At 38.0% G+C, this 288,358-nt stretch overlaps 11 protein-coding genes and 4 long non-coding RNA genes across 29 annotated transcripts in view; 6 read left to right on the forward strand and 9 right to left on the reverse strand.

Annotated features, from left to right (window-relative positions):
* Positions 1-2,142: 2,142 nt before the first annotated feature.
* Positions 2,143-15,662, reverse strand: znf207b (zinc finger protein 207, b). 2 transcript variants are annotated; one of them, XM_028448968.1, is made up of 11 exons: positions 15,622-15,662; positions 14,312-14,438; positions 14,044-14,182; positions 13,797-13,970; positions 11,149-11,224; positions 10,547-10,608; positions 9,917-10,056; positions 9,601-9,699; positions 7,622-7,855; positions 7,130-7,286; positions 2,143-4,854 (listed from the first exon to the last, which is right to left on the reverse strand). In XM_028448968.1, the coding sequence occupies exons 1-11, from the start codon at positions 15,660-15,662 to the stop codon at positions 4,703-4,705; spliced, it is 1,401 nt and encodes a 466-aa protein (XP_028304769.1). In that variant the 3' UTR covers positions 2,143-4,702. The 2 variants fall into 2 exon arrangements, with proteins under 2 accessions (XP_028304769.1, XP_028304779.1); XM_028448978.1 differs by lacking the exon at positions 9,601-9,699 and having other exon boundaries at positions 4,703-4,854.
* A 1,702-nt stretch (positions 15,663-17,364) lies between these two features.
* On the reverse strand, positions 17,365-70,322 carry rhbdl3 (rhomboid, veinlet-like 3 (Drosophila)). Of its 3 annotated transcripts, XM_028458228.1 has the most exons (9): positions 69,608-70,322; positions 66,939-66,962; positions 39,372-39,530; positions 32,334-32,558; positions 31,029-31,177; positions 29,869-29,981; positions 20,453-20,553; positions 19,691-19,751; positions 17,365-18,976 (listed from the first exon to the last, which is right to left on the reverse strand). In XM_028458228.1, the coding sequence occupies exons 1-9, from the start codon at positions 69,746-69,748 to the stop codon at positions 18,705-18,707; spliced, it is 1,245 nt and encodes a 414-aa protein (XP_028314029.1). In that variant the 5' UTR covers positions 69,749-70,322; the 3' UTR covers positions 17,365-18,704. The 3 variants fall into 3 exon arrangements, with proteins under 3 accessions (XP_028314029.1, XP_028314039.1, XP_028314046.1); XM_028458238.1 differs by lacking the exon at positions 66,939-66,962; XM_028458245.1 differs by lacking the exons at positions 66,939-66,962; positions 69,608-70,322 and adding an exon at positions 40,818-41,028.
* Positions 70,323-75,874: 5,552 nt separating this feature from the next.
* rhot1b (ras homolog family member T1) lies at positions 75,875-94,567 on the reverse strand. 3 transcript variants are annotated; one of them, XM_028451657.1, is made up of 20 exons: positions 94,292-94,567; positions 92,131-92,189; positions 90,088-90,169; positions 89,951-89,994; positions 89,814-89,867; positions 89,644-89,696; positions 88,855-88,963; positions 87,611-87,712; positions 87,433-87,531; positions 87,210-87,318; positions 87,008-87,128; positions 85,770-85,854; positions 85,256-85,401; positions 85,067-85,167; positions 84,746-84,876; positions 84,106-84,189; positions 82,645-82,767; positions 82,368-82,570; positions 81,593-81,657; positions 75,875-77,006 (listed from the first exon to the last, which is right to left on the reverse strand). In XM_028451657.1, exons 1-20 carry the CDS (start codon positions 94,326-94,328, stop codon positions 76,984-76,986), a joined length of 1,830 nt encoding a protein of 609 aa, XP_028307458.1. In that variant the 5' UTR covers positions 94,329-94,567; the 3' UTR covers positions 75,875-76,983. The 3 variants fall into 3 exon arrangements, with proteins under 3 accessions (XP_028307458.1, XP_028307440.1, XP_028307450.1); XM_028451639.1 differs by having other exon boundaries at positions 76,790-77,006; positions 81,593-81,715; XM_028451649.1 differs by lacking the exon at positions 81,593-81,657 and having other exon boundaries at positions 76,790-77,006.
* Positions 94,568-95,302: 735 nt separating this feature from the next.
* Positions 95,303-101,300, reverse strand: LOC114465880 (arf-GAP with dual PH domain-containing protein 2-like). Of its 2 annotated transcripts, none has more exons than XM_028451189.1 (11): positions 101,036-101,300; positions 100,819-100,949; positions 99,735-99,826; positions 99,425-99,510; positions 99,189-99,301; positions 98,938-99,084; positions 98,759-98,842; positions 96,371-96,433; positions 96,193-96,270; positions 95,820-96,048; positions 95,303-95,720 (listed from the first exon to the last, which is right to left on the reverse strand). In XM_028451189.1, exons 1-11 carry the CDS (start codon positions 101,121-101,123, stop codon positions 95,692-95,694), a joined length of 1,140 nt encoding a protein of 379 aa, XP_028306990.1. In that variant the 5' UTR covers positions 101,124-101,300; the 3' UTR covers positions 95,303-95,691. The 2 variants fall into 2 exon arrangements, with proteins under 2 accessions (XP_028306990.1, XP_028306996.1); XM_028451195.1 differs by having other exon boundaries at positions 101,024-101,145.
* Positions 101,301-102,686: 1,386 nt separating this feature from the next.
* On the forward strand, positions 102,687-108,994 carry tefm (transcription elongation factor, mitochondrial). The gene is made up of 5 exons (XM_028445868.1): positions 102,687-102,843; positions 103,231-103,718; positions 105,858-106,007; positions 106,087-106,262; positions 107,642-108,994. The coding sequence occupies exons 1-5, from the start codon at positions 102,801-102,803 to the stop codon at positions 107,910-107,912; spliced, it is 1,128 nt and encodes a 375-aa protein (XP_028301669.1). The 5' UTR covers positions 102,687-102,800; the 3' UTR covers positions 107,913-108,994.
* Positions 108,152-120,076, reverse strand: atad5b (ATPase family AAA domain containing 5b). The gene is made up of 13 exons (XM_028445823.1): positions 119,729-120,076; positions 117,128-117,430; positions 116,962-117,058; positions 116,312-116,394; positions 116,046-116,194; positions 114,000-114,171; positions 112,911-113,161; positions 112,741-112,834; positions 111,890-111,954; positions 111,427-111,798; positions 110,224-110,966; positions 108,746-108,889; positions 108,152-108,381 (listed from the first exon to the last, which is right to left on the reverse strand). The coding sequence occupies exons 1-13, from the start codon at positions 120,030-120,032 to the stop codon at positions 108,300-108,302; spliced, it is 2,859 nt and encodes a 952-aa protein (XP_028301624.1). The 5' UTR covers positions 120,033-120,076; the 3' UTR covers positions 108,152-108,299.
* Positions 120,077-121,471: 1,395 nt separating this feature from the next.
* On the reverse strand, positions 121,472-139,694 carry suz12b (SUZ12 polycomb repressive complex 2 subunit b). 3 transcript variants are annotated; one of them, XM_028445856.1, is made up of 17 exons: positions 139,407-139,694; positions 139,042-139,186; positions 133,766-133,812; positions 133,607-133,671; positions 133,437-133,505; positions 133,253-133,302; positions 133,070-133,155; positions 132,752-132,983; positions 132,542-132,647; positions 132,361-132,463; positions 129,793-129,970; positions 129,579-129,667; positions 129,269-129,412; positions 127,160-127,317; positions 125,573-125,771; positions 125,131-125,210; positions 121,472-124,543 (listed from the first exon to the last, which is right to left on the reverse strand). In XM_028445856.1, exons 1-17 carry the CDS (start codon positions 139,419-139,421, stop codon positions 124,231-124,233), a joined length of 2,079 nt encoding a protein of 692 aa, XP_028301657.1. In that variant the 5' UTR covers positions 139,422-139,694; the 3' UTR covers positions 121,472-124,230. The 3 variants fall into 3 exon arrangements, with proteins under 3 accessions (XP_028301657.1, XP_028301648.1, XP_028301638.1); XM_028445847.1 differs by having other exon boundaries at positions 129,579-129,664; positions 132,361-132,466; XM_028445837.1 differs by having other exon boundaries at positions 132,361-132,466.
* A 1,273-nt stretch (positions 139,695-140,967) lies between these two features.
* On the forward strand, positions 140,968-151,895 carry utp6 (UTP6 small subunit processome component). The gene is made up of 19 exons (XM_028458075.1): positions 140,968-141,186; positions 142,125-142,209; positions 142,319-142,360; positions 142,674-142,766; positions 143,021-143,068; positions 143,168-143,231; positions 143,321-143,439; positions 143,603-143,680; positions 143,765-143,846; positions 144,690-144,771; positions 144,895-145,073; positions 145,637-145,716; positions 145,843-145,920; positions 147,145-147,324; positions 148,129-148,209; positions 148,647-148,756; positions 148,873-148,939; positions 150,476-150,548; positions 151,473-151,895. Exons 1-19 carry the CDS (start codon positions 141,095-141,097, stop codon positions 151,637-151,639), a joined length of 1,800 nt encoding a protein of 599 aa, XP_028313876.1. The 5' UTR covers positions 140,968-141,094; the 3' UTR covers positions 151,640-151,895.
* Positions 151,896-152,551: 656 nt separating this feature from the next.
* Positions 152,552-158,874, reverse strand: LOC114470072 (uncharacterized). The gene is made up of 2 exons (XR_003674822.1): positions 157,930-158,874; positions 152,552-153,077 (listed from the first exon to the last, which is right to left on the reverse strand). It is a non-coding gene; the product is annotated as an uncharacterized LOC114470072 (long non-coding RNA).
* Positions 158,875-159,016: 142 nt separating this feature from the next.
* LOC114470076 (uncharacterized) lies at positions 159,017-193,295 on the forward strand. 5 transcript variants are annotated; one of them, XR_003674826.1, is made up of 3 exons: positions 159,017-159,744; positions 166,219-166,338; positions 189,289-193,295. It is a non-coding gene; the product is annotated as an uncharacterized LOC114470076 (long non-coding RNA). The 5 variants fall into 5 exon arrangements; XR_003674825.1 differs by lacking the exon at positions 166,219-166,338 and adding an exon at positions 172,246-172,412 and having other exon boundaries at positions 159,018-159,744; XR_003674823.1 differs by lacking the exon at positions 166,219-166,338 and having other exon boundaries at positions 159,019-159,279; positions 159,503-159,744; positions 185,934-193,295.
* A 6,503-nt stretch (positions 193,296-199,798) lies between these two features.
* LOC114471809 (uncharacterized) lies at positions 199,799-201,415 on the forward strand. The gene is made up of 3 exons (XR_003675029.1): positions 199,799-199,931; positions 200,842-201,014; positions 201,205-201,415. It is a non-coding gene; the product is annotated as an uncharacterized LOC114471809 (long non-coding RNA).
* Positions 201,416-221,608: 20,193 nt separating this feature from the next.
* On the forward strand, positions 221,609-239,876 carry LOC114466281 (uncharacterized). Its single transcript, XR_003674434.1, has 3 exons — positions 221,609-221,835; positions 223,897-223,899; positions 239,866-239,876. It is a non-coding gene; the product is annotated as an uncharacterized LOC114466281 (long non-coding RNA).
* Positions 226,242-235,403, reverse strand: LOC114466260 (uncharacterized). Of its 2 annotated transcripts, XM_028451839.1 has the most exons (4): positions 235,313-235,393; positions 232,963-233,332; positions 232,551-232,675; positions 226,242-226,767 (listed from the first exon to the last, which is right to left on the reverse strand). In XM_028451839.1, exons 1-4 carry the CDS (start codon positions 235,374-235,376, stop codon positions 226,595-226,597), a joined length of 732 nt encoding a protein of 243 aa, XP_028307640.1. In that variant the 5' UTR covers positions 235,377-235,393; the 3' UTR covers positions 226,242-226,594. The 2 variants fall into 2 exon arrangements, 1 of the variants encoding a protein (XP_028307640.1); XR_003674424.1 differs by lacking the exon at positions 232,963-233,332 and having other exon boundaries at positions 235,313-235,403.
* Positions 236,607-262,811, reverse strand: rab11fip4b (RAB11 family interacting protein 4 (class II) b). The gene is made up of 13 exons (XM_028451838.1): positions 262,415-262,811; positions 252,555-252,799; positions 252,237-252,422; positions 251,204-251,338; positions 247,861-247,896; positions 246,739-246,838; positions 246,348-246,451; positions 246,080-246,220; positions 244,873-244,954; positions 244,627-244,764; positions 244,355-244,513; positions 240,517-240,660; positions 236,607-238,823 (listed from the first exon to the last, which is right to left on the reverse strand). Exons 1-13 carry the CDS (start codon positions 262,490-262,492, stop codon positions 238,707-238,709), a joined length of 1,665 nt encoding a protein of 554 aa, XP_028307639.1. The 5' UTR covers positions 262,493-262,811; the 3' UTR covers positions 236,607-238,706.
* Positions 262,812-280,410: 17,599 nt separating this feature from the next.
* The window catches only part of LOC114468365 (uncharacterized), an 8,346-nt gene continuing 398 nt past the window's right edge, over positions 280,411-288,358 (forward strand). Inside the window, exons 1-10 of one of the 2 annotated variants that reach the window (XM_028455225.1) lie at positions 280,411-280,646; positions 280,986-281,134; positions 281,232-281,394; positions 282,847-283,209; positions 284,553-284,834; positions 284,923-284,952; positions 286,284-286,385; positions 286,507-286,537; positions 287,105-287,154; positions 287,313-287,347. In XM_028455225.1, coding sequence (XP_028311026.1) covers positions 280,574-280,646; positions 280,986-281,134; positions 281,232-281,394; positions 282,847-283,209; positions 284,553-284,834; positions 284,923-284,952; positions 286,284-286,385; positions 286,507-286,537; positions 287,105-287,154; positions 287,313-287,347 — 1,278 coding nt within the window. In that variant the 5' untranslated portion in view covers positions 280,411-280,573. The remainder of the gene's footprint in view (positions 280,647-280,985; positions 281,135-281,231; positions 281,395-282,846; positions 283,210-284,552; positions 284,835-284,922; positions 284,953-286,283; positions 286,386-286,506; positions 286,538-287,104; positions 287,155-287,312; positions 287,348-288,358) is intronic. The other variant, XM_028455232.1, reaches the window with a different exon arrangement.

Raw genomic sequence — 288,358 nt, forward strand, 5'->3', positions numbered from 1 at the left:
CAAAATGTGGGAACCTTTGTAGTCAACTTGTACCAGGATCAGATTTGTATTTTTAGTTTATGAGGCTGTTATGTTTAAAGTTTTTGGCTAATTTGGTCAAAATTAGCCCAAATAAAAGGGTTGTTCAGCTACTTACCCCCAAATGAAAAGCCCTATTCCCAATGTCTATTTTTGGGCCACACATGGACCAAATGTGCTAGATCTGGACCAAGTTGGACAGTACAAGACAACTAAATTTCAATGACTATGTCATGGCTAAATTTGTACTAATTTTGACGGTAATAACGTCAACCGAATTTTAACGACTAAATAAGGGCTAAAATTGGAGTACGTTGAATGGTCCAATAATACCCTAATTTCAACAACTATATTGGTACTAAATTTTGACAATCCAAAAACCCGCCAAATTACAAAGACTTTTTTTGGGTTAAATCGAGGCTAAGACGGACCGACCAGATTTGGCCCAAAAAAGAACATCTAAATGTTGTTGGGTGAATGGGTGTTTTGTGGGAACAGTCAGCAAGAGTGACATAAAACTGTTACAAAGGTTTTTTCCAACCAGTGCAGAAATAATGTGCATGTTGTTTGGGCCTAATGAAGTATACGTTCTTACTTCTTGAAGTAGCTATATTGAATAGTTAAATTTTAACATATGAGTTCATTACTTTCTGTTCTGACTTAAGCCAAATAAGTCTGCCTAAATCCCACACCTACCGTGTATGCTATACTACTAGTTTTTTGTTTTTGTTTTTCTCAAGTACCCTCTTTCTCTTCTTTTTTAATCCAGTTACCCTCCTTTGTCCAACTACAATAATTTGCTTAGAATTTTATGGAAAAAAAATACTATAGAGCAATTAATCAGTGATAAACATTTTAAAGATTCAAGATATTTATTGTCATATGCACAGTAAAACCAGACAGTTGCACCACACAATGAAAATCTTATTTTGCGAGAATCACACACGATAAAACACGTGTAAATTGTGGTTCTGTTTGTGAATATTTTTTTAACAAATCTCTCCCCATAGAGAATTGGTCACTGATAGTAGGGAGGGTCAGGACGAGACCCTAAGGGATACATACTGTATGTACAACTTGTGTTAAATCTATTATTGTGCTTTGGTATTATTTTGTTGTGTGTATATATACATATATATAAGTTGGTGTGTTTAATATATCTGTGTATGCATGTGAATATAGAGTACATGCTTGAATATAGATATATAGTATCTTTTGTCTTGAAGTTTGAGACAAAGACTAAATAAATTGTCATTTTCATCTTTGTTAAAACTTCTTTTTTTAATTTAGCAATTTTCCTCAAATAAGTCCCCAAAATCAAATAAAAATATTTGCTTGGATATTGTCAGAATGGGACATACTTTACATACTACTGCCTTTTTTCCCCACCCAAAATCTGCGAACCACAAGATGAAACTGGTTTGTATTTGTCTGCTGTCCTATAGCTTCCTAGGTTCATCAGGACAAACATGTACTTAATAATTATTACATACTTTATAAATATTACAAGCCTTCACCTAGATGTAGAGCATTTGGAATCCCCACGATACAATTCCCTCTAGCTTGTTACTTTGTTATCATGCTCTCATTCTATTGGCCGAGCAACAATCTATGAATCTTTATATACATTCACTTCAAGTAATGGAAAAATAAATTAGGAACGTCATAAAATTGTCACCCAACTTATTTTCATCATTGTTATATTCTGATTCAAGTTCACTTTAGTTTAATTTAGGAATTACTTGACATCTGCAATTAAACTACAGGTATTTTGATAATCTTTGTCAAATAAATGACTAAAGCGTGACAACTGCAAAAGTACACAATACACCACAAGCCACTAGAGTGTGCACTAATCAAAAGACACTATTCATAAGCATTACATTTACCTACTATTAGGTGGAACTTTGTGTTTATTTTTATAAATTTTTGCCTGTTGGAGCCGTCGTTTTGGAGATTCTCTGAATACTTCAAGTTAAAAAGAAAAACATAGCAAGGGACTAAAAAAAAAATATAAATAAATTAAAAAAAAGCAAAAATAAAGAGATCGTTTCAGCCTTTAAAGCATTAACATTTATTTCAAATCATTACATTTCCAATAGCATAAATAAAGTCACATCACTGACAAAAAAGAACACAGAAAGCAGGCATTTACAGTGTCGAGTAAAAACAGGAAATGTATGTTTGCTTGGAAAAGATAAACAATGAAAGAGTAAGTTCACCCACTTTTCTATTCCAGACACGAGAAATCCAATTATGGTTTTGTTTGGGGAGATTATATTTCACAAAGATGTTCATTATAAGAAAGTATATGCAAAGGCTAATGAAGCGTCATGTTCTACATTAATCAAGTGCAGCCCAGACCTCTGGAATCATGGCAATTGTGTGGACATGCAACTTTACTGTTAGATATTTAAAGACTGATACAACCAGGTAATGCTGGGCAGGACAAGAACTTTATATATTGGCTTGATACGAGAACCAGATAGTAAAATATTGAATGTAAAAACCAATAGTACACCTCAAGTATATTACATTTATCCCCTCAAAGTCGCTTGGGGTGAGCTGACCCTTTAACATAAAAACGACTCCAATACTCACGATTTGAGCTCAGCACTGACTACTTACCACACATCAGAGGGACCAAGACCAATTCAAATCCCCCCCATACACACACATCAATGCCTCAATCATTACCATAGTCAAAAAGAGTGATTGAATACTCTCATGTACTTTAACACTGTTATCCACGAACAAACTCAACATTAAACTTCCACACCATGACAAGCTCCCACAGCCGGCTGTGTGGACCGGACCCATACTGTAAGGAACATTGGGTACTTACTGAGTTTAACTGACCTGTCATGCCAGCTGACTGGGATTAAAATCTGTAAAGCTGATACTGATGGGCTATAGACGACAAAAAACAAATACATTGCAGTAAGTGATATGGGCAGAAGGAAAAATATGCCACTTTGTCCCACCTTTATTTTGTCTGCTGCATAATGAACTGCTTCTGAAAGGTTTACTTCACCTTAGAGATTACTTTTCTAGAGAGCAATCCCTCTTAAACATTTTGAAGATGAAGAATGATCATAATATGAAATATTTAAGAGGAAATAAACTGTGAAAAGCACCCAACAATACAAAGAAGCACCGCAGTAAAGACCAAACTGAATGATTGGTTAATCATCCTTTGAAAGCCTTCATTTTACCACTTTACAGCAGTAAAAAAATAAAATAAATCCCCTGCAAATTTGAGTAACTGGATTAGATCCAATCCAATAATTTACAGGGTACCAACAAGAAATAGCATCATGTTTTTAGATCAGTGTTTGATCCAAATGTAGGCCTTTGGTTTCACTCACCAACGAACGGTGTCTGACCTGATACAAGAAAATTGGATCCAATAGAAACGTAAGAAACAGTCTGCACATGGTGATCAAATATTGGCCTGAAACATAAACCTTCTGTATTTCTAATATTTGAGTCGATTTACGAACTCAATATAAAAAGGCTTTCTAAAAAACTGGACTTTATCCCAGGGCTGTTGTATTGTTGAGTTTCATTTAGCTTTCCTTTTTAATACTTTTCTGTATTAACAATTATAACAATGAAACATTAACAGCTGCAGTCCATGCAAGTCTGAGTGTTGATGTGTCTATATAGAAAAGAAAGTTGAATCAGAGATGAAGTTTAGTAGTTCTTTCACTGCGGAGCAGCAGCACTGTTGCCTACAAAAGTCATTTATTTTGCAGTCACGTCTACAATTTCACATGCAGCAATTGGAAACCAAAAGTTGGCCAGCATCTCAGTTTTAGCTTACAAGTTCACAAAATGAAAGCATTAATAATCTTTACTTAAAGCGATTAGGAGCATTTTTCACATTGATATATGTACTTAATTCATCAAGACACCAAAGGTTAACTCCACATGAAAAACAGATGATGGCAAACTTGGGTGTTTAAATACCAGATGATTGAATAGTCATTTAACAAAAGTCCCAAAATGGGTCATATTACAACATCAGTACAAACCTTTGTGACTCACCTCCACCCACGTCAGGAAAAACCAGCATTGGATTTCAAGATGAATTTTATTACAACAGATTGATAAAACATTACAAAGGATGAATACAAGTACTGCTGAGCAGGGAAGATTAAAGACAAACCTGAAAGAAGAGTAAAGCTAGACTGATGAGTCATGTTTCTTAACATTACTGATTGGAACCATCTCTGAGACCCTCACCAACCAACGTTGGGGACGAACGTCCAACAGCAGCTAATTGTGCTGTGAGGGTCTCAAACTACCAAAAAAAAAAAAAACACAAAGCAAAACCTAATTAAATTTTTACAAATAAAACTTGCCTTTTGTAAGGGGTGGACACGTTCATGTAACTCCAGCAGCTTCAAAAGAAACACGGATCATTTAAACACACTTCACTTCAATGAACCTGAGTGAAACCTATGAGAAAAAATATATATCTTCACAATCAAATTACAACAAAATAGCCGTTTGCAACATGTGTGGTGTTTGTTTCCAATAAAGATGTTAACAATAAATGTCCATGTGTTCTAACAATGTCTTCACCACCCCTAGTCACTGCTGTTTGATGCAGCTAATCCTAAAAAGGGTGAGAGAAAGGTGTTAACCTCAAACCTAATGTGGGAGGTGCTTTGCTGCTTCAGTAGCGTCCAGCTGGAGACATGACGGGCGGCCTCATACCCATGGGAGGGCCACCCTGGAATGGGGGCACCATAGGTGGACCCTGCCCATATGGAGGCATCCCTCCAGGCATGTAGCCAGGCATGCCTTGGGGAGGGGCACCGTACTGACCTGCAGGGCAAATTAGAGGAGACAATGTCACAAGTCAGGATTCATTCACTCATTTTCTACGTAAACATGACTCAGCATTGATGGAGCGCTATTTACAGTGTTTGGGGAGTTGAGACCTGTGACACATTTTGATTAGCATGAGAAAGATTGCAGCTTTAAGTTAGCAGTTTGTTCTTTTATAGTATAGACCGGGCATGTCTTAACTAGGGCTGCCACTTTAACGCATTAATTGCGATTAATTAATTACAGGAAAAATAAAGGCACTAAAACAAAAATAGCGCCATTATTGCTTTTTTTTTTAGCACTCCAAACAGCGCAAAACCTTTCTCATTCAAGAGTTCCCGGTATACCCATAATACTGATGCACAGACTACAATAACATGACAGGAGACTGCCGAGCTGCTCAGCTTAGTTTCCATTAACACCTGATGGAAAGCACACGCCTAGTTGTTTGTTAATTGTGCATGAAAGAGTTTGTCTCGTCACCGGAGCTTTGCAGCCTTCACTACCACATGAATGTAGTGGCTAGCACGGACAGCTAGCGCAGACACCCGGACAGTGCTAACTGCTACATGCTTCACGCTGTGACTGACAAATGAACAAACTCAGTAGATAAATATTATCTGAAAGAGAAAAAAAGCAACAAGTTCGGTGTCAGAAAAGTGTTCTTACTGTTTATGATGTGCTAACTTATAGCACTACATATGAAGTTTTATTTCAGGATGACTCGTTATTTGGTAATTGACGAAACTACACATCAATAAGACAGGCAGCCCTCAGGACTAGTCTCAAATACAATAAATTACTTTATAAAGCCACTTTGTTATATATCAATGTTTTGATCTGCCACAATAATATCATTTAAATGAAAACACCTCACATTGAGGGCATTTCTCAGCAATTTTTGGTGCAATTAAAAAAGAGATTAGATTAATTAATTACCGGTACAGAGCATGATTATTTAATCCTGTAATTTTTTTAATCTGACGGTATTAGTCTTAACTGATCCAGGAGAACCTCCTATAATAGAGGAAAAAAAACCTGCCCAAACCTTGAGGTTTGATGAATTACTCTTTAAAGCTGATCACCTGGATCTATTTGCAAATGTGTCAAGTTGTTAATGAGTTTCTACTTATACTGCAATACAAAGTCAAAGAGGATAAAAGATTTCAGCCAAATAGTGCAGAACAGCTCAATGTTGAGCAAGTTCTTTTGCTGATGATGTCATTCCCATTTCCTACATAATATTTATGCCTTGTATTATTTAACTCTGTTGTATTTTTTCTTCCCATATTCATTTCTTGTTTAATGCTGTTATATTTCCTGTTTCCCTGTTGTTTTGGAGCAGCTGCAACATCTAAATTAAATTAAATTAATTAAAGAGCTCACAGTAAACATGGTGATGCTGCTTTTAGTTGTTATGCTGCAAAGAAGTGGAACAAACTGCCAGCAGAGCTGAAGTCAGCATCCAATGTGAACATTTTTAAATCAAAGTTAAAGGCACTTTTTTTCTCTGCTGCGTATGATTGAGAGAGATTTTTGGTCATGTTGTTGATCTCATGTGTTTGTTGATGATTTTAATTGATTTTACTGATGATTTTAATTGATTTTACTGATGATTTTAATTGATTTTACTGATGATTTTAAATGTTCTTATTGATTTTAAACAATTTAATGTTTTATCATGTAAAGCACATTGAGTTGCCTTGAGTATGAAATGCGCTATACAAATAAATTTGCCTTGCTTTGCCTAAATTTCCCCCATTGGTGGGGTCAATAAAATTTTATCTTATCTTAGGTTCTCTCACGAGTCCCAAGCCCAGATAAAAGAGGGTTGGTTGTTTAAGCAAGCAATTCCACCCCACATAACAGTCTTAATTAAATTTGATATTCTAATATTTAACAATACAGCACAAAATGTATTTAAGTAATGTGGGTCTAAGGCAGCAAAGTCATGAAGTAATTAGATAAACAGTAAGGTCTTTTATACCTGCTTTCTGTGAAATATCTTGCGATAACACGTGTTCTAAATTGGCGCTATACAAATAAAGATCAATTGATAAGTGAAGTTATTTTGAGACGTAACGGCCTCTTTCAATGACAATTAACAGAAGAAAGTTAATTTGTAGTTCTAACCCTCTCTCAGCAAACTGCAGATGTATGCTAGCCTATATTACAGTGCTAAATATACATACTTCCTACGGGTACTGAACTAGTAACTAATATGAAATGGGTTTCAGCACACTGTGGGGTTAAAGGATGGGAATGTCCTAACCATGCATGGGATGCCTCATGCCAGGCTGCTGTGGAGGTATGCCTTGCTGTGGGGGCATGATGCCACCCACAGTTGCCACTGGAGGAGCAGCCACATGGGCCTGGCCCGGCCTGGGTATGAGGCGTTGATAACGCGGCAGCTGGGATTTCATCTCCTCCTGTTGAAACAACCAGCAAACAAGAGGAGACTTTCAGACTAATACAACACCCCCATGCCCCTTCACAACAAAAAACAAACATTCCAACATTGCAATGCTCATTTCAGAATGAGGATGTTCAACTTCAGAATCATCCTTTCACACAAAAGAGAAGCTAAAACTTGCATAGAGAATGTTACAATTACAGAATTAAAAGATTTAATGCACATCCAATTTCAACTAGTGTTTAAATATATTGACTGTTATTGTTTTAACAATTGGTTTTATACATTTATACATTTTAGTCATTACTTACTGTGAAAAAAAGGGCAAAATAAAAAGCTCAAACTACTTACCAGTGAAATATCCTCATCAGGATGGATCAACTTACTAGTTGCACTCGTGGTTGTGAGCGTGGCAGGCTTACTGGTCACTGTGGCTGGGGGTTTAGCCACAGTGCTGCTAGCGGGATTAGAAGAATTGGAAGAGGAAACAGAGGGCTGGGTGTAGGCTGGGAAAGTTGCTTTGGGAGGCTCAGATGCAGAGGCTGCATTGTTTGAGGCTGTGACTCCTGGAGCATTTTGCTGGGCCTGTGTGCAAACAACAGTAAGTAAATAAAAAGAAAACAGTAAATGTACACTTGCTTATTTTGATACATGCAAAATATTATTCTACAAAAGACACACGCAAGTGAGGAGAAAACAGACCCTGACAAACAGTGCTTGGTATTAAAACGTTTCTTAAACTTTTTCTGACTTTTTAAATGACCAATTAGAGCCACCATGGCTCTACGGTTGGAGGGTCGGCTTCTCATCGAGAGGTTGAGGGTTAATTCTAGGGATGCACCGAAATGAAAATTCTTGGCCGAAACAAAAAACCGAAAATGATAAAACCAAGGCCAAAAACCAAAACACCGAAAGAAATGATTATGCCAATTATTTGTACTATTGCATTTATGGCTGTGTACTAACCTTGCATAAATTAATATTAATGTTTCAAAAAAATAAATCAATTAAGGCACTGTCAGTCCAAAAATAGACATTATAAAATACTAAATAAAATATGTAACTTCACCCAATTCATGTCATGAGTACATTAAATATTATTGTACAGGCCTATAACTGGCTATGCTTCGGAAAGTTAGTCAAATTAAATTTGTTCTCATGAAAACACAAAGTGCATTTAATTTCTTGATGAAGAGCAGCTTCTCTGCTTCATCAGTAAAATCTTTTCCTGACAATCTCTCTCACTGACAGCTCTCAGATCTCCTTCTCCTACGCTCTTCTCAGTCTCCAAACAGGTTCTCCACATCCATTGCAGCATGCATCATTTATTGTGCTATCTGATTTATTCTCACATTCAAGTAAAGATCTTTCTAACGCAGATCAAGTACAGAGGATCTGAATAGATCTCGGTGAAATGTGTGCCGACAAATGCTAAAGCCGAATTTATGCCTCTATGCTGCACGAAGCTACGGCATCAACCTGACACAAAAACATAAATCACACATAAGACTGAACCTGTTACTGTTTTCAATCTGTGTTCCGTCTAAACCTCGGCTTAGAACACACTTTAATGCTCAGATATATTGAAAAAAGGCAGCTCCGAGGACACGTTGGCCCGTATCTGGAAAAACGCACTGGCCGCAGTGTTTTCTCTTGTCGTCATAACAATCCTGCTTTGGCCGGGTTGTTTTGGTGATAAAAGTGTTTTTCGGTGCATCACTAGTTACAGTAATTCCAAAGTATATGCCCGTCTATGTGTTTAAGTGTCCTTGGGAACAAAACTAAACCCAAAGTTGCTCCCACTGGTAGATTATCTATGTGCATGGCAGCTCTGTCACCAGTTTAAACGAGTAAATGAGAATTGTAGAGGCACGCTATATAAATCCATTTACTAATTAAACTTTAATAATTTATCAGTATAGGAAGGATCAGCATATAAGTTAAGCAAAAGATTGTTAGTTTAAGCCACTGTCACCTGAAAAGTTCAAAACCATAACTTACCATTGACTGCTGCATCGTACAAAGCCATTTCAATTCATGCTTCTGATGTTTAAAGATTGCAACAATGCAAAAGACTCTTAATATTTCCTTTGTGTAGTTCTGCAATAATTAAGTGAAGCGCATGCACATGAAAAGACCTCAGATGTGTGTGCCAGTTCACTTCTGGGTGAGCAACTGTATACTCTATTATATATTCAATGTGTGCAAGATTCACAAAGTGAATGTTGTCAAAAAAAACGATCTATGGCTTCAGATTTACAGGCAAGAGCTTCTAAATATGCATCATGCAGCTGCCACAATCCACGTCAAAGTTGTATCTATCAGCGTACTTGTGGCATGTTAGCAAAGGAAGGCTGGGAGGAGGCAGACTGAGAGTCTGCAGATGGAGAGGAAACGGCTGCTGTGCTGCTGTGAACACCTGAGCCCATCTGCAGCATGACGGGAGAGAGATCACAGCGTTGTCATGTCACATGTCCACATGAACTATCGAAATCCGTTAGGCAAGTTTTTTAAAAAATGACCAAAAAATTGGGTTTTAAGTGGAAAATATTGTGTAAAAAAATCTAAAGGGGATATCAATAAGTAAACAATAGACCTAAATGCTTTGTTTACATACAGCGTCACAGTTGCCTGCATGTTAACTACCTGTGCTGCACTGGGGAAGAGTGGTTTGGTTACAGCTGGTTGGGCAGATGGCACTGCCGGTCGACTGGGCATTGGTCCTGCTGAGGGTACAGGAGCCATGTGGGGCATCCCGGGCCTCGGAGCCAAGTGGGGCGGCATTCCTGATGGATGACCACGACATTAATTCAACAGATGCCTAATAATCTTTCAGCCATGAAAAACAAGAGATTTCATTAGCACAGTGGTTCCCAAACTGGAGGGTGTGTGATGGCCTTGCTGAACATTGAGCATGAAAAATGTCTTTATCTTTGCACTCAAATAACTTTATTATCACTGTTCTAAAATACCTGACTGTACATCTAATGTTTAAGTTTTGAAGAAGACAATTTACAATGTTTTCCTCTTATTAATAAATGTTAGGTTTTTATTAACACATTTTGTATACATTGGAGGCATTCTTTCCTCGGGGAGATGAAGGGGGGGCACAAAAACTTTGGGAACCACTGGATTAAAACAACAGTTTATTTTCCCACACTTTCCAAAACACCTTATATGAAAGTTAAAGTATTTAACCCTAACAGGTAAAATATGAATTTAGAAAGCCATATTTTAAGCTTTCTAACTGAAATTAAAATTTAACAGTTTGCTTACCAGGAGGAATACCAGGCATCCCTGGCATCATGGGGGGCATCATTCCACCCATTGGCATCATGCTACACAAAAAGTAAAAAAATGTGTAAGTAACTGATCTGCTCAACACTGCTAATAAACTGAATATGCAGTCTTCGTGGATTCAGGTTTTTCGTGCAGTTTGGAACAAGCATATTCTTTAATTAATTAATAAATTAATGTAAAAACATATAAATAAATTGATATAGCCTGGCTGCAGATTTATCAAAAATGAAAACAGTTTCTATGTGAGCTTTAGGACCTTTGAGGACAACGAAGGATTAAAAATGTTGCTGGTATACAGAGTAGAATGAAACAATGTACATTCAGAATTGTAAAAACAAAAAAGGGTCTAAGTTTTCATTTTATGAGTTACAGAAAATTATTTACCATTGCTCTCAGTAATTCCTTAATGTATGTGAAAGCTGAGTGGGCACTTCCTGGATAACTGAGTATCTCAAAAATGACCTTTGTAAACAAATATAATAGGGCTTCATTCATAATAACAAATAAAGTTAATATAAACTTAATTTGTATTAACTTTCAATATTAATTACGAGAGAAGGAGAAAACTGTGCTCTCACCCAGGAGGCATTCCATGCATTGCAGGTGGCATGCCGTGCATCATGGGAGGAACCCCGGGCATCATGGGAGGCATTCCTGTTTCAGTGAGTCACACCAAAGATTTTGTTTGTACACTTTACACTGCATTAAGCCACACAAGCAGTCGAATGATTTAAGCACAAGAAAAAAATACTCAATTGAGCCAAACACCATGATTAAGTTCTTAATAGCAGCATTAGGAAGAAAAGAACAATACAATTTTATAATCAATAAAGGTCTTCTTGAATATATACATATACATAATTAGACCGAGTTGATTACAGTATCTGTAGGGCCCTATAAAATCTGTTTTATTTTTTTGCCAAATTCCGTTTTTCCGCTTTAATTTTTTTAATTCCGTTTAAGAAATATATATCATTTTTTAAAGAAAATATCAGCTTTTAACTCCTGTGAGGAAACAAAGTAAATAATAATAAATTAAAAAAAACTCATAATTAAACAAAAAAAGTACACACAATTAAAAGGCAGATATAAGTTGTAGTGTCATGTATTATTCTGACTTCTTTTTAATTATTTATATGTCATATAAAGATGTATGAGAACAGAATTAATGTCACCTGATTTTCTCCCAGGGATCAATGATATACTGAATCTTATGTGATTTATTAATTAAGTTCTGATCAATTTAGTTTGAGTTAACCTAATTTAAATTATCCTATCTTCTGTGTAATATGGAATTTGACATTGACTAAATGTTGCACTTTACTGTTACTTTTGTCCCCCATAGTCAGGACGAAAGTAACACCATGCAATACACTGAAGTTAAAAAACAAAAGAAAAGAAAACAACAAAACAATGTTCTGGCTAACAAGCCATGCACACTCAAAACAGAAAAAAATATTGACGTTTTTCATTGCTTAATTAAAAAAATAAAAATCAATTAAGTATAAACTTTGATTGTTTTCATTATTGTGTTTCATTAGTTCATTTTTTATTAATTAATTATTTCAACATGCATTTTACTGTAGCTCTGATGAGATGTTAGAATGTAACATTCTAATAACGTTGCTCCAACGGACTTTTATTTTGTAAACCGAAAGTTCCCACTGAAACAGTTGCACTTGAGGTATCTTGCTGACTGTCGATGTGAACCAACTAGACATGGACAAAAAGCTGGAATAAAAAGAACTAAAAACCAACACGGACTGAGTTATTCTTAGTTAGCCAGGCATAACAGTTCGAACACTGAGCAGGTGAAGAGGATTAAAGCTGATCACGTTCTCACGGAGCGCTGCTGCGCTACACGAAACACGGACGGAGCTTTACAGGCAAAGTTAAACGGGCACTAGAGGTTCTGTAGTCAGTGATGATTTGCCTTGTTTGAGGGTGTTACTGGTGGTTTAAGATGAGTTTAATGCAGCCAGGACAGGAGTAGACAGGGTGGCGCACCTAATAAGCGGTCCCCGGAAACATTTCCCCATAAAAAAAAAAAAACGTTCTGTGCACCACGGTGACGGCGTTATATGCCGATTTTGTCCATTTCCACGTTTAAACATTTTTATTGGTCGATTCTGTGATTCTGTCCGCGATTCCGTTAATATGGATTTTATAGGGCCCTATATCTGGACAAATTGCTTGATATTTGTTTGTGAGCACTGGCTTTAGAAAAAAAAAAACGCAGAAAAGAAGCTTTTTCATGGGATCCTAAAATGAGATAGATTCACAAGACTGACTGGTCGTATACCACTACAAATCTCACTCCAATGGTCAAATACTAAGCATGTTAAAAATGTTGACACTATTCTAGTTACCAGGTTGATCATTGAGAACCAGTTCTCATTTACAGTGACGACCTGGCTGCCTAAATACTACTGTTTTTCAGTGAAATAATAAACTAATAGTAGTGTGAGTTTTAAATAAATATAAATGTTATAGATAGGGTAATATAATAACACACCCCACAAAAAAAAAAATTTAAATTATGAATGCCCCGGGAAATGCTCTAACTGCGGCACACTTGAACCTGCCACCAGTAACATGCACAAGCCCACAGCATGGAGCTGATGACAGTGAGTGAGACGAGGACTGCTTGAAAGACGGCTAGCACTGCCTGGAAATACTCTTGACTTGAGAGAGGCAAAGACTTGCAAAACTATGCAAAACAAAACTTTTATACTATAATTCAACCTCGTTGAACTGCACCTGGACATCAGCCTGCCTGCTTCACCTGACGATACGAAATAGCAGCACAGCTCGACAAGCTAAAGTTAGCATGTCGTTATGGTTTAGGAATGAAGAAGTCATCTCAGGGCAGAGAAGATTTATTCAAAGAGAAGATTGTATTCCTTCCTATTGGCTGTTCTGTTCAGTGGTCACATGTTTAGTTTGGCATAGGTTTTTACATTGGATGTCCTTCCTGTACAAATAGGTGGTTTTTAATATTTTTAAAGACAATGTTTTAACCTTGTAGAATATTATGCACTTAAATTTAACTTTATTTAAAAAAAACCTTGTGTAATAGTACAGTCGATAAGGAAATAGTGTCGTCGACAAGGAAAAGTCTGTTAACAAACATCCCTATCAAATAAAGTAAAGCTTTAATTATGATTTAGCTGGCTTTTAGATTTGCATTTTCCATGTCATCAAAAACTGGATTTCCAGTCTTTACCTTGGTAACCTCCATGAGGCATTCCTGGTGCTCCAGCAACAGGATGCATCCCAGGCTGAGCCATTGGAGCTGCTTGAGGCGGGACAGCAGCAACCTGCTGGGTAGATGGTCCTGCTTCATCATCGTCATCCTCATCCGAGTCATCTTGATTGCCTCCCTTCTTTTTTTGACTCTCTGTTGGGATATATTTAGCAGGTTGTTGTTACTTTTTGACCCTCAAGCTTCAACAACAAATATACAAACTGACCTTGTGATTTTTGTTCTAATGTTCGTCTTCTTTCTTGCATATCTTTTTCTGGAATTCCCTCCATACCATAGATTTCCAACTCAATGTCAGTTCGTCCAGGAATGGCATTGGGTACACTGTCAATTGTTTCTTTATGCACCTAAATAAATGCAAAAATAACCAAAGCAAAGTTAAATGAAAGGTAATGGGCAACTGGTGCTATTTTGTCAAAACATTAAACAAATTTTAAAAAATAAAATTAACAGTAAAAGCAAAAAAGTGTTGATACCTGCATACAATGGATTGCCAAGCCAGGTCCAGTGTACAACTTCTTATGGCAGATGTGACATTTAAAATGCTTTGCTTTCTGATGCTGAATGAGTATCTTCTCGTCATCAAAGTCTCGATTACAGTACCTTGAAGAAGAGTTAAGGACACACACAAAAAGATAACCAAGTACCATAGCTTTACCACTGCAGAAAGAGACTTACCACATTTGTTTATTTTTGAAGCATGGTTTGAATTAAAAAATAAAATAAATAAAAATAGACACTACACTTTTTATGTCAAGCTAGTGCTACATATTAATATTTCCAAGTTCAATTAAATTTGTTTAAAATATAAAATAAAAAAACAACAGTCACTCATAAATTAATTATCTATGCCACCTTTCATATGAACTACATCATGGTACAAAGTCAAACAAATTGCACTGAGAGCTACAAACAACAATCCATTCAACCTCTTCTATATAAAGCACCATATCCAGTTTATTACAGATCCAACACAAAAAGCTCATTAGAGGCATTTCATTTTATCTTATGGTCAATGTTGGAACTCAAATTGAAATAACTATGCCTATATTTACTTAGATCAGTCCAACACCAAACATCCAATGTGCGTAAAATAACAAAAACACATCTCCGTGCTTCTCTCAGCTCAAACCCGTATCTACACTTAGTTTTAAGATGGGAAATCAAAAATAAAATTGTGCGTTATAAAAGTCAAAGTTACACTTTAGAACAAAACCCTCACCCAGGGAACATGAAAGATAGTGTTTACGCTAAAATCGCCATCGTCATTGCGTAACCTACATTTCAACTATTGACTGCGTTAAAGTGAAAGCATTGATAGCAATTACATAAAACATCATTTTTCTGAATGCTAAATAAACACAAGGCATGAATGGGATATTGAACAGGTTTCACTATAGGTTAGATGTTGATGATAAACTAAGCGGAGTTTGGTATAACTGGATAAACACAGTTTAAGAAGCAACTCCAAAATGTAAGGCGCAACATTGAGGGCTAACTACTAGCATAAAAGCGGCGATAGCATGAATTGAAGCTTCGCGTCCTTCTATTATTAAACAACTAAAGCTAACCAGTAAAACATAATCACAGTCAAATCCAAAAACACGTTCAATTACAACACACGCCGCCACAAATAAGATCAAAGTGTATTTACATTAGACATAAATTTAACTTAATGACAAACGCCGTGGATTAAATTAGCTTAGCCACCGTTAAGCTAGCCGAGGCCTGCTTGTGTCGAGCGATCAAAGCAGCCTTTGTCCGACTGTCCAAACAAAAAGGATACCAGCACCACGGCTTCATTTGCTTCTTCTTTTTCCGTCCCATTTTCAAGAAAACTCAGGAAAATATCTCAAAACACGAAATAAGTCCTATTATCTGATGGACATCAGCATGCTGTCAGTTCCGAAACAAGGCCGAAAATGGCGCCTCCGAGAAGGAAGTGGTTTCTCCGGACGCGTTTTTTCAACTAACTTTATTGACTTTCGCAAACAAACATTTTAATGACCAACCTTCATGAAAAATAGCTTATTGACAATGAACAATGATTTCCTACGTGTATATAGTTTTTTGAATGAATAACATTTTAATTTGTATTTAAGACGTTTCAACAATACCCTTTTGTATTATATCATGTTCCCAGAGCAATTATTCCAGTTATTGTTCACACTGATCAAGCTAAAGGTTAAGTTTTATGTACATTTAATCTGAACACAAATCATGTTTTTCTGTCTATTTTCTTTAAAAAATAAAAAATAAATCAATAAATACAAAAGTATTTAAGAGTAATAAAGTGAGTCTCTTCTGTTTGGGTTTTTTTCTTTATGTAATTATCAATTTCAAGTTGAGCTGACTCAAGTCGAGTCAAAATGAGTGTTTATATATATATATATATATATATATATATATAAATGTAATGTAATTATCAATTTCAAGTTGAGTTGACTCAAGTCGAGTCAAAATGAGTGTGTATATATATATATGTGTGTGTGTGTGTGTGTATGTTCTATCACCCCATGGCTGCAGTATTTATTATTAACCACTTGATGGAGACAATGTTTTCTACATATACTATTGGGCACCGCGAGTTTAATGAAAAATGAAGTCATGTGTGATGGGTATAAAATGTTTAAAGTTGAGTGTGAACTCTTTGACGTATAACTGAGCTGTGTACGTATACATATTGTTCATGTTGATAAGGATTAATAATGCCTAGTAATAAACAATACAAATGCTTTTTTGTTAATAAGACCTTACTAATGCTTATTAACAATACTGACGTCTTATTAATTCTTTTTACCAGTAAAAAGGCCTTATTGATACTTAATACTAGTAATTCTAGTAATAAGCACCAGGCTATCTTAAAGTGGAGATTCCGAACCCAAAATAATTCAAAAAGCTTCTGCTGTCTTAGTGCATATTGTTGACAAAAAAAAAAAAAAAAAAAACACAAAGGAGACTTTCAGGAACAGCTTCAGGGGTTCTTCTCTGAATGAATTGCAGCTCATTTTTGCATATTCATATATTACATTGATTCCCTTGACATCTGATTTTATCTTTAGGTCTCTTTGTTCCATGTTTTTATGATGTGAAGCCCTGAGCTCTGTTTTAAGACTGGGCTTTCTTTCTTTCTTTCTACTTGAGTGGCACATTCACTGTTTTCACATAGCATTGTGCTTGCACAGTGAAGGAGATGTCTATTCTTCCTCCTTCTGCATGGAATGCATCCTCTATGTGTGGGTGATTGGACATGCCCAACGTCATGGCCTAAGACGGTTGATTTAGTCAGAAAATCTGGATTTAAACACTTTTAAAACACTTACAGTATATACAGTACGATTACAGCAGTAGGTTGCTCCCAAAGTGAAGAATATTATCTATAAACTTCTCTCCAACTACAACATCAAAATGATTATAGACACAAGAAGAAAACACAATTAGTTTTTATAAAATCATTTTTATTGCAACTTAGTATGTACATATCAAATCTACAAAATATGTTAAAATATTATCTTTGATATAACCCCCTCCCACTTTTTTTTTTTTTTTTTTACGTCATAGCCCTTATTATATACAATACAATCCTAGGCCATGTTCATTCCATTGTTAAATAGCACATACAGAAATATAGCTAACATTTCACAAAGCAACCTCCTCTCCAAGCAACACATTTATCATCACCTGGTCAAAAATATCATCAGCAAATGCATGTTAAAATATTATTCTGGAATAAAATACTTTATAATTACACTTGTGCAAAGCAGTTACTGTTGTAAATGAGGTTAAAATACAGTACAGCTTGAGACGTACAGCTTTGGGCAGAGTTGCTTTTAATCATCGGAAATTAGGTTGTGACAGAAACTAATGAGAGAGGATTGATTTACTTTGTGTAATTGGCCCATTGACTTGCGAGCAAAGTAACCTCAGCCTACATGTGTTTGAGGTAAGGTACGTGTGCTTATCTACGTTTGGTAAAAAGTACAAGATCTGATTTAACCAAAATAGCTCACCCAACATTACTGATTAATGTTTTTCAAGATGAAACATCACTAATAACCAATAATAAATATGTTTAATTTACCTTCCAAAAGTCACAAGAATTACATGACAGACTTTGACCCTGCTTATGGAAACATCTCATATTTCTAACAAGCCTTAAGTCGTCTCTGTACATCAGAGATGTTGTGCTGCTAGCAGCAATGTTTTGGCATCAATTAAAAAAGCTTTAAAGTCTGAATGGCACTTGTGCTGCTTTTTTCTATCTGTATGCACAACAGCAGTACACACACACACACACACACACACACACACACACACAAGGTTTAATCAGCAATGAGCACCAAATAATTCTAGTCTGAAAAATCATCCAGGCAATACCTGATAGTAAGCCACAGCTCCTTTCACAACTCCAATATAATGAGGACCTTTAAATGTTGCTTGCTACTGCTTGCCGTTAGAGATGGAGTCTTATTATTCTGAAAAATCAGTCATAATATGCACCTTTTAAACATTCATGAAGTAACATTTCATTCTAAGAGCAACCGCAAACACTTTTATTAGACAGATATCTTCAGAAGTAAACACAAGTTTAATAGTTGCTGCTGCAGTTTGATTTGAGATTTTGGATTTGAAGTTGCACACGTGAGAAAAATGCATCAGCAAAAGCAAAAAAAAAAAAGGTGTTTGTAGAGGGGGTTAGCAAAGCGGCCTTGAACCAAAGAAAAACATCAGGTATGTCAAACAATGTAAAGAGACTGGTACGTGTCAACTCCAGGTTATTTTTGATCAGACCAAATACAAACCAAAAATGTGAGGGCGAAGGTGAGCCATCCTTTGGGGGTTTGCCTGTCTACAAGATAATCCAGTGTCTCATGGCGGAGGCGGGAGTCGTACATCCAACAGACTATATGCAAAAATGTTCCAGAAGACCGCACAAAGAACAAATACAGTGTAAACACAGAAAAAGATCCAGAACAGAGACTGCTCCTGGAGTCGCTGCTCAAAGTTCTGCAAGACCACCACACCCAGTGTCAGGCCGACCAGCACTCCCCCCAGGTGGGCTACAAAACTGGGATTAGGGCAGGGCGGAAAAGCTGGAGGGCAAAACCGTAGCCACACGGCTCGGCCGAACTCAACACTCACTGCCAGGAGAGAAAGTGAAACAAGGTCAATGTAAATATGAAAGCATCAGTGAAACATACAATTGTTTTTATTGTGTTATGGTGTGGATCAAAGAGGTATATGTGAAAGCACCCTTAATGTAATCTGTGTAGTAACTGTTAAACAACACAAATCAAACCAGAGCACTAAGAGAGAGCGAACCACCACCAAGCACCAAATCTCCTCTTTGCTAGATATTATCATTTATCTGAAAATTTGATCTTGATCATGAACACTTTAAAGGCCTGTAATAAATGTCTATCCCCAATTAATAACGATACAGTAGATCCAAACTTATCAGCACCCCCATTTTTTCGTAGATCCGAATCAATCTGGATGAAACTCGGTGACGTAACTGAGGAAGAAACCTGACATTACTGAGTAAAATTTCATAAAGATCAAATGAGGTCAATTAAGAACTGAGATGCCTATTTTTTTTCTATTTTTCAGACTGATTCAGAATCAGATTCCCTCCAAGATTTAATGGAATCTATCGTGGGGTAATATGGTCTAATCCGTGATGTAATCCTACTAACAGACAAACAAATAAACAGCAGTGAAAATATAACCTCCTTGGTGGAGATAATGACTGTTTTTCAAGAGTGTTGCTAACATTAAAGCCTTTGGAGCAGAAACAGAACACTGTGAGATGAGTATAAACCCTGGAGTATGAGAGCATATTTGTTGAGACTTACTGCAAACTAGTGCCATGGCCATCCGGAATAATTTAAACTGACACTTCATTCCTGACCAGTTCTGTGGGAAGGATGAGCAAGAATTTGTTAGAGATAAAAAAAAAAAAAAAAAAGATTCATCTTGTAGAGGTGTAATCTGAGCCCCACAGACACATTACATATAACAGGTTCAACTTCAGAAACACTAGCTGGTGTTTGATGACATAAACTAGGAGCACAAGCTCTTGTGAGGGTTGGGTTATATCAATTGTGTCAGTAAGACACGTTTTACACTTTTCTAAATATGCATTTGCACACAGTCATGTCTCCTTGGTCTTTGGAGAAAAATATAAAACCTGGAAGTGAGGAATATATGAATATACTGTATGTCATCTGTGAAAAGAGAAGCACTGTTGCAGCCTCAAATCACCTGCTTTGATGTTTGATCTGTAGTGACTCCAGTGCTGAGTGATGTGATAGGCATCCACACCTGGGTTTCCAACACTACGGCTACTGACACTCAAAACAGGTCCCTAACCAGGTTTCTTTCCAAAGAATCCAAAGAAATATTCAAATCCAGAATTTTTTTACATATAGGATACAAAGTAAAAAGTTTGCACATTGTCCAAAATGTTAAATATTTTACTCTTAATTTGAAATAAATGTATATGATTGTAACCAGCAGTTTATAAATGTAGGGACATTTTGCCGGGGGCCTAAGCTAAGATAGTTTGGCAACGACTAATCAACACAAACACGCACACACACGCAGCAAAGCCTTACCATTACGACATTTGCCAAATGGGCTGAGACTAATGCGTACACTCCACCCGATGAACCGACCACCGGAGCCGTCATATCGGTGACTGACACTGCCAAAGAGCCTGTGGTGAAGATGGAAGCCACATGTTAGTTTATCTCAAATGTACACAAAAGCACTACACTTATAGTTTCAACAGTAGTACATGACATTAAATCAAGTGAACAAACAAATAAATACCACACAAAATACAAAGTTGAAAAATACTGCACAACAAATAATTACAATACAGTAAAATACAGTACATAATGTCCAGAAGACAATAGAGTCAAAGTGCATTATTTAAAGACATTACAGCTTCAGGTGAAAAAGCTTCTAGAATGGCGAACAGTAGAACATTTGATAGAGAGATATCTTTTTCCTGAATGAAGAATTTTGTAAAAGGCCCTGGCGGGATGGCCTGAGGAATCATTGACTATCACTCATCAGCAGGTCTTTTATTCCATCTGCAGTCAGACTGTCCAATAGCATCACCGCTAAATAATCATCAATCTCATTAATGCTGCTCACTTTGTGCATTTCTTTCTGAACTGTCTTTCCACAAGCGAAAGTGTACAAAGTGTTTATGCTTTGTATTATTTAATTCTATGGCATTTTTCTTCCTCTATTTAATAATTGTTTGATGCTGTTATATTTCCTGTTTCCTATTTCCTACATAGTGTTTATGCCTCGTATCGTTTATTTTCTATTGTATTTTTTTCTTCCTTTATGTAATAATTGTTTGACGCTGTTATATTTCCTGTTTCCCTGTTTTTTTGGAGCTGCTGCAAGATCTAAATTTCCCCCATTGGGTGACCAATAAAGTTGTATCTTATCTTATTAAAAGACAAAAGAAAGAACTAAATGTATACATATATTCAAAAATAAAATAGCTTGTTGGTATGTTAGTATTTTTCAGTTTTTCTGCTTAAAAACCATATGAGCTAAAGAGGAGCTGGCTAAATACTGTATGTCTCTCCAGGGTTTTATAAAGAGAAGAGATATCGTCTAAAAACACACAGTTATCAGATTTCTTTTTGTGTGTTATGAAATAAAAATCTATGGCATTGCCTTACAGCTAAAATATTTTATTTTTAGAACCAGGCTTTGTTTTTTGGGTTGATAACAGGAAATGATAATTGATTAATGTGGAGTTAGTGCTTTCTAATCAATGTTAGCTTTGTGCAGAATGACGGCCTTAGGGATACATGAAGCACGCATTTGGAAATGTGTAAATTAAAAAAAAAAAAAAACATATAAATGGATTTCATTGCCCATATCTATTCATCTCAAATTAATTACATCCTACAATATGCAGTCTCTGCCTCAACTATAAGTGTTCTATTTTTGCATCTCTTGCAATCCATTTTAATGGCCCAACTTCAGCTTGGTGACTGTGCGTGTATTACAAAGCTTGGGAGGTTCTTTAGTAGCACACAATTGCAGTCTCACAAATTGGGCTTCTGCAAACAACCAATTGCTCTTTCTTGCACCTCAGTACCAATTCACTGCATGCACAAAAGAGCCCAGCCTTGAGCGCTCTGACATTCATTCTGCACATTTGTTCACATTGGAATTTCTGTGCAGCAGGAAGAAGAGATGTTGGCCTTTTGAATTGCACAAACTCCCTGCTGTTCTTTTTCCTTTGTTTCCACACACTCACTGCGTCCTCTCTCTGCCAGAATATCATCGCCTTCCAGCAGTACACTGTATACATTATTGATGTGAACTGTATGAGACACAAGCTCCTAAAAACTCTCCTTTATTTGTTTCTACTACTCCTTTGTTTCACAGAAGGAAAGTTATTCCCGACGGAGAGGATCATTTTAATTATTTAGCAGCTATATTTGATCAACAGCATCTAAATAACTCCACTGATATTTTCTTCGGGATAGATATAGATTATGTTTCTCAACCTTAGTGATTTTATGATGTTTTTATCTATTTTTTTATGCGAGAGGCCCTTGTTATTAAACGTTTGCTGCTCAATTTGCTTATTTGGCTGCTTTTCTCCTTGAGCTCGGCCCGCGTTACCCTTGTTGTCGTCTGTTCAGACACCTGTCCAACAGCTTTGTAGAGACAGACTTCTGTGTTCCTGTGTCTTTCTGGGACTACTCTGTGTGTTTACATCCAAGTCCATTGTTTCCATTGAAGTGTCGCAGTGCGTTCGTCCCAAAAGGGTCGTAGACCTTTCGACTTAGTCCTTACTTGAACTCTGAACTTTGCCTTATGTGCCAGCTGAGCCCGTTTCTCCTGTTTGTTATGTTTATTGACTTAGACACGCTTTGCACAGCCCTGCCGTCACTGCCTGTTATAACTGATGATTTCTTATTACAATTACATCTAACCAAACCATTGCAAAGGCTTATATCATGTACACAGGTCGTGTTAAAAAATAGAGCATCTTAAATAAAAGAAAAAAAAACCTTCGAAATAATCTAAAAAAAAAAATGCCGTCATTAACATCTAATTGTAGCTATATGATGCATTTACTGAAAGAGGAATTTGGACTAATTCAGCTCAATACAATATTCACTACCATGTATGAAATAGAATTACAAAAAAGGACAATCACATCCATCATAATCAGAGGGTACCTCCCCGTCTCTGCTGGTGGTCAATATCTAATTAAAATAACAGACGTGTGCCTTTTTCCATACATACATGAGAGAGTGTGTGATGTGCTATGTGTTTCCTCCTTATTTCACTGTGAGGTTAATGCTGCAGACCACAACAGCTGGCATCCCCTGGGTGTATGTCAGTAAACCTCTCACACACAAAAACAGACACACACGCACACAATACCTAGCACCTGCTGACTTAAAGCACAGGTCAGCACCCTAGACCAGGGGTGTCAAACCCAAATACGGACATGTTTGATCTCAAGTGGGTCACAAATAGGTAGGGAAAATGAGCAATTTTAACATTATTCTGCCCTAAAAATATACTGTATGCTATGGAGTCCCTAAAGGGACATGATGAAAAAATAGAGTAAAATAAAGGATGGGAAATAAACATGAATATAAAAACGTTTGCGAAATCTTGCAAAACAGATTCGAGCGTCACAGGCTGTGAGGTAATCTGGACAAAACTACACAAATCTTAATACACTCCCCTGTCTGAAAAAAGTGAAAGAAAGAAGAGGATAAAGGATTTTTCAGTAATAAATACAACACCATTCAAACAAGGTGGGTTTTTGTGCTTGTTTCTGTGTTGTGTTACAGTAGAATGGCATACTTAGGCATTGGAATCTTTCATTCCTACATTTGTTTTCAAAGGCAAAAAAATGGGAAAATGTCCGTATTCATCAGAGAAGTTATACGTGGTCCAACTTGCAGCTTAACATGCTAGAATCTGTGCTACGTACAGAGCTACACAGTGTCTATGTGAGCTAATTATGCTAATAATGGTGAACAGCTACAGGACAATAACCAGTGTTTAATACACACACATTGTGAGGATGTTTTGTGTCCAGACATGTAATTATTCATTTACAGTTTAAATAGTCTTTGCTTACATATTATTTACAGTTAAAAAGCAGACATCTTAAATTCCTGGATTCATTGCTCTAGTACAATCATACAGCTTGTCTTTAGGCTTCACTCTCTAAGTTACAAATCTTGTACACATGTTTAGGTGGAATTAATGAAATGTGTGCCTTTATTCTTTTTCATTTCAGATGTGATTGATTTACTGAAGCAGACGATGAATGCTGTAACTTCCAGTGGGAGAAGTGTTCTCACAGCTGTGTGATGATACACATGGACCAAAGTTTCCTCTTAGCCTGTTGTTTCTTTCAATAAAACACGTTCTTATCTGCCTTGCTTCAGTTAATTAGGGGGAAATTGATTATTTGCTCACGTTTGACACTTCACAGATATATATAAGTGTGAATGAAGTGTTTGAAGGAGAGAAAATAAGACACGAGGAGCATCTTTTTCAATGCGACATCTTCATGCAGGTAAAACATTGTTTTGGGTTGTACACGTGAGTGACATATATAACATTCTGTCAACTGGACCTTCCATGCTGTGGTTGTTTGGGGGGCGGTTCAGGTTTGGACAAACTGGTAAGGAAGGCTGGATCTGTGACGAACACAGAGCTGGACTCTGGTGTCAATGGGAGAAAGACAGACCCTGGAGAAGACTCCATCCATCCTGGAGAATACACAGCCAACACTGCACGACCATGATCACACAGAACAGCTGTTTAGTCTCTGAACTGCTCCACAAACACTCAGGAAGTATTTTTATCCCCTGGATATCCGTGAAGGTGCCCGTAGTATTGTAGTTAGTTGATAATGAATTCAATCAGGATTCTAAGCTCCGAGTATGCTTTACGACGACTGTGTCACCTTGAATTAAAGTATCCTCTTTACCTATCTGTCAATAATGTTAACGTTGTGCCGACGAGCAAGCTAATTCTTAATGTATTTTTATTTTAACTCAATTTCAAAGTAAAAATCAATGAACGGATGAATATCCTGCACTGTGGATGACGCCACTGTGATGAACTCTGACACAGAATCAGAAGTTTTGCGAACCCACGCAATAGTTTTGCAAGATTTCGCAAAAGTTCCTTTCATTTATTGTTTTTATTTTCATCATGTCCCATTAGGGGCTCCGTAGTATGTAAAGTAATGGAAGTTCCAGACAATTTCCTTGAGTTTGTGACCAATTTTTATTCAATCTGGGAACAATTTGTGGAAAAATAATGATAAAATTGCAGGATTTTGGAAGATATAAAGATTTCCCTTTCAACAATTTGCTATTAAAAATGACATGTGATAGAAGCATGGGAAAACAGTGCACCCCGGCAAATACTGTGGATATTCATTAAAATGATGTATTTGGAAGGGCTGAGATGTCCACTACTAAATTCCTTTGTATATTTACACAATGATTCATGTTTTCTTTATCCTGTGGGCCGAATTTGATGCTCTAATGGGCCGGATTTGCCCTAGACAAAAAAGTCAGACAAATACAAGGATGAAACATAGACAGCCACGGTAGAGGTGCAGTGAGATTGGGCATGTTAATTAAGCACTGGTTTGCATCTTAGTACACAATTATTTTTATTAAATAAAATCATAGTGTATGCCTCAAAGATCAATGAATCGATTATCATTTACTTTTACTGTGATTTCTTGTGTTTCATCACCAGACAAGAAAGATAGTTATTTGATTGACAGTGACACAATTTTTGTTCTAGTTTGTCTCCGGTATTTCCAGTGATATCAGAATGTAAAAATACATCCCACAATTCAACACGCGGAAATGTCAATAAAAGGAGTGGATACAAACAAACTTTCAAGTGACGACTTTTTTCAAGCAAACGATCTTAGATTTATTGATCCAATAATTTAATAATGAATAATATCAGACTACACTTTGATTTTATCCAATAAATTATCATACATAGCAGCTTCATGTGAAGCAATGTTGACAAATTCATCAATAATTTTTACCATCTTATAGTCAAACCTTATTTCCACCAATCAATGCACTACAGTGTCCTTGAATGGAACTGCAGATGACTAAGTACTTGAAGCATTATTGTACGCGGTACAAGGTACTACAGCCACATGGAAAAGTAGAAAACCAGTGCGGAATGGAGAAGAGCTCTGAAGGATGCTGATGATCAGATTTACATGCACAGCTTGCATTGCAGGATAATATTTGCAGAACACAAAAAGTTAAATGAGCAAAAACAAACGATAAAAAAGTCTCTTTTTTTAATGACTGAACTGGTGTAAAAGCAGCACAAAGTTCCATCTTTTTCTCATTTGAAGGATCAAAATCTGAAAACTGAACCAGTGCTTGAGGTTGATGAGGAAGCAGGAAGAGAGCAGGGACTTTTCGTTCCACGCTGTGCCTACTTTCACTTTCTCATTTGCAGTTCCTCGCTTGGCTTCTCAAAGCTCTCCTCTCCACTTCCATTTCTATGCTTTTCATACTGCTGTCCTTCCTACCCGCCCTCTCAGCACTATTGACACACAAGATTTCATCTCTCTCTCTTGTTTTTCATTGTTTCTCAAAAACTCCATTTCCTTTTTCATTATCACAGAGTGTCCTTGTTTGTGTGTAGGTTTCTCTAAATTGACCGTCATCGGAGATAGCTTTTCTTTTTGCTCCCTATTGGATATGAATACAGAGGGGTGGTGGATGGGCTTTTCCTCCCCTACACTACATTGTGTCTAGTGGGAATACTGGAACAGATGACCATCTGCCCTAAAGAGACATTTGTCCTATTATTGACCAATAGCTACGGTAAATCGAGTTGATGTATAAAACAGGAGGGTATGTTAGCATTGTCCAGTAGACTTCCATCACACTCAGCTAGAACTGTCCCCTTCACCTGCCCAGACTGCACCCCCTCTGCCAGTAAGTCCACCCCGCCCTGACGCCACCAGACACGCCCAGGTTCATACCATAAGCACTCAGCCCCCTCGTAAACTTTTCTCCCCTACGACTCTGATTATTGGCAACTCCATAAAAGGCATGTACGTTTTTTTCATTGCCACCACTCTCTGCTTCCCTGGTGCTACTGTTCTCGTCATTTTAGAAAAGCTCCAGAAGATTCTGCCCTCGCTTCCCACCACCGTCACTCGCCTTGTCATTCGTGTGGGTACAAATGACACTTCCGGCCAACAGTCTGAACTGACCAAAGAGCACTTCAACCAACTTTTCAAACTCTTAATAGAATCTGAATCAATTTTTTATCTCCGTACCCGCTGCGCCTCTGTCCAACGCTGCTCGTTTCAGCAGAACCGTCTACCTCCACCACTGGTTGCAGTCCACCTGCAGGGCTCATGATATAGCCTTCATTGACAATTTTAATTTGCTGTGGAAGCACTACTCTCTTTTTAAATCTGACGGACTTTATCCAAACAAAGCCAGCTCACAGTTGGTAACTACAAATATCCAAAACACCCCCCCACCGTCCACAGGTCTGCTCCTCCATCTCTCCAACTGTCTCTGTGATAAACACCTCCCCCCATTGGCCTCATCTCCGGCCCTCACATTCACTTTCAGTAGAAACTCTCGTCACAAGAAGAAAAAAATCCAAAAAACACAAAATCTGTGCTAAATGTGTCAAATTCTCCATGACTTCATAATCGACACCAACCTGGATTTCCAATGTCTAATCAAAACCTGGCAAAACCCTTGGACTATTTCACAATCCATCATCTGTCAAGTCTCAACCTCAACATATATGACCATCTGGCTATTTACATGATCATTCTAATCCCTATTCCCACTCCAAAACTAAAATGAAAGATCTCCTTTTGGAACATAAAATCAGTTTACCCCGCAGCTTTATCAGCCTCCATAATCAGCAAAATCTCTTCCTCCCCTCCCCCCAATTTAATAATCCTTCTGAACTCACCACCCACTATAACAACACACTCTCCTACTGTTTAGAGCAGTAGATCTGACTATCTAAAACAATACATGGAAGCTCTCAACGCATCCCGGTCCATCTACTACTCACACCTAATCTACTCAGGCTCATCCAACCCCAAAGCTCTCTTCTCTGCAATAAATTAACTTTTCAAACCCATTGGCAACACCTCTTCCTAATTTATAGTTGATAAATGTAATGCTTTTCTTTAATTTTTTTCTAACCAAAATTGACACCATTTACAGCACCGTCAACACACTCACTGTCCCCTCTTCATCCATACCTGCATCCCCCAGCCTCATCATCCAACCTCTGTCTCAGTTCTCCCGTGTTCGCAATTGAGCTTCCCATCATAACCTCGAACATGAAGTCCTCAACCAGTCTCCCAACCATCGCGCCACTCATAACCTCAATCATCAACTCCTCCCACTGCTCTGGTACAGTACCCACAACTCTCAAACTGGTAGCCGTCACTCCATCCTCAAGAAACCTGGACTCAATACAGACAGCATGTGCAACTTCCACCCCATCTCCAACCTATGTATTCTATCAAAAACACTGGAATGTGTTGTCTCCTCCCAGATCAAATCCCACCTCTCCTCCAATAACCTCTTTGAAATATTCCAATCCGGCTTCCTTAAAGTCACCAACATCCTCCTCCTTTCCTCAGACTCTGGCCTCCTCAACACCCTCATCTTCCTCAATCTCACTGCAGCCTTTGATACAATCAACCACAATATTCTTATATCCCGCTTAGAACACTCACTCAATATCACTGGCACTGCTCTATCCTGGTTAAAATCCTACCTCACTGACAGACAACAATTCATCAACATCAATAACTGTTCCTCCTTCATACTGTAGCTCCTTTGTCCCAAGGCGTCTCCCAGGGTTCAGTTCTTGGTCCCCTCCTAATCATATAGTTGCTCCCCCTTGGTAACATTATCCGCCAGCATGGTCTCCATTTCTACTGATATGCAGATGACATTCAGCTTTACATCTCTACCAATTCAATAGCCAATGAAACCCATTCTACCCTGACAAACCTGCCTCGATGAAATAAATAAATGGATGCACACCAACTTCCTCTCCCTCAACTATGCCAAATCAGACATCATAATTATCGGTCCCAAGTCCCTCACAAATTCCTTTCATAACTTCTCCTTCACAATAGACCACTCCACTCTCTCTCTCCCCTCATATCAGAAACCTTGGTGTTATATTTGACAGCCAGCTCTCCTTTGACCACCATGTCACTCAGCTCACTAGAAGCGCCTTCTTTCACCTCAAAAACATAGAACGCCTCTGTCCACTACTCTCATTTTCAGCTGCTGAAACCCTTATCCATGAATTAATCAGATTCAGACTCGACTATTGCAATAGCATCCTGTTCAGCACTTAATCCGAAGTCCTTCATAAACTTCAATACATCCAAAACTTTGCTGCACGCCTTCTCAGTTCTCTCTTACACCCGAAAATGCGAACACATCATTCCTGTCCTTCAAAATCTTCACTAGCTCCCTGTCCCTAACTGTATCCAATTCAAAATCCTTCTCCCCACATATAAAGCCTTTACCCACCAGGCCCCCTCCTACCTCACAGCTATCCTACACCCTCATACTCCTGTACGCAGCCTTCGTTCTTCTAAAGCCAATCTCCTATCTACCCCTCTCAGAACCAAGCTCCAAATCTGAGGGGCCAGATCCGTCTCCATAGCTGCCCCCTCCCTCTGGAACACACTCCCTGCACACATTCAACACTGTTGTGACCCTCCAACCTTCAAATCACTCATCAAAACTCACCTATTTAAACTAACTTTTAACTTGTGATTGTTACTTATTTTCTGTATTTACCTTCGTTGTTGATTTCTTTTGTACTTGTGCGTAATTGTTTTGACTCGAAAGTGTATTTGAGTTTTTTGAAAGCGCTTATAAATAAAATGAAATATTACTATTGTGTCATTGTTAGACGTTGACAAAGACAAAGACAGTGTTACCTGCTAACACCCCACACATGTAGACCAGTCCGATCCTCATCGCACCGTGGACCATTTCTAGAGGGACTCCTACAAGAAGCTGCATGGCCATGTTCAGACTCAGGTGTTCAATTCTGTAAAATGAGAGACAAACATAAAAACCAGCAAAGCCAGTTGGTCAAAACAACATTGAGTGACCGAATTTCTGATAGACATTCAGATTGATCGAGTAGAGATCGTAGCTGGAAAATAGAGATGGCCTAAGGGAATGTCCTACTCCATTTATCTACATGAACATTGTTTTTTAGCTGATTATATAACATATCTTTCCGTGTGAATGGCACAAAGATGTCATAACCAAAAACAAAAACTGTAAACTGTTTTATATTTAACCAAAAAGTAAATCACATAGAATGATATTTGCAAAAAGCTGCTGTGAGAAGAGAGAAAATACTGTGTAGAAATGTGCTTATAAATTGTGAAAACACCTAATGAACATCCTACCTAAGATATACAGATGTTGAATAAGGTTTATTTTAAAAAAAAAAAATAAACAAAAAATATTTGGGGATAAGTACAGTCTTTGACAAAAGTGAGCAAACCTAAATAAATAATAAATTAAACTAAACTATAAATGTATACTTTATACAAGTTGTATGTTTACCCACAGTTTTATTTCTGTATTATGTTCCCTACATTGTTGCGCAGTAACACATTACTTTTTTGTGTGTTAACTAGTAGCGGTAACTAGTTACCAATTTTCAACAACTAGCATAACACTGGCTAGCTGCATTTTAGTGAGGCAAGACCTTATATTGTAAAATGAAGTAAAAATACCTCTCAGTTCTAAAATAAAAAGCAAAAGTTACTACATAACAAAGTCTTACGTCTGTTTCGGAAATTATTCAGTGATGAATGAGACAATTCAACACAATGATCAGCTGTGGAATCCACTCAAAACAGACGAGGACAGCCTCACTATGACGCTGTAACAGTAACAACACATTAGTGCTAATGGGGCAGTGAGGAACAGGCTAAACTTCTCATTAGAGATTCCATTGTGTCCTGATGAATATACGGTCACTCGCACTAAACTAAAGCTGAACAGGGCCGTGCAACTAAAAGCTATATATAAATTTAATCTAAAGAAATTGTAGCAAATCAAAGTAAGTACAATGTACCCAGTATGCATGAAAACGTAGCTGAGAAACCTCCAGGCCTGTGCTCGAAGCTGCGGGTGGTACGGGAAGGGGCTCTTGAGGAAGTATGGACTGGAAACCTGCAAAACCAAACGCTCCAAGCGAAAGCCGTAATAGATGAACACAGCTACCTGGCAGAGGAACAGAAAACAGTCACATAGTTTGGAAGGAGAAACCAGCAGAAATACACAAATCAGAACCAGAAAAAAAATTTATTAATCTCCAAGGGGTAATTAGAATGACAAAGAGCAGCATAATGAAAAATAACACTAATCTATCTATCTATAAAGCAAGGAATATCTGTCTGTGTGTGTCTGTTCCTCAAATAACTCAAATCAGACTGAGATTGAACTGAGACTTTCAACATGGCTGCTGCTTGGTTCAAGGGTGTGCAACGTTGGATTAGTTTGGACTGCAATAGTACTGTTAATGAATTATTTGATTATTTTGTCCACCAGGAGCGGATTTAATTCAAAACTAATCTTGCATTAGGAATTAAGTGTTTACAAGGTCAGTATTATAATCATGATTTAACTTTTATTGTGAATTAAAGAGGAATTAAAGCTCCCATGTAAAACATCCATGAAAAAGCTACTTAACCTCCCACTTTCCTATAGCAAGACATACTTAGAATGGGCACTGCACTAGTAATAATAATTATAAACACACAAAGTAACAAGACTACACAAAGAAAATGTGCAAATGAAAGATAAGGTGCAAAAATATTAAATACAATAAAAATAAAAATAAATAATAATGAATATAAATAAATAAAAGTATATATACATATGTAAACAGATTTGTGGTATTTTTTTTTAGGTCCATGGCAGGCCAGCTGCCAGATAAGTTATATTATTTTAACCCTTTAGTGTTCAGGAGGACAACAAGTCACCTTCTTTCTCTGGCGGTCTCCATGTTACCATGTTTTTCCTTGCATTAATATATAATGCATATCTCGGGGTGTTTTAATAATTGAAAACAGCTTTTGTGGCTGGTTAGTGTGTCACTTACAAACACCTGTTAAAGGTTTTGTGTGTTTCCTGCCGAGTTAATGCACAGACTATTATCAGATCAGTGCTTAATGAGTCTCATGTTTATTAGCAGGTAATTAACCCCCACACTGTACTGTGGTACTGTAATCTATGTTACTTGTGAGTAAAATTATAAAAGTGGATGAGTGTGTGAGAGAATCTAACAAATGCACAGTTCACGGTGTTCTAAACAGTAACTAAAGCTGATGTGAAATGGTTACAGAGAATATATCATATATCATAGACTCTTACATACCTCGGCAATGGTGATAGCCAGGATGAACCAGGGAGGAGGACAGTAGGTGTAGCTGTCAAAGTACCACTTTCTGTCCACCTCTCGGGGAAGAGTCTCATAGGCCACATGGCGAACCAACCGCTGCGATACTCCCAATCCCACCTCGTCTCTGAGACTGCAGCCTTTCAGCTGCCTGCTCCCCTGCAGGATGGCTCTACGGAAACTGTTGGAGCGCTTGTTGCTCATCTACGCAAAGAAAGATAGAAGATAGGACACAAGGATGGAGTATTTGGTTTGATTGTTGGTGGATTTTGACAAACTTGACATGTTTTCTCTGGCTGCACCTCTTTTTTTTTAACATAATTTAATCCTATTTAATTGTTACTTAATATTATTGCATTTTGTTGAACTGTTAGCACTATCTACCAGTGGAAATTTTGACAGCAAATGTTGATTTAGTTTTATTCATAGTCTTTAGACCAAATTGGTCATCAGGACTATTTCAGTTATAATCTAGCCTTAGTCATCTAAATGACATCAAGATTTTAGTCGACTAAATCTGTTACAGATAGAGTTGCCTAGGGGAAGCTTGGGAGCAGGACCTACAGAAAAATATTAGCGAATCGCTCTGGGCTGAGGTTCTGAAAAATATACAATAATCTTCAATGTGTGCAAGACACTCTCTGATCCAAATTAAAACAGTACATAGGACACACCTTACTCAATCCAAATTGGCAATGATGTATTCCCAAATTGATCCAACATGTAATAATTGTAAAACGGCAGAAGCAACTTTCGGCCATATGTTTTGAGTACTGGGTTGGTGTTTCTTTTACTGGCTTGTCCCGCCTTCTACGCAACAAAAATAGTTTTGATTGGATACCTTTTAAGGTAGAAACTTTTGTCCCATGTGAACATTATACTTTTTATAAGTTGACAAAAATGCCAATATACAGTATTTTGACATAGTTTTCGTTCACACATATTTTCTAAATTACCAGTAGTCATACTCTTGTTATTGTCATTATGTCCTGTCTTTATTTTTGTCAACTCAACAAAAAAAATTAAAAATTCTTACTTTTTTCCGCGTCAAGTTATTTTCTATATATTCCTTTGTAGAAATCATCATTCAATACATATACTGTTACCTCTTAGTGTTTGTTTTTTCTTTTATTCCAATAAAGAAAATACATAAAAATGCACTCAGGTTCACACGCATGCATAGCAGATCTCCTTATTGAAACTCATTATAGACTCATTTCACTATGGAAACAGAATGACGTTGCATCTCCTAGCAACCACTGTGCCCTTCCTCTGCAAGTTTTTTTTTTTTCTTCACTTCAACTTGGTTGTAGTTGATAACTCACAAATAAAAAACCATTGTTTGATGAACTGCCATTAATTTAGCAAAGTTAATACAGATTGAAACCATTACAGTATTAACAAAGCTAACATAAAGCTAACTGTTTAAAAAGCATTTAAACACAGAGGAACACGATACACTATAGTATATACTAGTTTGACTGATTTCAACTATAGGTTCAGCCCACACACACATAGAGCTTTAATTACAGGTACACAGGGACACACACATTTACAGCCATAGTCTTCAGCCCAATTACATGGAACAGAAAACTAAAAGTGCAACCTTTGACCACTGTGGCACCACCTGTTTCCCCTTCTCACTTCTCATTGCACTTCAGTGAAGATAAAAACAAAATAGAGAATAAGGTTCCAATTTAACTTTAGATCTTTTTTTTTTTTTTATTTAACATTCAATATATCTTCAAATTTAGTTTGCAATCAACGTACAGAACATGTCATCATATATTAAATGATTCAGGATTTGCAATACATTTCCATCTCTCTCCTAAGTATCCGTTACTGTGCATTTGATAGGAATTCCTCAGTAAATTCATTTTGAAATCTTTTGATTAAAGCAATAAATTCTGGAATATTATAGTAAGGGAATTTATTCATTTCAACTTTATTTATATAGCGCAAATTACAACAATAGTCATCTCGAAGCGTTATCAAAATATAAAATTCTTAAGAAAAAACTTCCCTTTTTCACAGGAATAAATCAAAATTATCAAAGACTTTGAATGAATAAAGATGCAAAGTCAGTTCAGTTCCCTGAACTTAAAATAAAACACATCACAAACAGATATTATAAATCATTCGACATTAGAGGAAGAAAACTGGCTTCACCATATCTGGTGAGATCATTTCCAAGAACAATTGTACTTTGAGTAACAACGCCTTAACAGCACAACAAACAGGTCAGATATGTGAGAATAACATGTGGGTCCCCCTGCTGCTGGTGTTAAAATCTGTTTTTTTTTTTTTTTTTTTTTTTTACAATACACAACTTACCAGCCAATTAAAGTACTAAAAGCAACGATTGCATATTAAAATAAAAGACGTGTTAAACGCATACACAATGTAAAAAAAACAAAGAGATAAAGAGACAAGAAGCCTGACTCTTTCTCTGGCATCTGATCATCCTGCTTCTAAAGGGCTGGAGATAACACAGCATTTAAACTACAGAAACAGATTGCAGTTTATGGCTGCTTTTTATTCACTGCTGTCTTTTGTTATCCTCTTTGGACTTTTAGAACACTTTCTGAATGTTTAACAAGCTGCTTCATGATAATACACTTTCTTTGTGTCTCCCTCTTTTCCACTATCGTTCATCTCTTTCCCTTTCTGTTTTTTTACGAGTCACTCTATAACTCAGCCGTGCTGCTGCGTTCGTCAACCCCGATGTGTCGCTTAGAAGTCGTTACTCTTGCAGGCAGAATGAGTGATATTGTTTTCAGCTCAGACAGATGTGGCAAAACAGCTGCAGGCTTTGGAATTGGATTGTATAAAAGAAAAAAGCTCAGAAAGGCTTTTCGCTTTATATTTGCTTTGTAGGTTGAATCCATTGTGATCGGGTTTTTTTCAAAGAGCAAATGTATTTGTAGCCATCCATTCATTTTGATTTCACTGCACAATAAAAATTTGTGAGAAAATAATAATTGTGAATGTTAGTAGACATTTATAAAAATAAGACACAAAAAATCCAGAATATTATTACAGTGAACAGCTGGCAGAACATTCTAATAAAGCCCTTTATAAACTTTTAAAAAAGAGTCATTTGAAGCAGCTTTTCCAATGCACAGGGGCAAAAGCTACCATGATCACTTATATAGCACATACCAAAGCTCACATCCACACACAAGCTTCCCCTAGGCAACCAGGCTCCATAAACACGGTCAATTCTTCTTGTGTAGTGACTGCAATTCCTCTCTCCTCTTTGTGAGATACAAAGAAAAGAATGACGGCCATGACTGCTTTAACTGCTGCCAAGAGGAAAGCAGAGAGGGAAGGAGGAGGTGAATAGGATTAATGAGTGTCTGACCAGCAAGAGAACATTTCTGAGTGTGAATGGTGAAAAGCACATTGGAAGGAAAGGCACACAGGTGATAGAGTGACAGGCAAAGGGAGGAACAGGTCTAATAAGGAGGATAGTTAAAAACAGTAGAACCATGGTTCAACTGTGCTTTAACTTTGCATTTTTGCACCTGGTGTATATTTTGGACATTGGATTTTCTATTCAGAAAAGGATATTACATTAAAAAAAAAGTGTATTTTTTATATTCATTTAAAAAATGTAAAAAATTAGATTGAAATTCAAGCTATTTTTATTTTATTTTCAGAGTCAAAAAGGAATAAACAAAACTTTAAAAACCAATTCTTTCTCAGGGAAAATGACCTGATTGTAGAAAAACCTATTTCACCTCCATTTGATGTATTTTTCCAAATGACAAGCCTTGTTTTGCCATGTCCAAAATCACGTCAGTGTAAGGTTTTAAAGACATTTTAGGATCAAATGTCACAAGATGTATTGTAAAGGGTACAAGTAGGGTTGGGTACCTTTCACATTTCACACCTGGTACCTGGGAATCGTCATCGGTACTCAACGATACCAACTTCCTGTACTTCTGTATGTGTTTAATATAAAACCTCAAACTTTTTGTCAATAATATAAACTTTAACAAATGAAATTAAAACAACATCTAACTATTTGTATTGCAATATTGCAGTTGTTCTACAAATTTCTTCAACATGAAAATCCTTAAATACAATTAGGCAGTTTTTTTTTTTTTTTTTGTTTTTTTTTTTAATAATGCACAAATTAAAAACAAGCTTTATGTCCTCTATTCATTTCCTTTCCCATCTAGAAAAATTGTGTGATGGAGGTCCATGGTGGGCAAATACATTTAAAACAAATGAGCAAAATTTCAACTTTGACAGACAAGAGCCAAGCCCACTCCACAATGACTGCATCGAAAACTCACTCTGAAGGAGCAAAAGAGGCTAGAACGACTTGGACTTTGTGCATGCAATGTTGTGTTAATGTCCGGCTTGGAAAATATGCCCCAAAGCATGATGTTACCACCCCCATGCTATACAGTAGGTATGGTGTTCTTTCTCCTCCAAACACGACAAATTGAGTTTTTACCAAAAAGTTCTATTTTGGTTTCATCTGACCATATGACATTTGCCCAATCCTCTTCTGGATCATCCAAATGCTCTCTAGCAAACTTCAGACGGGCCTGGACATGTACTGGCTTAAGCAGGGGGACACGTCTGGCACTGCAGGTTTTGAGTTCCTGGCGGCGTAGTGTGTTACTGATGGTAGCCTTTGTTACTTTGGTCCCAGCTCTCAGCAGGTCATTCACTAGGTCCCATTTGGTTCTGGGATTTTTGCTCACCGTTCTTGTGATCATTTTGACCCCACGGGGTGGGATCCTGTGTGGAGCCCCTGATCGAGGGAGATTATCAGTGGTCTTGTATGTCTTCCATTTTCTGATAATTGCTCCCACAGTTGATTTCTTCACACCAAGCTGCTTACCTATTGCAGATTCAGTCTTCCAGCCTGGTGCAGGTCTACAATTTTGTTTCTGGTGTCCTTTGACAGCTCTTTGGTCTTGGCCATAGTGGAGTTTGGAGTGTGACTGTTTGAGATTGTGGACAGGTGTCTTTTATACTGATAATGAGTTCAAACAGGTGTTATTAATACAGGTAACAAGTGGAGGACAGAGGAGCCTCTTAAAGAAGAAGGTACAGGTCTGTGAGAGCCAGAAATGTTGCTTGTTTGTAGGTGAACAAATACTTATTTTACAAAGGGATTTACCAATTAATTCATTAAAAATCCTACAATGTGATTTTCTGGATTTTTTTTTTCACATTTTGTCTCTCATAGTTGAGGTATACCTATGATGAAAATTACAGGCCTCTCTCATCTTTTTAGGTGGGAGTACTTGCACAATTGGTGGCTGACTAAATACTTTTCTGCCACATTGTATATGTCATATATGCTACATGTGTCCTTAGGTGCACATATAGCATTTATAAGTTTTCCATGACATCATAGGAATAACAATAGACAAAAGAAAAATCTAAATATTGACTTGTATGGGCAAACAGAGACATACTGCATTAAAGTTAATAAACATAGTAAAAACATCTTGTTGATCTTTTTAAAATTTTAACCCTCCCGAAATGACCCTTTGGATATATCACTTCACATTCATTCAAATAGGTTAAAATGTGACATTAAGCATAATTATAAATATCCTCTGCTTATTTTCTATGAATATCGACCAACAAGTATTCATGAAAATACAAGAAAAAATACAAAGAAAAGTCCCAATTCCACAGACTTAAGCAACTGTATCTGTCAGCACAACATTATCCCAGCATTCAGCATTTTTGTGAAGATGAACAAACCACTGGTGGGTGGACAAACTAAAAAGGAAAAGCTCATTTAAATTTGCACACACCCACACATTGCAGACCTGGTCAGACACCATGACCCACAGTCACTCACACGAGAGAAATTTGCCAACTGGAATGAAAACTGAAAAAGTACATTTCCAAATGTGTGCAGGCTTCCTACAAACTTCATTCCTCACCCGCAGCAGCATACAGTAAATCCCACTGCGGAACAAAGATGGACACCGAGTAATGGACTTAGTCATAATTACACAAAACACACCCAATACATACAGTACTGTACAGAGTTATTCTAAAAACTACTCACAAATGCTACAGTGAATCCAGTTCCACATTTGCATAGAGGTACCTGGGAGGCCAAAGAACAAGAATGTGGTGGAGTTTGCTGAAAACAATTTGATTTTCAATAAATTTTTGGCTTCTGATGACTTTACCGTAATAGGAGATGTAAACGGGCATTCCGGTTTTAAACCGTTGATAACATTAGGAGTCTCATGTCTCCTATCACCGCTCAGAGTAGGCTGGCCTATGAAAATGACTCCTTTGGTTACATCACAACAGGAGCTGAATCTGAGCAGCTTGTATGAGCATCGTTTTACCAGTGGGTGGGCTGCAGAGACCGTGCAGAAATCGCTTGTTTTCCTCATTCTGGGAGTTGGCAGGGTCAGAGAGGACCAATTTATAGATGTAGAGACCACAAAAAATGTGTTTTTCATAATATGGGATCTTTAACAAGTCTTTTGTTGTTATGCTTATCTCAGCTGCCCACGTCATGTTGTATCCAAACCCTTCAATGTTTAGGGATACTTGTAAGGTATGCTGCCACTTGTCCAGCAAAACCACAATTTCTGTTGATTCTTCTGCCAAGGAGGTAATATTTTCATCAGAGTTCATTTATTTGTTTGTTTGTCTGTTGGCAGGATTATTACAAAAGTACTTAACGGATTTTGACAAAAAATTTAACAAAAGATAGGCCTTACACCATGGAAGATTGTTAGTTTCTCCGACAAAATCATATGTTTTTTGTGTTGGTTTACAGCCGGAGACTGTTACTGAAGTCCTCCTATCTGAAAACTTTATGCCCATTAAAAGCTTTATCTTTAAAACTATTACATACCAGATATTTTGTAGAGTTTCTCACACCAATCAACAGTAAATTCTAAACTGGTCAATTGATGCCTGGCAATAATATCACTCATGTCTACATATGCCGCAACAAGCTACCAATTTTAGTTGAACACTTGCGTTATGAGTAAACCTAAGATATCTCACCAGGTTGACAAAGTCCTGATAGCAGATCTTTCCATCGGCGTTGCCATCAGCCAGGGCCAGAAGAACCTCCAGTTTGTGAGGGTCAAGCTCAGAGCCGTGCGTTGCCAGCAGGTCCCTGAATCTCTCTGTGCTGATGAAGCCCGAGTTGTCGGGGTCATACTGCAAATAAAACATTTACAAAACAATAAATGACTTTCATACAAACGTGACTAATCTACAATAAATAATGGGGCGACCATCAACTTCTAATCTAAAGGGTAATGGATTATTTTTAAGGCTATATCTCTAATTATGTCAAAACATGCTTCAGCAAAACACTAAGCTCTACATTTCTCTGAATGGAAGATGAGAACCTTGTTTGGGAACTTGTGTGTGTGTGTGTGTGTGTGTGTGTGTGTGTGTGTGTGTGTGTGTGTGTGTGTGTGTGTGTGTGTGTGTGTGTGTGTGTGTGTGTGTGTGTGTGTGTGTGTGTGCTTTTGAACTGCTCAAGTTATGATAAGTTATACAGTATATATCAAGTGATCCTGTTCCATCACCTTATATCAACACAGGCCCTATCTTCGCCTCTTTTTTCCACTTCATCAAGTCTTCTATATGAATTCACTTTACACAGAAAGCCCAGGCCGAGCAGCTAAAACAGTCTAACTTTTAGACTCCAACCCACACCTTTCTACCTGAAAGGCAGTGTTGCAGGCATTGGTTACATACAGTATAAAAAGATAAATAATTGCCTGTAAAAATAAATGAAGTTTTTATTAGAAGCTTTTATTTAAGCGCCACAAGCACAAACCAGGACATTTTTAGTTCACCAACAACTTTAGTTATTGCTGTACACACGGAGCATTTTAAGATCTTTCTTGATGACTGACTGTTGTTCTGTAGTCTCTAGCATTTCCATTGTCAGGAATTTAATTGTTGTTTGCCAGCTTAATGTTTTTGTTGATGAGTAACATAATCTAAAAATGCCCTGCAAGTTTAAGACATGACTGTATCTAAATAATGTAATGTAATAAACCAACTATTTTGTGAGTGCGACATTGGACACATGAAATAATATCAAACTGCCTGTCAGTGCACTTGGTAACTCGTAGTTTGATCATTCACAAAAGCAAACAGTGTTAGAGACATCTCATGCGAGCGATTGGTTTCGGACTAATTTTCTGAAAGTTTGTCTTACCGAAGAAACCAAAGAAAAAAACTGTCGCAGAAACTGTAGAGCATCGCAATGATTTATACCAGCATGCATCTTCACAGAGAAACAGTAAAAAGTATTTACAGAGACTACACTTGTTTTACAGCATGCATGCACCAAACATCACACTTCTCACTTCTCACTGCACACACACACACACACACACACACACACACACACACACACACGCACACACACGCACACACACACACACACTGGCATTAAATGTCAAGTCTATGAAAAAAAGAACCGACCTTTTCTTGAATCAGACGATCGAGCATTGTTGTCGACATTTTGTCATGATGAAGCCACATCAAGCAAAGCCAGTCTCAGTGTGTGAGCAACACTCATTTAGAGTGTGTGTGTGTGTGTGTGTCATCTTGTTTGTCCCAGATTGTGCAGAGTTTTTTCCCACTAGGATTACAGTCCAATCCAAGAGCTCGACCACACACACTTCCCCCATCGCTCTCTCTCTCTCTCTGCAAACCCCCCCAATCTGTCTGCTGTCACACTCCCAGATCCCACCCCACCCGAAAACACCCCCTCACCCAGTATTCACGCTGCACTCCATCCATTCACTTTCTCAATCTAAAGTTAACACTCAGTCAACTTTTACAGATAATTAAAAAAGCACTATACTTTCACCCGTTAACGCTTCTCCTGTCAGTCACAGACGCACACAGCCATAGCATGTTTCACGCACAGACACACTGTTCTCTCTTCACTTTCTCGCTCCATGACTGAGTGCACTCTGAAGTCAACAGGGAGGCTGTTGGGGTGGAGCTGTAGACACACAATTAACAGAGAGCTTCTGATGCCAATTTCATGCAAGGTTTGCCCAGAACCTCCACCCCAATTAGCAGCCATCTAGCGTTGGCACAGGAGAGCCAACTCCATTTCCCAGAATCCATTGGCTTTACTGAGCAGATCACAAATTCTACAAATTCTTTGTGACCAATATTTACAACAAACAGTAATACATATGTTATTACAGTTCATAGGCTTTCTTAACTATCACCACTGGTTGTGTAATGACAGCTAACGACAATGTCAGAATGTTTATTATTTTGTGAAGAAGGAATATTTAGCTAAACCACATTTATCATATATCATATTTTGAATTACTGGCACATATTTACTATAGCTGTTGTATTGTTCCTACATTTTAGGATTGTTTGGTTGTGTTTTGACAACAGCAAAGGGACTTTGGTGCTGTAAATCTCTCAGATTAAAAAAAGCTTGCACAATAACAATAGTACACACACAGAGACAGATGCACACACACAAATCCTGGCACGGACATAGTGCGCCACAGTATTCTCAACCTATGAGGGCTTTATATCAAAGTCCTCTGAGCAGTGGGTGTAGGGGGGAGAGAATGCAATAGGAGGGGTGTAGGGTGTGTGTGTGGGTGGGTGGGGGGTTGGGGGGGTGAGGAAGGTTGCAGACTGTACACAATACAAGGCTTTTTGTCTTCAGCCTCATTTTCATAAAGCTGAATACCAAGGAGAGGGAGGGTCGACAGAGAATTCAAGCTTGCAGAGAAAACAAGGAGAAGCAAGACAGTTTTAGCCAAGTTAAATCAAATAACAGAGATGTCATCTTATGCACTTATGGGTTAAAGAATATTGATTTCCAGCTACTGACTTGCTTTACTTAGTTAAAGTCAGTAATAGCAAGAGATAAATTGATTAACTTCACCTTTGTCTGACCTGACTTACCTCATTCAGTTTTGACCTTTGACATGAATTTACACGGGTCACAGCCAAAGAGTTGCAGAGATTCCATCCATCCATTTTAAACCTGCTTATTCCTGCACTGAGGGACTGATGGTGCTGGGCATAAGGCGGAATACACCCTGTACAGGACGCCATATTTCATTCTCCCCCTTAAACATTGCGTGGCAGACGCTCCGCGAACTGAAGTCCATTAGTTGGACATGGACATTAGCCACCGGTGGCACCATTTTGTCAGGTCACAGATTATGTCACAACACTTGTGTACGACTTGAGCATATTGGCGGCCACCATCTCTCATGGACTTGGTTTTCATTCTCCTGGCTGCTCTACAAGGACTTTTAAAGAAAATAATCAAAGTATCTCTAGCATTATATCATATGTGGTCTTTTGATAGCGCTTGCGAGCAGAATTCACTACAGGCACCCTTTAATACTTTAAATCTGAAATGATAAATACTCTTTCAATTTCCTTTGCTGTTGCACTATTACTCCACTCAGCCTTATGACGTAGGCTGAAATGCTATTAAACAAACTAAGCATTTATTCAGCTGCATGACATCAGCGATCAGTCTCAAGGGAAAAGCAATGACACACACAAACCCTCTGCTATCTTCAATGCCGTGAAAATAAATACTCTCTTACCAGTGCCTGTCAACATGCATGGTTGCTTCCGAGGCCATTGGATTGTTACTGCCATGCATTAATAACATGCTACAGATTGAGTGAAAGCTTTAACAAAATAAACAACCGTATGTGTTTCTTATTGAAACATTTCTGTTTTGCTGACCTCAACTATTAGATGTCACTATACTCGCTCCGATAACACGACCTGGGCTACAGCTGGCTACAGCTGAACAGCCTGAAAAATTGGGCCCAAGACTGAAGGAAAATGGTGAAAAAACCGCAAGGAGGCACTTCAGAACCCAATTCGGGTTTGTAAGAGGTCAAGGAGATGATACGCGAGGGTCTACAAAACCTATCTGCCGAGATAAAGTCGTTGGAAAAGACGCTGGAAAACTCACTGGAAAACCTACAAAGCGAAGCAAAGGTACTGAAAGAAAAGAATGAAAGAAATGCTGAAGAGATAAAATTGTTGAACGCCAGGGTTGAACAGCTGGAACAAAAGGAAAGAGAGAAAGATGTCATCATCACAGGCCTAAAGATAAAACCCAGGAGTAACGCGAGTGACGAAGAAACAAAATCGATTGAACAACAGGTCATTGACTACCTGGAGTCGAAGGACATTGTCCTGAACCCTGACAACATCAACTCCTGCCATCTCCTGCCAAAGAAAAATGATAACAGAGCTGTAAAAATAACCTTCACGAATATGAAATTCAAAGGAGAACTACTGAAGCAAGGAAGAAAGCTGAAGGAAACGAAGGTTTTTATTAATGAAAGCCTGACAAAAAAAAATGCAAGCATCGCATGGAAGGCATGCCAAATAAAAAAAGGAGGAAAGATTTTAAAGACGTGGACAAGGAACTGCAGGATTTACATCACACCACTGGGAGAAGAGAACGGAAAACCAATCCTCATCAAAACGATGGAAGACTTGGGAAAATACGAAGGATCCACCTAAACAACAACATTACTGATGGTAATCATGGATATGGACCCAGATCTATATAAACTCAGACTGTGATTATTTTACGGAGACTGAATTAAATGTGGAAACCAAGAGTAAAAAAGGTCTGTCATTTATTCATTTCAATTGCTAGGTGGTGGGGTGATTAAGGATTACATTAAATTTAAATTCAAAGTGTTTATTGTCATATGTGCAGTTAGAAACACGTTTTCCTGTACAATGAAATTACTACCTTGCTTATGAACTAAGATATAATAATGTGTTTATACAAGTTAAATCTAACAGTGGAAAATACAACACTGCCAATAGAACTAACAACAGCTGGAATAACCTTGATGTAGAGACAAAACAAGCTGCAAACTTGTGTGTCCAAAAGAGACATTCCCGAGTGGTGACATTATGGATGAAAAGGGAAAAACCTTCCAAACACCTTCGAAAGAGGAACTATTCTTGAACTGGAGGAATGCTAACAACGTCTGGCAGGGAACAAGGCCAACACGAACAACGATAGAGAGGAGGAGGAATAAAAAAAAAAAAAAAAAAAGACAACACTGACTACAGATGAGAATACACAAAAAAGCACTGTTCAGAACAACTCAAGAATGTTTGACCAGAGACACATGTAAACCATGTAAATTTGCGATGGTAAAACAGGGGACGGGACCCAGATAAGCAAACTGCTTCTCTCGTCTCCTTTTTCGGCATGTACAAAAAAAAAAAAAAAATAAATAAAAAGTGAATGTAACCATGTCGGAAATAAACTGAATAAATAAATAAATAAATAAAAAAATAAATAAATAATTTAAGAGCAAACATTAAATATGTTAGCCTAATCTGTGATAGTTATTAAAGTGCCTCATACAACAAGGCCTTAATAACTGTGCATTTAAATATTATGCTTTGAGGAAAACACACAATTTTATATACAAGATAGTGTAAACAAAAGTTGGTTGTGAAAAGATATATTATTATTATTATTATTATTATTATTATTATCCGTGCTGTGTTTGCTCAGAGATACTCAGGACTACACATTTATCATTAAACTCACTGATTCCAGATTAGTTGGTGTTTAGTTAGAGTAAAACCAACCACTTGTTAACATTTAGCTGCTCTCTAATAGATGAACTGGTCATTGAAGGCTGGAGTATTGAATAAAGTCAGTGCTGACCGAATGATACGTTCACACCAAACACCTTTCAGGCGTCAAAATCGTGCCTCACGCCCCTAGTTGGACGCTTGTGCTCACTGAATCAGTACGCTTGGCTTCATTTGCCCCGTTTCTGGATTCACCAGAGCTGTGCTCAGCCGTGTATCTCGTGCCCAGTTTGACAACCAGCTGACCGCCATCGGCGCTCGCACCTCCTACCAGGACCCCAACTCCAGGCGCTCTATGCCAGCAGAAGAGTGACTGTCCATCTGCCTCCGCCTCAGGTTAGTGTTTTTTTTTCCATCTCATTATTCTGAATACGTCATGTTTGGGGAACGCTCCTGATTGGTCGACGCGCCGCGATATGCCCCAAAAGTTCAACAATTTCAACTCCAGCGTCGGCCGCATTGGAGGTGCCTGACGCACGTCAAAAGCGTCCGCCGCGCAAAAAGCTTCAAAACGTGCCACACAGGAGACGCGAGACGCACAGCGGAACCTCCGACGCTCTCTAGAAGCGCGTCCACCATGTATAGTGAATGTACACCTGCTGCTTTTGACGCTTACGACGCGTTTGGTGTGAACGCGCCATAATGGTTGAGGAGGCAGGCTTGTAACCGGAGGGTCGCTGGTTTGAATCCACTGTGGGCCATCACTGTGGGACCTTAAGCAAGTCCTGTAATCTAACTGCCTCCAGGTCGTCGTTGCAAATGAGAACTTGTTCTTAATGAATTATCTGGTTAAATAAAGGTTACACATGACAAGACTGAAGATAGGACTGCAGGGCAAAAATTGTCATATTAGAGTTTATTTCAGTGGGAAAAATATTTGAAAAAGAGGAACTTTTCTAACATTGTGAGAAAAGCTTTTTACATATATCTTTTATTCAAAACTCACTTCATATGCATATGTGAACCCCTAAAGTCACTTTCACTGAAACTCAAGCATCAAATCTTGGCAGCTGAAGAACAGATCTATTAGCTTTGCTTTTAATCAAAGGCATCTTTAATTTAGGTAAATCTTACATTTTAGAAATATTACTAAAAACAATTAACAAGATTAACAAACTGTAATTAATTAATAAATTGCCAGTGTTTTTCGTCTTGGTATGTTGCAACATGGCTAACCTCTTCCCTCTATGCTACAACTTAAACTCACTCACAACTTTATCCTCAACAATATAAGAGACAAAAAAAAATGTAATCAATAAAATGACAACACAGTAGTATATGCAGTTTGTGTTTTTTAAAAACTCTTGTTGTAGGAGTGACAGTTCCCAGCAGGAGCATGTACAACGTGTGACAGTGTACCAAACAATAACCGGTTGTCTGTTTCACTGTTTTTGACATAGAAGAGATTCAGTTTTTCCAACAAAGGCGGTTCTTTTGAGAGTGGAAAAGGGAGACGAACACAGAGCCAAGGTCAAGAGGAAAACTGTTGAATGGTGCTTTGTTCACATGGATGCAGTCATAGCTGCACATTCATCTCCACATCAATCATTGGGAGATGACTCTGATATTGAAGTTTAGATGACTTGTCACTTGTCAACTTGTCACTTGACAGCTGAGAGACTTCTTGAAAAATGGGAAGAGTGTGGCCAGATATGTACAGTGAGCCACCACAATTTCACACCATTAATTATTGACACATCACTTTCTCTGTCACGGGGGATTCTGCTGGAAAAGGCCAGCTGTCTGGCTGACCATAATGTCTCATTAGTTTCAGCCAGAATTGTATGTCACAGTTCCTAATGGCTCAGTCAGTGTCCCCGGGGTTTGAGGGAGTTGAATAAGAACAATTGTGTGATGCCATGACAGAGGATAAGGACACTGATGTGACCATGACAGTTGTGGAGATTTTATAGTGTGCAGTGTTCAGTTTGCCTAGAATTGTGTGGAAAGGATGCTTTGCCCACTTATAATGGCAACATGAGGGTGGCCTAGTCTGATAAATCACAGTTTTTGTTTATGTCACGTGAATGAACAATATGTATGAGCTAAGAAACACCCAAGCCAATGCCTTGTCTTCTATACATACTAGAGCTTATCTGTCAATCTCCCTTGACAGGTAACCAGTCCTTCCAAGCTTCTATCGTACATGTTTTAGATGCTACTATGGTGCACTACACTTAAATCTTATGAGACTTCCTATTGATGTGTCCAATGAGCAGGGACACATCAAAAATTTGCCGGATAGGGGTTTCCTTGGACCGGACAAAAGCACCCCTGGTTTAAATAAACAGCTATTTTGAAAAGTCACTTTTGCCTTTGATCTCATCAAATCACATATCTGTGGCACCTGCAAAACAAACAAAGCAAAGCTCGACCTAGGATGTCACAGCTTAAAGGATTTACCTTCAGCATTTTGGCAGTAGATCACAAGACACCTTAAGCACAGGCCTGCTTCCATTTGATTAGACTAAGGTTAAAAAGTTTACATGTTCTTGGTGTAGGTTTTTTTTTTTTTAAAGTTTGAACTTAATTTATTTTACCTTGTTCAGGAGTATAAAACGTATAAAAAGACTAACACAGATGCTGTCTTTTTTTTTTTTTGCTCTGAAGGATGAAGAATGGAATCTAACTCAAACTGTCTCCTACTGTGATCAAGTAATGAATGTTTAGAGAAGTAAGAATTGAACCCAAACCCATCTGAGCTTGCATCCTTAAAACTGTGCCTTACGTTTTCTTAGTCATTTAAACTTTTTTACATGTAACATTTGTATGTTAGGTCTATTGCAGTATAACCTATATGTGGTAAACCCATTGTTTTAATATATATATATATATATATATAATATATTGCAGGGCAGTGTGCATATAAGCTATGATAGGCACACTATTGTATGTATGTTTATTTTTATGAAGCCAGTTAAAAAAGAGCATATAATTACATATGCGGCCCACAGTTACAAGATTACAATTTCCTTTAGCAGACGCACTTTTATTCAAAGTGACGTACAACACGAGCAGTTAGGGTTAAGCGACTGAGGTCGGATTTGAACCAGGTCACCTTGCAAATACAAGCCCTCTTTTTTAACGGTTATGGCACCACTTCATAATTTTAGGCTTAAAATTATACATATTCCTTTACTTATTCAGAATACACTACTAAAATAATTAAAAAGTGTTTTACATTTTTTTTTTTCAAAACAATGATGGTAAGTCAGCAAAACAGCTTTTCCAAGATGATACCAAAACAAATCAGCCACCTGAGAATGAATGTCTATTCCTGACTTTGAGCAATATTGGTCTAAATTAGTCTTATTGGTTCCCTCAGAGAGACCTCACAAGCCGCCCTGATTTCTCCTTCCTTTATATCTCCTATCAAATCCTTCTGTTCCTTTTTCTTCCATCTCTTACTCCATCTTCTGTCCGCTGTGATGGGAAGTGCAGGTGGTCTTCCACAGGGAATTGCTTTTTCTCTCATTCACTCTAATGTACTGTATCCATCTCTTTCATTTTATTCTCCATCCACTTTACAAAACACACAACTGTGAAAACACACGACAAGGCTTAGTATACCAAAAGGAACCAACATAAACATGGAATGATTGTTTTCCAAACTTTATCTCTTGCAGGCAAGAAGGCATCACAAACTTAAAACATTTTATCTGGAATTTGTTTATTAATCCTTTAAATTATTAGTCAGTCAAATCTGACATGACTGGCATAGAGGGAATGAGAAGTCATACTCCCTATCATCACAAAGGCCAACACCCGAATTGTCCACAATAAGTGGAACAATTACCGATGCCACAGTCATCTTGATAAAACATTTAAAAAACCCCTGCAATGCAGTGTAACAGCAGTTTTCAGGTAGCCAACAATCTAGCAATCATTGGAGAGTCAGGTGCAGGTCCAACAAAAGCAGCAGAGAAATGTTGCTGATGCAGAGGCATTTACTTTATAATGGAAGCTCTTGGCATCATCAAACACTGCAGTCATAGTGCCATTCAATATCAGTTACCAAATAAATATAAGTACTCATCCTTTTGGAAGAAGTACAAAAATACAGGCCAAAAAGAAGTTCCACAAACTAAATAAAAAATTTTTTGCTTCTCACTACAATTAATAATTTATTTGGAGTGGTTTTCCATCACAGAGGAGTGTATCTCCTAATTGCTGCTTTGCTGCAGGAATTAATGACTGTCTGCCTCGACCAATCAAAGAAGTGCTGGGTCACCTGTCTATCTTGACAGAGAGGAAGACCTCATTCATCTTACACACATGAACACTTTACAGCCACACACAAACTTAGTCGCATAAGGTCATCACCAATTAGCATCGGCCGCACTGTTTCCTTGCCAACTGGCCCGTAACCAGGCAACGTTGGCCAGAGTGAAAATGTCTTCAGTGGCACACAAACACATGTAGATTGAGCTTGATATGCGGATATGTGTCAGACATGGAGGTATTATGTTAAATCCCCAGACGTCTGATCCCACTTGTGTCCACTGAAAAACAGAGATAATACATAGAGACACATGAGCACACTTGTAACCCCAAAGCCATAATTACACCACACCTGAAAGCAAATTAAGCCAAGGTTTATTTGGGCTGCTACGAAAATCAGCTTAGGAATACAGCATTAGAGGTCCGAGTCCACATCTCACAACAAAGCAGGCAATCTAATATTAGACACACTGTGGGCTCTGCCTGTCATCTCTGTTTTGTTGGGTTTTGATGGCATCCACTGAGCCAACATGATGCACAACCTGCGTATAGTGAGTGCATGTAATATTAGCATCTGCTGAAAGTGTGAAATGTGCAACCTTTCCTTTCTGTGACACCAGACTGCCCACACTGCTGTAAATTATACGCTCTTCATCCTGTTGGACTAAAGACTTCAGCAGAAACAAAAAATAATAGCTCGATGAGACATTAAGGGTTTAAAGGGAGGACACATTTTTGTAAAACTAAAGCAGCGTAGTGACGCTGTACCATTAGACCTAATAAACCAGCTTTGCCTAATTTAGCACAGTGCAGGAGATTCAAATATCGACTCAGTGTCAACACACAATTCATTGCACTGCACTGAGACTCTACCAGCTTTCCCCTTGAACTCTACATTCTTCTCTGTTTCACTGACACTAATAGAGCTTTTAGTAGTCTTAATGGGACTTTTCTGTGGAATATTTAATATTGGTTTTGGGTGTTAATTATAGCAGTGTCTCCCCAAATGTAGAATGCCCACATTTATGGGTCATTACACCCATTTCCATTTCATTTCCTTTCATCATCTTTCCCCATTTAGAATACTTTACTGACTATAAAACTTCCTAAAATCGTACCAAACATGCTAAATGGAGTTAATAGAGTCGACTACTGTTAAAGGTGCAGTCTGCAACTTTTATAAAAGTGACTTTTTGTCATATTTGCTAAAGCTGTCACTATGTAAGGACAGCTTTACATCAAACTAGTAGTTTGTGTGAAAAAAACAGGCTCATTGAGTCCCTCCTGCTGCTCCTGCAGCCTTTGGCAGATTACCAGAATGCACCTCAACCGAGCAAAAAAAATAATCAGAGCGAGGATTGTGTTTGATGGGCTGTTTGACAGCTGTTGCTCACAATCCCCGCCCCCTTCCCGGAGCTGGAACGCTGTCTTTTTTACAGTGTATGGTCTGGAGAAGTAGAAGATGGAATTAGCAACTTTTCTGCTTGAAAGGTAATTACTGCTGCTTGATTTACATTATGTTTGATTTGTAATTGTTACACTAGAACTTTGTAGTGCATGTGTTGTTCATGTACAGCAGCCTCCGTGTGGCTGCTGTAAGTGACACTGTGTTGCTGCTGCTGCTGCTGCTAGGTTGGTGTACTGTGTGCACATAGAGAGAGAAGCGCTGCAGTAATATGCTTTTAACAGTGCATTTTATATTATTGTGATGTTGCTGTCGGACTAACTTTAGCTTGTTAGCTCCTCTGAGGGAGGGACTTTGGAAAGTTTGGAGGCAGGGCAAGAGAGCAGTGGAGAGGGAGGGAAAGAGAGGGATATGAGAGTTGCGGACTGCATCTTTAATAATTTGTTTAATTTATATGCTTCAGATCTCCTTTTAGAATCAGGGAGCATTGCGCTAAAATCACAAAAGATTATGTTGTGAAAGCTTTACAATGTTCGTTTGTGATACTTTTGATACCTCAGCCACCCAATTAACAGGAAAAGTACCATAGAAATATGTTATGGTCCCAAAACATTATTTGTGAAACCTTTAATTACTGCCAACCGGCAAATCACCCTCAAGTTTTGCATTAAACCCTTTGCAGCCATTTGTAAAAACTTCAGCCGTGACGTGTCACCAGGTAAACTGACCACCTTTTCATCTAATACACCATGAGCTAAACCTGCCTTTGTATCAGTGCCTTTTCAGATTTGAACACAGACATAATAATCTAAACCTCTTGTTCATCACAACGCATTAAAAACACACTTCAGATGAAGCGCCGCATGCATCTTCAGTCACAGGATGACATGATCACTAGACAAACCGTAACACTTAGTGAACAGGATAATGGGTGGAAATTGACATATTGATCAGTTTGTCAAACTTTCTAGTCATCTGGTTTTCTGGTGAAAAATATGTCTGATGTCTTAAAAAATGTATGTTAGGCATTTCCATGTCATGTTGTTTTGTTTTATTTTGTTCATTTTCCGCAATCACTGAAAATCAGAGGCCCTGAATATCTCTGGCCACTTGGTCACATTTTGACTAAGCTTGCTCTGAAAGTCTAACTGCATTTGATAGATCAAAGAAGTATGTCTGTATTTTTTTCAGACTTGTGGTAAGAAAAAGGTCTGATTGAGTGAGTGTGAGTAAGATCACAGTTTGAATAAGCAAGAGTTAACTCACTAGGAGTGACCAATCAGCCTGCAGTATTAACATCTGTGATGTTGCAGAAAGTAGACAAAATGTCTACACTATCGTTTAGGATTGTTGTTTTATCCATAAGGTAAATAACCCTGTCTCACTAAAGCTACTTTCATTGTATATTCTGCATTAGAGTGAGATGCAAATGATGAGTCTTGACTGAATATGACGAAAACAAAATCCCACAAAAAGTGACTTAGTTGTTTGATCAATGCAACAGTCTTACAAACAAATCAAAATAGTCAGCTTAGGAAATGGTACTGTTTCCTAGCAATAACTGGGAGGATTTGACCAGATGCAATGTCGTGTTCTGTTGGTGTAACACGTCAGGAAGAATAAACAAACTAAAACCACACAAGCTGGATCATTTGAGAAAGAAAGAGAAATCTGCAATTGGTGTTGACATGGTTTGATCATGACAGACAAGGATTAAACCAAGCAGGACAGACTAGTTGACAGTATAAAGGAAGGGTGATGGACAGACTAAATGGAATGGCAGAGTGAGTTGTTCAGATCTCGCGTCTCCATCAGCAGAGGGAATTTCAGCAGACGGCTGAATGGCCCTCAGCAGGCCCTCCAACATGTGTTCAAATAAACACTTTACCCCCTGTCGCTGCTTGAGAAAGCATTCACTCAGCAGAAGAATGATGAGCGAAAACACAGCCAAACACGTAAACAAAAACAAGCAGCGGGACACGAGCAGGACTAAAATCTAAGACAGAAAAAACCAAACGGTCGGGGAAGTAACGCAACAATAAAGGCTAATCAACAAATACATATAGAAGTCCTAACTCTGAAACACACACTCACAGATGCACACACACCATGCAGTGATGGAGTAGCATCGTCATTCAGTCGTAGGGCACAGGCAGGTCAGCCTAGAGACAAAGATGGAGATCTGTGACCTTTTCCCCGACCCTCCCCTTTACACGAGGGTATATCTCCTCATTAATGCAGAGGCGAACCCTCGATCAAACATCTTCTCACTGCTCTGCACTTTGAGCGGCTCTTCACAGAATAGGAAAAGGAAACAAAAAAACTTGTGGAGAAACATTTGTTTAATGAGCCATTCCCCGGCCGTCTTTCTCCAGTATTCAGCTCCATCCTCTGGCTCAGGCCTGCCCTCAGGTCAGCTCCCCCAACGGCACTATCAAATCCCTGCTCCTCTGATGGCAGCGGCTCCATTCACCACAGAGATTTATGATCTCTAATAGCTGGCAAATGGACCCGTGGCTGTGCTTCCCAGAGGGGAGGCCACAGACACATTTTTTCCAAGTCTAAATAAGAAAAGGAATTAAAGGGGAGTGCTGCATGAGGCAGGGGGTGGGTCGGGGGACTTACTGAGAATCCTGAAACATTTTCAAGGTTGCCATCTGGGCCATGTGGGACCTTTCAAAGTGTCTGTCAGTTTTCAATAAGAACCACACCCCTGCTAGAGAGCTTGCATTGTAGAAGCAAAGGAGTCTTTACATACATACAAGGAACAGATGCTGTTCATCATCACTGACATTTCACTTCCTGAACTGTTTCAGCGGCAGAATTTGGCAAACAGGCACTTTTAATAATCTGCTCCAATCAGGCGGTCAGCTAGTCTGCTGTCTACTGATCCAGCTTGTAGTAGAAAGTCCTACCAGAGCATGTCTCTACTTTATAATCCTATTCCCATAATCCCAAAGGGTCAGTGAGTGAAAATCAATCCTCACTCCATCCATGGACAACTCCTCTTCCATTTGGGGGTAGAAAAGCTTTTGAAGGCAAATCTAAAATGATGTCAAACTAAGAAACCACATACCATTTCATTCATGTAGCTAGTGTATACTCACATGTACAATTTTATCCAAAGTGTAGTAGTAATGCATATCTCAAAGATCGTACACTAATATTTCTAAAGGTAACTAAAATATAACTTTGTTGCCTTAATATCATAATTTTTTTTATTATTGGGGTCTTCAAATTAACAGTATTATCATGTTTGCTCAACAAATGAGGTATTATAATGCACCTACCAGCCTGATAACAAGTCTTTCTTTGCAATGAGGTGCATTAGAGCAGTGAAACAGCTGGATCCTGATAGATTTTTATTTTGAAAACCCCTAATTGAGAGAATATCTATTTTTACCACCTAATCGTGATGTGAACATATTCAGGTGTAAAACTTGTCTTTCCTCAAAGCTAACATGATATAACTTTGCCCCTAATATTTGGAACAATTTAAGTCGTGATTAGATAGGAGTATGTATGGGGTAAGTTTACTGTCAAATATTCTGTGCGTGCACACATTAAATTTGTGCACCCAAGTCACAGCTTCATTTGTACATTTTATTCTTGTGGATACAAATCTGATTCCTGTGAATAAAAATATGACTCCTGTGGATACGAATCTCCTTCAGGTATGTACATGCACATTTTAGTTTAAAGCCTAGGTTCCCAAAGTGGGGTACGGGTACCCCCAAGGGTACACGTATTGTCATGGGGGTACGTGAAAGAAAGTTAAAAACAATGACAACATTGGAAACGAGATTATAAATAGAACAGTTAATGTTATTGCTAATGCTAGGTGAATGCTAATGCTAGGTTAAAGTTAATGCTAGGTCAATGTTAATGTTAGGCTAATGTTAATGTTAGGCTAATCCTATTGCTATGTTAATGTATATGCTAGGTTAATGCTATTGCAAGGTTATCGCTATTGCTAGGCTAATAATAATGCTATGTTAAAGCTAACACTGGGTCAATTTTAATGCTAGGCTAATGTTAATGCTAAGTTAATGCTATTGCCAATGATAAGCTAATGCAGTGCGACGCGGGCCAGCACCTGCATCCTCACTTGCATTTTCTTCAGGAAATGCAAATATTCCAGTTATTATTATTTGAATATTATTCTTCAACAGGTTAGGTAAAATTCACTGTAGGGCTGTGTATTACATTACATTATTATGTTTTTAAAGTATGCAGGAGTAGGGGGTACATTGCTTCATGTTAAATGTCTGAAAGGGTACGGGACTGTGAAAAGTTTGGGAACCACTGGTTTAAAGGATACCTGTAGTGCATTTTTACTGTAGATCTAGCCAACGATCATATACAATACTAGAAGTTTAGTCAGGTTATTCTCTTTAAAAGTCCTTGTAGAGCAGCCAAGAAGAGAAAAAACCTGCTCGTCATGAGACACAATAACAGCTTGATACATATCCAGAGTAGCTCCTCAACACATATCCTTGCATTATCTGTGGTACAAAATAAAACAGTATTGAAAAATTGTGGAGAAAAGCACTATGACCCAATGTAAACACTGCACCGGAATCAACCACTTCATGTCACATCTGGCCAAAAATGGCTGCTCTTTATGGATTGTATTTTAAGGGATAAAATTGAGCAAAAAAAAAGTACTTGAAATGTGTTCTTTGAAATTAAATGCACTTATTTTGTTTATATAAGTTTTGCATTAACATAATTATTTGTGTTTTCCCCGAGCATCCATGGGTTTCCTTCTGTAATGAAACTGTAAGTTATCCTAGCATTGAGATGCAATGAGATCATTCTTATCTTAAGATCCTGACAGGAACACTAATGAGGCATCGGATCTTTAACTGAGCCTAAAGTAAACCTGATGACAGAGATATAAATAGTGCGAGACAGTTTCCATTAAACGCAGCAGCTCTGTCAGGATGACGGTGTTGTCGAGGAATGGGATCATTGGAAAGCTCTTCTTGGCCACGATTTCACACTTACATTAAAAATAACCAGCTTGTTTTGATCTGACTCCAAGTGAACAGCTGGAAGAAAAACGTGAGGCTACCGGGACACCACACTTACAGCTCCATGTAGAGATATAAGCACACATCTCAATGTAGGTGGGTCAGTGTATGTTTTGGTCATTTAAATTTCTGTTCAGAAAAGGAAATCGAAAAACAAAAAACTATTGGTTATTTGATTTTTGTTTTCAAATTGAAATTCAAGACATCTTTCTTTATCAGGGTCAAGAAGGGATAAACAAATATTTAAAAATTGGTTGATCGTCAATTTTTGTTTCTGAAACCAAAAAACAGAAATACCAGAGGACAAAAACAAAAAAAAGGTTCATTTTTCATTATGGTGAGACCGGAAGTTGTTCTTTTCAAAATAAGAGCACATATATGAGGACGCTGCTGTTTTTCTGGCGCCAAAATATATGAATAATGGCAAAGCAAGGCTTGTCATCTGCAAAAATTGCTGAAAAAATATCCCACCAAAGTGGGAGTGGGAGTTTTTCAGACATATGAGGAGATTTTGCACAGAAAATAGTTTAATCCGACTTACTGTTATATGTAATATGTGCAATATATTTGTAGCAATTTCTACACATGACAAGCATTGTTTTGCCATTTCCAAAAAAATTTCGGAGTACGGTTCTAAAGACATTTTAAACAGAAGGCAAAATATAGAGATAATTCATATATTTTGGCACCAGAAAAACAGCAGCATCCTCATATGTGCTCTTATTTTGAAAAGAACAGCTTCCGGTCTCACCATAATAAAAAAACGGGCGTTTTTTTTTTGTTTTTGTCCTCTGGTATTATACTTTCTTGACGCTCAAATAACCACTCGTATTTAGTTTTTCGATTTCCTTTTCTGAACGGAAAACTCAATGACCAAAACATACATTGATCGGGACCGTACTCCAAAATCTTTTTTTGAAAAGGCAAAACAAGGCTTGTCATCTGCAGAAATCACTACAACTAACTTTAAATGCCTATTTACAAAACTAGCTCTGTACACCATAGCCATGGAAAATTAGCATTCAAACTAGAGGAGGGAGAGTAACAATAAGGGTAATAAAAAATGATTTTAGTTTTCCCACACAACACACAAATGTAAAATTAGGAGGCCAAATTATGTTCTCGTTCATAGGGGGTGTTGAGCTGAAAACTAATGATTTGAATTGATTTTACTGATGATTTTAAATGTTCTTATTGATTTTAAACAATTGAATGTTTTATCATGTAAAGCACATTGAGTTGCCTTGTGTATGAACTGCGCTATACAAATACATTTGCCTTACCTTGCCTTTATTTCGCTAAACTAAAAGTCAAACAACAATTTGGTGAATTTGGAAAAGACTTATCAAAGCAGACGAATGAATTGAGTCCAGTGTGATATAGGTTTGTCCTTGTCACAGTTAGCAGCTTCAGCACTTTGGCTAGGCTGGCAGGCTTTGGCAGCGATGCCCTGTAAGACGACCCAGAGTGGACAGGCTGGAACGTTCTCTGCTGCTCACCTTGGACGTCCTGCTCATCCTCAACCTCACTATATCACGCTATGTAAACATTATAGAGAATGTTTCTCATTGTGATTCCCCAAAGATGAGTGAATTATTAAATCATATTTGATATGACGTGTGCAAAGCCAACCTGGTGTAAATCACAAACGTATGCTAACATTTGAGCATAGGGAGAATTTATGTGCTAATGTGCTCCTCAGATTAGCAGGAGAAACGTATTCTTCTCATACTATACTAATGTTTAAAAAGTAATAAAAATCAGCATTGAAGTATAATTATTAGTTATAGATTTGATGGTTCAAGATCACAAGCTAATTTGGTAAACGTGTGTCGTTTTTGTTAAATTCACAGCAAAATGTTTAAAGTACAGTAACATAGCATACAGTGTGTATGCAAGCATATATGCCATTTTATCTCAGCTGATTATTGTGAATTGTTTTTTGCTACAAATGTAGTCTATAAAAACAGATATGGTAGCAGGTTTTTGTAACAAATATGTCCCAAAATTAAGAGACATCATTATTATTTATTTTTTCTAAAGAAGGTAAAGCAGCTGCACACATGATCGATGCATGAAGGAGGCAAAAAGCAGGAGTTTCTTACAACTAAATGTAAGATTTAATCGGAAAACCAGCATGCAGGAAGACTAAAACACAAAATAAGTTTAATAGAATGTAAATAAAAGATAGAAATAAACAAAAACAAAAAAAATCACTTGGAGGTGCTGACAGACTGGCTAGGGAGATGCAAAGCAACAGAGACAATGCAGCAGCACTCACTCAGTGTTCAGACACTCTTTAAGTAGTGGTGAAGATAATTAGGTGATAAGGAACACCTCAGTGGAAACATGAGGTAAGAGAAGGACTACCAGACAAACAGACAAGAGACCATTAGTGGTCATTTTAACAGCAAATTTTTTTTTAGTTTTAATCATAGTCTTTTGACTGAAATAAAATATAGTTTTAGTCAAATTTTAGTAATTGGGTCTATTTTAGTTTTAGTTTAGTTTGTCAACTAAATGACATTTTAGTCGATTAAATCTGTTACACATATAGTGGACTAAAATATAAAGCATAAGAATGTATGCGCATTTTTTTTTTTTACAGATTCAATAACCATTTGTCAAACTGTAATGGGATGATCATAGTGTTCGTAAATACAGATTGACAGATTTGATGTGATCAATGCGTAAAATTATAGTTTTATTCATATTAGTTGACAAAAATGTAAATATATTTTGATATAAGTTTTCTTAACATGTATTATTTTTAATTAGTCTCACTTTTTATATGTGCACCACGACTTGGGCATTTTGTTGGTGCTACGCGACACGACTTTTACACTCAATGTGTTTTGATTGAAAGTTGTTTATTTTTGGTGTGAGTTGTGGTTAGGGTAAGGATTATATGTTTATATGATTAAGGTGATACGTTACCTTGTACATGTATGGTACTGTTTATGCTATACTTTTGTTTTCTACTGTGTTGTTTACAAAAACTACAAACTCGCAACCAAAGCAGACCCTGTGAGCTTTTAATTCCTCAAAATGTTCCCTACAAAAAGTAGTCGATGTAAAACCCTGTCACGCGAGCATAAAAATCTCCACTCGAGGTTGTAAGCTTTCATTTGCGGCGTTCGTCAACCTGCCATCTGTCTTACTGAGAGCTTTGTACGTCTGTCGCGAGGAGAGAGAGAAATGAAAGCGTGTGTGGAAATTCCTTAATAGAAAGTGCTTGACTGAAGAGGAGAAACTCTGTTAGCACGAGCACTCAAACTGAGCAAACACATGGCTATTGTATGTGTGTGTCAGCACTGCACCTGCAACGCTTCACTGTGACCTGAGAATGTGTGTTTTACTTTCACACACATGGACATTTCATCATCGTAACGTACCTGAAACCTTGGTGCTGTCATATGATCCACACACACACAAAAAAAAAATCTGTGTTATGAGGCTGTCACGCATGTATCAACGTGCGTGAAAAACAAAGCTCTGCAAGTGCACTGTGTCGCTGATTCCCAGTGGATCACTGTGACAACACAAGCTGGGTTTCCATTACAGATTTTCGCAAAATAAAAGCAATATTTCTAAATGTCAACAAAGTATAGTCATATAGCTTTGAACGTGTTTCCATTGAAGGTTGTTTTGGGCAGGAGCCTCGTAAATCCCGTGAAATCTCATCCCGCGAGACTTTGCTGCAGGAAGAAAGACGCTCACAACCTCCTTATAATACTCCGTTGTTTCACATCTAATGTGGCACTAATAATTTTAAAGTGTAATGCTAAGAAATGTCCCTGTCTCCTCTTCTGTTTACACATATCGTGCCATGTTTTCTTGAAGAGAAGTGGTCATGTGACCAGGTATGTCACATTTACAGAAAAAATAAGCGTTTCCATAGCACTTTTGCGACACATTTCAATATTAAAACTCTTTAGCAATATTTTAGTGTTTTTTTTCAAAATATAGGTGTTTCCATCACCAGTTTTTATTGCGCTATTTAGATTTTGCGCATTTCCAACCCACTGAGCAATAGACGGATATTAGATATCTAGGTATTTTTTAGACCTAATCTTTTTAGACCTAATTTGAGCCGTCTAGATTCTGTCTATTTTTAGACGAAATTTAGACATTGCACTTTAATCCATTATTCGATAACTATTTATTAGTCTAGTCTAGTCTACATTTAGACATTTAAAAAAAACTTTCATTTCTATACCCCTGGTAGACCAATTTTAGACTAGATGTCTAAGGAACATTTAGACGTATAATAGACGTATGATAGACCTAAAAATGCTCGGTGGGAAGGGTAATGGAAACACAGCAACTGCAGCCATGGGTTTTGTACGATGATGTCAATATTGGATAGACGTGCACATCTTCTACCTCCCATTCACAGATCGACAAGCACGGCAGCTATTTATACTTCTGCATAAAAGCAGAGTGCTTTCACACTCCGCCAACTGGAACTGCCCCTTTCATTAGGGAAATCTATTTGGAGCTAAGCAGAGTAGAGTCATAGGGGTGTGGAAAGATGAGATCTGATGTTATCTATCAAAGAGAGTGTTTCCGATACCTCATCACTAAATGCTCGTTCCCGCCTGACGGAGCAAGACAAAGCGTAGAATTCCTGCCACTAATCCCATTTTTTCATCCAAAATCAAGACAACACATTTTAATATGTAGCACAAACCATGTGCCAGTGAGGCATCGCCAACACTCAGTTGGTGTCAATCACTGGTGGAGTGCTAAGGGAGCAGGCCAGCAAACTGTGACCCGACCATCTGTGAATGCGTCAGTGGCAATTACACTGACAACCATATCGGTGGACTGTAGAGAACATGGCCCTTTGGATTCATTCAAAGTCCTTTATTTGCTATTTTTCACACAGTAGATTAAACCTTTAAATATAATTAAAGGTGTAATTACACACAACGGATATTTCATAGTGACATATTTGGGATCACTGATGTTTTACCACACACCTGCATTTGAATTTGGTTTTCAATCATTTCAACTTCTTCACGGTTTTTAAACTGCTGTCTGTTTTCAGTTAGTAGAACATCAAGTTGGTCTAAAGTCACGTTCCTATGATATTCACTCAGCTGTGGCTCAGGTGGCAGAGTAGGTTACTACTAATCTAGGGGTTAGAGGTTTATGGAATCAGTAAATCAGTTTAATTAGACTTTTGGTGGGGCTAGATTTTAAAACCAACAACTTCATCTATGGTGAACAATTTCAACAACAATTATGTCAAATTTTAAACCAACTCAAACTTATAACAAGCACATTTAATCAAATGTACTATATATTCTTTAGAAAAATGACATTAATGTTAAATCTGCTGGAGACAATAATTCTATCAGATAACAACTTAGACAAATTTCTTCTGGTCCATATCTGGCCCAGTGGGCCCACATCTGGCATGTTCATCAGGCCCACATACTGTATGAAATGATGCACTTGGGCATTCCGCTCCTGTTTGCCAGTACCTGGCCACAACCAAGCCATCACAATGCCAGATGTCAGCCATTACTTAACACATATATATATATATATATATATATATATATATACTGTATATGGGCCACTTTTGGCTCACATCCAGATTAGTCAAAGCTAATTTGGCATAATTCAGCCAAAACTGGCCCAAATATGTTTCAAGATAACTAGCCCACATTTGCAGCATCAGATGTGGGCCACTTTAGGCTAACATCTATTTTGTACGGCCCAGAAGAATGCCAAAAGTGCCGGATCATTGCGTGATTGTGGCCCACATCCGTACGCTATCTATGCACAACAATAAATTGAAGATCATTTGCTCAAAAACATTTGTACAAAGTTAAAAGTTTGCTTTCATCTCCACTGTGAACATCGTTCATTACCATTGTCTGAAAAGTTCTGCGCATTGCATTATGGGATGTAGAGTCCCGTAGATGGAAGTGTTTTTACTTCATTCTTAACGTGATTTCTTTGGTTTCTTCACGAGACAATGATAACAGTGATTTGCTTGACACCATTTTTGCTGTAGTGATTTCCCAGTATTTCCTGCGATATCAACATTCCACTTTGGCATGATTAGGTTCTTTCCAAAATGTACATCCGCCAATGTTTTGCGACAACTTTCAGACAATGAAAGCAAAAATAAGAAATGACTTCAAAACAAAACACTGCCATGTGTCTCTCTACAGACGATAGGGATTTTTCAATATTTTGATTCAGAACCAGTATATTGATCTAGATCCCCACCAAAAGCACTTTTAACGTAATCCTGCTAACAGACAAACAAACAAATCCACACTGGTGAACATATCACCTCCTTGACAGAAGTAATACATACAGACTTTGGAGTCTATCCCAGCTGTGACTTGTACTGACAGACTGTTCACACCTCCAGACAATTTCAACCCTGACAAAACCTATACAAACTACAAAGATAGAGCTAATCCCGGATCTCCCATGGTGAAGCAGCGTCACTAAGCTTACACTGAGCTGACAAAGTGTGACTGAGACATCCTATCTCTACATGCACCACTAAACACAGCCGAGGCTTCCCAGCTGCCTCATTCATTAGGACAGTTACCTGAGTGGTCTTTAAAGGGAATGAAGCTGAAGGGTGGAATTAAAACGTATCGCACAAAGGGAACATTAGATTGGCACACAGACAAGAAAGACACACAATTTATAAATAGACAAAAAAGAACAAAAAAAAGAGCAAAACAGTCTTTTCTCATCACTGTGTAACCCACTGGACACAGTTTGTGTTCCTGAGCTATAGTTTCATTGATTGATTATGCGTTGAAACAGCCATCAGGATGTTTTATTAGTGCCAAGTGAAAAACTGCAAACCCAAACTGTTGCATGGAAAGTTTGCAGCATGTGAAACAGTTTTATCACTAATCTGCTGGAGGCGCGTGCCAGAAGGACTTTAACATAGCACCCAAGCTGTGAACACAAAGGCAACTGTGGACACACACACACACCTCGTGTTATAACGTCCAGCATCATAAATTACTGGGATATCCTATTTTTTACATCATTAACATATTTTGTTGTAGACATATATCACTACAAAATACATATATATATATACAATCTGTCAAATGTTATTTCCCAGGAGTTTGAACTGCCAACATGCTTAGTGATACGGTATGATAGAATAATCATGAACATTGACTTTGAAACACCCACAAATCAAAATTCTCTTGCAAACAAACAGCAGGAAGCTGATATAAGGAAAGAATAATTTACGTGTCCATTATATTTAAACAGCAATACAATGATCACAGTGTGCAGACCAGTTAATAATGTAGGGGTGGGTCACTTCTACATTATTAACAGGCCATTATGGCTCAACCAATGAGGAACACAAATCAAGGTGTACACACAAACAGCTACAATATCCTGAGGATGAGATAGAGGTGCAAAGCAAACAGAGCTGTGCAGCTTTATGAGTACGTGTCACCCATGCACTAAAACTCAGAAACGAGATGAGATCAGATGGGAGCTGGTAGAACTAGTATGATGAAACTGTACTGTATCACACGTGGCTTTTAGAGAAGTAAATGAAGACTGTAACTCCTCGCTCTCCCTTCTCAGCAATTAAAAAGATTTAAAGACAACGATCTTGTTGTCTCTATGCAGCATGAACACCATTAAATGAGAGAGCAAAATTTGTTTTGCATCTTTAAAGCCATCGACTTCATTTGTAGGTATTTAAATTGCAAAGAATGAATTTTTGCAAGACAAGGCAAATGTATTTGTATAGCGCATTTCATACACAAGGCAACTCAATGTGCTTTACATGATCAAAAAGTGCAACAGAAAACATTCGACGGCTTAAAGGTGCAGTCTGCAGCTCTTGTAAAAGTGACTTTTGTCATATTTGCTAAAGCTGTCATTATGTAAGGACAGCTTTACATCAAACTATTAGTTTGTGTGAAAAAAAACAGACTCATTGAGTCCCTCCTGCTGCTCATGCAGCCTTTGGCAAATTGCCAGAATGCACCGCGACCGAACAAAATGAACCAGTCAGAGTCAGGGTTGTGTTTGATGGACTGTTTGACAGCTGTTGCTCACAGGCCCCGCCCCTTTCCCGGAGCTAGAGCGCAGTCTTTTTTTTTACAGTGTATGGTCTGGAGGAGTAGATGATGGAATTGGTGACCTTTCTGCTTGAAAGGTAATTACTGCTGCTTGATTTACATATGTTTGATTTGTAATTGTTACACTAGAACTCTGTGGTGCATGTATTGTTCATGTGCGTGCAGAAGCCTCCGTGTGGGCTGCTGTAAGTGACACTGAGTTGTTGCTGTTGCTGAGCTGTGGCACATAGAGAGAGAGAAGCTCTGCAGTAATATGCATTTAACAGAGCATGTTATATTACTGTGATGTTGCTGTCAGACTAACGTTAGCTTGTTAGCTCCTCTGAGGGAGGGACTTTAGAATGTATGGAGGCAGGGCAAGAGCAGCAGGGAGGGAGGGGGAGAGAGGGAACTGAGTGTCGCGGACTGCACCTTTAAAATCTATAAGAACATTAAAGTTGGCAAAAAAAAATTTTTTGGTAAAATTTGGAAGTAACATTCATCAGTTTCTGTGAAGTTTGGGGATGTAATGACAAAGCATATTTAATGCTGCAAAGTCAAAGTCATAATATAACCTAAAGGGCAAAAACCCTCTGGGAGGGACAACATCTATTTTCAAGCAAAATGTATTTTCAAGTCATTTAAAGGCAATAGTCCCTGGTGTATCACAATGACACAATCAGTATGATACCTAAAGAGTTGGGTGAGACCTAGTAATGGCTGTTAATCTGTTAAACAGTAAAACAAATAAAAACATGTCTTATTTCAAGTTAACTTTTGTAAAGTTATGACTCACTGAGGTACAATTACCTCCGAGCTTGGCCATAGCTGAGTAGAATGGGAACTAATACAATCTTACACTGAACTTACTGTATACTTGCTTTGCATTAATTGGCACAAGTGCTATGAATTCTTATTATTATCTTGGTAAAACTTGCATACCATTGATCTTTCTGCTTAGTAAAATAGAGAATGCTACTAGAAAAAAAGGGGGAGGAGGAGTCCTGACCTCCCTCCCTCAACACTTTGAATGAAAGCTTTGAACTCAATGTTTTTATATCTTTGTTCCTTTTTTAAGCACAAATCTCCAGCATGGCCTAAACCCTTCCTTTCCCAGTCTTTCCTGGACCATCATTTCTCTTGTTGTCTCACAGAAGCTGAGGGTCTCTGAGGTCAGTGCGTTGACAAATGTAGCAGCGTTTTGTGACGAGGAGAGAAAGAAGGAGAGTAAAAAAAGTTGAAAGGATATTTGCTGCTATTCATACGGACTCCCCCATTTTTATCTTTTTATTTGACAGACGCCCACTCGAGGAAACAGAGCCGAGCAATGAACAACAGCCTGGGAGGCCTGCTTGAAACTTCAAGTCCATTGATTATGCACCGTCACTTACACACACACACGCGCACACACTCAGACTCCAAAATCCCCTGAGATCTTTGGGTTCCACTGAAAAAACAAAGCCTGACATGAGCCGCTGACTGAACCCTAAACGTCCCAGCTCGCCCCATGCACACATTCATTTTCTCACTTACACACACACACACACACACACAAGAGCTGGGGGGCACAAGACCCAGCAGGTGCTGCTGTGTGTGTGTGTGTGTGTGTGTGTGTGTGTGTGTGTGTGTGTGTGTGTGTGCGTGTGTGTGCGTGTGTGTGTGCGTGTGTGTGTGTGTGTGTGTGTGCATTTTCCGTCTGTCAGCTCAACCTGCTGCTTACATGGTCAGCTGCTCTCTTGTTTGTTTCCTCCTGGGGATTCTGGTTTGTGTGTGCGTGCTCATGCGTGTGTATGTGTGTGTCCTACAATTATTTATTGTGCAAACTCACTACAGCGTTGCTCTCCCAATGCTTAGTGTAACAGTTACATTTTAAACATGCATTTGTCGGATCGAAGCTGTAACACTTCTCACATTGTGTTCCAAATATAACAGTTTTATATAAAGTTCATTTAGTATGATGGTAGATTTATGTGTCATTTTATTCACGGAAATGAAACAAACTTCCACAATAAAACTCAGACTGATCGTGTGTGCGTTCTAGACAGTGATCTGCACTTAGCATGGACCTTTAAGTATGTTTTAGGCTGCTTAGATCAGGAGAGCTGCCAAAAATCTGGGAAATGTAAAAGTCTACTGACGGGACAAATCACTTGTTAAGCACTTGGGTCTTGGTGTTACTTTGTATTTTGGGGCAAAACCTCACAATGCAAAGACTGAATGAGTAAAACAGGTCTTAAGATTCTTGATTTCTTCATGAGCTGTGAAAAAGTGTTTCAAAGGAAGATTTGCATGTTCTCACAAGGAGAATTCCTCTTTTGGGATTTTTTAGGGAACTGTAGTTTAATCAGAATCAGAATCAGAATCAGAATCAACTTTATTGACCAAGTAATGTATTGAATACACACGAGGAATTTGTCTTGGTGAACTGTGCTCTCTCTGATAGTGTAACATTAAATAATAACAAGCAACTATTTAAAAATAAATAAAAAAAGAAGTATAAACATAAATATAAAGAGTAGTTTGACTAATATATGCAAACTAATAAAATAATAATAATAATAATAATAATAATAATAATAATAATAATAATGATAATAATAATAATAATAATAATAATAATAATGAAATGAAATAAAAAATACAATAATAATAATAAGATAACAGTGCAGTAGTGCATTGATGAGTAGTGCAGGTGAACATTTAAATGAAAATATTATGTCCATGAACATTCTCAGTGACAGGTTGATCCAGGGTTGTTATGTTTAGTTCCATGGTCATTTCACAGTAACAGAAACAGGTCTGACACTCTAATGCATGTTAAAATGATTGAAACACCTTTTCTAAACTGACTGAGGGTTTTTTCTGTGGTTTTGTGTTGTTATTTAAAACTTTAAATAAAGACTTAGAGGAGAAAATAAATAAATAAATAAATAAACAAACTGAGGTTGGCTATGTGTAACACAAGTAATACCTCGCCTTGTTGTAAAAACATGCGTGGCCAGATGTTTTCGTGCACAAATCAACAATATTATATTAAAGATAGTATCACCCCATTCTCACTTCATGTCTGGTGGCCTTTAAATCACTGAACTGTCCAGTTACAGGTAATGTAAAACTATACTATTGCATAAAGTAAGACAATGAATACATTTGGTGAATCATATGTAAATGTTAAAAGATTTGAGCGGTTTCATCTTTCTGCGCTTACCTTGTCAAAGAGTGACTTCCATTGCTAAAAGGGGGAAAGAAGAAAAAGAAGAAGAATGCAGAATGAAGCAGTGAGTGAAGGAGGAAAATAATCATCTTGTAAGAAACAGGTGCCAATGAGGAACAAAGCATTTGCCCAGGAAAATGATCAGAATTGGCCAAAGCGGCCTCCGCTGTGTGTACACAACATGCTACTACCAAAGCCCTGTAATCACACACACTTATAAACTGATCACTGCGGTCAATGAGCTGCAGCTAAGACATAATAGGGCACTAACAGTGTGCAGCACTATTGAAAGGTGGATGGAGAGCAGTGAGAAAGATAAAAGTGCACAGTGTGATGGCTTTGTTATATCTTGGTTTTATAGTTTTTTTTATATCCAGTGTCATTGTTGGGCTTTTGTTATGAGCCATGGAGCAACATTCAGAGAGAAAGCTCTGAAATAAATGTCTTAATATCATGGCCATGGCAGCAAAGTCTGACCATATATACTGTACATAGAACCTGATCATCCATGACTTTTAGTAGTCTTACCTATTACTGAGTGATAACTTTTAGGCATGCGTGAACAAAGAAATGTACGGTAAATGTTTTCAATCAAACTTTAAAATATAGGCCGCAACTAGGGCTGGGCGATATATCGTGTATATATATTTCTATAGCTTATTTAGTATCAAAATACTTGTTTTAGGAGTCGTATCTTTCACTACTTCTTAGAACATGTAAAGCTCAGTTACATGATCACTGAGTGCGTCCTAACCCAGACCTTCCCCTAAACAAGCCACACTACAGAACTCACTCACACATGCTGTCCCATAGAGGAGAAAAAGACTAAAGTAGCAAATTTTCTACAACCATTTGTTTATAAATGTGCAAGTGTTGCATTTTGTATCAGCAAATTATTTAACCCATAACTGTCTTTCTGGTCAGACTTCGTTTGAATTTGAATTATCAAGATTTATATTGTATATCGCCATTTTGAGAAAAAATATCGAGATATGAGTTTTAGTCCATATCGGCCAGCTCTGGTCTCAACCTTAAATTTGTCATGAGATGTGAACCACTCATCTGATACATTTATCTTTGCATCGCTTGATAAACTTGGTAGATTTAAATATTGATCCATTAAGCTCCATCTATCTGTGCAGGAAGAATTGTGTGAGTTTTCTGAAAGATAATTAAGATTTGAGTGACAGAAATATTCATTTGGGAGTTTCCGTGCATAAGATAATAAATATTGGGGTTTAGGGCTTCACGTGTACATTTTAAATACTTATTTAGTCGTCGTTCTGCAAACTGCTGACATTTGATTAGTGATTCCAAAAAGTCTAAGGATAAATGAGTTGGAACTCACATTTTGAAAATATAAAGTGGAAAAAAGCTTGGTTATGCCCCTTTCAATGTTGTACAGTATATATAATAAAATCAGAGAAGTACATTTCAAAATGTTACATAACATTTATCCCTGTAACATATTCATTTCCAAATACACTGATAAGAGTGATAAATTCCCTTTTTGTTTTTCATGAAGCTGAAACAATTTTACATTTGTTTTGCCACTACCCATATACATTACTTTTCTGGAATACGGTTAAGGATTTTGTTTACAACAAAACCAAAAACATGATCATAATAACGCAAAAAGATGTTATTTTTCATCTTTGAAAAAAATAAATAAATAACTTTCAAAAATATCAAAATTCCATATTCAGAAATCCAAATTGTCAAAATCATATTAAAAATGTTGATATTTTCTTAATTGAGTTCAATTCTAATATGAATACTTTCAAGTTTTTGAAAAAATAACTGTTTCCTAACTGTACCAAGTGACATACTGTGTGATGCCTGTATTTGTTTTATTCTTACTAGTAATGTTTTCCCTGACTTTGTTTCCTTTATGTTGTTTTAATGATTTGCAAAGTTGTAATTTGTCAATAAAATTGATTTAACATTGAAAAAAAAAAAAGAAAACAGGATGATATGAGAATGTAATTATCTTTTACCTCTTTCTTTATCAAAAACTATGATGCTCCACATGTTAAAATTGTATGCCATAGGGCTGGGGGGGAAAAAAATTATCGAATTTGTAGATAAAAATATTTTTTATAAAAAATAAAAATATATTCGGATTTTTTCGTGTTCCGTCCGTGTGGGTTACCGTAGTGCGATGTGAGCCAACCCCCTCTTTGTTTACATTTGTTTACCCTTTGAGTAGGCTATATGTGTGCCACAGGCATGTTCCATTTTTTAATATTCGCACGATGCTGAGATGCAAACAAAATTATTATTTTTTTTTAATTGTAATGTTATATGTTGTAAAATATGTAGTTTTCTGATTTCTTAATCAGAACATTTAAGCTACTGTGAAGTAGCTGTTACACTTTTGCTTAAACCCGGGTTAAAGCTTGAAATTGTTCAATGATAGAGCCTCATTTACTGTTTATTTTGGGATTGTTCTATAAATTTTAACTATTGAGGACAATCACAGCAATAAAGTTGCACTTTTGACAATATATCTGATGTCTGCAGTCATGTTTAAGTACATTGGGGGAAAAAAATCGAAAATCGAATTTTTCTTTAGAAAAATCGGAGATTTTTTATTTAAATGTATATATTAATAGGTAAAATCGCCCAGCCCTAGTATGCCAATATGTGATATGTTTACTCACATCCTCAGGAGACACAGGAAGGACGTCAGTGCTCTCCAGGACTTCTATCTCCTCACCCTCCGCGTTGGCCGCCACCGCAGGGGAAATATTCACCGGAGCCTCCCGGGTTCCGCCCGTCATCCTCGGGCTGTTTCTGTCCATGCACCGGCGGAGAGCCGAGGGTTGGATCTCTACGCGTGATCCAACATGGTGCACTATAGTTTACGAGCCCATCTCTATTCTAGGACGACACATTAAAGGTGTGTGCGTGTAGTTCAACTTCAATCAGAACTGTTTTCCAGAAAAAAGAAAAAGTTCATGTGCTGAGGTAAAGTTGTGGCTTGGAAAAGTCTTCTACGCCATCCTTCATCGCATTGTGTTTGCAAAGCTGGAGAGGAGCTCAAACTGTCACTAAAAGGCGGTGATCCAAGTTTGTGGCGATGGATTCAGAGAGATGCGCCAGAGAGAGAGAGTAATGACATCATCCAACAGCAGGACAGACACAGACAGTCACAGACACACAGTGACGGACAGAAGCTGCTCTGTAAAGACGAGAAATTCAATCCGAACAGCGTGGATGGATTCAGAAAACAAAAAATGGGTGGGGGTGCGGGTGGGGGTTGAGGCGTGCGCGAGGTCCAGGTGGTGCGTCACGACACCTGACACGTGTGTTTTCAGTCTGGATGGTAGAGCCACAATCCTGCGATCCTTAACAGTGAGAGATGGATGGTCCACGTCCAAGAACCACTGCGACTCTGGTCTGTCAGTGCAGTGATCCCCTCCCATAGAAAGAAGAGGGGGGGGGATCAGTGAGCCCCAGAAGGTAGAGAACTTATTCCAGGGTTTTCTGCTAATATGAGTCATGTGACCCAGTGGTTCTCTACATTTTCAGTCAGCGACACTAAAATAAAGGTGCACCCTGCACTGTACCTGAAGGTGGCTGACTGACCACAGACATGAACATTCCAGAAAAGTCATCTGGGGACAGGGCCATCTATAAGAAATACACAGGGAGAGCTTTTTGTAGCCCATCCATAAAGTCACCAAAAATGAAGGTCCATTATTCTTATGAATCTGTGATAACCACATTTATTTATTTATCTGAATAATATCCACTGTTATCCGGGAAGTTTATTATTATTTGTGCCATAGTATATAGTCTTCCTAATGATGTAAAACCATGTTTTAATCAGAAATAAAGTGACCAAATATGGTGGAAAAGGTGAAAATGTGTTAAAAGTTGCACATTAGAGTGGCCAAAAACAGACAGAAAAAGTGGTTAAAAAAAAAAAATGGTTCAAAGTCCAAGACAAATTGTGAATGTGGTTAAATTGGCAAATTTAAGCATGAAATATGGTGAAAAGAGGGTAAAAGTGACAATAATGGGTCAACATATGTGACATTAGGTGGAAAGAGTTTATAAGTGCCAAAAAACGTGCAGAAAAGACATTGAAATTTCATGGAGAAGTGGCAGATATGGGAGTAATGTAGCAAAAATGCATTAAAAGGAGCAAAAATATGGTATGAAAAAGTGATGAAAATAGGTTAGAATATGGCAAGTTTGGTGTATTGGTGTACTGATGTTACCAATGTTTAAACTCAATCTAAAAAAAAGGTAATGCATCATGAAACTCTGGCCAGACAAGAACCATAGACACAATCTGTGGTTTGAACGTGTGATCTTAGATCAACATTCCTGCTTCATGGTTTCTGTGTGAACTGGTCCATCAGTCGTCTATTCTAAATGATGAAGTCCCGGCTCAGACAAGCACCCACCAATTACCAGAAGAGACATCAAACACAGCTAATAGTTAGGTTAGATGGAAACCGAATGATTTCATCACAGTGAGGCGTCTGCACCTCTGATTCACAGTCCAAAGAAGGAACTGGGAAGTGTTATTGGCTTTAGGGCTGAGTGTGTGCAAACTGATGGTCTGTCCAGAAAACGTCTTATATTTTGTTCAACAAACACATCACAGCTGTAACTTCAAACGTATCCATCCATTTTCTGACTCGCTTGCTCCTTCCCTCAGGGTGGCAGAGGACTGCTGGTGCCTATCTCCAGCTTTCAATGGGCGCTAGGCAGTGGTACACCCTGGACTGGGCGCCAGTCCTTCGCAGGGCAACACACAGACAAACAAACACTCACACACATTCACTCCTACGGGTAATTTAGAGACTCCAATCATTCTAAGTCATGTTTTTGGATTGTGGGAGGAAGCTGGAGTACCCACGCAGCACGGAGAGAACATGCAAACTCCGCACACAAAGGACCCAAATGTCCACCCCAGGGCTTGAACCCATGGACCTTCTTGTTGTGTGGCTAACCACTAAGCCACCATGGACCATAAAATGATTGTAAGAAACATGTAGTCCTGTTTATGTGACTGTGGTGTGTGATTTTTGTCTCTCCAAATTTTCTGCAAAGCACAAATAATGGAAGCAAACTAATAATACATGTAATATCTTAGGTTGGGGGGTGGGGCTTGGGTCCTATACAGCTACATTGTCAGCGTATAGCAAGAAACGACTGTGTCTGTGCAAATCAACTTTTGTAATTAAATAAACCATTTCTGAAGAATGAATCATTTATTATTACTATCAAATACAGATGCTTTGGAATTGTTTTGGTGAGTGTTTCTAATAATGTTAATCTGAATCCTGTGTGAAGCATCAAAAAAAAAAAAACACCTATCTTAAATACATAATGTACATTTTCTCAGAAAATTGATCTTGGGTGCTTGTAAGAATGTTGCGGCGTTGCCATGGTTACAGTGTTTGGAGTTGGGTACTCATTTTCTATTGGTATTGCCTTGATTTAAAATGGTCAGCAATCTGAACTTTTTCAAAGGGGGGGGGTCAACTAATCATACACTACAGTTATCATCTTGAGTTGCTAAAGATTATTTTTTCCCACCACAAAGCCATAACCTAAGCACACTTTACACTTTTGTATGACAAAACCAATTTGCAAGTAACACCTGCAGGAACAAAAGTGAAGTGTTCACAACACCAATTAACACCAATGAAAAAGATGATACGAAGATGGAAAATAACACTTTTACTGCCTAAATGATAACATGACGTTCACACAAAGTAACAGTTCATATGAATGTGTTGAATCCATATTTCGCTGCATTACAGAATTGTCGACATAACGACATAACTAGTCAAATTGGGGTTTGCATTTGCTGCCAAGTACCAAGAGCTGTAAAAACAGGAGAAGATCTAAAGGCGATAGAAGCAGAGCAGAGTGTGAATAAAAGGAAGGGAAGTTGATCAGTGAGAAAAGCAGCCGCTGTGTGTGGGAACTTTACTCATGTATAAATTAACAGTCAGGGTGTGAGTGTGAGTGCAGATGAACCTCAGGGCCACATGTCAACGGGAAATAATTCAACTGAGAAATCCTTCAATAGTTTATTCATTTATTGTCAATAACATGTATCATTAAAGTTAGACAATTGTCACAATTATACCAGACTTAACAAGAATGCACATTTATATCCTGAAAATTATTTGTGGAAACTCGCAAAATGTGAAGGATCGATTGTTATGGCTGTGCCCTCAGCTGCTGTCAGATGAAAACCTGACTCAAATCAGCAATCAGGTAGAGAGGATGGGGGACGTGGATACGGAGGATGAGGAAAGCAAAGGCGCAAATATTGAGCAGCAAACGTGTCATGAAGAAGGATGGGATGATATATCGTGCATAGTTCAACAAGATATCGCAATAATAAAACATCAGAAGATATGATGGTGATCACCATATGGGTGAGGTATTGAGATCTAGTCAATGTCTAAAGGTTTCAATTCAAGTATGGCCAGAGTTATTCAAATAAAAACATGGTTATTTTTCAAACAGCTTTTTTTTGTTTCATCTTTTTCCCTTTCCATGAATATCGTGCTGTATCGTTATCGTGAGTTCATAAGGTTGTATATCGTCTAGTCTCGTGAACTTCAGATATTGTCTCACGCGGTGTTGCTGTTAGTTTGTAGTTTTAGTTTGGGTTGGAGATAGCTGGTAATCCAGTTTTTATGGTTATTTTAAAATAGATTTTAGACATTTTGTCATTTTTGTATATACCATAGTTTGGTGGTTGACTGAGGTTTGACGGCCCTATGCAGGGTGGCCCATGTAGCGTCCTCCCCTAGTTTTGTCTGCAGTCCCTTTTTGTTTCCTTCATTTGAGTTTTGTTGCAAGTCTTAATTTTGATTAAGAAACCCTTTTAAACTCCCATTAATCAATGCCAACCTTCATATTTGTGGCCCCTTACATCCTAGAGGGGACTTTAACACAATAAACCCAATAACTTAGTGTTTGCACTTCCTCTTATCCTATTTATCGTATCATGTTAGTGTATCCCTTAGTTCATGTTATGTTATTTATTTGTGTCAGCAGGCCTTTTTTAATGTGTTCAATGTGTCTGGCCTTTGATTTATCTATTTCTGATGTTTTGGCCAATTTAGATTTTGAACTTCACCTTTTGATGGACTTTGAAAAGTTGATTTATTTTCAATGGATGAGGAAAAGTTTGCATGTAAAAATGTGTCCGATAATGTTAAAATGAAATTATCAAATGTTTCTGTGTACCCCGAGACGTGTTGAAGTACACCTAAGGGTACACGTACCCCTGATTGGGAACCAGTGTTTTACAGTGATCTAATTTTCAAGCCGACTATGTAAACTGTTGTGTGCACATAAGCCTGATTTTCCCTCCATGATTCTCTTACACTGAACCACAACTTACATAGTCAACTGATCACAACTAGTCAAACGTCAGCGTTGGTCACCAGATAAATAAGCAAGAAAACATCATATTTGACTCGGTATCAGAAGAAAAATAAAGCTATTTTCCCTAATAGAGTCAGGACATTTGTAAAAAAAATCAGAATGTTTTTCATAGTTTTAAAGACAGCGTTTCAATTTTATATTTACTTATCAAAACGCTTATTCATTCATCCTTTCACCCACTTATTTCATGGTCAGAGTGGCAGAGCTTAATGAGTGTGAACCCTTGACAGGGAGCCATGCAGGCCAAAAACACCCTAAAAGAAAAACTAAAATGTAGATATAATTAAAAATGTGCTCTACAGTTCCACAGGCATGCCCACATTTACCGCTACCTGTGTCATCAACTTCCATCCAAAGGCATCTGACCCCTGACCTCTGCTTAAGAATTATGAGACAGCTGAAGGAGGAGAAATCCACACATTCCTGAAGTCCAAAAAAGCACTTTGAAAGGTTGCCAGATAGAGTTTGGGAAACTAAAAAGAGTGGCTCATCAGGATCGAAAGGTATTTTTTAATTTTTAATTCAAATACTTTTTTACACTGATTAAAAAGCAGCAACACCTGTGATGAAAGAATGTAGGCCTATTGCATTTTATGAGCACAAGTTTCAGACACGCTCACAATCAGCCGGCGATGTCTAAATGTCCAAACTAATTGTGCAGTAGCGTAAAAGTTGCATATGTTCTCTAGCCTCCTCAGTGAGAAAACATAAATCATGGTGGAATTTGTTGCAGGAGAATAGGAAACATAAAGATATAGTATTGAATGCTTTGAGAACTAAACTGAAGCTAAATTAATGTTTGTAGAGATCTTGTGCATAGTTTACATTGTTTACATCTTATTAGGTTTTGTCTCTATTATATAAATTGCTGTACTTGTTGATGTTATCATTACTGCCTTATTCTTTTGTTGCTGCTGCCAATCTTGGCAATTCTCCATTCAAGTCCTTTAATGACTCAAATCTACAAGGTTCAGTTTTTGAAGGGTTTCCAAATAAGCCATTTTCATAAACACGTCCATCTGGAAAGCAGGAGGCTTTTTATAGAAGATGCTAAGAGCTCGTTCACACTAGTTGTGTGGAGTGATCTAATCAGATTACTTATATAGTAATAGTCTGACAATGACAGTGCATAGGTTTCCACAAGGCAACACTGCCCTCTGGTGAGGTAATACACTTTTTTTTTTTTTTTTTTTTTTTATATATATATATATATATATATATATTTCAAGTCCATCAGACAAACTGGGATTTACCTACAGCTACTCCTGAAAACAAAAAGAGACATGTAAACCCATGTAAATTTGCGATGGTAAAACAGGGGACGGGACCCGGATAAGCAAACTGCTTCTCTCGTCTCCTTTTTCGGCATGTACAAAAAAGAAAAAAAAATGTAAAAAAAAAAAAAAGTGAATGTAACCATGTCGGAAATAAACTGAATAAATAAAAAAATTAAAAAAATTAAAATAAAAAGACTTTCTGTAAAGTTGTTTGGCAAATAATTTTTTTTAAAAAAGTCATAGGATGTATTAAATTTGCATGTTCTCTTGATTCCTACTTTCTCTCGCAGCACACACTACAATATGGCAGCTTAACAGTTTCGAAAAAAATAAAAAAAAATAAAGAAAATCGCAAATGAATACTGTATCTTAGGAGACTAGAGGCTGAATAGTTTTCATAAGTGAGCATCACAAAGATGAAGGTGAGCAGTTTTCCCTTTACAAGTACATTTGTTTACACTGAAATTCAAAAGCATGCCAAAATAAAATGAAATAAAAAACAATAAATCCCAAAAACACACATTATAAATATCAATAACCCCACTCATATCAAAGGTGAAGATAATCTTGTAGGAAGACCAAATATCACACCCTAAGTGTCCAATGCTTAAACTTCTGTTTCTGTGATTTTTTTTTTCTGTGAAGGTGAATCTTAAAATCTAACATTTATGCAACTTTATAATTAGGCTGTGGCTTTTTAAGCAGCTCTGTGTATAGTGAATTAAAACACAGGCCAAAGACAAATATAATAAAACAAATGTTTTGTATTCACAATCACTTATATGATATATTCTATTATGCACCTTATACACACACAAACACATCATACATCCTATTATGCTGTGCGTAACAAAGTTATCGTTAGCAGGCAACCAAAGATATCTAAAAATGGTACCTAAACAACCAACCAGCAGCACATTTAAGAGTTTTTCTATAAATATACTATTTAGCTTTGTCAATACAAGCAGACATATAAAAAAAAAAAAGTTGGCAATTTAGTAAAAAATTAAATCTCCCACCCCCAAAAAAGTGAACCTCAGTAAAAGGCCAAATGCACACCTTTTAGCAGCCAGTCTTCTCCTCCTAAAATATTGCTTTTTAAAACAATAAAATATTGAAATCTTTCAGTTGATGTTTTTTTTTTTTTTTTTTATTCTTGATAGACCAGCCCAAGTTCAAAAAAGCTCCAAAACGTGTCATGGAAACCAAAGGTGACAATGAAGAGTGGGGGGATCATCGCGTTTTAAGCATTACACGGTACAAAGCAAAGCCCAGCAGGGCAAACACTGCAGCCCCGGCACTCGCTCGAAGCCAAAAGGTGGAGGTCTTCATGTCTGCTTGGCTGACGTGTCTGTTCAAACAAAGAGAAGCAGCGTCACAACAATCCAAATACTGACCACTGGAAAAGATGGAACTGCTGATAAAGGACAAAAGTATCAATCAACCTTTTTTTCAGTTATTGTTGATATGAATATGGACAAATTCCTGTGGTTGAGAGGTAGAGATGGCTGTTGTTTCTAAAAAGAAATTAGCTAGTGGTGGTGCTTTTTTAAAAAAACAAAACAAGCCACTTTAAAATTTTAAAACCCAAAAATGAGTTAAATTGCTCTGTTGACAACAATGTAAGTACAGCAATAAAGATAGAGAAAGTTTCTTTCTCAGCTGTAGCATGAGATTATGCATGACTCACAATGAAATGGATTAACCTCTCTCAGGATGTTTAAATACAAAATATTGAAGCTTGCAAGAGTTTTATATGTAGTGATGCAAGATATTATTGATCAGTAGATTAAGGGCATTGGTCATTCCGCCGATATAAATAACTGATAGATTAACAGGCCTTGCTTTCTTAATCAACTGTAGACATCATATACGTAGACGCCTCATTGCCCATGGGGAGGTGTGACTTAGCGACACCATCTTGTGTGTGAGAAGCAGACTGCAGGACAGCTTCTAAATAACAGAGGTACGAGACACTCTTTCCAAACGTTTAGATTTGTTACTCATATATAGCTATGACACTGAAGGATTGGATCTTGTAAAAATGACATTTACCATTCAAATACAAAATTTAAGTATGCAAGTATGAGGACCTTTTTCACCCCTATGTCCCTGCTGGAGCTCTCAGATCAGCTTATCAACTTTCTCTGAGGATGACAGATACTATAAGAAAGCTCAGAGGTGATCGTGCTTTTGCAGTTGTGGAACGTACTGCCACTTCACATCATGGAGGCTTCTACTCTGCCTGTTTATATTTCTCTATTGAACGCCTTTTCTCTTTAGCGTAGGGCATTTAAAGCATTGACTTCATGTAGTCTTTGTTTTAGTGAGTTATTTATATTGTATTATAGAGAATCGAAAAATCGAAACAGATTGAAAAATATGACCAAAACAGAATATAAAGATATCAACAGAGCACCTGAAGAGATTAATTTGAATTTTTCTGTGCTTCTAAACAATCTAAATATACAACAAAATGCATTTAAGGGCTAAAAAAGTGGATTTAGCATGATATGTCCCCTTTAAAGATATTTTTAACAGCAAGTAGTTAAAAGTAGAACAACAGCTTGACGTGAGACAGTAAGACCATGATTGACCAACATTCATGCAAAAGAAACCCCATAAGGACAGTTCTGCTAAAAGAGACAATGAAATGACCCCAAAGTTTCCAAACGAAAGGATACAGATGTAACCGTGGTTCTATGAATGAAGACCAACATGCCACCATATTGGTCACACTTTCTGAGGGAGAGCTGATTCAAGAAACAGCGTAGTAAATTAACATCTCCATCCATGTGGGCGCATTCTGCTCAGTCTCTTTTTATTGACAGGAGATTGACTGTCAGACATGGTCGCCACATAACCCTGTAAGGTTGATTTTGTCAGTGCTTCATCCAAATTGACCTCAAATCACTGGAAGGAAATACAGCACACAATCGCAGGAAGCACATGGAAGACGCCTGCCATTGATGTGAGGGCTCACCTTGACAAGTTCAAGCCAACGTTGCAGCAGCCTCATGTGGAGCAACCCCAGTGGCAGCACCTAGGATGCTGCCACCATGAGGCCAACACAATTTACAGCTCCTAGCAGTGGACTGCGCCAAAATGTCGGGGACGGGTGTTATTGCTCCCTTCTCCAAAAGGGTCTGTATCCTGACTCCTGTGTATCCAGTACCCAACGGCACCAGGTACACTGGCGCCAGCGAGCAAGGTGTAAAAAGTGAAGTGAAGAAGCCGGAGGCTGACACCTGTCAGCGACTGGGCTGGTTGCCAGCTGGTTGAGGCCTGGTGCCCCTAAGATGAGCGGTTCCATTTTGTTCACCAGCTCTGCCTGACAGCTTTAAAAAGAAAGGCTGTCTCACCCAGGAAGCTACCAAATTGGCAGGAAGTAACCCACCAGATGTAGCATCGCACCTGGACCGCTGCTGCCAAGAACCTTAGCTTGAGCACTGGTACCCCGCAATAGCGTGTCTGCCATGCATAGCATCTCAGACACCTCACGAGTTTGAGCAGTTGAAGCCAATTTCGAATGCCATCCAGGTAAATCAGAAACAGGGAATTAGTACATGCCAGCACGGCTGCCAAGGCTCTGGAGGGTTTTCCCTGATTATCGGTTGCCCTGCAGCGCCTGTTGGGGTGAGTGGTATCCCTGCCAGCCCTTGCCACAGCTCCTGCCAACATGGAAAAAGAGGGCACCACTCGGAGGGCCACCCAATTGGTTTCAGCCCCTGCAATGTTGACGAGCTGAGTCCTCGGGAAGGCTGTAGAACTCGGAGCCTCCTATTAGGACAGGCATAAAATCAGGCAGGACCAGGAACCCCTCTGGCCTGCATCGCCTGGAGCCCCTGTCAAAGACTGGAGGCAGAGACTGGACGTCTACGAATGCTAGGGCTGCACGATTTTGACAATAACCCTAATTGCAATTTTTCTAACAGATATTGCGATTGTGATTCGATTCGCAATTTTTAATCTTTTTTTTATACATTTAAACGCATGTGCGTTTTACTTTTTTTAGAAATATTGATTATTTTTTTCAGAAAATATTAGTTTTTAACTGCTGTGAGGAAACAAAATACTAATAAATAAAAAAAACCGTGATTAAACAAAAATGTATGTCAAAAATAAAGTAAGAAACAATTGAAAGGAAGATATAAGTTGTAGTGACATGGATTATTCTGAATGCTCATTTTCAATTATGTCATATAAAGATGTATGAGAACAGCAATTCCCCCTCAGGGATCTATGGTTTACTGAATCTGAGCAGGTTTATTGATTAAATTTTGATCAACTTAATATAAATGAACCTAATTTAAATGATCCTGATGACATCATTCCAGACCATAATGATTAAACGAAAAGAAATGGACACAAGGATGCATCAGTTATTTCACCACTAGGGGCCAGAATATTAGTATTAGAAGTTATCATTCATTTACGATGTTTAAGACTCTACAATAGGAGCATCGATGGTCTCGTCCACAACAGCAAACAACTTTTATCACAGATCTTCTGTAGCTCTGATGAGATGTTCAAACGCTTTGAGCAGGTGAAACTGATTAAGGCTGCTGCTGTTTATACGGCGCGCAACATGAGTCAGTGATGATTTGCGTAGATTTTTGCCAGTTTTAGACAGTGTACAAGAAGTTTAGGTGGTGTTTGAAGCGTCCAGGATGAGAGTGGGAAGGATATTTCAGCATAAAAAAACGTCCTTTGCCTCACGGTGACAGCATTTCAACCCGATTCTGTCCATTTCCGCATTCAACAGTAGATTCCGTTTTCATTGGTTGATTCTGTTATTGGGCCCTAGTGTAGCTGTTAGCGCACTCAGAGACTCACTGCAGTGCATACAAGCGTGTGTCCTGTCACCATATCTGATTGGCCAGCAGCACAGGAAGATGGTTCTCGGCAATTCTGATTGGCGAACACACAGTATAAATATCACTCAAATGATGGAGAAGGAAGAAAAAACTTTAGGTTATGTATATAACCCCGTTTTTATGAGTAATGTGTGAGTGAGATGTCTCACTCATATTATGAAATAGAACCTCCAGCATCTGAGGTTAGGTTATGGCAGTAGTGAAAATCTCATTATGGATGCAAATTAAGGTTAATCTTTCAGCATTAACTTATGCCCACTCTGCTGCTCTGGCAATCACAGCCCTATCAGAGGGATCAATGGCTCAGGCTCTGAAGCCTGCGAGGAGGTCTCTCCCAAATAGAGGCATCTTCCAACTGGGGATCGCACAGATCATTACCATTATCATCATACAAGTCCAGGTAACGTCCGACCTGCCAGTTCCAGAGGCTCCTTTTAGAGCCACAAACAAGGTAGCCAACAAGGGCTAGAATTTTCTCTCTCGGGAAAAGAGGCTCTCCGCAACCCAACACCAAACAATCTGCTTACTCTTCCAAACTGCGATCAAAGAGCAGCATCTGCTGGAAAAAAGCAGACAACACACATCTCAACTTCATGGAATTACGCCTCAAATGAAACCAATACTCACGCTCTCCAGGAGGAGAAGAAGAGTGAGCAGGGATAATGGACCTGTATTTGTAGACTTGAGCTCACCCTCAGGGGTGGAGGTATTAATTTGCTTTGCTATCCCCTGATTCAACTCGCCCTCTGAGAGAGTGACCCATACGGTGGCATGTTGACCAAATATGAAATAGAACAAAGAACACATAAGTGGCTCAAAAAATGAGGAAGAAAGTGTGTAGAAAAAGACAAACCAGAGGAAACTGTGGAAGGAAAGACGATGAAAAACAGTGAAAACAAAAAGAAGGAAAAGAAAATCAAGACAAACCAAAAGAAATGCATGCATTATTTAGATATGTAATATCTGCCACTTCACATTGCCTGTTGACTGATGGGACAATGAAAAGGAAAGAATGATGAAGGGAGATGATGGATGTTAGGTTAATGTTTTTTTTAGAGACCTTCTTCGCACAACAGCGTAGACTTTGGCCCTGACCGTCTGCAGCAGCTCAGAGTTGAGGAAGTTCTGACACAAGCAGAAAGTGCACCGGTTACACGTGCACATGCAACGCAGCCGGGCGTGACTGAGAAGAGAGATACACAAAATGTAATAAAACACACACACACACAACTCCCTGCAAAGCATGTACCAACCTGCACCAGTAACACAAAAAGAAAAACAAATACATTTGTTAGAACTGCAGAAGTGCATCTTCATACACTGTGACACGTGACATAAAGGAAGCAACATTTAAAGGACTTCAGTATTGCTGTGCAAAAAGTAAAAGTTTAAAACTGGAATTAAAAATCTCTGCAGAATCCCTGATAGTGAGTTCAGCCTCAGTGATTGCAGGAGGCTGAACCACCAGCAGAGATTGATGCTCTAGCTCAGCAGGAAATCCATGTATCCACAGTACTGAACATTCAAACCTCAGCCTGAAAGCAGCATGTGGAAAAGGGTAGCGAAGCATCTTAATCCATCTGAAATGAAGTTCATGTGCAGTGACACTGACAAGGGTTAGGAGGAAAACGCCCACAGGAAGCTTTGTTACATTCTGCGTCTCAACATATCAACACTGGAGCTTCAACTTCATTGAGCTCCATCACCGCTGATAAGTAAACCAACAAAACAAACATTGAAAGCGAGTAGTTTGCATGTTCTCACTCCCAAAGTCCAAAACATGAATGTTTCCTTGTCTATCTGCAGTATTCAGATTAGAGTGTGAGCATACGTACGGGTGCATGGCCATTGTAGTTAGCTTAGCGTAGATCTCTCTGCTGGGCGCTGCTGCGGTGTTACAAGTGAAAGACTGTGGAGGTGGCATCTTGTGCCTCCGACAGAACTCCAAAGGACTGCAGCCATAAATCTGCTTGACCTCCGGCAGGTCCGACTTTGCTGCTATCATCATACATGGTGTCTTGCTGTCCATGAAGTACTGCTACACAAAGAAGAAACATCTGGTGAGGAGAGACTCAGAGCAAGTAATTTGCCTTTATTGTAAAAAAATGTCACCTTGAACACATTGGCGCAGTATTCAAATGAGTATGGATTGTTGCCATCATAGACCAGGCAAACAATGTCACAGAGAAGATCAGCATCAGTCAGGTAGTCAAAGTCGGGGAATACTTCATGAAGCTGGAGACAGAGGTAGGCAATCGTACATACACAGGTGAAAAAAAACTTTCCTGTTTCCATCTATAAACTGTAGAGGCTAACACTGCTGTGCTCGACTCTGTACAGGCCTGCACATATCTATAGGCCTTATGTTTAGGAGCTTATCAAAACTTTTGAAGCCACCACCATTAAAACAGTGCAGTAAGCCTTTAGCTGAGCTTCCTCCCAGTCTTTGGTATTAATAAAGCAACACTGTAAAACTGGAACAATGTGTTGTGTAATTAATTAAGGTGGAGATTATTTTATGTCACGTTGGTTATGATGACTACACTCAGTCCAAATTACAAAGTCAGCTCCACTGAACAACTAATCTATGCAGGGGTAGACATAACTTTATTGGTCTGGTGATCAGGGGAGTACCTCAGGTTGTTGCTTCATGCTCACTTTTTTTAACTCACTCAGTGCCATTGACGTAATATTACTTCATTTCAAATCCAAACGCTAGGTGCCATTGACGTAATATATACGTCAATATATGCATTGATGTAATATATATTATGTCAATTGCATTTTTTTACAGAAGTTGCTAGGATACACTGTGACGGATTTCTCCTGTGAATATAAGGCTTCTCTGTTGATGTAGTGACCAACTAAGCCCTAAAGGTGGCAGCAGTGCACCTTTGGATGAGAAATTAGCCACTGATGCCACCATTAGCTAAGGAGGGAGAAGCAGAGACAAGGGAGATTATGGCGCTATGAAGTGATATTGTGAAGTATTCAGCAGCTCACAGTGTGTGGACCTGAGTGGATTATTGATAATGTTGTGATTTTGAGATAAAACCATCAACTAACTGGGCTAAATGGGTCATCTCTGTGTGTCAGGAGGAAGAGGAAGTTACATCTGTCTGATTGATGGGGGGGAGCAGATACAAAATACAGTAAGCAAAACATTCAACTGTGAGCCAGATTGCAAAATAATAATAATTTTGTCATCAAAAGCCATGTCTCAGTGTTGTTTTCTTTTAAAAATTTTTAAAGGAAACCAATGTTCAGAAGTTGTAGTTTTCAATAAAGCAAAAAACAAAAATTGCTTCAAAGTCGCTTTTTGCTCAGAAACTGGCTATTTGTGTGAAACTTGCCTCTATTCAACTGCTGATTATGGAAGAACAAAACAAGCTAGAAACTTCAATCTTTCAGAATCTGTTCTCAGATTTCAGATCGTCATAGTACAAAATATTCTGTGGGTCTTTAAAAATCAGTCAAAATGTTCTACAATGGTTGGCACTGAGGGGGGTAGACATTCTGAAAATGGCTGGCAAGTTAATACATGTTTTCCTTAAGTATAGCTTTAATACTCACGAGCAGGAACTTCTCCTGGCCATAAACAAAGGTTGTGCTGATGGCGTAGTACGATCTGTGTTCCTCTTTAATTGTTTTTTGGCGCTAAGAAGAAATCAGAAATCAGAAGAATCATGAAGATATAAACTGATCGCTAAACTATAACTTCAAACTTAAAGCAGTCGAGATTTTTTTTATATCTAATGTGACAAAAATATGTTACAGTCCTCACGAACTATGTGCAAAGATGAGTCACGTACTGTATGTTGTACTAAAAAACCTTAAAACACATTAGTAAATGTATGCTGTGTAGAAATGTGAAAGGGTAAATGAAACAAAAAGCAATAATTGATCCTTCATTAAACCACAAATTACCCACTTGAAGTTCATTACATACTCCAACTCAACTTCTTCCTTTTATTAAAACACAGATCTAACACACGAGTATCCCACAGCACAGTCCCAAGTCTCATGTCATCTTCATTTATTTTCTGCTCACCATTGTAGCCAATATCATCTGGAAAGTTAAAAGCTTTCCCTAAACCTCAGCATCCATCTGCACCTGGAACTAAGCTCTGTATCATCACACCCATCCCATCCTGCAGTGGTGAGAACAATGTATGAGAAGTGTTGTGCATAATCTTTGTGTACTCCTGCTTACCGTGAGATTTTTACCCAGGAAGGCTTGCAGGAAGCCGCTTTTGCCACTGCTAATGTCCCCGAAGACATTACAGCGAAAGACGCTGCGCTGGGTCTGCTTCTTCTGCAAATCAATCTTCTTATCTCTGGTCACTGCACGGGGGGGGGGGCAACCAGAGGATTAGTGTGCAGCAGGGACGGGCACAACACATGACTCAAAGAGGCAGTTAACTAAAGTAAACAGGAAGAACTTTCCACAAAACCATGCCGCTTAAATCATCGTTGCCATAACAAAACAGAATTTTTGTTCCTTCTTATCTGAAAAAGAACAGCAAAAGTTCACCTATAATTCCTGCAGCTTGCGACTCTTGCTCAGCAATGATTGAGTAACCGAGGTAGCCTAAATACTCAAGACATCGATGAACATCCAGATAAGTGGTAAGCCTGAGGCGGAAGCAAGAAGAAGATGCAGATTACAAATATGACAAGTCATGACTGTATATTTCATCTCATTATTTCAGCCCTTACTTACGTCCATTGGGAGAGATAGCCCTGGTAGGTGATCCAGCCCTGGTCATTTGTGCAAACTGTGTTATAGACATCTGGACCCCAAGGCGTGTAGGGAAACACCTCAAACAGGTAACCGAGCTCCACAGGTGACAGGGCACTGTCCCGATCCTGACAAACACAAAGTTTGAATGGAGAGAAGTCTACAGTAGGTTACGAAAGTGGTTCAAGGACTTTTTAGAATAGCTGCTTGATTTAGAAGACTTAGCTTTGTGCATTCTATTTCTAACAGTGGAGTGAACAAATGGAGGCTAATCTCTAAAACAGTGCCTTTCACTCTTTGACTTCCCTTTAAACCTGAAGCTAATTCTTTTATCCCATCCCTCCTCAGTGACAACAAATTAAGTCTCAGTTTGATGAGTGGCCAGGCTTGGCTTTAAGGCAGTGTATTTCTGCAGTACTAAGTAGCTTCGAGCATAATGTATTCTGTTCAGGATTGAGGCTCCAGTAAATACACAACCCATGGTGTCAGATTGTACCTTGTCATGTTTGTCAAAGATGCTCTGGAGGAAGAGAGAGGCATTGTGGTTGAGCTCAGTGGTGCAGTTTGGAGGAACCTTTAACCTGGTGAAAGATGAAATCAAAATTATACAATCAGAAAACAATCCACTTCAAGAACTGGAAAGTTGGGAAGGACTTTTTAACCTGATAATGTACGATTAGCACTTTGGTGCTATTTCTCTCTTTGCCTAAAACTCGACAAGAAAATCTAAACTCAACAAAAAATGCTGTTAAAGACTAAAATGACTAACTATGTGGAACATGAAGCCATATAAATACCAGTTGAAATAAGTCATCAGAAGTAATAATCATAGTCGACTAAATACCCAATGGATTTAAGTCAGGGTTGGGGTCAATTATAATTGTAATCGCGTAATTGATAATGAATTACAATTATACCATAATTATAGTTGTACTTTAAAAAATATGTTGCTGCCGTAATCATAATTATGTTTAGATCATTGACTTTGTAATTGCCATGAAAACTCTATAAAAACTGTCAATTACAAGTTGTTGATAAAAAGTATTAAAAAAACCAGTCAATTACATTTTAACACAAAACTGGGGATCCATGTTACTCTTCTACATATATGTAGTTTACAATTATCAAAATATGTTCCATATCAAGCTTTCCCATATTTTACGATTTAAAAGAATTTTAAATCAAGGGATATACTGACACAAAAAAGGCTCAGGCGTCCACACGAAAATTTTAAAACCTCTATTTTCATTGATTAGGAAAAAGATAGGAAAGCAATTAGATGGTAGATATTTGTTTTTAGTGTGTTTTACAGCTGATTTAGGACCCGTACTTATAAAAAATGCTAACAGAAAGCTAACACAAGAGGAAGGTTAACTTTTATTAGTTTATTTATTTTAGGCTCAGTAATTGTGATTAATTGTATTGAACTTTAATCGTTGCAAGTGTAATTGACTTTCTGAGGATGAAAATTAATTATAACTCAATTGTAATTGGGAAAAATGGTGGTCCATGTAGTCACAATTGAACAAGGATGACTGAAAACGTAAATAGAACTGAAAAATGTAATTGACCCCAACCCTGATTCAGGTACTATTTTGATTATAGTCACAGAAATTATAATGAATTTAGATACTTAAATAAGACATAACACTAAAACTAACCCTAACATTACTTTGTTGTCAACAGAACACTGCTACACACAGAAACCAGCTAAGATGCCTGAGAGAGACTCACAGAGGGAAGAGATAGTCTTGGTTTAACTCCAGATCATCGTCATAGCCGAACCTCCTCAGCACTGTCCATGTGGTTTCATGGCGTCCGCGCTGAATGAACAGTGTGTGGAGGAACAGGAAGCCTGGAAATCAACAACATCCAATCAAAAAGCCAAAGACATGCAACAGTGTTTATTGCAAACGATGCATCCCTCTGCTCATACCTTTCAAAGTAAGGCCATTGTCACACACTCCGTCAATCAAATTCCTTCTCACAACATTCTTCACGTCCTCTAATGCCTGAGGCTCCAGCGGGGCGTTGAAGCAGGTCCGCTACCAGCACAAACAAACAGTTACTTTCTGCAAAACCAGGTGAGGAGACCGTGGTTAATGTGATCAAATGTTAATTTACAAAAGTCAGAGGAAGCTAAAACTGCTGACATATACCTGGAAGAAGTTGAGCTCATTATCATTAAGAATGCCATCGTTGTCAAGATCGGACACTTTGAATATTCGAGTGAGAGCCTTTGCACAGACTGGCTTCATCTGGAAATCAAGAGGACAAATTAGACCATGAAAGACAAGGTTTACACTGATGTGTTGGTTTTTTTCTTTTTACTCTTACATCTTTTTTCTCTGGGCAGTAGAGTGGACCTGTAGGGTGGAGAACTGCCTTCTGTGCGTAGTAAAAGAGCTCAGAGATGTTTTTCAGGTTCTTTGCTGAACACTGCAATCAACAAAAAGAAAGGAAACCACACAATCGTGTCCCCATTCAGTCAGTGCTCTCCAGCTGTCATGTTGCTGATTCACATCAGTGCACAGCGGCACTGACTTGATCAAAACAGCAAAGGGTTAGGTTTGTCTGCAGCATGTAGGCTGCACGTAGGCATTAGAGCTTTGGCAAACAGTCGACAGACAGGGTATTAACCAAGGACCCGTCTCAGCTCGTCTGGTCCGATTAACCAGTCTGGTAAACACTCCTCGTGTCCGACTGAAACAAATTTACCAAAATACTCCTTTAACATTGACCATGTGTTATTTTAAAGCTTCTGGAAACAATCTATGTCTTAAAAAAATTTGATAAAAACAGAGTAAGAATCATAGATCATTAAATCAAAGATCATTGGCTTGGAAAAAAAAGACGTAAAAGGGACTTGGAACAGCTGCTAGAAAAGTTGTTTTGATCTCCACTGTAAACACTCTCTTATTAATATTGCTGGAAAAGTTTTGTGCATTGCATTGTGGGATGTGGAGTTCCGTAAATAGTGCAATGAAGTGTTTTTACTTCATTGTTACCATGACAGTCAGTAATTTTTATTTTAGTTTTAAGATGATAATCTAATATACTTGGTCTGACCTACTTTGATTATCAGATTTTATTTTTTTTATTTTAGTCAACATTTAGTTGTTAATTTATTACATACGTTTTTACATTATTGTAAAGACATTCCAGAAAGTAACAAGCAAACCGTTTAAAGTGTTTAAAGATGCAAAATGTTCATTTCACATATTACATTCATTCTATTTTTATTTGCTAGGGATGACGCAAAATGAAGTCAAGGAAAAAAAAAGTCTTTTTTTCTGTTGTGCGACTGTTTACATTTATTTTATTTTATTATTATTTTTTAATTTCTTTATTTAAGTAGGGACAATACATATTCATGAACATTAAAAAAAATGTAAATATGCCAGATTGTAGCCAATGGCTACGTTCCATCTGCTGTCCCTCTGTTAGTCTAGTTTTTGATAAAGACTAAGACTAAAAATTATTAGCTGACAAAATGAACTCCATATGGTTACTAGTCAATGGGGAAAAAGCAAACATTTGAATACCGGTGTAAGAATATACTTAAGTGATAACTCATTTACCTCGACACAAGTCTCAATCTCACTGTATTGGTTCATAATGGGCAGGATGGTCTCCATGCTGCTGTGCTCCACCAGGTCAGACTTATTCCCCACGAGGATCAGCGGAACCCTGAAGACAGGAACCACACACACATTCCCACAAAAGTAAAGTTACAGTAATAATCAGATCCTCCAGCATAGCCCTCTTTTAATGGGAATTACTGTTGTCCTTCTCCAACAAAAGTATCTTTGTAGAGTTTCACAATTAAGGAAAACATTGATTTTCACAGAAAACACTTTTCCATCTACAAATACAAAGAATGCTTCTTATTAAGATAATTTGAGCACAACGAATAGAGGACTTAAAAAATATGTAAAGACAACTTAACCTTTGTTTCTTTACAATGGCTGACAGAATGAAATAAATAATTCCCAGTCCCCCAAAAAAAAAAAAAAAAAAAAAAGAGCTAGAACCTTTTTTTTCTTGGGTATGAATTCACAATGTTTTTTCCAGCTTGGTCTCTTATCTTAATTATTTAAGACTTTTTATTCCTAATAAGGCCATTACTATACGTTATATACAGATGTTAAAAGAAGAGAAAGCAAATCAATAGTTGGACAGAACACAGCAGATAAAATGTGAACAATAATCATTACATGCAAAAATAAGTCATGTGCAAAAGGGTTCAAGGGAATTTTTGAAAATGTGCAACATTTTCACAACTGTTCCCACAGTCTGTAAGTAAACTCAACATGTTCCTACACATCATCACGTAGAACATTGAGAGAGCATGGATCAAATGTACACACCTACTGTCTTTATCTGTATTCTCAGTAATGAGAGGGATCCAATGACTGGTCACCTGTCGGAAAATGGCAGATCAAACAAAAAAAGTTAAAAAGAAAAAGTTTATTGTTTACAAATAACATTTCCTATCAAGTCAAATTTTCATCTGCTGTCACATTAAACAAAGCCTCACCTTCTCAATGGACTTTTGGTTGTTGACAGAGTAGACAATGCAGATCACATTAGCCTATGAGAACAAACATGAACGCCCATTAGGACATGAACTGGATAGGATATCAACATTCACAGAGTGACACAGCTTTTACTGACCTTAGAAATCTCTTGGAACAACTGTTCATCCGTCTGCTCGGCCTCTGCAGGACGATGGAGAGCAAATCCAAGTAAAACCAAAAGCATAATAAAAAAAAAAGAGGTAAAAACAGAAACAGGCATGTTTTTGAGTGTACCTGAATAATCCACGATGTGTGTGGGAACTCTCTCAGGAGTGACATCAGCAGGTATGGTGATCTCCTCGGCTCGGTAAGGAACCTGGAGCCAGTGCAAAAAGTGAACTCATAAAATGCCACAGTGGATTTCAAAACACACAGAGCAGATCAAATGTCGGTGCATTACCATAGCTACAGCTTGGCACGAAGCAATTTTTAATGATAAATTATGCATGCAACTAACAGGGAACATGAGCTGGGATTGGACTGTAAGGATCACAATTCATTTTTATTATATCATCCCATTAGGGCTGACAACTGGAGAATACATCAACTGGTGGCCCTATCAACTCTTCCCAAGCCTTGCAGGATACAGATTAATAAATACGTGAAGTAGAAAAACTTTTTCTTTTTTTTTTTTTTTTTTAAAGTACGACATATATATGTCTATTTTTTTATATGGAGATTTAGCTGTCTTTCCAAAGACTTGTTATTTAGTCAATAAGTGACTATCAGGCAAGTTATATTAATTTGTAAAAGTAGCTGTAATTGAGTCACGGGTTAGAAAGATCATATATTAAACCAAAACACAACCACCCAGGGTATACCATATTTTCTCCAAGCGACAAAAACACTCCTTAGGCTGTGTTTGAAATGGTATACTAACATACTACTCATAATAAGTCTGACGTCAAAATTAGTATGTAGTGCGTTCACATTAGATAGTATGAAAAGAGTGACTATGCAAAAAACAGCCATATGTATACTATATCGGGACATTTTTAAAAGAGTGCACGGTGGGCACACCACTCGTACTTAACCGCCTCACGATGCATTGCGAGCGGATTGTCAAATCGTTCTGGGACCGACTTCAAGCTAAAATTCAAACATTCCCCTTTCAAAACAAAAGCATCTCTTCCTGTCGTCCATTAGTTTTTTAACGCTTTTGTAAATAAGGCTCTTATTTTGAAGTCAATCACAAGTTTTGTCAATTCAATTCAACTTTATTATGGACTCGAGGTCCAAAGAGACAGGGGGACATGATATAACAAAGGCCAACAAAAATACAAGAAATAACAATTACAGTCACTTTAAAAAGACAGCTATACCAGTGCCTCCACATCCTCAACTGATAGCGAATGGCACATCAACCAGAGACCCAATTACTGTATTCACTGACTTAGTCAAACGGCATATAAAACTGTACTCAAGCATCCACAGTGTGGCTTGCAGCGTGTTTATTCCAGCAGTGACAAACATCTCACTCGCACTGGACCATCTCGGTCTCCTGAGAAGCACACACATTATATCATTACATCATTATAGGCCACCTGCAACCTTTGCAAACGTTCCTTTTTCATAGTTCGACCAAAGGTCGAAGCACAATGAAGGGGAAATGTCGGCATGAAATGTGTTTCCACGAGTTTTATGGATCAAATTACCACATTTTGATAGCACATATTAAAATGCTTTCAAAACTTTCAAATGTGGCGAATCAACAGGTTTTTGTCATTGTAGGTTCGCAATGCATCTTGGGAAACTTGGAAGTATAGCTCAGTGGGAACGGTCATCGTCCTAACCACAACCCCTCTAGCCAAGGCACTTTACCCACATTGCCTAGTATGAATGTGGTGTGTGAGTGAGTGTTGGTCAGAGAGACAGATGGCGCACTATGGCAGCTTCACTTTTGTCAGTCTGCCCCAGGGCACCTGTGGCTACAATAGTAGCTTCCCACCACTGTGTGTGGAGTGAAAGAATGATGCACATCAATGTAAACTCTGAAAAAGTTCACAGCGTAAGAAAGTTAGGTTGCAGAGTAAGAAAACTTTGTTACCTATCCGAGTTTAAAGAAATATTTAAAGTAGCAGTTTTTTTTTCCTTTTCAATAGTTCTGCTTTTTTCTTTGCAGAATAATTCTTGTTAAAAACCTTAAAGCTAACTTTAGTGGCCGTAAGACTTTGATGCACATTGTCATATAGTTTGGTTGAAATTACCATGGCTACTTGTATAAAAAGTGCACATTTGAACGCAGGTAAGTACAGGAAATTAAACTTTCTGACATACCACATCTGGGAATTCCTCGCTGACCAGCGACATGATGAGAGATGTTTTCCCCACTTTGGCTGTGGAGGGAGAGGAGACATGATCAATGAACACATTTTAAGCAAATCCTTATGACAAAGGCTTGCCAACTTGCCAAGAGTGACTGCAAGAGTGGCGATATCTAACAAATCATCAAATATCTATGTTTCAGTTCTAATTCATGGATTTTCTGCCCTTTAATAAATAATGACCGTGGCAGACAAGAGCTGCATTCAGAGATTATTCAATACGTCATCTTCGCTTATTAAACATTTTGATAGAAAACCAAACAACACAACCTCAAGATCAAACTATCCAATGTGAGGTAATGAAGATAAAACACTTGTATCACATCACAATCAGTCAAGAATATGTTATTCAGGGAGCAGATCTCCAAGATCTGAATAGCAAATATTTTGAAAGGAGAGTTAAGGCTGTTCATAAATGAATCATCTAATGTAGAAAAACTAGTCCAACATACCCGAAAATAAGATGCAAGCTCTGAATACAACAAAACAACACCATTCATTTGGCAAGCTAAACTGGTAAACTGACTATATTATCTGAGCTGTTCTTCGAGCTGTCTTTATAATTAAAGACATTGTGGAGGAAGTTATTTTTCGCTTCAAATTCCGGGTGGATCATCAAGACTATTGTTTTAAAATGTAAATAATTCTGGTCATACGTGCTCGTCCCTAGCTAGTTTTCGCTTGCTGCACATGCGCACTTTTCACTTACCTGTGGCGAGTCTGGCATAGTGGGAAAAGTGCAAGTCTTCTGTTGGAAAGTAAGCTTGTATAAGCAATGCCAACTTGTAAACAGAGCTGTGCACGAGGAAAACTGGTCTTGTGCACGCTCTCTCGCACACGTTTAATAGGCGTTCTCTCTTGGGAGCATGTAGAGTGTTGAAAGTGTCTATTTGTACACGATTGCCGTACGAACAACCCCCGGTGCTATTGGTACGGTTACAGAAGTACAAGTACGTTGCGTCTTAGGGTTAGGGTTACGTTATATCCCAACAATTTTTAGAGTTAAGGTTAGGTTTAGGGTAAGGTTTAGTCTTAGTCACGCGACCTAAACTGACCAATGACTGACCTATCACGTGACCTATACTGGCCAAATAGGGGCGCTACATAGGGATAGAATGTCGGTATATTGATACGGCAACCGTACGGATAGCCACAACCTAAAGTGTTGCGCAAAGTGGAGAGGGCCTTTCTTTTCTAAACTTCGGGAAAATCCTCCTCTATAACTTTAAATATGAAGGAGAGGAGAAGCCATCAACCTACTCAACACAACAGCAACAAGTTAGTGCAGCATTGTGACAAAGGTGCCAAAGAATAAATGATTTAGACATGGTTTTTTTACCAAATCACTAACTATTGTTATCTCCAATGTTGGTCCACATCACAATAAGAATAGAATAGAACAGAATCATTTTATTGTCATTGCACAAAGTACAACGCAATTCCACAATCCCCTCCCGACAACATTCCAGTACACTTCAAAGATTCCAGCCACACTGACACAATTATCATAAAAACAACATAAAAAGTCTGTCAGAATAATAAGTTAAAAATGTTCATCCATATAAAAGTGCATGGGTATAAAATGAGACGAATTTAAAAATAGACAGTATTTCATTTTCCATATATTTGTAGTGATGCTGGTGTTTATGGTGCATGTTTATTATTTAGAGAGAAATAAATAACAGTGTATTAAATAGAAGTTTGGAATGTGAACAAGTTTTAATGTATGTATATACTTCTTATCCATAACAACGGACTATGGTTCTCCAGTGTTCTGATCCAGTTTTTTTTTTAACTTTGTAAAGTCAATTTAGGAGTGACGCTTTCTGGGAGGAGCTCAAAGTAGAGTCACTGCTCCTCTCTACTGTAAGTGCATCAGTGCAGCCTACAGGGATGAGGCTGGTTCAGCCAAGGTGTTGCAGGGGTCAGGATTAGGGAATGACTGAGGATGAGCTGGAAGAAGTTTGGTAGGATTGTTGCTTTGAATGCAGCTCCTGATACATGGATGATGATTATGATGCTGTGTGTGTGTGTGTGTGTGTGTGTGTGTGTGTGTGTGTGTGTGTGTGTGTGTGTGTGTGTGTGTGTGTGTGTGTGTGTTAGCTTGAACTCACGCTCTCCCACTAATAAAATCCTCACGTCCTTGCGCATCTTCCTCTGCGTGCTTCCTAAAGCGCTCCGTGTGAAACATCGATGCTTTGGCTGAATAAAGGGCCCAGAATGCTGCTTCCAAACGGCTTCACCTGCTCACAAGGGCTACGTCCGCATGTCAGCCTCCAACATACGGCAGCAGGTCTGTATGCAGCAGCTACAGACCGAGCTGTGCAGCAGCTAAACGAGGTAAAGCTGACACATGATCAGCTGAGCCTGGCATCACTGTGACCACTCACACTAACTTGACAATGACTGGAGAAAGATAGGTTGGCTGCCGTCCGCCCCGCCCCTTAGATTCTAATCAATCACAAATTAAAATGTAATAAATTTGTGTTTGTGTATTTTGACACCACCGTATCATTATGAAATATTGTATTCCTTCTTTGTTAGGTTTTTTTAAATTGTTAAATTGCACTTAACCTTGTGAGCGTGCGCCCCCTACAGGTAAACAATAGGACATGTTAAAGTAATTTTTTTAAACCACCAAATAATTTCAAATACATTTTAAATTATGTTTTGGAAAAGTGATATTAGACTGCATTTTGCTAAAAGGAATAGTTGGGGGCTTTCAACAGAAATCTTAAATATTTCAGATTTTAATATTATTATTATTATTATTATTATTATAACAATAATAATAATAATATTCCACATGTATATTCAGACATTTATGTGATCGTGGTACAGTATCGTTTTTCCCCTCTGTCCAACTATTTTAACTATTATTTTTTCTCACTACAGTATACCAGATATATATACACCAGAACATCACTAGAACATGACCCTACCAATTCCACAATAAATGCTTTGATATGAGCTACACTCGGGCAGTCACACAGTTGTGAATCAATGGGTATATTATGCACATTTTCTCCCACCATTTAAATATTGTGTCGGTTAGAAAAGATTCATACAAAATGTAACTTGATAAAAGGGAAGTATTTTAGTAATTCAATGATGACACGGAGCACTGTTGTACAAATAAAGAACTTTTAATACTACCTAATCTATTCAGTATTTCCAAAATAATACATTATATATAAATTTAAACATAAACACATTAATGGTGTAAAGGCATAAGCTGCTCAATGAGATTCATCCAAAGTGGTGAAAAAGGCTAACTTATCCTGGATTTAAGACACAAGACTATTATTACGACACCTTTAAATATGCAAATTCACCAAACTTGTGATTAGCATTGAAAGGTAAAATAATTGATTTAATTCCACAGGCTGAGGATATTTGTGGTTGTTCATCTTCAGTTCTGTTTCTTGGAGTTTGTCTTAGTGCAGGAAGGTCCATGTTCTCATCACAGTGGGACAGAACTCACTTTATTTATTCCCACATAACACTTTTGCAGTCATCTCCACCTCCTATGGGTGGCTTCATCTATATATAAAAAAACAACACTCAAATTAGGGGTTCATATCCAAACTCTGAAAATCAGGTTGTGTGTGTACGGTTATTTTCATAAACACAGTGTCTTACAGGCGTAGTCCTCTGGGGTCATGGGCTGAGAGATGACGTTCCTGAAGGCCTCCAGCCACTCCCGCTGGTCTCCCTCCTCTTCACATCGAAACACAAAGTGTCTCTTTGGTGTCTGCAGTTTGATCTCACAGTGCCACCGGCTTCCTCTCACACTCTGACTTCTGCTCTCTGAAACAGCGTATCCATGACTCTCTGAGCCCAGAAACACTGCACCAAGCTCAGCTGCATCCTGACACAACAAGCAGTCATCAGAAGAAACACATATTAACAGCAACTGGATCAAAACTGGGCACGAGTTCCATTTAAACTGGGTTCATAATGAGTGCATAATCATTCAACCCCTGATACTGTATCTGTCCCAGTTCACACTTACCAGTGGAGATTTAAAATACAATAGTGTCCTCTTCCTTAAACACAAACAGAACCATCTTTTCCTAAATGATTCTTTTTGCTGAAATCACACAAAGAGACAAACACACATGTTTAATATTTAGTTATTAGGAGAGGCTTAAATAATGGATTGAATCATCAAATTGTAAAAATGAACTGACCGTTGGGCCAGTTTTCTCCATGTAGCCCTCTTTTATGATTGGTGTTGTTATTTGGGATGCTAACTGTGTGAGCACACAAACACAAATAATGCCATTAGCTAACAGTAGTTAAAGGTAAGCACTTAGATAGCCTAAAAAAAATACTGGAACTTGTAATGATTACCCATTGAAAATCAGAACTGTTAAATATGTAGAGGGAAAAAACAGAAATAGACGCTGCATGATTTTCTTAAACCAGAGAAAAGTGTGAGAAGAGATTTTTAAAAATCCAATTACGTACATCATGAAGGAGATGCAAGTCCGAGGAGTCAGGGTTGGAGCAACGATTTTAAAAGTGAGGGTGTTTTAAGCGTGGGACAACCGTCAACTCCCAGTTCAGTTTAATAAATGAATTTACTAAAGCCATGATAAAACTGTTATTAAGTCAACATGTGGCTCTTTATGTCTTAATTTTAATTATTATACCCCCAGAAAACATTAAAATTGAGAAACTTTTTAACCCCTTTTATACCCTTTTCTTTGGTCATTTTGCAACTTCCTTTGTCCTGTTTTTACCCCTTTTCCAAATTTAATTTAATTTTTTTCAGATTTTAGCTTCCTTTTGCCAATAATTATCCCTTATTCCTAAATTTTGTCCATTTTTGCTAGTTCTTTTTCACACTTTTTTTTATTTTTATTTTATTTTATTTTTTTAAAACGTTTGTCAATTCTTTAACATTTTTTTTGCTACTTTTCATCCAAATAAGCCAACTTTTGCCCAAAAAATAACACTTGTGTCCTTTTTTCCCCTACATTTCTGCCTCTTTTTGTTTGACATTTTTGTCCTTTTTTACTATCGTTTCCCACATTTTGCTAATTTAAGCTACCTTTTGCCATTACATACCACTTGTTTCCTCTTTTTTGTCATTTTTTAGGCCGGGCTACCGGACACAGAACACCACTCACTTTGTTTTTGTTCTTATTGTTGTGTACACTAGGTAAAATCACTACTCCTCTGTTATTCGGGAACGGATTGGGCTGAAATTTGGTAGCTATAATCTATGGATGTGTACACATCGACCCTCGGAGCCCGATTTTTGATTTGGGGCCCCAGAAGAAAAAAGAAAAAAAACATGATTTTTCATTTATTTGCAAGTCAAATATTACGAGGGTCGGTGGTACCAAATCATTGGCACATACAAATATATAAATGGAGTTCATTACCCCGTACATGTCACAAGGGTACCCGGGGGACCCCGGGGGCCTCATTTTTCAAATGACTACTCCTCCTTTACTTCTCGTTAGATCGTAATGCAGTTTGGTATGAATACTCTATGAATGAATATGATGAGATGCTCTGAGCCCTTTTTTTTTTTTAAAATGGGGTACTGGGCGCGGGGGCCCACCTCTCATTTCCGGTAATTTTCAGATATATGGGCACATAGTCGTGTGATATATCGTTTCAAAGATAATTCAAAGTAGATTACGATTATGCCTTGCACAATTTGATTAGGGGCCCGATGGTTCCACCCCGCTTTTTTAGGCAATTTCCATTAAAGTTGTTTTCTCATTTATTTGTGAATCAAATATTGTGACAGTTGGTGATACCAAATCATTGACAAATACCAATATATGAATGGGGCCCATTACTCCATATGTGCCACGAGGGCGTCAGGGGGCCCCCGGGGGCCCCATTCTTCAAATGACTAGTCCTTTGTTAATGCTCGTTGAATCGGGCTGTAATTTGACATGGATATTCTATGAGCGGATGTCAAGAGCCTCTCAGAGACCTTTTTGAAAGGGGGGTGACAGGGGCCCACCCCCTTTTCCAGTAATATCTACATTTATTGGAACATAGTTGTGTGATATATCGTTTCAAAAGCAATTCAACGTAGATTACGATTTTACATCGCACAATTTAATTTGTTTTACTCTGTGGTAATTTTAGTTTTTATGAAAGTGCGGGTGTCACACCCCCCATGGGTGAGACGCGCCCGCTAGGAGTTTCTCAGAAGCTTGCACAACATACAGGAACCCATAATATCACCAAAATGTTAATTTCAGATTATGAGTTCATGCCTGATATTATGCTGTATGTCTTTCCGGCCATAATTTGTACGTTCTCCATGAGGATTGGCCGAGTCAGGCCAGTAACCCCTAAAACTGTATTTTTGGTCCATCTGGGGACTTTAATTTGACCTGGAAAGTAAATTTGTGATTGGCTGTTATCTTTATGTTACGAGTCAGATGAGGATGACTTGTTCCTTCACATCCTGTGACTGTTTTTAAGCTTTGCAAGCCAGAAGGTGGTTTGATCTACGTTGTTATTCACATCACTTGATCATTTTACAAGTTGATGGGTTGAATGGTTAGAAGCTGCTGTTTGAAACAGAGATGAATGCATCTCACCTGATGGATCTGTTGACTGGGATGTTTCCTTTGGAGGTAAGCCAAACGTGTTGCCCGGAGAGCATTAAAAAATGATACAATTTCCTAAAAGAAATCACACAAAAAAAAAACCACAACACAAAGGCGATAATCATTTATAAGATCCTTCATAACGTAATATACTGTAAGTAGAGCCTGACCTGGCCGTCCTCGTGATAAACAAACAGGTTCCTCGTGTAATCCTCCTGCGGGTAGGATATCCACAAACCGTGAACGTGGCTGATCTTCTCTGGTTGAAAAACTGCATTCAGGTCCTTCATACTGATGACTGCTTTAGGACCTTTGCACTTTGGTTCAGTAGAATACATCAGAAAAGTGTGACTTTAGTAGGTTAAAACTAAATCTGTTGGAATATTGTATTTTTTGCACATGCAACAAAAGACTTGCTCACATCATCTTTGATGTAGTAACTGAGGGTGAAATTGGTCTTTGATAGCAGAAAGATTGTTCTTTGGTACTGTTTGTTGTTTTTGCCCTTCTTCCAGAGGACCGACTCATACTGGTCTGGGTTACATGCATTAAAAAAAACTTGAATTAGATCTGATATTTGAACTAGTAAAAATTAATGCACAGTTTTTTTTTTTTTTAAAGAACTTTTGTATTTAGTTGTGATGGCTTCAGAATCACCTGAGCTGTATGAACGCTGCATGCTGTTTTCTCCTGTGAATTCCCTCCTTTCATACTTAGCACGAATCCACTGCTCCCTTAGAACTCTGAGAGATAAATACAGAGAACAAATGAAAACTACAAAAAACAAATGAGTTTGAAAAGGTTTGGCACAAACAAGATCAAGTAAAAATGTCATTACATGTTACATTTAATCTTAATTTAAGCTTCAGGTTAAGCATGCTTCTACACTTTACTTGTAAATTGTCAACCTTATGCTTTAAAAGATGGGTAGTAAAGCCTTTTTGTTCAGATTATGAGGCTGACTTACCCACAGTCTTTTGGTCCTGGATGATAGAAAAAGGCTGGGACACACTTTTCATAAAGAGCTTTGACTACAGAATTTCCTCTCTGCTGCATAAACTGGAAACATAAGAAATTTGATTTGATGAGAAATATTCGAAGAATGTTTTTCCTCTGCTTTCTAAACGTATAAATGGTTGTGTTTCTTTCTTTCTTTCTTTCTTTCTTTGTGCTTCCTACTGCCAATTTTTGTAATGGACGACTCTACCAGTAAATTATAAAGCTATTTCCAGCATTGTTCAGCAAAAAAAAAAAACAACAAAAAAAAACAAAAAACAACAGCAATAACAACAAAAACCTTTAATTATTGCTATAACGCATCTTTGAAAAAAAACAAACAAACAGACTAACAAAAAAAACAAACAAATTGGCACATCCAATGCTGTTCACGGCACATAATGAAAAGAAATTGTGGTTTTAAATCATTCACCTTGTATATGTTACATCTGCCTTGGACATTTTTCTAATTTTCTGTAAATACCTCATTTATTTTCAGCTGATGCATGTTCATGTGGAATAAATTGTTGTGTTTTTTTTCGAACAATTTTTTTGTTTTGTGATGACAATCATTGTAATTAGCGCTATGGAAGTAGTCTTTTTTTGTCTTTCACATAGGGTTCTCTCCTTCTCTTACTTTATTTCCATAGCGACGGATCACATTCCTTACGAAATCGAGTTTAAAATCCCATTTAGAAGACTCTAATAAACTACTAGGACCAAGGTTTACCCAGGGAGATCAACCCATAAGGTGCAGTACAAACAAATGCACTAGACTTTCTATTTTGATCACAATGGCTGCAGTGGAAAAAGATTGTGGGCAGATTACTTTGACATATTCTCCAACGTATTAAGTCCTTGGTGAGTCCAGAAAGATGTCATGATGCAGTAATGACAGCATTGCATTAGTGAAACTATAATACATTGCGGCAAGGCTTGAAAGATTTTCATTGACAAATTAACAACATATAATATGCATGTGATAAAAAAGAGGCCTATTAAACAAGTCAAAATACAGACATGCCAAGGTTCAGTGAAATCAAGTGATAGAGCACCTCCACCAGTGAATCCTCCCAATGATCCAGGCGAATAGACTTGACTTTGCTGATAGCAGGGAGATTACGATGCATTCCACAGCAGTTCAGGCACACAAACACACCAAGAGTGTACGATGCCCAGTCGGGCTCTGTGAGGATAAGGCACTCCTTGTCACATTAATATGTGTCTGTGTACATGTCTCACACTCACACACTCACACACCTCAGTACTCACCCGGTGCCTGACAGTCAGCACACAGATTGTTACCTGGTTGTTTCACCAAATCAAGCAGGATCTTATTATTTCTATCCAAACTGGCCATAGATGATAGTAGTATATTACTGTCCCCCTGACACTGAAAACCCAGCAAAACAGCTATAACACAATTCTTCCATGTTCAACTAACATCCAGCCTGGTTGGGCTCTTCTACACAGTGGCAGGTGAGTTCCCAGCAGCCAGCAGCTCATATTTCCTCTTAACAGGGCGGCATCATGAAGTTTTTTGTTCTCCATACAAACAAAGAGGTTGAGAAATAACAAAGAAAGGAAGTCAAACATATACGTCATTCTGTTTTAGGGCCGGCCCTGCTATTCAGAGGCTTTTTAAAAAAAGCTGTTAATGTATCATCTCAGTTTTACAGTTTTTCTCATTTGTGTACACACCATTACACACAATGACCACAAAATGTAACTAATGCACCAACGCCCTGAACCACTTCTGCTAAACTACAAACACAATTCCTGCTTTACAGGCAATTTGCAGTTACTAAACACACATTTTTCAAAACACTACACACAATTCTCTGCATTTGACACAATTTTGATGAAGAAAATATATTGTTTTCACAAGGAACACACTGTCAATCAAAAATGCTAACGTTAACAGCCCTACTATGCACACTGATTCATCACATGGGCAAACACCTGTCACACAGTTTTACATCTAGCAATCAGATCTATGGACACAGGTCAGATAGTGGAGCCCAGAGTTCACAGTAAACATGGTGATGCTGCTTTTAATTGTTATGCTGCTAAGAAGCGGAACAAACTGCCAACAGTGCTGAAGTCAGCATCCAATGTGAACATTTTTAAATCAGTTAAATTCACCTTTTTCTCTAGTGCGTATGATTGAGAGGGAGATTTTTGGTCATGTGGTTGATGTAATGTGTTTGTTAATGGTTTTAAATGATTTTACTGCTGATTTTAAATGTTCTTAATGATTTTAAGCTGTTGGATGTTTTCTGTTGCACTTTTTGATCATTTAAAAGCACATTGAGTTGCCTTGTGTATGAAATGCGCTATACAAATAACTTTGCCTTGCCTTTAGCATAAAAGGGCAACAGGTGAGCTCTTTTGTTTTGGAGTAATGGTTACCCAGGTTTGTGTTTTAATTAAATTGTAATTGACAGTTTTTATAGAATTTCCAAACCAATTATAATTACAAAGTCAATTATCTGAATTAAATTAAATTTTAATTATGATTATGACAGCAACATCTTTTTTTTTTAGGTCATAAATGTAATTAAATATCAATTACGATTGACCGCAACTCTGATAAGCACATACTAAGATCACTGTTCTCTTCAGTTCATATCCACTGTCTTTATCTTTAAATGATTGCTGTATATTACTGGGGAGTTGATTAAGCCTTGCATTGTAAATAACTTGGGCTGTCAGGAAAAATCAGAAAATAGCTTTTTAAAATCACGATAACCTGCATTATGTATTAAATGTATTATCCACGCCTCCAACAAAGGTAAAAAAAAAAAAAAAAAAAAAAAAAAAAGATTTGTAAATAATGTGCAACGACATTGTTCCTGAACCAATAGATGGCGCTAAAGCGTGGTGTGTTTAAAAAAAAAAAAGAAGAAGAAACTCACCGGAAGTTGCGTAGCGTGGTGGACGCTGTCGTGTGCGGTTCTACAATTAAAGGACGAAGTTGTTATACAAACACAATGTTATAGTTTTAACGGACAAGTCTTTACCCTAAGTAACGATAATGTGGGTCACCACGCGGTTTCTGTCGTCTGTCGTTCATAGAGGTGACTAAATGTCTTTTTATTTTACATTTTCTGGTCAATGCAGTTTATGTTTCATATGAGCTAATGTTTCATCTTGTTTGAATGACTTCTTCTGTTTTCCTTAACTATATTTAGAGACAGGTGTTAGTGATGTTGTTTTTACACGATATAAAGAAGTAAGTAATGCTGATATAAGGATGTGTTGCTGATACATGATAACCATGTATTAGTAAAATCTACAGGTTGTGAGGTAGATGTTCTTTATTGATCAGTACTGTGGATTGTTGCTGCTGTGACTGGTGTTTTTTTTCTTCTTAATATTTACAGATTTTAGTTTTTTGTCATCTGAAGGTAGTTGTCCTGTTAACAAAACATGTTTTCCCTCATATATGTGTTCCTCCTCTACAGCCTGGTATGCAGCTCATCCTGCTGGTTTATTCTGCCGCCCCCAGCTCTCCTCCCTCCCTGAGCTTGAGCCCAGATACCTCCAGTGTACCTGCTGCTGGAGGAGCCGGGTCCCTGTTGCTGGCTTTGAAACCCTGAACGCCGCCCTGTCTTCCACTGCAGAACCCTGCAAAAATGTGCAGGCTGGACCCCTGGACTCCTGCTACACCTCAGAGCAGAGGAACACCATCCTGCATCTCCTCAACACCGCCTCTCTTGCAGAGCTGGCTGGGGTGAAGCTGCTCAGAGGCCGCAAGTCGCTCAACATAGTGGAGTACAGGACTAAAAACGGACCTTTTAAAACCCTGGAGAGTGTGGTGAATGTACCGCTGGTTAAGTATAAGAGCGCCGTCACTGTGTTCAACTCCATCCTCAATCCGGAGAGGGAGAAGAAAGTGAAGATTCAGCTGGTCAAGTTCATCAAGCCAGATGTAGAGAAGTCCTGTCTGGAGGTAAGTTAACTGGTAAACATAATAAATAAAACATCTACTCTGAAGAGACAAATCAAACCAAACAACATAAAGAAATATTTAAAACTTGGACCACATGAGTTGCTTTCCTTATATCAGGGTCCCCATGGTCATGAAATTTCTGAAAGTTATGGAGTTAAAAAAAACAACAACAATCTTCCCGTCTTGAAAAGTCATGGAAAAATTCAACTGTTTTGGAAATACAACCCATTTTATTTTAATGTTTAAAATCCCACCTTCACTATTACTATAGGTCATTAAGCAAGTCCCTTAACCCTAACACCTTGTGTTGTACATTGCTTTTAATAATGTCAGTGGCCATCTGTACGGTTGCTGTATCAATATACCGACATTCTCTCCGTACGCAGCGCCCCTATTTGGCCAGTTTATGTCATGTGACTAAGACTAAACCTTACCCTAAACCTATATTGGGTTATAACTTAACCCTCAGATGCTACGTACGCGTATTAAGGTAACCGTACCAATAGCACCTGGGGTTGTCTGTACAAATAGACACTTTCTTTAATAAATGTCTGCAAATTGAAAATGTAATCTTTAGTGATAGACCGATACTTTATCACTAAAGATGTGTATCGGCATCGGCCGGTGCAGGCTGCTGCGTTCGCTGGTTCGCATTATTTACAGAAAGCTGAATTATTTTCATAATTTGTTAAATATTTTTTACTTGTCGTTCTACCTCACCTTGGTGAATTAAATGTTCCTTTTTTAAAAATTGAGACTCGTACCATTTGTCATCATCATTGTGTAATTTTTATGATGTAAATTGAAGGACAAAAAGTAGTGTCGGCTCCAAATATTGTCAGTTCGTATCGGTCATCGGTTGATGGAGAAAAAAAAATCAACATCGGCCCTAATAATCCATATCGGTCTATCCCTTGTAATGTTATAATTAAACATGGTAGCACTTAGTTAGCTATAGCTGGTACAATGTTATTTAAAACATATTGCAGAATGGGAGTCAAAGGTTATTGCTCCATTGTACGATGTTATATGATAGATAAGTGATGGACTCAACTTGCATTCCCTGTGCCACATTTTTGCTGCTAACAATGGCACATTGTCAGACCTCTGTTACACTGGAAAGGCCTGCTCATTTATGCTCTGTAATGGTCTTGAATAGGGTTTAGAACTAAGTCATGGAAATTTGGTCAAATTGAAAAACTTAGGAAAAATTTTGGAAAAATTTACAAAATGACAGTGAAAAAAAGTGTGGGAACCACGTCATATATATGTGTGTGTTTACACACAATATTTTACACATTTCTGTGTATTTATTTATTGCTGCTTTAATGACTGAATCTTCTCTTGTGGGACAAATAGAGATTTTGGCTAGAATTTATCCATTAATACATTTGAAAAAGTTGCAAAAATATAGTAGTCATCCTGATTAAGAGTCCAAGTCAGTCAAACATCCAGTTGGTCTGGTTTTAGGTCCAAGGTAAATAATAAAAGGCATGTCTTGCTCACGTTAGAGTTTACAGTACATCCGGAAAGTATTCACAAAGATTCACTTGTTCTACATTTTATTATGTCACGCCTTTATTCCTCAAAATTCTACAGAAAATACCCCATAATGACAATTTCAAATGTTATTTTAAAGTATTTTTGCAAATGTATGACAAACAGCAAACTATGATAGATGTTAGATTTCTACTTTACGTGTAGAATTTTGAGGAAAGATACATTTAATATGATTTGGAATGACACTGTAACATAACAAAATGTAGAAAAAGTGAAGCGCTGTGAATACTTTCCAGATGTTCTGTACATGTTTTTCTAAAAAACAAAAACAAACAGTAGTTGCAGATTCAGCAGAATTATTCTGACCTGATGTTTCCCTCACATTAACATTATGTGAACAATCCAGTCTTTGACACTCTTATGTCTGTTTTTGTAAATATTACTACTAGATAATTATGATATATAGTCTTCTTTCTCCCAAACAAATACTAAAGAAATAGTTACAGAGCTTAGTTTAACTAAAGTTAGGGGGCGTTAACAGGTAAACAGGACATGCAGCCTTTCACTCTGGAATTATTACTAATAGTAAATATCAACTCAGAAAATCTTTAACCTGTCCCACTTTTCCCTTTTCCTCAGGATGCAACGTCTATAGTGTCAATAGTATGTGGCATTAATAAAATAGCCTGGGCACATATGGATCGGGCCATGACCGTAATGGACTGGCAGCAGCTTGAATGTCATAATTTCTTAAAAGGAACATACCTGGCTTCTGCTTATTTGAATGATGTAAGTAATGTCTTTTAAAGTTTATACATGACACACAGTTCAAAGTGTTTTGTTTATAAAGTCTCTATTGTGACTTCAGGTTGCTGCAGTGGTGGCTCTTTTACCGCCAGCAGATTTCTACATCATTGAGAAATCCTCCATCTCAGTCCAGAACACGACCCTGTTTCCCATCATGGCTCATATGAGAGTTGTGGAGGCCATGCTGTTTGCGCTGCTCGAGCCCAAAAGCCCCCCACAGCCCAACCTCCCTCCCAGGTGAGGAACACTACAGGTCCCAAAATATTCACAAAAAGCTCAGAGCGTTTGGATTTTACAGCGTTCATCTTTCTGCAGCAGTTCAGACTTTCACATAATCTATATTTTTGTTCAGTGTTGAACTCTGTCAATCACAACATGTTCTCTTCAAAGAGAATAAACCACAAAGATCATGAATAATCTATGAATCAACACAGTCCTCTTCTGTTCATGAGGCTTAGACACATGACAAACCACTGAGACATTAAGATAAACTGTTAGCATTTATGAAATTATTTTTAACCTAAATAGCAAACTTAAAAATAAAATAATTTGTTTTAATATAACTCTGTAGTAATGCTGCACAATTTTAGCTCAAAACAAAAGACACCGGGTTCAATTATTTCAAGTATTTTCTTGAAATAATTGAAAAAAATCAAAAACAAATTTTTGAAATCACGGCACGCGTCTCTCTCTCCAAGGCCGTGATTACAAAAATTCCCCTCGTAAACAGGAAAATTGATTTATCGATTTTGACTTTTTAAATAAATTATCCAATTTTGATTTTATATTGATTAATTGTGCAGCCTTACTCTGTAGATATGTGAATTCAAATAAATATCAGGGGTGAGATGGGTCTAAATCAACTGTCATGCAACTGTCACATGCGGTTCTCAGTCTAATTTGTGCAGCCCCCAAAACAGAATTATATTATAATATCTAATAATTATATTATATGAAGCCCAACATAATATACAAAACTCCAGAAACACAGAAAACAACAACAAAATGTCAAGAAAAGTACAAGAAATAACAGAAACAATACAAAAAAATTATTCATAAAACACACAAAAAAACAACAAAGACACACTAAACAACTACTTAAACACATAAAATGACAACATAAACTAAAAGGACTTCAAATACACATGAAATTGCACAAAATGACAGAAAAACACACAAAAGGACAACAAGAACAGAAAAAATATCACAAAAACACAGACAGCGAAACTTTGCCATATTGATGAGAAAATCTACAAAATGAAGTCAAAAACACATGGAATGTCTAAAAAAACAAGAACACCCACACAAAAGGACGACAAAGACTAAACATTGTTCTTTCCTGTATTAATGCTAAGGTTAGTCATTCTTCTAAATGCTGTCATGATAATGTGGCCCTTAGATCAGACTGTTTTGTGGGCCCCGCTGTGATAGAAGTTGCTACTATCCTCATCTCCAAACAACTACACAAATGGTGGTAATTACGGTAAAAAAAACAATGTCTCTAATCACTTCAGACGACACTCGGTCACTTTGTCTCTCAGGTTTTTCTCTTAATCCTCTTTAAAGTTTTTAATCCCAAGCAGGAATTCTATGAATGAACGATGCTTCTCCTTCAGGGTTCTCAACATGATGCGGGCGGCTGTGGGACGCCATTTTGGACTGATGGTCGGCGAATCTCGCACCAGTGGGGCACAGATGGTGCGAGACCTGATGACGGAGTCAGTGACACAGAAATTTCCTCGGATAAACTTTCCTAAGGATATGCTGATGAAATACAGGGACACATTCCAGATCAGCAGCAGGAGAGAAAGTGGAGGGGAGGAGCTTAGTGACGCTCTGCTGCAGGCCCTGGCTTTCTATGAACTGCTCAGTGAATCCTCACGTTAGCGATTTCTGGACACACTGGAAATGTGCTGAGTGGCCTTCAGAGCCAGTTTGAGCGTACTTGAAAAGATTAGGTTGAAAAGAATGAAACATTGTAAACTCTTACTTGTAACATCAAGTTCTGTGAACCATTTTCTTCTCTGGAAGTTTTTAAAACTGTTGTTTAATGTAAGAAAGTCCCAGGTGCAACCTTTGCCAATGCAAGTACTGTTTAAGGACCTTATTAAAACAACACGTTTTAAGAAAATGTTCTTTATTGACTTTTCAGGTTGGCACTTGTATGTGTATATATTAAAAAAACAATTTGAGCTTTAAGTTCATTTGATTTACAGTTCTGAGAATAAATAACATCTTGAAGAAGAGGTCATGTGAATGTCATGTACATACTTTTCAATGAGAGAAATCTTCAGTGAACCACTCCATCACTGACTTGGATAGTCCAAACTGTGAGCTGCTGAGGTAGGTCAGAGGCCTGAAGGTGGGATAAGCACTGTTAGTATCACCACTGTAATCCTACCACAGCACATTGCTTGTCTTAGTGATTGATACAAGCGTTTCTAGATCACAATGGGGCTAAATAAAAATAACAATATTAAATCCTGGAAAAGTGGTTAACTGGTCATTCTGAGGACTGAGGTAGGCTTCAGTGGATTGGATAGGATTGCATGGAATGGATGAATAGAGATTAATACTAAAAATCAGTAATAGTGACTGTAAAGAAATGTGAAAGCAGCTTCTACCTCTCCCAGAAATGTTCTCCAGTGTCTCGTCTTCAACATCCCTGTAGAACCCTTTAGCATTAGTCCTTTTAGTAAGAGTGAGTGAAACAGACACACCTGCACAGCTCCTGTGTTTGAGAGCAACAGATGAAACGAAGAACTGGCAGGTAATCAATACAGACGGCTCGTCTGTTTCCCATCAGGCTGAAGGCTTTACTGCTGAGAACCTCTTTGATGAACTTGGACCGTCTTTGACAAATACTGAGACACACACACACAATGACACTGATGTGAATACTTAACATGGTTATGGGTAAACAATATTTTAGGCAGAAATTATTTGATCGGTTCGTTTATTGAAGGAAGTTGGTTATAGGTTTTATTACTTTTGTAGTCATTCATCAGTTCTTCTTTTACGGAACCTTAAATTATTTTCTTTAAAACATGTTATTAGACATTGACTTTATTTGTTTTATTGTAGAACTTTGTGATGTAACATGTAAATAACTTTTCTTTTAGTTTTTCCTTTGTTATGATAACATCTTTTAACAACATTGTAAACACTAAAAAAAAGTTTTAGCAAAAGAGAAGTACCAGACAAATGAAAGTAACCATGAATAAACGGTTTTATTTTACAACTACAAAAACCAAAGCGCTTCCTTCTAACTCACACTACACACAAATTTGGAAAACAGGAAGTCAAACACACATGCTCAGGGAGAACATGCAACCCTGCTCAGAAAGACCAGGATGCAAACCTACACTTCAGTTCAATTGGGGCGAGAGCTAGAGCTAGAGCTAGCCATCATAACACAGCAGAAAGATTTGTCAACATTTTCAATTTTATCAATAAAAGGTGAAATATGAGATGGTAAATTGTGCCGACAATATTGTTACAGATTAAGATAGTGTTTTTCAATCATGGGGTTGTAACCCCATATCGGGTCGCCTGCAATGTCTAGTAAATGATTTAAAAAAAAAAAAATGTTTTTGATTAAAATTATATTTTTGCAATTTAGAATATTGTTTTTCAAATTTCACACATTCTCTAACAACTGTATTGTATACTTTCACTTCCTCATTTATAAATCTAGTTTTAAAAAAATACAGTGCAAAAAGTAAATAGCCATTAAATTATTAAAACATTATTTTTATAATTTTTTAGATTATATTTCTTTTCAAAATTAAAACACCATCTAAAACTAAATCTCAAACAACTGCATTTTATACTTTAACTTCTTCATAGTTACAACTAGTAACACTATCACATGATCACATTTTTTTTCTTTAAAGTATCAGGGATTGCCAGAAATTTGTGACATCAAAACGTGGTCACTAAATAATAATAATAATGCATCAATTTTATATAGTGCTTTATCATAGATACTCAAAGTCACTTTACAGAATTAATGGATTATTCTTTCACTCCACACTTAGTGGCGGTAAGCTACTATTGTAGCCACAGCTGCCCAGAGGCTGCCATAGTGCGCCATCGGCCCCTCCGACCACCACCAGCACTCACTCACACACTACGTTCATACTTCACTACCCAAAAAAGTGTTGGGAACCACTGCATTAGGATGCTGAGGTCTTACCGTAGTGTGCACAGAGGGTTTAAACCTAGGCTGATGTTCCTTTTAGAAGTTATAGATGAAGCAGCCAATCCCAGTCTCTCCACCAGACACCTCCAGGTTTGGTCCTCCAGCGTGGGTCTGTAGTTCTGTGTTTCCATCCAGGCCTCACACACTCTCCACCAGCACCTGTGACAACCAAAGCCTTCTACAGCAGCCAGGATGTCCAGCTGCATCCTCTCCTGGTTCCAGCTCATTCCATCCTCCTCTTGGCTCATTTCATCCAGCATCCCATCCTTTAACTCTGCTCCAGTCCACAGGAACTCTTCTACTTTGTGGTCCCCAGGCTGCATGACATCCAGGTACGACATCAGGTCAAAAAAGTCTGCCATGGCATCTAAACACTCCCCGACTATTTGGTCTGTTTTGTCATTAGCCTTGTCCTGTGAAGCTAATCCTCTTAAAGCAGTAGTGATTGTTGATGATGTTCTCATCCCTGAAAGTTCATGGATTAAATTGAAAGAAGGTGATGTGATATTTTTCTTGCGACTCAGCCTGGAGACTTTCATGACAGATTTACTGCTGGACATCCTTGATGCCATTGGTTGTTTCATCTGCTGAAGGTTAGAGATTCTATGCACTGCAGAAAAAATCCCAGCATCCAAAAGAAGCTTGAAGTTGGAATAAAGAAGTGGGACATGACTTCTCCAGGATTCTGCTAGGAGCGTCAGCAACTCTGCTGGGTCGGTTCCAGACCAGAACTCACACTGAGGATTCACAAACAGCCAGTGTTATTGGATAGTGTGCTTTTATATTAACCATCCTATTATCCCCAAATATTACTGACACATTTTACCTTTAATTTCAATTTGTTTTCATCCAAATCTTCTCAAATTTACTGAGAACGTTAATAGTATGAAGCCTATTGGTTGTGGTGATGATATGACCTTTACTGCAGCGCCACTATCAGGTCACACAGACTAGTTTTACACAGTTAAAACAACTTGGTGTCAAATTGACCCCAGAAGAACACAAATGTGTGCAAAAAAATATTATGATAATCTTCTCTTAATCAATTGTACCCATCAAACTAGCAAAGCCATGACATATGAAGCAAAAAAAGTCAATTATTATTTTTTGAATGATAAATATTGAATGGGGTCAAATTGACAAATAATAAAAGGGTTAAAGAAAAGCTTTACAAGGATCATATGAAGCTCCTCCTACCTTCAGAAAGTTTAACAGATGATGCACAGTCACTGGGTGGAGACCCAGCATGGCAGTAGAGCAGCATGAAACCAGTGGCGAGGCTGAACTGTCCTCATCAGTGGCATTTAAATCTAGAACCAAAAGCACTTCTTTCAAACTTTCCTCGCTTCCACAGTGTTGAATTACAGCTGGTGTGGTGGACACACCCTGTGAATTATCTCCCCTATCAAAACCTCCATGAGCTCCATGAGCTCCCAGCCAGAGCTGCAGCTGCAGCAGGCAGCGTCTAACGTCACCACGGGTGAGTGTGAGGAGGCTGTTGATGTCCTCTGAATCCACATGCACTCTCTCAGCCAACAACACCCTCTGCAGGAAACTGCAGACTCTCGCCTTTAGTCATACAAAAGACATGGCAGAAATACTTTTTAGACTTTTCTTTGTACAAATAGAATCAAACAGAAACAAAGCCAGTGTAACCTACTCTGGATGGACTTTTAAAGGTGATTTCCTCCAATCTGCTGTCAAATCTTTCCTTGAAATAAGGATCTGAGGATCACAGTTAGAATCACAGCAGGGCTGTAAAAAGTGTAAACCAGTGGTTCTCAAACTTTTTTGGCTCAAGTACCCCCTTTCTCTTATTTCTGAATCCAAGTACCCCCTTTGTCTGACAACATTTTCCTCAGAATACCAGTAATAGTGATAACATTTTTAAACAACTTCATTTTGTTAATAAGTAGAATTAAACAGTATTTAGCATAGTGGTTCCTAACCTTTTTTTGAATCGTGATATCAAAAATTTCAGGCGGCCCCAAAGACACTTTTTTATTTGTTTCAATGTGTTACAGAGCAAGCTCAGATATATTTGTAGAGCATTTTATTTTAAATAGTAGATTGAGATTAAGATTGTGTCGTTTTAAATTTAAAGAACATATTTTTAATCAGTAATTATTTTTTGTAATCAACTATTAGACATTTCAGGCAACCCCATTTAAATTCCAGACAACCCCGTATGGGGTCACTACCCCAAGGTTGAAAAACACTGATTAAGTGCCTCAAAATATATAAATTTCTATAGTTTTTTATTCATTTCCAGTCATCTCCAGCCTAGTGTGGGACCAAGCCTGACCTTTGTATTTTCATTTCATGTTCTAATCAACATCATTTCCATCATCACTATTATGGTTATCATTTTTAACTAAGCATAAACATTAGAAACCCTATATTTTTAATGTGCACATTTGTTAATTTTCCACTCTCTCAAGCACCCCCTGTAGTGCCATTGCGTACCCCCATTTGAGAAACACTGCTGTAAACAATAAGCATTAGGCTTACCATTTGTAGTCAGCACGACTGGCCTCTTGGTGGTTGCCATGAAAGTCTTGATGGCAGCGAGAAAACCAACATCTTCGTCAAATATGAGGTCGACCTAAAGGAAACAGGCGGGTATTAACCAACACAGAACGGTCCACGTCTGTCAGTGTTATTCTAGGATTTGGTTTCACCTCTTCAAACAGGATGAGTGATATGGCTGCTCTTTTGTGTGGTGACGCTGTTACGGCTCGGTCATGTGATGGCCCACAGTCTGATGTAAGGGATGACTCCAGGCCTCCACAGTGGAAGTGATCTGCTTTAGCCTTCGTCTTAAAGAAGTGCACCAAGGAGCCGGCAGCAGGTGTCACTTTTAGTTTGTTCAGGGACTGTGAACTCCTTTTTTTGGAGGTAGAAGTGACTTTTTTAGGAAGCACCACATTGCCTGTTAAAAGAAAAGGACAAACAGACCATGAATGACATTTGGTGAGCAGTCATAGAGCACAAACCTCCACAAAGCACCAAATATCATCTCTGCCTGATATTGTGGATGCCCCGATACAACTTTTTCACTTCCGATATGACACCGATATTGCAGCCTTGCGAATCGGCCGATGCCGATATTGATCTGATACGATATCAGCACAAATCGGACATACATTTATTACTTATTTTGTAGTGTGGAATGTTAGAAAACAGAGAACAATAGTCAGCAACAGTACGTTTCTTTGTTGGAGTGTGAACCACAGTCACCTATGGGTAGAAGTGCTGGAGCGGAAAAATTTATCGGAGTGCTTATATCGGTGATTTTAGATTCACACTTTAAAGGCTTGGAAAAAATGTGTTTACTCATTAATGACAATACAGTAGATTCAAATTTATGGGTACCCCCACTTTTTCAAAAACTCATGATGAAATGTGAAATCTAGAACTGATTTGAATGAAACTCAGTGTTAACTGAGGAACCATCCAGACATAACTTAATCAAATTACAAAGATATTGAATTTTTTTTTTTTATTTCCCCAATGATAAGATATTGGGATTTTTTTTATTTTTGAAACTGATCTAGAATCAGAATATTGATCCGGATCCCCTTCAAATTTTTATGGAATCTTCCATGGCATAAGGTCCATCTTTGGTGAAAATATATATTTTTAAACATGTTAAGCACTTTTGATTTAAACCCGCTAGACAAATAAAAAACATGGGTGAGAATATTAGCGGAGGTATCAAAATGAGTAAGTGTCTCAAGGTGAGGGCAGGGGTACCACCTGTGTCCTACCAGGGGCAGAGTGGGCCTTCACGGTGCAGCTGCTGGTGTTGTAGTTGCTGATGAAACATGGTTTCAGAAGCTCTTTTTCTGCAGTCTCCACAAGATGGGACTGGGTGGCCTCCTTCAGCTGGGACAGAACCAGGTGGCCGCTGCGCTGAGAGGAGCAGTTCACCTCAAACACCTTCATATGGAACACAGACAAACAGTGCGTCTTAGTGCCATAACTATTCATCAGTGGGCTGATTCTGTGGCTCCGTGCTGTGCTTTCTGCATCATAAGCTGTCAATTTGGAATCAGAAGTAGTGATTACAAAATTACAACACAGGGAGAAGTCACTACTTTGTTTACAGTTACAATTTGGCCTTTTTTTATTTATCCAAAACACTAACACATCAAATTTTTGAATATTTATTTACATTGTATAACGGAAATACAGATTGCACAAGTTTGTTTGCTCAAATTTGCTTTTTTTTTTCTTTATCAGTGGCTTTACAATCCTTACGATCCTTAAGCTTCTTTGTCTTGAATCATATTTGGGGTGTTATAAGAAATTGTGTTCATGTACAGTATACATCCTGTATATCAAGGTTTGTATTTTATATATCAGCCATCTATCGGTTATTGGCCAACACTTTGGATATCAGCTTCTTAAGCATGCAATATCGGCATCAGTCTCGAAACTCCCATATTGGTCAGGCTCTAGTAGATTGGTTCCCAACCTTTTTTGGATCGTGACCCCAGTTTTAAAACACAAATTTCTAGTGACCCCTAGAATTAGTTTTTAATGACAGTTGTTATACTGTGTTACAAATACAGAGTGACCAGGATTTGTCCAAAAAGTGACAAAATGTGCCAGCTCAGATACCTTCATACTGTATTTATCTTTTTAATTGTTTCATTTTTGTCCTCCTCCTTTTCTTTGTACTTCATTTTATTTAAACAAGATTTATATTTGAGAAAGTAAAAGTACAGAATACGATTGTTTACCATTGTGTGTCGTTTTATTTTGAAAAAGAATATTACTTTGTTCTATTAAATACTGAATATATCTTTATTCAGTAATTAATTTGATCAATTAGTAGACATTTCAGGAGACCCCACATGGAGTCACGACGCCAAGGTTGAAAAACACTGCTCTAGTATGGTTTGAATTTAGCATGAATGTTGTAATGTATAACAAATAAAGGCTTCATTTCTTTACCAGTTTGGCTTGAAATCTAAGTCTAACCTCTGACTTCTACTAGATGCGTATCTGCTCCGAAACTGCTCCGCTGCATCGCAATCTGCAGTCCATTAATCCCCACCGCCTACGGTTATGCTGCAATCTGTTGCAGCAAGAACTCAGATGATCTCGCTAATTCACTTGTAATCGCGTGATATACTGTATATAATATATGTGATTCAACCATGGATAAACCTAATATTTATACATGAAATACGATTTTAAAAGTACTCAGATCGGGCCAAATGGAAAGGTCTGGTTCCATGAAGTCCAAATATGTGCTTTGTTTTCGCACAATTTTTGGGCTGAAAAAAAAAGTGTTCATTTTGTCAAAAATGTGGTATAAGCGGACAGATTTTAAGTCAGAATATGTGTTCGGTTTTCAGCTAGAGTCCAAAATGGGCTTGCTGGAGGCCATGGAATGTCAGTGTTTTCCTCTGCCAGGCGTAACCTTGGTCAATGGATGGAATTACAATCCGGAGTATTTTATTTTGAAAATAATCTGAATATTTAGTTCTGTGTTTATGCACTACGTCCTGTCCCGAGCGTGCTTGTTTTTGTTAAATTGCTGAAGCACAGCTCCAGCGTCCATCAAAAATAGAAGGGCTGCGTATCTGCTGCAGAGGGCTCCAGCATGATGCAGCAGTTATGGATGCAATGGAAATTGACACACTGACTTTAATGGAAACCTATCAGCTGCGTTGCGGTTTCGGAGCAGTTAAGGATGCAGTGGAAATTGAGGATAAGAAGAGCAGGAGTTCATGGTGTAGTAAAAGGTAAAATGCTAAAAGAAGGTTTTTTGCTGACACAGCCCTTACTACAGTAGCTCCTACCTTAAAGCCCAGCTGCTGAGCACAAGCGTACACAGAGGCAGTCTTCCCTACGCCCACAGGTCCAGTAATCAGGAGGGTGTTAAACAACCGCCCGTCTATATCCTCCTCTGAAAGCGGCTCACCCTGAAAATCACCACAGTCCCAGCAGTCTGCACACACACACAGACACACACACGCACACGCGCTATAAACATCTGCACACTTTGGTACTTGAACACCAACAGGCTCTATCTGATCGATGCAAACGGTGAAATTAAAAATCATACCATAACTGCTCTTTTCTCGTTTTCTTTCTTCAACTAATCTCCGCTCGTCTCGGTCAGCCCTCACTTTCCATTTCTTTAACCAGCTGACCTCAGAAAAAAGAGAGAAATTCCAAAGTAGATGAAACAAGAAGACAAAGTCATCAACATCGCCCGCCAGATTGGTTCTCATTATTACTTCCAATGTTTTCCTAAATGTCCTAAATCTAAGAACTTAGATGTACACATAAAAAAATATCATCACACCAGAATATAAAATGACTAACTACCTAAAAAAAAAAAAGGGCATAAGAGCAATAACTCTGGAAAAAATAATTGCACGCTTCTCATTTTCGAATTTCATCAAAGTATTGATACCCTGAAGCCACAGACCAAATTTGGTTATCCTATTTTAAACAATTCTTAAGAAAAGCTGTCCCCTTTGAAGATACCTCGAACTGAGTAAAAAAAACGGCACAAGGGCAATAACTCCGGAAAAAACAATTACGCGCTTCTCATTTTCAAACTCAATCAAGGTATTGATAACCTCAAGCCACACGTCGAATTTGGTTATCCTATCTTAAACAGTTTCTGAGAAAAGCTGTCCCCTTTAACTCGGACGGATGGATGAAGCTGAAATAATATCCCTGGAGCTGTGAAGGAGCCAAACTCACCCGTGTAGCCTATTCACTGCTGAGGAGTTACCAATGACTTCACCTGCGTGCTGAGGACTGTACTGGTCTGTCCACAGAGAATCCTCATCATAGGAACCTGAACCAGGAAAACAAAAACTCAAATAAAAAATAAAAATGGTGTGAGCTCCATGTGACGACTCTATACCTTTTCGGACATCATTGGACTCCTGGATCTCCTTCTCAGCTCTACTTGTCCATTCACACTCTGGTTTAGGATCATTCACGCAGTCTGGCACAGCTTCAACTTTCTTCTGGAGTCTGTGAGAGCGACTCAGTTTGTTGCTCTTGAACTGATTTGTCACTGACGGATTTTCGCCCATTGAAAGCAGCCGCTCAGAGTCAGAGACGGCCTCCACAGACGCACTGCACCGCACACGCTTTAGTAACCTCTGAGAGCTCTCATTCCCTCGCTTTCTCTTTTCACTGTAGTCGTTTGGTAAAGACTCCACTGTGTTAGAGAAAGCAACAAAGAAAAAAAGACAGCCATGACTTTAGTTTGCACTTTCTCAACATAAACTGTACAGTTGACCTTTTATATATGTATGGTTATATTTATATTTGCTCTTAATAGATGTGGCTCGTATAATATATGTTGTCTGTATATCTGGAGCCGTAAAGAAAGTAATTTTCCCCTGGGAATATTAAAGTATTTCTGATTCAGATTTTTGGCTATTGCCATAGAAACTCTTTAGGATGCTTAAGTTAAAGGTGCGGTCTGCAACTCTTATAAAAGTGACTTTTTGTCATATTTGCTAAAGCTGTCACTATGTAAGGACAACCTTACATGAAAATAGTAGTTTGTGTGAAAAAAAACAGACTCATTGAGTCCCTCCTGCTGCTCCTGCAGCCTTTGGCAGATTGCCAGAATGCACCGTGACCGAGCAAAAAGAACCAATCAGAGCCAGGACTGTGTTTGATGGACTGTCTGACAGCTGTTGCTCACAGGCTCCACCCCTTTCCCAGAGCTAGAGTGCCATCTTTTTTTACAGTGTATGGTCTGGAGGAGTAGAAGATGGAATTAGTGACTTTTCTGTTTGAAAGGTAATTACTGCTGCTTGATTTACATTATTTTTGATTTGTAATTGTTACACTAGAACTCTGTAGTGCATGTGTTGTTTGTGTGCGCAGCAGCCTCCGTTTGAGCTGCTGTAAGTGACACTGTGTTGCTGCTGCTGCTGCTAGGTTGGAGCACTGTGTGCACATAGAGAGAGAAGAGCTGCAGACACAAAAACTGTTTATTTTCTTCTGCCACCAGCCTCATAAACACAGTCCTGGTCACGCGACCTAAACTGGCCAATGACTGACCTATCACGTGACGTAAAGTGGCCAAATAGGGGCACTGCATACGGATAGAATGTCGGTATATTGATACGGCAACCGTACGGTTAGCTACTGCCTAGATTTATGAAAGTGTCTATTTGTACAGTTGCCGTACGGACAACCCTCGATGCTACGCTTACCAAAGTACACGTAGGTAGCGTCTTAGGGTTAGGTTATAACCCAATATCTCAACAATTTTTAGGGTTAGGGTTAGATTTAGGGTAAGTTTTGGTCTTAGTCACGTGACCTAAACTGGCCAATGACTGACCTATCACGTGACGTAAACTGGTTAAATAGGGGTGCTGCGTACAAATAGAATGGCTGTATATTGATACGGAAACCGTACGGATAGCCACTAGCCTAAATGTATTGCTACAGAGACAGTAGCGTCCGTCACTTTCAGAACTCAGTAACTCTGAGTAAGACAAACAGCCTTATCAGACCTACAGTCTAGTGCAGCTGATACTGTAAATTACAAGGGTCACCAACATGGTGCCCGCGGGCATCAGGTAGCCCACATGGACCATAAGAGGTGTCGTCAGACCTCTTCAATAGAATACTGTATATGCTGCACTTGATTAGTTTTTTTTTAAATTCAATTTACCATCTTTAAAGGTTTATTTTCAATGAGACTTTGAGGCAAATTTGTTTAAGTTTTGTAAGTGAGATTTTGTTAAAGGGGCAGTATTATTAAAAATTAACTTTATAATGGTTTCGTTACATTTATATACATTCCTTTAGCCTCATTCAGAGAGCCAAAGTTGAAAAAGTTCTGTTTCCTCCCACCCATGTTATTCCACATTTTGTAAAATTCAACTTTGGGAAAATAAACCTCAATTACTATGTTATTGGGGTTCTTATAAAAATTGAAGATGGGTGAAAAATAGCATAATACTGGACTTTTAGAGAAGCTACAGATGTGTTTCTTTTTTTTTAAGATTAAAAAAAAATGCAGTGAATTTTTCTAAAATATTACAAAACTGTTAAATTGTACAAATTTGACATGTTTTACGATTAGTTAACAAGTTAGTGACGAGCTAATAGGAACATTAAGATTTCCTATGAAATGTAATGAAAATGAAACAATTGCAAGAGTTAAGGAAAAAAGTGCTGCATGTTGAAACATTTATTTAACAAACTGCTAGTTTTCCTTATTATCTTACCCTTTAATTAAAGTGAAATAAGTATAGTATTTATTTAAATGTAGTACATCAAACTGGTAGCCCTTCAGATTATCTAGTAGCTCAGTTTCAGAGAGGTTGGTGACTCCTGACTTAGAGTAATTTGTTTTACATGCCATGCTCAACATGTTAGTAAGGCAGACTGAACAAAACAATTGCATAGCGCAATCTATGAGAATCCCATCATTCCCAGTGTTTCCATCGTTACAGGCAGTGATATAAGTGTTCATCCTGGTGTGTCTCACCGTGGGCTGGGACTGGAGACGCTGTTTTAGACTGGAGGACATGTTTTCTGTCCAGATGTGAGGAACACAGCTGTCCCGTCCTGTTGGATCCAGCAGACACTGATGGAGGCTTTGCTTTGGTGCACCATGCAGCTTCTTTACAGCGTAGAAACACTGGTGCAGTCCCAGTGCTACAGCTCCTCTGTCCCCGCTGTGCAGACGCCGTGTCTGCTGTGGAGCTTCCAGTCTCCTTCATAGGAGTGTGTGTTTCACAGTGCTGAGAGTTCACTGTTGCTTTCAGCTGTTGGTGCTGCTTGTTAGCCATTCTAAAGATGCTAAAGAAGGTAAACACAGCCAGGATAGCACCACGTGACCTGAGCGGGTAGCGCGCGGCAAAGCGGAAGTAACTTAACTACTGCTTGTCAGCTGAGCTCAGACGTTGTATTTATAACTGTAAATTCAACTTTATTTATATAGCGAAATTCCAACAATGTCATCTCAGTGCGCTAGAATATAGAGTCCATGGTAAGAAAGATTGCCTGGAACATTCTCTAGTAGTCGGAGCGAACAAATCACGATTGCGCATGTGCGGGTGTTCTCAAAGCCACCAAATGTTCCCGCTATTTCATGCATTAAAATATTAATAATTACTTTAACTTGAAGCACACAAAATATGGAAGCTATAGAAGGTCATTCCTGCTAGTAAAAAAAAAAATAATAAAGTCATAATTGAGATACTAAGTCCTAATTATGAGAGTGTCTCATAATTATGAGCTATATATATATATAATTTTATTCTTTATTCTGTCTCATTTGTTGGTATGTCTCTTGTTATGTCTGCCATGGACCATATATGTGTTCAAAATAAAGTTTGATGATATACTGTATATCTGTGTGTGTGGCAAATTCACATTTTATTACTAATCAATTGCAAATCTGCTAACCATAATCATTCACCATTAAAGACATCTTGTGAATTTGTAAACACAAAATCAACAAATTGTTACACAGCAATGAGTTTTTTTCTGAAACGGTTATTTATTTTTATTTTATTAAGGTGAAATGTGTAATTTAATTTGTTTTCACAAAGAAAATGTGTAAAAAATCTGTAGAATGTATGTAATGAACTTCAGAGGTTTGGATTTTGTTCAAGCCCAGCCTGTTATTACCAAAAATATTACTTATATTTACAGTATCATCAGGACAATATTTGTTGTTCATGCCCATGTGTTGCATTGTTAGAGGTTATTCATTACGCGTCATTAAAAGACACTATTTAAAGGCCTGTGTCTGAATAGATGATGTTTAAAATGACTCTTAATGCATCGAACCTTGGCAATGAGGGAATGTTGCTGTTCTGTACAACCATATCCTGTCACATTAAGAGAATTTTTATGTCTTTTGACATTTTAAGGCTATGAACGAGACTTTTAATCTATTAACATTTCATCAGCTGATCAAAAGACCATTTTAAAATGCAATTTACATCAACCTGTAAACTGTATCATCTTTTACTTCAGGTTCAACTTTCAACATTTTGAAACCCACAACCCAATTAATTTAAATCAATGCAAAACTAGAATTTTTGTATATTTCCTCTGGTGTTAACATAGTATTCAGGAGTGTGCACAACTTTTGAGTTTTTCCCCCCAGCGATTTGTAAAACCTAAACATCTTATTGTGAACGATACAACATACAGTAGATAAACACAGATAAAATTGAACAGAAGCTCCAAAAAAAAAAAAAAAACACTCACTGACAAATGAGGTCAACGGTTTATTTAAAAAAAAAAAAAAAATTTAAATAGAAAAACAAACCATAGCCAGAGTGTATTGTTAACTATTCAAACAAGGTGTCAGGACAATAACAGTGTGTGTTTCCTTAAGCACAAATACAGGAACCATCTGTATTCACAGGAAGAAGAATGTGGCATTCATTAATCCACGAGTCTGATGAAATATGAGACCAGAATGATGGTGATGACCCGTACTGTTTGTCACCTCAAACCCACGTGCTGCTTCAAAAAGCATGTTATGAAAGATATGAAGGAAAATATTACTACACTGAACTAAAAGTTAATGAAAATCATCCCTTTGGCATAAAATAAAACTAACAGGAAAGTGATGACTGACTTAGACCGTAGAACAGTTTACAGCATATTGCTTTGAGAGAGAAAAACACTAACCAGGAAGTTCACTGGGAATGGGGCACAGCTATACATTTGATGCAACCACACACACACTTTAATTCAGCTAAACCAAACAGTTAACATAGTATTTTGAACAGTTTTAAAACCTGAAGTTAAAAAAAAATAAAAAAAAAATGTCTAAAGCTGGTATCAGAAGGATTGATTTTTCCAACACAATACAAAGAACAGGGTGGGTTGCTGGTTGTACAGTAAAAAAAAAAAAAAACAAACCCCTAAAATACTGAGTTTCCTTGAGATATTGTCAATGCCTGCCTAAAAGGCTTCAGGTTTAGGGTGCTTCCACACATACCTCTTTGATCCACATCATGCTTCGCTTCCTCGAATAGTCAGATCTTTTTGCGATATGTGAAAGCTCACTCAAAGTCTGGTGCGGAGCAAATAAGCAAACTGTGGTCCTCTGCAAAATGTGGGTCTCGGTTTACCTCAAGCAATGCATGGTGCGGTTTTTAACCACATGAGAAAGCAAACAGGACCAAATATAGGACTTTACAATGACGCACAATTGTGATGGAGCAACTTCATCAGTGACAGGGCAGCGGCAGCACACAGCAATCACACAGACTGTCGTCGTGGCAACAGGAACGCGTACACACTCACAACCCAGTGCTCCAGCAGGCAGCACACACACAAATATCCATCCATCATCTATCCGATTTTAGACCTGCTTTGTCAGCAAACAAACACATCCCACATCATTCATTCATTTCACTTCTCTCTTCCTCATATTGTTCACATGGTCAGTGATGGCTGCACACCTGACTGCTCTATATTTCTCCTGCTCGTACATTATCACATCTTCATACATTATACATCCTTACCGGTGTCACGTACTGAGTTTACCAAGATTAGAACCTCAACACAATCTAATCAACAAATAAAACACGTGTCCGTTCAATTTGAAAACAAAATTAAACAAAAATTGTTACATTTTTTGAGCAAAATTTCATTTTCTGGTACGATGCAAACTCAGTACATGACATTGGTAAGTTACCGGAGCACCGACAGGTGGGATACGGAGCGGCATCAGCTGTGTTTACGTAGCGCATTTACCGTGGGTTGTGGGATCGTGTGATTATAGGTTATTTTGAATTATTATTAATTATGTTTCTGGGGGTTTGTTTTAGGATTTCCTTTGGAAAACGTAGGAAGAGGGACCAAATATAGGACGAGACGGCGCAACCGTCAGTAATCGCAGAAACTGTCGTCACGGCAACGAGCACATGCACACACAGCGCTTCTCCGTCATACATTCGACACAAACATTTCCACACTCTTTGTGATTATGGGTCATTTTTAATCATTATTAATTACGTTTCTGGGGGGTTAGTTTGAGGTGTTCCTTAGGAAAATGCATTTTTTCTGACAGAAGTCTATGGAGGCTGAAGTATTCTGTCCAATAGGCGACATTGTTCAGAAAGATTGGTGCGCTTTACAAATAGAATGTATGAAAGCGGACCCGACCAAATTAAAATGCAATAATGTTGCAGATTCACTGGACTGTGTGTGTGAAAGCACCCTTAGACTGAACCTAAATCTGAACTGACCTGTCCAGGATCTAAACGTACAGTATAACACTACTGTGTTGACAACTTACAAACAAGACCCACTAATCCCTAAGGGGGCCCAACACCAACTTTACAGGATTCATATAAGTCTATACATTACTGTCAAATGTAGATTTGCTTCCACAATGTTCACATTACTGTAAATAAATGTCATCCAAACTACCACATCCTACTAACCACACACTCCTAAGCAGAAAGGCTGCATTGGATATTTGGTGCAGGAAGACGGTCCCCTTCACCCATCCCACCCCCCTGCCCGATTAAGAATTTGAAGATAAGCTTTTCTAAATACAAAACAAGTGCTAAAAATAGTTAACTAAAAGGATAAGTCCTTTAACAAGGTTATTATGTACTGTACATGTACAATTAGGAGAGGCCATGATGGCAGTACAATGTCAACTGTACACTCCACACAGCTTAGTTACAATTACCAATTACAAGAGCATACTGAAGGCAGTTGTGCGTCGAGAGGGTCCGTTTATTTACCCAGTGATGGATACTACAGCGATCCAGACCAAATGCATATTAGAAAAGTTGATTCTGTCTTTAGAATTCTTGGAGTTGTGGATAGTTCACTCTTCATATTTGGTTAATTTTTTACAAAACCGGTTGATCTTGTGTACTGGTCCGTGTCGAGTCAGATCACCTGCTGACTAGTTTTCCCACGTAATAAGCACCAAAAGGTTGGTCATGATCACTGATGAAGAAAATAAACAAATTCCAAATATCACTGTGGTCCAGGCCAACATCAGTCCGTTAAACCACATTTTGTCCTCTTGCCCTGCTTCCCCACACTCAGAAGGAGAGTGCTGCCGTTGCACGCTCCTGCTGAGGCCAGAGTCTGGTCCGACTGCTCCATCTCCGGTTCTGGCAGGTCCTGCTGGATCTGTTGCAGTTGGACCATCGCGCGGTCAATGGTGGCAGTACTGACCAGGTTAAAATCGTGCATGCTGACGAGATGCAGCAGGAAGTTGCGGCAAAGGTTGCGTCTGACAATGTGAGCGCCTTGGCTCTCTACGAACAGCATGATGGCCTGATTCATCTGGTTGTCTGCGATAAAGCTGAGAACAAAGAACAGGACGTCTTAAATATGGATTTTACTTCAGTAGATGAAAAAGGAAGCAATTAAGCAAACAATCAATTCTGCAGTACATAATGTTCTTGGTCATTAAAAAAAACTTTGTTCAAATTTGTCTTGTTAGGATTGCAACACAATATTATAGGTAAATATTAGGGCTGGGCAATATATTGAGTTTTCTATTTTGGCAACAGAAAATGACAATATCACCTATATCAAGATATATCTATTTTTTTTTTTACTTGTTCGTAATCATACAACCACACAGTACAAATCACTTTATACAAGTATTTAATAATATTCAAACAGTGTCATTTACATTTTTTCCATATTTCAAAGATATATATTTCATAGATTATTTTGTAATTAAATACTCGTTTTAGGACTTGCTGCTCACTCACACATGCTGTCCCTTGTAGTGAAAAAAAAGCCAAAAGTGGCACATGCTGTGCAACTGTTTGTTAATAAATGTGCCTGTGTGATTTTTTTCATCAGTGAATTTAATCCAGAATTTTTCTTTAGTGCAAATAAACACCCAAACAGCCATTTTCAGTGCAAACTTCAACATACCCGTGATTCATGACATGCAGGTTCCACAGCTTCATCACCTCCTTCTCCCCTTCATTAACATCCGTAAACTCATCCAGTTGCTGTCAACGGGAAATAAATAAATGCATTATTGCTCTATCCTGCAATACAAGATGTAATATTACAGCCTGCTTTATTTTTAACAAATATCATCCTAGAGAAAGCTGTTTTGCAGGAGCAATACCAAAATCATTTAAAAAAAAAAAAAAAAAAAGAGTCTTATAAGAAGAAACTTTCCTAAATAAATAAATATAGAGGAAGAAGAAAGTCTTTGTCCAATCTGACAACATTACAAATTGATCTACAAAAAAATTGTAATGAGCAGTAAGATACATTTTTGTTTTGTTTTGTTCTTGATAGTGAAGAGATTTTTTTGACAACTCAAATTAACAGTAGGTTCATGTTGATAAAGATGGCGTCTCACTGTAGCAGTCTTCTCTCGGAGCCACTCTGGGTCTCTCTCATCCTCACTGTCCACATCCATCTCCTGGGGCCTCAGAGGCATACAGCTGTCACTGTGGAAGTACAGGCGGTTGTGTCCACTGACATAAGTCCTCTGCTGCTCCAGCTCTCCATCCTCAGACTCAAGGAACTCTGACAGACTTGGCTTAATTCTCTTAGGCCTGAGGGAAGGACACATATCTTAAATATATATATGTATGTATGTATGTATGTATGTGTATATATATATACACACACATATATATGAGACAGCCTGGATACTGACTTTGGGAAAGAAATTATGAGAATAACAGGCAGTTCATTATTTATTTCTAGGATTACTGGGGGGGACTTTCTTTGGTACTCTACATAAGCTGTAAAAGAACAGAAGGGACAAGCTCCCTGGTGGAGTGAAGCTTTTACTCCCCCTGGTGACTGGCTGCAGTATAGGTCATAAACCCCGCCTCCTCAATGATAACAGATGGGATGTGGGTCAAAATGTAAAGTTTAAACACTCGTCACATAATTTTTTCCCAAACCTAAACTCTGCTGTGATCATTAGTTATTATCACTCTACATTGTGTTCAAGTGCTCATTTTTCTGTGAAGTTTGTTTTAAATCAGTTATTTGAGGGTGAAAAACGGGATTTTATGTCATATAATATGATGATTAACAGCTTTAGGTCTTGCGTAGCTCTCTGTGAATAGCAGGTACATCGTGAAGGAAAGCTGAGACGTGTGATTTTCTTGATTTTTAAATAAAGTATGTTTAGATATTTGAGTTGATAGAATTTCCAGTGGGAAAGATACTTATGTTCTTAACGTAGCTGGGCTGCGTAAGTCATCAGGGTAGTACGCTAAATGGGCGGGGCATGTTACCAGGGCTCCTCCCACCAAATACTGTGCAGACTTGCAAAATTGCAAGATGGAAGCGCCCTTAAGCGCCATATTTTGGCTTCAAGAAAATTGAGTGGGAACAGCTATAGTGTTCCCACTGGTATTCTACAGCAATATTGTTGAAAAGAAATTCATATTTATATAACAATAATATTTATATCATTTATAGTTATTAAACAGCAGATGTTTGTGAAATATGCCTGATGCATTTTAGTGAACGGATAGATTTTATGCTTTTATTCACCTGTTAATTGTTAAGGGTTCAGTTTTACTGTGTTGATAGCTCAGCCATCAACTTATATTTAATACCTTAAACAACTCAAATATTTTAATATTAAGTCAACAGTCTTTTGATAAAATATTACATATTTTTATGCCAGCATTGCTCTTTATATTTAGTGTAAAGATAAAGTGGAAACATTTCTTGCTAAGCTCTGGAGTAAAACAGAAATAATAATAAAAAAAAAAATAGTACAATTAGTAAAGTATATAACTGGTGTTTGTATAGACCCATTATCACTCTGAAATTAAGATTTTCTCTTATAATTTTGTTTTAAAGTAAAATATTAGGAAACTAATAACTTTTGAAGTAGATACCAAATCACTTGACTTTTTAAGAGTACTGTGAATCATTTTCAATCCCAAAACACAAAAAGTCTCAAACCGTGTTTTACCTGCAAACCAGTATATGAGTGACGGCAGTCCTCTTCACAGGACCGTTACGGCTAAAAGCAAAGCCTGGCTGGCTGTGGATGTCCTGTGGGTTTCCCACATACGAGCCATCATAGCACTCGTTGATAGACACGTCTATTCTCGCTCCTTTAGTGTGAGGCTGCAGATAGTATTGAGGGAAAAAAAAAGTCAAATGGAGGAAGAAAGAAACCAAGTCCAGAAAGAAAAGATATCGTCATTGTAGAACATTTTTTGTGAGCGTCAGAAACGCCCAAAGAGCACACTGAGAATGAAAGAGTCAGTTTTTGTGTTTGAGTCGTTACCATTTTAACATAACTTGCCTCCATCACCTTAAAACTATGATTTATTTCTCATTATTTCAGTAGGGCCTAAAATTTTGCATTTAAAAATGTCCCCAATTCTGTTTCAAGATTGAACCATTTCAATGTCACGTCTGCCTCATTTTACCGATAACTGTTTTGTTTAATCACCCTCACGTTTTGCACCAAACCTGCATGCAGCTGTGTGCTTCTGCCGTGACGTGTCACCAGGTAAAATGACCACCAGTTGTACTAATACATCAACAGCTAAGCCTTCCTTTGTACCCGAGCCTTTTCAGCTTGAATTAGGACTGAACGATTTTGGAAAATAATCTAATTGCGGTATTTTTCCTCAATATTTAAATTGAATATGAAATTATTTTTTCAAGGGCCTCTTGTCATGTATTTTTCAATGAACACAAGCAATAAATCAACTTGTTTAACAAAAAAAAAAAAACTATTTTAGATAGACTTTAAATAAATTCAAAATATACATTTTAAAGCACAGATTACAATACAATATAACAATAAAGCAAATAAATCTGTGGCTTTACCTCTTTAACATATCTAACTAACTTCATGAAACATGTGGACTGTACTTCTTAAACACTCTCTGAACTTAACAGGACAGTAAAAAACAGGACAAAAAAAAGCCTTTGTGATGAGAAAATTGTGTTTTGTGATATTGCAATAATATCGCAAATGCAATAAATCGTTCAGCCTTAGTTTGAATGCAGTCATAATAATCTGAACCACTTTTTATCACAACATTAAAAACACGCTTTAGATGATACTATGCATTCACAGAATAATGTGATCACTAGAAAAATTGTAGCATGTAGTGCAAGGTTTTAAACAAGATTTTTCGTTCGTTCGCTCCAATCACCTAACCTTGCCTGCAAGATGGATTCTCCTGATGTTCACAAACACCAGAATCCATCTTGTACTGTTCTGGCCTTTGCCTTTCCAACCCGAACCGGTTAGAACCAATCATGAGGCAGTGTTGTGAATTAGGGTGGGATATCCGGGTGTGACGGCAGAAGCAGGGAGAGGAACTAGCTGGGCTACCGCTATTAGCATAGCTCTGAATCAAAATAGAAAGACGTCGACGCAGGAGGATGAACCTGTGGAAGCTGCTGTTTTAGAAGAATCCAGCATTTCCTTTTTGAATGAGCAACAGTGAGAGGTGCTTTGTGCATTTTTGGACGGCAAAGGCAGCAAAGCCGCGCATGCCGAAGACATCATCATTTGTTACGGTGTGATTGGCTAAAACAACTCATGTTGGACAGGTGCTTTGCCCAATCAGGTTCAAGCATTTTGTTCATGTCCCTCCATGGTTTCCGAAAGGATTCACCAGATACAGACCCAGATCGATGTGGAGAGCTCAAGTTAGAACTGGCTCTTGCCAGGTTACTAATCACCTGTTTTTTAGTAGAAAAAAAAAAAAACATGCAAGTTCGTGATATTATTCCAAAACATGCATGTGAGGTATTTTTGTGTCATGGAAAAAAAAAAGTTCAGATTTCTTTTTCCATATCTTCCGTCTGTTTTCCGGGATCACAGGAAATCATAGGCGTTATTTCAGGCAGCATATATTTTTCATAAGCACATTAAGACATCCTAAATGTCAGCTTTTCCAACATGTTGCATGTTTAGTCATCTTACCCTTTAGTGGTCATTAATTTACATCATGGATAAAATTTACAGGAAAACGTTTGATGTTATAAGCAGGAAAAATTAGCTCTCAAGGGTTTAAGTTTCCTAATCACAAAAAAAAAAACATCCTCTTACCACATAGTTGAAAATGAAGCGTGAGTGGGAGAGTTTGAGGTGTTTCAGCAGGCTGTAGAGTTTGCTGCAGTTCAGCGTACACCATGGACAGTGAAGATCATCCCGTGCCTCGGTCTGCTGCCGCGTGTTATTGTTGTACAAGAACTGAACAAAAGGGAGTACAGTGAGTGATACAAATAACACTTACTGTCCTTTGGTCAAATTTAATAATAATAATTATTGATTTTATATTTGTCTTAAAATGCTGCTGTGTTTCCAAAAGTAGCATTGTATAAAAACACAAGCAATATTGCTCATTTGTGTGGCATACCTGATAAAATATTCGTAACTTTTGTCGCGGCTCACATGAGGCCTGCTCTTTCTTCGTCTGGATATCTGTGCTGACCGATTCTTTAACTGCTGATCAGACAATATAGATATTATTATTAAATGTATAATAATGAGCAATTTCACTCCGACGCCAAAAACCATTTCTATCACATCACTGAGAAAAAATTTGAAGGTGCTTTTGTCTCCATACGTACTCATGAGGGCAGTCCGGTGGTGGCTGGTCCTCGTCTCCATGGGGCCACAGCTCTCAGAGTTGCGTGTAGAAAGAGGTTTGGCCACAGGGGCCAAGGACTTCCCACTGGTATCGGCTGTCCATCGCAGTGTGAACTGTAGTGTGGGTCCCTGAGAAAATGTCTCAAACGGTGGCAGTCTCTGAGGGAAAGGTCATATATGGAGTGATAATTATAGGAGTTGACTGGAAAAAAAAAAAAAATAATGTTGAGAGTAAAATAAAGAAAACCGTTAAAAACCCAAAGGTTTCTCAGTGACAAGTGCACACATCTTATCTCTCGTCTGTACACTGTGTAATGCTTTGATTCCACTAACACGTTGTCATTAGCCACTGCTCTTTGGTTGAATGTTTCAATTATATTTAGGTCAGGCTGTTCCCACACTTTTTTCACAATGATTTTTCAAAAATATTTTAGCACATTTCCTAGTGCTGTCAACAGATTACAAATATTGTGAGATTACTCAATTATGCAGTGATTATTTAATCTAATTAATCTCTTTTTAATCTCACCTAAAAATTGCTGAGAAATGCCCTCAACTTGAGGTATTTTCATTTAAATTACATTATTGTGGCAGATCGAAAGTTTGATGTAAAACAAAGTAGCTTTATAAAGTAATTTGTTATTTTTAACAGACTTGGACCATTTACATTCCTCTGTATGTCAGACTATAAAGGGCTGCTGACGCCTTTAGTTTAAACATCTGGGGAAATATTGATGTGTACTTTAGTCAATCTCCAAATAATAGAAAATTAAGTTAGTACATCATAAAAATTTTCTGAGCAACACAATTAATAAACACCAAACGTTTTTTCCCTCTCCATCAGATAATATAAAACAAATAAAACAGACCCGTCAACCACAGTGCTGTAAATTAGCACATCAAAAATAACATTGTTCATCACAAAAAAGTCACTTCTAGTAGTAGTAGCCCCGCCCACATCCTCTACCATGTAGTGTACCATCTGAAAGACCACTGTCCGTGCTAGCTGCTACATTGTTAACATTGAGGTGGAAAATCTCTGCTGGAGGCTAGAAGAGCTCCGTTGATCTACAGACTCTTTTTGGCACAAATCTGGGATTTAGTTTTCCCATTTCGTGTGTTTTTGTTTTTCAACTAGAACTAACATACTCAAAAACTCCTCAGACTCCTCAGCTTTTACCATTGTAACCAGTGCATCAGTATTATAAGAACACCAGGAACACATGCAAAGGTTCCGCGCTGTTTGGGGTGCAAAAAAACCAAGTGATTAACTTTTTTTAGCGCGTACATTTTTCCTGTAATTACTTACTTAATCGCAATGAATGCGTTAAAGTGACAGCCCTAAAATTTCCATGACTAATTTCTGAACCGCTATTCAAGACCATAAGAGCTAAAAAAAAAAATGAGATTGCCTTTCCAGTGTAGTAGTGTAACATAGGTCTGACAGTGTGTTATGGTTAGTAGCAAAAATCTGGCACAGGGATTGCAAGTTGTGTCCATCACTTATCTATCATATAGCATTGTACAATGGTGCAATTGGCTTTGACTCCCATTTCAGACACATCAGAAAATGGCGCTACGAGAGTTGATGCTGAGGTTCCCAACAGCGTACACTCGACCAGAGCATGTGTGGAACTAAGTGGACTATTGAGTATGTGGCAATGGTGAGAGAAAACGATCAAAAAACAGAGCAAGCGGTGAGACTCGGCATGTCAGGGAGGAGGAGGAAGTTGTGTGTGGAGAATGACGGGGGGAGAGACTTGGAGGAATGCCATAATACAGTAAGAAATCCATTCAACTCTGATCCAGATAGCAATATAATAATAATTTTGCCCGGTCTCAGTGTTGTTTTTGTAGTTTTATAGAAGAAAACCAATTATGAGTTGTCTCTAAAGCAAAAAAAAAATTGCTTTAAAGTCATTAATAGGTTTTTTCAGTAAAAGCAGTTTTTCTCAGCTTTTTGTCACAAACTTGCCTCTTCTGTTCAACTGCGGATTACAGAAGAACGAAGCAAGCTATAATAGCTAAATTTCTTTTTTCTGATGAAAGTAGAGACTAATCTTTCAGAATCTGGTGTAAAAATTCAGATTGTCATAGTACAAAATATTCTGTGAGTCTTTAAAAATCAGTCAAAAGGCTCAAAAACGGCTGACACTGAAAGAGTTAAACAAGTGCTACCATGTTTAATAATAAAATTACAATTTCAACTTGCAGACACATTTATTAAAAGCAATGTACAACACAAGGTGTTAGGGTTAAGGGACTTGCTTAACATTCCATAGTAATAGCAAAGGTTAGATTTTAAACATTAAAATATAATAGGCTATATTTCAAAAACAGTTAAATTATTCAATGATTTTTCAAGACTGGAAAATCGTTTTTTTTTTAAAAAAAATTCCATAACTTTTCCAGGAATTTAATGACCGTGGCTAGTTATACGAGTCTGATGACAGCGCACTTTGAAGACCAAACATCTCCTTCAGTTGCTAATTTTGCAAAAACCATGACAGAGGAGCACAACAGCACAGGGTAACAAAATATTGGCTGACCTTCCCATCAAGAAGGGTTTCCCACGTTGCTCGCTTCTTGCTCACAGGGCCGTCGTCTATTCCTTGCATTGACACTTCGTACTCGCCGTCCAGCAGCTGCAGCCTTCTGCGAAACGCAACATAACAGGCTTTGAGGGGCCAAGCACAAAATCTGATAGAAATGAAAGTGGAAAACTCTTACCTGTTCTTATCAAAGACGGTCATTTGTGCAACATACGTCTCTGTGCCCTCGGCCTCGTCCTTATGTGAGGAACTCCTCTTTTTCCTACTGGGAGCATCCACCACGTCTTTGTTCCAAGAAATATGTGGAGGAGAAAAGAAACGTAGCTCATCAGTGAATTATTACTGTGCAGGTTAAAATGGGAAAAAAAAAAGAGTTTTACTGTCGTACCAATGTTCTCATTGGCCACTCCGTTGACCAAACCATTAAGTTCTCTTCTCCCAGTACGTGACACCCTGAACAAAAGTGAGTAGGACTTCACCATGTGGCTGTTACTGGGCTCAAACTCGTTGCTGGAGACCAGTAAGGAAGGGTAGGAGCCAGGCTTGGTTTGGTTACTCTCAGGATTTAAAGGCACCTGCTTTTTACCTGTAGGCACTTGCTTTATTGGACAACTGACATCCTAAGAAACAAAGAAAAGACAGTAAAATAAAGCACAGCTTTGTGGTTAGTGAAGATGTCAGTGATGGGCTCAATCATTCCGTTTACCTTGCGTTTTTTATGGCAGACTTTGACAAGCAACACCTCTAAGGAAACAGAACTTTGTTCATTTTCTGAATTCGAAGATGGCTTTTCTGTATGATGACAAGAAGATTTCGAAAGTCAGTTTTGATCAAAAAAAAAAGCCGAGTGCAGGAGTACAAGGCACTCATCAGTAACAAGTAATCTTACCATCCTTAAGGAAGAACCCAGTGAAGGTTAATTGCAAGTGTGAACACAAACTGGAAGAAAAAACAAAGCTCAAAAACCTTTCCTAATATGAAAGTTACATATTAAAAGGTTTAAATACACAAATACTCATAGTCAATAAATAGATGACTTAATAATAGGAGTTGCTCTTGTAGAGTTTTGTTACCTTGGAGATTCTTGCTCTGCTTTCATTTTCTCTACCATTTGCAACATGTCGTCCACTTTAAATGCTTTTCTGTATGACAAATAAAAAGCCATGAGTTGAGCATTATATTGAATCCTATCACATTAAGCTTACCATCAAACAACCATTTTAGAATTATTGGTTTGACATACCTTTTGGCATTTGATCGACCATTTCTATGAGACATGAAAGTCAGAGTCCTGTGCAAAAATATTGGCTAAAAAGGAGAAAGAACAAAAAGTCAAATTTACAAATCCAACAGTTTAGCAAAGAAATACAGTTCAGAATAGCACAAAGAGTGATTTGCTTACTGCAATTAGGTTTCTTGTGCGGAGAAACCTGTAAATCTGAGTTGGTTCTGGAAATGAAAAAAGAGATATTTCAGACAAAACATGTAAAACACACATGAATATAGGACTAATCAATACAGTAATGAAGCCAAGGAAAAAAATATGAGTGAGAGTAATTAGTTTATTGATGATATACTTTGTTAAAAACAGAAATATTGTTCTTGTAAGAATGCCATTATATATATACCAGGCCGACTTGGCTGGCTGAGGGTCTTTTTCTACTTTTTATTTTTTGGTTAGGTAAATTAACATATTGGAAACAAAAAAATCATGTTTCAACTGTTAACTGCCAGTTTCACTTTGAAGTTTCCACTTTGAAGTTTCATGTAATAGTTCCAGCGACATTCAATTGGTTTTCTTTTTTTAATAGTTTCACAGTAAAGTTGAGGTTTTGCTTATTCTTACAAGGTTTTTCAGGAAACATGTCAGGAAACAAAATATCATGTTTCAACTGTTAACTACCAGTTTCGCTTAAAGTTTCACTTTGAAGTGTTCACTTCGAAGTTTAACTTCTAAGTGTCATGTAATACTTCCAGCGACATTCATTTGGTTTTCTTTTTTTAATAATTTCACAGTTAAGTTGAGGTTTTGTTTATTCATACAAGGTTTTTCAGGAAACATGTCAGGAAACAAAAAATCATGTTTCAACTGTTAACTGCCAGTTTCACTTAAAGTTTTCACTTTGAAGTTTTCACTTTGAAGTTTTCACTTTGAAGTTTTCACTTTGAAGTTTTCACTTTGAAGTTTTCACTTTGAAGTTTTCACTTTGAAGTTTTCACTTTGAAGTTTCATATAATAGTTCCAGCGACATTCATTTGGTTTTCTTTTTTAATAGTTTCACAGTTAAGTTGAGGTTTTGTTTATTCATACAAGGTTTTTCAGGAAACATGTCAGGAAACAAAAGAATCATGTTTCAACTGTTAACTGCCAGTGACATCATGAAGCTCTGCAGTTAGTCTGTGAATGAGCCTCTCAGCTGTATTGTGTATCCCTCCAGAGTCCAGAACCAAGTTTGGACAACTCTGGTTCATATTCTCAGTATTTTGCAAAACATTCAACCACTTATTATTACTCTATGTGCTCAGGTTACTTTAAAAGAAAACTGTCTGAAAAGAGAAGCAAAGCCCTGTGACACTTGATGTGTCGAGTCTTTAACTGAATCTAGACGATGAAATACTTTCATTGCTAGGATTAAACAACCTGCCTGATTTTGTGTGCTCCACCCTTTGACTACTGAAACACACCTGACTCATTAAGGTACTAACTCCACAAGAACGTCAAAGGTTTAACACTGAGCTGCTGTACCAGGTACCATCTCCAAGACATTGCCAGTATATTTCAAGGCAGGGGGTCCAACAATTAGTCATGCGTTTCCTGCATATCCCACACATTTAACTGTTTTTTTTTCTACTCAAAGCATTTTTACTTTGCTGCAGAGCTCTGAAAGAGGATGCCTCCATCAGTTAATACCATTGCTATCAAGGGTTGTGCGCAGTCTGCAATAACATTATTGTAACTGGTACGCATGAAAGTAACATCTACATTTAAGGCAGGATCCAAGACATTCCAGAAAAATATTGCTCAATGCTTTGCCTCATTGGCTCTGCTAGCTTATTGTTCCTTCTGTTGTCACGTTGGACCCAGGTAAGCAATACAAAAAAAACACACTAACACCTAATTGACAATAAGGCTGGGTATCGCCAGGTACCTCACGATATTTTTGCCCGCGATAACGATGATGTCGCGATACGACGATACAGCGATAATCGATATATCACGGGAAATTTCATCCGCGATACATACGATATCTGTGTCACTTAAGAAATTCAGAATTTATCTACTGGACTGAATCAATTTCACAGGAATTTACAAAACATGGTCAATCAATTTCACATGAATGACAGCCAAATAAAACGGTGTATACTGCACAGTGGCTCTTAACACACACTGAATACAACTAGTCACATGTCCTTGTGTTACGTTTAAGCCTTTAAGGGAAGAGTGATACAAAATAATGCTTCACCAAAATATTGGGTAATGATGTTGGTGCAAATTAACTTTAAATCATTAAAAACTAAAATTAATGCAGAAAACAGTAATTTCAGTGCTAGTATTATCAACTTAACTGTAAACATGGACACATAGTTTTGAATGAACTTGTTTTATGAAAACTGGAAAACTTCACTGCACATGAAAAATAAACATTTCAGTCAGTGCATTACCCTGGCATCAATGGTCTCATCCACAATAACACGCAACTTTTCCCACGGATCTTCTGTAGCTCTGATGAGATGTTAACACTGTGTGTGTTTCAGAGTTTCAAAGGCACATTGATATTAAGCAAGCACTGGTGGGCTCTGTATTTTGGAGTCAGTGATGATTTGCGTAGTTTTTTGGCAGTTTAAATGGGGTTTCAGGTGGGTTAAGCGCTGTTTAATGCAGCCAAGACAGGAGGATGGAGCGCCTAATAAACGCTCCCCAGAAACAAGCATTCCCCATAAAAGTAGGTTCTTTCCTTCTCACAGTGACACATTTCATGCCGATTCTGTCCATTTGATTGAGTCCGAGATTCCATTAAAGTGGATTTTATAGGACCCTATACTTCGTTTGTGTAAAAGGCAGGATAAAAAAATATAAATATAACAATATATAAAAATATAACGTATCGCTAGACGAAACATTGGCAATATTGTCACACTCCTAATTGACAATCAGCTCTAATCCTTCATGATCATATTACAATTAGGGCTGGGCGATATATCGAATATACTCGATATATCGCAGCTTGTAGTCTGTGCGGTGTTGAAAATGACCATACCGTTAAACTCGCGGACTTTTTTTTTTTTTTTTTAATGTCATCTTAATGACAACATGCACAAAAGGGCACTATTTGTTTTAAAATATTGTAGTGGCATTATGTACAAAAAGTGCACTTTAATTTTGTGTTTTGAAATGCCATGTGAGTTGCATCCTGCACTAATGTCTTGTTTTGAAATGTCTCTGTGACAATTTTGCACAGAACGTGCACTTTCTGTTGACAATTTTATGTTTGAGCCACTCACTGTTTAATAAATACAGTTATGTCAACTTTGACTTAGTTGTGATATCCCCTTTTTTGCATGAAAGTTTAAAATTGGCATATATTAATGCAGTATGATCAAGAATGTTTTAATGTAGACATATAGAATCATCATACTGGTGTGATTTTGTGCATCAAAGTGTTAATTCAAGGGTAATGCAAAAATATCGAGATATATATCGTGTATCGTGACATGGCCTAAAAATATCGCGGTATTTATAAAAGGCCATATCGCCCAGCCCTAATTACAATGTTACCTTTTCTAATTTCATGGACTACACTGAATGACACCAAGAACACCCCATAAGAGCAGCAGCTTTGGAGATGATCTGATCCAGTTTGTTGACAAACTACAACCCCCTCAGCTCTAAAGTCTGCTCTTCACTGAGTGCATGCTGGTCAAAGTCCGTCTCTTTACTGATGCACCCTTATGCAAAGATAAAAATTTAAAGGCATTTCACCCTTTCACTTGCATTGCATGTCCAGTGAAAGCCAACTGTAAAGGTGCAAACATAAGGGTTGAGGCTCGAAACTGTGACAAGACCAACAGCATGAGAATGAAAAAAGGAAAATGAACCAAAACAATTGCTGATCACAAGAGATTAAAGTAAAAATATAAAATAAAAAATACACCCACTGCTTATCAGAGGCTAATATTTGATTATTTGTCTTATTGCTGGGTTGATAGCAACTCAAGTTCACTATTGCTCTGTATTTGGCTTCTATGGGAGGAGTTTTGGCACCGCTGTTCAAAAGCTCAACTTTAAAGTCAAAATATTACCCTTCAGCCAAATCAACAGGTGTAGTTTACAAGACGTTTATCTGTCAGTATTCCGTTTTGTGTTTGGAGGGATCTGGAGCGAGTCCCTCAGGAAATCCTTGATGGATTACAAGTCCATTATTAGGTCTAACAAACAGGCACATTCACCATCACTTCTACAGTAAATACATAAATTACTAAAGGTGGGACAATATATCGTGGGACTGGATATCTTGATCTTAAAGGTCCTATATCATGCAAATCAACTTTTTGAGCTTTTAACCTTGTTACAATGTTAATTCCTTATCAAAAACACCCCCAAAATATTATTGGGATTCCTTCCTGCATCTCTGAGAAATCCTCAATAATCATGCTCTCTGAGCTGCTTCTCTGTCCTCTTCTGAAAAATGAGCAGTTAAAATTCTAGTGACGTCACTAGAAAAATGTTAGCCATACTCACTTCTTTGTCTTTAAATTTTAAATACATTCTCTGGAACTGTTTACAAAGTTTTGTGGGCGTGCCTACTGCCCATGCTGCCTGGGCTACGTCATAAAATGGGAGGCACTCACACGGGGAGAGGCGGCGCTCTGAGAAACCGAGTGTCTCAACAACCGGGTTGACAGAAAACAAGCAATATTTCTTAATAAATGTGTATTTTAGTTTGCAAAATGTAAAATATTACCCATATGTGGCTGTAGTTGATTATGGAAGGTCTTAATATAGCATGATATAGGACCTTTAAAACATCACAAGATGTATCGTCGAGGGTACAAGTCGTATCGCGAGAGAGGTGAGATATAAAGAAAAAAAAAAATCCACAAAGTCTAATACACACCAGATTGTCATGTTTACATTTTTTGTTTTCCTGTTTTGTTGAAAATGTCATACTTAAGAGTGTGTATGTAAATATGTCCAGCGTTAAAATTAAAATGAAAGTTATTTTATATTTTAAACTGCTATATTGTTATTTTGTCTTCTTCCCCTTTCCAAAAACATTGCAACATTATCACGAGCCCATAAGCATATGACATATTGTGAACTCAAGTCTATCGTCCAACCCCTAGAAATGACATGAAATAATATTTATATATTAAACTCCACTCTGGAAAACCAAGGCCACCAGAGATTGAACAAACAATATCCTTGCTGTTAGATAGTACATTCATATTACCTGGTAGTCATCGTATTACTATTGATTACAATCATATTTCAAATGTCTGATCTTAGTTACATTCGTTTAAGTATTGCTTCATGGATGCATTAATCAAACAATTGAATGAGAGAACAGTAAACATGCTGGTGAAACTAACATGAATGTACTCGCTTGAATAAGAGGATTACATGTTTTAAAACACATTGTCAGGGGTTATATGAAGTAAGAAGCGGGGAAGTCTCACTTTCGAAGGCCTGCAGAAACAGCTCATGGTCGGCCTGGATCTGCTCCATCTTGGGCTTCTTCACTGAGTTCATCATTGCTGGTGAAGCGGGATACACAGCACCGTTGGCTTTACAGCTTGCCCCGCTCATAGTGTGACCTGAGTTCTGTCAGAATGACACAAAAACACATTTCACGTCAGAACAGGTGGAGGAAATACAAGTTAGCCTAGCAAACAGACCCTGTTCGTGTTAGCAGCCGAGCTACCTAGCGTACAATGCTAACCCCGGTTGACATTTCAGTGCTGTCCGAGTTTGCTCTTTAAAATGTGTGATACAGTAAACACGGAGTGTCGCTGTGTGATTAATAACCGTAAGGGTAACCCACCCTGGCTGATGGCATCAATGGGCCGGCCTCGCTGCCTGTAGCACAAGCCTGGCTCTCAGCAGCAGAAACCCATGAAGACGAGGCGACGCGACACAGGCTAGTCAGCTAGCACTGCTAGCATGGTACTCCTGAAAACAAAGCTCCAACCTTCAAGCCGTCACACGTATAGTTTGGGGTCGAGGCCGTTTTGGGTATTTGGTGTGTCAAACTGTTGGTTTTCTGTGTGGTTTTTCCGAGATTCTTCCTTCAGTTTGTACTGAACAACAGGCCACCAGTCAGATGTCAGCCAATGAGAGACAGCCTAAGAGCATTCAGAGCGCTGATTGGCTGCTGCTCTCTGGAGACGATGTACCGCCCGCCCTCGCTTTCTGCAGTTTTTGCGGGAAATCAAGTTTATTTGCATTCACACAGACCGGTTGACTCAAAAGTCAAAATACTACCAAAACAGTTGTCTACCAATGGTTTCCACTGTTCACCCTTCATTGTCCTTTGTTCTTTGACATACACCGTCATTTTTCTAATATGTTCTTGCGTTATTTATGTCAGGCAGGTTGTTTCCCATGTGCAGAGCAAATTAAACGAGGTTCTAAATTTAGCATTTTATATTTCCTCCCGAATGTGTCTTTGGGGAGCCGTGAAAAAAAATCGTTGTTGGTGCTGTTTAAAAAACGAAAGCATTTATTTATTTTTTTGGGAATAGGATTATACATTACCTGAAAAAAGTTATACTGTCTTGGGAAAACATTGATACAATGTTCTCAATATTAATAATAATTACTCTTTCTTTTATTCTCAGAATTGTATTAAAATTATATTATTTGTGCGTGTTTTCAACCGGTGTCACGTTCTGAGATTATAACCCTAACCCTATCATAATCCAATAAACAAATAAAACACGTGTCCATTCACTTTGAAAACAAAAAATATTTTTTTTTTTTTCGGTAGTGCGCATGCGCGCGCCTGCACATATATGTGCATATAAAATCCCAGTACATGACACCGGTGTCACGGTCTGAGTTCACATCGTACTGAGTTCCTCTTAAAATCTCAGTACGTGACTGCTACGTACTGAGATGTCCTGGGTTGTACTGATTTTAAAAAATAAAGTTACATTAAGTTAACTGTTTTTTTTTACTGCAAAATATATTATAATTGTATTTTTATGGAAAATAAATTATTTATTTTCGTATGGAGTTTTATTATAATCATGTTTTTTTCCAACATGTACTTTATTTTTTATCCAAACAGAATACAAGTAATAATAAAAACTGCTTTGAATAAATTATAAAACACATCTTTAATGCAAACTCAATACATGTAATCATAAAAGCTGCATAGAATAAATTATAAAACATTTGCTTTGAAATTACATTTTTTTATCTCAGCACGGCGGAAGTAGAAAAAAGCTAAGCGGAAGTAGCATAAATTCATTTTCCGGTAGTGCGCATGCTCATAACCGATCTCAGACCGATGTGAACTCAGACCGTGACACCGGAACAAAATGCAGGCGGAACCGGAAATCAGCTACTCACAACTTCCACACATGTGTAGTAGTAGCACACTACGCTCATATCTGTCGTGTTTTTTTTTTTTTTTTTTTCAATTATTATTTTTTAATATATATATACGGAGTAAAATCACAAGCCGTCTTCTTAGCAGCGTCTGTAGTGTTGATCTGAATCTAAAAGATGGCGGAGATCGTCCAGCAGCGGATCGAAGATCGGATCCCGGAGCTAGAACAGCTGGAGCGAGTCGGACTGTTCACCAAAAAAGAAGTCAAGTAAGAAAAACGACAGGAACGTCCAAACATCATACCAACGAGATGTTGTACTTGGTTTTTGGGTTAGGGTTAGGCTAACTCAAAGGGCAACACACTTTTCACTAGAAGCGCGAAACTCATTCGGTTTGAACTCAAAACCTTTTATCTTCTGTGTTGAAGCTACGTTGTACATAGACTTTTACATTTCAACCGATAATAATAATAATAATAATAAAAAGTGTTAATAAAAAGAGCAGCTCTGACTAAATCTGTTCAACTTTTTTTCCCCTGAAAGTGGTGTTAATGTTTTACATTATAAAATGAAAATGACACTCCTCGATGGCTATTTTTATAGACAAGAGTTATATTCGTCACAGCCACTAAAATTAAGCAATATATTTATAGAAAAATTTCATATGATGAGTTAAACATAGTCTGAATATTTTAGGGAGTCTGTGTGTGAGAATAATTCTTTATTACTATGATATTAAGGTTATGTTACAGCTCCAGTATGAAAATGATTGGTTTGGACCTATTGAAATGTGAAGTGAAAGAATAATGCATTGCTAAAAAGTGCTTTGAGTGACCAAAAAGGCATTGTATAAATCCAATGCATTATATTTTGGAGCTTTTTTTTTTGACTGCGAAAGTAACTCTTTGCGTTATATTTAATAACTATTACTACTAATAGTAAGACTATAGTTACTGGAAGACTCAGAACAGTAGAATGTGCAAACTTTGTTCTTAGTCAAACAGTCTTTTTTTTTTTTTTTTTACTGCACCAGATTTCTGCTTTAGAAGATCATAAATCTATCCATCATTTCATTTATCTGAATGGAATCGACAAACTCCCGGGTTAAGCCTGTGAGAGTCTCTACATTGGTTTCCTTTCATTACATTCATGCTGCACTGCCTATGAGCTTTATAAATAATATTTAATAAGTGTTTGTTTGTTTAAGATCCATCATCAAGAGAGCAACAGCTCTGGAGTACAAGCTTCACAGACTGATTGTGAACAAGGAAGACTTCATCGCATATATTCAGGTCCGAAGAGCTTTTCTTTTGCAACCGCATCATAGACTTTTACACAAAGTGCTTAAAAGGAAACAAGTAATATTTAAAGCTTTTCATTTATTTATTGCTCTGTTTACAGTATGAAATCAATGTTTTGGAGCTGATCAAGAAGAGACGAGCTGTAAGTTTTCATGATCTGTTGATTTCAAAGAGAACCTGTTCTGAAAATATATATCACAGAAAACATATTTAATGTATTACCAATGAACAACAACATATGTGCTGCAGATTTATTTAAAAATCACACACATTTGAAGTCTGTTTTTGAATTATTTTATACCTTAACAAACAATCCGTGAAAACAGTCCAGATGTGACATCACGTTTTTGATGCCGGTGCAGTGTTTACATCAGTTGTTTAAGTTTTTTTTTTAGCATTTTTCTCTCTTATTTCTTTCATATCATTTTATTATTGTGTTTGAATTTCTATTTCAGCACATACACTATCACTTCAAGAGAGAGGAGATTGAATTTCCCATCATCCACAGGATAACCAGCCTCTTCAGAAGAGCCACAAAGAAGTGGAAAGTACTGAAAACTAAACTGTTAACTTTATGTATCAGAAACCTTTCAGTCAACATTGGTTGTCCAAGTGTGTTCTCTGTCATTTGGGCTAAATTTGTTTAAACGCGTGCAAGAATAATTACTACATTAAATGAAATATATGCTGATGATTCTCAATGATAAGTATTATGACTGTAAACTCACCACATTAATGTAGACATGGAAACGTGTCTGTAATTTAAAACCGTGTACAAATCCAGTTTGTGCTTCGTCCACAGGATGACGTCCAGCTGTGGTTCTCACACGTTGCTTTCTGTAAGAAATGGGTACGTCACCATGCCGACCATGATGAGAATCAACATATCAGTGCGACTGTGTGCCGCTGTCTCATTCTGATAAACTTTCTACTCCAACTTCACCCGCAGGGCACCAAAATGGCGATCAGTAAAGTGTTTTCCTCAATGCTCGCCATCCACCCTGACAAACCAGGTACAAACCTCTGCTTCGTTTAGTACAACATGCTTTAAAGTTTTGGCCAAAACAAATTCAGTTCAATGAAAATCGCTTGCGTTTGTTAGCGCTTTGGATCATGGCTGCCAAGAGCGAGTTGGAGGACAGAGATTCCTCGGAGAGCGCCAGACACTTGTTTCTCAGAGCTCTGCGTTTCCATCCAAACAACAAGAAAGTGTATCAAGAGGTAAAAGATGCCAACCTAGTTTTAGTCATGTCCACAAACTTTGTTTTGTTCCCTTGTTGGCTGAAATCTCATTTTGAATACAGTGAAAAAGTTTGCCTATAGTGAGTGTGTGACTGTTTCCCCTGCACAAGCACTGCTAAATTCCTCCATTTGTCTGATGCAGTATTTCCGTATGGAGCTCCTGCACTGTGAGAAACTGAGGCAGCAGAAGGAGCAGCTGGAGAAGGCTGAGATGGACCTGGTGAGCATTAAAAACAGAAACAAGACCGACAGTCGACGCTCAAACATACACGAACAGAGCCTTAAGCAAACTCTTGCTTTGCAGGGTGAATATGAGTTTTCTCCTGAGATCCTGAGCGGTAAACTGGCCGAGGTCGTCTACAGAGACGCTGTAGGAAAAATAAAAGGTGGGAACAGAAGGTTGTTTTTTTTTTCTCCACAAACCAAATGGTTAAGTAGATAAAAGGCAAAGGGTGTGACTGGCTGCTCAAAGTGTTTAAATTATAGCAGTTTTGGGTGCTCTTGGAAAAACGGGAAAGAAATTTGTCAAAAAAATGGGGAAACCAGGCACTCCAAAATTAAAAAAATCAAAATGAGGAAGGAGACGCTAAGAAGCCTTTATTGTAATGTTAAGTAGATTAATTATTATCAACAAGTCAATGCCAACTATGCTGCGGATTATAGATGGATTTATGTACAATATGTCTATAATTAAGGATTGGTGCTTGAGCTGTATTTACATTCATCTCTTTTCTATCTTTCCAATGGCTTTAGCAGCTGAATGTGTGATGAGGAATCTGATTTGAGATTGTTGTTTTCTTTTTTTTTACCTTGTCTGCACATGCTGTTGAAGGTCAACACTACACGTAGTGCAATCTTTTTGTGACAGCTATGCATGTTTTATTCATTCTATTAAATAAGTGCATTTATTTTGTTGCATAATTGTGACCATCACCAGCCCTCTCTAAAGAAGGGAAAGAACCACTTTATTAAAGGGAGGATATGAAATGAGAGGGCAGTGTTACACCGAGGTGGGGGGGAAGGGAACAGGGAAGAGGGAGTCAGGGTAGGACATGGGAAGGTGTGTGGAAGAGTCGACTGTTTTAAGGTGAGAGTGCACTGTGATGTGATGTTGTGTATATTGTGTTGTGTAATCAGTTGAGCCAGTCTGGTGACAAATGTGGTGAATTTTGAAGTGAGTGACGGAGCACCCAGCTTGAGATTGATTTGATGTATTTCTCTTCACGCAGAAGCTGGGTTTGTCATTTCACTCCTGAACATCGCAACTATCTTTGACTTCACAAAAGAGCTCCAGGACTTAATTCTGAACGAGTAAGACACCTTTTTAAATACAAAACCCCCCAAACAAGTGCGTTTACTGCACATACACAATAGATGGAACAGAAACAGTGCTTGATCTTGACCCAGCCTCATGTGCCCTCTCCTTGTTTCCAGTTTACAAACTAACTACACGGAGGACAGCGTGACGTGGGATTTCATGGCTAAGAGGGAGCTTGATGCTCCCGGAGCAGGCGATGAGCTTCCCACGGCCAAAGGCAGAGCGTCAGACATCAACAGAAGGGAGGAGCGCTGCTGCCAGGTGTACGAGGAGGGAGTCAAGAGTCTGAACACTGGTATGAAACACATCCTGTCAGGAGGTCTGGACTACTTGGAAAAGTCTGCGTTCATCTCAATTGAACACTGCCCTCTGTAGCTCAAACACATTTGTATTGTCAAAAAAAATCCCAGTTTGTTTTATTTTAAGTTTCCCGTATTGCATTGTTGGATGTGAAGTTCCGTGGACAGACGCATAGAAGTGCTTTTACTTCATTCTTACTGTGATTTCTTGCGTTTGCTCCTAAAACTCTGCCAAAGTGACTTCCCAACACATTTCTGGTACTTTCATGGACTGAAAGTTGTGACAAAAAAAATGACGGATGTTTATATTTGGGCTTACACCAAAAGCACCAAATCCGGCTGAAATTGAATGTCTCGCAGAGTGAGGTGGTATCACGGGGAATACCAGGAACAAACTCGAACTAAAATGGTTTCAAGTGAATCACTGTCTTCTTCGTTTGTCGAAGAAATCACTCTAAGAAAGAGGGGAAAACACTCGTTTGCACTCATCTACGGGATTGCACAGTTATTTTGTCCCTAAGAGTGGCTGCTCATACACAATGTGTTCTCTACCTCTTAGAACCCATGTGGACCTGCTACGTGGCTTTTTGTCTGGAGAGGCTGAAGAGAAAGACGAACGTCCAGGAGCTTAAGGACAAAGTACGTGAATAATTCTTCAAGCATTTCTCTCACCAGCCTCTCACCACCTTAGTTCTGTTTGTTCTTTAGACGCACGTCTAATATGTAGCGTACGTATTGTCACCATGACACTGTTTTGTGTCACAGAGGCAGGAGAGACTGCTGACAGTGATGCAGCGTGCTCACGACTCCTCACTGCTGAAGGAGAGTTACTACAAGAACTGGGTAGGACACGGACTTTATTGTAACACACTGGGTTTAAAACCTCATTCTGTATCTCGTGTCAGCGTTCACTAGTTACAGCCTCAAGTGTAGTTTAGCTTGATTTTAAATACTGTAACTTGGTTTTTTTCTTATAGAAAAATGACATGTACATTAAAAAAAGAAATATTCAGTATGCATTTATAAAACGTTGCTTCAGTGTTATAGTGTTATCAAACCAATTTTCTTGTGCCGTATTTTTTGGACTATAAGGCGCACTTAAAATCCTTTAATTTTCTCAAAAATCAACAGTGCGCCTTATAATCAGGTCGCCTTATGTATGAAATTAATATGTCAAAATGTTTTAGTTCAACTTTGGTAAACTATGAAGCTGCACCTCTTGATGGATTTTTGGCGCTTCAGGGCTACTGTAGTCAGGTGCCTTGTGGAGTGATATATACCAGTACTGTGCTTTAACATACTGAACTGAAAAAGTGAGTGTATTGTTCTGTATTTTGTGTGTTAAACCTGAACAATGTTGAGAGTTATTGTTAATGAGTTGAATAAAGTTTGACTTATTTGACTATTTTGTTTCACTTGATGAGCCTTAATAATAATAATAACAACAACAAACCGGTGCGCCTTATAATCCGGTGCGCGTTATAGTCCAAAAAATACGGTATAAGCTTGAAAAAACATAAAGATCACCAAAGGTTTAATTTAAGGTGAGCAAGTTCATGGAGGCACAAGACATGCAGTCTGAAAAATTATTTTTTAATAAGCTTTCTTTGCAATAATAAAACACACATTTGCTGATTATTTTCTCTCTTCTAAATGTTGACCTATAAGAGCTTTTGGACCATTTGAGAACTGTTTTCTTTGTCACTCAACCAGAGTCTACTGGTGTCTATGGCAGAAACACCACAGGAACCCCTTCAACAAGTTTTTTTTTTTTTTTATCAAGTCTGATATAAAATAATCTGACACTGACTAAAAAAAATAAACAACAGTTGGCATGTATACAAACTGATTTTAGCTACAAACATTTCATGCTGTCACTACTGCAGTAGTAGTTTTCTGCCGTATTGGTTGTCATGCACTGCCAAAAACAGCTTCTAGGCTTGTTAGTTTGTTTTTACAAAAACAGATTTAATCTTCCTAAAGTTGTGACGGCTGTATTATTCAGTGAGAGGTTTTATTTTTGTGTTGCGACTGCGAGTGCAAACCCGATGGCCTCCTTGTGAACAGCTGGAGATCCTGCTGTTGTCGGGAGATGCTGAGGGAGCAGCCCGTGTTGCCATGACAGCCACACAGCGATACAGCCAATCGGTATCAGTCTGGAGCCTGAGTCTGCAGACGCTGATGCAGCTGGGGAGCGGAGACATCGGCAGGCTTTTCCAGGACGCTCTCACACACGTTAATCCCAAGGTACACACACACACCTCCTCAGTGATTTGTGTTGTTAACTCATACATGAGTACTTTGAGCACAACAGTGCAATTATATGTGCAGTATAATTGTTGTCTCGAGAGCACACACACACACACACATACACACCACTGCACTGTAATTGGGCCATCTCCTTAGCCTAATTAGCCTCTATTCCATCACATTAATTCACTCAAGTGGTTTTCTCTGTTCCACTGTGAGAATCTGTGATGGCAGGTAAGCGTTCGTGTTCAAATGCACTATAAAAGTTTCTTAAATCTGTGTAAACAACAGCCAGGATTGAGCTTTCAAGATTCAGCCTTGTACTGAACAGCTGCTTTATCCCGTGGGAGCGTTTTCACAAGACTGGCCCTGAGAAGTGGCTGCATGAGGTGGATTACTCCACACACTGACTGCTCATTATCCCACTGTGTTGGATAACTTGTTAAACATCCTGTGTTTTACCTTTCATACAATGCATTCTTTAATGATTCTGGGTGACCAAAGAAGACTAAACTATTTGTTTGTACACCTGCACATTTGATCAATGTGTTAATAATGCTGTAATTATGGGTCTATTGTTAGATTGCAGAGTTTTCTCTGATATGGAGGTAAAACCATTGCATTGTTTGTTTTTAAGGTTTAAATAACTGCAGATACAGTTTTCCAAGTAAATACTCTACAATGTTAGAGCCTGACACACAGATATGGGCTGTTGCATACTACTCTGCTTAAATGGTGCAGATTTGTGCAAGAGATGAGTCACTGTATTGCAGCTCAGCTAACCTCTGTGTGTCCTGACAGGAGAGTCTCCCACTGTGGCACCTGCAGGTCCAGTGGAGCATTGAAAACCAGAGTCCAGAAGATACCGAAGCCGTCTTTAAGGTATTACATGTCCTCCTTCTACCATAGCTACACGGAAAGCTCTGATCAGCATATGCTCGATACTCATTATTGATTTTTTTTTTTTCTTAAGAATTTTATGTTTTGATAGCGCTTCAAGATGACTATTGTTGTAATTTGCACTATATAAATAAAGTTGAATTGAATAGAATTTCACTTTCCCCAAGAACGTACAGGGTTTGAATTTGATATTTAATAGTACGGTCCATCAAATGACAAAGGAAACAGATTTTCATGCTACTGATTGAAATGTCCCTCGACCCTGAAAAACATAAAGATGGATGGATGGATGATTGAAATGTAATAAAGATCTGAAGATCAGGCAGGGATCAGTTGCTTGTGGTTTTGCATATTTAATGTTTGAGACTCTGAGATGAGAACACATCACAGATGGTTTGTATTCACTCGTTTCGTCTCAGAGAAGTCTGCTGTCTCCTGTGTCAGCTGTTGCCATGGAGATGAAAGAGAAGTACCTTGATTGGTCCTTCTCCACTGGAGGCTACAAAAAAGCCAGGAAGACCTTCATGAGGTAGAGATGATTAACTGGTCAGACAATGTTGTGCTTAATCTAAATAGTGAATAACAAAGGAGTCAACGGGTGTAACACTTGCACAATTTGAAGCTGAATCTTTTCTTCTGCTTTAGTTTACAGGAGAACCGGCCGCTATCCAAGGCCTTTTTCACCCGGATGATTGGAATTGAAAAGAAACAAGTAAGTGTAGTGGTAGTTTGCATGTTAAGCTGATTAGAATGCACATCAATCTGAAACATTTATGAGGAACTGTTTTTTTTTACCACTACACAAAACTCATTATCAAGTGATGGAGCGTGTGAAATAAACTCTTAACACCTAAAACAAAGGTAGTAAAATCAAATTGGTCTGTCCAAAACTAAAGCTGTCACTCAAACAGTTTTAGAATTTCATTTGAGAATGATTATGCAAGATCAAGTGTGTATTAAACACTTGCCTGAAACAACCAAAAAGTTTTTTTTATTTCTGCATCTCATTAAAGCAACTTCCTCTGCTGAAAATGAAACTGAGGACCAGTGAGAGGGAAACTCACAGAAAGAGTGGAGTAGAAATGAATAATAAATGAGCATTTCTTGTGTTCAAACACACTTTAAATAGTGCAGACATTGAGAGGAACACGTGTGTGAGAGGATACTCTCACAAGAAAAAATGGAAATTAAAACCAGAAAAGTCCAACTGGAACCTGGCGGAATAGAAAACAACCTAATAACCCGCACTGGCCCAGATTAGTAAAGTTTAGGCCCTCGAGCCATAGTTTGCAAAGCACTGGGACTGAACTACAGAGATAGGTTAGCACTTCTCTCAGTAAGAAGGTCTTAGGTTTGATTCCCGTGATGGACCTGGAGACCTTTTTGTAAAGAGTATGCATGTTCGCCCTGTACTTCCTGTGGGTATTTTGGTTTTCTTTGGCAATCAAAACATGCAGGGTAGGGGTTTGGGTCCTGATTGTCAAAAGGTGCGTTCACACCGAACGTGACTGAAGCGACTAGATTATATTCAAAATCAATGTAAATGGCGCGACACGACTTGCACGATTTCCGCGACTGTCGGTTGCTCAAAGTTGAAAAATTTGAACTTTTCAAGCAACAACTCCCCGGCAGTCTCTGTCTGTAGAGTCGAGGCAGCAGCCCCTCCCTCTTGCTGCAGTGGGAGGGCTGTACACTTTCTCAACTTACCGGGGCAAAATTAAAGCGGTAAACCTCTTGAATAAGCCTACATTCTAAGTGAACTCATCCTTTAATAACTCCGTAAGTTGATCATTCAAACCGTAAAAGCGGCGCTGTCTATAAGTGCTGTAATTGTACGGCCAGAGAAGAAGTAATTGTCCCTCTCTCTCCCCTGTCATCGCCTCCACAGACACACACACACCAGTGTGTGTGGTCATCACGTCACTGGAGCGATGAAGTGATGGAGCGACCAAAAAGCACCACTATGTTCAAGCGACTCATCACGGGCTTGCATCAGTCGTGTTCGGTGTGAATGCACCTTAAGAGTGTCAGCACACTCAGTGACGTTTACTGGAGTTAAACCCTCCACTCTGATACTGAGTAGAAATCTTGTTGTTCAATGATAATGAAGCACCTTTTTTTTTTAATAACCCTTTTTAGGAGCAATAAAAAACAAACATGAAAAGTAAACCTAGAAAAGGAAATAATGAATGAAAGGGACCAACGATGGGCTTTATCTGCATTCCTTGTGTGCCAATCTTGTTTCCAGGAGATGCCAAAGATGAACAATCTGAGAGATTACTATGAGAGAGCACTGCAGGAGTTCGGCACATTTGATGATGGTGAGTTTATTTTAGAAATTTAAAGGACCTTACAACAAACCCTTGTTAAAACGCAACTAAACAGGCATAGACAGCTGAACCCTCATTAAAGAGTAACTGAACCCCTGCTTTCTGCTGACCTGCCACTAGGAGGGAAATTAAAAAATGCCTTAATTATGGGCATTACTGCTGTATTAGTAAGACACGCCCACTCTGCGCAGAGACAGTAATACTGTACACACACACACACACACAGCAAGTTCACAAGCTTAAGTTTGTCACTACAACGACAGGTACACAATCACGACGTGAAGCTCACACACAGCCTTACAGACACCACTCAGGGGCAAAGAGACCTGCACTCCTACAACCTCGCACACATAGTGATAAGACATACACACACGATCGCACTCATGCAGAGACAGTCGGGAATACACACATAGCATAGATTGTCTGTAAATACACACATAGCTTGATGAACCCTCTGATTATAGAAGCACAGAGTCAAAACAGCGGTGATGTATCACATGGACCACAGTGGACTTCCTCATGGGGCATCTAAAGGGTCCGTTTTAGCCAATAGCAAAATTCACTTGTAATGGCCGACATTCAACCCTTAGTGGGCAGTATATTGGACATTTTACAACTAAATACGCACAATTAAAATACTTTTACTAAAATGTGAAGAGTAGGACTAAGATCAATCAACAGCACTACTTAATACCCAAATACATATGTATTCAGCAGAATAAAGTTTGTTTGGGGTTCAGTAACTCATTAAGGAAGAGAAAACCATCAGGTGGTGAAAATTCTTGACAAAGCCAAGTGAAAAGAATATTGAGTCATTTGCATCTGTTCTGATGTTGGAAGAAGGACTAAATAAATTGAATGTTCTATCTGACAAGCTCTGCATTAAAGCCTCCTGTCTGTTGCTTTATCCTAAAGATCTGTGGCTGCAGTACATCCTGGAGGAGCAGGGAACCTACGGCGAGCCACAAAACTGTGGAAAGATCCACTGGAGAGCCATGAAGTTTCTCGAGGGAGAGAGTGTGGAGAGATTCACCACCAGATACACTCTGTTTCAGACGGGACATTTAGGAGGGGCCCAGTAACAGTCAAACTACTGCCATGAACGTTTATGTTCCTGATGGCTGAGTGGACCAACACCACCATCATCTGTTCAGGATATATTTATTTCCTTCTGTCAATAAACAGCGCATTAACTGTGCTTTCAGAAGAGCGCCTTCTTTAATGGTTCCAGTCAGGTTTCTTACATTCAACCCAACTGTTCTTTGTAGATGCAGAGGTGGATTCATTTGATTAAAAAAACGTTGAACCTGTTTTAACAATAAATCGTTTATTGATTCATTTTCTCTGGTTATTGTTCTTGTCAACACGCACACACACAGAGTTGAACACATCATCCTAAACTCAGCTTTTTACTGTCTGCCTGTCTCTATTATTATGCTTGTCAAATGTGATATCATACAAAGAAACAACAAAATACAGTGTTTGAAGTTGGTAACAAATACAAAATAACATGTTGACATGTAAGGCACTAAAGCACTACCATGTGTAAAATGAAGCAGGTACAGATAATAGTTTTGAGGTTTTTGGGTTTGTAAGGACACTTGACTGTCACCTAGAATAACTATATTTAACAAAACTGAGAACAATCACAAAGTCACAAATTAAACTACATACAGTAATCCACCTCACAAAGAGGCTGCCTATCCCTCACACCTATGTTAATTAAGATGTTTGCAATTTTACTCTATCATCAAACTGTAATGAAACGTTCTGTATGTGGCATGAAGTTTGTAGCTTCGCTTCGTTGGATAAGTGAACATTTTTTTTGCAAGCGTCAATAGTCATCAAATGGCTTTATGTTTTTAGGATTTAATGTTTCATATTTTATTACCACACAGCACCAAATGAGATTAATTAAATATAACTGTCAGGGAACAGCTGATCAGCTGTCATGTTTTGTAAGTGGAGTGATGAATTAGACGAACGACAGGATGTTAGGAGAAGATGCAGAAGCTATTAGCTTTATTAGCACACGTTCACATTGCACCCAACAGAACGACATTGCTGACAATGATTCAGGATGACTGAAAGCATCAATCAGTGCGGTTTGGGAAACAAACTTTCCTTTCCCTTCACGTTGTTGGAAAACTGGTGTGTGGCAAGTTAACTGCACCGTGTACAGATCTCTGGATAACAAATCCATGATGAAGCTCCTTTGCTCTGGTGTTGGACACCTTTCCACTACAACACGTCATCAGACTTTCTTGAAGTAGATGTAGGTGAACAGCACAACAATACCCGCAAAAAGGAGCCCAATCACACACTGGTGGATGGTAATGACATTCTCCAGTGTGTGGATTCTCTCCTCCATCGCTTTGGTGTGAAAGAAATCATAGACGGAGGCGCCGATGCTCCACAGCACCCACACGGCGTCCACCACCGCCTTCATGCTGGGAGAGACCAACGAGAGGGCCTGCAGTGGGGCGCTCACCACATCTGACTCCGGATGGCCCCACTGCACTGCAGAGGGAGACAGAAGAGTTATAATCACCACATATAGAGATATTAGATGCATTATTTGCGCTACAATGACTTCAGGTAGCGCTGGGCGATTTTGCCTAAAAAAATAAAATTACTATTATTTTTTCCAAACATGAATTTGCAAAATAAAAATTTGTATCTACAAATTCAATAAATCGATTAAATCCTACTTCATGAAGTATTACCTTTCCCTAATTTTCTCATTTATTTTTTCTTTAATTTCTGTCATGATTTGTGTGCTAAAGCAAAAGCTTTGATTGAACAAAAATAAAATCCCGTTCTGAGCGCTGACTCACTCTTGTTAAATCAGCTTCTGCTAACTTCTTCTTCCTGGTGGTAAAATTAGGTTTTTGTCTCGTCATCTCCATAAATGATTGCTCATGGAAAACTGTTGGTTATTTTTAAGTCCTAACTTTTTTTGGCCACAACAAAATACTGTTTGCACTCAGAATTAGTTTCTTAGTTAATAAATGGGCCACTTAAACCTCCTGTACAGCCAAAACAAAAAAGTTTTAACTTCCCGAGTAAAAAAAAAAAAAAAAAAAGCTCAATTAATTAAATTTACACAAATAAAATGTTTGGGTCAAAACCATTTAGGAGAAACCAGTGGATCTAGTGGTCTGGATTTTGGAAACCACCATTAACCTCCATTTATTTAAATCTTTTTGACTCAGCTGTGTTCAGTATCGCCCTTCTTGTTATAATCAAGAGTCCTAGTAGTGACGTGGACACTATTTGGGCATGTACCACTTAAATAAGCCTCATTGCAGAACATGACAGAGTATACTATGATACTATGAGTATACATACATATACTACAGTGGCCTATACATTCCCTGCCAAAAAGCAAATACTACACAGCACTGTTTTAAGGAACACAATAAGAACCACAGCAGTGTTCACGTGGTCTGATCACCTCACTACCTAAAGGCCTTTAAGACACCTTTGTGTCAAATACCACAGCACACTATGAAAGGTCCAGGGAGTGCATGCTTTGATATATGTTACAGCAGCCAAATCATTAGCAGGTGGTGGTGAAGTTATGGCTGATTGATGTGTTGTCTATGAACAAATGAAACACACTAATCACTGCTGTAGATTCACTACTTCCTTTTCCATTTGGACATCGAGGAAGAATCCTCAGCGTACGTTGTTTATAAAGCTGTTCCTAACTTGTCAAGATGGAGTGCTTAAATTCTACCAATGAAACCATAAAGCAGATGTAACTGGAAGCCCTGGGCCTGATTTTGTGCTGCTTCCAAAGTAAATGTACAAAATGACTCAAAAAACATTCAAAATGACAGGAAAATACACAAAAAAACAGCAAAATGACTGGAAAACATAAAGAATGACAGAAAAAAAGCACAGAAAAACATCAACAACATACAGAAACAACAAATATAGACAACTGACTTCACAAAAGTATACAATGACTCTAAAATCTCCCAAAATGACTCATAACAAACAAGACAACAGAAATATACAGATTGACAGAAAATGTGCAAAATAACGAAAAACACACAAAACAAAAAACAAAATCAAGATAAATATACAAGAATTACAGAAAAACACAAACAACAAAAACACACAAAACCCTGAGTTCTATCCTGCATTGATGCTGAGATTGGGCATTGGAGAGTAAAGGTACAAAAGACCGGAGGGGTATGTTCAAACTCTGAGTATCCCATTCCTAAACGCGAGGTATGTTCTTCTCTGAGTATGTTACCATGGCAACATTGTCCGTGAACTAAACCTGGTCGCTGGCAGGTTTTATCAAAAAAACCCTGGGTTTCTACCTGGCTCCGCCCACCTGAACACTGTTCCTGAACACTTTAATATACCTTGACACTTTTCTCTGAAACACATTAGTAACATCACACACCACAGACGTGCTCACATCATTACTAATGTTGCTTTACAAACGGTAGTTTTCTTTATAACATTGTGGATACAGAGCATTTAGGGAAAGTCACTGAGAGGTTGATCTGCATTAAAACATCTACTGACGTCTATAGTAAAGTTCCCTGAATACAAACCTGTGGATAATTCAGTATAAAGGAGATAACAATTGAAATTAATCCACTTTTGAGGCGCGATTGTTGTTTTATACTGTTATATCTATAGATCACGCAACTTTGAAGTTATGATGGCGCAGTGCATTATGACACTGCTCTTGGAAACGGTAGGTCGAGGGTTCACGGCCCGCTTGAGTTTTTTAATGACATTTTTTGGAAGTTGAGATGACTCTGGCGACAATATTGCATTAAAAATCAATATAAATGATGTGTTATGAAGCGGCAGTCACTGTCTTTATAGCCAGTGTGACGGGAAGGCTCTCTATGCAGCCATCCTATGCTGCTGCCACGTCTCCTCTACAACACTTTATTCATATTATTCACCGCTCGTCACGTCACTGAAGCGATACAGTGATGAAGTGCCCAAAAAGCGCGACTAATCATGGGCGATTTAAGCCACTGTAGTCACGGTAGCTGCGTTAAGTGTGAACGCACCTTTAGAACAGGCTCATATTCCTCAAACACCAGCTTATTTCACCCATCAGGGTGAATAAATCACTCTCTTCTGGGTGGTTACCATGGTAGTTTGTGTAACTGTCAATCCATTGATGATGGCTTTTTATCGCGCACCTAAGTAACCCAAGGTTTACATACTCAGGGTTGATTGACCCACTTCATACTAACTGTAGTGGCATCCGATACCCAGAGTTTTCCATCGTGGGGTATGTTGACCCAGAGTTTATGGATAGACTCAGAGTTTGTTAACCCTCCTTTATGGAATACCCCTCTGGACAATATGTTTATGAATCTATGATTGAGTATCTTCTAAAACTTTTACTGCGTTCACCTACTTTAAAAGTAGGATCTGAAACAAACTTTGGTTACACTTGCTGGAGTGTCATAATAATGAACCTGTTGTGGCAGCAACAGCTGCAACATTATCTAAGGTTTCTCCCTGTCTTTACTTGCAGGGTTCATGGACTATTAATACATGTGGTTCACAGCGTGAGACATCTGGGTTTGATGAGGTCACAAACTTAAAGGGGCCATATGTAGAATTATTGTGAATTTTAAACTTTTAAATATGTCTCAAATACCTAAAATCAAAATTTGAGTGCTAAGAAACATGTCCTTAGCTGGCATGCCATATGTATTTTTTTAGATTACATAGTAATATATAGGGACATCCCATGTGATGTCATGCCATTTGGAGCCATGATCCTACTAAAGGAATATCTTTATACCCTATCCCAAAAGAAACAACATAAGCAAGTGGCTGGCGGCAATAAGCAGACAAAACGCTAATGGCGGTGTTTGGCCTCCAACTCAACACACGCGGCTTTGCAGTCTTCATTTTGGATCAGGTAAGTGGTCAACGAGAATTATTTTTCTGTGGGTTCGGGATTCAATGTTATAAATTTACTGTTATCATAGAAATCTGCAATGTTTGTGCGAAGTATCGAACATTCAACATAACGTTAGCGTGTCGTTAGCCGGACAAATCAGGCTCTCAATTTTCAACATAAAATCAACTGTTAATCATCTACATTTTTTTTGCAGTGGTGAAAAAAAACCTACCAACATGAGCTAGAAACTGAATAAAGAGTAAAGAAGAGAACCGTGGAACAGCTCAGTTAGCTACAAAGTCACTGCTGGTAAGTCAGTGTATGATTTGGTCATTGAATTTTCGGTTCAGAAAAACAAAATACGATGGTTATTTGATTTCTGTTTTTCAAATTCAAGCCATATTTTTTCATCCGGGTCAAAAATGGATGAACAAACAATTTTTAAAAATCGATTTACTTTCAATTTTTGATTCCAAAACCAAAAGTCCTTTATATTCCTCTTGTAATTAACATTTAAGGATGATAAACAGTGCGATTACATGATGTCGTTGACCATCGAAATGGCTCACACTCGGCTAGGGGCTAGGTGAGATCCCTATACATTAAATCATTCAGTGCCATCGACATAATATTACGTCATTTCAAATCCAAACGCTCAGTGCCAAAGACGTAATTTTACATCAATTACGTTTTTTCACAAAAGTTGCTAGGATACACTGTGACGGAGTTCTACTGTGAATATAAGGCTTCTCTGTTGATGTAGTGACCAACTGATAGCCAGTAATGGGCAGAGCTCAGAGAGAGAGGTAAGGAGTTTACGAGACAATAAATGGAGCTACGAGAGCTAATGCTAAGTTCCCACCAGCTCACACCCAACCAGAGCATGTGTGGAACTAAGTGGACTAGTGAAAGTGTGGCAATGGTGAGAGAAAACGATCAAAATGTCCGGGAAGAGGAGGAAGTTGCATGTGGGAAGAATGAAATGGCTGGCACTGAATGAGTTAATAAAATTGTCTGCCCGACCAACCTGTAATACCTTTCTTCCACCGCTAGGATGAGTATTAGCCTATTTACAGTAGAGCTGTCCCTGAACTAGGCCATCTCGGGCATGAACTCATTTGTCTCAGCCTCAACTGGGAGCAGGGTTACTTACTGGTTCACTTAGAGGTGAAAAACTTGTAGATGTCATCTTCTGAAATAACTATAAACTTGTATTCGTCTCGTTGACGCCTTGAGAGCTAAAGAGTGGGGGATTATTCTTCTCTTCTTTTAAATTTCCGGCAGACTAGACGCATTGCCTCCTCGTGGTGGCAGAAATTGCTCGAAAATTCTACATTTGGCTCCTTTAAAGAGCCACAGACCTCACTCAGGGGGAAGAGGTGCAGTTTGGCGGTGCAGAGGAACAAGAAGGGAAGGATTGTGCTGCTCACCAACAGCCCACAGTGTTGTACAGAGTGTTCACGCACTCACCACAGATGTCAGACGGTGCTGTGAGGATGAGGATGAGGATGATGAAGGTCCATCATGTTCACACTGGACAGATGAGCTCAGGTGTTTGTGTCGCCCTTGTTCTTGACAGGTTAACTCCGTAGTTTCCAATCAGAGTTGAATTCAAACCGTATATAATGAAACACATTCCGGCTACAGCTTTCGAAATAAAAGCATCGTCAGCAGAAGACAGCTCGACAAAACTGTGTGTCTACAGAAACTGGGATTTATTTCAACAAATGTTGATCTCTTATGAAGAAAATAGGGTCAGTTTTGAGGTTGACGATGCTTTACTCGGAACTGTTTCTTCAGTGGTACTTTTATTTTGAAAAGATGGCCCGCGCGTTTCCTCTTACAGAGTGATCTGTGGTGTACAATGGAGCAGCTGACTGAGGCCTCGAGCCTTAGCACGGGGTCAAATTAAAATACTGTACATTGAACGATAAAATAGGACATTCAGAAAATACTGAGGAGAAAATATAATCCAAAACTAAATAATAATAATAATACAATTACTACAACTATGACTACGGTTATTCTACTATCAAATTGATGTGAAATTCAGTCTTTGCATCATTAACTCACTGTAGATCAATCTGTAATATGATTGGAAAATTTTAAAATTCTGATATAAAATGGGCAGATTATATAAGCTCAATTTAGTTTGTTTTCTGTATAAACTTCACCAGTACAGAGGGTTAAAGACAAATGTAGCTTTTTTTTTTTTTAATAATAAGTAACAATAATAATAATAATAAAAATAATAATAGTAACAAAAATGTTAAGGTGTAAATCTTAGGTAGCCCACTTGAGAACCACGTGATAAGATGACAAATATATATTTCAACATGTTATGGTGATGTTTAGAATCATTTAATCTGTAAACTATGTTTATGAGAGAGGGTACGTGATGATTTCATGCTATGTGTTATCTATTCAGTGCATTTTAACTAAGCAACATGTGATAGCAGCCATAGCGGACACAATGAGGCCAGTATTAGGGTATTTGTAACGTACTTGTGATGAGGGTGTCATGGCGCGGTGCTGCCGCCAGGGGTCAGCGTTGCTGAAGGCGGCGAGTGCAGCTGGGACGCGTGAGCCTCAGATAAAAAGGGGGAACACCTTGAGAGAGAGACGCAGACGAGACGAGACGCAGCCGAGCACAGCGGGGGACCATGTGGAGCCAGAGCCGGAGTGTGTGCGCGCGTACTGGGACACCAACTTTGCACTGCCGTCCCCAGTCTGATTGAAATTACGGGGCCACTTGGCTGAGCCCCCCCAGACGGAAACCTGTAAGTGGACACGAGCCAGTGAAGCGCTGAAAATAACCAGGTTAGCACTTAGTGCAGGTCCATTTTGGGGAGGGCCCCAGCACGAGGGTGCAGCACCATATATCACCTCCTTCCAGCTGTTTGGGACCAGCCGCCGCCTCCCAGTGCGCTGCTCCTCTCACTGGATATTTGGTGACCGCTCACCTCACCTCTCTGTGGGGGAGGGAGGGAGGGAGAGCAGCGACACTGTTGCTTCTACATGCGTTTTTTTTCCTCCGGTGCAGACGGTGAAAAGATGGGCCAGGGCAGTGGAGGGCTGTCGGTCTGTGTGACCGACTTATCCTCTTCTCAAAGACAAGGTCTCCCCTTCCTCACAAGAAGGAACCCCCTGCTTCATTTGGGACCACTGCTAACGTCACGTGATCAGAGGACAAGGAACGGGTGGACGGTGAAGTTCAACTTGGACCCAGACTTGTACCTGACCAGACCCTGAGGTCCCCTGGTGGCCCCTGACACCTGCACACAGGTACCAATGCGCCTCTCCAATGGGTTCGTATTATGGTGTGAATGACTGAGGGATTTGAACCCAATGACCTGCTCAGAGAGGAGAGTCACGAGGAGGAGATGATTCCTGAATCCACAGGTAAACCATGTTGGCTATCTTCATCACATCATGCTATGGCCGTATGGGGACTCATAGTGGTGGAGTGTGTTAGAGGTTGGGTCTTTGCGGGCAAGGTGAGTCCTTATTTCATTCAACTGGCCTACAAAGTCCCAGTTTCTGGCTCATGTGACCTCCAGCAAGTAAACAAATAAGGAGGAATAAGAAGAAATTGAACGTTGGGTTGTATTTTTATGGATTGTATGGATAGTTTGGAGCTTAAATGCATCATTAAACCACACTAAAACATGTGGTGTTAAAAACGAAGTCCCAAATATTTATGTATTTATTTATTTGGATCTTTAATAGCAACATTTTAGAGTTAAAGATGCAAAAAGTATAAGTGCGTTAAAGAAATGACCAAGTATTGAGTGTACTGTTGTGCACAGTGGCAGGTGCTGATGAAAATGCAAAATATGAAAGAAATAAAACCCCTAGAGAACTAATCCCATTAATAAAACTGTAAATATATAGATTCCTACCAGTATAAGAAATCATTTAAATAATGACATTTCATCCCTTCGTATTATCACATATAAATCTACGTCCAAAGAGTTTCGGAACCACAGCAGAGGTTTTTACTTGTACTTGCCATTCATTAGGAAATGTGGCTCCAGCTTCTCAGCTGGCCTCATTCTGTTGTTGTGATAAATAACATTCAAAACAATTGATTTTGTGCAGCTTTTCTTCTCATCGTAGCTCGATCCAAAATTCAGCCAGAATTAAAGGGGTTAAACGTCTAGGGCGAATCAATTTTTTTTTTTTTTTGGATTCATCTCTTTTCCAAGGCCGCACATGAGAAGCATTTTCTATTGCAGCACTAATGCAATTCCAATACAACCACGGAATACAGATGAAGCAGTTCAAACAATGAAAAACGTCCAATGATGAGTGTGGATGTTTATGGCAGCAACTCCACATCCTACAGACCATGCTGACAAAATGAAGCAGATTTGTCGATAATCACGCAGGGCCTCACTCTATTATTTTCAACAGCTATGTTAAGTGGGGGAAGAAGTAGTTTCGGGGGCCCTGTTTCTATATCTGTCTTGACCCCAGCATGCTGCACATAGCTCACTGATGAATTTAGCATCCTGACACGAGATGCTTTATGTAATTAATAGCAGAGGGCCACGGTGGCATCTCCGTGCTGCAGGTGACATATAGGTAAGACTTTCGCTGAAGGATGGTATTTTTTATTTCTAATGACTCAGGGCCTCCATGGTTACTACAAACAGTTAATAACAATTTAAAACTACATATGTTTCCAGCAGCTACATTAATCAAACGCTTTTGCCTATTATTATTATTTAAGGGTGCCCCGATACGATAATATTGGTCCGATATCAGCAAAAAAAAAGAATTATCTGATTATACCAGGCTATATCTCCGATATAATACTTGTTTTTTTATTGACGTTATTTTTTAGGGTTCTTTAATTATTTTTTTTAATTAATTTTATTAAATTGTAATATATATATATATATATATATATATATGTTTAAGAATAAAATGTGTGTAACCCATTAGTTAATAATAAATGGGTCAGTTTTTCCTCATTCCTTCTCTTGATGACTATTATTCTCAGTTTGAATAATAAAGCATTTTCTAACATTTCCCACTACACAATAAGTAATAAAAGTATATATGAGCCATGCTGGTATATTGGATCAATATTGTCGGCCAATACCCAAGGATACAATATTGGTATTGCATCGGAAGTGAAAAAAGTTATATCGGGACACCCCTATAATTAATATTATTGTTAATTTATTTTTTAATTATTTATAGGCTTCAGAACTTGTTGCCTCTGTAAGAAGTTGCAGCACACTAATGTTTATAGAAAAATAGCACGTTAGTTGTAAATTCCTTCAGATTGCTGAGGCTGACCATTAATTATAAAGTGGTTTTTCAGCCCAGCTGAGGATGGACACTGTAAATTAGCTTTGGCTTTGAATGCATTTGTGGCCTTATTACTGAAATTTACCAATATACCAGTGTTCATGTCACCTAAAAGGAAAGTAAATTACAAACCTTCCTAGGTTTTGGGTGAGATTCCTTTACCAGTCGTTCGTCATTGCTCAAGTGTATCTTGCTAGAGCACATAACCTACCAGTAAAGGCAGATAAAACCTCCTCAGCCCAGTGCTCTTCATACACGCTGCAGCTGGAGCCTGCAGGAGAGCGGAGGGGGCTGCTAAGGGAGGCTCACAGGAATGAACCTGGTTTGAATAAGCTGTGCGGCTGCGGGGAGCACTGGGATAGTCACCAAGCGTGCTGATTAAAATTGTGATATTAAACAGCGCTGGCTCCTGCTGCTACCAGGGCTTTCCTCTCAGTGGCGTCTCACATTGTTTGACAGACCCGATCGGACTCGTGTCATCACTTGCTGCACATCTTGCCTACATCTTTTTTCTTAAATTCTCTCCTAACACTCATTTGTTAGCATGGACGTAGACTTACTTTAAATAGATTTTCACATCGATTTTCAGTTGCTCTCGGCTCTGGATCATCAGGTTCATTCAGCTCTGTAAGCGTCAGTTCAAAAGCAATACAACAGTCAGTGTAATTGTGTGTTGTTGTCAACATGTTACACAAAACCGTACTTCAATAAAAGCTTTGAATTGAGTTAACCATTTCTGTGAATTTCCAATGAACACAGATTACTTCGTGGAAATTCTCTTCTGAACTCGATAAACCCCCCCTTTTAAAGTCACTACATCCTATTAAACCCAGCCATTATATATCCACAATTCATAAATACTTGAAAACCAGGACTCTTTTTTTTTTTTTTAAATCTTATAACCAGCTGCCTTTAAACGGTAAAAGGCAGTGGTCATTTCATGTTGTTGCATTTTCACAGCCACCGACTGAACCAATTTTAAAGTTAGGCATCAGATTGCATCGCAGGAGCCAACACATTTTGTAGTTTGATCTCAAATGTTTGGAATGAGACAGAAACATCAAGCTAAGGGAGGGAGAAAGAAAGAAAAGGCAGCAAGAAAAGTGAGGGACTTTTAGGGGCAGCTGTGTTTTATTAACCCAGTCATAATGCCCCTAAAAATCCTTATTGCTCTTGCAATGGTCAACAAACCTTCAGTTTCAACATATTGGTGAAGATATTAGAATAATCAAAACGTTACACAATTGAGTGCAATTCAGATCAAGTTATTTCAGTACTATACAGAGCTTATTTTGGGTCAAAGCAGTCGAAGCTTGTATTGAAGTGCAGAGAAGGAAGGATACAGTCTCAGAGGAGCAGCTGAAATCCAATAACCACCTTTAGTCGAAGTTTGTGGATGTAGATAAGTGAGAAAAACTACATCTGAAAAATGTACCACGAGAATGTAAAGCTTCCTGAAGAATATTTCAATCTCCCTGGAGCTGATTTGAATTATATTGTCATACTCTATCCGTTGGAGTCTTCGTTGGTGTTTATGCAGATGGGACAGACGCTCACTGTCTCTTTTGTGTTTTGGATTTTTCGGTGGAGTATCAAAAGACAGACGACGAGGCAGACATACGACAGGCTGATGGGTAGTCCGACTGGATTTTCTACAGCAAAATCAGCTCCAAACAATCTCTGAATATGAATATATTGAGTGCAGGGTGGCAGAACTACAGGCACTCAGATGGGAGAATAAAGACGGGTAAACAATTGAAACATTTGAGATCTAAGAAAGTGGCACAGTTTTAGAAAGGAGAACTAGAGGCAGCGTTTTAGATAGACGGACAGAAAGTGGAACAAGCAAGTGGAAGCCGATGATCCAGGTCTGGGTGTGGTGTGGTGGGCTGTCATGACTAGAGAGCATGTGGTGTGGAGTTCTCGATGTTGCTGAGTGAGTCATCGGCGCGCGGCTATTCTGTTGAGTTTCCCTTTAGGATGCTGCTGCTGAACGAAGGAAAGAAGCGCGCTGTTCATACTGACGGAAGAAGAGGGACAAGGGAAGCGTTAGGAAGTGAGGGAAAGTCTGGATGTTGACTCAGGGCCACGAACCACATGGTGTTTGAGACGTAAGGGAAGAATGACTTATCAGAGCATGTGGAATCTCATATAGCTATCACAGGACCGACAGTGTGCTTCCCCCACGGCTGTCTGTCAGCTGCCACTAGTCCCTGAGGCACCAGTTGAACACCAGGCAGCCTTATTTTCACCAGAGAACAGAGTTCATCTGGAGATAAGGCTGAAGGGAGTGTCCAATTCATTAAATAATGGATCTAACGGTATCTCCTGTTTGGACATCAAATGGTGTCCGACGATGGAGCATTCATAAAAGTTAAACTAAATCCCATTAACTTTAGGCAGTTTCATCAAATGTCTTGGCTTTCTCATGTTACCAACAGATTCGTGTTGGAAAGACTGTAGCTTTGTGTGACGAAGCCTTTTCAATTATAAACACTACTCCATTGGCCTTTTTGAATGTCATGGTCAGCTTCATGCACTAAATCTGGAATCTTGTGTGAGAAAAAAAAAAAAAAACACAACGTGTCTCCTGTAGTAATAGCTCTGGATGAGGTTAAGGTTATTATTTTATACTTTCATCGGTTAAAATGTACACTTGTGAAAGTAGTCTTTCTCCATCATTTCACCACAACACACAGTAATTGTAGAACAAGCCCTGCTGGTGACTCACAGGATGTTGTGGTCAACCAGGATCCAACTGGCACATGCCCTGCTCTCCTGCCCTGGACAGACTGACTCAGGTTCAAACTGAGAAAGAGTTCCATCATATATTAAGGCACGGACTGTATATATTGCTGTTATAAATACAGCAAGTCTGTGAAGGCTATTTCACTCATGCTCTAAATGAGGAACCCCTGTCAAAAAGATTGAATCACAGACCCACTTCAGTGGGAGCAGGACTGGATGGCTTTGTGAATACGTAACTACTCCTCACAGTGTGCACTGTGACACTCTTAGCCCAGTGACTTAATTATTTATTTTTTGTTCTTTGTATCTCAACTTTCTTCACTGTCCTGTAAATCCAGCTTTGCAATGATTAATTTGACACTACCATGAGCTGGTGGAAGACAAAGTTGGTTGAAAGTGGTAAAGATAAGTGAAAAAAATACAGCACAAAACAAACCATAATATTAAAGTTTAAGTAGGGGACACAATGGTCAGATATAGAAAAAATTAATGAATCACAGTTTGTGTTTAATAGTTGTTTTTAATGTTTTACAGACTGTACCTTTTTAACGTGGGTAATTCATGTAACTGCTATTCTTATTCCACAAATTATATTGTTGAGCATTTTGTGATTTCATCAATGAAAAGTGCTTCATACATAATTAATACTATCTGTGTGTGCTTAATTAACATGTTAAGCATTACCTGAAGTAATTATGGAATGACCAAAATGAATAAAAATACTCATTATATAGTAACAACTACATAACTGTACAAGTATTTTCACACCTAGCTGGAATGACCTATAGTTCTAACCAGGTTTGGGGTCAATTATAATTGAAATAACGTAATTGAAAATAAATTGTAATGATGGCGTAATTTTAATTGTGATTTAAAATATCTGTTGCTGTCATAATCGTAATTAAATTGTAATCGAGTTCAAATAATTGACTTTGTAATTGTAATTGCCATGAAAATTCTATAAAAATTGTCAATTATAATGTAATGCAAAACTGGGGAACCACGTTACAGTTCTATGTACAGTTCTACACATATGTAGTTAATAATTAAAATATGTTTCATATCAAGCTTTGCCACATTTGACCATTTAAAAACATTAAATGTAGGGGTTTACTGACACAAAAAAGACTCAAATGCCCACACCATAATTATTAAAACCTATATTGTCATTGATTAGGAAGCCTTAACAAGGTAACCAATAAATAGGAAAGAAATTATATGATAGATATTTGTTTTTAGTGTAATTTAAAGCTGATTTAGGACAGAAAGCTAACACAAGAGGATGGTTAACTTTTATTAGGCTATTTATTTCAGGCTGAATAATTGTGATTAATTGTAATTGAACTTAAGTAATTGAAAACGTGACTGCAATTGACTTTCTAAGGATAAAAAAATAATTGAAATTTAATTGGAATTGGAAAAAATGCTGGTCACTATAATCGTAATTGAAATGTAATTGAACTTGAATAATTGAAGACGTAATTGTAACTGAAAAATGTAATTGACCCCAACCCTAGTCCTAACTTTATAGCACACGTGTGACTGTTGCTGCTAAACCTTTGATGGCTAAAACTATTAACAAGCAGCACAAGAAAAAAGATGATCACACTTGAATTTTCTGCATGTGGCATGACTCAACAGGTGAATTGGGAACTCCCATAACACTAACATAGGCTCCTCTTTTCCCAGTGGTGGCACAGACCCAGATCTCTCTCTGACAGAAGTTACCATTTGGGCGTGGGCTGACAGCACGCCAACACCAGTAGAACAACTCGCTCCAATGCAAACAGAGCTAACAAAAGCAAGAGGGTGAGAAAAGCTGGAGCAGAGCTTCACTCTATGCATCCATTAAGCACCTTTTTATAGAAATAATAATAAACACTCATGACCGTCGTTCAGCCAATCAACCTGTGACAGCAAGCTGCGGTATAGACACAGTACACAGCAGAGCACTCGACTTTCATATTGTTGAGTTTAGTGATAACAACTACAAAATTAGATTTACTAGATTTACTTTCTACTTCTTCCTAATCAACTTTATAAAGAGCTTAACATTTCTGAAGTAAATAAACACTGTATGACACTTGATTTAACAGCCAAATATCTTAGGAAATCATCATATTCCATTAATACCTCATTTGATCAGCTAATAAGTCATGATAGTAAGAAATGACATGCCTCTGATCTTTTAAACTCAATTAGTTTTAAAAAAAACTGTAACAATCTGTGACTATAAAATGGAATTCAAAAAGAGATGTCACCTCACAGAAACACTCTGATCTCCACCTGTCTTATTTATACATTTTCTGTCAAATTTCAAGTGATATAGCAAATATCAATGCTATTTTTTTTTTTAATAATTCTAATAAGTAGTATTTCAGGCAAAAAAGTTTTTGCCAACAGTTGGAAAACCCTACTATAAAAAACAACTATATAGATTACCTATGTAGTATTTCAATTTTGTGTTAATTGAAACATGCTCCAAGTTTCCTAGTTAGAAATGTAACCTGTTTATAAGTAACTTCACTAATAACTTTTTTTTTTTTAAAGTGCCAGTTCAAATGTCTTACTGTCCATCAGGTGATTGCATAAGCTTAATTAGAGCATTATGCTTTTAAAATTAACATTTCTAGTCTTTAGACACATTTTAAAAAGCATTCATTAACTTTCAAGTATTTGGAAATATATAGTATATGAAGAAATGTCCACAATCAACTTTTTTTCATCTCCGAGACATTGCAGCCTTGTGTATTGGCCGATACTGATATCGACCAGATACAATATCATCAGGAATAATACATACTTTTACTACAGGTACTTATTTTTATGGAATGTTAGAAAATATTTAATCAAATGATATTACTCAAACATAGAACAACAGCCAGCATTAGTAGGTAATAGGAAAAAGTCATTTAATTATTAACTAATGGTTACATACATTCTAACCTTAAACATAAGAATAATCAACAATTGAATAAAATGTATAAAAAAATAAATTAGAAGACCCTGAAAAATAATACAATAATAAATAAAAAAAAATATACATCAGAGATTTTAGATGCAGGCTGATGTAATCCGATGTTTTCAATTTTTGAGTGATATCAAAACGATCTTAAATATAAATATCGTGACTCTTAATTACTGTATATGTTCACGTACTTATTCTACATGTTTTACTGCAATGTATTTTGTAATTTTATACAGTGAAAAGTACTGCATGAATAAATAATAGAACCTGGGCCCTGGCTTAACAATCTAAGCCTATTTGAAGGCTAATATTGATTAGCTAAACTGAGTAGAATCACTTATAAATTTAAGAACAAATATACAAGAAGGTTTACATATAACTGGTATGACTTAATATTAACCCTGTTTATATATGAGTAGGAAATCCACTTTACATTTCCAGCTCTAATATATATACACTAAAGGCTCAAACATACTCGGGCGGACCCCGAGCACTACGGACTCAGCACGGACTGTCTGCTGTCCTCAGAGCTTAAATACTTGGACGCTCCGCCGTGTAGCAGTTTCCATTAAGATCCTACATGTCCCATGATTCTTGGCACTTGTCTGTCGTCCTCGAACTCCTGGAACGTGTTTTAAAGGTGTCGCTACTGACGTAGCTCGTCTGCCAGCCTCTCTAAGCTTGTGTTCATCTCTCCTGCTGTTTCTCCAGATGGCTAAAATGCAGGTTGGTGTTACATTTAACTTAATTTAGTTTTTAGCTTGTTTCAGTCTTCCATAATCAGCAGTTAAATAGGGGCAAGTTCCACACAAATTGCCAGTTTCTGACAGAAAGCTGAGAAAACAGCCTTTTTCTGAAAAATCCTGTCAGTGACTTTTTTTTTTTTTTTTTTTGCTTTAGTCGCACCTCAACATTGGTTTACTTTTATAAAACAACAAAACCAACACTGAGACCAGGCTTTTGATGGTAAAAGTATTATTATTTTGCTATCTACGTCAGATTTGTTTGGTTTTCTTATTGTATTTTGACTTTGGGAGAGACTTGGATGAAGGCCAGTCTCCACAGACGCAACTTCCTCCTACTTTCACCGTCTTCTATCGTAGCGCCATTTTGTGCCCCATCTCTGGCTTCTCCCTCCCCATCGATGGTGTTAATCACGGGTGATCTGTCATCCAAATGTGCACTGCTGCCACCTACATGCCTCCAGTTGGTTATTACATCATACTACAGCTTCAGTATTCACAAGGGACCTCCGCCAGAGTGTTTCCTAGCAACCAGCATCAAAAAACACAATTGACGTAAAACTACATCAATGGCAGCGACCGTATGGATTTGAAATGACGTATTTTTACGTCAATGGCAGTGAGTGAGTTAATGCGGGTCAATACAATGCCGAGCAGTGTTTTGTGGGACACCAACTATGCGGAGGGGTAAGCGCGGTCATCAAATCTGAGCTTTGCATTTAATTGGCCTCTGTCCTCTGAGCGGCCTCCGTTTTGCGGGTGTCCGCCTGATTATGTTTGAGCCTTAAGGGTGGCTTTATTTGAAAAGCCCTGGAAAGTGAATGCAGGTTCTAGAAACAAACATCACAACAAGGCCCAGCTGTCTGCTGATGCAACAGCAGGTGACACAAAAGATCAGTTTCTACATGAGATTCCAACACTTTAGCTACAGGAGGAAGAGGCGTGGCTTTGTCTTTCACACGCATATCAAAATGAGGTGTGTTGGGTCAAAGCAGTGTACGCTAACACAACTAAACACATTAGCTCTACCTCTGTGCCTGTGACTGTTAGCTCTTTACACTGTCGTTTGAACTCCTGGCTGGTTCTCTGCACACGCCTGTGCTTGGCTCTTGTCGGCAGCCGCTCTTCATCATCTGCTGTTTATCTTTGTGATTATGTTTGAATATATATAAACAGAGAACCTTTGCATACAGCGCTTTTGTTTGCATTGGGAGAAACTATTTGCTGCACCGTGAGGAGGAATGTAGCTGAGCTTAAGTTCCGGCTGAATATTTTCTCTAGTTTTCCTTTTTCTTCTTTACTTTCTCTCCCTGCTATACAGCAGTGATGGAGTCACGTCAGTTTCCAGTTGTTTTCTGGCTGTTTAAGGTCAACGATGCATGTTGGCAGGCCCCACTGGCACTCTCTCTTTGAATTGCAAAATTTGTTGGAGGCCGAACACGGCTCAGCATTTGTGTGCCCCAGTGTTGAGTAACAGTAAGGTCTGCAGGGCGATTGGCAGATGTCAATCTGTTGCTGCAGATACAAGTAAAGTGTATGTGTGGAAAGAGGGAGGAAAAGTGGGTGTTTGTTTTGGCATTGGATTCATTTGAAAAATATGGAGATTTACCAAACCTGTGGAGGTGTATTCTCTAATCCAGGGGTTTTTAAATGTTGGTTCACAGGTCCATGAGTGGCCTCACATTTACCAACAAGTGGCCCAGCTCAGTTGATGCCAATAATATATATATATATATATATATATATATATATATATATATATATATATATATATATATATATATATATATATATATATATATATATACAGTATATATACAAGGCCTTAGTTGATCTTTCAGACGTTTAAACAGAAACAGTAGGGGCTCCATGCAGCTACAACATTATCATTGGTAAAATTAAGTGAAAGTAGGAATTTTTCAGCTATGAAATAAACAATTGACCAAGACAACAGTGGTTAAACCATATTGTATGATTATTTAAGCAGCTCAGTATACACTTCCATCTCATAGGTGATATTTTTACATTTGTGCAGCTTTTAATTATATACACTATACATGACATGTGCCTGTTAGATATGTATACTTCACTAGGTGGACATTTAAAGAAAGCCAGTTTGGAAATATATACGATTGGGTTAGTTTGAAATGAGCTTTAATAGTCGTTGGAAACTGAATAGCAATGTTTTATTTCATTTCATCTTCTGTTGGAAAATCGAAGAAGAACCCCCTGTCTTTCCAGCTCTTATTTAGAGATGCTGAGCTGTGCTGGCCCTGTTTTGGTGTAAACTTCATTTCAAGTAGAAACAGGCTACAGGGGAGGCAAGCTGCTGTTTCCTCCAAAATGTGCTGCCAACAAGAGCCCAAAGGAAACATTTTTAGCTAATCACAGGCATAAAGCATCTCATGATCGCTCTGATCCTTTCTTCTTCTTGCTATGGCTCACTTGAAATCCCATTGTCTATCTGAGCCAAGATCCTTTCCAGGGAGCCGCGGTGCCAAGCTGAGCCATGGGAGTGTAACAAATACCAAAAACCTACTGTACCTTTACCCTGAAAACCTCTACTCAAGAAAAGGTGTGTGTGTGTGTGTGTGTGTTGGGTATCTGAACAGTCAGTACAAGTTATTTTCACCATTCGGAACATATACATTTCTGCTTATTTTTATTTGTCATAATTTACGTTGGGTTGTTTTTGTTAGTGTGTGTGTTAACAGTAACTCTTTATGCTCCCTGATGCCATACTGTGGTAATATTGATCTTCCGACCACATTATTTGCTGACAGGTCAGTAATTGATCATCATCCTCTTTGTTTTTTCTAATTCATCGCAGATATGAATACATATAGTTTAAGGATGCGTTGAAGTTTGGATGAAGAACTAATTAAAGACTAAAATGAAGAACTGCTTCATACTGACTCGAGAAAAAGAGAAGAATGACAGGCGTGGCCCAGAAACATGCCTCCTCAGAACCAGTTTTCAGAGCCTGCCTAAGTCCAAAACCAACAGTTGTGGACTTGTCTGTTACATTTTCATCCCTAGCATTCAGGTTTGCTTTAATGACCTCTGTTTAAGATTTCTGCTTTTGTTTTTATGTGTTTTCTTGCCACACTTGGCTTTTTTTTTTGTGTCGACTCATCGCCTCAGCAGATGGGACCAGATATTTTGGGCATTGTGGATAAGTGGCTGCAAACAATTTGCACAGCATACAGTGACGGTGTGACTGCATTCAGAAGCAATGCAAAAAAAACATGTTAACTTTAAGGTCCATTTTGCATTTTTTGTTTACATTTTTATTGAATCAAGTTTGTACCTGCACCAACTCTAAAATTAGAGGTCGACCGATAGGGGATTTTCAAAGGCCGATGCAGATACAGATATTTTATTTATTTTTTTTAATTCAGCCGATGGCCGATATCTAAAGCCGATTTTGGAAGTTGATATTTGAGGCCAATATGCTTTTTTGTAAAGCACATTGATTATGAAAGACAATTGAAACACTCATATGATATAAATGAGGGGTCCTTCCATTAGTCAAGCGGTGGCTGCAGGTGCCACACGAGTGCCTGATCAAATATCCTTATCCTATTATATCCTTATTCTATTAAGGATATAAAAGGATAAGGATTTTTGATCAGGCACTATTATATTATATCCTTCTCCTATTTTATCGGCTTTTTATTTGTAAGCCTATTGGCTTCTACCTCTCCCATGCACACAAAAAAATCGGCCAATGGCCGATCCTAAAAAAAATCCATATATCGGCCAACCTCTATCTAAAATGGACATACATTTACAATTATGTGCAATAAATTCCTGGCCAACTGACACACAGTTGATTATATATTCCCATTTGAAACCCAAACATCCAGATTGTTTTCCATTAAGACAGCATTAATAATGTACATGAAATGTTGTGATGGGCAGGTTTTTGTAACTTTTGGCACAAGTGATATTGGCTGTATTCCTACTTCTCTTTCTATGCAATTTTTGGACATGAACGGCCAGCGCCATGTGATCTGCACCAATCCAGAACAAACACTGGACAAGAGCAAAAAAGCAATGGAAATTGGAGCAGACATTTCCTTGTGTGGATCCCTCCTGCTCTCCTCTTTTAAAATGAGAGAGAGAGAACCCTCCTGACCTGCTTTCTGCCAATCAGCCTCAGACACCAGGTGAGGCAAAGACCGTACAGTGTAATCAGCTACAAGCCATTAGTGATGGGAGTTTCCCACGTATGCTTACGGTTATTCTTGACACAGTAATGACTAATCAACGACATCATAGCTGTAATGAGAAGCACCAATGAAAGTTTTTTCTAAACAGAACAAACAAAGTGGTTAGCACTTTTGCCTCATAGCAAACAAACTCAGGTTTGACTCGCAAGTTGGAACTGGAGCCTTTCTGTTTGGAGTTTGCATGTTCTCTCCATGCATTCCTTTTATTTGGATACTGTGGTTTCCTTCAAATGTCCAAAAACTTGTTGGAATAATTTGCACCTCTGAATTAGCCCAGGAAGGAATTGCTGTGTGTGTGTGTGTGTGTGTGTGCACAATAGACTGGTGTCCGGGCCAGTGTGAATCCTCTTACATGGATTTCATGCCAGTTGGGATACACATCAGTTGACCCATGCGACCCACAGACAAAGTAGAAGACAGAATGAATAGTTATTATTACAAAGAGGATACAGTATGAATAGGACTGCTCAGTGGGCCAGGAGGTAGCATTGAAGCCTCATTGCTAAATATTTGCATGTTCAAACCCCTGTGGCCAATATGTTTCTGTGTGGAGTTTGCATGTTCTCACAATAACATTTATGTTCTCTGTTCTTCTCCCTTAAAAATCCTTAGTTTTCCTGAACTGTCTTGATTTGACTGTAGAAATAAATGTGGGTCTGCCTGTAACAGACTGTCTCTCTGTAGCAGATTTTCGCAAAGAAAAAAAGCGATATTTCTAAAAGTCAACAAAGCATAATTGCGCTTTGAACGTGTTTCCATTGAAGGTTATTTTGGGCAGCAGCCTCGTAACTCCCGTAAAATCTCATCCCGCGAGACTTCACTGCAGGAAGACGGACGCTCCAAACCTCTTTATAACACTGCATCATCTTGTTGTTTTACGTCTAATGTATGGAATCACTGGAGTGCCAAAATTAGAAGGAAATAAATGTGGAAATATATTAATAATAAAAATATACAAATGTAGTCATTCTTTTTCCTTTTTGTCCCAAGCTGTCAAGTCAAAGCAATGTCAAAGAAAAGGTCTTTCTGTCCAGGGTGACTAGTCGATACCTGATCACATGATTCCTGCTTGTAGTGGCTATGTATTAGCTATGTTCAGGGTTGGGACGGTTACTTTTAAAAAGTAATCCGATACAATTACAAGTTACCTGTTAAAAAATGTAATCAGTATCACGGTATTAAAGTAACTGATTACTTTTGGATTACTTCAATACCAAACATGCAAATAAAGACACAAAAGGATGAAACATGTGTAACGTGCACACTATTATTTTAGACAAACATAAAATCACCTTTTACAGTCACACTGTATTAAAGGAAATGTTTTAGTTTAACACAAACTCACAGTAGTTTAAATCAATAAGGTGTCGAAAGATTATCAATCAATTTACTCATTATTATGAACAATTCAGTTGAATCATTGACCTAGACCACAGACCATACGATAATAATTACTGTATGGTATATAATAATATATAGCAAAAAAGCACCACCTGAAAGTGGGTGGTTTTAACTAGTTCTATACTTAGTTACTAAGGTTGCAGTCATACAACATAGTGACAATTGTCAGTAGATGTTTTAGGTAATAACATGATCCAGGGTAAATTATAAGTAATCCCCCTACACTAGAGTCAGCATGTTTTTCATGTGTCATGTAATGTACAGGTAGTGACTATAATTAAATGTGTGCCAAATACAATTTGCTGGAAATGATTTCCTAGATTAACAAATGCAGTTAGCCTGCAGCCTTCTGGCAGAAATATTTAGATTTCACTAAAACATGATTTGTTTTTGTCTTTAAACCTCCCTAAGAAGAGCTTTTAAAAGACTGGATGTTATAACTTACAACACATCCATACATCCGTTCTGACCCGCTAACTTACAGCACTGTGCAGATAAAATAATACAGAAGCAAAAATCCCTGTATGACGACAACATTTACGTACATTTCACATTGTACTGTGATATTGTGTCCGTTTTTGGATTTAAATGAAACATGACGCTGCAGTTTCCATTAGGGATGCACCCAAATTAAATTTTTTGGCCCAAACTGAAACAGAAATAAATTATAATGCTAAATATTAGTCCCTCATTGCATTTCTGGCTCTGAATGTGTACTAACCACTAAAATTAAAACACTGCAATTGTATGAATTTATATTAAAATAATAAATCCATTAAAAATCTGAAAATATTTATTTAGCACGGACATTCCAACAATGCACAATATAAAATAAAAACAATAAAATGTTTAACCTGACCCCACTCATACATTAAATAATAATGTACAGGCCTATAACTGACTGAGCTGTTGGAAGAGAGTCACATTAAATATGTTATCTTATTAAAACACAAAGTGCACTGAAGTTCTTGATGAAAATCAGCTTCTTGGTTTTATTTATTATCCAAACATGTTCTTCAGATGCGCACACAGCTCTATGTACATTTCTTGTGTGCGCTGGTTTAATTTTAATCCCATCACTGATCTTTATAACGCGAACCATTTACAGTCGAAATAAAGTTCAGACATGCACTGACAGCCGAGTTGTGGCACAAATATAACGCCAATTGTGCCACGCTTCAGATTGTTGTGTAGAGGTCCCACGGTACTACATTGTTGACGTGACACAGAAACATAACACACACATCACACTCTCTGCTTAGAAAACCCTTCAGTGCTCAGATGTATTAAATACAGCCACTCTGTGAGTCCACGGACACGTTGGTCCGTTTCCAGACAAGTGCGCAGTGACCGCGCTGTTTGCGTCATCAGAACATTGTTACAACATGTTTTACATGTTCATTTGTTGTGATGAACTGCCGTAAAGTATCTCAATAAGTGCGCGCGCATTGTGTGTTTGATGCACTGATGCATATTTCGTCTTCTTTTAAAATGCAATCCCCGTTTTTATAAAAAATACCTGTAATCTGATTACACAATTTTTAATATACTCTAACGGATTACAGTTACATGTTTTTTGTATCCTGATTACGTAACACCGTTACTTGTAATTCGTTACTCCCCAAGCCTGCTAATACATAGCCATTGCAAGCAGGAATCGTGTGATCAGGTATTGACTAGTCACCCTGGACAGAAAGACCCTTTGCTTTGACATTGCTTTTACTTGACGGCTTGAGCCATCAATTAAAAGCAAATGGAAAAGACAAAGACAAAACAGAAAAAGCAACAACAAAATGGAAATGGATTCTCTTTATATTTCCACATTTATTTCCTTTTAATTTTTGCACTCCTGTGATCCCATACTAATGTAGCAGGAATAACTTTTGCTTAGAAATGTTCTGGTCTCCTCTTCTGTTTTACATGTACCGCGTCATGTTTTCTCATAGAGCAGTAATCTGTGATGCGTATTTGCAGAAAAAGTGTTTCCATAGCGCTTCTGCGACAGATTTCAATATCAAAATTCCTCCTCATGAAAGCGTAAAAACCTTTTAGCGATATTTGGGTGTTTTTTCAAACTTCAGGTGTTTCCATTACCAGTTGCCCTATTTCGATTTTGCACATTTTCAAGGCTAATGGAAATGCAGCTTGTGTTAGCCTATTGATGGACTGGCAACCTGCACAGGGAGGTACACACATAAAAAGACCCAGGCTGGTTTTGTCCCTGTTTTCCCTCTTCCCGACCAAGGATGGCAAACACCAGATTATTTTATGTTTTATAATATTATCCTGTGGTCTGAGGTGTGGTAAGAGTGAATTGTCCTCGGGGCAAACAATTGTAAATAATAAACCTGTTCATTAGTTTTGAAAAAAAACTCTTCGTGTGTAGGAAAAGCTGTCGTCTCCCGACTCATGATTTGGGACATGGAATGGATTGTGGCCAATCAAAAAGCAAACTGAGAAACACATAATGCTGCATTTAAGGCAACTCGAAATATTTCAACCATGGTTTACCAATATCATTTTAGATAGTGGAGTCTGTAACAGATCAATCTCTTCAGATTTAGAAAATCCTTATGTGTGAACCTCGCTTTAGTATCTTCCCCACAACATCATGTATAGAAAATGGATGGAGGGATGAGATGTGGCTATTATTTTTGATCATCCCTGACAGTTGTTTTTTTAGTATCCTCGTTTTATTTATTTATTTATTTATTTTTGTTCTGTTTTTTCCATAGTTTATACCATAGGTAAAGGAAACAGTTAATAATGATCTTATCCTTGTTTTATTTTATAGTTATTGTTTAAAACTACTTTCGATGTAATGACGAGAACGTGAAACAAAATAGAGTTGACATATAAATCAAACTAACAACGTCTTTAACACTTTCCTGTTGCTAAACTAAAAATATGGACTTACTGTTGTAAGTGATCACTATTTCAATTGTTTAAAACAGGTTGAATTACTGCTTTTTGGCACTTTTACTGCACTGACTCAAGATCTTCTTATCTGATGATCAAAGTGCTGAAAACAAAGGGCTGCTTTTAAACACTTCAAAGGCTGGTGGTCACACTCAAAGGTGAAGTGACAAAGCTGCTTCCAACACATTGGATTGCAAAAAACAAAACAAAAAAAAAGAAATAAAATGCACACATCTAGATCCACAGTTTAGATAAAGTAGTGATATTAGCGGTAGAAGTGTTAGAAGAGTTGTGCAATAACAGTTTTTAGTTTCCATCTGCCGAGACAAAAATTTGGAAGAGTGGGTCAGAACGTGAAGCCCAACCTAAAGGTTAAACTTTTAAACAGCCGGTAACCGTGTAAAGATGAAGTTCAGATTGAAGACATTGATACAGTAGAAAAACGAACATCCGTGCGCATCGCAAAGTAATCTCACATTCTCTTAGTTTGCTCACATCTGGTGACATTTCAAATTCTCTGTGTGCCTAATTGTCAAGTTGCCTCTGGCTATATTCAGCAGAGAGAGGATAAAAATGTCTCAAAGCAACATCAGATGGGAAGATATACAGGCTGAAAGAAACGCAGCAGCCCTGATCCTGGCAGCAGCGCTGTAGAAACAGATATATGCTGTAAATCATCTTGTTAAAACACACATGTACATAACTGGACAAACAGCCCCCTCATCCCGAGGCTGTATGAGAGGATTGGGTCGGACTGGACAGAGTTTGAAGAAGAAACTTGGCAAAACGCAGTGCACCAAATTCCACCCAGCAGTCCAGTGTCTGTCTGACGTAAACTTTTTTTAAACTGTAGGAGAGGCGAATTTGGTCTTTAAAAGCAAAGGTTTTACCATTAAAATGATTTAAAGCTTAAATACACAGCCTTTTTAGTAAAAGCAATCAGTTCTTGAAATTATTGATATTAATAAAAAACATTCTCAAAATGTATGCGTGTTTGCTGTTTTGTCCAAGAGGTGCTTACTTCATAATGTCTAAAATGGCAGTTTATACGTATACACACACCAGTCAAAGCTATTTCCCCCCCTTTTTAATAGCTTAGCCTTTTTTTTTTTTACGATTACTGTGGCAACAGCAGTGACGCTTAATTCTAGAAATACAAGCTAGTATAACCAGAGATGGGTATTATTAATATTATAATATTAGTCATAAAATGTAATATTAATCTACATTATTATAATTTTTTCCACAGATATTGAAAAACTGACTTATGTTGTTTTTTGAGACAAAACAAATAGGCTAAAAACAAATATGGCACTTTTTCCATTGCTAAAGTTAAAAAAGTGTCCTTATTTTGCACAGATGATGTATATGGGCAGAATAATCATGTGGGGCATTGCATTTAAAGTAGCCTTAAACTGTTCTTTCTATGGAGAGATGTATTATGTGATCTAAAATTGGAGGGAGGAAGTCTATGTACTGTATATTTCAGAATTGATTATTATCGGAAATTTAGTGTTGGCCAATATCGTATATCTGGAAAAAACAAAAAAAACTAATATCAAACATCCCTAAATATAACACTAGACAATAAATGGATGTGGTTACTGTAGGTATGCAGCAGCCAGTGAATAGCCCAGTTGGATGAACCATAAAACTATTGTATTGTGGCTCATCTTCATATATCTGTGGTCTGCCATCACTGAGGTGACATATTGGTTGACGCTTGCTAAAGTATTGTTTTTAGATATTGATCTAACCCTAATACTAAAAAAACATATGCTTTGAACTGCTATTATGCATTCAAAAGAGACCTCGCCTTAGGCCTAGTTCTGGAGCAGTATTTTAAAAAATTCAGATTAAGGTTTTTAAACAAAGCTGCATTAATTAAAACCAAAACATAAGCCTTTGGTCCACATTCAGAGAAGTATTTTGTCCTTTGTTGCAATTTACTACATTTGTATGATTGTAGCAAAGCTAGATAATAATAATTCATTGACTCTTAGGATTAAGGGAGCTTATTTTACATAACTTGGGCTAGGTACTGTGACACTGGATAGTAAAATCAGTTTAGAGTCATTACAATAGCAATGGGATCCTTTACTGGTGAGCAAAGAGTTAAGTAAAAAATCCCCCAGTTTAACTGAGCTGTGCTGTTTAGCTGGTTACCATTGTGGTGTGTGCGACCAGGCTGGAATTGAGCTTCAGTAATCAAGATAATTAACTGGTCACAGCCTTTTTTTCTGTCCTAGCATGCCTTTTCTCCAATCCCAGCTCTTTTCTTTCAATTCCGTCCCACTTGGCAATCGTCACACATAGAGCTTTGAAGTGAACATAAATAGGAAGACATGCATGCTTAATGAGAATGGGTTAAAAAATGGCTTAATCCCTGTTTGAACCATGCAGATCTGCTCTCTACACTAAATGTCAAGGCAGTTAAATAGCTTAATTATGTCGTCTGCTCACACAAATAGTCCCACGGCAACATTAGCTATTTGTGCCAGGCAGAATATGACTGTGAGACTGAAAAGGTTTCATTAAGAAAGTCCTACACCGTACTTTAAAGCTTCCAATACTGTCACGTCCCCCTCCCATTTGGAGTGGGAGGTTGTTGCTAGCACTGAAATGTTTTGGCTCTCTTTTGCTGTATGTTTGTGTTTGAATGCAGGTGATGCAGTGTTTTGGTTTCCAATTAGCCATTGGAAATAAAACCCATATACAAAACAGTAAATGTGGCCACAATGCAATAAACTGCAAAGGTCATGCTAACAAAGATTTTCCTTATTTTACATCATCATGTATGTTAAACAGCAAGCAATCTGAAAGCTTGTTCTTCCAAATCCCCAAAAATATACTGTATTCAAATATTTGTTATTTGATATATATATATGATCATATATTGATATATGATATTAGTCCGACAGCAACATCACAGTAATATAACATGCACTGTTAAAAGCATATTACTGCAGCACTTCTCTCTCTCAATGTGCACACACCTCAGCAGCAGCAACACCGTGTCACTTACAGCAGCTCATACGGAGGCTGCTGCACGCACATGAACAACACATGCACTACAGAGTTCTAGTGTAACAATTACGAATCCAACATAATGTAAATCAAGCAGCAGTAATTACCTTTCAAGCAGAAAAGTCTCTATTTCCATTGAGAGAGGACTCAGTGAGCCTCTTTTTGTCACGCAAACAACTAGTTTCATGTAAAGCTGTCCTTACATTGTGACAGCTTCAGCAAATATAACAAAAAGTCACTTTTATAAGAGTTGTAGACTGAACCTTTAAATACTTGTTAAAACTGTAGTCTGCCTTTTACTCATGGACAATCCTTTAGATTAACCGGCTGTTATAGATGCACTAATTGATGGTTTTATAGACAGTTAAACAATTTCAAAGTAGTACACACTGTTTTCATTTCTTCACTTTTTAATTCACTTTGATAAACTTAATGCAATCTTTTTAAATATATTTACAGACATCCAATCTAGAAGTTTTAGTCCATACATTGGATACATTCACCAAGGCATTTATCCTCTAATCCACTTACTAAAGCACATTTATTGCACAACACAAGGTACATTCTGAACAGCCCACCCCATTCTAACCTGGTAACAAAGTAATCCACACATTAGGGATGGGCGATAATGACAACAAAAATGATCCCGATAATTTCTAGTATTTATCACGATAACGATAAAAATCACGATAAATAAAAACTATAAATAAAAAAATTCACAACTTAGTGTAAACAGATTCCTTACAAACACAAATAAATCTGAATACATCAACACTAGACACATTTAAAAAGGCTACAATAACTGCTGACTCAAACAGCTCATGAGCTGATATTTTATGAAATATATTTGTGCATGTGGATCACTATTAGTGTTATTTTATGTAATTCATTTATTTCCTCACTTGAAATAAAATTATTTTTTTAAAAAAAGCACATTATAAGCACAAATAACTTCAATAGTGTTTTTACTGCTGATGAAATATAATTAAAAAATATTGAATGAATGAATAGTGACATTAGTTATTATGTTAATATTTATTTCACACAACGTGTGACATGTTTAGCTTTTATTCTTCCATACAAGTGTTAAATCTGACCATAAACAAATTGGTGGCTCTCTGTGGCTTTATGATAGTAAGATGTGTTCTTTTAATCTTTTTACTTGGTCTATTCTTTATATGGAGGTTAGCATTAGCACTTAGCTCAGTCTGAGTGTCATTGTGTTAGCTTAGCATAGTTAGCTTTAGTAAGTAATCAAGTTTTATTTATAAAGCGCTTTTTGCAGATAAAATCACAAAGTGCTATACAGAGTTGTGGTAAAAGTACAAGTGCAACACAATAGAATAATAAAACAAGAGTGCATAAACATCATAAGAGCAGCAACATTAAATAAAAATTAAAATCCAGTTAACTAAAAAAAGTTAGTTGATTTCTGTCACCGTGTTTGTGGAACTTTGGATGGATCTGACGGAGGAACTTGAATCGGTTTCCTTTGTTGGATTTTTATCTGGTTTTAACCAAGTAGCGGCTCGTGTTGTATTGCAGCATAGTAGCTTCAGGTAGCCGTGACGAGCACACAGACACACAGACGGCGGGGGGGCGGTGGCGGTGCACACCGTGCAGAGCTTCCATAAACAACGTTCCGCTCCAGAGAATAATAAGTTGTTCACAACAAACTGGGCAGTTTTGGCCCGTGGAACGCGCTTTTTTTTGGGCATTCTTGGCTAAATTGAGGGGCAAATGGCCCGTGGCCCTCGCTAATTTCAGACATGGGAATTTATCGACAAATTCTTCCCGGTGAGAATGTTTTTGACGATAAATCATAAACGATAAAATATGGCACATTCCTACCACACATGCTCAACCTTCACATAGAGAGACACGTTCACCACAGGGGAAATCCACAACTTTTAATCTAGGAATCAGCAACCTCACCATTGAGCAGCCTAAAATAAATGATTTATTGGTAGTGTAAAGGGTAGCAATGCTGCCTTAGAGCTTGATGATTTTTAGTTTTATTCTGACCAGGACCCAGATTTCTCTGTGTAGAGTTCCTCACATGTGCATAGGTTTTCTACAGCTACTCCAGTTGCCTCTCACAGTCCTAAAATATGTATCAAGGGTATAGATAGTAGATGGAACAGTCAATATAAGAAACTGCACATTTGAGGTGTAACATTTCAGCAAGAACAATGCAGCCTGGGTTTTCTCTTAATACTTTGGTCCCTACCAATCCTTCTTAGGTTGATTGACACTAAATGCCATGTAGGTTTGAATGTGCTTGAGAGATTGTCTGTCTCTGTGTTGCAGCTTTGACGGACAGGTGACATGTTCAGTGTGCACTGTGCCATTTATCCAATCTGTGAGAAACGTATGCGGTCTGTGTCTCTGGTGTGGATGAAGTTCTTATAGCAAATGTCTTGATCTTTATAGATTTTTTTTTTGTAATAAGTTATAACTGCAGAGGTCGTCCATGAAGCAGCTCATTAAATAGGGCAGCTTAAAACTTCAATTGGATCGTGATTTAGTTAAATTAAATGTTTTCTTTTGTTCATTTAAATAGAAAAACTAGTAAATGTAAAATATGGTACATTATTATGGTAGATATCAGCACTCTGTTCTTAGCAGGAGATACATGATCTATTCATGGGATTCCTTTTCAGTGCAGCGCTCACTCCTGAATTTCGCCCTCGGGAAACAATAAAGGGTTTCTTATCTCATCTCTTTGTGACTGTTTGGTTTGTCTCTTAATTGTTGATTTGTGACTCTAAATTACAGTATAAGTAGGTGTACATTTCTGTGTTTGCCAGTCTTTCTGCAACAAAGTATGCCTGTTAGTAAAAGCGTCCTGGGTCACTGAACCTCAGTTAGCTCCTAATGCACAATTAGCACCTTGAATGGCCGATCTGTCCCGGGAACTACTCTGGTGGTCATAAAAAGAGCTATTAAAGTGAAAGTATAATCACTAAAATGTAGTGGTGAGACAATACACTCACGAGACGAGATTTTAAGAAGACTACAATGACAAAATATATGACTGGACCAACAGACTTTAATTTAACCGAGTTGCACATGCATTTTGAAATGTTTTATTATAACTCTTAACATGCATGATGTAAGCATAAGCTTTTAATAAACTACTTCTTTCACAAATTGAAACTAAAACTAAAATGTATAAAAGTTAAAATAAAATTGTATATTTGTTTCTTTTTTTAAGCGCAAACAATATTATGTGCAAAACCAAATCAAAGTTCAACTCTGTCGACAATACAGAGTGCAAATAGTGCAACCAGAGCCTGACCAAGTATGTCATTAACAACATTCTGCAACTACACAGCCATGTTCTTTTAACTGTTAATAAACTTCTTCCACAAATTGAAAGTAGAATTAAAATTTACTCCTTCTCCACTTCTTCTTTTATTTCTCTTGCTTTAGGTTCAGGCTAGACGTAGCAAGAGCGCATTACTGCCTCCACAGGTCACAAATAGAAGTTTGGATAGCACACACAATAAAATGAAATAAACATTTTGAAAAATAAAAAATATCTTGCGAGACAGATTTTTTAATGCGACGAGAAATTTAGTTTTTTATCTCACAAGATCTCGTCACACCCCTACTAAAATGTAATAGAAGTCCATTCATTTTTAAAAAGATGAATGAAAGGAAGCTGCTGTCTTCTAATATCGAAAACTAAAAATCCATATTTGAACATGGGAATGAGTGAGCGCAAATTTGTCCCTTGCAGTTCACCTGTACCAACTATACAACACATCCTAGGGCAGGATGCTTTTGATGAAGCAGTGGGCCTAATTTAGGCCAAAGTATTCTCAGTAGCTGTCACCTAACTCCCAACAATCTCAGCTAACACTATGGAAGCTGTGTGTGTGCTTGCATGTGTGTGTTTATCTTGTGAGCTTGGTTGTAAATTGAGGAAATACACACCACATGCCGTTTCCAACCTGACAAGACGGCGCCCCAATTGTAAAGACAAAGCAAGGCATCCTCAGCCTTTTTAAAAGCCAAATTGTAGCTCTACAAGCAGTGCTTTTGTTTCTCTCATGTGTTTTTAGGTTTTAAAATGATATTACTTATTATCAAGCATCATCCCAATAATGCAGCCAATTCCTCAAAATGTTACTCCTTTTCTCCAAAAGGAATTGGCTTGGATATAAAGCTTGCTTGGTCATAAAAGAACCAAACAGGCGCAAACTGTGCCAAAAAACCAGCAAAAGCTAAAGACGAATGCCAAAAGCTGCTGCCAACGCCTTCAGCTTGCACTCAGCGTTCTGCTTTTACTAGTGCATAGAAAAATGATATTTTTCCTTCTTTGAATTACACATTTTATTTAGCTAGAAATAAAATTCCTAGCATATGAACAATTGTTTAATGCAGCGACATATATTTTATAAAGTAATAGTGGTTGGAAGAGCGCACACACACGAACAAAAAAAATCTGTGAAGGCACAAGGTTTTCTAATGAACCCTGTAGGAGAGTCTTATGACACTCTGATCTCAGACTTGTCGTCATTTTAAATGAACGAGCTCCGACTTGTCAAAGATTTCTCTGAATACTGAGAAGGGAGCTGAGCAGTGGTAATGCATCCACAGGACCACACAGCAGTATGGTCAGATCATGTTGTCAGAGACCGTATTTAAAATCTGGGTCAGAGTCCAGTCTGTAACTTCACTCTCAGCACTACGCTACACTCCATCTTTAGCATTTTTACTCATCTTCATTGCTTCCAACAACCCTTTCTCGGCCTTCTCTCCGTCTCTGGTAACGAGCACAGATTTTTATCTCCTCAATCACTAATCATGTTCAGGTCTATGTATTTTTATTCTGTGACTGATCTGTGGTTGTCTTCTTCCTAATATTTGCACACAGGCAGCAGCTTTTCCTTAGGTGTATGCTTAATTCATCAAGAGGTTCAGCCTAAAAAATACTGGCTTTAAACGAATTAATCTCATTACACTTTGAAAATTAGTGAAGGTCCCTATCTCAAGAATTAAAGCATGATGGAACCAGCATGGCGGCAGAGCATTGGCATTCAAAAACAGCTTTTACGCACACATTTGTTGTGGACTCGCAGGCTTATCTGGGTTTTCAGGATAGCTCTCATTGTGACATAACTTAGAAATGTTTGATTCCAACAAATAGCTCTATGTTCTTTCCTCTGTTCACTTTTAGTTTTTAATGGTCTGAGCCGTGGGATGTTTTCCCTCTAATATTTTCTCTTCGTATGTCACTACACTGGTACATCAGACTCCTCTGCACAATAGTAACAACACACATTACCAAAAGCATGACCAAAATGGCCTCGCTCTCACCCTTGTTTTCAACCTGCTCCCTAAAGGCTGTTTTATGCTCGACACATCCGCGAGCCGTGCGTACAAATCACGTAATTTTTGCAGCCACGCCCCCCCGCGTGGGCACTCTTTGCGGAAACATTTCCGTGTAGAGCGCCTCCACATTTTTCTAACTATGCGGAAGAGCCGCACAGAAAATCATGGCTGCCTTCAGCCTCTTCAGACCTCAATCTCCTCATGTGTGGAACCACAGTCTCCTACTTTTAGTGGTGGTAAGTGTTTTTATTGTTCTTTACTTATATCAGAGGCAGACAACTTTTATCACAGTGGGGCCACAAAAATGCGTTTGTTTGATCGGAGAGTCATATGATCAACATTAATGTCAGAATTTAAAATAATGAGTGATCTGAGCATTATTACAGGAAAGAACAAAAATGTTATAGTAATTTTGTGTATTTCTCTCATTCTGTGTATGTCTGTCGTCTTGCTCGTTGTGAGGCATTTTACTGTATTTTCCTGCAATGTTGTAATTCTACATTTTTTTTATTCTTGCTCATGTGTTGTGTATTTTTCTGTCATTTTGTACATTTACTTTGGAGGCCGCATAAAATTAGACCAAGGGCCGGAAGTGGACCCTGGGCTGCCAGTTGCCTTACTGTTGTTCCATTATATAATTACTATTATTGGTGTTGTTTCATTATTATTATTATTGCTTATTTATATGCCTCTCAGTGCCTTCATAATTACCTCTCTGGGATAAATAAAGTTTTTTCTGATTCTGATCACTTCTGCCTTACTGCTCAGGTAAAAGGAGTGAGTCACCAGGAACAGAGTTGAAGAAGAGAGATGCTGACCTGCTTGGAAATAGATGAGTAGATATTGAGAAAGTGAGAGCCACCATTAAAGACAGCACACACAAGATTTGGCTGTGTTGTTGCTGATATGCTGGAATCCATCCCAGCACACAATGTTGAGCCAGTCAAACATATAATCTACCAAGTGCTGTATGAGAATATAGAATAGAGGTCACAAATAAGTGCAACTCTTTTTTTTTTTTTAACATATTTTATTTCTTTTGTTACAGTGTGTTGCAATAAAAACAGTTTTGTACTTCTAATTCACTGCAGTCCTGTATTTTCTTCATTCTTGTTCAGCGTACCTTTTCTGATTACATTCTCCTGCCAGGGAACAAGTCCCTGTGGTGTCAGGAACAATGACTTGACATCATTTGGAGCTCAGAGTGCTTTCCTGAGACGGCCAATGTCCAACAAGTTGTTGTGGCCTGCTATCACTGCCCTCCACTCTACACTCACAGGATCACCCGTGTGTGTGTAGAGGAGTCTGTGAACCTGGGAGGGATGGAACTGGTTGCCGTGGAGTTGGCAGCATCTGTGCTGCTTAAATAATTGTGCAGGGCAACACAGGCCTTCAATTTTCTGTGGGTGGAATTCCATCGATCGTCCCAGGATTCGCCATCGTGCTGCCAGTATGCCGAAGCTGTTCTCTATCACCCTCCTGTGTTGTAGATTTTCTGGGCATCGCTGAGGTTTTTCCTGTAAGTACAGTGACATGAGGATAAGATGATATGTCCTTTGTTTATCCCACTATGGGGAATTTGCAGAGATTCAGCAGCAGAAAAATAGAAATATATACATACATGGGCCTGTACGCAGTACAGATAGAAAAAGGGAAAATCATGTTGCAAGACAGGAAATTGCACAGTAAAAATAAAAAACACAAAATAAAAAAAATTGTTTTGCCATTGTTCAGGTTATACACAGTACAGATAGAAAGAGAGAAAACCATGTTGGAAAAAAGAAGAAAAAAACAAATTGTCGTGTTGACATACAAAAATGTTTTTATCATGATCACCAATAGATATATAGTATACCTGGAAATTGGCGCATCAGGTTTTGTTGAAGAGGAAATGCAGCATCAGCCAGGAACACATGTGGTACAGGGACTGTAGTTCCTGGAAGGTTTGCTCCTATGATTTAAAGGACGAGTCGACCACCTTTGCTTTCTTTTCCGTCTCAGTTGTAACAAATGACAACAAATTTCGTCTTCCTCGAGGAGAAATAGAAGTAGACGCAGTCAAGCCGTCGGCGCCATGTTGTACTCAACGGCTATTTCTTCTACTGTACTTTTGTACCGTGGTTGGCATGTGTTTATAATACACTGCCCCCTGCAGTTTGGTAGCGGAAGCCGCACAAAGTATAAATGCATTACAACTATCGAAGCAATTCACCGAATGGGCGCAGCAGCAGCTCCAGCTCACAACTGAACTTTTTCTCTTCGTTTTCCTTCAGTTTACCTTGTTTACCTGTATTTTTTTATTCTTAGTGTGTTCCTTTATTTCTTTCAAACATGGACGCTAAAACTGCACTTTTTTTTCTGCTGCTTGTGTCTGCAATTTTTGCGATCGTGTCGGGAAATACTGCTCGGATTGTTTACAGCCGAATCAGCTGTTAGCACTCCGTCCACATCCCCATGAACTGAAGGGGAAACGACGGGGATGTTGCGCTCGGCCAAAGCGCAGAGCAAGGAGGAGAAAATCATGGGGAATGTTCGATCTGTCTCCAATAAGATGGACGAGCTAGCGGCGCTAAGAGATGAGAAGGTCTTCCGGGAGGCGAGCCTGCTAATGTTTACGGAGTTGTGGCTCACAGTGCAATAGGTACGTAAATGTATGGTTATGTCACCTTATTTAATCAAAATCGAAATCAAATCAAGCTTGGATTGGACAATGGCTGTTTTTGGGCGGGGTTTGCGAAAGGTCAATTACACAATATAATAAACCTATATTAGTCTGTCTTGCAAGAAAAAAAACATGCATAGCTTTTGTGAAAAGATTGCACTAAATACAGTCTTAAAATCTGATGACATATGAAGACAAAAATGTATGTAACAACAATATGGTTAATATGCAGGTTGGAGACAAAAACTGTCAACAATAATATAATACAGAAAATAGAGAAATTATGTGAACTTTCGGCAGAACTTGAAAATCCAGTGCCTCTCTGTGGGAAACAAGCTCAAAGAAAGTTGTGATGCAACAATTTGAGCCTGAATTTGAATCCAAAATTCTCAGATGCATTTATGTTTTCCTAACTTGAGTGGTGTTGGTACATGTTTCGCACTGCTTAGCTGTCAAATAATGAATCTCATTTGCCAACACGTTACTACTGCGATAAATCATCTTAGTTTACTGTGGTGCTAAAGCTACATAAAGGTTTAATCCCTGTTAAAAATAAAAATAAAGCTTTTGCAGGATAATATTGTAAGAATGCGTCTTACTCAGGGTGGTCGTTGGAACAATTGTTATTGCTAACAGAACGTCATGGGTCTAAGCTTGTTTGCGTGCACGATATTGTCTCGGCCTCTATAGTCTACACTGTCCCAGAATTCCCTTCTGAATAGGAAGTAATTTCTTTTATTCATTTTTTTTAAACCACACCATTTATGTCTTTAATATATATATCTATATTATACAGAGTGCAGAGTGATTTGGGTCCCACGGGTTTAGAGGATGGATAGATGTGGTATCTGCCTTTCAACTGGAGGTTTATAGGCATGAATCTTTCCAGACCTAGGCCTAAATGTCAACCCTGGGTTTCATCTCCAAGTATAAAACCCTGTGTGTCTATTTAGCTGGAATGTTTAAATTGACAGTGTGTGTCCACAATGTATCGACAGTTTCTCCAAAGACTAACTCTTCCAATGCTTTCACCAGGGTGGAAGAAATACAGAATGGTTGGCCAGGCCTGGAATTTTCTCTTTTTGTGAGCTAAAAACTTGGTAATTTCTTTTGTCCAGGTGGGATAAGTGGGATGTTTTACTGCCTTCTTAACTTATTTAACGTTAGACGAGAGCTGAAGCCGATACAATAATGTGTTCTTTTGAAAGACGGTTTGCATTTGATTCAAGAAACATTGGTGTTTAAAAAGCTGTAAAGAGAGAGATATATGGAGCTTGAATGAAGTTCAAAAGGACCACTGGTGCCTTATTCACAACAGCAGGTTGGCAGCAGCTGAAACAGCTCCCTTGATGCCATTCATCATGGGAAAATGTGCTTCACTCCTGGTCATAGGCTTCAAACTTATTGTGAACATGGCTGCCAACAGAAACATATGATGACATTGTCCTGTTTTCACATTAGAGTCCTCGCATTAAGGAGAGCTCCCAAGCACTCAGTGACACAAAGAAGGGCCTGCAGCCACCAGCAGAGCTGCTTTACGGCCCTGCTGAGACCTGCCAAGCCCAAAGGCTTCCCTCTCAGAGGCCTCAGAGTGAGTAACAGCCCATGATCATGACACACATGCACAAATTGAATGTTCTGGAACATGTGTGTATACTAACCGATACAATTTTTTACATTAGTATGATACTACACATCTGTATGTCCAAAGTTATTGTTGTAGCGAAAGACACTGCCGATAAATAACACTCAGTTTTTTAAAATTTGTTTTACACCTAGAGAGAAAATAAATGTGTTCCATGTGAGCACACATAAAGAAACATGCCCTTCAACAGGAGTGCTACAGGTCAGCGACAGTTTGAGTTGAAGGTCCAGCAGCCGCTGGATCAGCTGGATTGATCTGTCTGGGTAAACACACCAAGTGGAAATAAGCCCGTTTGTGATTAAGAGCGTCACAGATAGTGTAAGTGTGTGCGTGTCAGTAAATTTGATTCCTTGCAATGATGATTTGTTCAATTTCAGTGGTCCTTTTAGCTTTTTACAATAAATATGCATATTCTCTGCAGATTTGTGTTATCTAGATAATGAAACATAATAGCATCATTAGAGGTATTTCACTCAAGTGAATGTTTTTTTCTTTAAAAGTTTTTCCATTCCATTTTGTTCTGATGTCTGCCACTTATCCGGGTCTTTTTTGTGGGGGCAAGATCCTCAGCTTAGAGGCCCAGACTGTCCTCTTCCCACCAGCTCCTTCAGAGAGAGCCCAAGAGATACCAAGGTCAGCAGAGAGATAATTCCCTCCAGCATGTCCATGCCAACCTCAAGGCCAAGCCTTATAAACACTCAAAGCACTTTACATTGCATTATTCTTTCACTCCACACACAGTGGTGGTAAACAACTATTTTATTTGTAAGATACTGACGGAAGCGAGGCTGCCATACTGCGCCATCAGCCGCTCCGACACCACATTCATACAAGGCAATGTGGGTGAAGTGTCTTGGTCTTGCCTGAAGACACAACGACAGATACCATTAGAGTTTACCCACCCCACTGTAGCACCTGGAATTCTCAGTGGTCTTCCATCTGCCCTGACAGGCAGGTATGTCCACAATTACCAGATACATCATTTTACACTTAAGGAGGATGTTTGAACCAAATATGTTGTTCATATGGTTCTGTATTTTTTCCATTAAGTTTTGATTACATGACAACTCCAAATATAGTGGGAGTGGTTAGCCCCATTTGTCTCAGAAAGCCTCCAACAGACATCACCACCAATTGGGTGACATTTGGGCTTTAAAAAGAATCTTGCAACATTTACATTGTTGCCAGTGGGAAACAAGTTTCTAAAAAGGAAATAAGCAACATATTGGACAGCCCGGGAATCTACAAATTGTTGTTTTCACGACCCATTACAGGGCCACTATAAATTAGTCATAACTAGCAAGAAAGAATGAGCTAATTCTATGTTGAGGACCAGATTGGTTTTAGTCTCTTTTGGCTGGTACAAAATTTGGTTTGGGATGTGGCACGGTTCTCTGTCAGTTCTGATATGTGTGCAATGGTGTCAAATGTAAGGAGGAAGCAGCTAAAGTTGATAGAATTGTGCTATTGCTTCATATTCTACTGAAGTTGACTGTTTTTGCTTATATCCGACTGTCTTTGTGTGGATCATTCTCTGTTCAAAGGTCAGAAGAGAAAGGTTGCTCATAAGTTAATCACAACTGAGCTGTGTCTGAACATAACCATATTTAGCTTTCACATGAGGGCTGACAAAACATTTTCCATTGGTTGTATGGATGTATCTCACTGCAGCAATATGCATGTGTGTGTGTGTGTGTGTACATTACTGAGGATAGAGTTTGTGTCTACTTTAATCTCAGGAATGTTGATGTTGTCCAGAGTTTAATAGAAAGAGGCGTGGGTGTGGAGTAAGAGTCCCCCAGAGCAGAGTTAAGGTCTTAAAGTTCTAAAAAGCCTTGACCCAGACCCAATACACCCACTCACAGGAATACTGCACCTCTTTCCCGGTCCATAATATTTTACTATGTTAGCAATGCAGAAAAAGAATACACATTGACAAATTTGCAGTCAGTAAAAAACATGACCTTAAAAAACAAACACACAATGTATTCAGCATTCATTTTCTCTTGCTTACACTCACACTTAAACATAAAAACTGCCAAACACACCCCGGTTGTCTTGTGTTGTTCGTCATGCAATGAAGAGCACATGACTTAAATCGGGTGTGGTGCATGACCTCTTATTGGACAAAAGCATCCCACAGATCGAGCTGATGAGGAGGACTGCGCCTCTCTGCGTGTCCTGTCTGTCGACAGTCATGAGGTCTCCGTTCGGTTAGCAACACTGTGTCTCGTGGTTCAAAGTCTAAAAAATGTTTGAGCTAAAAAATCCCCCACTTCTTAGAACGTTCTGCTACGGCAGCGCATTGTCAATAAATCATCTGCTTGGCCTGAGGAAAGCAACCCTAACTGAGGGGGAGGAAGCACAAGAAAGAACTCATGTTTTTCAAGAATGAAGGCGTTGATGTATTTTGTTTATGTCCTATAAATGTCTCACCTAGAAGGCCTAGAGTGTTTCATTGACAATGACTGGCTGTGTTTCACACATTCACCATGATGCTCTTACATGCTCACACAGTCAAGCAGAGCCTAAATCCAATTGTCCACTGTCAGAAGTTGTGTCTAATTACCTTATCCTTTTTCACAGGCCTGGAATGATGATCATTTAACCGTGGAAACAATGCTGGGGTGTAATTATCGGAACAATGTATGAATGTCATTTTTAGGAGGTGAGGTATCTGAAAATAAGATGCAATCAAAGAAAACTTATTCCTGAATCTCAAAATATCTCCTCATTCAGTATTAGCTGTGAAGTGAATATTTTTTGACTTTCGCGCATGGGAGAATAGAGCCCATAATTATTACCATACTTGTGAAGTTTTATTACATTGAAAGGACAATAAAGGCTTTTGTAATGCAGGGGTTTCCTTAATTTTTAAAGTATCCGGTGGAAAAGATAAAGTAGAAGGCGGACAACGGATGGGGATGGGGTGTTCTGTTTTGGGGGGAATTTTTGTTATTTTCAAGCTATTTAATACAATCATGAGTATGTGGGCATTATTTACGACTCATTATTTTTGCTGCAATGCCATTTTACATGTATGTATTATAAACTGTAGTATAGAGTGTACATGCATGCTGAACATTGGCCAATAAAAACTCTATCCAATAGGCAAACTAGAAATGTACACCCTTCTTTTGTTCTAGAAAGTTTTATTTGCACTTATTTCACATTATTACACAAAACTTGAGTCTGTCTGTTCTGAATGAGAATGTGGTCCTCAGCCTCCTGAATACCTAACCTGGACATGGCCTGCTGACTTTTTCAGTCAGAGTAATATGAGGTGTGCTTGCCAAAATGTGTCATATTCAGTAGGAAACCCTGGCAATACAATGGATTTATGAAACCCCCTGGATGCCGGGGCAGGACGTAAAAAAGTGGCAACCGACTGGATGGACAGATTAACTCTAGGTCCCATCTACCACGGACTGACGCTAAATGGCATCACCCAAGGACTGATTCAAACCACTGATTACAGACGAGGCACAGGTGCACACAGGCCGTAAACAAACGCATTCAGCACACACCGAGAGTCATTGCACATTGCCTCATATACTCTCAAACTTGCACAACCCTGAACCCAACTAACTGCTTACAGCACCACACGTGTGCGTACAAGCACCAGGGCACAAATCCCACACACCTGTGCCCAATCACAACACACACAACTGTGACCACCCAGTAACACCTGCACCTGGGTCGGGGTCAATTATACTTGTAATTGCGTAATTGGTGATTTAACTATAATTGAAATTGTAATTGAAAAAAATCTGTTGCTGTTCTAATTGTAATTGAGTTCAGATATCTGACTTTGTAATTGTAATTGGTATGAACATTTGATAAAAACTGTCATTTACAACGTAATTGAACGCATAACTGGGGAACCATGATACATACACATACGTAGTTAATTATTAAAATATGTCAGATCAAGTTTACCTGTCAGTTCTCTTGAGGATCATTTTACCATTTAAAAACAAAAAAAACAGCTCAGGCACCCAAATCAAAAATATTAACAGATATTTGCATTGGTAAAGAAGCCTAACAAGGTAAGCATGAGATGAGAAACAAATGAGATGTTAGATAATATTTTTAATGTATTTTACAGCTGATTTAAGAAATCGGTCAAAACCGACCCATTATTAATAGAGATGCTAACAGAAAGCTAACACAAGAGAAAAGGTAAATTGTATGGGGTTATTTTATTAAAGGCTCAGTAAATGTGATTAAATGTAATTGAACTTTAGTAATTGAGAACGAAAATGTAATTGATTTCAGCGGGGAAATAATAATTCTATTTGGAAAAATCCTGGTCAACGTAATTGCATTGTAATTGAACCCTGACCTGGACACATACAGTACAAACATTCACCATCAAGTGAGAGAGAGAAGCCCGGGGTCTGCACCGTGACCCAAACGATCTAAACATGAATCAGCAGTTACAGTACAACAGCCAATGAAATTAGCTCATGCAAAGAAGAGTTTTACATAATGGAACTCAACATCACGCAACATCAGCATGATCGTAATTCGCAGGATGTTGTTGCAGTGCTGATATTCACAAATTCAGTTTTCTGATTGCAAATCAAATTATTAATCTCAAACTTTAATCAATATCGGAAAGAAACCAGCGACATGGTGGAGAGAATGTAAAGGGTGCGGAGTCTTTGATAATATCTTTCTACCTCTGAGAAGGTATTTGTCTCTTCCTTTCTTTTTCATTTCATTGCTCACTAGACAATATTAGACACAGAAGAAGACGAGTGTTGGCATACTAATACTTTTCAGGCATGAGCTGCATTAAAACCTTTAATATGATGTGAATGTTTTATTTAAAGTTTGAAGTGAAAATGGTCATAAAAATCTTATACTTGATATTGTGTATTTAATTCAAAGTACTGTGTTGAATAAAGATGTTGAAAAAATAGATCCTGTTTCTTTTTTCAAAGACTATTAAAGGAAAATATTACCTTCCCACTGTTGGTTGACTCAGCATCTCTTCGACACATTACTTTTTCTGTAGGATCTATTTAACAGTCACCTATTAGGATGCAAGTAGAGTGTCAGTAACCTTGGACAGAGTGCACCTATCCCATGACTTACACATAGACAGAGGTAGTCATTGCCATGTTGTGACTCCAATTCATCTACCATACACTGTATGTTTACAAAGACAACTGGTGTACCAGATGGAAGAACCCCATAAACATTTGTCTGAAACTCTCTAATCTCCGTCAACCAAGCAGTTTCAGACACATGATGGACCCGTCACTGTGACTTGATGCCGACTGCAACGCCTGAAGCGGGCAATCCGTGATGAGCTGACATCTGCCTGTGCATACCGGAACCTTCCGAGCTGCCTGAATCCTGATTTCTTTTAAAAATGACTCAACTAAAGCCTTTTTAAAGTCAACACTAACACTTCCTAAGCGGCAAGTGTGAAAATAAAGTCAAATATGTCCATTGACGCAAAACATGCCAAATTATCGTCACATAATGATGCTCTCATTGTAGATAGCACATTAACACACAATAACGATTTCTGCTTTGCGGTCCTCAGCTGTAAGCCCGTATCTTTAAATAGAGTTCACACATGTATGATTATTCTCTCACTCTGTTGTAGTTTTTCACAGACAACACTCAAACAGCAGGAATACACAAATGTACGCGGTTGTCAAATGATGAGAAATAGCATTTGTGGCTCTGGTGAGTATTCTCTCTGCACATATGAGACTGATTATGGAAAAAAAAAAAAAAGCTTTGTTATAACAAAAAAAAAAAAACCATTTGATGTGACATGTGACTCGCTAATAAAGAGTAATGGCTGAAATGTTTGTTTTGAATGAACTAAGAAAGTCAACAAGCTTTCTTTGTTGGAGTCTGAGTCACATGCAACTTTCAATTTTCTATTTATATTGATATCAGAAAATATTTAGATTAAATTTGACCCAAATTTAGGTACATTTGTAAAATAACTCCAAAGAAAGCCAACATCAGATGCTACATACAGACCGTGCGGTTGGCCACAGTGCAGCTTTTAGAGTACCATGAACTCTGAAAAAATGTGTAAATAAGCTAACCAGCTACATTTAGCATAGCTTTTAGAATAAATAAAACACACACACACACACACACACACACACACACACACACAGAGGGAGGAATAATGAGTCAGACATTCCACACACATAAGAGGGCTCCCTCTCTTAAACAAATACTTGATAAGATATGGTTATGAGACAACATGAAAACTAGTCTTTTAAAACAGGCCTTATCTGGTATGTGTTGATATCACTGTTAGTCATGTCTAAAGAATCTGAGCTGAATCTTTGTGTGAGTTTGGCTCCTGAGGCACAGTTTGGCAAACCACAAAGATTCCTCACCCTTTCTCCATCACCAAACTATTAACCCTTCCAAGGTAAGATTTGAAACCAGGTGAAGCTCGTTTGGTTTCCAGCGTGTTGTATAATGATAATAAAAACATAGAATTGTTATTTAGTAATTTGATATTGTGAAAACTCTTGCCTGACTACATTTTTCAGTTTTTAACATATAAATGAATTCCCTTTTCATAAACCTTTAAATACAAACTTTGTAACTACTTCTCCAGGCCTATTCATGATTTGATCAGTGTACAGTATGTTTTGGTCATTGAATTTTCAACTCAAAAAAGGATATTAAAAAACAAAAAAAAGAGTGTTCATTTGATTTTCATTTTAACATCATAAAATTAAGATTGAAAAAAATGAAACATTGAAAGACTAGGGGTGTCCCGATCTGATAACGATAATATCGGTCCGATAATAGCCTGAAAAAGAATATCGTATATCTGATTTAAATTTCCTTATTTTCCGATTTTATTTTTTTTTGTTTACTATTCATTTTTCATTCATTTTATTCAAATGTAGAATACTGTAGATATTATGTTGAAGATTAAAATGTATGTCACCGATTGGTTAATAATAAATGGGTCAATTTTTCTCATACCTACTGTTGCTGACTATTGTTCTCTGAGAAACATCACTTGATCAAACCTTTTCTAACATTCCACACTATAAAATAAGTCATTATTATTTTTTTATTAAAAAAAAGAAAGAAAGAAAAAAATAAATAAATAAATAAACAGTATGTATATATCGGTATCGGCCGATACACAAGGCAGCAATATCGGTATCATATCGGAAATACTGTAAAAAAACGTATTGGGACATCCCTATAAAAGACAGAGTAATATTTTGCAACGAGAAGTTGCCGTTTTCAAAGTAAGAGCGTGTTTGAAGACGATGCTGTGCGGGAGAGAGAAAGAATTTTAGTGCTGCTGTGTAACAGAAGCTGATGATGGACATGGATCAGGAGGTTGTTTTTCAAAATAAAAAAGGGAAGAGGACATGACAGAAAAGACGTTTCCATTGCCACTTTGGTGTTGTATGCCTGCAGAGATTTTTGCAGATGACATGTCATGTTTTACCATATTAAAAATCACATCAGAGTAAGGTTCCAAATACATTTTAGCCTGGACAAAGGAAAACCACAGGTAGAAGTTATATTTTGGCACAAACACAGCATCGTCCCCATGTGCGCTCTTACTTTGACAGCAATTTCCGGTCGCACTATACGAAAAACTGGGCGTTATTTGTTTCTGTCTTCTAATGTTTTATTATTTTTGTTTTGTTTTTAACAACAGAAAATGAAAATCAAACACTTTTAGAAGTTTTGTTTATCCCTTCTCAACCCTGATCAACAACATAAAAACTTAAATTTGAATAATAGTTTTTAATATTTAAAAAGAAAAACCAAATAACCAGTCATTTAAAAAATATATCCTCCAGAAAATCAAGATGAAAATATAAACTGATCATGATTCCCATGTTTACACCAGGTGAGGGTCAAATATAATTGTAATCACGTAGTTGATAATTAATTACAATTATGGCGTAATTATAAATTAGTTAAGTAATTGTAGTTTAAAAATATGTTGCTGTCGTAATCTTAATTAAATTGTAATTGAGTTTAGATAATTGTAATTGTCATGAAAATTCTATATAAACCGTCAACTATAATTTAATGCAAAACTGGGGAACCATGTTACAGTTGTACATATATGTAGTTAATTATTAAAATATGTTTCATATCAAGCTTTCCCACATTTTACAATTTAAAACAAAACATTTCATCGAGGGCTATACACCAAAAATATTAATAGCTATATTGTCCTTGATTAGGAAGCTTAATAAAGTAACCAATAGATAGGAAAGAAATGAGATGATAGATATTTGTTCTTAGTGTATTTGATTTAGGACTTCTTATCATAAAATATGCTAACAGAAAGCTAACACCAGAGGAAGGTTAACTTTTATTAGGTTATTTATTGCTGGCTCAGTAATTGGGAATGTAACTGTAATTATTTTTCTGAGGATATAAAAATTGTAATTTATTTGTAATTGGAGAAAATGCTGGTCTCCGTGATCGTAATTGAGTTGGGTAATTGAAAACGTAATTGGAATCGCTCGGAACCAGTGTTTGCAAAGATTCAGACACATCTAATCTGTGCTGCTCTTCTGCCAGATACTGAGCAGGTACACAGACGCTGGTCAATAAAACAGCAAAGAAGCATAAGCCGGATGAAGTCATACCTATGCACTTTAACACATACAGTCAGGCGTATCTTGTAAATACAACACCCGCTGTTAATGGTACCAATGCAGAGTTAGAGAGCTAAAAATGTCCTCAAAGCGCGAGTGTTTATCCACATTAAACACACACAGATGTGTCCAGTGAAACGATAGTGAACAATGCTGGCAGCTAAGGACCGTCAGCACAAGGGACAGATTAAAAGAAAATAAAAGGAGGAACCGGCCTACACGCTGCAAATCAATCCCTAGAGCTCGAGTGTATGAATGTTTCATGTGAAATGTCCTCACCCAATGAGTGGGATCATTTCAGACTGCAAGTCACAAAGATTGCAACATGTCTAGAACAAGAGAACTGAAGAGTAACTCCCAAATGTTCCGGTAGGTGAATCACTGAAAGCAGAAAAAAGCTTTGTGTTTCATGAACTTAGGATCAGCCAGCGCTCTGTTAGAACTGGGTCAATTTAGAGCAACTGTGTAGCTGAGAATGCGTTCTCGGGTTTCAGCAAACTAAGTTCATCTAAAAGTGCCAAGCACAGTGGTGTAGCGTTTGACCATCACACATTTTCTCACATGTATTAGTCCGGTCCCAGAGTGAGATGAAGTTTCACAAACAAGCTGAGAGATATGCCATGCTCCCTCGCTGGCATTTTGCTCATGGAGAAAAGAATGTTGTATTAGAGCTAAGATGTTAAAAATGTTGCAGTCGATTGTGTATTCAATATATATATATATATATTTTTTTTTAAATTGTGTATTAACCTAAAAAAAAAAAAAAAAAGACAGATTCCTGCATATATATGGTCTGGATTTTTCCCCAAGTCAAGAGAAATAAAGGTATACCCATCTTGTCATATTTGCCGTTTAACATCTTGAAAGATTATTATAATATAATAATAATTTCATATTATAATATAAATAAAATATTAACTTCATGTCACTTTCACCCAAAAAATGTGATTGTATCTGATCTGAGGGCCACAGTATCAACATACATTTAGAATAATGACCAATATGAGCATTAAAACAGGGGAAAAAATCAAAGGGTTTAGTCAATCTTGTTGACTATGTCTGTGGTTTTTAGTCATTTTGTGTCATTTTTGGAGTCTGTGTCTTTTGTTATTTTTTGTGTTCTTACTGTACTTTCTATATTTGTCTATCAATTTGTGCATTTGTTGGGGTCACATTCTGTACCTTTGCTGTTGTTTGCTGTCATTTTGTGCAATTTTGTTGGCAATATGTGGGTCTGGATCTATTCTGTATTGTTTGTTGTGTTTTTGTAGTTATTTTGTTTGTTTAAGTGGTTGTTGTGTCTGTCGTTGTCGTCATTTTGTGTATTTTGCAGTCGATTTGTGTGTTTTGGGAGTTACTTTATGTATTCAGTCGCCCTTTATATTGCTTCCAACTTCTTGAATTAAAGTTTTTGGGGATTTGTTTCAGGGGTTTAGACACATGTGGCCACATGTGGCCTACGGGCAGCCAGTTACCCATGTCTAGCATACAGTGACACAAGAGCCCAACATTGCACTTCGTTACTGGTCAAGTTTATCCTGAATGCACACACTCGTGTATATAGGAGGACTTCCCTTTCAGCCCCCCCCATTTTTCCCCAATGGTTGTCGTGACTCGTGAGTAGCAGACGGTTTTGCCATCCCTCTCCAAAAATAGCCACCCGTTAACACAGCCAGGTCAGATGGTTTTGAAACATCCATGGCAAACCACATTGGAGTATTCGCCTGAAGGGGCCATTGAGTGCGTGACCTCCTCCCGAAGAGCTCTGGAGTGGTGGACACGGGTGGGCCTCAAGTGGAGGTTTCTTTCACACTTAGGTGACAATAAGCACTGTTGAACAAAAAACAGGTGTCTAAGAAAAACTGGCCTTGTGTGTGTGTGTGTGTGTGTGTGTGTGTGTGCATCCAAACAACAGGTGGACGGTTCTTCATGTAGGCTTATTTAACTTTGTACGGTTTTGTCCATTAATATTTTTTAACTCACAAACTTCATCTCACCCATGCAACTTTTATGAACGTGTGTATTGTTTACATTTAAACTGAGCTACATGATGATTTTTGGCTGATTAATGCTGTTCCATGTGAACATGAGTGGCCTTGTTACAGGTTTGCTCCAGAGCTCTACTTGTCGTAACAAATAGCAGTGGGACTTTAAATAAGCCTTTTTTTAAAGTTAACAGAGCCCTGACGCTTGGCTTCTACTTTGGCTCATGTAGTTCAGCACAAATGGTCGACTGTGTGGAGGATTTTGGGTGTTTTCCACTGTCATTGCTTCTGATTGGTCACTTCTGTAGATATGCTTTTTTCTTTTTGCGTGTATGAAAAGCTTTTTTTCAACTGATGGATCTTTTTAAATAAACTTGCGAGAAAAAACGAAGGGCTATAGTGCCAAAAAATGTGATGTAACAGCTTTATTACTTGTGAACCAACACAAGCAGTGGTTTCTAAAAGACCTCAGTGTTGAATTGTAGTTCTGTTTTCTCATATTAATCTTATTCATGACAGAAATGACAAACAAACTGAGGAAAGTATTAGTAACACGTCTGTGAGGAATAGTGAATAATCACATGCACCATCTGCTTTGACGAGAGTGGAATTCGAGTTACTTTTAGACGTGAGGACGCGCGAGCTCTCGAGGAGTTGACTACGTGCTGAAATGGCATGAAGCTGAGCAGACCTGAGAATGGATCCACTCTCTCACTCAGTGTGTGTGCGTGTTTATTTACAGGCAGGCATTCAGCGGATTGATTCATCGAATAAGTGGGCTAAAGCTTGACACAGCAGCTCAACACACAGCCTCCTAATGACTTAACCACATCAACTCTGTCTTTTTTATGCTGTTCACATCCCCTCCACCCCACCCCATCTCTACCTTCAGGCACCAACCGTGGCTGGTATATGGTGAGTCACGTTGGAACAAAAACCCTCATTCAGCGCACACACACACACACGCACACACGCACACACGCACACACGCACACACGCACACACGCACACACGCACACACGCACACACACACACACACACCTTTTAATGTAAAAAAAAAAAAAACATTTGTTACAGTAACCCCCCTCTATTTGTTAATCTCCAGGCAGAGCCCAAACAGCCTGGCTGTAGTGAGACCAGGTCGGGCCAATCAAATAACTGCACGGGGATCAAGTCAGTGCTGCTCCAAGACGCCACAATGAGCCAAAACGCAGAAGTGTTCCCACCACAACAAGCCGTACAGCGATGTGTTTCTGTGTGTGTGTGTGCGTGTTTAAAACACCAGATAAACAGATTTAAAAACATTAAAGAAAACTAAACCCATTGCTTCATTTTCCATGTGATTCGTCAGTCCTTCACCCACATGATCCACCAACACGATCGCTCTCTGATAAGTGTGTTCAAGCCCACACTGCTTCTTTTATATCAGTTCGCTGTTTTTCACCGATGACACAAAAATGGAGTCAAATGACTGTAACTCACTGCACTTAACCAAAAAAAAAAAAAACAATCCTGCTCAGCTGAGATCATTTAGATTCTGGTTTGATGTTTTTCCCCCTTGAGCTAAATGTAATTACCAATGCTGTAATCAGCTTGTGATATGTGGGCAGTGTACTTATGTGCACGTGTTTTTTTAATTACCAACATGGACAGAACTGTAACAACTGGATATCTGAAGTTTATCAAGGATGTTCAGGTTGTGCTAATTATTAGTCTCTGTGAAATATCTGCTAAGCAGAGAATATAACCAGTCAGCACGGGAGGGTGTGACAGTTAACACTTTGCATTCATAAGAAGGCCTTTGGTTTGTGTTACCATGTGGACTAGGGACCGTTCTCAGAGGTATTTGCATGTTCTCCCTGCATTGCCTTTTCTACGAGCAACAGACACTCAAAACAATGTGTAGCTGCTTTACAGCTGATGACAGCCAGTGTTACCGTTCCCACATGCACAAAGTTTATTAGCCTTACATTGATTTATTACACGCCATTGATTATTAAGGGTATCGATATCGGTCCGATCTCAGCCTGAAAACGAAAACGAAATCAATTCATTTTTTATTCATTTTATTCAATTGTAGAATACTGTAGATATTATGTTGAAGGTTAAAATGTATGTAACCAAATGGTTAATAATAAATGGGTCAGTTTTTCTCATACCTACTGTTGCTGACTATTGTTCTCTGTTTGAGTAACATCACTTGATCAAGACTTTTTTAACATTGCACACTACAAAATAAGTAATTATTAATTTTTTATTAAAGAAAAAAAAGGTCATAAAATAATGTGTAATTCATGCTGATATCAGATCAATATTGGTATCAGCCGATACCCAAGGCTGCAATATCGGTATCATATCAGAAATGAAGAAGTTGTATCAGGACATCCCTATTGATTATTAAAAAAAGCTGCCTGGAATGGCTCCCTGAATGAATGAATGAGAACAGATTGTTTCTCTTCAGACAGTTGAAGTCCCACACAGATCGAAAATCGCAATATCGCATATCAGTATGTAGTGAAATGCAATTTAGGTATTAACATTTAAATATCCTATGCAAGCTTCAGCTCCATGACACTTCAATAAATTGAACTCAATAAATAAAAACTAATTTGTATAACACTTTTCATACAAAGCATGCAGCACGTGCTTATTGTAGTAAAATAATATTTTCACAAAAACAAGGAACGTTTTTTTATGGAGAAATGTGTGCAACGCCTCCCATCCTGGCCGCATTAAACATCGCCTAAACCACCCGAAACAGCGACTAAACTGCCAAAAAACTACGCAAATCATCACTGACTCCTAAAATTAGTGCCGACCTGATTTGGAAAAAACTTAACTTTTTTTTTTATAGAGCCCTAATTATTGCAACATACAACTACACAAAAAGTAATTTTTTTTTTTTTATTTACTACTTTGTATGCACTCATTTCATTTTTTTCTTAATGTTTCATGAGTAATATGGTTGTGTATGTCAAGTTTTATTTGGCATTAGTAAATAATTATGCACATTTACAGATGTTGTACATGATATGAGTGATAGCACGTGATAGGTGTGGCATCAGATTTTTACTTGTTCTTTGGTGTGCCTTGGGCACAAAAAGTTTGGGAACCACTGGTCTACACACATCCCAGAGTGTGTGTGTGTGTGTGTGTGTGTGTGTGTGTGTGTGTCTCAAGATTAGACGGTGTTAAGTTCATGAAGGAACAGTTCATCAGCGGCTTTATTGTCTTTGATCTCACAGGCTTCCCTGTATTGACTCTGTGTTTCTGGGCAAACATTAATAAGCTGCATTTGCCAACAATCTAATATTAATTTGTTGATAAATTGATTTCCTCCATGAATCAAAATGTTAATATAATGCACTGTGAGATAGGAAGAAACCTTGACAAAATAAAAAAAAAAGGCTTATGTAAAGAAGGTGCAGATCCTTTAAAGAACAAAGCTTCACTTTAATCTAACCGTTGAGCTAATTTGCTTATATGAACTCCTGCCTGTGCACGATTGTTCTGTGTGCGCACGAGAGGGGGTCAAGTTTCAAGTCAAAAACCAAGGACATTGTTCAGCGCATTTACTGTCATGGTGCAAGTTAAAGAGCTGAAGGGCAGAAAATATCCCGAGGGAAACCGCCAACCCATGAGATATTGGGCAATTATTCAAACACACACTGCCACTAAAACCAACATCCACCACAGCGACGACACACTTTAAAAGAGACTCACATGACACGCATTATTGTAAATCTCTCTTTACCACAAGTCTATTGATGAAAAACTTGTGACAGAAGAGATATTTGAGGTATTTCTGTCTGCTCAATGAACTGTGGCAGCACAGCCTATCAGATGTTTACACTGGCCTGAACCCAGCGTACACACAGTCGCACAACCAGGTGATAAGGTTATGGACATGACTCATGCCTGTACATATTACCTTGTGGTGTTTCCTGCTCACAGCGAGCGTGCTCTACAGCTGGCAAGTTTTACTGAAATAAATTGGTAAACGTACTTCAGTGTGAATATGAACATGCCAGGAGTGGCAATTCTTATCTAGTTTGATCTACAAGCCTGAACATGGCATCGACCTCACAGGGTTACCACACAGGCACACATTTAGTGCTACAATCAACTTAATACAAGGAGGTAGAATACAATGGTAAATAGTTCAAATTCCTCTCCATTCCAGGCATTTTCATTGGGACAGAAACTTTACCCAAGTATAATGAGCGCCATATCATTTAGAAAGAAGGAATTAGAAGTTAGTAATCTCTTACTGTACACACTAAACAGGATGATTACACTAGGGATGTGCCAATTTTAATTTCTGATGTGATACCAATATTGCAGCCTTGCGTATCGGCCGATACCGATATTGATCCGATATCAGCATGAATCATACATCCTTTTTTTTTTTAATAAAAAATAATAATTACTTATTTTGTAGTGTGGAATAGTCAGCAACAGTAGGTATGAGAAAAACTGACCCATTTATTATTAACCAAAGGGTTACATACATTTTAACCTTCAACATAATATCTACAGTATTCTACAATTGAATAAAATAAATAAAAAATGAATTGGGGGAAGAAGAAAAAATCCGGAAATTTGAATCCGATATCCGATATTTGTTTTCAGGCTAATATTGGGACACTCCTCGATTAGACTGTTGTATTTCTGTGTTGTACCCTCAACTTTCTGTTCTTACCTGTGGAAGCAAAGCTCACAGACTGAAATGTTGCATCCGGTGACTGTTCTACAGGGAGGACCTACAAAGTTATTTCAAACTCTCTGAACTGGTGCTAAATTTCAAGGAATCTAAAAGTCACTGATGCACTAACATTTCTTAAGAAAAGCATTATCACCAGTGATACTAAATGATAACACAGACTGTTGTAAAGCTGACTTCGGGCCTACATGGGAGCAATAGAGTGAAGACCTACACTGAGCCATGGGTCAGTATGAGCTGCACTAACACAGCAGGCCAAAGGGGAGACGTGGGGACATTAGTAGGCTGACGATTCATATTTATATACTTCCTTATGAGCCCAGACACTTTCTTTTTATCCTTTGTTTGCTTAACTGCAGCCTTGATCGCAACCTGTAGCAGTGTTTCTCAAATGGGGGTACGTAATGGCACTACACGCGGTACTTGAGAGAAAGTGGAAAATTGACAAATACAAGGAATTGAAAAATATGGGAATTTTTAAACGTGTACTTTTGGTTAAAAATGATAATCATGAACATGTCTCATTTCTGGCAAAGGAGCTACTTCCACAATGACATAACCAGTTACACTGGATTTTCCCAGAGTAGTAACATATGAAGCCTAAACATTATTATCCCCCCAAGTTGTAAACAGAAAAAGTTTAATGTGTTAAATAACCTTAAAATGTATGAAAATGTTCCATAACTCATTATACATAGGTTAGTAGAGTTATAAGATTAGTGGTTTTTAGGGGTTGTTTCCTCACACGGTTCTTCCGCTTGAGGAGTGCAAAAGAGGCACAGGAGGCAGTAAACTAAACATTAATGCCATCGTTATGCATGTTTTTATAGTGTTCTGAGCAAAATGTTGTATCTGGACAAAAAGGCTACTTCGATTCAGTAAGAAGAGAATGGGGGTACCTGAGCCAAATAAGTCTGAGACCCACCGCTGTAGTGAATTCAACCATCAGTGATGCAACTGTGTCTCTTCATATGTAAGATGACATGAGGTTTCTGTTGTTTTTTTTACCCATACATAGCTGAGCCATGGGAAGGCTTAGGGTTATAGAACCAGCTTTTAGTAAGGAAACTTATCCTGTATATGAATATTTCACAGACAGTTTGTAATCTTCTGGTAACTCCCAGTTGGGCTCTGACCCAGATTTAGAAACAACGCCTGTAGGGTACTAAGAAGACCAACTGCACACTGTAGAGAATGTAACACTGGATGTGGTGAGAATTTAAACTATGTCAGTAAAAAAAAAAAAAAAAATTGAAAAAGTCAAAGAGCTAAGAAAACAAGTAATACCCTGTCATCTCAGCACTGCCATCACAAGAAAGAAAAAAAAAAAAACATTTCTAAGCAATACTAACCCGCAACCTGACATTTGCTGATCATAAGACAGAGACAGGTTGAGAAACTCAGAAGGAAGTAGACTTTATAAAATACTAATTCAGAAAAAATGTCATTTTTTTTTTTTTTTAACTTGGAGGGAGATGAGTAGAATTGTAGCACTGTACCATATATATTTTAATAATTTTCTTAAGTTGCAGAAAATGTGTGCAGAAACATGCAGACATAAAAAGCAAGTGTGCGTTACCCTTGTGTGTAACTATACTTATACACAATGAAGTGCTGAGTAAATAGATAAAGAAGCAGGTCTATTGTCACACACACGCACATCTTTTCCTTTATGCTGAACATTTTCTGAACAGATTTAACTCCCTATATTGGGCAAGCATCTGTGTGTGTGTGTGTGTGTGTGTTTTTTGTGAGCAGGTGACCAAATGAGCCTCTGTGGGTGTTTTTGTATCTAACGGCCAGAGGCTTGAGCTATTAAAATGAGTCGAGTTGGAGATATGTGATCTGCAGAACGATACTTCAGGGTGAGGAAGAGAGCAGATGTGATTTCAGAGCAGGCATTGTACGAGGGCAGCAGCCAAAGAGACGTTGGAATGCTAGCACCAGTTTAGCTTTTGTTGGTGGTCAATGATATCAAAACTGTTAGTTTCATTTGAGACAACGGTAATCCCTGTCAGAACCAATGCTGTGTCATTTTATATTCTGGGGGTGTTGTTTTTATTTCATACTGATGAGACTGAAGATAGTGGAGAGTGTCGCTGCCCCCCAGGAGGGAGGTAGTGAGTTCAAACTAATGCAAGTAGCATACATTGGTTTTCTGTCAGTACTTGAGATTTCTTCCACCTTCCAAAGATACAGTATGTGTGTTAAGCAAAACGCACTCTACGCTTAACTCCGTGTGAGAACATCCCTGAGAATGATGAGCAGGGACGGAACATTGATCATACTTTACTTTTCCAAAGAGAAACATTTAAGAAGTAAACGACAAACGTGTTCTTCTTTGATCGTTTTTTTTTTTTTAACATCATTTTCTTAGGTGTTCAAAAGTCAGGGTTAAAAAGTGCAAATAATCAAAAAAAAGTGAAAGAAAGAAAAAAAATTAAAAAAAATCAATAATCTCTAAACAGTACACAACTCTACATAGTACCGTATAAAGTTCACAAATGACAAGCTGATAACTGAAATAAATGCAGGACAATTAGCACAAGTCATAATAAAGTCACAATAACTAACGTTAGTGTAGTGAAGGTCATTCATTTACGGATAGAACAAAATCCAAAATTAAACATTTTCTAGAAATAAAAACAGAAATCTACAACAGAATGAAACGGATCAGGCATAACCTTCTGATCACAATCTTCATGGTATTCCCCTCTAGATAGAGCCCTCTATTACTGCCTTAAAACCACTGACTATTAAGCATTGAACAAATTACTATTTTTAATATTTATTTATTTATAAATTATTATTATTTACCTATAGTGGGCTAATAGAAAACAATCCAATTCATCATTAGCCCTGGGAAGTAACTGGACAATACTTGAAAAAAGTCAATAATCAGATTATGAATAATAAATTCATGCAAAGAATTTTTTTTAATATCCAAGCTCACGTTAATACACTTTTGAGGAAATGATTTCCAAAAATAAATTCCAGTTTTCTCATAATTCATAGTAACTCCCTAACTTAAATAATTAACCAATTTTCTTCGAAGACAATGACACACGTCAGTCCTATCAGTTAAATCACCATAACCTTTGTCATTGCACTGAAACGCTGCAATATGTGCAACTGTTTGGCAGTAACTTGATGTCTGCAGATGGTTCAAACTACACACACAAACAACACCTATGAGTGCCATGAATCTGCCAGGTCTATCTTTAAAAAGTTTCTGATTTATTGTACTCCTTGAATGAAACGCATATGATGAAGCTTAAGGCTTTAATATATCCAAATTCTTACAGAGTTTTATGTCAAGTATGCTCCATTTTCATCAAACCTCGGTATGCCCTTTGGCCAAGGCAGCAGAGCCAAGCACATTTCTCTGAGTCATCACCAAGGGGAGAGAGAAGAAGAGGAGGAAGAGGAGGAGGTGACAAGTCCGGAGTTTCCTTCTTGCTTTTTGCGGGCGAAGACTGACACCAAGCAGCAACAAGTTGAGAAAACCATTGCTCTATTGTTTATAGGCCGCTAGCAGAGAGAGAGAGAGAGAGCCTAACTGAAACTCAGCAAACAACTCTCATGCACACGCTCACCTTTCTTAGAAACTCTAGAAACCGCCTGGCTGTGTGACAGTAATGTCTTTAAGAGAGCCTTGAGAACAATGAACAAACTCCTCGAAGTCAAAAAATTAAGATGTTGGCTTTCTAATAAGCTTCAATAAAGTTGTCAGAGTGAAACAATGATTGGAACAGTACAAGGTTCAATCTTTGTTCCTCAAAATTAGTTTATGGCAATCTATGCAAACAATAACAATTAAGGAATTTGTGATCCCAACATTAATTATAATTATCAATAATAATATAATTAAAGTTGAAAATTTTAACCTAAACATTGTTTTAAAAATGACACAAAAGCCTGTAATAAGAAGCAAAACATCTCAACTCTTCAGCATATATATTCTTCTTTCATCCATTTTTTTCTTTTTATTCCTCCTCAATTCTCTTAACACAGTTAATATCTAAAATCTAAAGGAAAAATAGTTGTGTAATATAATATTAGGCTGTGTGATGGGATTGATCCATGTTCAGGGCCAGATTTAGCACAGGTAGTTATTAGTTATAAGAAAAGAAGACAGACATATGCCACCAATAATCACACAAAAAGCAATATTAACCATAATTGCAAAAACAAATTTCAAAGAATGTGTACAATATAAAATACTCATCAAAAACATTTTAATCCAAACCAAAACATAGAGACATTTATAAAGAGTATGAAAATAATAACGTGCCTGTACATAACTGACAGCGTAATAAAAAGTGGTAAAAGGAAAGAAGGCTATTTCCTTAAAAGTATCATTTTTCACTGACAGCTTTGGCTTTGCTTCATGTATAATCTTTTGCACTTTTCCATGGAGAAATGCTCCAATAAAGAAGGCAAGGCAAGGCAAATGTATTTGCAGTGCATTTCATACACAAGGCAACTCTAATGATTCTAATGATTTGTATGAATTTATTTTGAACAAGGCAGTGAAAGCCGATCAGAGGAAAAAGGAAATAATTTTTTGGAACCTTTTAGCTTTGAAAAACCTAATGATACTGTAGTAATACTTTATTGTGGGTTTTAAATACTGTTTTAACAAATTATGATAAAAAATAAAGGTATCTCATTGACCTTGGTGCAGCTTCAGTTTGCTTATTTTTTTTGTTTTTTGTATCCGTACCATAGTTTCCTCTTACAGCTAAAAAAACACGTATACTAAGTAGCACATCTAAATTGGCCATTGACGTGCGTGTGCGTTTGTTCATTTGTGCTTGTTCGGTGATGGATTGGCCTAATTCATGTAATACTTTGACATCTGCCCATTAGCAAAGGCTTCAAGTACCTCTTAATGCAGCTTCTAACTACAGTGTGTTAGGATGTAGGAGGGAGCCTCAGTCATGTCAACAGGTAAAAACAAAAGAAATGACCAAGCAGAACGGGAGCAGTGGCGGTAAGTTCTCACACCAGGCTACGAGTTTTCACGTCACCCCAGATGATCAAGGTAGCGTCAAAATGTGTTTTCCAAGTCTGTGCAAGGACAGATTTGGACAAGAGCAACAGACTGGTCTATTTTCTCCACCTGGAAGCTTGGAACACAAGGGAGAGAAACTCAAGACTGGTTTTAACCGCTTCCTGGAAACGCTAAAACAAGCAGGAGGCCCTGCTGTCAGGGAGAAGGGGAGAAAACGCAACTGACACTTCCAACCAAAGGATAAGGAATATGTGCAAATGCATGAGAGGGTGTGTTTATTTGCCTGACTGTGTGTGTATGTGTGTGTGTGTGTGTAAAGGAAAATGATAGTGAGGAGATGGCAAAGCTAAGAGCACATGCTCCCGGTAGGGGGATTTGCTGATGCCCATGAAGATCTGTTTACAGTGAGTGGCTCGCCTGAGATCTTCTGAGAGGATGTTGGACTTGCTGCCAACACATTCACCAGCCCTATTGCTCAGCACTCAAAGATACACCTGATGAAATCAGTTACATATCATTGCATTGCTCTCAACTGGTGTTAGAGAATATGTAATAAAAAGTAAAACAGTTTGAAGTGCCAAACACAAAACGTAGAAGTGACAATGTTTGCTGGATCATGATTTTCAGCATGACCACACACAACAAACTTTTAGGGTTTTAAGACTGTTTCTGATCCTTTGATGCTTGTATAAAAGCAAGAGCTGCCTTAAGGTAACACAAGATTGATTGACAGAAAGTAGTGCTGATGCCAACCAGAGTCTAGGTCAAGGTTCAGTGGGTTCAAATGTTGTGCATTGGCAGTTGAACTAACAAGTAATGTTAATAGTCATCTTATATTCTGTTATCCTAAAGAGCAGCTGTCAGAGATTTATCGAGTATGTCAAATGATGATTACTAAACAACTGGGTCAGCTCTTGTGGGAAAAGGAACAAACATGTGCATAGCAGACAGACACAGTCTGCCAAAGATAATTAATGCTCACACAGAGTGAAGAGTAGTCCAAGTGGTCTGATCAGAGAGATGAGAGATCATGAAGTACGAGAAGGATAAAAACCGGAGCTCTGCTGCTATAGTACACTTTTCAGATATATAGTGTGTGATGTACCAGTCGATTAATGGGAAAGCCAAAACTGATTAGTGATTTATTCACATCAATCCCAACAACAAGAGACATCAAAACAACATGAGAGCTGAACAGAAAACACAGAAGAGATGATTGATTAGCTACCATATGAAGACACCATTATAGTCTTATAATTCAATAAAAATGATATTGTCCAACAAACGCGCACTTCAAATCGCAACATAAAAACATTATGAAATACCAGTTGTTGCCACTTTGTACTGGGGCTAAACACCATGAACTTTGTCTCACGCATTGTTTATTTTGACTTAGTATTAGTAATTGAGTTTTGACTAAAATGGAACTTAGTTTTTGCCATCAGGACTATTTCAGTTTTCAATGATTTATTCAAGTTTTATTCAAGTTCTGTTGAACTACGGCTGGGCCCGCGGAACATCTCCGTGCCGAAAAGCACGTACCACGTTCCCGAGAATTCAGTGAAATGACTCGATTCCACCGAGTAAAACAAATGAAATTGTGCAACGTAAAATCGTAATCTACATTGAATTGCCTTTGAAAGAATATATCACAAAACTATGTTCCAATAAATTTGAAAATTACCGGTCATTTGGAAAATGGGTCCCCTGGGGTCCCCGTGACACTTACGGGGTAATGGGCCTCATTTATATATTGGTATGTGCCAATGATTCGGTACCACCAACCGTCATAATATTTGACCCACAAATAAATGAGAAATCGACTTTCTTTTTTTGGGGGGGAGGGGCCCCAAATCGAAAATAGGGCTCAGAGCGTTGATGCGTACACATCCATAGATTACACCTACCAAATTTCATCCGTTCATGAATAACAGAGGAATAGTGATTTTAACTAGTGTAAACAACAAGAACAACAAGAGGAAGAACAACAACAAAGTGAGTGGTGTTATGAGTCCGGTAGCCCAGCCTAAAAAGATAAAATTAGAAGTAGGAACAAAGTGGGACAGACAGAGGCGAAACAGGAGCTCGGCCCTCCACTGAGAGGAAGTGAAGAAGGCCACCAACGCCTGTAAACGCTCAATCACCTGCCTACCACCTTGCCTGTCTACCAGTCCTCGGTTTGTCGGCCACCCATCAGTAGCTAGGGCCAGGTTAGATCTGCAGTACTAGACGTGTCATTCAGATTGAACCAGACAACCATCATTGTCTTAGATCAGAGGTGTCAAAGCTGGAGCTGGAGAGTCACAGTTTTAGGGATTTAAATAAGGATTAAAATTCAACTTTGATTAATCGTTCAGCCCTTATGCAGAATGAGAATAATGCAGGAGTCAGTGGCATTTTAATTAGATTTTGGCCTCACCTGAACCAAGCAGATGATCACGTGAGCATTACAAAAGACATATAGAGTTGTTGTTCTTTTAAAAAAAAAAATAGATTTTGAACATTATCTTCTATGCCTCCTAAGATTTACCAATACATTTTTGTTAAAGATCCATAAGACTCACGACAAAAAAGTCTCACTTGTGCTGCAGCAAAAACAACTATATTACAACTTTTTCTTTTTTTTCCCCCATCTTCTTTTTAAAAAACTAAAATACTTCTTGATTGACTACATGATCAGCTACTGCAGGGGAGACGTTTACCGTAACATTTGACGCTGCTGATAACTATTTGCTGTGCCAGTTGGGTTATAGCCTTTATTATGTGCTTTCCCAATTGGAAACATGGTTATGGCTGTGGATTCAGCTACAAATCTGTCTCCATTGTCCACAACTTCAAAAGGAATAAAAGAACAACAAATTGGACCTGATAGATGAGTGAGGACGAGAAGTGAGAGAGAAGGAAGGCAGCACTTTTGTAAATTGTTTGCAGAGGTACTGAATTGAACTGTGATTCAGCACCTATTATACCGGACCTAATTCTTATTTTAAAAGGGCAGATCTTGGGTGATATATGGTGTGCAGAGTCTGAGTGTGCTTCTGTGTGTCGTAGAACTAGCTTGAGAGATGTGAGCCAGCTTGCTACAACTGCTCAAACTGCCTCACAAAGTAATGAAGTGAAAAACAAGGACATTGAGCTCTACCCTGCAGACCAAGGGCAGTGAAACTGAAAGAACTTCTCTTCCCCTTTCATCACACAGACAAATGCGAAGGTACAAACTTCAGATATCCAGAGGTCGGACTGTTTGAGTGAAATAAAATGGAATCGGATTCAAGTGATATACCTGTATCTAGTTTGGCAACTTGAATGAAAAGTAAGACCGATTTGAGTAATGTCAGTCTGTAAAATTTGCACTATTTTTCTCAATCAGTTCTTTCATTTCATTTTAGAGTTTGAGAGGGACGTGCCATAGTTTAAAAAGTTCAAACATAATAGAAGAATCAATGTAATTTAGACATTTCTTTATTGTTTTCCTCTTTTGACGAGTTTTTCCGGACAAAAATCAGAGTGGAAGACAGACTTTTTTTCCCCCACTGTTGGTTTGTTAGATGTCATAAGAATATCGACTAGTTTTAAAAAGGAATGAAAAAAGACAATTGTATGCAAGTAAAAATGTCAATACTAGATAGAACCTTTATAACTTAAAAACTACCTAATTAAATGGATGGAGCCATAATGATCTTCTCTCTCTTACTCCCACTGGCAAACAGAAACACAATGATGACCAACTGCACAGGCTAATTCAAGTCAGAAATGTGTAACCCTTCTTAATTTATTTATTTTGCCAAGTCAAGAAGTGATGCCATTTTCGGCACTATATAAGTACCTACCTGTGTGAGTGTCCTAATCTTTGGATTGAGCCTTTTTGAAAAAATAAAAGTAAAAAGTCATTTTTAAATGTTAATGACAAGCAGACAAAGGACAAATGACAGAAGGATTATCACATTACATCATTTACAAGACACCCTGTTGCCTCTGTGTGAACCAGTGAAAAGTAGAACTCAAAATAAAGTCAATGCCAAGCTTTTAGCAAATACTGGCACAGAGAAGCACTGACAATGGTCATAACTACCCTTTGATAATTCTGCTGCTATACAAAAAGCAAAGATGAGACCTTACAGAAAGATTTAGTGTTTGATTGGCAACACATTTATTGTGTTGTTTATATTTGTATGACAAAAATCAAACAATAAAGGCTGGAGAGACAGATATAAAATGCTCTGAATTGAAGTCCAGTTATCTGAGTGAACTAAGCCTTGTCTGGCTTTAGACAGCAGTATGTTGACCTGCTGTGAAATTGGTTTCACATATTGAAAAGACAACAGCTGAAACACCTCCACGAGAAGCATAAAGGCTCTCAGCCAGAAAAAAGAACAACATGCACAAGTTCTGTCTCCTGTTGGATCCTACAGATGCTGACTATATACGTGAAAATCTGCCAAGACTCTTATCAAAAATGATACAACGTTGGACTTCTTGTATGATGTTCACAAGTGTCAAACATCTTTAACTAGTATAAAACACTAAAAAGCTCACGTGTATGGTTATCCTTGTCAAGCTAAGCAATTACACCTGATTGAAAATGACAAACCACATGTAGTTCATGGTTTAACATCAAAGCCAAGGTTACACCATGTTATTTATACTAATGACTCCTTTGTCAAAGTATATACTCAAAAGAAGACATTCAGTAGATGTTCCTAATGAATATCGTCATATACAGTATTACCTCAAGTTAAATTAAACTGTGGTCCTGCATCACAAGTGAAAACTTTACAGATGCGTTCACCAAACAAACTAAAAATGTAGTATTATGTCAGCTTTTTTTCCTGGTTGTAAGTTTCTTTGTCCTATGTGAAATGTATTTGCAGAAATTCAGAAATAAAGACAAACTCCTTGTATCTAGAAAGAAGAAGAAAAAAAAAGACAAATGTGTTTATATTTAATTTCATTTTACATGCTTTTTGTTTACCCCCACCAAGGAGGTATTATTATCATCAGCGTTTGTTTGTCTATTAGCAGGATTACATCAGAAGTACTTAACGGATTTTGACCCAATTTTAACCAACGATAAACCTTACGCAATGGAAGTCATCATTCAATTTTGGAGAGGATCCAAGTCAATATACTGATCTTGGATCAGTTTGAATAATATCCCTATCGCTCATCATTGGGGAAATCTCAAATATTCATATCTGGGTTCGACCGATCTCTTTGAAATCTGACTTAGTTATGTCGGGTTGGTTGCTCAATTACTCCAACGTGTTTCATTAGGACCAACAGTATATTTATTAATAAAGATAGACATTTATTTCCAACCCTTTAGTGTATACACTGATCCAACTATCCCAAATTTTGCAAAGAAGATATTTGGTGCTTGGTTGAGGTTCACACTCTGAGTAATCAGATTATTCAGGGTTTTTCTCAACAGGGTTAGGGAGTGTATGGTTCTGTTGTAAGCTGTAATGTTCATCTCCTTAGGTATTTTTAATGTTTGCCTCTCACAGAAACAGAATCCAAACATTGTTTCTTATCTTTACTAACGACTAAAATCGAAATAGAAAAACAAGCATTTACACAAACCATTATTTAATCACTTCATCAACCTATTGGTGGAGGTAAGCTACATCTGTAACCCCCAAGCTGCCCTGGTATTCAAATGAAAGCATGAATGAATCGATTCAGAGGCAGTCAGAGGATTCATATTCATACAAATCACAGTGGATCAAGTTTCTGTCTGAAGGAGACGGTGGAAAAACTGAGATGGTGCAGAATCTAAACTGCCAAACCGCTGGTTATCGGACGAGCCATTCAAATTCCTATTTGGGAGCTACTGCCGCTCTAATGGAGTCATAGAGCATGGTTTTACTTTAGAAACAAAGCTATTGGTCTTTCACTGGGATTTAGCAAAGCCAGTTCTGTATTAACACAGGCCTTTATAGCAGACAGCCTCATCTGTAATTCAGACACAGGTCTCATCACAGGAACTCTCTCTCACTCTGTGTGTGTGACGTGTGTGTAAACCCAGGAGTGTGATGTGAGATAACAGCCTTTGTGGGTGTGTGACTTTATGAAAATGTGTGAGAGAATGTGAGGGGATATGCATTCTTGTGTGTGTGAAATCCCCGCAGAGATACTGTGCTGCTGTTCAGACTAACAGTACGCCTGTGTTAATTCAATAAAAGAACAGCAGCACAGTGTGACTTCCTCCCTCCTTCTCTCCATTATAGCTCCATCTGTCTCATCTCTACTAGTTCCACATCCTCTGATCATCATCAACACCCATCACTCTTCTTTGTCTTTACCGCATGTCGATCTGTTTGCCTTCTCACTGCTTCCCACCACACTCGCTGCAACCTCGTGTGCTCGCTCTGTTTTCATTTCTAAGCTTATCTGTCATAACCACGTTTATCAGCCTCCCTCTGTGTCTCTGTTCCTATATGTGAGAGGTAGGCCTGCAGGGTGAATGCTAACCTGCACCTATCCAGACATCCCTCAGCTAGGGAGCCAGACTGCCAGACAGGCAGCAGACAGTGGAAAGAAAGCTAGAGGAGAGCAGTGTGACAGCCGTACATCTCAAGCAGGTGGACTAACAGACAAGAGGAAACAGCAGGAAAAGAGCTGGAAAAAAGATAGAGAGGCTGATAACGAGAGACTAGGAAACAGAGAAGCTGACAAAGGCAGGAAAGATGGTGATAGACAGATGGGCAGTGGGCACACAAGCAGGTCAACACTGGCCAGTGTGTAGCATCCAGTCTAGCTACAAGCCTAGCATCCCAACAGGTTAAAGAGGTTGTGGCTACATGGCAGAAAAACACTGCCGCTGTCTGGGCCTGGCCCAGAACTACCAAGACCAATTATTTTCATATTACTAGTGACCAAAAGTAATTCTTGACATTGTCTAAAAACAGAAGCATGTATATTTAGGTATGATAAAGCACCAGGTACACTAAGACTACATGGATGGATTACATCAGCCTGGAAGGTAATTTAGATAGTATACGGGTATGAAACACCAAATGATGCTGCAAATAATACTAGGCCACTGGTTCTCAACCTTTTCAGAGCACGACCCCCAAAATAAAGGAGACTGGGGACCCCCACTGTACCTGAAGGAGGTTGAACACAGACATGAACATCAAAGAACAGTCATGTGGGGAATAAAGGGAAGAGCTTTTTGGGGCCCATCCATAAGTCAGCAAATGATGGTCCAATGTTCTATCAATCTGTGATAACCACATTTATGTATTGATCTGAATAATATCCACTATTATTCAGGAAGTTTATTATTATTTGGGCCATCGTATAAAGTCATCTTAAAGATGTAAATCTTTGTATTAATAAAAAATAAAATGGGTTAAATGGTAAAGGTGATGAAATGGGATTTTAAAAGCCACAAAAAGTGGTAATAAAGGTTCAAAGTGTCAATATTGGTTTAAAAGTACAGTTAAACAATTAGTTTGAACTGGCAAATAATGGGCATGACAAATCGTTGAATGCCGTTTAAATTGGCAAAAATAAGCATGAAATATGGGTGAAAAGAGGTTAAAAGTGACAATAATGGGTCAAAAAGTGGAGCAAAGGGCTTATAAGGGCTGCAAATGTTTTTAAAGTGGAAAACAATTGCAGAAAAGGCATTGCAATGTTTTGGAAAAGTGGCAGAAATGGGAGTAATGTAGCAAAAATGCAAGAAAAGAAGCAAAAATATGGCAAAAAAAGTTATGAAAATAAGTTAAAATATGGCAAGTTTGGTGTTGCAGAAAAAGGGTAAAAATAAGCAAAAACCCACACTGTTTGAGGACAGACTGGCTCCCTCCCCAGGGTTAGGGGGTGGTCTGTTCAAAAATACCACTGCACACAAGAACCAAATAAAAAATAAATAAAAAACTTGTTGTCGGTGTCCCTCCCCGCCCTGCGCTCGGATCACGGGGCGGGGGGGGGGGGGCTGTTGGCTGGCGGTCGGGGGCGCCTGCCAGGTTTGTTTTTGGTGGTCGCTCATGGGGGGTTTGTTTGGAGTGATGTTGTTTGGGGGTGGGGCCTTGGAGCCCGGGGTGGGAGGTGTGATCCTTCCGGGCCGGCGCTCTTGGTGGCAATGGCGATGATGGTGATACACTAATAGCAAAAATGATACACACACACACTTTTGTTTTATATGTATATATTAACTGTAAATAATCTACTTCAGTCCTGTGCTTTCCTTTTATTTATTTATTTTCTTTTTCTTTTATGGTTTTGTGTTTACTTGTATTGTTTGCCTTGCAATAAAAAATTAAAAAAATAGAAATGGTTTAACTGGTATTAAGATTATAACATTAGGGGGCTGTGAGGTGCTGCCCCCACATACATTTTTTAAAAACCAAAGTCACATACATTGTGGTAAATAATATCTAAATATATCATTGTACCATGCCAGGTGTTAAATATTAGTTTTAATGCTGAAAGATTTAGTTTTATCTGTCTAAATGTCAACGTTACTTCCATTATACTTCCATGAGGAACGCTGGAGGGAATCTATAGAAGCTCAAAACTTTTGTATGCCAAAAACAATGTCATATTTTATTACAACTATGGTATAATCATTAGATGTATTTGTTCATTTCTAACCAGTATAAAGACAAAAAGGAACAACCTTTAATTAAAGTGTGAGTAACATACTCAAAGTAAAAGTTACAAGAAATGCACCACACTTGCTGCCGTTGGGTATAATTTAAGAAAGGTTCTTAAATCCATATGTAAAAAAATCTGTGGTTGTTTTTTTATTTATTTGAATAACAAATGAGGTCTGATATTTAATTGTTTTCACCATCACTGGTTTAAAAATATGCAAAAATAGGCCAATATTAATGTTAAAAAGGAAAAATCTAGAATTCTGAAACGAGTGGTTCTAAATTGGCTGCACCCCGGACACGTTTAAATCTAACAAAAGATCACAGCTTGAGATGTTTTCTCATGGTCTTTGTTCTCCTTCTATTATAAAATGTGTGGTAGAATAACTGGAAACATTCAAGGGTTCTTTTTGGATCTCACTAAATAATGTTTGAGCCAGCTGTGTCATCGCTGTAATATGCTCCGATAATTAAAGTCGGGGGAAATTTCTGTAAAAACATGATCCTTTTCCTGAAAGCACCATCATCAAAGACATGGCTGTTGCAAAAAGGTTAAAAAAAAATTTTGAAAAAAAACAAAAAACTTGGGAAGTAAATTTACCAAACCCAGACTGGTTGAAAGCTCTGGTTTCACCACGTGGTCAAGATTTGACTGCCGGTTCCAAATGTTACTTGGTCAGCAAAATCTGTCTGCCATACCTCTGTTCACCAGATGTGCTAACTAGTTCATTCAGATACACCAACAAGCAGAAATCTGTTGAGACTTATGTACAGATTCCTTGTCTTTAAACATAAACACAAATCATCTGACTCAGGCAAAGGGCTGGGCAGAAGGTTTCTGCTTTTCACTTCAATCAGAAAACCAAAAACATGCTTCATCACCAAGCTATTGCAATATTTGTCGTAACCAGTGTCTGAGAATATCCTTAGGCTACAAACATTTATTCCTTTAAGTTGTTAAAATTTTTGGCGGTGGTGGCGAAAACGGTTAAGGAAGTGGCAGGTCACCGGTTTGAATCCAACCTGGGCCATCACTGTGGGATACTGAGCAAGTCCCTTAACCCTAACTGCATGTGTTGTACGTTGCTTTGGATAAGAGTGTCCGCTAAATGAAATTGGAATCTTGTAGTAACTTGAAATGAACTAAAATATTCTTGGTTTAGATCAAATTTACTATAATCAGAACTAAAACAGAATTTTCATACTGGTAAGCTTTGGCTCTGGCTGTAGTTAGCTCACCACAGGCAGCTTCCTGTACTTGCCAAAATGCCTCTTAAAGATCAACAGAGGCGGAGAAAATGACCAGACACTCCAAAAACACATGAAAAAACATGAATGGCAGTGAGTCACTGAGGGGTAATAAAGTCCTAGTTGCAATTTTGAAAGTATTCTCATGCACTGTGGGATTTCAATTAATGGGGGGAAAGGGATTATGATGAAAAGCACATCCAGGGTATTTATTATAAGGGATAGGATAATTACTTGAGATTTTTCCATGCCAGATGTGCATCCTGCATCACTTCAGTCTTCTTTTATCATCCAATTGAATTATAGTGTCATTTTGTATTCGTTTATTTAAATATTCCTTTTATCAATGACAAATACGGTCTTCCAGTTCCTACTAAGATCACATTTAAGAAATGTAAATGTGTTCAATACAGTAAGCACATATGCAGTCATTCTTATAAGCATTATTCTAGAAGTCAATCAAAATGTGATATTTACGCTGGGCGAAAAACATCTACTGGTTGAACTTTAAAGTTGGTAGCTCCAAACCACATTTACACCAACTGTGTGTAACACACTGTCAAAATAAAAGCACACCAGCAGATTTATCCATATTATTATGCTTACTATTGAACAATTGGCAGTAGTTGGTAGGACAGGCTGTAAGGGAACCTGCATATTATAATGGGGTCAACAGTCTTAAGAAAGTCATCATAAAACCCTATTTGTTGGGTGTGATACAGCAAAATCTTGGTAATTTATGGTAGATTGGTACCTAAATCTCATTATTCAAGGATTCAATCAAGTAGTATTAATTGTATCATTTATTAAAGTAATCACCACAGCAAATCATTGCAACATGATGCCGGGACTTAGCCAGTGTTTTACACCAGATGTCCATTCGGCAACAGTTGCTCCGTAAATGTATAAACATTGGGATATTTATTCCTCATAAATACTATCTAATTATAAAATCAAAACAAAAATAGTGAGCTAAATGTAAATATAATCAAAAGATATAAAGTAGCAGTCATGTTTTTTTTTTCAATGCCTGGGCAAAATAATATTTTTTCAACTGAAATCTAACACGGCTTTACTGTATAGAAAGACCATTTTTGTTTTAACTTTAATGAAAGTCAAATACAGAGATGTATTGAAATTGTACTCAAGTGCAAGTAAGTCACATAAAATACTGAAGTACAAGTAAAAAGTACTCAAAGTAAAAGGTTACTAGTTACTGTCACACCCCACGTTTATTTTTTGTAATAAATCTTGTCACAGTTCTCTTGCATACAGTAAACATCTCATGTAGAAACTTAAAAGGGAAGAGATGTTGCACAATTGTAACCTAATTTATTTTCCACAAAGGCATTTGTACAAAGTAAAAGGTTTGTCAAAACATACAATTCTTTTTTAGATTAAAATAACATCAATAAATTCAATTCAAAATAAAAAAAATGATCATGCTCTAAGTATAGCTACATTTATGAACTCCAAAACAGAGAAAACAACAGGCAGGGAATGCTGTTTTGGTGTAGTGCATTACATTTACATTTTGATTGTTGTCATTTTATTTTTTGTAGTTTCACAATGTCCGTTGATTATTTTAAAACAAAAAATAAGAATTTACTCAGTCACGGTTGGGTGTAGAAATGTAATAAATTACTTTACTTTTTTAAAAAACATACTTTAAGTTGATATCTGGAGTTTCTGGGAAATGTATGTTTATGTATAATTCTTTTGAAATAAAAAAAAAAAAATACCCAACTAGTCTTTTACTATGGTCTACTGCCGGTGGTCATTCATATACGTTTTATGTATAGAAATAAGACCCTCCTTCGTCCTAAAGACCCCAATACAAATAGAAATGATCGCGAGTGCGTCCAGCCAATAGGCTTTGACTTATTGTTTTTGAGACTGTCAAACAAATGTGGAACTGTCCAAGGAAACAAGGCCGCGTGTCACAACAGCAAACAGGTAAATATGATTTTGGCTCTTACCTGACCCATAGACCTATATCAATGTGACCTTCTTATGTTCCGCGCTGCGAGTGCAGAAAAGTAGAAGCGTGGCATCTGGTAGATTGCAGAGGCAGGGGAGGAAGTGAGGCTGTTTAGGGTGGGACATCGAGACATCCTCAGAAACTTCGGATATCAGCTTTAAGTACAACTAAAATTACTGATTTAGAAATATACTCAAAAAAGTACAAGTACCAATAAAAGCAACTCAATTACAAGACTTGGACAAGCGTAGGTTATTTTGTTGTGATAAACATTTCCTTGATGTCTGATCATGCATCTTCTGACACAAAGCGAAATCAATGATTTTCAAAAACATCAAATGTTGGGGCGTGATTTGGGGAGGATGCTGGTGGAAGTGGGAAACTGGTTTAATTGTGACTGTCCCTCCACTTCCAGGATGTGTTTGCTTGGGTTAGCTGTAGGCGTTTGATTTGACCACAGAGGTGCTTGTCAATGGGTCTCTCTTTGTGTGCCAAGTTGAGGAAGTGGGGTGGAGCCAGGTTTATTAAAGTGATAAATGCTGTAGTAATAAAAGAAGCAAACTAATATCTGGTGAGTCAAGTGAAAGAAATATGGATCTAGAGGCCTAAAGTTGACATCCAAGAACGAACTACCTCTGAGTGAATCTTCATCTCCTTGGTAACAATACAAGGGTTTATGTGCTATCAACACAATATTGTACATTTAACATACAAATCCAGAAACAATACAGTATAGTAAGGAAGCTTCAAGCGAACCAACCCAGTCTCACTCCCAACTCGTCACATATCGACGTTCCGGAAGGACCCTTGGAGTCACTCGGTCACTGTGACGACAAGGGTCCGTGAGCTTTTTTTCACTGCAACCTTTCAAAGTAAGACTTAATCAGAGCCTAAACCTAACCTAACCCTAAGTTATGGGTAAATTTCTCACTAGAAATGTCATAAAAACAATTGTTTCCATGGGCTGACGATTAGCATCACACAGTGACGCCAAAGGAACCCTCCCGAATGTCAATATGTGATGAGTTGGGAGTGAAAATATGTTAAGCCAACATATTCTTTCAAGGAGAATCAGTTTAAAAGGGAGATAATTACTCTCTCCCACATTACAAAACAAATAAGATATGCTTGTTAACAACGAACTTCCAATACCACCGCTGCAAAGCACACGAAAGGTGAAGTCCATATCAGAATTTACAAAACAAAATCCCAGAAGAAAGTTTTCCTACTAGTTAATTCAGATTTATGGAGCTGCAGAAACAGAGCTAAATGGGAGCACCATGAAGAACAGATGGGCTTTGTACACACTGAGGTCACTACACAGGATAACAAAGAAGAAACACATTTTATAAAGAATCCAAGTCATTTATATAGAAAACAGGTCACCAGGGCTTAGAAATAATGAATGTGAAATATTTCATGTAGTAAAAAGCTTGCAGAAAACTAAATGTTTATATGACGAGGGATTTGTGAGCATTTCTTTTAGCAGCAAAGTCATTTTTCATATTAAATGAACTGTTTCTGATGAACAAAGTAGAACGCACACTACATGGCTAATCATGCCCTAAACGTCCAGTGACAAACACAGACTAACACAGTCACCCATCAATCCTTGAAGGTTATTTTTTTTTTAGTACACATAGCTTGTTCTGCTTGAGGCACACATTGGTCAGGAGACGGGAACGCCCCCAACAGTCGGTCAAAAGGCTCTCCTTTGCATACAGAGAAGCCATATCCAGATGCTATAACAAAGGCAATAAGGTCTAGGTGTAAACATCTGTCTCCAACCTCTTTCACACAGGATATACACATTTAAAGCAGTGATCCTGTTCCACTGTCTCTCTCAGCTCAATAAAAAAGGCCACCTTTTCCCATTTTGGATTCTTGCAGTTCTAAACAGCGCACTAATCAGTCACTCCTCCGTATCTGTAAACCTATTTCTGCAATGATTTGTAAACAGTATCATCATCTTACCCTATTGTAACCACTCCTCTAGTTCTATTTACCTCCAACAATAACAATGAGATTCACACCAAAAGCTGGGGAACATCAAAAGCAACCTCAGCTCTTTGACAGTCATCTCAGTAATGTCATACATCTACTTCTTTGCTTGAAAAAGAAAAGCAGCACTTTAATATTTTGCTCCTGAGACTCACAAAGGGCTATGGTTTTGCATTTCTATATGACCTTAATCAGTTACAGATATGTCTGGGGGAGTTTAGCAAGTATAGATGACAAAAAAAAATCTGCTATAGTTTCCTGAAGCCCCCTTTTCAGGCTGTGTTTGCTAACAGACAGCAAGAAGAAATGGGGTTGAGCTATATGCAAGTAAGTGCTTGTGTCTCCACAGTCCTTAGGAATGAACCCATTGAACTCCCCAAGGTGTGCGAGAGTAACACAGGGAGGACTACAGTTTACAACAAGACTGTCATCTAGTGGTAGAAAGCTGTTATCACTTTTACAAATAATCTCTTCCTTATAAAAGCTTTAGAAACACTCAGTGTTACCTCAAACCATTATTTGTGATCGACTTGTCTAGACCATTGATTCTCAACTGGTGGGTCGGGACCCAAAATTGGGTCGCGGACAGCTGGTCAAAAATAAATACTGAATGTTTCTCGTGCTGGACTTTAGCTTCAGTCTAAACCCCTTCGGTCAGGAATCATTTAGCTCTTAAAATACTTAAAGTACATGTCTTTTTTTTTTATTGTAATGTACAAGACCTCTGAAAACATGTGACATGTTCTAAATGTTTATAATGACCAAAAAAATACATATTACTACTATTACTACTTGTCTTATTTTGAAAGAAACTTTTCTTTTGGCAGGATGCAGTGAAATGCATGTTGCACAGTAACATACTATTGATTTGTTTAAAAAAGATTATGAATGCATGTTTAACAGCTATTTAATTCTTCTTTGGTTGGTTGAATTTAAAAAAAAAAAAAAAAAAGCGGATCACAATTGAATGACGGTGGCAAAATATGGGTTCCAGGGTAAGACCAGTTGAGAACCCTGGTCTCGACCTTTGCGTATGTAATGTAGCACGACTGAATTCATTGCCATCTTATCTTACTTGAGACATTTAAAAGTACACACCTCAGCTATTTTATTGTTAATGATGACTTCCCTATAAAGTAACAAAAGAAACTTTCAAAAAAATAAATAAGCACAAGCCTCCGCCAAGTGAAAATTTGCAAGACATTGGCAGTTATCTGGATCAGTGACCCTGATCATGGTAACATGATCATTCACACTTTCCATCTCCATTAATAACGGTACAGTAGGTTCAAATGTATGGGCTCCCACATTTCTTCGAAAAATCGCGATGAAATGTGCAATCTTGGTCCGGATGAAACTCAGTGGTTGGGTAATTGAGAAACCAACCCGACATACCAGAGTCAAATTTCATAAAGATCATTCAATTACTAACCGTTGCTGAGAAATTAGTTCTTGAAATTTCGAGATGATGATATAGATTCTTTGATTTTTCAAACTGATCCAAATTAAAATGGAATCTTCCATGGCCTAAGGTCTATCTTTGGTTACATTTTCGTCCAAATCTGTTTAGTAATTTTGCAAAACAAACAAAAACTGCCGGTGAAAACGTTCTTGGTGCAGGTAATGAAGGAAAAAAGGTCCCAACTTGTCTCCAGTATCAGGCAGCTTTCTCAACTGTTGAATGCTGTTGGTGTTTTTTGACTCACACTCCAAACATTGTATTCACCATCAAATTGCAAACGGTCATTGGTTGTTTTTGAGGCTTGTAGTCAGTTTACTTCTCCCTACCACTCAGAAGTGTTGACTATATGTGAGCCTCCTGAATTCTTGAGGCATTCCAACTAACTTTTACTTAATTTTCAAATTTAGAGCTTAAAATTACATTGTTTTTATGCAACTAACTCAGATGTCAAACATTCAACCAAAATTAAAATACATTGATTTTATGTGAATGTTAAAACACTTCTGTGTTCTTTATCCACAGTGTAAAAGTATTTTCTGTTTTAGGTCTTGAGGTGAAACTCACAGGTTTAGACTCTAAAGAGAATGCTGCAGTTATTGAGGCTTCTTGCAGCCACAGTCAGACTCAAGAATCAGGTCTCTTCTGCATCACTGAGTAAACTAAAAACTTTTTTCCCAGGCAGGTTTTTAACACCTAGCAGCACTTTGGCAAGATATTCCTTTTCACACATATCTTTCGCAATGTGTGTTCATCATTTTTTCCCCTCTTTTTTTTTTAAAAATCTCTGCATGTTTCCTGGTTTTTCTGCATAGACCACATTTTTAGTTGTTGTAAAGACTATACCAAAAAATGTTGATCAATTGATGTTGAATATGTCATATTTTGAAAAAGCTTGAAGGAAATAAATGTATCAAACCTTGTCTTCAATGATGAAAATAAAAATGTGGCTGCAATCATTGGTACCTTTTTGCAACATGAATTCGTCACTGTTTGACTGTCAAAAGAAGCAAGAAAACCAATTAAAGCAGGTACGACTTGCAAATAGGGTTGGTAAAAAGTGCTTTTATTGTTGATGTGCAAACAAAAAGGGCACAAACGACTGGCTAACGAGTGAAATCAGCTTTGTAAACAATATATTAAGGTGTTTGGGTTTTTTTTGGTTGCCTTAAACTGGTAAAAATTTCTAGGCAATAAAATTTGTCATAAAACATAAAACAGCAAAATGCTAAAGAACTTTTTTAAAACTGAGCTGTTCATAATTCCAGGAAACTCGATACACAGGACAGACAGGAGAAATGCCTGCTGAGGTGTAGCTGTCGACTAAAGCAGATTGGAAAAACACGATTGGAAAACAAACTAAAAAACTCCAAACTACAAAAACCCTTTTGCTTTGATCTGTGACTTTTGATGATTGTTAAAGGTCAACTAACCACTTTACACAATAATCAAAAATGTGCTTACTCTTCCTGTGCATCAGCAAACTGTCCTGGCTCACTAGACCTGCTGTAATAATGCCAATGAATGGGGTCAGGGTGGTGCTTTGCTGGCCGATAACCGACTTTCTGAAAGATCAAATCCTGGGGGTTCAGCGTCAAACCTCGCATGGAAAAATGGAGCAGATCGTCTGGAACTGGAACAGACAAAGGATGAGGGTGAAGATTATTCAACTGTACATCTAAGATCGCAGGGGGGAAAAAAATTATTAAAGAGAATTGTGTGAGAGCAGACATTGAAAGCATTACGTGTGAAAACACTCACTAGTACAGAAAACCCCTGTGAATTTAATACAGCATCAAAATCTGAACCCCATGTAAAATCTTTCTAAATATAACATTAAGCACCTAAAGCTACGAGCTCTTTCTCTGTTTTGTTTTTTCCATTTTCGGAAATATAATATAATAATAATTAACGATAAAAAGAAATAAATGTATTCTCAATGAATATCTATATTGTATAAAGTCATTTTTCCACAACATTGCATGACTTGTTTATTTTTACACCAGGAACGATTTTGTTTAACAGGATATAGGAAAACACAATGGCTGTGTGTGGACACATTTTAATAATATTGAACTGAACATAAATATCAAAAATGTTATCACTGCTGTTGTTCACCATCTTTATAGGAAATATTGGGTGTTTCTGTAAAGTATGACCTAGACACGCTTAAAACAAGATCACCCATAAAACATATATACTCGGGCTGGGACAATACCTTATGTCCCGATTCGATTTTAATCTGTATTCTTGAGTGCCGATTTGATTTAAATTGCGATTCTGAATTCAGTATTGCGATTCTACAGTGACGATTGTCACAATTTTTTCCTTATCGAAACACAAGTTGAATCCTAAACTTCTAGAAATATGTCACAGTTCCAATAAACAATGCACATCACATCCAGTCACACTGATTTATCAATATTTATTCAGTGAATAATTATTATTCAGACTGAAATAAATAAAACCTCCATCAGAAAGAAGGTAAACATGTACAAAACAACAAAATTTGTACAGAACATTTTGAAGTTAGTCAACTGAAACTTTTAATGTTCATCAAGCTAGTGATTTGGAGTGTCAAGGTTTTTGTGTAGGAACAGGAGACGGTCAAAAATCTGGTAGTTAGGCTGCTCCAAAAGAGAAGTCACAATGTATTACAGTGTGAGGATCGGCCACATTTTTCTGTCTTAGCCACAGTTAAAATCTTTCTTTTTCCCCCTCATACTAATGACAGAATAATGTTTGTTTGTGTGGAAAGAATGATCTTATTACCTTCTTACATTCAGAAATGATCAGCGTGCATTACTCATCATTATCTGTCATCAATGTTATACTTGTCATTTACTCTGTAGTGGATCAAACCGTGGCTTTACATTGGACAGTTAAAATAGTTTCATCAGTCTGACCAGCGTGGACAGAAGTCTGACGTCTGTCATTGTTTCATTGTAATCAGCTGCAGCGCACACCTCAGCACAGCTGATCAGCTCCGCGACGCAGCACACACCACCCTCCCAAGAAAATGAGTGGGCAGCAAGGATGAAATATAAATAAATGTAACACATTTTGTCCCGTCTAAAACTAGTAAATTTGAACATATTAGAAATGCTGATGGTCAATCTTTTGGCATGCTTGTGTAGCTTGGAGGTATGCGTATAGCGGTGCTTTGATGAACAGGGTTGGATCCATCTCATCTGACATAACGCACGAAGCCACTTTGACTGGCTTCATTACCTGGATAAGTTTATTCAACATCCCATCCAGAGTCCATTGGTCTGCGGTTGGGTGTCTTGCTGCTCCAGCTTTATGTCCGGATGGTGACGACAAGATGAGCAGTATTGTTTGTTGTGTTACACAATACGCTACTTGTCCAGAGCAGAGTTTAATACAGCTTTGGTCATGTCCAAATCAGTTTGCCATGTAGTCGATCGATTTAAATCGCACAGGTGCAGGTTTAATCTCGATTGTTGGATTGTCCGCCAATGAAAAATCCCACGCAGTTGCAAGTCTTCCTTGAGCTAGGGGTATTCTTTAAGTTTGCACTCACTTGTTGGTGCATTAACACCACCCAGTGGTCGCCCACCAAAATGTCAAAAATACAATAAGAAAATAAATTGATTCTGGGAACCATGATTGATTTTTAAAATCGGCACTCAAAGAAGAAAAAAAAAAATCACAATAAATCGTAAAATCAATTTTTACCTACCCTTAATATTTACCTATGACACAAACACATAGGGTGCCTATAGTTCCTCTTATCGCACTTACTTCTGAGATTTATTGTGTGCGCTATACTATGACGGTGCTTAACATCTTACCGGGGTAAATCACCATGGTAACTTACGCTGAACGACTAACCTGGCCGAGACCAGGTTAAACTGAGCGAGTATAAAAGCTAGTGTAGTACTCGAGATCACATTTTAAAGGTCTTGGTTTCGGAAGCATTTTGACTGTCTTGTCTCGACTCGAGATTTTCTGTCAAGACTGGTCGAGACCAGCACTAATTCCTGCTATTTTAAACCTTTTTATTTTTATGTGATAAATAGAAGAACTTGATAAAACGATACATAGCCTTAATCCATTCAATTCAAAGAACTTTATTTTTTCGTTAGGAACTTCAGTTTTAGTTACATCTCGACCAAGAAACATGAAAGACAATAACATATCACATGGGGGATAGGTAAGGGAGGACTGGGGAGCAGCCACAAGAGCAGTGCTTCATTTCATAGATGAGAAATATGAAACAATGGTAAGAAGAAGAGGTAAAAAAGGCAAAAACCAAACTAGGCCCTTGTAGAGAGGGGCGGAGTTTGGGATCATGAAAAACCTCTTCAGCAAACATTGCGACAAAAACCAACAAACATTCAAACTCAATACAACAGCACTTTGGCACAGGGGATGGGTCTTTAGGATGGGGAGTTCGCAGGTCAGCCACAGGAAGGTGCTGCCCTTACGGTGCGCCTCCTACTCCCAACCGCTATTAGGGAGGAGGGGATGGAGCCAGAGAAGACGGTGACAAAGACAGGATATGTAGTGATGTAGGAGGAGTGAAAGTGTTCGTTGAAATAAGCCTATTTACTCAGACTCTGCTGCTAATTCTCACACAGTTCGTCTCAAATGCCAAATGACATGGGATGCCGTTGCCGTAGAGATGACCTCGAGAGTTTGTTGGCAGAGCCGTGTCCAGGTGTACACGGAAAGTGAGGGAGAGGTCAGAGCGTCGTATCAACATTCCGTCCTTGGAGAGTTTGGAGAGAAGAAAAAAAGACTGGATGTTCATTCAGGGGGGGCCGAATGAGAACAGAGAAGTTGTTTTCAGAGGAGCTAGCCATAAGATGACTACCAGCCTCACCGATCCTAGTCAATTCGATAAGTAATCCAGTAATGTGGCCATTTCCACCCCGTACAATGACCGCAACCTTCCTATCGTGACTGACGTGTGTGACGCACACCAATACACACAAGTGGGAGAGGAGAGAGAGGTGGGAGGCGTAACAAGGACAAGACTTTTGAGCGCAGAGACAAGAGCTAAAAATGTCGGCATTAAATTTAGTTTCACGGAACACAAAGAATACCTCTGTAAAACCACAGTGAAAATGAAACACTCTGCAGTGTGTAAGTTCTGTCGTCTGCTACTGAGTGAAAAGGCGGGGAAGACATCTAACTTCATCCGACATCACAAAAGGAAACAGAGACAGATAAGCTAATGTTAACTAACACTAACGTTGTCTTTTTAAGAGACAATTTACACCTCAGTGGCTTTATACAAAAGACATGTGAGGCTGAGATGTTGGTGTAGGTCAATCCACTGATATAGGGCAGTAGTGGAATAGTGGTAAGGAGACGGGCTTGCTACTGGAGGGTTGTGGGTTTGAGACTTTTTAAACTGTGTAGCTGCTAAACCTCAGCAGCTACTGCACATGCTACAGGTACACCATGGCTGCTCACTCCTCCTCGGGGACGGGTGAAATATAGGGAACACATTTCCCCATGTGGGATATTTTAAGTATAATTTTGGTTGAAAGTGTTTATTTAAAGTCAAATTGTACCATCTAGTGTCCAAACACAATACTAAAAACAATTGTAAGCCATTTAAATGACACTCATGACACTTTTACCAAAACTGCTTCCGACTCAACTTTAAAAAAAAATATTTTGAAAAAAGTGTATTTTTGGCTTATTTTATCATTATTAATTGTTCTACGTTTGATGTAAAACTCTGGGTATTTTTTTTCAGTTGGACTATAGCTTTTTATCATTATATTACTATATAATTTATTGTCACTCAATATCATATATTTTCCAAAAATTCACATCACTAAGGGTCCTACTTCCATGTGATTTTTTAAAAATTGTTTTCCATTGTGTTAGAGGCTACTCTAAGCAGCTGTTATCTGTGCTTGATTATTTATTATGGGTATGTGATTTTCGGTTAAAGGGGCTTGGGTTTAACAGGTTGGTGACTTACGTGAAGAACCAACTCTACAATAATTGAAAATAAAGTAAATTATACCTCCCTTTTTTGTTCATATGGTCATTATATAGTACTATTTCTATAAATAAAGACTTCATTACAAAGACAATTAATAAAAATCAACTTTAATGTAAATAGTGTTTTTTATATTAAGAAATTTATGTGGTGTCTTGGACACACAGCATGAATCATTTTGGGTTTTACATTTAATTTTATTTCATAGTATACTGCTTTACCCTTTTTCTCTGAATGATTGTAGCCTTTGGAATTCATCTCTGGTTTGACATGATACATTTCTTTTCTTTGCTACCTGACTTTTAGGTACTTGGAATACAAGGCAGCCATCTATAGCATCCTTTTCTTAGAAAGTGCAGCTCACAGTCCCCACTCACCAGCAAGGCCATCAGTGATCCAGACACCTTTTTTAGTCCGTCAAACGTATTTAAAAGAAACTAAAGCTAAAGAGAGAATGTTATTTAACTGTCGAACCTTGTGATGGTATAACTTTTAATTTTATTTTTTATGGTCTTGGTCTCAGTCTTGGCTTGTCCCAGCTCCCAAAAGTCTTGGTCTTGTCTTGGTCTCGGTGGATTCTGGTCTCAGATAGTGTGGTCTTGAGCACAACACTAATAAAAGCACCGGCTTCTGACCAATCGGTTCTCTGGGAAAACAACCTGCCCATTCTTTGATGATTCTGGTTGGTGTATGGATCTAACCGCTGTGCTTGGAATTGAAAAAATGTTTCTGAATCAATGAAATCTCTTCCATTTACCTGATGACATCCTATAGGAAAAGTATAGATATTCATCTGAGGGACTGATCTACATTTGTCAACTGATTGAGCCTGTTTGCATCGAGCACTCTGGCCTCTGTATCCTTGGAACGATTCATTCATTCATTCATACATGCTATTGGCGACGCTGACAGCCTCAGTAAAAACATACCTTGTGCTGCTTAATACAAAGTGATGAGTTAGATAATATACGCTATATAAAATACAAATAATGGTGACCTTATGATGTAGGCTTACTAAGCAGTATGAAAACAGCCTGTCCTTTTCAAAAGGTTCCCTTGATTCATCAGAGCCAGATGTTGCACTCTCATCCCCATCCGTAGAGGTTTGTTGGTAATTAAGACAAACTACATGAATAGAAACAAGTCTATGCTGTCAAACTGAAACTGATTGATCAGAGCGCTGTCTGATTATTGTCTGCAGCCTGCATTCCTTCCTTCCTGCTTTTGCAGCAGCAAGTGTAGCTTTAGGCCTGGATTATGGATTTAAATTATTAATCTTTTAAATAATAATTGTTTCTTCCTAGTACGTAAGGTAGGCTGCTCAGTTTCTCCATGTTTGTGATTGGTCAGATGCTGCAAAGTCCACCTCTTATGTGAGCATGCACGCATTCAAAGCAAGGCAAGGCACTGTGGCAAATAAGTATCTTTACCATATGGTGAATCTCCAAAATGCATTTTCTTCCAGTCAGGGATGATGACATCTTGGATTTCACTTTCCCAGTTTTCCTCTTCTTGCACAAGAGTGGAATTTTCTTGAAACTCCTTGCAAGCTTTCCTAAAAAAAAAAACCCCATAAAGGAATGAATTTAACTTTGTTGCCACATTTATGTGAAACAAATAATTGTTAAATAACTCAGAGTAACGAAATAGCAGCACATTTACAAATGTATGTTTACTATTGTGTATTGTTCCATATTAAAATTAATACATCTGAAAATGAATATTAAAAGATAGCTAGTAGACATTTAAACATTAAAGACCCCTGGCTTAAGAAATCCTACTTTTGTAAAAACAAATGTCTTCGGGAGAATGATTTGTTTAAAGAGAGATTATGTGTGGTACCACATCTTGTCTTTCAATTTCTTTGACGCCCTTTGTTTTATGCGTGCTGATGGTAAATTTGGATGTGGCAGCATTTTCTCGTCCTCTGTGGTTCCATTGGCTGAGAATCCATTTGGATCACCGCCTTCACCGGTCCTGCAACATTTTCGTTTTTTCTTTTTGACTTTCAAAGGCGATGTATTAGTGCTCCCATCTTTACATCCATGACTGATAAAACCATTGATGAAGCATGGTGGTTTGCTGCCGCACAATGTGTCAGTTTGTGGCGGGCCATTGGTGAAGCTAGCAGCTTTATCGTCTTCTGCTGCTGGGCTTTTACGGGTGCTTTGCTTACCCCAAAGTCTAATAGCACAGTGATGCATCGTGTCACCTGCAACATACAGTAGCAGAGGTTGGTGTGCACACAAATTACACGCATTGACCCAGTGACATCTTGGAAGATGACGGACCTATACAAATGCACCTGAGTGAGTATGTTTACTTGAATAATAGTGTTAATTTTTTACTTATTGAAAGCAGCCTATGTGGTAAACGGTTGTCAAAGGCCATCTCCGTTGGGCCTCAATATGTTGGAGGCCATGGATTATGTTGACACTACCAGAAGCTGAGAGAAGTCAGTACAAGTCGGCGGGAATGACCCCTACAACGTTCCCGTTGACAAATGGAATAAAGAAGTCTCTTATTTCCTGGGAGTGACTTATCCTGACATCGTGAACCTCGTCTTTACATCGAGCTCATCCACAATGGACCACATGAAAAGTTTCAAGGGACTGGAAACTTACAACCAGTTTGTTTGAGGCTGGATTTGTGAAGTAGCCGATTTTATTCACAATGGACTCCATGTGGTTAAATCCAGGGTAAGTAGATTATTTTTTTAGAATTAATCTGTAATATGAGTGTGCAATGCTGGTTTTTCAGAATCAGCTATTTTATTGATGACACAAATTTGAGTGAAAAATAGATCTGCACACTTGGATCAATGCAAATAAAACAATTTAATTTCCCAAGCTTTCGGTCAAAGGACCTTCATCAGGGTATAAAACAACATGGCTACAATGAACAGGCTTATATAATTAAGACGTCTAAGAACACACAAACACAGCGCAAACGTTTACGATCGCTGTGGGCTCTCTGCTTCGCTATATACAGCCTATGGTTTCAAAACGTTTCCTGCGATGGCTTGTTCTTCCAACATGGCGGAGGGCTGTACATCACGTGACCTGTGAGGTCATGTGGCATGGGTCTATAGATCCTGTGCAGCAATAGGGTTCTGTACAGAATAGTGTCTTGAATAGTTCTGTAAGCTGTTATATATATATATATATAAACACAAAACACAGAAACGAATAAAAAAAACTTCAGATATTACAAAAACTATCAAAACAAACGTGTATTACATAGCTTTCACTGGGAATTTATCAAGACTGGTTAGCCTTGCCTAGCTTGGGGAGCATAAACAGAATTTACAATAAAAAATATTTGACAATAAAATTAAAATACACTAGTTAAGCAAGATAGACCCATGCCACATGACCTCACAGGTCACGTGATGTACGGCCCTCCACCGTGTTGGAAGAACAAACCATAGACTGTATATAGCAAAGCAGAGAGCCCACAGCGATGGTTAACTTTTACGCTGTGTTTGGGTGTTATTATATTATATAAGCTTGTTCATTGTAGACATGTTTGTTGGCCTGAAGGTCCTTTGACCAAAAGCTTGGGAAATTAATGGTTTTATTTGGAAATAAAACAATTCAGTTTAATTTAATTTCCTGAAGAAAGACTTGCGTACGCCAGTCCCAGCCGTGTTGGAACACCCAAACACAGCGCACAAGTTTACCATCGCTGTGGTACAATGGTAAACTTGCATCCATTCCGTATAGGGCCGTCATCTTCCAAGATGGCGCTGGGTCAATGTGCCGTGACGTCATTCGCAAGGGTCTCTAGTTCTTAAGTTGCCTAAACACTCACTACAGTAGTCTTTATAATATGACTTTAAGTCTGGTTTTCTGTTTGAGCTGTGCAAAAATCCGACGTGATAACTTTGCACCAACGACCTCACATTATAAAAACTTCATAAAAACAGTCGAGCAAACAAACAAAAAAATATCTATACTTAATTAAAATATCCGCCTACACGTACAAATAAATCCACAGTCTATAGTTAAACGGCCACCAGCTAACAAAGCTACCAGCAAACAGAGAACACCTACTCCTGGCTAGCTACTCACTTTAGCTTTGGATGTTATCAACGGACATCTTTTTAAAACTTAGCTTACTGACAAAAAAAGAGGTCTCACTGAATAAAGTGCGACAAAAATGACTGTATGCCAAATTAAATCAACCTTACCGTTAGATTTAAAGTCGTTCCTTCGTGGTTCCACCTTCACATATGCTGCAGCTGTTGCTTCCATCCATTCACTTGCTGACCCGTTGGTTCCTGTTTGTGACAATGGACACTAGGCGGCGCTACAGCACACATTAACATTCAGGAAGTGCCTCATAAACTGCTGCGGAAATATTCAAGAATCTCTCTCTGTTTATTCAAAGTTATACAACGTTTGACGTTATTCATCTTTGTCGTGTTTTGTCAAAAAAAAAGAAGAAGAAAAAAAAAAGTGGCATTAGAACATTACCTAATTGCATTTGTAGGATACTTATGCCATTTCAATTTACGATATAGAAAGTTAATGGGAAGAGACGATACAGTTCTCAAGAAGGAAACAAAGAAATAAAATTTTAAAAAAAAATTACAGTTTACAGTAAATTAGCTTTAACTCTGGGCATATTCTTTTCAACTCAATAGGAATACAGACACATAAATATGAAATAAAAAAAACAACATAAATCAGGACTGATATTTCTTATTTAAAAGGTGTCACTGCAAATAGAACGCAATAACAGAAACCTACATTTCATGTCAGTCACATAAATGTAAAACAAATTATGGCACGATCATGCTATACATACAAAAAAAAAAAAAAAAAAATATATATATATATATATATATATATATATATATATATATATACATACACACACTTTTGACTACAACAGTCTACACAGCCCAGATTTCAGATATGGACATGTTTTGTTTTTCTTCCAAGTCTTACATCTCGTACCATTGATGATATATCTTAACGTGTAAATGTTTTTTGTTTGAAATGTTCATATTTCAGTTCTTAGTATGAATACCCTTAGTATTTGAACAAGCCTCTTCTAAGTCTGGAAAGCTGGAGTTATCCATCCATCCATTTTCTTACCCGCTTATTCCCGTTTAACAGGGTCGCGGGGGTCTGCCGGTGCCAATCTCCGGCTCTCATAGGTCGCTTGGCGGGGGTACACCCTGGATAGGGCGAGCTGGAGCTATATCCAACAAAATATTGTGCCATCATTCCAGGAACTCCTAATTTAATTTAATTTGGAAATACAGAAAAGATGAAAGACATAAAAATAATAATTAAAAATTGGTCATCTAATATTTTTTAAACTGCAATATTTGACTGCTGAGGCTTGTGCAAAACAATCAAAATTTATGCACAATTGGTAAAAAAAAAAAAAATTATTTATATATATATATACATATATTGTAAAGTGTGTGGAAATGTGAATAATGCGACAAGTAGTTAGACAACTGACAATCATAAATTCACATACCAGCTTGGACATTTTTTTATTATAGCAAAGTACGCAACAGGTGACGTTAGCTGAATCATCAGCAACATACAGTAAAGGCACAGTTAGTAACAGCAGCTTTGCATTTTAGAATTGATTCCAAAATAAAAGGGGTTTTGTTCAAAATAAAAATCAAAATGACCTGCTTTTACTTCATAGGAAAACATCACTACCAAAGCTTGTTTATCTTAGGCAATGACATTTGTACAGGAAGATCTAATTGTAATTCTATTATTCATTGTATTTACAGCTCAAGGTTTGTCTTGAGTTGCACAATTTGTGAAATATAAACAAATCACAAGTCAGCTGGTATTGGAAAGAAGTGAATATTGCTCACGACACCGTTGAGGAAGACAGTTTGCAAAAGTATGTAAAAAGAAGCGACAAAACTACAAAGTGGGAGAAGAAGAAGAAAACTATCCTGCATTTGTTCCATATAAAGCATTGTGCTGTACATACTTGGACACCCAAGTAACCACAACAATTGTGTTGAAAAACAATGTTTTAAAAAGTGTTCTCAGTGTCGACCTGAAAATGTGATGTGACTGGCATATAATTATAAAGCACCTACCACTAAGTAAATACAACATCTACAGGGAAAAATATAATATTAGACATAAATGTACCTTTGAAAACAGTGTCAATCATCCACAAGATGTTAGAAAAAAATCCCCTCAAAAGGCACACAATGAAGAAAATGGGATTCATGCAGAAACAGGAATTTTTTGTGCAAGAAAGCAAAACTGAAGTTCAAAATAGTCACGTCATACAGCAGATTGTAATTGTTTAAACACAAAACTGTTTACTCCAGTACAAAACTGTTTACTCCAGTACCTCAACAGGCTCTGACTAATTAAAAATATAGATTTAAATGACTCTTCTGGACATAGTGAAACAATGACTAATATGGGTAATATTTACAGCATAAGTCATTGAGGCTCTAACAACAATCAACACTGATGATCAAGTCCTCCGTACCAACAGAGTCTCAGGTGAAAGCCCATATTCACCGTCTTCATCAATGTTGTATAATTACAGTATGTTGCAATGTTTCACCGTTTATCCTGTACATTCGTCTCCTTTGTGGAGGAAAACTTTGCTCAAAGCAGCCAAAAAACTTCAAGTTAAAGACACTCCTGGTTTCCAGCTTCAGCTCCACCAAGTGACATTCTGCTACACGTCTCAGACTACAAAGGGGACATTTCTTACCATTGAGATGATTGACACAGCAAAAGCTGCAGAAACCCTGGTCCTGGAAGACATGTTTTCACCACTTCTCAAAACGCCAAAATAAAATATACAGAAGCATCTTTAACGTCCCCTCCAAACCAGCTTCATAAAAAGTCCTTTATCACACGTGATTCATCATGTAACACGCCTACCTCTCTGAGGTAAATAATCCTGTTCAAGTAATCGCTGCCAAGTATAATTAGATTATAATCTTGGCACACTTTTCATTTTTCACAGCCACCCACCTGGATCCCTTTCTCCTCAAATGTTCATCTAAGCACTTGCTTATCCAAATATCTGATAAAAAGCTGGATTGAAGTAGTTTACAAGTCAGGCATTATGCAGATTGTTCTGATTTACCTTCATGTCCGTCTTTAGCTACTTACCCCCTACCCTGCCTGTGTTGATTCAGTTCCTTCCTAAATGTATATCATAATCGTCATCTGTCAACAAAAACTGCAAACGTTACAGCAATATGCAGTAGTTTAGGATTTTATCAGTGTCCAGTTTTAATTTGTAAGTATAATAACTCAAAGTTAGAACACTGAGTGTCCCTAAGAGCTGATTATTTCCAAAAGGACATAACAATTATGTTACACAACATCCGTGAAGTCTGCAATTAGTACAGTTTATGTGCAACACAAAGAGAATAAAAAAGAGGGCAGACTGCATCAAACAATAGTCTTATTATCCATCCAGGAGTTCTTCTCCTTAGAAACAGCAGGGGGCGATGTACATCCATCCATGTCTCCCATGGGCCCCATGAGTTCTGATCCAACAGCGGAAATACTTCTCCCTTCCCTAAAATCAGGAAGAGTTCTTATATCAGGGAGGTTTTGTTAGTTCTTGATCTCCAGGATGGAGGGATTGTGGTCAAGGATGGATAAGATGATTTTGTCCATGTACTGTCGTAGTCGCAAGTTGATTTCCTCCTGCTCCTTTAGCGCTTCCATTAGCTGGGAAACATAAACATAGCAGATAGGTCAGGCTTCAGAGAAAGGGATGGAATAACACAGGATACTGCTTGAGTTAAAAATGGAAAGTACTGGCTTCGGTATGACTAGAGTCTATTGGTGCCACAAATAAAAATGAGGTGAACAGATATGCCATAAAAAGATAGTATTTCATCTTTATTTGTGTGTGTTTATCGTTACCTTTGAAGAATAGACTAAAAACTACACATGTACATTATCGACACAATAAACACACATTGTATATCTTCTAAATCCTTGGTTCCCAAAAAAGGGGAGCGCAAATTGACATAGGTGGTACGCGAATTGTTTTTTAAAAACAGCATGACAACATTGGAAACTAGACCTGTAATAAATAGACCTGTAGTCAGGAGCAGAGGTCGACCGATATGGGATTTGCAAAGGCCGAAGTCTATACGGATTCAAAAAAAACAAAACATTCAGCCGATGGCCGATATCTAAAGCCAATTTTGGAAGCTGATATACTTTTATTTAAAGCACATTGATTATGAAAGACAATTGAAACACTCATATGATATAAATGTATATATTATAAATTAAATTAAATACACCAATAGAACTCAACATTTATTGAACTTTAAATATACCCATACACAACCAAGTCAAAACAAAGAGTACAGGACAGGTAAGTAGCAGTAAAACACGACAACAATGTGCAATGTGCAAAGTAGTCGGTTTCAAATAAATACCTGTTTTAGGTATAACCACTCAGTCCTTCCCTCTGTTCACAGCCACCACCATTATACCTAAACTTCAACATCACATCTCACTCTCACTTTAAAATAATCAACTCTTCCCCACCCTTTCCATTTCCTACCTTGAGTTTCTCCTCCCTGTTCCCCTCCCCCTCACTGAGGTGTAACACTGTCCTCTCTTTTTATATCCTCCCTATAATAAAGTGTTTCTTACCCTTGCTTAAAAAAAATTTTGACCATTTTTTTGGCCAATGTTTGATCTTGAAAAAAGTCCATATATCGGCCAGATATATCGGTCGACTTCTAGTCAGGAGCCTTCATGCATTGCCACAAATTACACAATGGCCTCAGTAAGACGACCCTCTAGTGGTGACAGAAAAACAATCTCATATTGCTTTGCACTAGCCAAATGTCCTTGATGCCCTTTGCTACCACATACTTGTGTGAAAGTAGATTTTCAGCTTTGACAAACATGAAAATATAGAACAAGACTTTGAGTGGAGAAAGATTTAAGACACAAATTCAGCCAAACAATGCAAAGTGATGTGCATACTCTCATTAAATTTGTAGTGAGTTGTATTTCACATGTTCAGGGTGATGAATATGTTGTATTACTGCTATATTTTCAATCAACAAATGTTTGGTAGATTTATTTTTCCAAAAACAAAGAGATTGTTTCTCACTGAAAATGCCAGGAGGCTAATTAATTAAATAAATCAAGTGATAACTCTGAATAAGATCATTTCTTGTGTGCTTACAGAACATTAGTCTTTTTTTTTATTATTAAATATTATTCCTTAACGGGATAGGTAAAATTCAGAGACACATTTTATTGTAGAGCTACATTGTATATGACAACACATAATGTTTTTTAGGTGTGCAGGAGTAGGTGGTACACGGCTTCAGGTTAAATGTCTGAAGGAGTACGGCAGTGTTTGGGAACCATTCTTCTAGGTAGTTACCTGATCTCTGGAAGCGTTATCGATCTCAGCAGCCAGAGATTGAGCCTTGGTTTGTGTGGCAAACAGGTTCTTTGCTTCATGAAGGCTGAGACTTAGAATCTGACCGTTCAGGTCCTCATTCTGCTCCTTTAACTTCTGGTTCTCCTAGAACATTAAGGTGGGGTTGGTGAGTTAAGAACAAAGACAATGACAAAGCAGAAACGTACATAGACGAGACAGCTCGTCACTACGAAAGCCTCATTCAACCATTTAACAAAAACACAGTAGTTGGCCTTTCATCCAGCAGCTAACAACAATACATGGCTATTTTGGTAACACATTTAAAGCTGATTGCAGGTTATGGGTGATACAGAACAAACTGCTTCCCTACTTTATCCGGTGCGTAATAAAAACATGATTTACCTCTGCCAAAAGGTCGGTTTGTAGGAGGCTTCTTTCATTCAATGCTATTAGTAGGGGAATTGCTGTGCTGTGCCCAGTCAAACTTAAGGGAAATCTCTACAGTATTAGGTTTAGTGGTTAAACAGAAGGTGAAAAGTCACAGAAGCTATTTTACCATCAGACTAGGGCAGAGTCGAGCCCCACACATGACAAGGTGCTGCAAATCAGAAGGGAGAAAGTCCTGGGACCAAAAACACTGGACACACATTTACAAAAGCAGGCACGACAAAGTTATTATTATTAATAATACTATTAGTTTAAATCTTTATTTAAGAGGCAAGCATTTAGGGACAATTTATTCCTTATCGGCTCAACAAGTTCAGTTTAGGACAGATTTTATCTAAGTGATACAAACTTGTGAAACAGCTGTGTTTTTGTTTCAGTAAAACAAATCTGTGACGTGAATCACATCAGAATAATTACTGTCTCATATTTAACCTCATACCTAGTTTGTTTTTAAAACTTATCACTGAGAACAAAACACCCTGCTGTACTCATCTCTAGTCTCATATTTATTTTGCATCAGGCTGATCCACTTAGCAGGGTTACAAAAGCAGAATGGCATCTCTTGCCAGGGCAGGTGGTGCTTCACACGAACATATCTTGGCATCTATACATGCTGACAGGATAGACTGCAGAAATTCACATCTGTTTGTATTTATAAGAAGCTATACTGAACGCTAAGTTAAAAAAACATGTTGGAAAAATCAGAATCCAACAATGTTAAAACTTCTGTTTTAAAACTTTGAAAGTCACAAATGTTTTGTTTTTTTAATGACAAAGCTGTCACACTGACTTATTATGTGAAATAATGGCTCAACTGTTTTTTTTTTTAATTCCTTACAATATGCAAGCTAACCGACTTGTTATGTTGTAAAAACATTGTATTTCTGCACATTATATATTATTATTATTATTATTATTATATAACGTATACAGTATAAGCAAACACTTTCATTGATCATCATACCTTGGTATGAATAATAAACCCTTTTTAGTATAAATAAGAGGAACATTTTTAAAATTTGATTTAAATCAATGTTAAATATGCAACAGGTAAAAAAAAAAAGTAGCTGAAATGATAAGTTGTACCAAAAATCTGTACTAAAAATGTTGAACACATTTAAAACTTTTGTTTACTTTCTAAACAACAGTTCTCTGCGAATGACTCGGCTTCTGTCTGGAGAGGGCTCAGGCAAATTACAAACTACAAGCCCAGAGCCCCTGCTGCTGCTAACGACCTCTGCCTGGCCAACAGTCTGAATAACTTCTATTGTAGATTTGACAGACAATGGGACAGACCTAACTCCAACCCCCCTCACACCTCTGACCAGCCTCACTCCAACACCTTCACCCCCCACATCAAAGCTACAGTCTCACCACAGCCGCTTACAGAGGCTCTCTCCCCTATCTTCCCCCCCTCCCCCCCCCCTCCCATAGAGACACCTTTCTCCATCAAAGAGAGAGATGTAAATAGACTTTTCAGGAGACAAAACCCCCGTAAGGCTTGTGGACCGGACTCTGTCTCTCCTTCCACCTTAAAGCACTGTGCTGATCAGCTGTCTCCAGTGTTCACAGACATTTTTAACACCTCACTGGAGACATGCACCGTACCAGCCTGTTGTAAGGCCTCCACCATCGTTCCTGTCCCTAAAAAGCTGAGGATCACAGGACTTAATGACTACAGACCCGTCGCTCTGACATCTGTGGTCATGAAGTCCTTTGAACGCCTCATGCTCTCCCACATCAAGGACATCACCGACCCCCACCTGGACCCCCTGCAGTTTGCTTATAGATCCAACAGATCTGTAGACGATGCTGTAAACCTGGCTCTCCACTTCATCCTCCAGCACCTGGACTCCCCAGGCTCCTACGCCAGGATCCTGTTTGTGGACAGCTCTGCTTTCAACACTATAATCCCAGCTCTCCTTCAGGACAAGCTTTCCCAGCTGAACGTGCCAGACTCCACCTGCAAGTGGATCACAGACTTCCTGTCTGACAGGAAGCAGCACGTGAAGCTGGGAAAAACCATCTCTGCTCCCCGGACCATCAGCACTGGATCTCCTCAGGGCTGTGTTCTTTCTCCTCTGCTCTTCTCCCTGTACACCAACAGCTGCACCTCCTCTCACCAGTCGGTCAAACTCCTGAAGTTTGCAGACGACACGACCATCATCGGTCTCATCTCTGATGGAGACGAGTCTGACTACAGGTGGGAGACAGACCGGCTGGTGTCCTGGTGCAGCCAGAACAACCTGGAGCTCAACGCTTTAAAGACAGTGGAGATGGTAGCAGACTTCAGGAAGAACCCAGCCCCCCTCACCCCCCTCACCCTGGGAGACTCTACAGTGAGCTCTGTGGAGTACTTCTGCTTCCTGGGGACCATCATCACTCATGACCTCAAGTGGGAGCTGAACATCAGCTCCCTTATCAAAAAAGCTCAGCAGAGGAAGTACTTCCTGCGGCAGCTGAAGAAGTTCAGTCTGCCAACAAAGATGATGGTGAACTTCTACAGCTCCATCATCCAGTCCATCCTCTGCTCCTCCATCAACATCTGGTACGCTGCAGCTACGGCCAAGGACAAGGCCAGACTGCAGCGTATCATCCACTCTGCAGAGAAGGTCATCGGCTACAATCTGCCCTCCCTCCAGGACCTGTACGCCTCCAGGATTTTGAGGCGTGCAGGAAAGATTGTGGCCGACCCCTCCCACCCCGATCATAAACTGTTTCAATCTCTCCCTTCTGGAAGAAGGTTTCGGTCCATCAGGACCAGAACCTCCAGACACAAAAACAGCTTCTTTCCCTCAGCCACCATCCACATGAACACACCCCAAGTCACCCACTGATATATATATATATTTATCCTTTGTTCTCTATCTATCCTTTATTTATCCCTCATCCTTTATATTTATCATTATTATTATTATTATTGTTGCTGGGTTGTTCTTTGTTTTTTTTTTGTTTGTTTTGTGCACCAACTACCAAGACAAATTCCTTGTACTGTCCTTAAAACTGTACATGGCCATTAAAAACATTTCTGATTCTGATTTCTAAAAACACAAAACAATACCTTAAAAGACCATTTAAAGAATACAATTCCAATGAATTTATTCTTTACTTGACATAGTGAAGTAACAAGTGTATAAACTCGTGAAGTCCAATACTGATACAAGATGTGCTGCATTTAGAAAGTGGCCACTTTTGAAATTCACATACTTGTATATGGAACCATGATTCCAATGTTATTTAATATTCATTTCTTTTGACAGAGCTATTTACACTTTTTTCTAACGCAGCCTTATTAAAATGTATGAAAAGAAAACTAAAAGTTTTTCATGCACAGCTCAGTACGTCTGACGTTGTCTGTGTAATATTTATTTGAGCGTTTATTAATCATTACCTGTTTCAGCCTCTTGACTTCATGCTCCAGCTCCAGCTCTCTGGCTCTGTTGGTGAAGTCTGCAACTCCTGAAGAGGAGCTGCGGCTCCTGTTGGGTCTGTCTGTCTCCAGCTTGAAGAGTTGCAAGTGTTCGAGTTCTCTACGTAGGTCCTCTATTAGCTGCATGTTCGAGGTGACCCAACGGTAGAGCAGACACACCAGAGAAGGTAAATGGAGCATGCTGTTGAGTAAACTGCACTCAGTCTGTTTATGTGGAACAGGTTCATTCCTACCTCCTGCATGGCCTCCTTCTCGTTCTGGAACTGCTGTCGATTCTGCCTCAGTTTGTCCATCATTTTCCTGTAAAGGTCCATCTCATCCTTCAGACGCAGACTGGTGTCCTCCAGCTTGTCTGTCATCCGTTGCTTCTCCTAGAGGAATAAACCAGAAAGGCTCATGTAATATCCTATCAACAGTGCAGGTTGATGAGAAAGTTGAACAATAATGTGGTGTTATGTCTGTTATGTTAAATACATTACTTCATCCAGTTTCTCCGTCTGCGTTTTGAGTCGACACATGCTCATCGACAGGTCACTGTTCTCCTCCTCCAGTTGTTTCACTCTATAGACACATAAAAGCATGAACATCTACTCAATATAGTGGGCAGCAATGAGTCATTTGCCAATGACTACCATGGAAAACTATCCTGCTAAATTCCTTTGCTTCCCAAAGACCAAGCGCACAAGTTTTTCCTCCCTACAGTCTGTGCAGCAGATCAGCATTGTGGTTAGTCAGGCTTCATCTACAACCTCCAACCCTGAGCAGGTTGTAGAGAGCTCTGCTAAGGAACCGTAGAACTTGTAATCTATTGGTTTTTAATTGTTGCTATACCAATACTCTAAGGCCTACCTTTCCGAAAGTGGGGTACACATTGTCATAGGGGGTATGTGAATAAAAAGTAAAAACAGCGTAACAACATTGGAAACTAGAATATAAATAGACCATCAGTCAGGAGCCTCCATGCATTGCCACACATTGACCTCTGTAAGAGGTGGTGACAGTGAAACAAGCTTATCAAAAAAGCGCAACTATGGCGTGAGCAACATTACTTTGCACGAGCAAAAAGTGTTGTCAAGACTTTGATGTCCTTTGCCAACATGTACTAAAGTAGATTTTCAGCTTTCACAAACATGAAAACTAAATACAGGAAGAGACTTTGCGTTGAGCACGATTAAAGACAGGAGTAGTAGAATTTCACTGTGGGCTGCATTGTATATGACATTACATTATTATGCTTTTTAAGTGTGCAGGAGTAAGGGGTGCATGGCTTCAGGTTAAATGTCTGAGTGTGAAAAGTTTGGGAACCATTGCTAAAGTGAAAAAAAAAACACAACCTAGTATTAACTGCAGGTCTTTATAGTCCTATCAAATGGATATTTAAGTATCTGAATTGACACATAGAATTGTTACTGTGAGTGTGTCTGGTTGCCTCTCCCTGTATGTCAGCCTTATGCTGCGTTTACACCAAACGCGGTTTCTGCGGGACCGGGATTGACGAGTGTCTGGTTGGTGATATTCCACTATTTCAGTTTCAAGAAGCACAGCTGGGAGATGCTTCAGTTAACTATAACCCTAATCAAAATAAGTAAGTATAAACAATAATAGATTAAATATATTTTTGGTTTCAGCTTGTTATAATAGAATTTGAATTTATTTTTTTCAAAGACACGTTGAAATGTTTCTCACCGGTTGGTCAGCAGCTCAATTTGAGTGTTTTTGTCTCTCTCCATCTTGCTGTAAGCCTCTCTGTGTCGTCTCAAACCCTCCTGTAGACTTTGCTCTCCTTTGGTTTCCTGGTCCTTTAGCTGCTCCTCCAGTTCATTAACTCTACACCAATCACAAGGATTTACATGTTACATGTATTACTTTTTATAAAGAATTGTCCATCGATTCAATCTGACAGCATTGTAATAAAAGCTCATTTGCTCTGTTTGAAATGTGCTTCTTACTCTACCTGTGAACTAGTTGTGTGTTCTCCTGCTTTAACCTGGACTTCACATCACCATTCAAGAGAATCTCATTTTCAAGCTCCGCCAACTTCTTCTCAAGACAGCTCACCTGACAGTAACAGAGACAACCGACTGTAACCTACTTTTACATCTTGAAAATCAGGAGATACATTTTTACCCACTGCTAACTGTGATATTACACGTGTACAAATATAATAATCCTGACAGAGGAACTAAAACACACTTACAGACCTAACTCAAGCTCTGAATCCACCCAATACTTCCTCTTCTACTATATACAATACTGAGGGTGAGGGCTGGTTTTAAAACATCATCCTGGCATAAAAAAAAATACAGAGATGGAAAAACATTTAAAAAAAAAAAAAAAAATCATACTTTTTCATTGATGTCGATGTCATACGAGTCGATGCTGTCTCGGAAAAGGTCCTCCGTGCTGCCATTACTGCTGCTCAGGTTGCTGTTATGAAGCAGCTGTCTACTCAACGACAAAAAACACAAACATAAGAATTAAACATTATTATTTATTGTGTGTGTTTATTGCAAAATAATGATAGTTATGCTTGAACCATCTCACAACCGCTCGCTACCGAGGCTCCTGTTTGATTAATGAATACATTGTTAAATTGCCAATAATACTTCTCGTTCCTTCAGACTTCAATCATCCAATTCACCAAACCAGAGTCAATGGCAGAATAAACTGTTTGGCATTGGCAGAGACGACTTGGAAATATTTTATGGGTAAAACCCACACTGCTTATCCCACAAATACATTTAAATTTACAATCTGGTACAATTTAAAGGGGAAATATACAGATTTCTTATACAGAACTATATAAGATTTATTGCCAAGAAGCATTGTTGCAAATTTCACTACACTTTGGGCTAAGTTTATATACTATTACATTTATATAAACTTCATTTTTTGTATACCCATGGTTGTTCAGTCAGAAGTTCTAATACATGGAATAACCTTTTAACTTCAGGTTGTTTTTCTAAACTTCTGACAACATAACTGAAAGAGAGCGAATGAGAGAAGGTATTCTCTGACAAACAGATAAAACAGGGCAATAAAGTGGGAGAAGTAATCAAACTCATCAAATCCAACAATAGAGACCAGATAGGAGAGCCAAACGTTATATTGGATACATAGATCAGGTCTGACAGGTCTTTTTCACCCTGCCACTATAAGTCAGCCTCTGGCTAAAAAGAGGACTAAAGCCTCCACTGGAAAATATACAACGTTTGTACCATAATTAGGCTAACAGCATATAACATGTAAAAATGGCTATCCCTCCATCTATCTATTCACCCATTTCACCGTACGTTACGGATCAAAATAAGACGCCACAGAGATCAGTAAGCACCAGGAGCTTTGTGTGTTTGTGCCTCAGTCAACAAAGAGAACAAACACACAGGGAGTCCTAGTTGTAAGAGGCATAAGCACAGAGAATAAGGAAGTGACCTTTCTGTCACACATGCAGTAAGTGAATGACCTACCTTCCAAAGGCAGTGCTTGATATTTTCCTGATGGGGCTGCAAACAAAAAGACAACAATCAAAATCATGAGATTTCATTCACGTAAGTGACATTTGTATTAGATACATCGAGACCAACGGTTTTATCCTAAACCACACACTCATAGATCCAAAAGGTTGAATCTATCCATTCATTTATTCTTCAGTCCATCCATTTAAGTCACAATGAGTTGTGGTGGCAAGAAAGGAAATAAAGATACTTAAGAGTTGGCATCTATACCCAACTACACAAATGTAATTTTTTTTTTTTTGGAAATAGGGTCTTGTTAAATATTTTTCTAACGTTGAGTTGTCATCCATGAGTGATTAACAAAAAAAAAAACCTAACAAAATATCTGGTGAGTTCTGAAATCAATTTCCCAACACTTCACAACTTTGTGTTTGGCTGAAGCAGCAACAGAGGGTGTGTCGACAAGTTGGAATTTTCCTATTTTCTGTTTAATGTGGATGGTTGATGTCATTTCTTTTATCTCATATGCATTAAGAGTAATCCCGTGTCATAATACCAGCTCTGAATATAAAGAAGCATAATTTGTGTTTATGGGTTTTTGTTATGTTTTTAATTATTTAACAATTTCACAATTGGCTTTTTACTGGCATGGGACCAAACCCTGTTTTGGTTTCTTTCGTTTTGTTGGGTCATATTTTGCGTCAGCCAGGCTTACTTCATTTGGTTTATAGTTAGTGTTGGTATGTGGTTTGGGTTTGCCAGTTTCCGTCTCTGTCTGTGAGTCAGGGTTTGTATTTGATGCAAAACTGTCTCGTCAGTGTTTATATTTATTATGTGTAGGCAGGTGTGTTCATTCTCCCCCTGCCTTCCCTTCACTATTTCTGTTGTGCTTGAACACAGAACCTTTGCAAATTCCTTGTTCTATCTTTCCTGGTCTGTGTGTGGTTGTTTTTTGTTAGTCTGTAGTTTGGGTACAGTTGCTCATTACTGTGGTTTGTAGTTTGTACTTCGACCTTAAATACACTTTCAGGTTAAAAAAAAACCCCTACTACCGGTCTGCTTGTTAATCTTGTTCTTTGCACTTGTGTCCAACCACTAACTTCAACCTCCCTCCCTACATGTGTAAACAGAGTTAGTGTAGATACACATTTATCAGCTCAGCAACAGTCAGAGTACAACAAAAACATGCTGGACAACTTTCTACACGATTGTCAAAACCCCTTTACTGCGATCAGGGTCCTTAAGTTCACCTGCGTGCATGCTTCAGTGTGCGTCAGTGCACTCGGGTTTCAGGTGCCTGGAAATGGTCACCATGGATTACTGTCCAATAATAGTGTCGCCATTGTAATGCTCGATGAGGTAAGCACAAGCACAACATTATATAACAACCAATCAGTGAGTGAGTGTGTCCACGTGAATGGTTTTCATGCAAAAGAGAGGGAGGACACATTAAAATGACCCTGTTTTTACCAGTTTGGGTGTTCCTAAGAAAATGCCTCACCATGCACCATAATCTTAACCCTCTTTCAATAAGTTTTTAAATACCAGGGTGAATGACATGGTAGTTCACTTGTTCATCACAGCGCAAACACATACTATCATTATGACTTTCATATTAGTGCACAACCATCATGGTTTTTGACTGTGGGTCACAACCAGAGTACACAGGAATAATTGAAGACAGAAAATAAATGCAGCTGATGTGATTGAATGTGATGTGAACGTCTCCAAGTCAAAATAATTTAGTGGCCAGTAGGAAAAGCTTGGCAGCTGGGAGATGGTGTAAAATATTCCATCCTGGTGGTCATTGAGAGACACAACTGTAAGTCAGTGTAAGTGCTGTGTGAAAGGTTTTGCTGCTTAAATGTTTATACTCTATATATTATATTATAAAGTAAAGAGTTCATGATTTATGAGAGAAGCATAAAGGTTTACATAATTTGTTTAATTGTTTTGATTATTTACCTGTATTTCTGGGGTGGAACCTTTGTTTAGCGTCAGGCATCAGCACGACGCAATTAACTGATGCACAGTCAGGGCGGAGATGGAGCACAAATAAGTTTGGAGGGTTTTAACCTCGTGTAAGAAACGTGTACTGGAAGTCTGTTTGTAAGCACCCACTGTGGGCTCATATGTGAGCACCACTTCTCTCTGTGTTGGTCCACTGGCAGCAGATGACCCCCCAACAATGTATTCATTATAAAATATGCCAGCGTGGCGGTTCCGCATCAACAACCGGGGAGTGGGCAGCCATCGATAGTCATTCTGTACTGTTGATGACAGCTATTCAGGCAGGTACGAGGATGCGCACATGCATGGTTCATGTGTTAAGATGTGTAGCTGCACATGTGCAATTATGTGGGGGTGTATGTGCTGTGCAGAGGTAAGTGTAAATATGTGTATGTGTGTATACTTTTGTATGCAAATGTATATTTCTATCATTTCCATTTTGTAGTCATATTTGCACGGTAATTATTTAAGAGGCTCAGGGGTTTGGGGTGAGGGGAGAAACGTGTACTGTTGGAGCAAGTTGTGTGTGTATGGAGCATCTACAAGCTTACGCTACTGGATCATCTTTAAGTTCACACTGTGTGGAGCATCTTTGTTTCTCTTTTCATAACAAGCAGCCAACAAGGTATTTATTTCATGTTTTAGTTGTGTTATTGCTGGGTGATTTTGCCAAATAACTGCAGACATCAGATATATTGTCAAAAGTGCAACTTTATTGATGTGATTGTCCTCAAGAGTTTAAAATGCATAGAACAATCCCTAAATAAAAAGTAAATAAAGCTCTGTCATTTAACATTTTTTAGCTTTAACCCAGGTTTAAGCAAAAGTGCAACAGCAACTTCACAGTAGCTTAAATGATCTAATTAAGAAATCAGATAACTACATATTCTAAAACATATAACATCATTAAATTAAAAAAAAACAAAAAAAAACTGTTGCCTTAGCATCTCAACATAGTGCGAATAAAAAATGAAACATGCCTATGGCACACATATAGCGTACTCAAAGGGTAAACAAATATGAACAAAGACGAGGCTGGCTCATATCAGAGTGCGAAAAAGTTACAAATTACATTTTTTTTTTTTTTTAAACTTGAACTGGCAAAATAAAAATTGTTCTTATCTACAAATTCAATTAATCAATTAAATCGATTGTTTGCCCAGCCCTAAGTTGTGTAATTCCATTTGTAGTGTGATTTGTGTAACGTGCTCATCTCTTGTTATTTTATGTACGTGTTAGTTTTCACGCCGTGTTAAGGAGGAGAATAAACGTCTATGTGAGAAAACAACCTGTGTCTGTGATGTCGTGGAAGGAGCTACAGTCAGTGTGGTGGTTTAGGTCTTACCTGTTTGTTTTCAGGCTTTTGAGACGAGCTTCAAGGTCATTTAGCAGGTTGAGCTTTTTGCTACACTGAGAGCAATAGACATCCATCAGCTCACTCGTATAATGGTGATTCAGTTTGTTAGGAGTCTGGCCTGCACTGCAATAACATAGAAATATCACATTGTAACAAACCACTATAAGCGTACACAAACAGGACTGTTCGCTAAATCACAGTGACACAAAGTCACAAAAAGATCTCTACACAAAAGTAAATATCAAAGAACCAAAAATAATTATGAGTTTGAAGAAAACTTCCAAAACTTCCACACATAGAATTTACTGGGTTACTGCAGGTCCAAAGTGTTATGTAAGTTATCCAAAAATGTCCATTAATGTTTGTGACACACTGTGTTTCTTTTAAAATGAACAAAACAGATCAACGTTTTACCAAACCAGTTTTAGGCACCAATTACCGGTAAAAGCTCTCCTATGTGAACCTTTGACTAGACTTCTTGTTAAAAATTCTTTCTCAGGCCAAGCCACAGAGAATACTTGTAAATCCAGGTCTCACTTTAAATCTCATTTCCCATTCAAATTCCAGCAGGTGTCTGCTTGGTATGCGTGAAAGGAGCATGAAGCTTTATAGCCAGTCTATCAGATGCTAGACCTAATCCGAGAACAACTCTGAGCCTCAGATGAATATTAATGATGTCTTTGGGGCAGAAACTCCAAAACCCCTCTTCCATACTGGATATAAAGTCACATTATTACAGGTAATAATGTTTGAAGTTTGAGTAGAAACTACATTTTAAGTAGGCTAAAGCAGCTGCTGAGTTTTATAAATTCTGACACATGCAACCATTTAACAAATGCAGTAGCTGGTTCCCAACCTGTGGCATGTTGCTGCCAGTAGGCTGAACAATTTCAAAATAACTTCGATAACAAAAAAACTAGATGAGTGCCGATGTTATTTTCATGGAAATGAATATGACCCAAGATCCCTCCTTGTCCTGCCAGGCCGGTTTAGGCTTAGGTTTGAACCCTTTCTTTCCTACCTTGAGGGCACGGAGGAGAGATGGTCAGAGTATACGTTGGTCTGGGTCTCCTCGTCCGGACTGGGACTGCTGGGAATAAAGTCTGGTTCTTCCCCTTCGCCGTAATCTTCAAATTGCTCCTCGTTCAGGGAGGCAGACGACCGTGTCGATAGATCAGAAGTCACAGAGATACTGGTGTGACCACACCTAATAGGGCAGAGCAAGAAGGTTTTAAATGCTACACAAATAGAACTTTGTGTACTTTTTGTAGACTTAAGTTTGGAAGAACCAAAAAAAAAAAAAAGAAAGGGAATAGTATCTATACTAAACCATGCTTACTTCTCCCCTGGAAAAAACAGATCTCCCAGTCCGTCTTCCTTGTCCTCAAGTCTAGTGAGTCCGTCAGAGGTTTCTGACCCTTGGGTGCTCTCTACAGCGCTGTCTCTGTCCGATTCTCTCTCCTTCCCCTCTTCCACCACCTCCTCTTCATGCTCGTCCACCTCTCCAGGGAAAAGCTGACTCTCGGGGTCAGGGTCTTCCCTTGTGCACATGATGATGGGACCAACCCACTCTGACTCTCCACCCTGACCAGTAACAGAAAATAATGGGAACATGACGAGATGAAGAAACACAACTTCACCCATTTCACAAATATAATCTAAACCTCACAACTCAATAAATTCCACATAATTAAACTTGGGTTGGTTAGTAATGGCGTCTGTTTGTCCAATCACATCAATCAGAGCCAGATGCAGGTGACGACTTCCACACACAAAAACCCCTAAACCAGTGGTTCAGGTTTTTATTTTTAGCAGGACAGCTATGACCATTTACCTGCAACAAATTGCTTAATGCCAGTATCAATTGCTCAAACTGTCAAGGTCATTGCCTATAACAATATTACAAAAGCATTCATTTTTAGGACAGCAATACTTTTCATGAGGATTTGCTCAAGGACTACAAGCGTCAAGCTAAATATATGAAGCCTGAGTGTTTAGTAAGGAAATGTCAAAGAGAACATAAGCCAGGAGGAAAAGTGTATTCTCTGACATTCACTATTATTTCTTGTAGATGTTTCATGATAATACATCACATTTGAGCCTGTGATAGACTGGCATCCTATCCATGGGGGTTTATACTGCCTAATGCCTTATGTCTGCTGGGATAGGCTCAGGCATCACCTGCGACCCTAGCTAAGATAGGTGGGTGTAGAAGAGGACACGAGACATTACATTTAGGCATTTTTTTCTGTATTTTACACCAGAAATTAATAACTTGAACCAACAATGTCTCCTTTGGCAAACGTTTGCGGTATATAAAAAACAAGTTTGGGTACAAATTTTCAGAGAATTATCTTCTAATGTTTGACAGCATTTATGGTAAAGATAGGAACAAATACTGTAAGTCAAATCTATTTGTAGACCCTATTGACTTTGAATGGAGACATTTGGAAAATAAGGATAAAAATAAGAAAAGAAAATAATCTATGGATTCAACAAACACAAAATGTGTTTTGCATGTAGTTTGTTTTACACACTCAAAATCTTTATGAATCTAATTTGATTCCATAGCTGTGATTTAGCAAACACAATGCTGACATTTTTCGTTTTTCTTTGTGTCCCCTTTGGGTTTTGTTTTACAAAAAAAGAAAATAAAAAATTCATGCAGAAACCTTCCACCGTCTAATCTCATCAATAAATCTGTTTACAAATGACTTGTGACCCGTGCCATCCCCAGTCCCAGTACACAATCACGTAAGAATCTTTTGCAGCATGTTCACACCATGAGGCCTAAAAACCAGAGAGGTGAAAGGGTTATGGGTCAGAGGTCCCACTCGGTCTGGTCTCCCTTTTCAAAAATAGCTAAAATCTGCTCGGCTGCAACAGCTGAAACACGGAGGAATGATGAATGAGCTGGAGCAGGTGAAGAGACGTGGACAGATTGCAGATGAGTAGAACTAGAAGAGAACAGAGCCCAGCAGCCTGAAGGAACTACTGCTATCAGAACAGGGTTTATTATTGAAGATGGCCAGCTCTATCAGCGTACGAAGTCCATGACTTATCTTTGAGAAGTCATGGACTCATTGTTATATCAACTCTCTTCAGGATTTAGAACAAGGATTCAAGCATCTGCTTGTGTTAATCACACAAAAACAAATTTTAAAAAAACCAAAAGTGGCTGGAGCTAATTTAGTACTTTTCATATCAAGTGTATACATTGGCAACTAATGTATAGTTCTACAACTATATACAAAACATGTCCCATATTGTTTCTTTTGTCATTTTATTTCATCTACAAACTAAAGTAACACCACTAATGTGGTTACTTTCTTTCTGACGAGGTAACACATTACCTGAGGCTCTGCACAACTAAAAAACCAAACATGATTACTGAGGCACAGAGGGGGAAGAAAACTAAAGGAATAGGATCGTTTCAAAATCATTGAGACAGCAGGAATCAGCTGAAACTTTGATCCTATAATATAAATCATCCAAATGTTATTCATCAGTATTAAGTACAATTTGCCAGATAAATACTTTCTAATGCAAGCAATATTTTTTAAATATATTTATACGTTTTTAGACTCTTAATATATCATTACTGACTGGTCAAGGCATTTATCTGCAGAAGTGTATTCTTTTTGTTGTTATATTAATTTATATTACATTTCCCCATATTTTCAGATTATTCTGGCCTTACAGCTGAAATTTTACTAACTTATATATGGAATGTGATTCCCAATTACCGGTACATCAACTATTTTAAATTGCTTATTAAAATGCAAAAATGCAAAAGTTCAGCTTTATATTATACCGACACAAAGCAGGCCTGCTACAAATCTGAGTTCAAACCAAAAAGGAGTTTATTTCCTGCCTGATCTGTGCAAGTGTTTCTGCAGGCTGTGACCTAGTTATAACAGATAATGAGTAATTATTTTATCTGCTTTTCTCGCCTTCCTATCACTTTGGAGATCAAGTCTGATCTTTCACAACTCTCACACTTGGCCCTTATCAAACTTTGTGTGTGCAATCAGTTTCAGTGTAAAGGTTAAGGCACATGAAAAACTGTCAACTCAGACTTCAAATAGAGAATAATAGTTGCACAGCTTAGGGTTAAGTATGAGTAGCAAACAACCAATGGCATGCATTATTGGCATCCATATGAGCTGCAGCAAAGAAGTGATACACCTGCCTGGAAGGAAGTGCCCAAACATTAAAAACACGCTCTGCCACACCTTGAGAAGCCTTAATAAGTAATGAGAAAACACATTGAGCAGACTGAAATGACAGATGTTATTGTAATCATCATAATGTGTGTAGCAGTTCATGACAATTGTAAACCCGTGACATAAAAGATAGTTGATTACTACCTTACTGCCAAGGAAGAACTACATATGCAACTGTTAGAACTGGGATGACCTTACTGGCAATACAAGTTTTTGAGAATGGCTACATAAGGAAAAACACTGGAGGTGTATTTTAAAGCTCAAGCCTTCAAAAGTTTTCCACCCAGTCGAGGTTTCAGTGATTAAGCATTCAGGTCAAAAAGGAAATGAAGAAAAGATCCCAGGCAGACATATTTCTGGATGTTCCCTATACAATTTAAATACACCAATAGACAACAACAACAACAAAAAGTTAAAGAAACTAAACTAAATATATACTAGTTATATATAAACTTTACAGATAAGCATTAACATTAAAATTTGCTGATTACACTAAAATAATAAGATTATCTGTTCAACACTTATATCAATGGAAGGAAAAAGGCACAACATTCCTTTAAGCAAAAATTTGGTTCTTGTCAATATATTTGAAAGAGAACCAGATTGGTTAAATTCAGAGGTGAAAGTAATGGATTACAAGTACGCACGTTAATGTAACTGAGTAGCCTTTATGGGTACTTGTAGTATATTTGTAGATCAGTCATTTTACTCTACATTTTAAAATAAGTTATTTGTTACACTTCTACACCTAACCGTTACTGAGGAAACTTTTTTTGTTGTTGTTTTTTAAATGATCAATGGACATTGTGAAACTACGAAATGACCAGACAACAATCAAATGCATCACATCATAGCCGACCAACCAGATTAAACATAATGCACCAAAACAGCATTGAATGCAGGTTATTTTACTTATTATGTTGTTACCCACCTGCCACATTTGGTATGGTACTGTTTTAGAGTTTATACATGTAGCTATACTTAGAGCCTGAGAATTCTTTTAAATTTGAATTGAATGCATGGTGTTATTTTATTTAAAAAAGAATTGTACATTTTGACAAACCCTTTATTTTATACAGATGCCTTTGTGGAAAATAAATTGAGTTGCAATTGGGCAAAATCTTGTCTCTTTCTTTTTAATTTCATACGTTTACTGTGTGCAAGGGGTATCTCGTAAATTTTACTTTGAGTACTATTTATTTGAGCTATTTTTACTTTTACTTGAGTATTTTATGTATGCCTTACTTTAGGGCTGGGCGATATATCGAATATACTCGATATATCGCAGCTTGTAGTCTGTGCGGTGTTGAAAATGACCATACCGTTAAACTCGCGGATTTTTTTTTTTTTTTTTTTTTTTTTTTTTGAAATGTCATCTTAATGACAACATGCACAAAAGGGCACTATTTGTTTTAAAATATTGTAGTGGCATTATGTACAAAAAGTGCACTTTAATTTTGTGTTTTGAAATGCCATGTGAGTTGCATCCTGCACTAATGTCTTGTTTTGAAATGTCTCTGTGACAATTTTGCACAGAACGTGCACTTTCTGTTGACAATTTTATGTTTGAGCCACTCACTGTTTAATAAATACAGTTATGTCAACTTTGACTTAGTTGTGATATCCCCTTTTTTGCATGAAAGTTTAAAATTGGCATATATTAATGCAGTATGATCAAGAATGTTTTAATGTAGACATATAGAATCATCATACTGGTGTGATTTTGTGCATCAAAGTGTTAATTCAAGGGTAATGCAAAATATCGAGATATATATCGTGTATCGTGACATGTCCTAAAAATATCGCGGTATTTATAAAAGGCCATATCGCCCAGCCCTACCTTACTTGTACTTGAGTACAATTTCAATCAAGTAACAGTACTTCTACTTGAGTAGGATATATCAGTAGTACTCTTTATACCTCTGGTTAAATTACACAAAACACTAGCTGCCAGAAATATAAATGCACATCAGGAGACATCAGATGCACAAGTCACTTCTTCTAAGTGTACTGTAAATTAGAAGTGATTAAACTTGGTTTGTACGTGAGAAAGTAACGTGTTACAGTAAATTATCTCTATAAAGCGATGACTGGTTTAAAACAGTACCAGCAAAGGCAACATCATTTGGCAAGAATATTCTCTCACTAAGTCAAAGCAAGCTGATATTATTATCAGTTCTTAGTCGTCTTGTCTTGTCAAACAAGTCAAATTGCTCCTTGAAATATGGTTAAATAATAGTTTTGTTGTTTTTCCTTGAATTAACACCTGCATTTGGCTCAGTGGAAACGTGTGTGGATGGCCTTGCTTTTCATTATGAGATTTCACTGCATGGACTATATATACACCAGCTGCCTCACAGCTAGACAACAACATGTATATATTAACGCAGGGCTGTTGATCAGTGGTTGATAATATGTGTATGAGTGTGTATTTCTTAGTCTCTGGGTGTTAGCCCTGTAATGGGAAAACCCCACCTTGTTGCCCTCAGACTGGGATAGGCTACAGCGCCCTGCAATCCTAAACTGGATAAACAAGTATATCAGAAAGCTGGATGGATTCTATGACATGCAAACAAAAAAGACATTTATGAAACTAATAGTTGTTCAAAAAAAATATAAATCAACGATAGCTTTAAGTATTAAAGAAAGTCTAGAAATGGATATTTAATAATGAAATGCATTTGTTTTCTAGTTTAGGTGAGTTCTAGTCTTTTCTCAACATCAACCAAGGATAATATTTGTAATTTTTGTGGTATGCAAGGTTAGCAAATCTATTTTAGAGAGCTTAGAGAGGATTCAGTTGGCTCTCTGCAGCATATTTGTTGTATAACAATAACACAAAACAAGTACTACACAGAAGATGGCGATGACTCAACGAAAATGTAGTGGAATAGCATGACACACGGTTCCCACACCTTTTCACAATGATTTTCCAAAACTTTTCCAAAATATTTCACCAAATGTCCATCACTTAGTTTTGAAACGAGAACTATTCAAGACCATTCGGAGCACAAAAATGAGCGGGCCTTTCCAGTGTGCTAGTGTGACAGAGGTCTGACAGTGTGCCATTGTTGGTAGCAAAAAATAATGCACAGGGAATGCAAGTTGCGTCCATCACTTATCTATCGTATAGCATCGTACAATGACAAAATAGACTTTGACTCCCATTTTGCAATATTTTTTAAATATCAATTCATCAGCTATTGAATGTAACATTCTAGAACAATTAACTAAATGCTACCATGTTCAATTATAAGATTGTAATTTCAATTTGCAGACACATTTCTAAAAAGCAATGTATACCACAATGGGCTATAGGGTTGAGGGACTTGCCTAATGACCCATAATAATAACAAAGGTTGGATTTCAAACATTAAAATAAAATAGCCTATATTTGAAAAACTTTTCCAAAACCATTAAATTATTCAATTTTGAAGAATGGAAAATCGGTTTTAAAAAATTCCATGCCTTATCCAGGAATTTCATGACCGTGGGGACCCTGGTGACACTATAGTACTTGAGAGTACATGAACCAACTAGTGTAATGATCCACAGTGGATCGGAGCATGAGCAGAGGGTGTGGGACAGGTTGAAAATGAAGGAGATGGAAGAAAAAGAAGAAAGATGGACAAATCAAGGGAGAGGAAATAAAAAGAGAGGCCCAGCCACAAGATGTGCAACTTATCTCCTTCCATCTTATTTGTAGCTTTAAGCTTCTCAACTCCTGTCTTTCAAAATCCTGTCTATGGTTAAAAAAAAAGCTTAACCTTTGCTTTCACTATGTGCTTGTAAGTACCAGATTTCTAGAAAAGTTAGTAAATGTTGTGAGACAGCAAGGTGCAAGACCCACTGCAGGAACCTGATAAAACTAAAAACCTGGTCATGTAATTGGTTAACTACTACATTGAGCCATTTTAATAAGCTTATTTAAACATTTTTCAAGCATTTTTTTGTTAGAACTTGTATATTGGATACAGTTATTTAACTTCTATACCTGCGTATCCTGCTGTAACCTGTGAAGGGAAACTGGAACACCCAGAAAAACCAAACATCAGGGAGAACCTGATACAAGCAAACTAATTATTTTTGTCTTTATTCAATTTAAGTCACACCTAGTTTCAAAGATACCTTAGTATCTACACATGTCTCTGTATCATCAAGCCCTCACTAAAGTACATAAAAAAACTTTACAACTGAGCAGCTTGAAACACAGAACTACACATACAAACAATAAAACATTTGACATACGTTCAAACCACATACACACCCTCATGCAAACAGGGCAGGTGACTGCTTGGATTACAAGGAATGCTGAGCTGGACAAAGGACAAAGTAGGGGAGGGAGAGTGGAAGTACACTGTAGTCTGTGTGCAGGTGAGTTCACTAGAACCCGACTTAGATTTACAGAGTTAGTCCCTAGAGGTACGCAGGTAAGTGTGTGCGCATGTGTGTGTGTGTGGCCTCTGTTTACCGTTGCACTACTGAATGAAATGTACTAAAGAGGTGAAAACCAGTTAGACCAACAGTTATAGTTATCGTCAAACAAATAAAAAGATCCTTCATGTCGGTCCAAAAGTTTTAATGACTCTTTGGCTGTTCTAACCTTAAACAAAGAGATTCTTTCTTTTTACAAGGGAATAGCAGCTCCATGAATTAAATTAGTAAATTTGAATTTGTATGAGTGAAGAGTTTATGAAAACAACGAAATCAAGTTAAAATCTTGCCAATGTGTGACAGTTTTATTTCTCAGAGTAGAGAAACACAAAAAGGTAGCTCAATGTTTACTTTGGTACAGTGAATACAGACAGTTTATTGGATGTGTGTCATCACCAAGCTGCATAAAAGGCTTGACAACAAGCCAACCACTGCAGTCAGGTGTGTAGGAGCAGTGCTCAATCTGAAATATGATACAGTGCAGTGGCCCCATCACTGGATTATAATCTAATCAAGTCACACATTTTTGAACTGAGGAAAACAAAGTAGCCAGAAAAAAAGTTCTATTCAGGGAGACAGTGCACTCACACCGCAAAATATCTAACTACTGTGTTCAGTTAAAGCAAAGTCACCAACCCTTGTGAAAACAGCATTCCAAATGAATAGATTATACATTAGCATAGGAGAAGAAAAACCATAGGCCACGCCTCAAATGGGAAGAAGAAAAAAAAAAAAAAGGACTTGATAAAGGTTGTCTTGCAATAACTTAAATGTACTTCTGCTGCTGTTGATTTGCTTCTTTGAAATGTACGTCATACATGCATTATCCCTCCTATGAATTAAATACTGTAAATCTAAACCCTGACACCATTTGTTTATAATCCCTCTTATGTCAAACCTGTGAGATGCGTGTTGTACTCCTGAGGATCCGTGTCGAGTGTACGTAACTGTGTCCTTGACCCCATATTCAGGATAATCGTCCCTCATCTTTTCACGAGCAAATCTATTGTATTTGTTGTCCTACTTGAAGGCTATTGAATGGGGGTGTCTCCTGCAGACACTCAGCAGGGGGTAACACGCCCGTCTCATGTCAGCTGCAGCACATCACCTGTCTAACTGAAATGCTGGGTCATTATTGTTGTCATTTAAATCAAAATATGTACAAAAAGTACTAGAGGATCTTCAGATAAAAAGCTTATTCAAGTGATATTAAAATAATCTAAACCATTGTGATTCCTTGTTTCATTAGCATTTTCTTTTCTACTATTACAATTCGTATTAAAAGAAACCATAGGAAAGGAGTTACTGTTTTAAATACAGCAGATTAGCCTCCGTTCATTCAGTACAGCTTAGTACTGCACGCTAATCTAGTTATTCTAGTCCAGGAGAACATGCTGTGGGCTGGCAGAGACCCCAGTCTCAATGACAACGCTTTTTTCAATTAACTAACTTGTTAAAAGAAAACAGCTGTAGGATAATTCATGTTTTCAAGCTTAAAGTGTTTCAAAGCCCGAAAAAGTGTTTGTGTAGAGTGACAAAGGCCTGTGATTTTCCTGCTGGGATGAAGGAGGGTAAATCTTATTATCTAATGTCCAGTCAGACCAAGAGTACTCAAAAGGACTAGACTCTGACATCACATGTTTCTAATGATAATACAAATAAGTCACCTTGCTTTTAGATATTTAATATGTATAAAAACTATAAAAGAAGAGATTTAAAAACAGGCACATCAGCAGGATGTGAATACAAATGCAAAGACGAGCAGACTTTACAAGATTCTTAACATCAATAGAGTTTATTTTCTAAAATCCACCAGTTTAGGACACAGGTACGTACAAAAACATCCTGAGAAGATAAGCTAAGAATGACCATTGGATCATATGGTAATACATGCACGTAATTTGGTTAGTGCTAAAATTGATGCTAGCAGAAATTGCCAATGTGTTTTGAACTCAAAAATGTATTGTGATTAAAAGAGATTCAAGACAAAAAACACCTCAAAGAAGGTTTGAATCCACATGTAAAATGTAGGTACCCAACCTCACATAAAAGATGTTTTACATGTAAATATGCCTCTCTAGGTCTTTACACATTTATTGACCAATTCCCCTCCCTTACATCTAATGCCATTTCTCTGTCTTTCCTCTCTCCTTCCCATGACCCTACAGTTTCCAATTAATCCCATTACTACTGGAGATGTTAAGCCACAGCAGTCAGTGCAGGGAAAATTATAGGAGGGGATGCTGGGAAGCATTCAGCAGTGAGAAGACTGTGAAAAGAGGAGGCAGGACAGTGCTGAGGGATAGCAGACACACCAACAGCTGAGGGATAGCAGACAGGCAGGCACAGCAACAACAACACAAATCAGATTTAACACGAACTAAAGGCTCTGTATGTGTTGTGCTTTCTTCATGCTATCAACAAACAACCCCACTGCTTTCCTTCTAATGATATTCATCTCTGCATTTTGTTCCCATTCTGTCAAATAATCCATATTCACCCCCAGATTTCAGCAGCCCAGGGCTGTCTTCTCTCTTACCCCGATTAAAAGTGGGGGTAATCCATGGTCATCGGTCTCTGTTCTTCCTCCAGCCAAGCACTCATCTGCAGAAGTCATCCACTCGCCCTGTGCACCAGGGCTGAGGCTGCTGTCTCTCCCACAAACACACAGGTTCTCTCTTTAACAGGGAGTAGAGGAGGAAGCGTCCGATTAGTCCAAAGGGCGAGTCCTTGATAGTGGTATGTTCCAGTAAGAGGCCAAGGAGCCCAGCGGGATGGTCTGGTAACTCTAAAGCCCTGGTTTCTCCTTCACTAATGGAGCCTGAAACAGCCTCTCTGTGTCTCGCATACCAACACACACACACACACACTGAGTAACACACTTTCCCCCTCTGCCTCACTGCTGCACCGACTGACTGGCGTTCACACAGAGCTCAGACCAGGCAACAGTTGTTGAATTGATGGCCCCTCCTCCAATCGCCCTCCCCTCACAGGTGGTTGCTTAGCAACTGGCCTTAGTGGGAGGGGTTAGAGAAAGCCACCATTGCAGCCACCTACTCAGGCTATATTTGCATATGAAGCCCTGCCCACAACTGTCTACTTTAGAAGAGGCCACTGCATGTGTGGGCTGCAGCGAGAGGGAGAAAAGAATGTGTTGTTACTAGAAACTGAAGCAGCAGACTAAATAAGATAGGCCATATCGACCTGACACTGATTATGAACAATGAAGGGGCAGGAATGTTTGAATCTAAAACCTAAACAAATACAGCATTATGTTTCAAAATGAGTCTATGCTAGACATTGAGTATGTATGGTTGATGAAAGTGAAGTTGAGCATCGTCTTTTGTCTGTTTGGATCTCTTTTTAATAGATCTTTTTAATATATATATATATATATATATATATATATATATATATATATATATATATATATATATATATATATATATATATATTTTTTTTTTTTTTTTTCTTTCTTTTCTTCATATATATACATATATATATATATATATATTTTTTTTCTTCATATATATACATATATATATTTTTTTTGTCTGTTTGGATCTCTTTTTAATAGATCTTTTTAATATATATATATATATATATATTTATTTTTTTTTTCTTTCTTTTCTTCATATATATACATATATATATATATATATATATTTTCTTCATATATATACATATATATATATTTTTTTCTTCATATATATATATATATATATGAAGAAAAAAAAAAGTTCTGCTTTTTGTTGTTTTTCAAGAGCCATTAGGTGCATATTTAAACTGACTGGGTCATTGTAAAGAATAGTGCAGTAGACCTAGTAGTGATGTCAATCTTTAGAGCCGACAATGGCTGCAGCTGTACCCTAGCCTAGAGCTATGGAAGCTCATGAGATAGTATATTATAATTATGACTTAGTGCCTCATTATTATGACTTGGTATCTCTTGATTATGGCTTCAGAATGTTCATCATCATTTGTCCTGTAACTTTTTTTTAATGACAGAAATGAGCTTCCATATAGAGCAGCTTCTGAAGTAGTTGTAAATGAAGAGAATTAATTGGCATTTCATATTTGGATAAAAACAGCTTCAGGATGACTGATTGACTAAAAATTAAAAAGAAAAATGCAGATACCCCGAAAGCTTTAGCCAGGGTTTTTTATATACCTGCACTGGCACATCAACTAAATATATTTTAATCACTTAAGTATCTTTGTTCATTTTAATTTCAATGTATTTATAGGCATAGCGGGATCGCGTGGCGCATGAGCGAGCGCCACTGGCGTGGAACATTTTAAAAAAATTTACTGTCTGAGGGCCAAAATTAGTGAAAGAAAGTCAAAGTTTGGTTGTTTTTTTATCTTTGTTTCAGCCTTACTTTAAAGCTAAAAGTTATTTGTTGAATTAGTGATGATCCATGTAGTTAGAGTTACACTGTAGAGACAAGAAATAACGTTTTATTCAAAGGACTGATTCCAAGATGCGCTTTTCAAATTTAAATGAGGTATTATCTGGGACCTGCAGTAATATTGGAACACGCGCGGATGATGCTAACACACGCACACAGTAGAGCTTTAATCGGGCCGAAAAAAGAAGACCGGGCCCGAACCTGTCCGACTAGAATAACGCCGATGTCTCTTTAAGGCCAAACACGTTTCATCTCAACGGTGTTCACATCCGTGCGCGTGCATGTGGAGTGATCCATTGTGAGTTATAAACATGACTGACGAGCAGCTTCATGTGCGCTACGTCTGGTTCAAGTACTGTTTATATTAAATGGTGCACACAGGCGTTACTGAAAACTGAACGTAGGGGAAAAAATGACAACGTCTGGGGCCCCTATGCTCAACAGTGTTGTCGAGAACCCTGGTGTCCCACCACCCTAGGGTTTTAAACAATGGGTGGGTTCAGATTAGATGGCTGACTTTTGACTGACTGAATAAGCGTATAGGACAGTGCTTACACATTCTCTTGCATGACAGTCATGACACTTAACCTGTCAGAGTCTCCTGCGGAAACTGGACCAAAAAAAAAAAGAAGAGAAACCAAAGATATATTATAGCATTACAACACGTGTGTTGCGGCGTTGTCAGGTTTTTCTTTACTGGTATTGAAAATGAACAGTAAGATTGGATTTGTGGGGAAAAAGCAGGCAATAGTGGTATTTATTTAAAAACATGCTGTGTAAAATGAACTTACTTGTTAACGCTGGAGAAAATAACACCTGGTAAATGTGCAAAAGTTATCATTGGGCTAGAATAAGATGGATACTATTTGCATAACATTATTTTAGGATTAAAATAGCCAGGATTGGAAATTTTGTGGACACGGCTGTTTACAGTACCTCTTGTGTTTTAATCATATAGTGTTGCCTGGCCTTCTCTTTGTAATAGCCTATTAATTCTGCTAAGACAACTGCTACAGTTATAATTTGCTATATTTTGTCATTTTCACATAAGAACGTCCTTGCTGCTGTATTGCTTTTCCCTACTCACATAATGGTGGAATTCATGGCTGCAAACAGCACAAATCCACTTCATTTTCAAAAACATACATTCCAGGATGTAGTTGACACATGTATGTCTTTGGTAATTTAACTGTACACATTTACTTCCACTTCCTCAAAATGTTGACATACACTGCAGTGCTCCCTCACCGTCGCTGCTCAGCCTGTAACAAACCATGCATCTGTTTGTTCTGAGCCAAAGGAAAGTTTAATTTTCCACTTGTTTTTTGGGCCTTCATGCATATGCATGAGTCGGCGTTAATAACAGCAGCAGCAGCAGCAGTAAATCATTAACAGTCTTCCTTATCCATTTACTGGATTATCGATATACTGAACGTAAAGATATTAACTGTAATATCAACCTGCCTTCTCTATGTTTGTTTTACCTGTGAGGTAGTTTGAGAGGGAGGAGCTCACATTCTTATAGGGTAGGAGGAGCCAAGATTGTCAGGAGGAGCTTCCGGGTTGTGACATCACAACGCGAGAAAAATCCAATTTGCCCGTTTGGAGCTGACTTTTTACAAAATGTGGAATAGCAAGGAAGGGAGGAAACAACTTTTTCAACTTTATGAGGCTAAAGGGATGTATACCACTATAGCAAAACCATTATAAAGTAGTTTTTTATAATAAATAAAATACAGGTGCACATGAAAGCTGAGACAAAACTGCATCCTGCAAAAGTGACCAGAAAATGTTAATTAAGCCATTATCTCATCTTGATGTCTCTCCTCCCTTCCTAACTCTTGCTTTACCGATAATATCATAGTACATTAAAAGGCTGGAGAAGGAAGCAGTTATGACCCGAGCGGAGGAAGTCCAATAAAAACTAATTATGTGGAAAGGAATGCACTCTACTAACGGTCCACTCACTCCCCCTGTCCTGCTCTTTTTCAACTTTCCTTCTCAAAGATGTTGGCTGTGACTCGGCCAATGGCCTCAGAGTATTTGTTTATGTGCAATTTGTTAAAGGGTTGGCCTCTTTCCCTTCTTTTCAAAGGAGTAATTTACTATTCAATTCATGTCTGTCACCAGCAGAAAACAACACAACAATGGAGCAAACAGGGTCTTGTGAAAACTATACAACCCTGCAGTGTCTCCTTACGTACAGTAGCGTTGAGCAATAATAAACAAATAAATAAACATTGAGCTAATTTTTGCTAAAAAAAAAAAAAACCCTCTGTAACCACTCCCAACCAGCTGTTGGAAATTGTTTTGCAGTATTGCAAATTACATAGATGTGGGAGAAGATAACTTTTGCAGAAAGTTACCGTAAACTCTTAGAGAATTAACTTTTTCACAAGTCTAAGGAGCTTCATTCTAGTATAAATGGTAAGGCCTAACAAAATGTATACATACATATATAGTACTTTGTGAGTGTTCCTGAAGCTATCTTGCAGATGCGTTATCAACGCTATTATGCAGAGGCATTATTTGTTATTTTATTTTACCACAAAAACTGTAGAGCCTTGATGTACTGTTTAACAATGTGTCACTTCAGAGACTATGTATGAATGAAGTTTACTTTATAAATCCAGGCCAGATAGCCCAAGGATCACTAACAGAAGACTGATGGAATTTAGTGTAACACATTCTGAAAAATGATTGTTTCTCTCTTCCTTAAGCAAGTGAGACCATGAATAACTGAGTCTCAGCAGTGACTGGGAAATGTAGTACATGAAAGTGTCAAATGAGAAAAACGCACAAGTGGCATCATTACATCTCTGCACAATGTGATATTTTGATTTACATTCAAAAGCCAACAAGCACAAACCCAACAGTACACAGTCAGACATGAAGACGGGGTTAACACAGACAGATGCTAACCCTTGCTTGGCAACAGTTTTATTTTTCTTACCTTTCAATTCTCAAACCCATCTTCATTTTAATCATGAAACTTTATCTTACTGAATCCTAACTCAGATCAGGGACACACAAAGACTGTGCTATTGTACTTCTGCAGACCTTGTCATTACAGCACTGTTGTCGAATGCCTTAGTTCCAACATCACATTAGTAAATTCAGGCCATTGGGATCAAGTAGCCTGTGGGGAAACTTTATATGCAGTTGTAAAGGTATTGATTTCTGTTCACATTGGAGGTTAGACAGCTGTAAAGTATTGAATGTATGTTTTAATTCATGTGTCATGACCAAATTTAGATTGATAATATCAATCTTTGTCTGTTGTTCTAGGGTTTTTAATTATTTTTTTAATGGGGAAAACCTGGTTGAGAATATCCTGGCCGCTGCAGCAGCTCACATTGCAGGAAAAAAAAATGTCTTCACAGTAAATGGGTGGGCAGGTAGTTGAAGCACTTATTGACATTCACACACATACTTTAAAGTTTAAAGGTGACGTTTGCAATCCTGTTCAGAAACACTTTCTATTATACTGGACAAATTGTTCCTTCCGGAGAGTAGTCAATACATTATGTATTCAGAAAAAAAAGAGCAAGAAGAACCAGATATCTGTAGCAGCTGCAATCCTGTAAAATCTCTGCCCAATCCCTGGAATTCAGTCTGAATGTAAAGAACCAATAAGATGCCTTCACACTATGTGCTCTGTCAGATTAAGATCAGAACTCATTAATCTATTTATTTATGACTTATTTCATGTCTTTGTATATTATTTCTTGATTAAATTGGAATACTTTAGTTTAGACACATGATCAGTGTTGTGATTAAAACAGCTGTATTCTACTATTTGGAAATTTGATCTGACACCTTTGCAAATCTGGTATACTGTAAGTCAAAAGAGGCTTATTTCCCAATATATCAAAAGAGGACACGAATACGCTTGGATGGCAAAGAAGGAAGTTAGTGGCAGTTTTCAACAAAATGGTTAATTTATCAAACTCAGGATTCTTGTGTTGAGAAAATAGATTTTGAGCCAACTATTAAAAAGTGGCAATTTCTTTAATACAGTTGTTTCAGCACATTTACAGTTTAGGTGAAACACACGCTGGCACTTTTTTATGGCTTATTGTTATACTGAGGTTAAAAAACAACAACTATAAAGTGTCTGTGTAAACATTTCACTTGAATGAGCCTTCAGATTAAAGACTACAGTAACAGTGTAGGAAAGACTCATGATATTAGTGCAATGGCTTCATGAGTTCTATGACTTCCATGATCATCACTAAGATACTCCTTGCTAAAAAATCGCACAAATCTATGTCACATCTTTTTTTAAATCAGTAAGTAAATAATTCCTCTGACACCAAGTATTTTTTACTCCTTTCTTGGTTAAATTACATACTATTCTGAGAAGAAGAAAAAAACATGTCTTAGAGCTTTATTTAATGATATAATTTGTTTTAATTAAATTAATAAATATGGAAAACAAGTTGATTTCAAAAACACCAATGGATAAGTAAAGACTGGTGGATTCCAATAACTCCCGCTGTGAGTGTGTGTTAGTACATTTGAGTTGTTGTGAAGAAAAGTGAAAGGGAAAGGGAAATTGGGAGGAGCCAGTGATCCATAACTGAGCTTTTGTGACAGTTTTTCTATTCAGGCGACACATCACAGGGCAATCAGCGGCCTAATCAAACCAACTGGAAGAGTAGAAATCAGAGAATAAAAGACAACACAGAGAAAACAAGTGAGAGTAAAAGGTTTCTTATGAATAGCATTACTTTCAGTCGTTATAAACAATGTGCATACTACATAGTGCAAAAAAAAAACATATATATATAGTGCCTGTTAGGGACCAAGCAGTGAGGCAAGGAGACAAAAGATTAACATTTCAAAAAGGTGCTTTATTGGCCACAGACAAACAGAGGCCAATAAAAGAGGTCAACTTAATGTAACATTTTTATGATAGAATGTGCAAAAAGAACTAACACAAACCAACTGAACTCCTCAAATGAGACAGGACTCAACTTAAATACAGCTTGGACCAAACCAAATATAAATAAGCAGAAACACAGGGGATAAACAACCAAAACTAAGGGACAAACACAGCCCCCTAAACCCCAGTCCCCCTCTGCAATGGTCTGGTCCACTGAAGGCCGCCTCCAGCTCTCTCCAGGCCCGCCCCTCGCCACCTCTAAGTTCTTCTTAAAGGGACAGAGAATAATGTCAGTGTCAATCCTCATCAAATAACCTTAGGAGTTGTTACCTTTGTGTGGCCCGGCCATCACAATGCCCTAGAACAGCAGTTCTTAACCTAGGTTTGATCGAACACCAGGGAATCATTGAGTCTGTCTCAGAGGTTTGGCAGGGTTTTAATAAAAGATACATTATAATGTTAAATAAATCAATAATTGAGATAAATCTGCTTCAAAAAGCACATTGGAGATTAAATGTGATAGACCTTAATTTGTAATCCATGCTGTTTGGAAGATCATCCAAGGTTTGCTACAATCTTCCATTCTTGTCACAATCTCATTAAAAATCCAAGTTACAACAAACTCATTTTTGGTAGACATGCTTAAAGAAAACTGCATGTTTATCTGCCAGCACTGTGCATCTATGTCTCTAACCAAGGTTAGTCTAACTTCATCCAGATGCTCCTTGCAGGAGGTCAACCTGTGGTTCAATCATCTAAGTGAGGCTGCTCAAATTAGAATAAAGGTCACATTAACTTCCTGATTTTTAGGCAAAACAGGAACAAATAAATATAACTACAATGAAACCACAAAGTTCAGATTCCTCATGCTTTAGCTGGTATTGTCATATTGTCTGCAGTCTTTCTTTGTATGCTACTTTGGCCTAAGATGGGCCATACTGTGATATATCGACGGCAAGTGATTGTTCCTCTGAATGAAAATGTTTGATACTTTGACTCAAGTATAGAAAAAATATGATTATAGTTAGTGGTGTCAAAAGATTAAAAGAAAAATGGTGCGATTAATGAATTATGCTTTTTAATTAATTAATGTCTTTTTTAATCATGCCTAAAATTAGCTGAGGAACGCACTCAACTTGAGGTTTAAATTACATTATACTGACAGATCAAAAGATTGATTTATAACAAAATATCTAAGTCATTTATTGTTTTTAACAGACTTGAACAGATGCAGGCGTAACTATATATATATATATATATATATATATATTTATGTGAGACTAGTCCCAAGGGCTGCTTGGCAATCTCCCGTCTTATATTGTAGCCGGTGCATCAGTATTAAGGGTATACCTGGAACATTTGAAATGAGGTTTCGCGCTGTTTGGAGTGCAAAAAAATATTTTTTTTAGCCCGTTTTTTTTTTCTGTAATTAATTTATCGTAATTAACACGTTAAAGTGACAGCCCTAAATATAGTTACTTTATGAAGCAAAAAGTATAGATTTATCAGATAACATAACCAAAAAGCCTTGTATTGGGCGTTAAAATCTGATCTGAACCCAGACCTTCCCCTCAACAAGCAACACTACAGAACTCACTCACACATGCTGTCCCTCATAGGAGAAAACGCCAAAAGTGGCACATACAGTATCCTTCTCCTTGATCATCAGAAGAGCTAAAGTTGTGAGAGGAGGACACAGGATGACGCTAGAGGTAATAGATGGAGATATAATAATACAGTATATGAGAGAGGCAATCTAAATGGGTCAATGAAGAGGGGTTGGAAACAATATAAAGGAGAGTTAAGGAAGACAAGTAAAGCATAACACTTTTAGCAGCATTTGAAACATGCATCAAAGGGACTTGACAAGATGCATTCACATGCGCTAACAAACAAATGCACACAGCATTTGTGCACACTGCACACACACATCACACACTCTCAGAAGCTACATGGTTAGTGTGATCACATTCCTCTAAAAAAAAACCAAACAAACAAGTAAGATAAAGGGCACATGTTGGACACTGTTGGTGAAGGAGGCTGAATAGAGGTAGGGCGCCCACAGAAGTCTCTGACCTGTGAGAAACCCAGAGGGAAATAAATAAACCTCCCTCGGTGTGAGGACAACAGGCTGTAAATGATTGATTATTCTTTCTCCTTATGAGCAAAGAAAATCTGGGTCAACAGCCAGCTCCAGTAGCTGCAGTACAGCTAACAACAAAGGTCTTTGCATGTAGTGACTTGATATGTTTTGCTTAAAGGTATTGTGGAGGATGTTATTTTGGCTTCAATTTCCGAGTGGATCATCAAGACTATTGGTCTTCCTAATTGTCAATCATTCTAATGATATGTTTTAGGGATGTAACGATTAATCGTCAGGCAGTTAAAAATCGATTCATAGGTATCACGATTCACATCGATACTGTGAAAATTGAATCGCAGTACTTTTTTTAACCAGCAGAAGTGTTGGCGGCGGGCGGAATCTGCTAATACTTTCTTTCTGGCCTCCTTCTACTTTTAAACATGTTCATAAATGATTCCTTACCCCTTTAGCACCGAAAAAATATCTGTAATATTATGTGAATATCTGTAAAAGTCACATTTTTCTAATAGCTCTGTCTGCTAGCATAGCATCTCTTCTTCACTGCATGAATTCTGCCTGCCAACCGACCACTGGTTATCAGCGCCCTCTGCTGGTCCAAACAAATATCTGATCTAAATGCAGTGAATTTTTTTAAGTCCAATTGTTAAGGCACAAAATACATTTTCAGTTGCACTTTTAAAAAGAGCTATTATGCAGTTTTGCATTGTTTACTATAGAACCAGAATTTAAATTAATAGGCTTTTCTTCATTTGTATTATTCCTTTATTTATTTCACTCCAGATTTATTTTTAGTTCAATTGCATTGTTTTGAGAATAGTTTATCTTTGACAATCTTTGAATAGTTTTCTTTTGACAATGAAAAATAAAAGGAAAACAGTATAGTTTTTTATAGTTTTATAAATTTTTCTACAGTCCCATTTTGGAAAATAAATCGTGAGAGAATCGTATCGTGAACCCAGTATCGTGAATCGAATTGTATCGGAAGTTGAGTGAATCGTTACATCCCTAATATGTTTATGTAAGGCCGTTGTACGTGCTTGTCCCTAGCTAGTTTTCGCTTGCTGCGCATACGCACTTTTCACTTACCGGTAGCGAGTCTGACAGTGGGAAAAGTGCAAATCTTTTTTTTGGAAAGTAAGCTTCTATGAGCAATGCTGATACCAACTTGTAAACAGAGCTGTGCATGAGGAAAACTGGGCTCGTGCACGCTCTCTCGCACACGTTTAATAGGCGTTCCCTCTTGGGAGCAGGTAAAGTGTTGCGCATGTGCATTTTTTCAAAAAGTGGAGAGGCTGTTTCTTTTCCAAACTTCGGGAAGTTTTGAAAAAACATACCTTTAATTTTGCAACTTCACACTCCTACATTTATGAGAGACCAGGAGATCACCAGATTCGTCGTGAAACCCTGATCACATTTAGGCTTTGTTCACACTGCAGGCAAATGCGACACAAATCCGATCTTTTTGCCCATATGCGGCCTGTATCCGATCTGTTGAAGACAGTCCAATCAACACAATTCCGATTTTTACAAATCCGACCCAGGTCACTTTCATATGTGGTCCTGAATCTGATACATATCCAATTTATTGTAATGCGACTGCAGTCTGGACGGTCGAGGCGCTTTCTATCCGACTCCTACATCATCACCACTGTTGACTACAACTCCACATCCAAACAGTCCGTTGTAAAGATGGAGTAGCGTCATATTGAAAACGGCCTCGAGCAATAAACCTGGCTCTCTTCTTTTTCAGTCTCCTTAACGTTATGAAGCGCTGACTTCTGGTGTAAAAAAAATTCTCAGCGCGAGACACAGTCCTACACTAGACACCTCCATAATGAGCTCCATATTACAAACCCTGTGTGCACCTGACCAGTGACTCCTCATCTTTGGCTCTGAGTTTCTTAAGACTCATGCTGCATTCACACCGGATGCATCACGAAATGTCCGTACGTCCAGATTACATAAAAAGTCAATTTATAGATGCGTCCCAGATGTGAAATCTTTCCTGTGCGGCGGTGCGGTCCAATCCGCACGTCAAGTGCATTGGCCGTGTGAGCGCGCTCCCGATTTTACGCATATCCGCACAGTTGAAAATATTGAACTCCTGTTTTGCATGATGAAAGCCAATCAGAGTTTTTGTTGACGATGACGTCAGGCCGCCAACACGGACACCGGTCTGTTCACCCATTCAACCATGAAGTAGAAGCTGTGTGTGACCACCTGGGGCTGTATGACACGGCCTTTATAACCGATACTTACCACTTAAGTTAAAGTATCATCCCTGTCTTGATCCTTGTCTAAAATCATTCAATTAATCTTCTACACCTGATAACTTTTATTGTCTTACCCTCACCTTTTGTCTTAGCTAATTCAGGGCACAAAGCAGGAAAGCCATTGGTTTGGCCCTTGTCTGTATGAAACTAAACATTGAGATTAAGCACTTTTCATGGAGCTTTCTAACCTTTGCGTTTTGTGTATTATAACTAAAGCTATGGTTGTAAAGTTACCTTCAGGCTAGAGACTTTTGCTTTTATACATTTGATCACATAATCTAAAACTATCAAGTACATTAATATGTATTGTTCTTACTGGTTAAAGAGTGAATCAATGGCTTAATTCGAGAGGGTATTTTGTTGTTTTTTACAGTTTGCTGCACCCTCATTCATATTTACATATTAACACAGTTTTCTCTTATCTGCAGTGAGAAAATATTGAGGAAATGAAGCTCATGTTAGCAAATCTTTTACTTGTACTCTTCCTCAATTCTTCATTCTCTAAGTTCATACACAGGTAGCCAAGCACAAATGTGTGTAAAAAACACACCCTACACAGCCAGGGGAGGGTTAAATGTTGGCATGAACCAAAGGTAAATTAATCACCTGAAAAAAACTGGCTAGTGTGCATTTCTATAGGGATCCAGGAACAAGGTGATAAATCCTGTCCTTACAACAAAGCGATACACATGCACAAACGCATGCACACAGAGTTACTGGAAGCTATTACATTCCTCTGCTTCATGCTATGGTAACAACTTTACTTGTGGACGTATTTCACTACACTTGACCAAAAAAAATAAATAAAAAAAGTTAGTGTTTGCCAATCACCAGAGGATAACAAATACAATTCTTTAAAGACACAACACATCCATACAAAAAGGCCACAGACTTCTCTTTGGTATGAAAATTGGGAAGTCAACTGCAAACAAACTCCTGTAATTTAAGCAAAAAAAGAGTCTGACACAACAATGAGTGGGTTAAAGAGCAGCTATTTCTCCCCCACACACATCACATCTCTAATAACCTTTAGACAGGTACTACTTTTTCTTAACAGTAGAATTATTTGTTTGCTCAGTTCATTGACTTCATGCAGTATTGTTTTGTTTTTAAGAGTTTTTAGTCTGAAGTTGAACCATATATTCTGTGAAACATTAGGAAAAGTAAAAAAAAAAAACAACAAAAAACCCATTTGTATGAGTCGTATTATTTCCATGCTAACAAAGGAGACTGGTCCTGTAGCGCACTGTAAGTGAGCCTCTCAGTTCCTGACACGTATCGATTCAAGCGGACATCAGATCAATTATGTATACAGGCCTGCCAAGTTGTACTCTTGTCATCTGCCATAAACAAACCCAGTATTACCACAAAAGGGGGTGAAATACAGTGAAACTATAAGCACAGTGTGTGTCAAACAATGGCAAAGGACCAGTAAACAGAATAACAGTAACAATCAGCACAGACCAACAGAGAGTAGAGCCTCCATATTATCTCTTATTTATTATCACCAATGCAATTAGATCATCCAAATAAGTTCATACTTTGTAAGAAATACAGAAATATCTGAACATTCTTTACAGACAGTAAGACTTGAGTACACATTCTGGCCTGTGTAAGCATTAACGCCAATAAAGGCAGGTTGGCAATATAGTTTGTGAGAAACTCGTCCGCTGAAATTAACTTATAGACGAAACACCATCGTGAACATTTCCAAATTTGACCCAGAGTGTAATATTTTGATCCACTACCTACTCATTCCAAAGACAGAACTCAGACAAAACTAAATCAGCAGCACATCACTCTTACCTGATATGATCCAAGCAATACTAAGTGATGAGCAGGAGAATCTTGGAAGGAATAGTGCATGTATAGGTAGCACGAATGTGACCTAAGACAAAAAAAAAAAACCCACGTCTGATAGAGAAGTGCAAAAACACGAAGCTCTACAGCAGAAAAGGAAGTGGGTTGGATGGCCCGGCAAACACTCAGTGAGCAACAATAGGATTGTATTTCACATAGTGTGAATATTTTGAAAGCACCTTTCCAATGGCACAATGAAATGATGTGTGCTACCATTAACTCCATCAACACAAACAATATAAAAGAGACAGTTTTAAAAAAATATGGACATTTGTAATTGACACTAAATGCAATTTAAGATTAGAAACACACATGCAACCTGCAACCACACTCACATAGAAGGCAAACACAGCACTAGTTGTAAACTAATCAGACTATCACTTGCACAAAATGTTTTAAATCTAAACAAATCCATTATTGACAATATAATGACGAGGGGTGAGTATTGGCAAGGATGTTGCAATACAACGGGGGCTTTGACTTTAGCAATAACTAAGGTTCATTGTGCGGGCGGGGTGTATGTTGGCGGGGGGCCTTGTGGTTGGGGGTTGGGGTCGGTGGCAGGGTGCGCTGGGTCCTCGGCTCCTTGGGGCTTTCTCTGATGTGTATATGGGGGGCATTGGCCGCCTCTCGGCTTGGGATCTTGGGGGCGTCTGGAGGGTTGCTCGGCCGTGGGGTGGTGGCATGGTGCCACCTAGGTGTAACACTGCCCTCTCTTTTTATATTCTCCCTTTAATAAAGTATTTCTTACCCTTCCTTAGGGAGGGCTGGTGATGGTTACAATTATGCAATAAAATACATTCATTTATTTAATTGCAAACAACAAAACGTGCATTGCTGTGTTAAAAAGATTGCAGTTGACCTTTGACAGCATGTGCAGACAAGGTAAAAAAAAAACAAAAACAAAACCAAACACTGTCATCATAAAATAAAGTGCAACAACTTTCTTTTCACTGAAACTACTGTGTAGAAGTCTCAAAGAAACCATTACAACATAATGATGGCATTGGAACCACTGTAAGTGAGAACATTAAGGATAAATACAATTTTCAAGGGCATGTAGGTCAAAATGCCCAGTAGTTAGGCGACTCTGCTGAAAAATGACAATGTCTCCAGCAGTAGAAAACACACGTCCATGAAAATGTGAAAAATACAATAAGAAAAATATTGATTAAATATCAGAATAAAAAAATTAAATCAATAATAATAATAATAAAAAAAATCTATTTAAAATCACCTTTCTGTGACTGTAAATTTCCTTTGATGACAGTGAAATGAAAAGGGCCTACTATGAATCAATATTTTACCAAGTGGAGAGCAATAATGTTGCATTTATAATAAAATGAAAGGTTGTATCAACAAACCGTCTCCGACATCCACAGGGATGTTTGTCACTATAAAGCTGCCTTTTCGCTGTACTCTAAAACTGCAGCAAAACACTGCCACCAAGAGGAAAAAACAGAATAGTACAAATGAATTTGTTAACACCACGTCAATGGTTTCTTTCTAAACTACCGAAGTCCTTAAATTTCTTGAAGAAAAGAAAAGGGGCGCGTGATCAATATGTGCGTGCTTCAACTTTGACCTTTACACATCAATATCTTGTTGAAAACAGGACACAGAACATAAATCAAATACGATCAAACCTGCTTAAATAGATTGATAAACCTTACAGCGTTAAAACAACTAAAAATCTAAAATAACATGATGTAAACTCAGATTACGTGAAGAAAAAAAAGAAATAAAGGGTGAGTATAGAACAAAGTGAGAGAGCGCCATCATGTGGATATGCAACAGTAGTTCAGGTAGTTTTGAAAGCAACCTTATGGGATTAGTTCAAAACAAACACAAACTTGAAACTCCATAATAGAATAATATTATATTGGCATTAAAACCGATCTGACAATATAGATAGCAAAGGTTCACACAGTGCATCAAAAATACACTGTAATACCCTGCATTCTTGTTAGAGTTAGAAATGACACTTATTTCATCTGGTGAACCAGTTTCCCCCAGGAACTAATCAGCACCTCCTCCTCCTCCATGCTTCTTCTGATATATGAGAGAGCCAATCAAAGACACAGTTCAATTACCCACCACACATAGAGTCTCAGGGGGCTCAATAGATGTACACATGGTTGCAACACAAAGTCATCTATAGGAAAGCTACAAAACTATTGCTAAAAATGCTGGTTGGCGTAAGTGACGACAGTGTAGACATAAAAAGTAAATGACAGATATTAAATATACACTAAAGCAGTGGTTCCTAGATCTTTTTCATCAGGCGTACCCCCTTTGTAGTATGGTAAAATAACTTGTAGCCCCTCTTCATATCATAAGTATACTTATGATATGAGTAAGTAAGTATACTTATCATATACGCTCTCCTAAATTTCATATACTTTTTTATTTGTGGAACAGCGAGTTCTCCTAAACCCCTACTTGTGTCTCAAACATTGGTTCCCTAAGGTTTAATCTACAAATTCAAAACAATAAATGTAATTTGAAATGGAATTGTTTTTTTGTTTTTTTTAAATAACATGCAACTTTTATGCAATTACTTCAACAGTAAGCAAATAGATAATTATTGTCTCCTATTGTCAGATGTGTGATAAAGAAAAAGGCCTCTGCAGCATGAAATAATCCTTTTAAAAAAAATTACAAGACAATTTAGTATTTTATCAAGCAATAGTTTAATTGTTAAGTTTGTGGTGAATTTGTTTGAAAAAAAAAAAAAAAAAAAAAAAAACTAAAAAAGGTCCATATTTCCCATTTATTTTTAAATTAATTGTAAAATCTTTCCAAGTACCCACTGCAATGTGCTCCTGTACGCCTAAGGGTACACATACCCCTGTTTGGGAAGCACTGAATAAGCAAGGAAGTCAAGCCTATTTCAGTTAAAGCTGCTAACCCTGACATTTATTTTAACTAAATAAAATCATAAATCAATAAATCAAACATTGATTATTCCCAAAAGAAATCAAAAGGTCAAAATTGCTGCTGGAATGTTTGTTTTGGTCTCCACAAACACTCCATTTGTTGACATTTTTGCGCATTGCATTGTGGGATGTGGAGTCACAGAGACGGGTGCAGAGAAGTGTTTTCACTTCATTCTGTTATCACGCTAAATACCAGGAACAAACTGCAACAAAAATGGTGTCAAGCGAATCACTGTACTTATTGTCTGGTGAAAACAACAAGAAATCATGGTGAGAATGAAGTATCTGAAACAAAACACATGTATAACATTTAGGTTGGACAGGCTTTGCTCATAAAATGTTTTGTCCACATATGTAGTTTTGTTTTTTGGGGCTATATGTATTTGTCAAACAATGCAGCCCCTCGAGCAAATATGAGTAATATACGTTATTTCCGTTGACTAATGACTCAAATGTGCTCTCTTCAATTTTTTCAAACACTCTCGGGCCGGAATGGACGCTGTGGCAGGCCGATTTCGGCCCGCAGGTCTCATATTGAGGTTTTTTAATTCCACTCATGGTCTCACCTGTTCATTGTGTCCAAGCCTGAAATAAATAAATCTGTCCACGATAAGGCAACATATATAAATTATAATCGGAATGATTCATCAGACGTGGGCCTCAGTAGCATCACGGGGGCGCGAGTTGTTCCGCGCGTGGGTGTCACTAATTTAACACGTGTGTCTCACACGTTTATTTCCTTCTCATTTATTGGCCGATGCTCACGAGAGCGGAAGTTACTCGTTGTGTTGAGGACACGAGGAACAAACACAGATGACCTACAATAAACTTTTGGAAAAACCCAAGTGAAATACTTTTTTTTTTCTTTACTAAACAATGAACTGCACTAAACAGTAAAAACAACAACGACTTTTCGACCATTTATAAACACAAACAATAATAGTGTATTTTATATATTAGACTTTTTTTTTTTTTTTTTTTAACATTTTTTAAATGTATTTTTTTGTCCATTTTCTTAAAATAATGTGTATTTAATTATTTATTTTTTTTTTCAAAAGATTAAGTCTCTATTGGTGTTTCTTGATTTTTTAATAGCACGGCAACTACACATGAAAGCTTGTTGGCATTAGTTTTAAATCAACATTTTAAGCCACAATTCAAACGTAAAACCTTGTGGTGATAACACATTTAGAGTGTCAAGTGTCGAAATGCAATAAAAGGAGAAGTAAAATTAGTTATTTCCTTTGTTGAAGAAAAAAAAAAAAAAAAGAAAGAAAGAAACACTTGAGGAGGGTACCAAATAATTCAAATGTATGATTTCCCCATTGAATGTATGATTAAAAGCTATGTTTTAACTCTTACAACAAACAACATTGGTGTCAGTGATGGTGAGTTTAGCATTCTTTTTGTATAGCAGTTAAAAATTTGGCTAAATGCAAATGTGAAGTGTCTTTCTTTCAATTAGAAGATGCCATTGTGTCACAGCCTCCTAGAGAAAGACACTTAACTTCAAGTTGCTGAAAAGAATATTTGCAAATGACCATATTAATGATCTCATTGACGATGAGGAGATACCACAGTTGAATGAATTTGTTAGACAAATTGTAAAAATGGACAGGATTTAAAATGAAATTGTATGATTGGACTAAACTACAGACATGTACTTTCCATCTACTCACTTAAGATTTATTCATTAATTCTCTGACTTTTTCAGCTCAAGATCCAAAACAAGTTGCTGCAAACATACATACAGTATATTAGGCAACAATATACCTTCATCAATTACTTATGAAACCCACAACAAACCATAACTTGGAGTTTTGATTTGAACTGAGCCAAAACACTTCTTTAATGTGCCAAATTATAGTTATATTTTTCTTTACCCCCTTTGAGTCCTTACACCACAGTTCAGGAAACACTAGATTTAGTAAAGATGGAAGTGGTCGATGACATTATCTGGTAGAAAATAATGTTTGTATTGATGTTGTCAAATATTTGTTCCTTTCGTTGCTCAGGGTGATTAAAGCCAACAATTTATTCTCTTCATACCGCAGACCAAACCCGTTTACTCCAAAAAAGGAAGAATGTTTGCTTCCTCATTGCTCAGTTCAAGGGGCTGTCATATGCATTAAGAAAACAAGTGAGCCAGAAAGAGAGGGAGAGAGCAGCGCGTGCTGTGGATGTTTTCTTTACTCTGAATCACTTAACGTTTTCCTGTTTCAATGATGGGACTTGTTAGTAGAGGACGATCACTCTGGAAATATGTTCTGATTTTTCTTTCTCTACAAATCTGGGGTAAGAACACATCATACTTATGTTTGCAGGTAAAATGTTACGGTTTTCTATTTTTGCTTTACATCCCAGGCTTTAGATTGCTCTAATATAAATGTCTGTTGTGGTCAATTTGGAATGTAATTTAAATAGTTTTGTTTTAGCTTATTTTGGGAAGGGGCTTTGTTGTTCGTTCTTCTTTACTGAATGCTGCAATCCTAAGCAGGACACAGTGTGGTTGTCACCACATGCAGTAATAACAAGGGAAGTTTTTTTGAAACACTGGCCTGTTGCTTCATCTCAAACATAATATGTAATTCATGTGATTCTCCCTGTGTTGATATATTTTTCTCCATTGTCAAGGAAGTCTTTCAGCATCTACTTCCACATCCTCTCCTCCACCCCCAAAGCTGGACATCTACTTGAATTTAGAGGATGATGTAATTTTAGTCTGCAGAGCCCCCGAGGGTCACTATGGACTTGTGTTCACACTGTATCAGGAAAGAGAAGAGGTAATAATTAATAGATGTATATGTTTTCTGAATGGCTTTGGAGTACAGTTTTGCTTTAATATGCTTTTTTTTTTCCATGTGTTTGTTTTTCATTGAGGTTGATTCACAGTCCCTCCACTCAGAAGAAGCAGAGGTGCAGTTCACTGTCAGAAAAAGGGAATCCAAATCAGACCGACGTGATCTTTTCTGCTGCCTGTACAAGAACCGGGATGGTGTTTACAGTGGCTTCAGTACATATTTGGAATTGACCCATCAAACTGGTTGGCACATGATTATTGTTTGCCAGGATGAATGTTTGTGTCTGGTAATGTGCTTACAACTGTTGTTGTCTGATTAAACGTGCGCTACTTCCATATTTCAAAACTGACTTCAAAACTTAATTCAAACAGTAAGTTGAAGCATTACATGTTGTTCAATACAGAAGAAAAGGACCCAGTAGTGGTTTCATTACTAAACAAACACTCCCATCCGCTCCTCTCGCTTACACTGCTGCATGCAGGTGCTCTTTGTGGTTTTCTGTTGTCCTTTATTGTGTATAGTTGTAGTTACATCCTGCATTTAATATAGAAACCACACGCCCTCACAAAACCATCAAACACACTGTGAAACGGTTTCTCCTGCTGGTGGTTAGGGAGGGAAGCCTCACTGGTAGAGTTTGATCTCAACCTAAAATTGAGTCATGTTGATGTTGGACCAACAGTTGATTCACATTAAATTAAAAAAACTGTTCTTTCACTGTCTTTTATTTTGAAGCTAATTGACTATCTTACACACTGAAACTGTATTTTACAGCAAGATAAGCTTTGAAAGAGACCTAAGCATCACCTTTAAGGTTAGGGTTAGGTAGGTTACAGTTAGGGTTAAGGTTAGGGTTAGGTAGGTTACAGTTAGGGTTAGGTAGGTTACAGTTAGGGTTAAGGTTAGGGTTAGGTAGGTTACAGTTAGGGTTACGGAGGTTACAGTTAGGGTTAAGGTTAGGGTTAGGTAGGTTACAGTTAGGGTTACGGAGGTTACAGTTAGAGTTAGGTAGGTTACGGTTAGGGTTAAGGTTAGGGTTAGGGTTAGGTAGGGGTCTTTTACGGTTAGGGTTAAGGTTAGGGTTAAGGTTAGGGTTAGGTAGGTTACAGTTAGGGTTACGGAGGTTACAGTTAGGGTTAGGTAGGTTACGGTTAGGTTGGGGTGTTAAAAGCTAACCCCCCAACTAAAAACATCCCGTTTTTCATTTTGTAAGGGTTAGGGTTAGGGTTAGGTAGGTTAGAGTTAGGGAGGTTACGGTTAGGGTTACGTAGGTTACGGTTAGGGTTAAGGTTAGGGTTACGTAGGTTACGGTTAGGGAGGTTACGGTTAGGGTTAAGGTTAGGGTTACGTAGGTTACGTTTAGGGTTAAGGTTAGGGTAGGTTACAGTTAGGGCAACAAAGGGTTAGGGTAACAAACTACTCTTAATGACTGCCTTAATAATGACAGCGTAATGTCAGCTTTTGTGTATTAAACTTTAGGTAAAGTGTTTCCTATTATTCCTCAGAAAACCAGGAACATAGACGATTTTAATGTTGATTTTACAAGGATAGGAAAAATCAGACCTTAGAAATGCAACATGTCCACTTCCACAAATGAGCAGTGTTTTTTAAAAAGTGAAACACCATAACAGTGTTTCACTTGAGTTGTCACATTAATTTGGGTTGAGTATCCCCCCCTTTTTCTTACTCTGCAGATCCTGCCCCGACGCTGACATCTTACCCTCCTCCATTACTGTCTGTGGAACCGTCTACTGGCCTTGTTAAGCGTGGAGCCACGCTGTCCTTCAGCTGCACTGTCCCTGCTCACGCACTGCAGTCACAGTCTGACTCCAATCAGCCAGTGACATTCCTTCTGCTGAGGTCTGTGGAGCTTACTGTCGGAGCATCTACTGTCCCACCTCCTGCTAGTCTGGTTTCAAACTCGCAGCCGGGAATCTTCACTGTAAGTCCTGTGAGAGGAGAAGAGGAGGGCGAGTACTCCTGCGTCTACCAGATCTCCAAAAGAAAAAGATTAGTCAACTCAACAGTCAGTAATGTGGTCAAAGTCACTGTTACAGGTAGGCCTATTAGAAGAACTTAATATAGCACTAATCTGCTTCAGATCTGTCATACTGAATATACTTTAGGACAGTGGTGGACTGGGACAAAAATGAAGCCGTTGCATTTTCTGTCCAGACCAGCCCACTACATTATCAGTGGACACCACATAGAAGTCGTTATTAGGACAATAATGCTCAACATGTGGCTTTTTATGTCTTAATTTTAATCATCATTCCCCCAGAAAACCTTAAAAGTGGAAACTTTTTAACCAATTTTGACCTTTTTCCTTTGGCCATTTTGCAACTTCCTTTGTCCTTTTTCAAAAAGACACTTTTTTCAGACTTTAGATACCTTTTGCCAATAAATACCCATTTCCCCTATTTTTTGTCAATTTTTACAAGTTCTTTATGACACTTATCCAATTTTTGTCCTTTATTTACTTTTTTGGGCCACTTTTTATCCAAATAAGCTAACTTTTGCCCAATAAATACCACTTGTTTCCCTCTTACACTACATATTGCCTCTTTTTGTACCACATTTTTGCCATTTTTCACTATTGTTTGCCACATTTTACTCATTAAAGCTACTCTTTGGCATTACATTCCACCTGGTTCCTCTTTGTTTGCCAATGTTTTGGCCAGTCTTGACCGACTTTTGGTTGATTTTAGTCATTTCACACTGTTTTCTTGCCGCGTTTTTGCCACTTTTGGACCATTTTTCACCACCTGTTACCATGTCTGCCTCTACTCGCTCGTCACAAAAAAAACAAAAACTTAGGGGACCGGTGTCATTATTATGAGCACGCGCACCACCGGAAAATGAATTTTTGCTCGTTCCGCTGTGATTTTTGCTATTTCCACCGTGCTGAGATTGAAAATTAAATTTCAAACCTAATGTTCAAAGCTAATGTTATTTTCCAAGTGCTGAATGGCTCCTTTTCTTGGGGAAAAATAGCAACAGGAATAGTTTATTCTCCAAAAAAACATGATTATAATAAAACTCAATACGAAAAGGAATATTTTTTTTTCCTCAAATAAACATGATTATAATATACATTGCAATAAATAACAGTTAACCTAATGTAACTTTACCATAATAAGCTGTTGTATTCATATAAATCTGATCATGAAAATCATATTTTTTTTTATCATTGGTTGATTTTTTTATTGATGGTCGACTGATGTGATGTTTTAAGCATTTTTTAAAATCAGTACAGCAATCTCTGTGCATGGCTAATCCAGCACGGTTACATCTCAGTATGTAGCAGTCACATACTGAGATTGTAAGAGAACCTCAGAAACAGAAATTCATGCATTACTAATCATTGTACCACTTTCCCTATATGTTTTTTTTCTACCAGATGGCCTTCCTCTGCCCACCCTTGTTCTCCAGCAGCAGACAGATGTGCTGTATTTGCTCTGCAAAGGATCTGCAGCATATCCCGGTGCTCTGTTCTCTCTCTTCCTGATGCATGACGATGTACCCATTGTTACACAGCGTAGCAAAGTGATTGAGCATCAAGCTACCTTTGCCATTCCTGTTCAGGATACACCACAGGCCCTGTACCAGTGCCAGTACAGTGTCCAACTAGGCGGGAAATGGAGCTACTCGGAACGAAGCCATTATTTGGCTATTAACAGAGGTTTTAAGCAGCTATCTAATTGTTGTTTTAAAAGATTTGAGTTACTTTGTTTATTTAAAAAATGTAATCCTGTTAATATTTCTTTCAGGTTCAGAAATCCCCACAACAACATCACAAGGTACGAGTCAATTGAGATCATTTTCAGTTGAATCGCATTTACATTGTAACATATACTGTAGTTATCATGTTGGAAAAAACAACAACAATTTTCTTTTGAAATGACATGCTTTAATCAGAAGTAAAAGAATGAGCTTAAAGATTGTTAAATGGGAAGAAAATAGTTGAAGGAACATTTCCATATTCAGTACTTGTTGGCTGACGTCACACATTGCTCCACTTTGGGGTCAAATGATTTTGATTTTATGACACATCAAAAACCACAGCCACAACTCATGATTATTTTATTCTTATAGCCTTCTTAAGCATATTAGGTATGTATGTATGACTCAGCATTGATGGGGCCGAATACGGAGCAGTTTGATCTCAAGTGGGCCACATCTTTTATGTGGGAAAACAAGTAATTTCAACATTGTTGTGCCCTAGTTTGCACTTCTACGTATATATAAAATACAAAATATGCAAGAAACGGACAATATCCAAGCAATAAGTGACTGATATCAGTCCCAACAGGATAGTCACTTTAAATTTCCTTGATTTTGTGACAAGTTTCTTTTCAATTAAGGAAAATTGAAAGATTTTGTAAGTTTAAGATTAAAAATGATGGCCATCATGCGATATAAGCACCGAGAAAACTTGGAGCCCCTGGAAATATTGTTGAGTTTTATTCACACAACGATTCATGTTTTTTCTGTCATCTTTACTTTCTCCTGCGGACCCGATTGGATGCTCCAAAGGGCCAGATTTGGCCACCAGGTCATGAGTTTGACACGTGTGCCCTAGTGGCTCATTGGGAACAGAATATTTCATCTAATGTCAGAAACGTCAATGTCCATAGATTCATAGAGAATAAAAGAAGAGACCAAGGAGAAATTACAGTCAAACAGAAAGAGTGACACAAATTTAATATCATGGTATGAGAGCAAAGGAAATCCTGAAAACTACAGCCGAATAAGCAGAGACAGTGGCTCAGTATAAGTGAGTCAGCCCTGACTTTAATCTCAATGGAAATGAAAGTTACACAGAGCACATTAAAACCTGCAGGACATGGAGAGCACGTCCAGTAACAAAAATAATGAATAGAAAACCCTCCAGGAAACAATCCTCACACTGGGTTTGTATAATGAGAGTAAAATTGGATATTTAGGAAATGCAGACCATGTCGCTTCAAATCTCTAAATTCAGTGTCATTGTTTGTACTTTTTCTCGCGTTTTCTAAAAGCACTCGGGCTCAGACGAGTGGAAACAGTGTCTGGATCTCACCATGACTCAAAAGCATCCAATGTTCTCACCTATTGATTTTGTGTCTGATGATAAATGTTACGTCTACAGATGTGTCTGGTGTTGACTGGCCTCTGGTGCTCGGCTCTTTCTCTGCTGCAGTGTTGTTCATCTCCTCATTGGCTCTTATAGTAGTCATAGCTCACAGAAAAGGTAGCTCTCACTTTCTCTGGTTTACACTTTTGCAGTCAGACTTTGACACCGCGGAACTGACTTTTTACTCCTTTCTCTCTGTGTGTGTGTGTGTGTGTGTGTGTCATTTTCTTTCTTCAAGTCAAAGCAGCATCGCAAGAAAAGAAAAACAGGTATTGTCCTCTCAGAGTATTTCAGAAAAGCTCAAAAATAATTTCTCAATACAATAAATTTGAACTGTTTTTATGCAACAGAGTACTCAAGTTGACATATGCGGTCACACTTTATTTGAAGTATTATTCATAAGGCTGTCATTACGCTGTCATTAGCATGAATAAGGTATCATGAAGGCAGTCATTAAGTGTTGTCCTCTAAATTATGACAGCTTTGGAGCTATGTTGGCATTTTTGGGGTTAGGTGGAGGGATCTAGTAGGGTTAGGGTTATCTTTCACAATGAAACTGTATATTACAGTAGGATAAGCTTTGAAAGAGACCTAAGCATCACCTTTAAGGTTAGGGGTTAGCTAGGTTATGGTTAAGGTTAGGGTTAGGGTTAAGGTTAGGGTTAGGGTTAGGGTTAGGGTAAGGGCAACAAAGGGTTAGAGTAATGGACAACACTTATGACAGCCTTCATAACTACTTCTTCATGCTTATGACTAAATGAATATATGATATGACATACATTTGTTGATATTTGTTATGCATTTTTAAAAATAGTGTCTCTTCTGCTATGTTTCAGGGAGCAGGCTCAATTCTGGACCCACGTTCACTCTAAAGACCACGTTGTTGGTAATTTTAATTCCTTAAATGGACATTTCCTCTTAATTTACTGCAGTGAATGTCCGCTTTGTGTTGCATTCATGTTCTTACACAGAGACCATTTCCTGCGTGGGTATTTCCCCTGATCTCAGTTGTCTGATATTGTTTGTTGGTTGTTTGTGCTTTAGATCTTACACTCAGTCGTACAAGTGTCACCTCTCAGGTAACTATTGATCTATTACCTCATTTATCATCTAATATTGATCTATTGCCCTGAGGTGTAAAGAGTACTGATATATCCTATACTCAAGTATAAGTGCTGTTACTTGATTGAAGCAAGTCATACATAAAATACTAAAGTACAAGTAAAAAGTACCATAGCTCAAATAAATAGTACTCAAAGTGAAAGTTACTAGTTATTTTCACGCCCCAAAAGGTTGTTTTTGGTAACAAATCTTGCCACGGTTCCCTTGCATACAGTAAAAATCTTATGTATAAACTTAAAAAAGAAGAGAAAAAATCTTTCACAATTGGAACTGAATTTATTTCCCACAAAGGCATCTGTATAACATAAAAGGTTTGTCAAAATGTACAATTGTTTTTAAAATAAAATAACACCAATAAATTCAAATAAAAAAATAAAAAAAATATCAGGCTCTAAGTATAGATACATTTATTAACTATAACACTGAGAAAATAACCTCCATTTAATGCATTATGTTTAATCTGATTGGTCGGCTATGATGTGATGCATTTGATTGTTGTCTGGTTATTTCATTGTTTGTAGGTTCACAATGTCTGTTGATCATTTTAAAACAAAAAAAAAATAATTTACTCAGTAACAGTTGGGTGTGGAAATGTAACTAATTACTTTACTTCTTTTAAAACATACTTAAGTACAGGTAAAATGACTGATTTGGAATTATACTCAAAAAAGTACAATTACCCATAATAGCAACTCAATTACAGTAACGTGGGTATCAATTATCTAAATATTTCGCTGTTAAAATCCTTCTGCTTATCACTCTTCAAGCTTGATATAAATGTGTCTTCATAGACTTGCTTTTTGTCATAATTTTAGCTTTAGTTTTAATAAAGGCTCTCAACATGTAAGTGGGGATTTCAAAGTGGTCGTTTGAGCATGTTTTTAGACTACTATTACCTATGTTATGGTGCTTTATCTCCTTGAAAACCGACTGAGCAGCCGATGTGCATTTGTCATTATGACAAACAA

The sequence above is a fragment of the Gouania willdenowi genome, chromosome 1 (genome assembly GCF_900634775.1).
Source record: "Gouania willdenowi chromosome 1, fGouWil2.1, whole genome shotgun sequence".
Lineage (NCBI taxonomy): Eukaryota > Metazoa > Chordata > Actinopteri > Blenniiformes > Gobiesocidae > Gouania > Gouania willdenowi.

Coding starts and splice junctions, on each gene's coding strand:
- znf207b (XM_028448968.1), bottom strand. CDS start 15,662: ATGGGACGGAAAAAGAAGAAGCAAATGAAGCCGTGGTGCTG. Junction 11,225..13,796: donor GCCTCATGGAGGTTACCAAG/GTAAAGACTGGA, acceptor TCACTGAAACAG/GAATGCCTCCCATGATGCCC. Junction 7,856..9,600: donor CCTTTGCTAACATGCCACAA/GTACGCTGATAG, acceptor GTTTGCACACAG/GCCCAGCAAAATGCTCCAGG.
- rhbdl3 (XM_028458228.1), bottom strand. CDS start 69,748: ATGGACAGAAACAGCCCGAGGATGACGGGCGGAACCCGGGAGGCTCCG. Junction 31,178..32,333: donor TGGCTATCACCATTGCCGAG/GTATGTAAGAGT, acceptor TTCCTCTGCCAG/GTAGCTGTGTTCATCTATTA. Junction 19,752..20,452: donor ATTTGGCAAATGTCGTAATG/GTAAGGCTTTGC, acceptor TCCTTCCCACAG/AACTGGTCAGGAATGAAGTG.
- rhot1b (XM_028451639.1), bottom strand. CDS start 94,328: ATGCGCAAGGACGTGAGGATTTTATTAGTGGGAGAGC. Junction 88,964..89,643: donor AATACAGATAAAGACAGTAG/GTGTGTACATTT, acceptor TCCTGTCTTCAG/GGTTCCGCTGATCCTCGTGG. Junction 87,532..87,610: donor ACTGCCCAGAGAAAAAAGAT/GTAAGAGTAAAA, acceptor CTTGATTTCCAG/ATGAAGCCAGTCTGTGCAAA.
- LOC114465880 (XM_028451189.1), bottom strand. CDS start 101,123: ATGGCCAGTTTGGATAGAAATAATAAGATCCTGCTTGATTTGGTGAAA. Junction 99,511..99,734: donor CCAGGACCAAAAGACTGTGG/GTAAGTCAGCCT, acceptor TTTATCTCTCAG/AGTTCTAAGGGAGCAGTGGA. Junction 96,049..96,192: donor TGTATTTTAAATCTCCACTG/GTAAGTGTGAAC, acceptor TTGTTGTGTCAG/GATGCAGCTGAGCTTGGTGC.
- tefm (XM_028445868.1), top strand. CDS start 102,801: ATGTGGGTCACCACGCGGTTTCTGTCGTCTGTCGTTCATAGAG. Junction 102,844..103,230: donor GTCGTCTGTCGTTCATAGAG/GTGACTAAATGT, acceptor CCTCCTCTACAG/CCTGGTATGCAGCTCATCCT. Junction 106,008..106,086: donor CTTCTGCTTATTTGAATGAT/GTAAGTAATGTC, acceptor TTGTGACTTCAG/GTTGCTGCAGTGGTGGCTCT.
- atad5b (XM_028445823.1), bottom strand. CDS start 120,032: ATGGCTAACAAGCAGCACCAACAGCTGAAAGCAACAGTGAACTCTCAG. Junction 114,172..116,045: donor CTCAGCAGCTGGGCTTTAAG/GTAGGAGCTACT, acceptor TTCCATATGAAG/GTGTTTGAGGTGAACTGCTC. Junction 110,967..111,426: donor ATCTGTTAAACTTTCTGAAG/GTAGGAGGAGCT, acceptor GTGAATCCTCAG/TGTGAGTTCTGGTCTGGAAC.
- suz12b (XM_028445837.1), bottom strand. Junction 132,648..132,751: donor AGTGGCCAATGAGAACATTG/GTACGACAGTAA, acceptor CTTGGAACAAAG/ACGTGGTGGATGCTCCCAGT. Junction 127,318..129,268: donor GCTTCATTTTCAACTATGTG/GTAAGAGGATGT, acceptor TACTATCTGCAG/CCTCACACTAAAGGAGCGAG.
- utp6 (XM_028458075.1), top strand. CDS start 141,095: ATGGCGGAGATCGTCCAGCAGCGGATCGAAGATCGGATCCCGGAGCTA. Junction 141,187..142,124: donor TTCACCAAAAAAGAAGTCAA/GTAAGAAAAACG, acceptor TGTTTGTTTAAG/ATCCATCATCAAGAGAGCAA. Junction 145,921..147,144: donor AGAGTTACTACAAGAACTGG/GTAGGACACGGA, acceptor CCTTGTGAACAG/CTGGAGATCCTGCTGTTGTC.
- LOC114466260 (XM_028451839.1), bottom strand. CDS start 235,376: ATGGAAGCAACAGCTGCAGCATATGTGAAGGTGGAACCACGAAGGAAC. Junction 233,333..235,312: donor GAACGACTTTAAATCTAACG/GTAAGGTTGATT, acceptor TGTATGTTGCAG/GTGACACGATGCATCACTGT. Junction 232,676..232,962: donor AAATTGAAAGACAAGATGTG/GTACCACACATA, acceptor TTTTTTTTTTAG/GAAAGCTTGCAAGGAGTTTC.
- rab11fip4b (XM_028451838.1), bottom strand. CDS start 262,492: ATGACTTCTGCAGATGAGTGCTTGGCTGGAGGAAGAACAGAGACCGAT. Junction 246,221..246,347: donor AACACACAACTAGTTCACAG/GTAGAGTAAGAA, acceptor TGATTGGTGTAG/AGTTAATGAACTGGAGGAGC. Junction 244,514..244,626: donor AGAAGGAGGCCATGCAGGAG/GTAGGAATGAAC, acceptor TCGAACATGCAG/CTAATAGAGGACCTACGTAG.